Here is a 288,358-nt window from a genome sequence, read left to right on the forward strand (position 1 = left end):
AGCTGTGCCTTCGGAAGCTAGATGATATGTGTCTAGTGGAGCTCCATCGGAAAAAGTGCAGTATGTTGAACCCTGTCTTGGAGGTGGATGGGAAAGAATGTATTAAAATGCATGATCAACTCAGAGACCTCGGAAGGTATTTGGCCGAGAGAGAACCTAGACGCCGTCTTTGGCACCAAGACTTCAACCTTTCGCCAAATTCACCGGTAAGTAGTTGAAGTTTTAGACAGCCTTTCAAAATTGCTGTCCTCTGTGAAATTCTGAATTCTTGAACTTTGCAAGGGTTTCAACATTGTTTCTAACAGTTTCTAGAGAACAATTTAGGTACGTGGAATCACAAACTTTGCACAGTGTAGTTCTTCGATTAAGAGCAACGAACAGCTAAGAAGCTTGCAGCTGCTTAGAGCTGAAGGTTATGTAGATCTGGATGAAGTATTCCGCGCCGGGCACTCACAAGAGCTAATATGGTTCCACTGGTCTAATTGTCCGTGCTCTTCCTTACCTTTGGGGATTCCAACAAAGAATTTGAGGGTTTTATGTATAAAGGGGAGCAAATTGAAAACACTGTGGGAACATGAATCTGAGGTAGGTAGTCATGTAATTTATTGACAAAAGGATGTTTTTCTTTTCCTTAATTGTAAAAATTGCTTTGGTTTGAGTATTTTGTCTTCTTAAGCCACAAAGCACAGAAATTTTGATATCGAGGGAGCATTGCAGGTACCTATGCAGTTGAGAGAGTTGTATGTCGCATCTGATGACCTGTTAAAGATTCCAAGCTCCATAGGAAAGCTGAGGCACATCGAGAAGATTGTACTGGAACCTGACGAAATTCTTAAAAGATTGCGTCTGCAAACTTTGCCATCTGAGTTCTATGATCTGAAGTCCTTGAAACACTTGGAATTAAGGAGCTGTTCGAACTTGAAGTGGCTTCCAGATTGCTTTTGTAGATTGACGAGCCTTGAACATATTAACTTGTATGAGTGCTCCGATCTGCTGATGCTTCCAGATGACATTGGGCAGTTGACTAACCTCCGACATCTTTGCTTGTCCCATTCCCAGTTGCAGACATTTCCAGACTCCTTTGGGAATCTGACTAACCTTGAACATCTTGACTTAAAATTCAACCAATTCCACAGCATTCCAGCTTCCTTTGAGAAGTTAACGAACCTGCAACATGTTAACTTTTCCCATTGCAGTGATTTGAAAATAGTCCCAGATTTTTTTGAGAAACTGAAGAACCTCCAATATGTTAATTTGTCCCATTGCTACAGTCTGGAAAGGATCCCATCTGCTTGGCTGGCGAAGGAAATAAACCTGGAGATTAGGACTTTCATGTGCAACCTTTTGATGAAATGGCCTTCCAATATACACCCCCCAGGCCAATACTACTACAAGAATGATGATCATAAATTAACGTCAGTGTTTTCGAAGCATCGCCATTCTTCACCAGGGTACAAGCATCATTATGAATCTTTAAGGCCAAGGTTGCGCAAGACTGGCTTTTAATTGTTTCATAATTGAAATATTTGTGGGATAAAGATCTTGTGTAATTATTAGTTTAGTTTAGGTTGAAGATCAAGATTATAAAATTTAATTTATTCTTTATTTTATTATAAATTTTTATTTTTATGGTGATGTTATACAGTTTGAGTGGGGTTGCTTAATGGTTAAGAGCATGTGTTTCCTCATAAAAAATTAGAGGACAAAGTATGTATGCTTTAGTAGATTTAGAAACAAAGAGATCTCATACACCAATTTGATATCTAGCTTGGTTATGATTTTAAAATTGGATAATAATAATATAATCATATATAAATTGTGTGAGATTGAAAATTTGTGAAACCTTATAAAAATAGAAATTAGAAAGAAAAACAACGATTTGTAAAATTATAAAAAACTTATTTAAAATAATATAAGCATTAAAATATTTTATTTATTTTTCCTCCATGTGGGCAAGATACGCATCTACTTATTCTAATTTCATTGTGGGGAAATGTTGATCTACTTATTCTAATTTCATTGTGGGAAATGTTGATAGACTGGTAAATATTGGTTGCTGTTCTTTTTGGCTTAGTAAATCACCTGTTAAGCCTGGAATAAAATGAGTAATAATTCAAATAATTTGGATGAATACACATGCTCTAATGGGGAACAGCCTTGTAGCAGTTTTTTCAATCATGTGTTGTTGGGTTATATGGAGCAGTCATTACCTTTCTATGAAACCTCTCTCTGGAAGGATATAGCTCACAATGTTGCTTTTGTGACCGAATATGATCAATATTCTAATGATCTTCTTTATCTGAGGGGCAAGGAACAACTGTGATTTTGAGGCATGAACTTGCTTTCACAGAAGTGCAGAGAGCAAAAAAATAGTGTTGTTTGGCTTCCTGCCTACAGAGGGTATTCATATGTGGCAGAAATCACCTCGTGTAATCAACCACAAGATCTAAAGCATCTGTTGACTGTTTCTTTCTCTCCTTTTTCGTTCCAGCACTGGTCTTGACAGATTAATCTTCATATGTGGCACAAATCACCTGGTGTAATCAACCACAAGATCTAAAGCATCTGTTGACTGTTTCTTTCCTCCCCTTTTTTGCTCCAGCACTGGTCTTGATAGATGATGAGATTAATGTTGCCAAGATAGAGGCCAGTGATATTAAGAAGGTTTTTGGCAGCAATTTGACCTGTTGTTTGTCGTGGAGAATGAGAAAGTAGGGAAGACTACATGCAGGCGTAAAATTTGAGTATTGATAGTCAAATCAACAGTTTCATAACCGTTCATATACAACTTTTTTTACTCCTAAAGTTCGCTACTTATTTCTTTAAGAAACCTATTTTAATGCTTGATGCGGTAAAGTCTCACAGTTTACAGAGTATTGTTGCCCTGTCACTTTTCTGCTTCTGGGTCTTTGATTCCAACCATAAAAGATCTTTGTTAAAATGGTGCGAGTTAGATAGACTTCATAATCTCATACTTTTAACTGCTTATCATATTTTTCACTCTTTTTGCATAAGAGGATACCGTTTTTAAATCAAAGTGATTTTCTGTCACTATGAGGGCCATTAATATATTTGTAGTTGAAGCAGTGTGTAAGGGTTTGCCACCTAATAATAAGCTTTTGCCGTCTTGCTGGAACTTGCCAGTCATAATCTCTCAAATCTCACAAGCGGAACTTGTTTAGAGTGACTACATTTTATAAATTTGTTTCTTGTTTTGCTACATTTCATATCTGTAATTTAACGTAATTTTTGGCGCTTCTGGCATCATTTGATCTACGTTTAAAAAACTATGTCAACTATTTGAATTTTCAAATTAATTACATAATTTTTAGAGGTATTGAAAATTACGCAAGATAAATACAAGGTTTAGCCACTGCCAAGAAAGGGGTTTTTGATTTTTTTTATTTTTTTTCTTTTGAATCAGAGCTTCTCCCAATTTCGTCTACATTTCTCCTCTCCGGCTGACATCTTTGCATAGATCTTTGTACTAATAGCTGTGCATCAATTCACCTGTTGTTTTCAGTTACAACATTTCAGGAAAAGTGGGTTTAACACTCTGCGTTCGAACGATTTTTATGATGCCTGACTCTTTATGACCAACAGCTTCCGGAATCCATGGGTTACGATGAATTATTCACAATCCAGAGGTCAGAGCTCGCTCTGCAGATCGTAAAGACACTGGCAAGCACCACAGGCTCGACAGGAAAGAACCCGAGGAAAAAGATCCTGCAGGTCGTAAAGACGCTGGCAAGCACCAAAGGCTCGACAGGAAAGGACCTGCTGAAAAGGACCCGGCAGATAGCCTTCGCCATAAGCAATCTCAGAAACGTTCTTCAGTACGCGGAAGTAAATCTGCGAATCCTGGCTATGGACGACGTTGACAAGTCCCCCTTGCGAACAGAATATTATTTATCAGCATTCTTCAAATGATTTTCAGTTGTGGGCCTTCAATCCCTTCCACCTTTACAAGAATCGTCGTCCTTGCCGTACCGAAAGCTCCGAAAAAAATCAAACCAGTCAGTCTGCTACTGTCGAAGGCCTCGACGAGGTTGGACAGCGTTGATACCAGTAACCAGACCCGACTCATGAACCAACAGCAATTGTCTAGACACCACCATCTGCTGCCATTCCTCTTCTTTCCTTGTCAGTTTCCTTGACTTTGCCTTCGCCTTTTGCTTCAATTTTCTCCTTTCCCTTCTCCTCCTCCTGGGCATGATGCTCTGTACTGGTAGTATTCCCCGAGTAGTCCGGCTCTAATGCCTTTATGCGTCTCAGCAGTGAAACCATCTGTAACAAAGCCAAATATAGGCCGCTCAGAGTTGAGCTGCCACCACTTCAGTCCCATTCAAACTATTATAGTTTGGGTGGAAATGGGGTTTTTGAGAGTTTTAGAGAGGTTATTAGGACGTTCTAGGTGAGAAACAACTATTATGGATGACGGTCTGGCATGGAAGGGTGAAGGATTGGGAGCTTTAGAGACAAGGTGCAACCACTGAAGAGGCACAGAGACAAGGTGCAGCTAAATTGAAAGCAGCAATGGAGGCAGGTGGAACAGTTAAACGTAATTGTTCTGATTCTTTAGGCAGTGGGTGGTCATCGGGATACAAGTACTTAGGACTTGAAGGGGCTTACAGGGCGAAGTTCGTTTCATTCTCATGCTTTGATAAGATTGTCTTTTTTAAAATCTCCGTTTAGTCTTCTAAACGAGAAACGGAAATCAAAAAGAGAAACGGAGTTGGGAGGTTTCACATTCAAGAAATTAGGAGAAAAAAAGTATGAAAAACATAAAACAAAGCATTGATCGTTAACATTTTCGAAATCTATGATTCATAAGCAGTTGCTCATAGGTTTTCGCTGCTCACCTGGGCCATTCCTTAATACTTATAGTGATGAACAAAGCTTCCATTGCTCACATTGGCCATTCTTAAATACCCATGTCTGATTTTCTAGACTGGCAAATACTCCCTAAATTTTTTTGAATGACTACATGATCCACATACATTGTATATATTCTTAAATATGACCTCGAATTTGAGTTTTATGCTATCATTTGCCACACAACCCCCGGGCTATTGGTTTTGTGGTTAAGTAACAGGACAGTGGAGATTGGCTATTGGTTTTGTGGTGAAGTAACAGGACAGTGGAGATTGGGTTCGATACCCACATTGCAAATGAACCAGATTAATGTTTTCCATAAAACTGTTTCAAGAAACGAACCGTTTCTCTGAGAAAACCGGTCTCGTGCATTAAAAACGAAAACGGCCGTAGAAAACGCCATTTTCTATACCGTTCTGTTTTTTATAAGTTTTTTCTGGGAAACGAAAACTTCCGTTCCGTTTCTAGTAACATCTAAGATCTCAATGAGAGGAGAAACAGCGATTGAAATGATTTTTGCATTTGACTGTTATCATTTGCATCTTGATTTTTGTACAGAATGGAAGTAAATCCAGCATCTGGCATTTAGTATGTTTTTCTCGGGATTTCTTACTTCCGCGATGCCCAAAGGATTGCATAAAGCAGCACTAACAAAATGCTGGGAACTTATTATAGCAAGTTTGAGGCATATCAAGTCTCCTTTCTATAACTTTCACACAATTCTTTGCGCTTTTGTTTGTTCTGAATGATAAATGAAGAATCGGTTTTACTGTCGATTTTGCAAAAAAATGGGAGATGTTTTAAATTAGGACAATTCGGTCTCTGTTCCATTCAGTTCTATTCATATATTATTAGGATGGTTGGCCTAGTATGTTTTAACATCATTGGCTCTAGTTAGGTGTTAATCCTGTCTGTATTGATTCCTATGGTTTTAACTTTACCAAGAAATCTAATATTGAAGAGCGTGAATACGCATAGCTAGACTTCCCCCGATGAAAAGGGCATTGCGGGAACATTCGGTATGTTGTTTTAGCATGATAAGCAATAGTTAACTTTGTTAACCGTGATTTTGTATTGACAGTGCCTGGTTAACCCTCGTTTGTATTGATCCATGATAACATTAGCTACGTTAATTGAGAAGTTGGCATTGAGGAACACTAATAAGTAGAGGTAGAGACTTCATATATCATGGTAAATTTTTGTATGTATGCTTCAGCAGGATTGGCTCTGGTCAGCCTTGTTATACAGATCTGTATTGACAATTATAGTTGGTGAAACTTTACGGAAATGTTGACACTGGGAACAATCATAGGTACCACTAAACTCCATAGATGAAAAGGCCAGTGCAGTAGCGTTTGATATTAAATCTTTATTGAAGGCGCAGAGTCTCGATAATAGGCCAAAGTGTGTGCAGGTCTGGGACCTAGGTAACTGGACCCTTGGGTTCTTCTGCTGTAGGACCAAGTTAAAGCTTTGTTTTTTCTGAAGAGTCATGCCTTAACTTTCTTGATCTGTAAATGAGGCATTATGTTATTCTGTCCTTTTTATTAAGGATGTAGTTCTTTCTTTGAATGACTGTCGTTGATTGTTTTATAGGTATACCATATAGTTGTACTAATGGTCATAAAAGTTCTCTTTGGAAACAGGTTGTTATATATATTGTACGGTATCCTGTGGTTTCAAAAAACAGATTTCTGGTTTTCGAGTAGGACTTCATAATTCCTTAGGTTTAAAGAGAATGAAAATTAGAAACAGAGTTGACATGTACTATGTACCATTATGTATGTACAGTATCCTGTGGATTCAAAAACAGATTTCTGGTTTTCCAGTAGGATTTCATAATTCCTTAAGTTTAAGAGAGAATGAAAATTAGAAACAGAGTCGACATGTACTATCTACCATTGTGTCAGAAAATGTTAAAGTCTATATAGTATGTACCTTAATTTATTATTGATTTTTCTATTAGTTTTCAGAGTAGAACAGGTGAGATGCATCCACGAATAAAATCAGAGTCCTATCATATATTTAATACATAATGTCAGGTTGAACTTAAAAGTACTCGTGAAACTTTGATGCCTTTGCGAGAACTCCTCTCCCACAATGAAAATAAATCCTTCCCGGCTGAAAAAAACCTTCCTCTATGCTGAAACCCTAATCCAGATCTCTTGGTCGTCCCCATTTGTCGATGACACTTTGGAATATAGGGGACATTCTGGGCAGTCCCGTGTACCAAGGGGAGACATTCTTGGACAACCCCATGTAACGAGGACCCTTGGGACATATCCTCCTGTAACATATACTTTAATTTGTTAAAGAAACTATAAAAAATTAGAACAGACCAAACAACATATTTTAAACCATAAATCTCTACATTAACTTGTTAAAGTATTATGTGAGAAGGTTCAAATCATAAAGAAATGTACAGGTGAATAAAATGATGACAGCAACTCGAACTACTAGATTGATTTAAGAGCTTCTTGGGATGAAAGAAAGATGTAAATCCCAGTTCACATGTTCTTAATTATCAATACTTTCATGTCGATGCTCCTCTTATGATAAGACTCTATCATAATACCATATCAGTATTGGTGATTTAGAAATTTGGATCAAGCTTTTAACTGATACCCAATTTCAAATTTATTAATATGAGATTTGGTAGTGTTTTGGGGAATTTTATTTTTGATTTTGTTAGGTACTTTTTTAATTGAGTTTCAATTCAGTGTGAATTGTGGAAGCGTTTTGGATGTATTAATATTGTTATCCTAGTGATGCATCAACATTATTAGAGGTATTGTTATGTTGAAATAGGGAAGCAATATGTGTTTGTCTATCTATAAATATAAAATAGCACCAGAAGAAAGGATAATTGAGTAAGAAAATTTAAATGTAGGCTCCAGTAATATCCATGTTGTCCAAAATGCACAGAGCATGCTTGTTGTAGCTATAGAAAACACTTTTGCTTAAAAGTTGTTGAAGAAAATGTGAAGAAATGAAGTGTGGAACAATGTTGTTTCTCACAACTGTCTTTTGGTTGTGACTACAAAACCAGATCACAATGCTTCACACACAACAGAAGTGCTTCTTGTTTGTGTAGGAGATACCTTTGCTCAAACAGTCTGGAAGAAAGTGTGAGGAAAGAATAAGTGGTAAATTGTGTTTAGAACAAAGACAGGGTGTAAGGGTTTTCTAGAAGCTTATTCAATGTGAAATTAGTGTCAAAATTTATGTCAATGCCAATTTAAAGCACTTGGGTAGGTTCCTATGGTCAATTTCCCTATCAAAACATAGTTAAACCAGATTAAGACATGCCCATTTTGCCTTGAAATGCCACTTGCCATTTTAGATGGCATTTCAGAATTGTGAAACATTATTTGAAATGTTTTATGGCATTTCAAAGGCATAACTTCTTGAGATTTGTGCTAACAACTGAAAAAGGTTACAATCATCCTTATATCTAGGGCATTCCTTAAAAAACTCCAATCATATATTAATATTAAATTACCCTTGTATCCCTGAGGCATGGAGCACTTTACTTCTTATTGACTCTTTGACCTTGGAGAATATGCTCGCTGCCTTGTATCTCTTAAAACTTGGGTATTCTTCTTCATGTTAACCAACTTCTCATAAAAAGGATCTCAAAGGATCTCAAGCGCAAGCTACAACTTCCTCAAAATGTGGCCACCTCTAGGCTCCAAAAGAGGTGCATTAAAGTAGTGATCCATGTGTACGGGATGGAGTGCTCCTCTAATGTGGTCCTTTAGGTTTTTTAACCAACCAACCTTCAAAAATAAGAAACTTTCAAAAATGAGTTATGCCTTTGAAACCTGATGAAAATGTTCTTTTCAAATCTGGGTATAGAAATCATATCTGAACCAGTGTTCTAATATAATTGTTAGCTGAAAACAATATCTCTGCAATATCATCATATCGAGGCAATAATAAGGTTTGTTTAACACCTCTGCATATTGTCACTGATATCCAAAGAAGGTAACTGCTTTAATTTTGTAAGTCATTTTTGTAGGCTGTAAGCACCTGTCAATCATGATTATAGACTGGACAGGGGTCACAACCCTTCTAAAGAAGGGTTTTTCCCTGTTACTATAAGTTGGTTTGGCTAATATCTCATAGAATTCATTTGCCATATGATGGATGATAAAATAGGAGTGCTGGCATAAACTAGAAATTTGTACCGTGTGTAAAGGTCCACAGGATCCACTTTTGTATCTGCTCTTGCTGATGTGAAAGAGATCCCAGAAGAAGAAGGTACATAGTGAACAATTTCCAGCAAAGTGTATCCATGTGGACAGATTGCACGTCATTATAAGCTACAACAATAAGGTCAACTACAAAACAAATCTTGGACATTATTTCAGTTCAACAATCATTCTACAAATGATCACCCCCCTTAGCCAGTGATGTTCCTTGGTCAAGCTTTCTGGAGAAAGGTAAAACAGAACTTCCTTAAGTGGTAGTCATGGCCACTTGCACACCCAATCATAGAATAGTTGGGCCTAAAATCAACTATGGAAAGTTTTGGATGGAATCGTGAGAAGAGGATGGTATAAGTGATGTAATTATGTATAGACAGTTGCACTGACTTCCGTATTCTGGTGCTTCTTATAACCTGAAGCCCTGAAAATGGGACATCCTTTGCAAGGATTGAAAACAAATGGTGTAAAGACCTCAAAACCCTTAAGCTTCACGTATTAAATTATCCAGAGTAATGCAGATATGTCAATATTTCCAATGCCTTGGAGATGGTTGTATGTTGTCTTGTAGCTGCATACAATGCTTCCTTGGGTAGCTTGTTTGCATCTTTTATTTGCATCAAGAGGAACTCTTTTACTTCTTCTCTGTGCTGGTTATTTCTCCACGCAGGAATCAATTCACTTTCTACTGGTAATATAGTAGAAAATGAGACTCAACACCCGTGCCAATAACATGCTGGGAACAAATTTTTTGGTGCCCAACTCTGCTTTTTGTTGAAATGTAACGTTTTCTTAATACTTGCATTCAAGTGGAGAATGTCTAAATCTAGAAAGGCGTGAAAGGTTGAACTCATTGTGACAATGAAGGAAGTGATGAATCAAGACCAAACAATTGGTTAATAATTGTCATTCTAAACTTGATCAGTGACTACTCGTGCATAAACAGTGAGGCATTGTTTAGTGACAACTATCAAATTAAAATTCTCTTAGGCTAGTGCATTATTAACAATGGTGGCATAAAAAGTTTGACTTATAGGACCTATTTCAACAATAATGCTTCCCCAAATTGCCATTCACAACCCTATACACCTTGTTTGAATCAAGGATAATGGCTAGCCTACAAAGTTTGTGATTGCACGATCAACATAACCATAGAGCCCTTCATTTACATGGTTGGTTATGACATGTTTCGACAAGATTGTTGTGATTTTCTATTGGGTAGAAGACATAAGGGCATTCAACATTCCATTTATGATGTATATCAAAACACGTATGGATTGCATAAAGGCAAACAAGGTTTACCTCTTCCAATCTTCATAGGCCTTTTTTCCATTTTTCATCAATGTTGTAATTATGCCAAGAAACATGAAGTTTTCTAAAAGTTGGGTGGGGAGATTCCCATTATGTTGTGCTTTTTTTTTTTAATGAGACATTGGGTGTAACTGTTAGTTTTCATCAAATAAAAAGTTATTGTAGATGCATCTTAACTTCAAAACTATGAAACACACTTTAAGGTTTTTGATCCATATCAACACTTAATTGATTTGGGGTTAAGATGGATCTACGCTAGTAATATTTTCTATAACTACAAAGTAATATGCTATTGTATGGTGAGATAAGTCATAGATCAATAATCTCTTCCCATACATTATCTCCTAAAAAAATGCAAGATTGATCAATATCCACTTTGGATATTCCAAATTCCAATGGTTCGATCATCTTAGTAAATCTTAATTTATGATAGACTTTTCTCTTCATTTCAACAAAATTTTATGTAATAAACAATTGCACCAAGAAACTCAAAATGTAACCTAGAAAAACTTGCAAGAATGATGTTAAATTGATACAAAACGTGTTCCTTTATTGATCACATAATGATACAATTATAGAGGATTAAATCACTATAGAGCTTCAAAGTACAATAGTTTGGACTTGCAACTTACACAACAAACCCCTTACTTCCCCTATTTTGTGTGTCTATTTCTTTGGTGAACTTTGTTTGGTTATGGAAGCTGTGTCCCCTCATGAATTTGAACCCCTTGTCAATCTCCCCTCACGAATTTCAACCTCTCGTCAATCTCTTCTCTCTATATATAATTTCCTCGGCATTTCTTCATTATTGCAACCTGAAATCCATCTAAATATCTAAGAAACATGTACTATGTTGGCGTAACTCCTTGCTTGGTGTCATTGTCCACATGGTATCTTAATGTTCATGATTAGGGGAGGACATATTCTACAAAACTTGACTTGGTTTCCTTTTTATTCCTTTTTTAGATGGAGGTGTCAAAGCTCTTGCTTGGTGGTTATGGAGTTTGGTTATGAGAAAGCTTGTTGAGCATGAGTCCTTCCTTGTCGAGCATATGCTATTAAGAAAATGATATAAGTTTTTGGTTTTGTTGGATTATTTATCTTTCTTGGGGAATTTTCTCCCTTTACTTAGTGGTCCTACCAAATTATATTCTTAATGCTTGGATTTTTAGCTTTCATCTACTTTTGCATAATACAACCCTTATTTTCTTATTAAGGATAGGTTGTCGTGCAAGGCAACTAATGTTTCTTGGCCATAGGGGTTTCTCTTGGTCATCATATTTTTCCATCCAAGTTTTTCCAACTTTTGTGTTTTTCTCCTTGTTAGGGTGCTCATAAACCAAATTCAAAGGTGAATGTGGTAAATATCCAAAGCAATCTTTGGAAGGTGACTTGTTTGTGGAAGTGTAAATTACCATATTGTATGAATTTATGAAAGATGAATGTAGGTTAAGTTCTCATTCTAGGGTCCTAGATGGTTTTCATAAGATGTAAAGCAATTGTGTGAAAAGACAAGAAGTATTGAGTCAATTGTAAAATTTGTGGTTCAATGATTTGAAGTCCATTTTACAAAAAACAATACAGAAGGAAGCATGATCCATCTCTTGACCATATTTTTTGAGGCTATTAAATTTCCTTCAATTAGGCACCAATTGAAGAATTGAAACTTAGGTCCAACCTTATGTTTAATCCTTATTGGTTCTTGTTGTACTGGGCCAGCCCCGAACCCGACTTCTTACCATACTTGTCAAGCCACTTTTTGTGCAACCACTGTTTATGTTTTGCAAAGATAATATGTAAATTAAGTAAAAGATTAGATAATTCTCCATATTTGTTACCTTGAGAAATTGGCATAAATGGGTATAAAGATATACATTGAGATTTGGAGATATATAAAATTTTAAAAACATTAAAAAATACACTAAAAAACTTAAATTTAATATATCAATTATTATTTGCTTAATTATGAAAACCAAAGTACATTTTTTTCAATTTAAAAATCCTATCGGCCTCTCTTTGCACCTTTTGAGGCAATTTCTAGTTTATGAGTTAGGCGATTTCATTTAGATGTTGGTCGTGTCCTTAAGCTTTCTTAACATAATGTAATGCTACTTAGTCTTTTGTATTTAAATCAAGATAGTCCCATTATTATAATTTATTATAATAGATTTAGCCCTTTGTATGTAAAATCAAGATAGTTCCATTAGTACAATTTATGATAAGAGGTATTTATCTCTAGCAAGAAGGATATATTCATATATTCTCATTAAATAACTTATGTTAAAACTGAAATATCTATGGCTCAACTTGTTTCAATCTATACACGAAACTTATGAAATTGTTTTTTTTTAATTCACTAATATACTAAGAATTTTTATTTGACATCACATTTCTAAAAAGTGTAAGTTTAGCACAAATGTCAAAATTTTGTTTAGGTAGAAACCTTTTGATGTGTTCTTATTCGCAAGTCAACACTATCTTTTAACATTTTTAATACCATGCGAAAACTGAATTTGGTTATAATGTACAATAGATGCAAGTACTTTATTTCTAAGCTATGATATTACTTACAATGATATAGATGTGTTTAGCGCAACATTGTGATCATTAAGTAATTATACTTCAGAAATTAAAAACCATAGACAATAGAACAATACAAATCACAAATGCACAAAGAGACAAGAAAATTCTACCATGGGAAAACCCACTAAGGGGGAAAAACCCAACCAACCTTTTCCTTAAAGAATCAATGCAATAAGAGATACATCAAAGTCAACTAACCAACAAGATGACCATCCATCGACAGCCAAGGCAACCCTCTACAAGATCCAAAACAAATTTCCACAATTATATCCACAAAAGATCTGTAACAAGGTCTCCAAGAGGGCTAACAATGTCCTACAACTCTACCTTAGTATTCACATTGTGCCATAGAGATATACTGCAGAAAAACAAGGTCGCAAGAGGGTCAAAATTCATCCTCGGTCTCAACCTCATAAAATAGGATAATGCCCCAGACTTTATGCCTCATATCTTCACACTATACCACATAGCCTTCTCACCATACAACATAAATATATGCTACAGAGAATGACCAGAACTCGGCCTCCTTCAATCACCAGAGCGAGGGCTATAACATGAAATTCCTTCTTCTCATTTTCATCCTTCAAATACTCATTGTCTTCTTCGCTCAAACAAAGATAGATGTGTGATCTGAAGTGTGTCCTTAGCGGAGAGAAAATAGGCTTATTTATTGCCTTCCAATCATGTGAATTGGTATGTCTCATGGGCAAGTTGACATGAATCTTGGAGGGCTGACTTGGACTCTTATGGAGGAAAAATTACTAATTCAAAAATTCAAAAAATTTCCACTTTGATAAGGTCATGAAGAACATGTCTTATAGTATTTCTTTTGAATAAAACAAACAAATATTTTTTTTCTTGCAAGCATGAACTTACATGCTTCAAAATACATTTTATTTTTACAAATATAATTTATATTTTCATCATTACAAGTACAAATGATACATTATGAACACCGACCATAGCTACAAAATTCAACACACCCAACTTTAGATTGGGTTGCACCTTGGTCTTTTTTGCAGCCCAATCACTCCCAAGCCAGATTTCAAAGCTTGAGGGGGGATTGCTCAAAGGATTTTTCACTTGTAACCACAGGGAATCTAGAAATACTTTCTTCTCCACCCAACAAACATCATTTGATGCCCAGTGTCCCTGTTTCCACCAAGGGTCTAGAGACCATTGAAAAATACTGCTCTCAACACCCAGAAGAAATATCTCCATCATTATTCACTTCAACATTGTTTCCCTACTATTTTTAGCCTCTTGAATGGTATCCTTTTTTCATCGGTAAATAATTGAGATCTTTTGAGTTTGAGGGGTCTCTACACGTGCTTCTTCAATCATTGTTATTCCTCTTGTCATTAGAGGAAATTTAAGCCAAAAGTGCCTATGAAATTTTCATGTAATTTCCATGTCATAATATGTAAACCAATCAAAATCTTTTAAATTTAAAAAGAGGTACATGTAAATATTTTGGAGAGAAAAACAGAAAACTATTTTTTTAATAATATTTTTGGCTTATCTCCTTATAGGTTTACTTAAATTTGTAAACACTTGTTGGATGTAGAATTAAATTCCACATCCAACGAGTACTTATTATGCATACTTCAGAGAGAATACTCGCATTGATAAAAAATGAAGATATTCAACAAGTTTTCTTAATGTATCTTCATTTTTATCAATGCGGGTCTTCTCAAAAGTATGCATAACGAGTAACATGCTCTATTAATATCGCTTCAATTTTTATCAATGTGGGTCTTCTTAGAAATATGCATAATGGGTACTTGTTGGATGTGGAATTTAACTATGCATCCAATGAGTGTCTACATTTGAAATTTGAATAAACCTATGAGGAGATAAGTGAAAAATACAATTAAAAAGTAGTTTTCTTCTTTTCCTTCCAAAATATATAATTATTATTTTATTATTTTTCCTTAGGAGGCCACTTTTAGGCTGAAATTTCCTCTAATGTGAAGCTACAATATTACTATTCTAGAAAGATGAATCCCTCTTTATACCTTTATCATATATTGCTACAACAAATATTATCAAAGCTCAGCTAACTAGGTAACTTAATTAGGTTTCCAAACTGATATACACACCCAGAAAATACACCAATGGTCTATTGTTGGTCTCTTTGGAGTTAACTCAACTCCTAACACCGGAGATCTTTGTCCTCAAAATTCTTAGCCAACAAGAATATATTCGACTTCTTCTGTGACTAATATCGACTCTCTAAACTCTAGATTTGTTCAACCAAAAATTTGGTACTTGTTTTCCATGAAACAATCATAATTCGATTAACAAATTAAGGGAGAAACAGACCCTCATCAACAGTTGTTGAAAAAATGTAGCAAGAAATGATCAATTTGACTTTAGCCTTAGTCAAATTGAGTAAATCAAATTTCCACATCAGCAAGACAATTTGGAGGCAGTTAACTAGTCTGACATGGCTATTGTCACTCAGTTAACTCAGTAAATTCGAGTTAGAGGGCTTGGAGTTTAATTATGCATGTCCAATTGCTAAATTTTAGTAATCCAGTTTAGTTATTTTTCGTTGTATTCAATTAAATGACCTCTAACTTTTGGTAGAGTCAGTTGAAGGTCATTTGTGCAATGGGACAACTCTCTAATTCAAAAATTTTTCATATAACTAATCAATCAGCGCAACATGGAAAGTGAACTCATGGAATTTGAGTTCCTAAGATCAAGTGGAGATGACAAGGAAGTGTAACAAGAGTTGTATACTAGTTTGAGAGTACAGGTGTTGCATGAAGTCAGAAGATCTATCCTTGGGAATTGCGTAATCAATTAAGAGTAAATTCCTATCTTTTAGGGGTTAATTTATGATTCGTAATTGATCGAAGACAAACAATAAGGTATTATAGACTCATGTGCATGGATGTGCCTATGTTATTTTATGCAACAGATTGATAAGAATGCAAAATACACAAACACTGAAGCAGTTAGAGAAAACACAATAGGCAAAACATATAAACACAACAAGTTTAATAAGGAGTTCACCCAATACTCTTGGGCTACGTCTCCTGGTCCAGCCTTTAGTGGTGGCCTCTCTATTATGTTTTCAAAGCAGAGTTTTTTTACAATAGTGAGCTTAATTTGAGTCTCGCTCAACAGATAGAAATAAACAAGATTGTACTTGGATTCCCCAAGTCTCTGGAGTACACAGACTCTCTTTACCGATTCTCGACCTCCTATGGGTCACAATGGTATGAGTCCAATCTGAGACTCAATACATGACAGGAATTTACAGAGGAGTTCGCTTGAACCTCTCAATCCTTCTCTGGAGTACACAGACTCTTTGCTCTCTGTGTCTCTATCTCGATGCTGCCTTTTGCTTCTGCAGGTCAGCTCGATTTCTTCTCTCTGTTCTCTACTCTTAGATTTCCACTTCTAACTTACTTGTCTTTTTCTCTGTCAGTTTGTGGCTTTAAAGCCAATCTGCTTTTCTGGGTGTTTGTTTCTGCTTCCCGACTTTCTGGTTCCCCTGCCTCTCTCCGTTTGAATTCCTCTGTTCTACGTCATCATCATTGTATAACGCCTCACAGGGAGGTGGCCACCTGTTTCATAACAAACTGACTGTCAGTTCTCTTAGATGTTTTCAAAACGACCGTTTATTTCCTTAACTCCAAGAATTCCCACGAAACACGTCCTTCTCCCAATGCATCATCCACATCGGACTTCAAATCCTATACAAATATGTCTGTTTACCTCGTCAAGTCCGGTCATCCATCGGAACGCATTTTTGCCATCGATCTGGAGCCTCCAGATCCTACGGTCTCTGTCCATATCAGGCGGGTAAGTGACATGATGTTTACTTGTCCGATGTGAGCGGTTTTCTCTCTCTTCAACCAGACGTGTGGCACCCATTGTGTGGCATTGGGCGGGACTCGGTTGAAACTGCTTACTGCTCAAAACCCTTCCGATATCCTGTCGGTTTTTGTGGGACCCCACCTCTGACGGAATCGGCGTGATATCCATTACATTTTATAACTTTTCAGGTCCGAGTGCTCGGGGCTTTTCCTTATTTGAGGAGTTTTACCAGCAATATGTCGCTAATCGCATATCAGAAACTACCCCCGTTTCTTGAAATGACCTCCCGTTATGCTAATTCATGACAATGAGCGTTACCATTGGCTAACGGTCTATGCACTTGACTAAGGGTCCTCGTTTCTCCACGCTGATCACAAATTGTAACTGTTATGAGGATATCTCTGATAAGCTTGATCTTTATAAGACTTTGAAACTTTGGCATGAATTTTACAGAGTTCGTGAAAACTTAGAGAGTGTTCTAGGATCCAATTCGGATCACGACCTTCCCACTGAAAAAGCTTTTGGAGCACCAAAAGTTGGTTTTTAAGCATCAATCAAGTGAGGGTACAAATTCCTCGCTTGCCTAATTTCTATCCATTTCACATTGCTTGGTTTTGAACCTTTGAGTCCAATCCAGAGGTACTCAACATCCCCTCTGCACCTAGTTCTCACCTTCCTGTCCAGAACTGTATTTTCTTGCAATTCATTGAGATATTCAGGTAACAGATCATAAATAGAAGGCAACTGACTCTGCACTTCGGGATCTTCAATCAATGAAGGTTCAAATAGTCTCAATCTTTGTGCATTAACTACCGAATAGATGTGCATGTAAGCTAGCAAATCAAGGCGAAAAGCATTCTCACCAATTTTCTCAAGTATCTGGAAAGGTCCATACCTTATTGGCTTCAAATTCTTACCTTCACCTTGCATTCTGTCTTTACTAATATACAGCTAGACTTGATAACCAACTTGGAAACTATGCTCAGTCTGATGCTTATCATGCCTTGCCTTGTAATTGACTTGGCTCTTTTCGAGCTATTCCTGTACTGCCTGGTGAATCTCTTGGATTTTTTCAATGAACTTGGTTGCCTTGTCCACATCACTGTGTCCATCAACTGCTATGTCTTTACCAAAGAAAAAATCCAAGGGAGACCTTGGTGTGAAACCAAAACAGGTCTCGAAAGGATATCTCTGTGTAGAAGAATGTTTAGCACAGTTGTAAGCATGTTGCACATAACATAAATGTTCATCCCAAAGCTTGGGATGCTTGCTGCAATAGCCTCTGAGCAACTGGATCACTGTCCTGTTGACCACTTCTATTTGTCCATCTGTTTGTGGATGAAATGTTGTGCTCTTCTTCAGTCTGGTGTCCATCAATTCCCACAAACTCGACCAAAACTTCCCAACAAATTGGGAATCTCAATTAGATACAATGGAAGTGGGTAATCCAAAATGAACCCCTACATGCTTACAAAACAACTTTGTTGTTTGCTCAACTGTAATCTATTTGTTACAAGGTATTAAAATGCACATTTTGCTGAACCTATCCATAATAAAATATAAATAGTCATGACCTTTTCTAGATTTAGGCAGTCCCCCAACAAAGTCCATGGAAACACTTTCCCAAGGATGAGAAAGAACTGGTAGTGGAGTGTACAATCCTAGTTTTCTATTGTTGGGCTTGCTTTTAGCACAAATATTACACCCTCTTACATATCTAGAAACTGTCTCATTCATTTTTGGCCAATAAAAAAATCTTTGAAGTTGTGAAACTGTTTTACTTACACCAAAGTGACTTGATATTAGAGAAGTGTGTGCTTCTCAAATTATATTTACTCTTTCAGTTTGTGGAATGCATAAATTTCCAAAATGATACAAGAGCTAGTCCTTAACATGATAATCCAATTCTTCTACTTGTTTGTTGCGACTTAAAGTTGCATATACATCTTTAAAATCTATATCTTGAGCATATTGTTCAATGTAGCTTCCATGCAATACTGAATTATGCTTAAGTATAGTGTATGCATTTATGATTGGTCTGGACAACATATTTGCAGCTTTATTGTGTATGCCCTTTTTATATTTGATGACAAGATGAAACTGTTGTAGAAAACCCATCCACCTATAGTGTCTTGATTGCTGCAACTTAGTTTGGGAGTGTAAATATTGAAGTGGTTGATGATTAGTATGTATAACTGTCTCTTTGCCCATTAAATAATGTTTCCACTTTTTCACACTCTGTACTAATGCATACAATTCCTTATCATATGTGGGATAATTAACTATTGCAGAATTAAATGTCTCATAACAATAATATATGGGTTTACTGTGTTGCATCAACATTGCTCCCATGGCATAGTCACTGGCATTTGTTTCAATCTCAAATGGTCTTTGAAGATCGGGCAGTGCTAGGTTGGTGCTATACTAATCTTTTCTTTTAAGATGTCGAAGGCTTTCTGCTGTTTTCCTCCTCCGAGAAACACCTTGTTCAATCATGTTAAAGCATGTAAGAGAGCTGCAATCAAGGAAAAGTTAACAATAAACTTTCTCCAATACTGTGCTACTCCTAAGAAGCTTCTAACTTTTGTAGCAGATTTCGGTTTAGACCAGTTTACAATGACTGCAACCTTAGAGGGATCTATCTTCAATTCACCACCCCCTACAATATGACCCAAATAATTCAAAGATGTTTTGCCAAATTCACATTTTGAGAGCTTAACATAGAGATTCTCTCTTTTAAAAACATCTAGAGTCTGCTTGACATGCTTCAAATGTTCTTCCCTTGTTTTACTAAATATAAGAATGTCATATAAATATACAATGACAAAATCATCAATAAAAGGCTTGATTACATCATTCATTACTCTCATGAAAATAGCAGGAGCATTAGTTAAGCCAAAAGGCATAACTAACCACTCACACAATCCCTGCTTTGTTTTGAAAGCAATCTTCCATGCATCTTGCTCTGCAACTCTGACTTGATGGTAGCCACTATGCAAGTCCAACTTGGAAAAATAAATAGCTTCTTTTAAATGATCTAATAGATCATCTATGCAAGGAAGGGGACAATTATTTTTGATCGTTATCTTATTTAGTGCTCAGTAATCAATGCACATTCTCCATGAGCCATCTTTCTTTCTCACCAAGACAATATGAGATCCACATGGTGATGTGCTAGGTCTTATGAACCCTTTCTCGAGCAGCTCCTGTACCTGCTTCTTGATTTCTGCATTCTCTAAAGTGAATAACTTGTACATTCTGATGTTAGGCAATGGAGCATCTTGTTGCAAATTAATATCATGTACTATTTCCTTTTGGGGTGGCAAACTTTTAGGTTCTTGAAATAGTATATCATATTCTAAAACAACTTTTTCTAAATCAGCTTGCTGTTTAGCATTACAACCCTCAAATATACTGGTTTTGTCGGGTTTATTTTCCTTTACAGCCATCAGTAAAAATTGTTTGCATGAATTTACAATTATTTTCATCTGCCCTGAGTTTATGAGAGTATAATTATTCTTGAGTTTATGAGCTCTTACAATATATTCAATTCCATCTTTAACGAGTTGATACTTGTTTTCAGCTCTATAGAAAATAGCTTTCCTATCATACAAGGACTTCCTAAAACAATTCCACATATATCCAAAGGAACTATATCTAACTCAACCTCGTCTACAAATGATGACCCAAAAGAAAACTTAAGTTTACATTGTCTAGTCACGTGTAGCTTTGCTTTATCAAATAACCAACCTAATGGATATGGATTCTTGTGAGGTGTGGTTAATAATCCCAACTTCTTTACAATTTCTTCAAAAATTAAATTTACTTGTGAGCCACTATCAAACAAAGTATCAATTTTTTTATGCTTGGAAATAACTCAAATATGAAAAAGCTCATGTCTTTTCCTCTCATTTTCTTCATTATCAGTAGATTGTGCAGAATTACTAGTAGATGCTTCAGAATTTTTACATTTTATACCTGTGGCTATGATTTTTGTTTCATCTTCTGAATCTGACCCCAAATCCTTTTGAATAGCTGCAATAGTCTTCTTCTTTTTGCCATCGAACTTCTTGGTTCTCAGCTCTGGATGTAGAATCCAGTAGTGTTCATCATCATGTCCATCCTTCTTGCAGTGAATGCATGAAGGCTTTCTCTTTTGTACAACATTTGTCTTCCTCTCTTTCCATTTCTGTTTTCTCTTTTCTTTGCTTTTGCTTGCAGTGGTTTTTGATGGTCCCCCAACTTCTGGGTTCACATTCTTGCCTCTAGCCTCTAGATGTGTAGCCTGAACAGATACCTCATCTATGCTAGTGGGATTAAACATGAGAATGGTGTGCTTTAAATAGCTATGTAGACCACCTATATACTTCAACAGAGTTTCAGGTGAGTCTAAAGAAATTCCTAGAATCAAAGCTCTTTTTCTAAATTCTTGAGTGTAGCCTTGTACACTTTTCCCTTTTAATTGGCGAAGAGTTTGCTAGCTCATCATGGCTTGCTGCATATAAGCTAGTGGATAAAATTTCTTTTTAATTGCAAAAACAAATTCACTCCAGACAGAAAGAATTTTACCATGCTTCTTCATGTCAGCTTGTGTCCTGCCTTCCCACCATACCAAGGCAGTGCCTCCAAGGCATAGGCTGGCCAGCTGAATCTTACTTTTGTCTGAGTCAATGCTCTACACCCTGCAATACACATCAATCTGTCTAATCCAATTATCCAACTTCTCTGCATTCAAATCTCCATCATATATCGGCAAACCAAATTTAACATCTAATTTAATAAAAGATGTTTTCTTTTTATTTTCAGGGCTATTAAGAGGTGTGGGAAGCTTTTCTTCTTTCCCTTTTCCTTTAGAATGGTCATGGAAGAGAGATTATTCTACTCCTTTATCTTGTTTGGAGTTTGATGAATCTTCATCTCTACCTTTCTTAAATTCTCTATACATTTCCTCCACCATGGCTCTCATGGTCATGAAACTATCCATGAACTGGGAGTTTGATTCCAAGGGACTTTCTTCTGACATTTTCCTCTTAGGGTAGACTCTTCCAATTTCTGGTTTAGCTTCAACCAACTCTCCTTATCCTAATTTGAGCCTTATCCTAGTTAGCATTGAACAACAAAATCCAACACAAGCTTGTCTAACCTTAACAACCTAGAGCTCTGATACCACTTGATCCGTAATTGATCAAATACAAACAATAAAGTACTATAGACTCAAGTGCATGGATGTGCCTATGTTATATTATGCAACGGAGCGATAAGAATGTGAAATACACAGACATTAAAGCAGTTAGAGAAAGCACAATAAGAAAAACATATAAACATAAGAAGTTTAATAAGGAGTTCACCAAATACTCCTGGGCTACGTTTCTCGGACTAGTCTTCAGTGGTGGCCTCTCTATTATGTTTTCAAAGCAGAGTTTTTTTAAAATAGTGAGCTCAATTTGAGTCTCACTCAACAGATAGAAATCAGCAAGACTGTACTTGGATTCCCCAAGTCTCTGGAGTACACAGACTCTCTTTATTGATTCTCGTCCTCTTATTGGTCACAATGGTATGAGTCCAATCTGAGACTCAATACATGACATGCATTTACAGAGGAGTTCGCTTGAACCTCTCAAGCCTTCTCTGGAGTACACAGACTCTCTGCTCTCTCTGTCTCTGTCTCGATGCTACCTTTTGCTTCTGCAGGTCAGCTCGATTTCTTCTCTCTGTTCTTTGCTCTCAGCTTTCCGCTTCTAACTTACTTGTCTTTTTCTCTATTAGTTCGTGGCTTTAAAGCCAATATGTTCTGACTGTTCATTTCTGCTCCCCAGCTTTCTGGTTCCCCTGCCTCTATCCATTTGAATTCCTATGTTCTGCATCATCATCACTGTATAATGCCTCACAGGGAGGTGGCCACCTGTTTCATAACGAACTGAGTGTCAGTTCTCTTGGATGTTTTCAAAATGACCGTTTATTCTGTTAACTCCAAGAATGCTAGCGAAACACGTCCTTCTGCAAATGCATCATCCATGTCGGACTTCAAATCCTATACAACTCTGTCTGTTTACCTCGTCAAGTTCAGTCATCCATCAGAATGCATTTCCGTCATTGATCTGGAGCCTCCAAATCCTACGGTCTCCATCCATATCAGGCGGGTAAGTAACATGATGTTTACCCATCCGATGTGAGTGGTTTTCTCTCTCTTCCGCCGGACGTGTGGCACCCATTGTGTGGCATCGGGCAGGATTCAATTGAAGGCACTTACCACTCGAAACCCTTCTGATATCCTGCCGGTTTTTGTGGGACCCTGCCTTTAAATAAATTGGCACGATATCCATTACATTTTATAACTTTTTGGGTCCGGGCGCTCAGGGCTTTTCCTTCTTCGAGGGGTTTTCCCGGTGATATGCGATCAGTGACTTGTTGCTAATCGCATATCAGAAACTATCCCCGTTTCTTGAAATGACCTCCCGTTCTGCTAATTCGTGATAGCGTGCGTTACCATGGGCTGATGGTCTGCGCACTTGACCGAGGGTCCTCGTTGCTCCACACTGATCACAAATTGCAACTGTTACGAGGATATCTCTGATAAGCTCGATCTTTATAAGACTTTGAAACTTTGGCATGAATTTTATAGAGTTCATGAAAACTTAGAGAGTGTTCTATGATCCAATTCAGATCAATTTCCTCAGGAATTGCGTAAGGAAATAGGAGGCTTGATAAGCAAATAATTGGCTAAGTGTTGGCCATAGTTTCTTTATGAGTAGAGAAAATAGTTATTCTTTTGCAGGTTGAGCTCAGAGTTGAAGCTAGCAATTGTAATAGTTTCTCTATTCAACTAATTAATGCAAACATACATGAGGGGTTTTTCCCAGTTGATTTCCCCTAGAAATCATTGTGTATTTGTGGTTTTTCTTGTTGCATGTCTATGCATGTTGTTCTAAATTGTGATTTTCATTTCATAGCTAAATAGAGCATAATTGTGTCTCTTGTTTTTTAGTTTGAAATCTTAAGCAGTTGCAATTTCTATCAAATTTCTACATGGTATCAGAGCCTTGAAATCACGTTATAACTAGTATTTCTAACTTCTCTCTCAAAAATTTCTAATTTATTTTTCATATTGAAATGGGGGATGATTTGAGGTAGAGTGCTACAAGAATTAATACTGTCAGCTTTGAGAGGGAGAAAGCCTCTCCTCTTTGCCTCAAAGATGTTATGTTTGTACTTGGGTTGAAGAAAAACCTAATATTTGTATAAGTATTGGAGGATCTTGGCTATGATGTTATTTTTAGCAAATTGAAAGCCTTTCTGAGACACATAGCTATCAAGAAAGTGAAGCAGATCGAAGTTCGTGTGAAGTACATATACAAACTTTAGGTGGTAGATTGCACTTCATTGAGAAGTAAGGCTGAAAAAGTGTAGAGTCAAGATGTTGGAGAACTCTGGCACAAGAGATTGGGTCATCTACACCATGGTGCCTTAAAAATCATGCAACAAATTACCACTGGTCTCCCTAAAGGCTCCCTTGACCAACAGGATGTCTGTAAGGGTTGCACATTGGGAAAATATGTCAAATCCACTTTCCATGACCAAGAGAGCATAGAAAATGCAATCTTGGAGTGAGTCCACTCTGATGTTTGTGGACCCTTTTCTACAACCTCCACAACAAAACATAAGTACTATGTTATTTTTATTGATGATTTCTCTAGAAAATGTTGGATCTTCTTCATGCGAAAGAAGGATGAAGTTTTCTCAAAATTTGTTGAATTCAAGGAATTAGTTGAGAAGGAGACTAGGAAGAAGGTAAAGGATATCAGGAGTGATAACAGAGGTGAATTTTTTTTCATGCCTTCAAAGATTTCTGTGTGAAAGAAGGTATTCAAAGAGAATTGATTGCATCCCATAACCCACAACAAAATGGGGTTGCTGAAAGAAATAATTGGAACATAGTGGGAGTAACAAGGGCCATGTTGAATGATCAGGGGTTTCCATTACATCTATGAGTAGAAACATGCAACACCACAAGCTACTTGCAAAACTAGAGTCCTCGTAGGATACTTGGTATGATCACATCGAAGGAAGCTTTCTTTGGGAGAAAGCCTAATGTGTCTTATTTCATAATTTTTGGAGCTTCAATTTATTGTCATGTCTCCAAGGATTCGAGGAAGAAACTTGACCCTACAATAGAGTTGGGATTTTTTGTAGGATAATTCAAAACTCCACACAATTATTGGTGTATTTACCTTCACTATGGATGATAATTTTAAGGAGAGATGTCAAGTTCAATGAGGACAAGTCTATGGAATGCTCTTTGGAATAGGAGTTGAGTATCCCACCAGCGTAGGAGCTTCTAGATCCAAAGGAGGAGCCTCAGGATGAGCTTCAGGAGGTTATGGAGTAGCCACATGCAGCGGAGAAAACAGGAGGCAAAATGGAGGCACGCACTCAACCAGAATCTTCCATAGAGGGGAGAAAGAGAACCTGAGAAGTTGATAGATTATTGCAGGAAGCTAGGGAGAATGTGGGAGCCCCTACATCATAGCGCAGGCAGAGTAGGTCACCTGATAGGTACATTAGTTACATGATCTCGTGACATAGCTCATTGAGACATAATATTTTAAATTTGAGGAAACAATTTCTCAACCTATTTGGGTTGATTCCATGGTGGAAGAATACAAATCCATCATGAAGAACGGTGTATGGGAGGTGGTGTTGAGGCCAAAAGGAAAACAATGGTTGGTTCCAGGTGGATCAACAAAGTGAAGCATGCAGTCAATGGGAGCATTGATAAGTACAAGGCCAAAATTGTGGCCAAAGGATTCTCTCAGGTAGAGGGAGTGGACTATGAGGAAAATTTTGAACCAATTGCAATATATTCCTTAATCAGATCCATTCTAGCATTGGTTGCATAGATGGGGTGGAAAATCCACTAGATGGATGTGAAGGTCGACTTTCTCAATGGTGTTGTTGAGGAGGAAATTTACATAGAGCATTCAAAAGGATTTGAGACATATGATTGAGAGTCGCATGTGTGCAAACTCAAGAGAGAATTGTATGGTCTCAAACAGGCGCCCCGAGCATGGTACACCTGGATCAACAATTATCTCGGTGGATTGGGCTTCACCAAAAGTGAAGCAGATGTGAACCTCTATCACATTGTGGTAAATGGTAAGCTGCTTATTCTTGTTTTGTATGATGATGGTTTAATATTGACAGGTGATGAGAAACTAATCCTCTCTTGCAAAGAGGATCTCGAAATGGAATATGAAATGAAAGACATGGGCTTAATGCATTACTTCCTTGGGCTGGAAGTATGGCAAGGTGATGGTGAATTGTTTGTGTCTCCAAGAAAGTATGCCTCTGAAATACTTCAAAGATTTCACATGGAGACTTATTAACCCATGGACACACCTCTAGGTACAAACTGGAGTAAGGAGAATTCCACTTCAGGTGAAGAGGTTGTTGCTACCCTTTACAGGAAGCCTTTGGGGTCTTTGATGTATCTTGTGAACACAAGACCTGACATGTGATATGCGGTAAACCAACATAGTCAAGCTATGGTGAGGCCTACCAAGTTGTAATAGAAGGCAACAAATCATGTGTTACGATACCTCAGAGGCACTACTGAGTATGGATTATGGTACATGAGGACAGAGAGAGTGAAGCTTCAAGGCTCAATTGATGTGGATTGGACAAGGAGTCCATCAGACAAGAAAAGTATTTCAAGTGTTATCTTTAGTGTTGGGTCCATTGCCATTTCTTGGTATATCAGGAAGCAGAGGTTTGTGGTGCTCAGCTCAACAGAGGATGAATACATGGTTGCAAGTCAAGTAGCATGTGAGGCCATATGGATGAAGAAAATACTTGTGGGTGTTTTTAGTTAGAAGATGGATCTGACAATGATATATTGTGATAATCATAGTTGCATTAAGATCTCTGAGAATCCGATATTTCATGACAGGTCCAAGCACATTGATATGCAGTATCATCATTTGTGGAACTATGTATAGAGGCTAATTATGTTGCTATAGTACATTCCAATTGAGGAACAAGATGCTGACATCTTGACAAAGGCATTGTCAAGAGGTAAATTTAAATTCCACAAGTGTAGGATAGGGGTGGTGAAAAATACCTTTCTTGCTAAGAGGGAGTGTTGAAAAAATGTAGCAAGAAAGGATCTTGACTTTAGCCTTAGTAAAATTGAGTAAATTAAATTTCCACATCAGTAGGACAACTTGTAGGTAGCTAACTAGTGTGACATGGATCTTGTCACTCAGTTAGCTCAATAAATTCAAGTTAGAGGGCTTGGATATTAGTTATGCATGTGTGATTGCTAAATTTTAGTAATCCAGTTCAATCATTTTTAGTTGTATTCAATTAATTGACCTCTAACTATTGATAGATTCAATTGAAGGTTAGTTGTGTAGTGGGACAATAGTCTAACTCAAAGATCTGCCAATTAACTGATCAATCAACCCAAAATAGCGAGTGCATGCATGGAATTCAAGTTCCTCGGCTGAAGTGGAGATGACAAGGAAGTGTAACAAGAGTTGTATAGTAGTTTGAGTGCACAGGTGTTGCATGGAGTCAGAAGATCAATCATTGGAATTACACTACCAAATAGGAGGAAATTCCTATCTTTTAGGGGCTAATTTGATCAAGATTTGCATTGTAGTTTTTAACCTCGTACAGAAATTACCAGTATACGAATTCTAAAAATAGAAAATAAACAATGGCGAGATCATAACACATAAAACACATATACACAGAGATTTTCCCCTGGATCCCAAACCCGGGACTACCAGATTGATTTTTCATTATGTTCCTTTCAATGTTACAATACATATATATACATGCCAAAGCATCCATAAACCCCAATACATTGACCCTGGATTAGAACATAACAGTAGTTCCCTTGACCAAATCTACAAAATACCATGGACAAAAAACCATCATGCCCAAAACCATGTGCGAAAACTATGCACAAACCATAGGTAGGTTTTCCCACCTAATATAGGGTCCAAAAAATATATATAACACAATCCCACATACATAAGGAAATAGGAGGCTTGATGAGAAAATAATTAGCTAAGTGTTGGCGAAATTTTCTCATTGAGTAGAAAGAACAATTATTCTTTTGTAGGTTGAGCTCAGAGCTAGAGCTAGCAATTGTAATAGTTTCTCTATTCAATTGATTAATAAAAAGAGGCTCGAGGGGTTTTCCCCAGTTGGGTTCCCCTTGAAATCACTGTGTATTTGTGGTTTTTCTTGCTGCATGTCCATGCATGTTTTCTAAATTGTGATTTCAATTCCATAGATCAATAGAGTAGAATTGTGTCTCTTGTTTTTTAGTTTGAAGCCTTGAGAAGTTGCAATCTCTATCAAATTTCTACAACAATGATGTTTCAACTCTTTGACATATCCACATGCAACAACAACTCGTTCCCTTGAAATCATAAATTTCAACCCTCACACAATTATAAATCGACCTCTCCAATAGTGAAGCATTTGACCTCTTCTTCTTTGGATAATCTCAGCCCTTTGGCCAACAAGAGTGTGTCTAACAAGGTGAGTATTCCCCTCGACCCTTTTTCCCAGAATGCAGTAGAAGCTCAACCTCCTTGTCTCCCATCATCTAGTCCATTTTTATTTGTTTTCTTTTTCTGTTATTTCTTGTTACTAAAACTAGTCAACCTGTGTTGCACGGGTACCCGCACCCGGGGGTGGGGTTCTCGAACCTGTCCCAGGTTCCCGCACCCAAGTACCGGATTTGGGTACGGGTTCTTCCCAGACGAACCCAGAAGAACCAGGTTCTTCAAAAAAAAAATTTGGGTTCTTTTACTTTAACGGGTTCTTGGGTTCTTTGGGTTCTTGGGTTCTTCGGGTTCTTCGGGTTGGGTTCTTTGGGTTCTTCATAAAAAAACTATATTAAAAATATAATTAATAATATATAGTTGGATTGATGTTAAGAATAAAGTGCATACATTTGTTGTAGGAGATAGATCACACCCACATACAGAGGAGATCTATGCAGAATTGCAGTGACTGACAGGGTTGATGAAGGAAGCAGGGGATGTACCTGATGTGCATTTTATGCTACATGATAAGAAATAGGAGCAGGTGGTAGTGATCATCACATGATGTGCAATAGGAGTGGTGGGAATCTGCATTGTTTTACAAGAGGAAGAAGCTTATATTTTGTTTGTGCTTTTCAGCAAGTTGTAAAGACCACTGAAGTCTCATCAAAAGCGCAAGAAGTGCATATGTTGTAATTGCCACTATTCTGCCAAGTTCATAAATGAGGTCACCATGCAGGAAACCGTCCTGAGTGATTTAATCCACTTCATTATTTCCTCAACTCTGTTTTTTTGGGATTTATATTGAGGCTTAAGTAAAATAAGTTAGCTGGAAGTGCTATATTATTCTGTTGGTGTCTCTACAAAGGGAGTGGAGGTTTGAGGACTGTTTACTGTTTTCATGTATCATGCCAAAGGCTATATCTCCCTAGGGCATTTCTCAAGGACAAGAGCCCATACAACAAGTTTGAAGTAGCATGGGTATTTTCAAAATTTTTAGGTTGAAGTTACATCAAGATATTCAAGTGAACAAAAGATGTGAGTGGATTGTCGACCTCCTTGGATATATGATTGCAGAGAGCTTGTCTGGGCAGAATAGGGATCGGGCTTCAGTTAGAGACCTTTCAGGTAATGACTTATAAATAGCAGTAAAGGCATTTTCAGAGACACTCTTGTTCTATTTTTGCTCATGATGAGAAGCGTTGAAATTCAAATCTCACATAAATACATATAAGATGTATATGTATGCACACAAATCGATGCATACACATAGACAGACATTAATGGACATAGAGAGAACAGACATTAATGGACATAGAGAGATGCACACAAGAATTATAGTTTATAGCTGTAATGTATTATTCCATATGTTGGCTTGACAAAAGACGCTTGCCAGCAAGCTATATAATTGACTTTGTACTGATTTCACGTGTTTCATTTTTGGATGAAAATATGGTGCAGCCCTAAATTGAATAAGTTAACTGCATCAAGCAACAGATGTTATGCTTGTCTGTATAAAACAATAGTTAATATCTTCACTCTTTTTTATGGTAGCTAATATTGGGGACTTGTGTTTGAGGGTCAAACAGGTAACATAACAATTGAGAAAGGTCTTAAATTTTGTTGGATTTGGAAAATAAAATGAAAGATAAGCATAGGAAGAGAAATTGGAAGCATGGAAAAGGATGGACATTATAGAAGTGTGATCAGACAAACAATGATGCCTGCAATGTTAATATGACAATATAGAGTTAGGGAACAAGTTTGACATGCAAAACTGTATTTGATAGGATGCTTGCGTGGTATGCGGTTTTGTGGAACTCGATGACAGCAAGATATGCTGACCACAATTGTTGCATGGATGCTTTCCAATTTGTGGCAGAATGCTTTGGTTTGGCATAAATACAAACCAGGGGATCTTCACTATTATTCTGAAGGGATGTGCCAGACTGCCATCAGATGAAAATGGTAAGCAGGTCCATTTATGCATTATCAGAATGGGTTTGGAAAAAATATACAAATTCAAATTTCATGTATATTATTAATTATATTTTTTCAACTTTAATATATTTCATATATATTATTAATTATATATATATGAAATAATAATTAATAATATGCATGTTTAAATGATTATCATTAAAGTTTTCTTGTTTAAAATTTAAAGTTGAAAAAATATACAAATTCAAATTTCATATATATTATTAATTATAAATTTATAATTTATAATTTATAAAATATAATTATTAAAATTTAATATTATTATATTACCCGACGAACCCACACACCCTGTTTCCAAAAATGCCGTCCCCGTACCCGTCCCCGTCCCCGTCCCCATCCCCGCACCCACGTTTCCTGGCAACATAGTAGTCAACTCACCTGTGTATACTCAACCACCACTTTCCCCTCAGCAACGTGACCATGTATTGATTTTCTTGTCCTCAATTTCTTGTAATGGTTTGCAAGGGAATATTTTGTTGTCCTTGTTTTTTATTGGTTGGCTTCCTTGACTATTCCCTTTTTAGCGTGCTTGGAAGCCTCCATGGCTACCACTTAATTTAATCACCCTTATTTTTTGTTGATCCCAAGTTGTCTCCCTCCCCAAGCTCTAAAATCCACATCCCATCTAAGCTTTGTACATTTTTATTTACATCAATTTTATAATGTTTATAGGATGAGATTTGCCTAAAGGGTTTGTCACAAACCACTCCCCCTTGGGGGAACAACGACCTTGGTGTTCAATGACCATATACAGATTAAAATTAAATTCTTAAACAACTAGGCACAAATGATATGGAGCTTTATATATACAACTTGTTTTATCTTTTACAACACGTCTTATATGTATAGTGGCTTACCCAACCACTCGGTAAACATAAATTTACTAATTCATCCATCTCCTGATGGCTCTTCATGCATTATTTTTGTGCTTTTGATGTGCTCAATACAATATTGTATTTGTTCCCTTTCTTTGCAGTGTTTCCCGCCACCAATTTTCCAGCGTTATTATCCTTGCACTCCTTGTTCCTTCAATGAATAGTTCCCAACTCATTTTTTGTGGGCACACACCCAATGTGCTTCCAATTCCAATGAACTATGCTCATGACCAAAAACCAATTTAATTTTCGGCTTTCCCTTCTCTACTTCCTAGTCCCTTTGGAAATATGGTCATCCCCCTTTTGTGCATTCACTCACCTTCCAGATTCATGCATCACCTTCTCTACTTCCCAGTCCCTTGAGCAATCAATTCCTTCACAAGTTTTTCTAGCATCAAAAGGGTATCAAAACCAAGGCATATATGTACCTTAACATTATCATACTAGTCATAACAAGACTTATGGAAATCAATTGGCACCATTGGTGTTAGTGTCCCACAATGACCTAGTTTTTGAAATCTTTTGGCTTTTGCATACTGTTGTTATCGCACCTTGTGGCCAGCTTTGTTCATTCGAACTGAGCAGTCTCATGTTTATTCCTACATCATAGACATAAATATCCCATGAGAATCATCATACATAAAATGCAATAAATGTAAAACATACCTAGTTAGCAATTTATTCTTGAAGTGAAATTAGAATTTACTGTAATTCCTACAACAAGACCAGGTTAGATCATATATGAAATCGTCATAAGTTAAAATATCACATTAGGTTAGCTCAAAACTCAAACTATCATAAATAAAAATACTAAATCATGTTGTTGGCTTGAGCGGCCCTGACCCAGGTTCAACATTAATTAGTCAAACAAATCCCTACACTACTAGCCCTTTCGGCATCAGCCCGCATAACACGAACTGAAGTCTCACTCGAAGCATTATGGGGGAATGTTAGAACCAAGTTTCCACACCATGATATGGTTGTGATGTCATTTGATTCCATTTATCCCTGCCTTCGTGCATGTTGCTTTGTTCTAGGGCTTGCAAGACTAGCCCTCTTTCCATCCTTCAATACCTCCATGAAAGGGTACAATCGACCTTCGCACGGCCCTAACCTCCAGCTCAGGTACTTTCATGTTGCTATGGTAGTGTGCCATACAAATTCTCCAATTACTCTAAGTGACTTTCTTATCTTATCAAACAGTTATAGTTAACACTGCATAAACAGATAATCATAATTGCATTCAATTATTCAATGTAATTACATTCATTCTCGCATCATATAAGCATAATAAAGGGAATTCATACATAAAACATCCAGATGCATCCACAGAATGAAGACACATAAATTGTCAAAGGATTCCCTTTATTGATAATTGTCAAGTGATTACAGACTCTATCTACCCTACGCACATAGCTGTAGGGGTCGACTCACTCAGCTGCGGACTTCTACCCTAGGCCTTTGTGCACTCAGTTTCAGAGCCTCTACCTATGCTACGACCCAAGACATAGACTTCTTACTTCAGAGCTACGACTCTTTTACATTCTCCATCATTCGATGTCTCTTAAAACTACTTAGAGCTTAGCTCTTTTTATACAATCCCAAGGTACGCGAACCATGGGTAAAACTCTTACAGCTGACTTTACATGGAAAAACTAAGGGCAGGCTACCCTTTATGACACATAACACCTTCGCACTCTGTGACCACAAAATGTAGGGACTTTACTATTTTATACAAAATTTGACTCAAACACGGACTTTTAGCTTCAAAACTGCACTTGAGGGATCTCACTCCCAACAGGCCCCCAACACAAACATCATGACTTGTCCTTGAGTCACTTGGTAGGTGCGGAGATCTTTGCACGAAGCCCATCCAGCTCAACCCGTATGACTGCTACCTCGATCGTGCACTGAGCTACCACCTGCTTCGTATCTTCCACTCTCTTCTCGTTCACTGCTCATGCGTTGTCAGCCTGAAGCTTTTGTTGCGTTGCTTGTAGAATCGCAAGCTTGCCTTCAATATTTTTTGTGACTGTGTAAGCTTCCTCCAGCTAGGGCTTTAGTCGCACCTTCAGCACTGCTTCCTTGTGCAGTGCTGCATCCACCTGTTCCTTCAGCTGCTTGGCCTCCTGCAGCTTGGCTAGCCTCTGTGTCAGCGCAATGGTTCACGTTGTGCCCTTAACTTCATCGTAGCGCTGTTGTAGCTCGCGTGTTTCCGTCTCTAGCCTCTGTACATTTGGGTCCTCTTGCAAGCTTGTTAGGACCTCAAATGATTGCTCGAACAACTGTGTTCAGTCTGCTACTGTGCTTTGCACTGCCACGACTGCCTCTATGACAGCGGTCACCCATTGTTCCTTTACTTCTGGCAATGTGGAGGGCTGGGCCCTCAGTTGTAACTTGGTAATTCGCAAGTTCAACTACATCTGAATCCGTGCCATCTACATTTGAGTGTTGTGCACCCCTGTGGCCAACTTGCGGATGCGGACCTCGACTGGCTCTTCCTCTGGAATGGCCAACTCTGTGACCATTCTGCATGCCTTCTCAATGACATGCATAATCTTCTTGCTCTAGTTGGTTGCCTCATTCTCAGCGACAATGGTAGCATTTATCTGTAGGGCCATCTGTTCGTTGTTGATCCACTGTTCATTAATCACCTGGAGGGCGTGGTGCTCTCGAGCCCTCATTTCTACAATGAATCCATCCTGCAAGAGGTGGAGTGCTTTGTGTGGAGGCGCTGCAAAGTTCAGCCCAACTCCCTTCAAGGCGCTGACAGTGGGCCTGTTAGCCTCGTTGTCCATGGTCAGTGCTCTATCCGGCAGCACTATCGCACTAGAAGCCTTCGTGCACAGCATATCGGCAGCCCCTGAAGTGCCAATGGCCAAGCTAGTAGACACCGTACTAGACGATGACGCACGGGTCTACAACTCCTGTAACCCGGTCTGGATAGCCCCTATTATGATATACTGCTGCTGTTCAAATTGTTGCAGGGCCTTCGCGGTTACATCTTTGACTATGTCACCAATATCATGTAAGTCACCCTCCGTTAATGTGCTAGGGTCCAACGAGGTCTTGGTTGCCTGTGATTTCTTTCTAGACACTCCCTTCTCCAGCTCTCTTGGGCACTTAATGCGAGTGGACATCTCTTGAGGGTCCATGCCGTGCTGGTCTATGTCTTCCTCTTCAGTCTTAGGTGAAGGCAACCACGCACCTTTGTTCTGCTCTATGCCACTTGTCTATTTTCCTGCCTCCTTTCCTGCTTGTTCCACCTGGGCCTTCTCGGCTGATCCAGGTGGATATTTGTGGACACCTGCCAAGTCCACCTGGACCCCCACCATTGTCTTTCTCAGTATTTTCAGTTTCCTTAATTGTAGCACAACTTACTATTTTTAGCAGTTTTTCGGGTCCTGAACTTCCGGAGCCGTTTTGAGGCCCTAAACGACGTTTTTTGTGAAATCCACTCCCAACGATTTTTCTGATAAAAATTGTCTTTTTCGTCGTAGTCCTCGGAGAGATCTTTCCAACGGGCTATCATGCGCGTCAAACGGAGATCATATGCCAAAGTTACGACCCCGGGAAGTTGATGTACCAACTTACCCCCAAACGGGGCCCACAGTTTGGCGTTTCATCTCCTAGGGTTAGGTTTTGGAATGTTAAGGGTTTTCCATTGTTTCTCAACAATAAATAGGCCTTCGAGCCTCATTGTAAGACAGTTCAGAGGCATGTAGCCATCACATCTCTTCTCAGAGATAAGCTACCATCGCCCTAGCTAGTTTATTTCCATTTCTAATTGTAAGCATATTTCAGTATTTCCTATTAATGAAATGAAGTATTATTTCCACTGCATCTTTGTGTATATGGTTATCTCTGTAATTTGTTGCGTTCCTGTTTAAATCCGGATCAGTGGTATCAGAGCGGTCTGCTTTTTCTCTGTTTTTCTTTGCATGTCCCCAACAAGGTCGGGATATAAGGAGTTAGGGCTCGAACTGGTTGAACCTTTGCAAGACCAGCCTCGCAAATCCCGACGGCCTCCCATGGCGGACGAGAAGAAAGACGAGGGGGCAGGAGATCCCATCAAAATCTTGCTCGAAGAAGCGCTCGAGCGACAACGGAACGCGATGATGGACAGCTTTGCGCAGATCCTTCAGCGGCTACCCAGAAGCGGCGCATCGGCTTCCAGCAGCTCTTCTGGAAACGCCACACCCTTTAAGGTACAAGTTAATTTTGAAATCCCCATATTCGAGGGTCAAATAGACGCCGATGCCGTAGATAAATGGTTAAATCTGCTAGAGGGTTATTTTTATGTTCATGAATTTTCAAGTCGCGAAAAGATTGTTTTTGCTCTTCTCAAAGCAGCCCCCCACGTCAAGGACTGGTGGGAAACCTACTGCGAGCAGAAGGATGAAAGTACTGGCTCACTATTTTCAGCCTCACCCACCTGGGATTCGTTCCGCGATGCCATCAAGGAGCAGTACTACCCTGTCGGGAGCTATGAGGATGAATACATAAAGTGGACCACGCTGCGGCAGGGAAGGGACCAAGACGTGCCGGAGTTCACCAATCTTTTCCATATCCTTCGCACAAAGTTGGGTATCAAGGATTCGGAGCAACATTTGATACTCAAATACCGTGGCTGCCTTCACAAGTACATTCGGGAAGAAATACAGTTCCTAAACATCCCCTCGCTCGGCGCAGCATACCGGTATGCCGTCAAGGTCGAGCAGAAGTTTAAACAAAAGAAGCGAGACTTTGGATCTGCGAATCCAAAGCAGGGGAAAGGTGTCCCTAAACCACAGAACAAAGGACAAAGCCAAGGCGGGACAGCCCAAGACAACCAGCCGAAGCTGCAAGCAAAGAACAGCGCCGCGAAGCCGAGAAAGGACACTGGAAAATGGTGCGAGTTCCATAAGAGCTCCACTCACAACACAAGTGAGTGTCGGGCCAAGCAGTCACTGGTGGCTGAGCTAAAGGTTTCAGAATCAGATGCATGTTCCGACTCTGAGTCAGAACCCGATAAGGGGTATGAAAAAGGGAAGCAGATCATTGATGCGGACCCCAACGCCACTGTTGCTACCGCAAAGATCCAGAAAAGTGAACCTGAAGATCTAGAGGAGGAGGAGCGTCTCTTTCACTCCCAGATGTGGGTAAAGGGATCCCCGATACAGTTCATTGTTGATAGCGGGAGTCAAAAGAACCTCATTTCCGCAGAGGTCGTGAAGCGGTTGGGCTTACCGACCACAGCACATCCACAGCCATACACCATTGGGTGGCTTCACCAAGGACGAGATCTTTGCGTGAGCCAGCAGTGTCGTCTTCCGTACAACATCAAGCCCTTCACGGATGAGGTATTGTGTGACATTGCTCCCCTTGAAGTTTGTGATGTATTACTAGGACAACCAAACTTGTGGAAGCGACATGTTGTGTATGAATCAAGGCCCTGTGCTGTTATTATCACATTGGGAAATAAGTTGTTTAGGATACCAGAGGTAGCACCACCTGCCACCATCTCTTTGATTACTGCAAAACAATGCAGTAAGATCATTTCCAAAACCAGGAAATTTGTTTTCCTGATGATACGCCCTCAAGAGAAGAAGAAGACAGTGGCCGCGGCCTCCAAACGGGGTCCCTCTGCACGGCAGCTGCAGATGGACAAGATTGTGGAGGAGTACGAAGACATCTTCACCTCCCCGGCAGGGGTTCCTCTGCACTGCCAGGTCAAGCACTCCATCGATCTAACCCCAGGTGCGCCGCTACCCAATGGACCAATTTATCGGCGCTCCGTTCTGGAGAACAATGAAATCAAGAGGCAGATTCAGGAGCTCCTGCAGAAAGGTCACATCCGTCCGAGTTCTTCACCCTGTGGGAGCCTGATAGTGTTGGTACAGAAGAAGGATGGGACATGGAGACTCTGTATTGACTATCGGGCGCTGAACAAGATCACTGTCCGTAATAGGTACCCGATCTCGCGAATTGATGACCTCCTAGACCAACTAAAGGGGGCGAAATATTTCAGCAAGATCGATCTGAAGTCAGGATATCACCAGGTACCAATCGAACCCTCAGATGTGTGGAAGACTGCCTTCAAATCCAAGGAGGGCCTCTTCGAATGGTTGGTCATGCCTTTCGGATTGACGAATGCTCCTGCAACCTTTATGAGGCTAATGGATGACATCTTGCGGCCATTCACCAACTCCTTTGTAGTAGTATACTTGGATGACATTCTGATCTTCAGCCAGAGTTGGGAAGAGCACCTCCACCACATCCGACAGGTTCTCCAAACACTGCGGCAACACAAGCTATGTGCCAATTTGGAGAAATGCACTTTTGGCATGACCGAGGTTCAGTATCTGGGATACATCATTGATGAACAGGGGGTGCATGTCGATCCAGCCAAGGTCCAAGTCATTCGGGATTGGCCCTCTCCAACCACTCTAACAGAGCTCCGCAGCTTTCTAGGTCTTGCCAACTTCTACCGCAGGTTTGTGTTGGGGTTTTCTCATATTTCTTGGCCCTTGAGTCAAGTCACCAAGGGCGGGGCGAAAGCAAAATTCTTTTGGTCTGAATCTCAACAGAAGGCATTCAGGGAATTGAAGGATCGCCTCTGCACGGCACCAGTGCTCGCGTTACCAGATTTACAACAACCATTTGAGGTCGAGACAGATGCCTCTGACTATGCTATTGGGGCAGTCCTTACTCAACATCGACATCCAGTGGCATATCACAGTGAAACACTTTCAGACACAATCCGGAAGTACCCCACTTATGATAAAGAGATGTATTCCATTGTAGAGGCCTGCCGACAATGGAAGCATTACATTTTGGGGAAGGAAACGGTCATCCACACAAACCACCGACCTCTGCAGTTCATACAGACCCAAGGTAAATTGCAGAATGATCGCCATCAGAAGTGGTCTACATACCTGCAACAGTTTCACTTGAATATCAAGTATAAAAAGGGCAACACCAATAATGTTGCAGATTGCCTCAGTCGACCACCGATCATGGCGCTAACCACCGTGCTCAACTCTTGCGGGCACGAGACTTCTGATTGGCCACTTCTCTACAAAAGCGACCCAGAATTCGGCCACACATACCAGACACTCTTAGAGGGTCGGCAAGTTACAGATTTTCACCTCCAGGATGCCCTATTATGCCACCTCGGTCACCTTTGTGTTCCTTCAAGCGAGCGTGCCAAGATGATTTGGGAAGCACACTACAGTCGGGCTGCTGGGCATTTCGGGGTTGAGAAAACAGTGGCAGTACTGCAAAACTATTTCTATTGGCCGAATCTTCGACAGGATGTTGGGAAGTACATCCGATCATGTATTGCCTGTGCCATTGCCAAACCGACCATTAAGAAGCAAGGCCTCTATACCCCGTTGCCTACCCCTAGTCGACCTTAGGAATCCATCTCCATGGATTACATGTCAGGCCTTCCTTCCACTAAGCATGGAAATGACTGTGTTTTTGTGGTCGTCGAGAGGTTCTCAAAGATGGCCATTATGATGGCCTGCAAGAAGAATATCACAGCAGAAGCCACTGCTAAACTCTTCTTCGAACGAGTGTGGGTGCACTTTGGGATCCCACAGTCTATCATCTCAGATCGGGACAGTCGGTTTCTCAGCACATTTTGGTCCAGTCTCTGGTCAATGCTGGACACCAAACTCACGAAGTCCACAGCCTTCCATCCTCAAACTGATGGCCAGACAGAGGTTGTCAATAGGATGATTGTGCACATCCTGCGCATGTATAATTCAAAGCATCCACGCACATGGGATGAGAGCCTCCCCTATGTTCAGCACAGCTACAACCGAGCTCTTCACAGCTCCACTGGCCATAGCCCTTTTCAGGTGGGTTTGGGATTCCAGCCACTATGTCCCATTGATGTGGCCATGCCACTTGCAGCCACTCACATGAATTCAGCTCATGTCCAGTCCGAAAAAGATAAGGCCACTAGCTTCATTGAGCGCATCCAACATATTCGCCAGCAGGTCCATGACATTCTTGAGAAATCAAATTCCAAGTACAAGCAGCGACATGATCAACATCGGGTGCCACACAAGTTTCAGGTGGGCGACAAAGTCTGGTTGCATTTGCAAAAGGAACGCCTTACTGGAGCCTATCGGAAATTGAGACCACTCCGATATGGTCCTTACACCATTACTAAGGTTATGGGAGACAATGCATTTGAGCTCAGCATTCCCCCATTCCTTGGCCTGCACCCAGTGTTCAATGTGGACCGCCTTCGGCCATACTTTCCACCATTGCTAGACACATCCGACATTGCAGAACAGCTCAAACCCACAGAATTAAATCCAGATTGCATGGAACAAGCTGCAACTGATCGAATAATGGACACACAGATCAAGAACACTCGCCAACAGAATATCCAACTGTATCGAGTTGTCAAAGCAGGCCAACTCCTTCAGCAGGGCAAGTGGCTCACTAGGGAACAAGTTCAGCAGAAGTTTCCTCATCTCATGGAGGAGCTCAACGCAATGGGGACCATTGCTTCCTAAGGGGGGAGGAATGATCCAGGTGGATATTGGTGGACACCTGCCAAGTCCACTTGGACCCCCACCATTGTCTTTCTCAGTATTTTCAGTTTTCTTTAATTGTAGCACAACTTACTATTTTTAGCAGTTTTTCGGGTCCTGAACTTCCGGAGCCGTTTTGAGGCCCTAAACGACGTTTTTTTGGGAAATCCACCCCCAGCGATTTGTCTGATAAAAATCGTCTTTTTCGTCGTAGTCCTCGGAGAGATCTTTCCAACGGGCTATCATGCGTGTCAAACGGAGATCATATGCCAAAGTTACGACCCCGGGAAGTTGATGTACCAACTTACCCCCAAACGGGGCCCACAGTTTGGCGTTTCATCTCCTAGGGTTAGGTTTTGGAATGTTAAGGGTTTTCCATTGTTTCTCAACAATAAATAGGCCTTCGAGCCTCATTGTAAGACAGTTCAGAGGCATGTAGCCATCACATCTCTTCTCAGAGATAAGCTACCATCGCCCTAGCTAGTTTATTTCCATTTCTAATTGTAAGCATATTTCAGTATTTCCTATTAATGAAATGAAGTATTATTTCCGCTGCATCTTTGTGTATATGGTTATCTCTGTAATTTGTTGCGTTCCTGTTTAAATCCGGATCATCGGCGACCTCCATTTTCCTCTTTTCGACTAGCTACGCCATTTTTCATCTTAGCCTCCTCCTTCTTCTTTTGCGTGGCGGACTTGCTTCCACCCACTGCCAAGTATGTGGTAGTGTGCCACTCTGCCGGCCATTGATGGTGTCATCCATGGCTAGATACGGTAAGTCTTACCACTTCTGCACAGGGTCTTTCCGTGCCCTGATTGATACTTGATGGAAATAAACTTTGAAATTAGCCTCACTCTGCAAGTTAGCATACATTGTGGGTGACAATTGAGGCTTGTGATTGATGGCCATCCTAATATTCATCTCCATCAAGATACAAAAGATCTTGTTGTCCCAAACTCGCTCCACATCCTTGGTCACCCACAACAAAGTGTACTTCCCTGCTTCAGGAAGGTCTGGCACAGCTGAAGGGAACTGGCTCTCCTCTGGTAGCTCCAATACTACCAGCGCAATCGACAACAAGATCCACACATAGTGGAATGTCTTGATTTGCTCTTGTGCCTAGTGGCAGTTCGCCAGAAACTCTCCGCAAAGGTAGTCCGACCAGTTAAACTGGATTCCTTCCATGCACTGCTATGCGAGCGCGACGATAGGCGTCGACACCTCATCGGCGCGACACTTCTGCATCAACTTCCCTGCAAGGATTTGCGTTGCTACCTTCACAGTGGGATCAAAGATGTTGGAGATAGCATACCCGCATGGCTTCTTCACCAACTTGAATTTCTCCTTCATTGATTCTGCGAGCGCCTTCTTGCCACCCTTGCCACCAAAGATAATTGCTGGATTCTCACCTGTATATGGAAGGAGTGTTATTCGGTGGATTAACTATCTATGAAGGGTATCGGTTCCTCCAACCACAAACAACCATCATGCACCAAGCACAACAGCTGCTTGATGACCAAAACTATCACTGGGGTGAGGTTATAGTGCGGCACACACAACAGGTTCAACAATCTTGCCTTCTTTACCTCCTTGAGCCACCTTTGCATCTTCAAGAAGGTCATTCTCGTATTTGTGTTTATGATGCAGCACATCAGTTACTCAGTCACCAGGTGTGGGAACTTCTCGTGGTCCATCAAGTCCCAATCTTAAAGCTTCAGTATCGGTGCCCGTGCCAAACGTGGACCGTTGAAAGTAATTTCATTCGGTAGCAGAGGGGTTTGCAGGGGAGTCTTACTCTGATCAATGTCCTTTGGGACCTTGGATTTAGGTTTGCGTGGAGGGACATACTCTAGCAACCGCATAATAGGGTCCGAACCTTGGGTTTCAACCTCCTCTACTTCAACCCCCACATCCTTATGTCCATTGGGATGTCTTCGAAGTCCTCCTCCTCTGCCTCTAAGTTTATGGCCTTGCCCTTCTCCTGTGCAGTGGGTTTCATCTTGGCGAGGTGTGCACCAGTATGGCAGGTTTCTTGTCCTTCGCAGTCTCCTTGGTTGGGGTTGGCTTTGGTCTTGGTGTTCTCAGTGACTTAGGGACCTCTATCAATAATTCAACAACCTTTGGGGCAACTTCTTTGGCCTCCATATCAATGTCCTACACATTCGCTTTGGCTGCCACTTCTTTGGTGTCCATAGCTTCTATGCGTGTCAACATGACGTTACTCACTAGTTCCTATGTCTCCTTTGACAATTGTTCAAACGCCAGACTCGCTATCAGATCTTGAAAGAATTAACGGTTCATGTGAACCTGAGAGTGCAACAACTCAATTCTCAAAATGTCAAGTGTTTTTCGCTAGGAAACCACCTGTAATTTATAAGGCATTTCGAATTCAAATCCGCCCGTTCCCCCCAAAGTTTGCTCATTAATGCCAGATTGGTGATAGATTTTCAAGGATCTAAGCCATAAATTTTGTCTTAAATGTCGGTCGCGTGTTCCATTTGGCCTCACTTCTGCCATCTTTTCATGAAAAATGACTTTAAGGGTCACTTTCTGGCTGACCTGCGCGATTTCTCCTTGGGTAGCGCAGCTCCCTCCGCGCTGCCGCGGACCTAGTGACACTTCCTTGCTTCACACCTTCTTCCAATCGCATAGATCCCCAACCCGGGCAATGTATTTTATAGTTCCACGCCTCCTTTTAGCTCCCTGGAGTGCTAAGATTGTGCTACCTTTATTTATTCACATGGCTGGATCGCCAGTGTATGGCTTCAAGCGACTGCCATTCACCTTTCTTGGGAAGGTTTCTCCATTCAATTTGACTAGTTGTATCGCTCCTCTGTCGAATAACATAAGGCCCTAACCAGTGCATCCTGAACTTCCCTGGAAATTTATCAAACTCACTATCATATAACAAAACCAGGTTATTTACCTTAAATGTGCACAGCTTGATGTGTCGATCATGGCATGCCTTTTCGCGCTGCTTTTGGACTTGCTGGTGAAATCCTGCTAAAAATATTTCTTCCTCCAATTCATCCAGCTGTGTGAGCCTCTCCTCTAGGGCTTCGCAATCCATCATATCTGTGAGTGCTGTTATGCTCAGGCTAGGCACAATATACTCCATAGGCATTACCTCTTCAACACCATAAACAAGCCTAAAAGGGGTTTGTCTAGTCAACTTTTTTCATGTTGTTCGATAAGCCCACAATACTACAGGTATGCGTAGGACCCAATCAATTCACTGAGCATTACAAACCTTGGTCAGCGCATTTTTGAGCACTTTGTTGAACGCTTCCACCGTCGCTTTAGCTTGCGCATGATAAGGCGTGATATTTTGGTGGTATACTTGGAATTCCTTTATTAGCGCACTGATCATCTCATTCAGAAAGTGCATATAGCAATCACTCACCAAGATCTTCAGACATCCAAATCGCGTCAATACATGTTCAAAGAGGAACTTTGTAGTTGTTGCGCCTGTGCAATCCTTCACAGGCTCCGCTTCTACCCAACGAGTAAAATACTCCATCGCAGTGATAATGTACCTCGCTCCTGTCTTTCCTTGTGGCTGAATGGGTCCTACAAAATCAATCGCCCATTTCTCAAAGGGTTGCAACGCCATTTGTGGATTCAAAGGCATCTCATCCCTCCGCGATGGCCTACCTGTTCTTTGACATACATCGCATGCCTTGCAATATGATTTTGAGTCCTGGTGAAGGGTTGGCTACCACAACCATGCACATATAATCTTTTACGCGGTTTCTCTCCCCGCATAATGTCCTCTCGCGGTGCCCCCATGAGCATCCACGAGGATGCTGCTTCTTTCGAACTCAAGTACATACCATTGCAATATCTCATAAGTCCCCATATTGTACAGATTCCCAACAATGACAGAGAAATCTGCCACGCACACCACTAATTCTTTTTTCTGCTGGACAGTGTATCCTTCCAGTGAAGTACCTGTCGTTAGGAACTGTATTATATCCTCAAAATGACCATCCGCTACACGCACTGAAAATAGCTTCGCATTAGGCAATCCTTCTTCCAAGTTAGTGGGTTCCTCCCCTGTTTCAATGGAAGATTGAGCAAAGGAAGCATCCTCGCCAATGCCATAACCTGCGCTAATAAATAGATAATCTAGTCCCGCGTTCAGTCGTTGAGGATGCACAACAACTTCAAAATCATACTCCTAGAACAATAAAAGCCACCTACAGATTCCCCCCCCAACATAGGCTTATTGACCAGGTACTTCAGTGTAGAGTGATCCGTATACATCTTAAAATGGCCCCCCATCAAGTAGTGCCTATACTTCTGGAGCACATACACCATAGCTAGCCCTTCACGCTCATTGGTGGGATAATTCTTCTCTACTTTGGATAATCTTCAGCTTGCGAACGCAATAGGATGGTCCAAGCCTTCTCCACTAGCTTGTGTCAATACTACTCCCAGTGCTATACATGACATGATGACATGTACATGAAACTCTTTCTTCCAATTCGGGAAGACTAGAATTAGTGCAGTAACCATCTTTTCTTTTAATATATCCAGACTCTTCTTACAATCATCGTTCTAGTAGAACATGACATCCTTCTTCAACAATTTCTCCATAAGCACGATGATTTGGGCATAACCTTTGATAGAATTTTGTAATATCCCATATGTCCCAGGGTAGCGCACAACTTTTTTACACTTCTCGACACTTTCAAGTTCAATATCACCGCGATCTTTGCGGGGTCTACCATTAGTCCTTGCCTGCAAACCACATGCCCCAACAAGTTCCCAAAAGCAACACAAAACGAACACTTCTTGAGATTGAGCATGATCTAGTATCTTTGACAGGTATCCAACATCAGGTGCAAGCTTGCTACATGGCATTTAGCTAGCCCAAATATAGTCCAGTCATAAAAATATACCTCCAAGAACTTATGAATAAATTCCTTGAACGCAACAACAACTACGCGCAAGAGGATCGCATGTGCATTCTTCAATCCAAACACATTACAATGTATTGAAAAAAACCCCACTCAGTCACGAAGGTTGTCTTGCTCCTATCCTCCGGTGCAATTTTGATATGGCAGTACCCAGTGAACCCATCAGTGAAGGAATATGCTCCCTGACCACCTACATTGTCCAACACTTCATCAGTGAACAGAGTTGGGAAAGGATCATGTACACAAGTGTCATTCAACTCTATGAGATCCATGCATATCCTTATTTCATCCTTCCGCTTTTTCTCTTGTACCACCATTGGGCTTACCCAGTCAGATTCTTCCATAGTCTCAATGATGCCTACCGCGAGCATCTTGTCCAGCTCTAAGCGGACCTTTTCCTTATATTTGATTGAGACAGTAAGACCTTTACTTAACCGGCTTCACCTCAGTTTTCAATGTAATCTTCATCATTCCTAGGTCCTCGACTATCCCTTTTAGATCTGTAAACTTGGTAGGGAATAAATCCTAGTATTTGCGGAGCAATTCCATGATCTTATCCACTGTCACGTCATCCCAGTAGTCTCCAATCTTCACGAATTTGGGTTCTGCCTCAGTACCAATGTTTACTTGTTTTGTTTTCAACGACGCAGTTATGTCAGGATTCTCAATCTGCGGTCCTTGAACCTTGTGGTGACCTTCTGTTTCTGTAATGTTAATCTTCCACGGATCCTCGTCCTCTTCTTCAGTAGTTACATTATAAAAAACTAGCATGTGACTCAGTTGAGTAGCCTATTTAGGCTGAATTAGTTTTAAAGGATCCCGTGGTATCCTAAAGTTTGTTGCTTTCACTTCTTGTAGCGCTTCATCCATACTATCAAAACCGTCCTCAAAACTGAATGTCATCATGAATCCCTCACGCAAGATATCCCATTCGCCTGTCCCAGGGCAAAGCTCAGTTTCTATATACCAATTCATCAGGACAATATCTGGGGTGTGACAGGGCAAGTGCACCCATTCAGGTTAGGGCTTTTCTTCATAAACCTAGGTCCATTTGGCTAAATGCACACGTAGAACATCCTTCCTATCATATTGTTCTGTCATTCGCATCTTCGACTTCCCGAAGTGATTTCTCATCATTCTCCTACATTCACGCCAATCATCAAAGCTTCCCTTATGCGTACCCCATCATCTTGCGAGCATAGCACACAATGCCCAGTGCAACGCTTGGAAGAGCTACTTTTCTGGTACCTCCCCTTCAAAGGCATCCAAAAAGATATCTGCCTCATTTAGACCATCATAAGTAGGCAGATTTCTTACCTCCGAGGACACACAACACAGAAATCGGGTCATCATGTTGCAATTCAACGTAGTTACTTCATGTAACCGATTCTGCCAGCATTCTAACTCTTCATCGGAGTCCAAAGTGCAGGAACTCTCGTGATCCCATGTAATCCGTCCATCCGCAGTGGGATTCACCCAATCTTGGTCTCACACTGTTATCTTATAGATACAGTCAAGATTGTCATCACTCTCATAATTGCGGACTGGTTCCATATAGCGCGATCCTTCAGTAGGATTGAGGGGTTTTATTATGCGCAATGATTTCTTCTCAAAGATCATCTTTTGCTTCTTTAGATTGATTACCTTGTTCATATCAGTGGCCTAATCAATTCCTAGGAGCACAAGATAGGGATTGTTGTCATCCACTATCTCTATTACTTCAAAATCAGCCAACGCGCTCGCTCCCTCAATATCCACAGTCACCCCCTGCAGTCGTCCCATGGGGATGATCTTTCTTTTGCTTCACCATCCTTAGCTGAATCAGATACCATTGCAATGTGGGCCTTGCCATTCCTTCCCAAGTCTGCTTTGGTAAGACATTCGTGTTTAACCCCAGGTCCAAAATAACCTCATCCATTTCATACTCTCCTATCTGCGCAGTCAGTCTCATCTCCCGTCCCGTCCTTGTTTTATGCTTGCCAATATTTTGTACTACGTGTGGATCACCCGACGTAGTTTCAGCGCATCTATTGATGAGCTATTGTAACCCTTTCACAGCCTTACTATCGCACAGTAACTTCATACAAGTCTCCAGGAAAGTTGTGAGCATAGAGGGGTCCATCTCCTTCTCGGGCTTATCCTTGATTCCTGAGGTGGAGGCCTCAGTGAAACTTTTCTTAGCTTCCATGAAGGTTTCACGTGTGCACTCCAAATCGAACTCAGCCTCCTTTGCCGAGGCTTTACGACCCATGTACTATCTTCTAGCTATTTCCCCTTGTCATATCCTATCGTGATTCGAGTTCTAAGCACTATATTTACATTTGGATCCTCTCCGCGCAGCTCAAATCTCATCATTTGCAGGTTCTGAGTCAGCGGAGGTGGTAGCGCCCCTTTGCCATGTATCCCAGCTATTAACGTAAGACAGTCTTCCTTTTCATGAACAAACAATGTGCAATACTTGCACGACGGATGCATTGGATTAGTGCAATCACGGGCATAGTGTCCTGGTCCTCCGTAATTATAGCAAATCAACTATCCTCGAGCTCTGCCAGGCCCTCCTCCACCTCGTCCTCATCCGTTTCCCTTGTTATCACTGTAAAACTTACTTAAAAAGTTTGGACAACTTACATGGTTTCTCAATTCTTGTATCAGTCATGGTCAAGTCATGGTCAAGTCGTTTTTATGTTTTAAAGTCTAAGTCATAGGGTTAGAGTCTCATGTCCATCTTCAAATAAAGTTTGATAGCCTCATTCCATGTCCTAGAAGCCTCACCATGTGTTTAGAAGACATATCTCACATAATTTCGGAGAAATTTTGAAACTAGCTATGAATCCATGTTTTCGTAGCGCAGACAGTGTAAAAATCCTGTTTTGCGCTAGGAAATTAGTGTTTTCGCAGCGCGCGCGAAACCCCTGTAGCAGCCTGTTTCAGCAGAAAAAACTGTTTTACTAGGTAACTTCCAGAATCTTTCCAGAGCAGCTGAGAACTCAATTTTGCAAACTAAAAGAGGCTTTTCTTCTTAACATGTTGAATTACAAAAACCTCTTTCAGTTTCTTCAATTCCATTCTGAGGTGGGAGAAATGTGTGGTTAAACTTGCGCTACGAAACTGCTGTAGCTGCCTATTTTGATGTAGTTAACCAATTTTGAGGGACAAAAGGGAAACCTTTTTTGAAAGGGAGTTTCTGAAGAATGATCATTTGCAAAATGCAAGCATCCAGCAAGGGAAAAACGGGCAAAGGGAAAGCATATATGAACCATAAGCCATTTGTTATAAAAGTGATCACAACTACTATTGTTCATCATACTTCAGGCAGCGTTGAAGAGGTTTTATTTTCACAGGGGTGCATGAACAAGGTCTACAGCACATGAAGAACATGGTACTTCAATACATTTTTGTGTAATCAAGGAAGATCCTTGTGGAGACCAAAAGCAAAAAAGGAGAGACATTTTTGAACTCCAAACTTTATCAGTCAACTTATCAGTCAAACTGTCTTCTTGTTTTTACCAGTCAACGTCTAGAAGAGTTTCTGAGCAGTTGAAAACTTATCTCTGAAAATTGAAAGAGTTTTTCATTCCTAATATACTAAAGTGAAAAAACCTCTTCCACTTTCTTCAAATTGATTATGAGCTGGGAGAAAAGAGTGACCAAAGTTGCGCTACGAAACTGCTGTAGGTGCAGTTTTTCATCTCCTGTTTGACAACTGTTTTTCAAAGACTTATTCTGAGCAGCTGGAGTAGTTTTTCAAAAAACCAAAAGAGGTTTTTGTTCAGCATGGATCTTTTCACAAAAACCTCCTTCAGTTTTTCCAAATACATTTTTTACGCGAAGTTATGACCTCTGTCCCAAGACCTATTTTTCAGCCAGAACAGAGCAAGGGACAATTTCCTGTTTGACACGTGTTTTTCAAGGACAGATTCTGAACAGTTGGAGGAATGTTTTAAAACACCAGGAGAGTTTTTTGTTCTAGAAAACATGGGCTACAAAAACCTCCTTCAGTTTCGTAAAATGTGTCATGGATGAGGAGATAAAGGCTCTGTCCCACGTGCCAATTTTCAGGGATCCTAAACCTAAAAACAAGGAAACATGTTCCCTAATTTCTAGGGTTTGTCATCAGCAGTTGGGTGACCACGTGGGAGGCTTCATCAAATTCGAATTCATGGAGTTTTACGTGTCAAGGAATGCTTTAAATGCTTAGATAAGGTTGTTGAATCATAATAAGGAGTTACACTCCTAGTTGTATTAGGTCACTAGCACTCCTAGTTAACAGCTAGTTCTAATTAATGGTTTGTTTTATGGTTAGAATAGGTGTCACTGATGGAAAATTCGAATTCTCTTGACGAGGGATGATGGAATCCTAATTGTAAATGCTTTATATAGAGCAAGAGGTGGAATTAGCAAAGGGTTGGAGACTTTTTGGCTCAGCTGCTGCTCTATGTGCAGACTGTGTATATTTTTAACCTAATGCAGATTTCTACTTAGACAACTCAAGATTCATGAAGAGTTCTTGTATGTACCTGTTATGATGGTATCTTCCAATACTTACATTGCAGTGATGTTTACTTATGATACTCAGAATTCATCACTGATGCTCTGACTTCCTTCATAGATAAACTTACTATGTTTCACTGTTTTGTATTGTCATTTCTACACTTGAACTCTATAATGCCTTGACTTCCATGCTAGGTAGAATGCTTTGGCTTCACTACTCAGGATTCATGAAGGATTTATTATATTCAGAATGTGTGTTGTCCTTTCCTTAGTTTTGTTTACAGTTGCATAGGTGTACAATCACTCAGAACTCACTGACTGTGCTCTGACTTCCTGTGTGCACTTATGAGCTGTGGTTCCATATGTGTGTTGTGTTCTGAATATTCAAATGTTGAATGCCCTGACTTCATGTTAAGCTGATCTTGTTGTGGTACTGAAACATACTTTGACTCCATAGCCCAATGGTAGCCAGCCTTCATCTTTCAACCTATAAACATATACAATTACAAACCATAGAGTTAGCCATCTATTCATATCTTTAATCTAAATCATTAACCCTTTGAGAGAGCCCTCTCAGGCTGAGGAGGCTAAGCCTTAGCTAAAAGTAGGTCTGAAATAGTTACTTGAAGTCTTCCTGGTCTGCAGCATTCCAGGGCCTGATTTTGAGATAACATTTTGGTGCGTCTTCCGGGAGCCGAATATTATTCATTCCCGAAATCAATGGCTGAACTTCTGAAGGTAGCAGGAGCTCAGACATCTTTTTGAGGCTGCAAAACTACCTTGGCGACTCCACACATCGAATAACAAATTGGAAGGTGACTCCACTGCCAGAAGATCAGTAGCTTGATGAAGTTTCAAGATGAGTTCCACTGCAAGAATGAATGCCAGGTATGCTCCTATGAATCGGTCTCATATCCCTGGTTTTCCAAATCCTATGCCAAAGGTTGATTGGTTAGAGGATCTTCCGATATTCAAAGATGAAAAGAAAGACAATGCTGCTCTTCATTTGGTTAGGTTTCATATGCATGTACGTAGTCTTAAGGTTCACTTTCCTGAGGATTGTCTCATGAAGATGTTTATGACCACTTTAGAAGGAAAAGCATGGTCTTGGTATAAAAGTTTGGAAAATGGTTCATTATATTCTCTTGCTGATTTCCATGATGTGTTCTATGACATGTATAAAGAATGTCATCCTTCCTTATTGTTGCTCAAAGATTGCTGTAGACATTCTTTAAGTCTTATTCAGTACTTGGAGGATTGTTATGATGATGATGAATTTATGGATGAAGAAATTTTAGAGGCTCTTCATAACAATGCATTTCAGCACCAAGAAGAAAGTATAACATCTCATGAAATGCAGCATGAAGATCAGCAGGGGTTTACTTATGAAAATCATATTACATCCTCTGAGATTGATGTAGAGATGCAGCAGACTTCTCAGTCTTCGAATCATAATGAAGATGAAAATGATTACACACAGCAAGAAGAAATACTGGAGGAAATTTTTTATGACCCTCAGGCGGAGGAAAAGGTTGTTCATTTTTGTGATTCCTTGCAGCAGCTTGCATCAAAGAATGATCACAATAGTGAGGAAAATTACATTGTCTATGAGAATCATGCAGAAAGGCAGTTGGATAGCACATCAAAGGAATTTTGTGTGGCTGAGGATCAGTTGTCTGAAGAGATAGAATGTTATGATGATTATCAAAATAACCATGTTTTCTTTGACCCTATAAATGAATACATGGCAAAGTTTTGCACATTAGTATTTCATTTTCATTTGCATTATGAAGATCATATACATTATAAGTTGATTTGGTCATCTCACTATCATGGTTATTTTGAGGTTGAATGCAATCAAGAGCCTTCCATATCAGAAAGGACAATTGATTGGCTTTATTGGAAATATCATGTTGCTTGAGCTACAAGTGGAGCTTGCAGCTGATAGGGTAAGTAGGAATGTGCAAATAAGCTCAGGGTAGGTTGACTGAGCATCTGTTTCAGTAGGTGCAGTTGGAATTCTTCATTCAGAAATAATTAAAGGCTTAAGGAGAAAATTGGGCAGAAGTTCAAAGTTTTCTTCTAAAGGATGGATAGCGGCACTGGAGCTACAGGTTCTTAATGTACCACAAGGGCACACTATCCCTAGTGGAGCTACTGTTATCACTGTAAAATTTCCTTAAAAAGTTTGGACAACTTACATGGTTTCTCAATTCTTGTATCAGTCATGGTCAAGTCATTTTTATGTTTTAAAGTCTAAGTCATAGGGTTAGAGTCTCATGTCCATCTTCAAATAAAGTTTGATAGCCTCATTCCATGTCCTAGAAGCCTCACCATGTGTTTAGAAGACATATCTCACATAATTTCGGAGAAATTTTGAAACTAGCTACGAATCCACGTTTTCGTAGCGCAGACAGTGTAAAAATCCTGTTTTGCGCTATGAAATCAGTGTTTTCGCAGCGCACTGCGAAACCCCTGTAGCAGCCTGTTTCAGCAGAAAAAACTATTTTACTAGGTAACTTCCAGAAGCTTTCCAGAGCAGCTGAGAACTCAATTTTGCAAACTAAAAGAGGCTTTTCTTCTTAACATGTTGAATTAAAAAAACCTCTTTCAGTTTCTTCAATTCCATTCTGAGGTGGGAGAAATGTGTGGTTAAACTTGCGCTACGAAACTGCTGTAGCTGCCTATTTTGCTGTAGCTGCCTATTTTGCTGTAGCTGCCTATTTTGATGTAGTTAACCAATTTTGAGGGACAAAAGGGAAACCTTTTTTGAAAGGGAGTTTCTGAAGAATGATCATTTGCACAATGCAAGCATCCAGCAAGGGAAAAACGGGCAAAGGAAAAGCATATATGAACCATAAGCCATTTGTTATAAAAGTGATCACAGCTACTATTGTTCATCATACTTCAGGCAGCGTTGAAGAGGTTTTATTTTCACAGGGGTGCATGAACAAGGTCTACAGCACATGAAGAACATGGTACTTCAATACATTTTTTTGTAATCAAGGAAGATCCTTGTGGAGACCAAAAGCAAAAAAGGAGAGACATTTTTGAACTCCAAACTTTATCAGTCAACTTATCAGTCAAACTGTTTTCTTGTTTTTACCAGTCAACGTCTAGAAGAGTTTCTGAGCAGTTGAAAACTTATCTCTGAAAATTGAAAGAGGTTTTCATTCCTAAGATACTAAAGTGAAAAAACCTCTTCCACTTTCTTCAAATTGATTATGAGCTGGGAGAAAATGGTGACCAAAGTTGCGCTATGAAACTGTTGTAGGTGCAGTTTTTCATCTCCTGTTTGACAACTGTTTTTCAAAGACTTATTCTGAGCAGCTGGAGTAGCGTTTCAAAAAACCAAAAGAGGTTTTTGTTCAGCATGGATTTTTTCACAAAAACCTCCTTCAGTTTTTCCAAATACATTTTGTACGAGAAGTTATGACCTCTGTCCCAAGACCTATTGTTCAGCCAGAACAGAGCAAGGGACAGTTTCCTGTTTGACACGTGTTTTTCAAGGACATATTCTGAACAACTGGAGGAATGTTTTAAAACACCAGGAGAGGTTTTTTTTCTAGATAAAATGGGCTACAAAACCTCTTTCAGTTTCGTAAAATGTGTCATGGATGAGGAGATAAAGGCTCTGTCCCACGTGCCAATTTTCAGGGATCCTAAACCTAAAAACAAGGAAACATGTTCCCTAATTTCTAGGGTTTGTCATCAGCAGTTGGGTGACCACGTGGGAGGCTTCATCAAATTCGACTTCATGGAGTTTTAGGTGTCAAGTAATGCTTTAAATGCTTAGATAAGGTTGTTGAATCATAATAAGGAGTTACACTCCTAGTTGTATTAGGTCACTAGCACTCCTAGTTAACAGCTAGTTCTAATTAATGGTTTGTTTTATGGTTAGAATAGGTGTCACTGATGGAAAATTCGAATTCTCTTGATGAGGGATGATGGAATCCTAATTGTAAATGCTTTATATAGAGCAAGAGGTGGAATTAGCAAAGGGTTGGATACTTTTTGGCTCAGCTGCTGCTCTATGTGCAGACTGTGTATATTTTTAACCTAATGCAGATTTCTACTTAGACAACTCAAGATTCATGAAGAGTTCTTGTATGTACTGGTTATGATGGTATCTTCCAATAATTACATTGCAGTGGTGTTTTCTTATGATACTCAGAATTCATCACTAATGCTCTGACTTCCTTCATAGATAAACTTACTATGTTTCATTGTTTTGTATTGTCATTTCTACACTTGAACTCTATAATGCCTTGACTTCCATGCTAGGTAGAATGCTTTGGCTTCACTACTCAGGATTCATGAAGGATTTCTTATATTCAGAATGTGTGTTGTCCTTTCCTTAGTTTTGTTTACAGTTGCATAGGTGTACAATCACTCAGAACTCACTGATTGTGCTCTGACTTCCTGTGTGCACTTATGAGCTGTGGTTCCATATGTGTGTTGTGTTATGAATATTCAAATGTTGAATGCCCTGACTTCATGTTAAGTTGATCTTGTTGTGGTACTGAAACATACTTTGACTCCATAGCCCAATGGTAGCCAACCTTCATCTTTCAACCTATAAACATATACAATTACAAACCATAGAGTTAGCCATCTATTCATATCTTTAATCTAAATCATTAACCCTTTGAGAGAGCCCTCTCAGGCTGAGGAGGCTAAGCCTTAGCTAAAAGTAGGTCTGAAATAGTTACTTGAAGTCTTCCTGGTCTGCAGCCTTCCAGGGCCTGATTTTGAGATAACACCCCTGAAATCTCATCCATGACATCCTTGCGCTCTGGTGAAGGGGTTGCATTTCGGCCTAAACCCTATAGGCGGGAGTTCTATCCATCATCAATTCATATCTCCTACAAGTACACTCATCATGCCCTACTGACCTACAAAAGTTGTAGAACATCTGTTGCGATGTCTGTACAAAATTTTGTAGCAAGTGACAATTATTTGTGGCATGTTTTTTGGATACTTGACAGATAGCGCACCATAATGTAGGCCACGCGCTAGGTCTTGCTTGAGCTTCTGGCCTTAAAGGCATTGGTCCTCCTCCTATAATATATTTTTCAAAGACTAGGAAATGGTCTTTGTCATGACCCTGACTCTTGCATTTCAAGAACCATACTTCCCCGCGCACCTCTGGTCGAACCATCCTATCCTGCTTCAGACTTTTCATCTCAAGGCACAGATTCTTCAACTGTGCATGGATCTGTTGAACTCTTAGATTTGGATCTTGCATCATAGTTTCATGTAGTCTCATGGAAATCTCCAAGGCCTCGACTTGAGTGGTTATCTTCTGTTGTGACAATGCAGCCCTTAAGTGTGGCAGGAGCGAAGCAACAAACCACTCGTGATGTTGTCAGTTTGTTAGGTTCCTGTTGGCTTCACGGATTGTACATTTCAACCTCTGATCTAGTTCCCAAGTCGTCTTGCCTGGTTGCATCGTGATTTCTTTGAATCCCACAATTGACTATGCCTCAAATTTAGGCCTATTGAATTCTCTATTCAGTGCTGCTTGGATGTATGCCACTCCAGCATTCAGGTTATCATTAGAGTACTTATTATACCAGGTTAGTGTGCGATCTTGCAGAGCACTAACCAGTGTCACCTTCTTTATATGATCATCTGTAACACCTTGAGCTTCCCATATAGCCCTCACAATGAACTAGAATTGGTTTGGGTCTTCATTTCCCAAGCCTTTGAACAAAGGCAGTTTCATTGTATTTTCCATACTAAACTGTGGTGGAGGTGGAGGTGGTACGGCTGAAGTTGGAGGCAATGGTGGTGAAGTTGGAGGTGGTGTGGGTGGAGGTGGTATTCGCAGGAATCCTTGTCTTATTAATTGAATAGAACTTTGCAGAGAAACCTTCACTATCTCTTCCTCTTCACCTCGTGGAGGTGAAATTAACAGACTATACTCCAAACCATTTTTTCCTTTGTTCCTATAAGTTTTTATGCTTTTCATAGTCCCAAACATCAAGGTAGCTGCATAGCCCGTTTTTCGCACAATAACACTTTAATCTAGGTATTCAAAGATTTTACGTACTTACCTCGCGGTCCTTTGAAAAAGCACCGCTCCCCCTTGCTGTAGCTGATTGAGGTGTCGAACATAAATTCAGTCACAACTGCTCCTATGACGCGATCAAGCCAATGATCGACAACGCGGGTGATCTTGTCCTCAGATGCTTCTAATTTCTATATTAGCTCCAGGGTCCACACAATAGGACCATCAAGTTTCCACCTTCCTTGGCTATCTGTTAACTTCGTGATCCACTCGTATAGCTCAATAGGGAAGGAGCAAAAAATGATCTCATGGATCTCTATATACATGTATCTGTCCAACCACTGTTCCTTTGTCAGTCGCGGGTTTCTTTTCTCCTGCGCCGCGAATTCATGGATCTTTCTATCCAACCAGTCTCCAATCTCCTTAGTTGGATTCTAGTGATACGACATCACACATATCTTATGTAGATTCCGGTCCTGGCAACGAAACCATTTGTTGGCTTGAGGGGGCCTGACCCAGGTTCAACTTTAATTAGCCAAACAAATCCCTACACTACTGGCCCTTTCGGCATCAGCTCGTGGAGTGCGGACCGAAGTCTCACCCGAAGCAATATGGGGGGATGTTGGAACCAAGTTTTTGCACCTTGAGATGGTTGTGATGTCGTTTGATTCCCTCTATCCTTACCTTCACGCAGGTTGCTTCGCTCTAGGACTTGCAATACTAACCCTCTATTCTAGCCTTAAATACCTCCACGAAAGGGTACAATTGACCTTCGTGCAACCATAACCTGCTACTCAGGTGCTTTCGCGCTACTATGGCATCATGCCGGATGAATTCTCCAATTCCTCTAAGTGACTTGCTTATCTTATCAAACAATTATAGTTAACACCATGCAAACAGATAATCATAATTGCGTTCAATTATTCAATGTAATTACATTCATTTGTGCATCATATAAGCATAATAAAGGATATTCATACATAAAATATCCAGATGCATCCACAGAACGAAGACACACAAATTTCCGAATAATTCCCCTTATTGATAACTTTCAAGTGATTATAGACTCTATCTACCCTGCGCACACAATTGTTGGGGTCCGCGCACTCAGTTGCAAACTTCTACCCTAGGCCTCTTCACATTTAGCTGCAGATCCTCTACCTATGCTACGACCCAAGACTTAGACTTCTTACTTCAGAGCTGCCACTCTTTTACATTCTCCATCATCCGATGTCTCTTAAAACTACTTAGAGCTTAGCTATTTTTATACAATCCCATGGTTCGTGGACATGGGTTAAAATCTTACATCCGAATTTACTTTGCAAAACTAAGGGTAGACTACCCTTTATGACACATAACACCTTCGTGCTCCGCAACCACAAAATGCAGAGACTTTACTATTTGATTACAAAATTTGACTCAAACATGGGCTTTTATCCCCAAAACTACCCTTGGGGGATCCCTCTCCCAACACATATTCATCATTTAAAATTTTATAAATCAATAAAGTAATGGTAATTATCTTGATTTAATAACTTTATTTTTATCTCATACACACACGAGGCCAATTGGCTAATCTGGAAAGTACCCAGTGCCTTCTCTTCTGTTCGATCATCCATTTAGTGGTGATGATATTGACTTATGTAGGAATGAAATGAAATATAAATTTAAACAGAAACACAGAGTTATAGCAAAAACTGAACTTCAATTAATTAATAACAAATACTAAAAAACTCTTTACATGAAAAATGGAAATAAACTAGCTCGGGTGATGGTAGCTTATCTCTAAGAAGAGACGTGATAGCTAGATGCCTTCTGAACTATGTTACAATGAGGTTCAAAGAAATTTTTATTATTGAGAAATAATGGAAAACCCTAAACATCTAAATAACTAACCCTAGGAGATGAAGCGCCAAAATTTTGTGGGCCCCGTTCGGAATAGTTGGAATGTCAACTTTCCGAGGTCGTAATTTGGGCATATGATCTCGATTTGGCATGTACAATACCTTGTTAGAAATATATCTCTAACGACAACAAATTTTCCTAGAAATACCCTACCCAATGGGCTATGATCTTGGCGCATTTTCCAAAAAATAAACTGTTTAGAGCCTCAAAGTAGCTCTATAAGTTTAGGACCTGAACATTTTCCAAAAATAGAAAGTTGTGCTAGAATTAAAGAAATTGAAAGGAAACAATATTGGGGTCCAAGTGGAATAGGCTAGTGGCCACCAATATCCACCTAGATGACTCCTCCCCCCTTAGGAAGCACCCCATTTCATTGAGAGCCACCATGAGATGGGGAATATTTTGTTGAACTTGGTCCCTGGTGATCCACTTCCCTTGGTGCAAGAGCCTCCCAACTTTGATAACCCAATACAGTTGGATCCTTTGTTGGTGAGAGTTCTTGATCTGTGTGTCCATGATCCGATCAATTGTGTCATATTCATTGCTATCTAGGTTGAACTCTTTTGGTGTTAGTTGCTCAACTATGTCTGATGTGTCCAACATTGGTAGAAAGTGTGGCTGAAGGTAGTCCACATTAAATACAGGGTGCAAGCCAAGGAATGGGGGGATATTGAGCTCGAAATCATTGTCCCCCACAAACTTGGTGATGGTGTAAGGCCCGTATCGGAGTGGTAGAAGCTTTCGATGGGCTCCAGAAAGGAGTTCCTTTTGTAAATTCAACCACACTTTGTCGCCCACTTGAAACTTATGTGGCACCTATTGCTGATGATGCGATTGTTTGTACTTGGAATTGGATTTATCCAAGATGTCATGAAATTACCGGCAGATGTGTTGAAAGCATTCAATAAACCTAGTGGCTTTATCAACTTCTGGCTGAACATGGGAAGATTCTTCCTATGTAGTGGAAAAAAGTAGTGAATCATCAATGGGACATAATGGTTAAAATCCTAGGCCCACTTGAAAGGGGCTATGGCCAGTCGAGCTATGGAGAGATCTGTTATAAATGCATTGCACATAGGGAATACTCTCATCCCATGTTCATGGATGCTTAGATTTGTACATGCATAGTATGTGCACAATCATCATGTTGACGACCTCTGTCTGGCCATCAGTGTGGGGGTGGAATGTAGTCGACTTGGTGAGCTTGGTGTCCAATAATGAGTAGAGGTTTGACCATAATGCGCTTAGGAACCTACTATCCCGATATGATATAATGGCCTGTGGGATCCAAAAATGTACCCACACTCGTTCAAATAACAATTTGGCATTACCTTCTGTTGTGATCCTCTTATTGCAAGCAACCAATTGATGATTTTTCATGACATGAGGGACATTTCTCCAACTTGGCGAAATAGATGCATAGGGATGGAGGGCATTTCAAAGCAATGTGATCGCTTTCTTATAAGTAATTCATTGGTTAGGTTTATGACTTCTTTTTTCTCAGATCACCATCCGATTTTTCTCTCTTGGGGAGGATTGGGAAGAAAGGGGCCTTTACCATTTAAAATCGACTCTACCTCGCTGCTTGATGGCAATTTTAATTTACTGGTGTATGAGATTTGGGATTGTTTGGTTAGGAATGTCTCAGGTAGTTAGATGGGAAGTATTTTTGAAAATCTCAAATTTTTAAAAATGGAGGCACGTTCATGGATTAAAAATAAAAAAAGTGGAGGTTGTCAAGTAGCTCTCTGACATTGACAAGGGTTTATGTTATTTCAATGATCTTGATGATCCTATGTTTCTTTTTCTGAGGAATATAAGAGATCTATTATTGATCTGGAAGGGAAAAGAAGCAAAATTATGAAGGCACAGGAAGTAGAAAGGTGTTTACATAATCGTGCACCGTGGGTGGCAATCAGGGATAGAAATACAAAATTCTTCCATGTGTGCATAAATAACAGTAAACAAAGGAATTTTGTTTGGGGTATAAGATGTTTTGAGGGGAGGTAGTTAATCGACCAAGAGGATATTGAATAGGAGGTGCATTATTATTTCAAGAGTCTTTTCAAAGCCAAGGAACATAATTATGCTGCTCAGGAGAAATTATTGAACACCTACCGCTCATGTTTAAACATAAGGATAATGAGAAGCTGGGGGAACCAATTAAGAAAGAAGAGATGATGGCGGTTATACAGGCCAGTTCAAAAGAAAGAAGCCTAGGTTCGGATGGCTGGGGAGTGGAATTCATCACCATTTCCTAGATCTGATAATTTCTGATATTTTAGCTATTGTGGAGGAATCATGCATAAATGGATACATATCATGAGCATTGAATACTACTTTTATTATTCTTATCCCAAAGAAGGACCATCTGATCTCCTTAAATGATTACATGCCCATTTCTCTTTGTAATGCCTTATACAAGATTATTTCAAAACTAATAACAATGCAGGTTAAGAAGACTTTATCAACATACATTTATCTAGAAAAATTTGGATTTTTGGATGGAAGACAAATTCAGGATGCAATTGGCATTGCACAGGAATGTATGCATTCTATCAAGGTTAGGAACAGGCGAGCTAGCTTGATAAAGGTGGATTTGACAAAGGCATACGATTGTATATATTGGGAGTTTTTGCGTATGGTTCTGTATAAAGTGGGCATCTCCTTGAGTAACATTGGATGGATTATGGGATGTATACAATCCACGAATTTCGCTATCATTATTAATGGGTACCCGACCAAATTCTTCAGGGCATTTTGAGGTCTCCGACAAGGATGTGGTTTATCATTGCTCCTATTCATTCTGGTCATGGACTGTTTGAGTCAAAATATGAGAGAGGCAAAAGGAAGTGGTAGTATCAAGGGAGTGAAAGTTTCCAGGAATATGCAGGTTACTCATATTATGTTTGTAGACGACCTTCTATTTGGGGGCATGAATGATAACGATGACTGGAAGATTATTCACCAGATCATCTGTTTATTTAGTGAGGCATCGGGCCTCTTTATGGGCACAAACAAATCAATATTGATCTTGGATGACATCAATGACCCAAGATGCAGGGAGATTTGTATTTTATTTGGGATCTCTGCGAACAGTTTGGAAGAAGGCATCAAGTATCTTGGGTTCCAGCTAAAGGCAAATATATATTACAACAAGGACTGGGCTTGGCTACTCGATAGATTCAATAATAAAATCACAAGGTGGACACATAAATGGCTTTCCATTGGAGGGTGTTTGACTTTAGTCAGATCTGTCTTACAAAATATTTCGGTGTACTGGATGCATATGTTTTTGCTGCCTATGGAGGTTTGTAAAAAGATTGACGAGATTATGGCGAGATTCCTATGGTTTGGTACAGAGCTGAAGGGGAAGATTCATTTGGTAAGGTGGAAGGCCATTGCAAGACCAATAGATGAGGGGGGGTGGGGTATTTTGGATACCCACAACTTCAACTGTGCCTTAATCATAAAAAGTCTATGGAGGACAGCTAGTGACAATGACATATGGGGGCAAATAATCAGAGATAAGTACATGAAGGGACAAGGCCTCTCGTCATGGTCAAGGATGGGGATAAGAAGGATAAATGGTGTTTGGATACCCACAACTTCAACTGTGCCTTAATCATAAAAAGTCTATGGATGACAACTAGTGGCAATGACATATGGGGGCAAATAATCAGAGATAAGTACATGAAGGGACAAGGCCTCTCGTCATGGTCAAGGATGGGGATAAGAAGGATAAATGGTGTTTCATTCATATGGAGGAGCATGATGAAAAACTGTCACTGGATGTTGGGGAATACAAGATGGGCAATCGGGGATGGAAACAAGGTGGAGGTAGGCCTGGATGCGATTAAAGGCCTAGAGGGAAATCACACCTTATCAGTTGTCCTTATTACCCTTTTGCATGAAAAGGGAATCTACAAAGTTGCACATATAACTGTCAAGAATAATCAATTTACTGCACATCTAGCTTGGCTGAGAGCTATAGACATTGGTTTGATTGAGAACATGGCCATTGAATGGGAAGCATACATCACAAACCTATATGCAGTTGGTACATTCATTGGAGAAGGGGAAGACATATTGCAATGGGAAGGCCCTACAAAGGATGGGTTCCCAAAAGTTAAGGAAATATACAATAATCTTCCTTTAATGGAAAAATCCTTCAATTTCATTAGTTGGTACAAGGCAACGTGGGGTTGGGAGATACCTACGAAACTCCAATGCTTTGGGTGGTTGGCTATCCACAAAAGAATTCTCACTTGGGATAATTTACAGGGCATAGGTTTCCAAGGGTTGAGTATATGCTCCATGTGCAGGATGCATGATGAGGAGGTTGATCATCTTTTCATTGGATGCTCGTTCGCCAAGGAAGTTTGGTCTGGGGTGATGGCCATTCTTAAACTGGGTCATTTGAGAACTCATATTTCTCTTGAAAACTGCTTTCTTATATGGTCTAAGGACATGCCTGACTACCATTCCCTCCCCTTCTATGTCATCTAGGCCATATGGAGAAGTCAAAATGCTTGGTTGTTCGAACAAAAGGAACTGGTGGTTTGGGAGGTGATTTTAAAGAGCATCAACTCTTTTTTTTTTTCCTTTTCTGAGATTGGTCCAAAGAAGGTTGTGAAAAAAACAAGGAAGCATATTTACAAGAACATTAAGGGGATTTATCCCAGGGTTTTTTTTGATGGGGCTAGCCAACAAAGAAGGTGTGGATGCGGTGTTGTCATCATCTTGGAACCGGGGTGCATTTACCACTTCTGGTGGCAAGGAGGAAGGGGGACTAATAGTAGAGTTGAGCTTATTGCGCTTTGGGGTGTTCTCACCTTCGCTAAATGGCTGGGGTTGGACAACACTTATGTACATGGAGACACCAAGAGAATTATAGATTGGGTCAAATATTACACTAATTTCAACCCTCATATTCTATCGAATTGGATGAGACGTATCAGGAATCTGGAACCCTCCTTCCAGAGCATCACCTACACTCACATCTATAGAGAAAAAAATCAAATTGTTGATCTTCTTTCAAAAAGGGGAATCGAATTAGGAACAAGTAAGTATTATTATGTGGCATATGTTCAGGATAGTTTCATGAATACCATTTAGGAATTAATCACAACAATGTTATGGTGATATTGTTACAAACTATACTGTTAGGGAACTAAATTCCAATTTTGTGGATGAATAGAACATAGATTCTCTTTAATAGATATGATAGGAAGAATATGTAAAACATGATTTTGGTATGGATTTTATTGAAAACTTTGTACAAATGTGTGGAAAAGAGATCCTGTCTCAGACATGGAACTTTTGTATGGAATCTAAGAGAATGTACTCTCTTTTTTAATGAAAGGAAAGCATTTTTTTCGTATTGAAAAAAAATACTAAACAAACTGAATATTAGTTATGACAACCTTGAAGAAGACGAGAAGCAGGTATTCTTAGACATTGCATGATTCTTCATAGGAGAAGACAAGGATACAACCATCAGGATATGGAACAGATGCGGGTGGTCAGGAAAGTTGTGTCTTTGGAAGCTAGATAATAAGTGTCTAGTGGAGCTCCATTGGAAAAAATGCAGTATGTTGAACCTTGTATTAGAGATGGATGGGAAAGAATGTATAAAAAGGAATGATCAACTCAGAGACTTGGGAAGGTATATGATTGAGAGAGAACCTAAGCGTCGTCTTTGGCGCCAAGACTTCAACCTTTCGCCAAATTCACCGGTAAGTAGTTGAAGTTTTAGATAATATTTCAAAATCGCTATGTCATTTGTGAAATTCTGAATTCTTAAACTTTGCAAGGGTTTCAACATTGTTTCTAATAGTTTCTAGAGAACAATTTAGGTACGTGGAATCACAAACTTTGCGCAATGCAATACGTCGATAACTTATAGGAGCAACAAACAGCTAAGAAGCTTGCAATTGCTTAGAGCTAGATCTGGATGAAGTATTTTGTGTTAGGCACTCACTAAAGATAATATGGCTCCACTGGTCTAATTGTCCATGCTCTTCCTTACCTTTGGGGATTCCAACAAAGAATTTAAAGGTTTTATGTATAAAGGGGAGCAAATTGAAAACATTGTGGGAACATGAATCTAAGTTAGGTGGTCATGTAATTTATTGACAAAAGGGTGTTTTTCTTTTCCTTAGTTGTAAAAATTGCTTTGGTTTGACTATCCTATCTTCTTATGCTACAATGCATAGAAGTTTTGATATCGAGGGAACATTGTGGGTACCTGTAATATTCCCTTTCTTGATCTGGTAAAAAAGGACAAAATATGTTCATGGTATTTACCATGGTATCAACCCATGGTATTTGCCTTCGATTTCGAGGGAAAATAATAAAATTGGGTATTTAGAGAATCCATCAAGCCTATAAAAAGGGATAGAAGCTAAGCATTTATATCATTCAAGTTTATTTATCTTATTGTGTTTTTCTTGAGAACTTGGCGTGGCCAGTTCCAGTTTGACCCCAGTGACGAAAACAACGTTGGTATTATTTTGTTTGGTGGATCTAGCCAGGGTCCACAATTGTGCTTAATTGCATTTATCTTCTCATTTCGATAAGCAGTTGTGCATGCCATTGCAGGGGCTTGAAATTTATTGTATGAGCATGTACCTTTTATTGAGTGATTAATATAAGTAAACGCTGCATTTTCAGGTCTCGTTGTGTTCAGTGTTTTGATTGCAATTATTTTTAACTAGAACACCTAGATGTACTAGATCGGTTTATCATTTTGTTGTTTGGGATCTTATAATGGTATTAGAGCCGTGCATCTTGCCAACGTGCGAGATCATTGCAGATAGCTTCGTAATAAATCAATTTTTTTTTATCAAAAACTAATATGTGGTGATTCTGTATAATCCCCTAACTAGAATCTTGGCAATTTCGATGGTTTCTATAACAACCCTAATTAACCAATTATTCTTCTCGAATTGCAGGCGATTTTTGAAGAGCCCATTGTTTGTTGTAGAAGAAATATGTTTCGAATTGCAGGCGATTTTTGAAGAGCCCATTGTTTGTTGTAGAAGAAATATGTTATTAAAGAGGGCACATATTATTTTGAAGAGCCCGCATTGTGTGTTGCAGAAAATAAATATCTTTTTAAAAAGGGCACATATTATTTTGGCCAACTGTTATTTTAAAACGCCGAGAACTATATTCTATTAGGTAATTAGCTTGGTTGAATTGCGTTTTAAAAGCCAACAATTACATTACATGAAGGTTTGGTGTGTTATTTTAATGGCCATGAAAATATTAAGAAGGGCCAACATTTAATTATTAGATGCCGAAAATGAAATTCATGCTTATGAAAAGGACTGTGAGTATATAATAAGATATTCAACCATTAATTCAAATGGGAGACTATTTGATTTACCCTTGCAAAGGCCGAGCATTCGAAGGAGATCAATGACAAAGAAGCGGAGTTGGAGGGATATTCTTTCAGTCGATCTATTGAGGCACCAGGCGATTTCGTGATCCAATCTATGGAGACTTGTGTTAAGCCATTAGAGGGGCTCATTACAGTCATTTTTTTAAGCCGAACATGGGGGGAATCGACTTTTTGGAGGCTGTTAGCTATCTTTGGGAAAATCGTGTGTCATCAGTTGTGAAGGGTGAATTTATCTCAGAGAAGGCCAAGTGTATCTTTTATTGAAGGTTAAACCCATAGTGATTTAACCAGCGAAACCTATCTGCCATGAATCCAAGCCACCATCAAATCTGGAGATCAGATTCTGTTTGCTGAAAAACCATATTTTCCACCACCAGAATCTTACTTTAGAAGTTGTTACTAGGGTTTGTGAGAAGGGTCAAATTACCATCATAGCAACCCGGTGGGAGGGCCATTTTTGTCTGAGGCGCATTGCAAATCAAATTCTCAAGGGTTTGAGGCCGAGTTGCTTGTTTCTTCATATCTTAAAAAAGGCAGAACTATTCTTCTTGTTGGCAGCTGAGAACCGTCATTATTGACTGAGAATTGAAGGCATTTCTAAGGACAAATTCTGAATTTTGGAGGTCGATTTCTTGAGAGAAGCTCGACCATTTCATTGTTGAAACTGAAGGCCGAATTCATAATAACTGAAGACCTATTGCGAGGGTTTCAGATTGTTAGTTTTGCTGGAGGTAGGGAGAGATATCCAGTTCTCAGAGCAGATCGAACCCATTAATTCTGAGGGTCGATTTACAGGTAGAATCAATCAAATTTCTTTCACGGCCAAGTTCTAGTTTGAGACATCCCTCTTACCAAAACTGAGAGGGATGTGTCACGGAGACGAGTATCATTGCTTGTTGGAAGAGAGTCAGTTGGAAGTGTTTCAGTGTTCATAAATTGTGCCACAGTGTGGCATAAATTGGCTGGTTGGGATGACTTCCTATTGTCGATGTGTGATCACAGTACAAAAACTAAGTCATAATCCAGGGATACGTGTGCCAGTGCCATATCACAAGAGATTGGTCGGTCATCATAGTCACTGATTTGTTTTGTTTTGTGATGGTATCATTCTTCAACAGCTGGAACATGATCGAATTGCACCAATGTTAAGAGACTATGCATTTATATTCTCTGGATGAATTAGTGATTCTAAGAAGCACAAAGGAAGTGCTCCCATCATATTTATTTTATAATCATGTGTATGGAAGATTCAACTTTTTTTCCTTGCAAATGTAGTCATTGTTGAAAGGCTAGAAAGATATTTGCTGTTAAATATTTAACCAAGTCAAAGTTTGAGGAAACTATAAGGGTTTCACACAGTGAATCTATGACATATCACGTGCGATCGTGGCATACTAAAAAATACCTCTAATTTGACTTCATATTAGAAAATACTTCTAAAAATACATTGTTTAATCCCCTACCAATACAAACCCAATACACATTCCCAATTTAAAAAACCGCTACTTTTATTAGATATTGTAGGTATCCATTTTTCATTAACATTTTTTATACTCCTTTATATTTTTCATTAACTTTAAGCTCCATTTTTTACACCTGTCAATATAAAAACCCTTCACCCTTATATATCCCCTAATATATTATGTCATTTTTTCCTCAATATATATCCCCCAATATGAACCCACGTGGTATGGTATTGCTCCCCCAGTGAATCCCCCGTGGAGGAAACATAGTAATGTCTGATGTAACTTCTCTATGAAGCATATTTCCCTGCTTTGGTATATGAGAATATGGGCCGTCTTGAAGATACCTTGGAAAACACCCAGAAAATTCTTGATGAACTAGTGAGAATATATGGCCCTTTACACAACAATGCCTCCCTAGACCAAAATGATGGTCAAAGTAGTGGACCATTCTAGAAAAGAGTCTATGTTATTTTGCAGCAGAAGCACCCATGGGAAACGAATAAAGGAAAGGGAAGAGGGCTTAAATCTTCGCACTTAGATTTGAATTGCAACAAACAAGTTAGACATAGATATTCATAAGTTGGAGGAATTAGACACATGTTTGTCTAAGGTGGGGCAACCATAATGGAAGAAACTCAGTTGAGCTCTCAAGCCATCCATGCTTGCATTGATACAATCCAAACTTTGGGAACACATTGTGAAGAGATCAGACTCACAATTGCTTCTTGTCTCAGTAGGCTCATAATTTTAACATCGCCACCACTGCCCTACAACAATGATCTCATGAGAGATATGCTGCAGTTGACAGTAGAATCCCTTCAGAGATTGAATAACATCATGCTTCCTACCTATTGACGGTTCTAGACCCGCCAACATGTCAGGGGATCTCCCTAGTAAGAAGTCCCAATTAAAACTTAGACCGCCTGGTGTAGGAATCCCAACAGTGGGTTGTACAATATTGCCTTCACTGCGGTTTCACATATAGGCAAGTAAGATATCCCTGTTGGTAGTAAGGGTGTGACATATGCAGCAAGTCAAGGAAGGTGCATGAATGGTTCTAACACACGGACAGTGAGGTGAGTGCGACCCTTGGAAACATGTGGAAGCATGCAGCTAAGAAGAGAACACACAAGTGAAGATGCATCACCAACTGGAAAGAAGGTAAGCTAACAATCCAAAGTGATAGTTAAACCAACATCACATTTCAATAAGATTCATACATGCGTATACATAAAGGGTCTATACACATACATATATTATTAGAGTAAACAAGTTAGCTGAAATACAATAACAACATATGCATGAAATGTTCTGGCTTTGTTATATTAAGAAGTGAAAGTTCCAAGCATACAATACAACCATGACCAACCACTAGTCTCGATAGCGGAACGTTATATTCATTGCCGCCTGCTCCTCCAAAGAGATGTACTATCTTTGCACTGTGGAGAAGCCAAGGCTCGTTCCAATACTCTCGAAGCTTTCTCTAAGATACTCCTATCGGAAGCTTGGTTGACCAAAAGCCTATACAATGAGTTATAAGGGACTATATATAGCAAGTGGTGGGGTGAACTTTGACATTCCCCTTTGTCACTGTTCATATACCCTCATGACTCTTCAACTATTCTATGACTGTTACATTCAACTATTGAAACTTGAACTTCCACTTGACAAGATGTTACCTACAATCTACACATGTACCCATGTGAGACAAAATAGGCTTGAGCAAGCCATGAAAGACATCACTATGACTTAGACAACTGTGGGAAGACCAGCTCTTCGACATCCTCATGATGGTCGATGGTGGTGAACTGATGCTAAGCTCGGTAGTCCGCAATGGTGTCTGTGTGCTCTGTGGTGACATCTTTTTGGAAACGAACTCTTGCCTCTATTGCATCCAGGTACACTGCTTTGGCTCCTCTGTCCAACTCATCTAATAACATGTGCATCATTGTCTTGAGTGCGGCCGAACCAATGACATACTGATGCATGGTGTCTTCACTGATCACCAAGTCTATGCTGGTGGCTATGCGCATCAACTCATCAAAATACAAGTCAAGCTGCAGTCAGACTTGTGCCTTTGTCTTTGCCTTGATGAATGTCCCAGTAGATGAAATCGCATGTGTGCGCACAACAACATCCATGCTCCTAAATACTCGTGCATGGGAAGCTTGCAAACTAGATGAGCTACAAGAGTTATTCATAGTTCCGGATATGACTCTGGATGCATGTCGTTTGTTGTCCCTTAAGAAACCAATTTCTTGGCTGTGTAGAAATTGTGCTTAAGACATTAATTTTATTATTCATGTCACTTATTTGTATGATGTATCCTCATGTGAAGGGCCCGAAGGACCTAACTTTTAACCCTTAATATTTAGGTGATATGAAAGTCTCAGAATGCCATAGGACGCTGAATATAATGTTGAGTGAAGAATGCTTTGAGAAGTTAGAGACAATATGTTTTTTTCACAGAAACTATTATCTGTAACTTAGAAGAAATGTAAAAGTAGGAACTTTAAATATAGGTGTGATCTTTTAAGGAATTTTAACTTCATTCACATAAGTAAACAAAGACCTGCAACTTCATTACCATACTTAAAGAAAGGAAGACACATGATGACACATAATGGATAAATTACAAAATCATACCCAACAATGTGTGGAAAACTTCTGATTCTTTCATTAATCATCATTTTTTCAAGCATACAATAGCATAGTCCCCAGGTTCTTCAAAATTTGGCTCCTTTTTCTATAATTTTGCCTCTTTTATACATCATGAGATAGTTGGTAACTACCAAAACTGTCAAACTGCTTAACTACCTTCTAACTATCTAAAGTAAAAGTCATTACAAAATATTGGAAGGCAAAAGATACCACATTCTTCTCAAGAAAATAAGATAACGAGAAGTAACGGAAATCACTGTATGATTGGTGATTGATGCTCATTGTTTGAATTTGAGGCTTGGGTAGATGGTCCTGTTGATGCATCTTTGGTCTGCTCTATCATCCATTCCTTGCACCTTCTCCATAATGACACATTTAAATTTGGTGCTTCCTCTAACTTGTCAAGTGCTATTCTGCAAGCTGTAAACCTACCATAAGTAGGCTTGTCACTGAACAGAGCCTTCACCATCCAAAGAAGCTTAAAATCTTTATTTAGGTAGTTCACAATGGTGGCTCCTTTTAATACTACTGTCTTTTCATGAGTGTTATCAACTTTGCTTTTTGCCTCAACCAGCAAAGTCTCATATCTTTTCCATGGCAATAATTTTCCCTGTAGATCCCAACAAGAAGGAAGTCCAACCCTAACCCTTTTATCAAACAAGATGTTAAATTTTGAAACTGCTTCCTTCATCTCATTTATCCTCTTCTCAGTAGTGATCTTGTAGATGTTTCTGACAATCATTATATTAAAATCTATTGTAGATGATGTTCTGTCTGGCATATCATGTTCCTTCAACTCTGCAGTAGACTTAAAGTTAATGAAATCTATCATCCTCTTTACAAACTTTGATCTATCTAGATCTTTTTGCTTATTTTTAATGATTACCTCTTCCATATACCGAACTAGTGTTTTTTCTTTAGATATAATCACAAGAAACTCCCAAATGACCCTGATAACCTTAATGACTTCATCCCATAGGGTTTCTGTGGCTTGAATCAAGGACATATTGCCCTTCATTTTCTCCTTTAGCCTTTTGATTTCATCTTTAGCCCTCAGGAGATCTTCCATGTACTTATTTGCATTATCTTTCTCCCTTCTTGCTTCTTCTTCACTTAAATTCAGTAGATTGCAAGCTATTTCGAATTCCCTTTGGGCTTTCTTTACATCATGTTTAGCCATTTTAAGCTCTGTACCCAACTGTAAAACCCATGCTGTTGGATCATCTGTGTTGGCTGGCATTACTATTGTACAAACATGAGTGTCCACCTATCGTTGCAACTTGTCCAAAGATTCTTTAAGTAAAGAAACTTCTTCAGTCTTCTGCAACACATCTTGTAGGAGCTTTTCCTTTTCATTTTCTACTTCAGCTATCCCTGCAGCTATGAGATGCTCACCTATATGTAGATTCAACTTCTTTTTCAAAGCCCCAATCTCTAACTTAGCAAATTGTAATAATTTCTGAACAACAGGTTAGTCATCAGGATTGACATCTACTTTAATGATAATCTTCTTTAGCTCATCCACCTGAGAATTCAAAGCTTTGGAGTTGGCTTTCTCCAACTTTAATTATTGAATCACCTTATTTAGCATTTTTTCTTCCTTGATAGCTGCTGCATTTGTCTTATGTAGATCATTCACGATCAATTACCTAGTTTGTATATGAAACTTTATCTTGTCAAGCATTGGAAGCTTGTGAGTGTCAATAGTTAAGTTCATAGTCTTGAAATTGCTAGTAGACCCCACTGATATTTCAGTAGGATGAGAATTTTTCTTTTAAGTTGGCTCTTCTCTAAATCCATGGTAGATAGCAATCTAGTTTTTTCAGGAGTTACCTAAGACTTAGCTTGAACCTCCATATTTAACTTCATATTTTGATTTCTCTCATCTATATGAGCAAACATAATTTGAATTAAAGGAACATGATCATGAACATGTTCTTTGGAAGATGGGGAAGATGGAGCACCTTCTGTCTCTCCTAACTGAATCACCAAACCGGGTTGTATTGAAGACATTGCATCTTGAAGCTTGGTCCTTTTTGCTGCTTCAGATTCTTCCTCATCCAGATCATTAAATTCCTCTCTAACCCTCTTGACCCCTTTTTCTGTAATGCTAGGGGTTTCAATCTCTGTCCCCTGAGTGTTTTGCAAACTTCCATTTGCAAATTTCTTCGTTTCAAGTCTACTTTCATGTACAAAGGCTATATAACCACTCTCTAGTCTTCTCATTGAAATAATTTGATGAGGGTCATAAGCCCGCTCAACCACTGGTAAAAGACACATGTCATTCAACAATATTTCAACCTCCTAGGCATCCTATCTAGTGTTTACAATGAAGGGTCCCACTGCTTTAGGCAACTTGAAGAAGAAGCCTTTCTTCATAGGAAAAAAATGAAATTGATCAACATTTAAGCTCTTCCTAATAAATTCAAGGGAAAAAAGCCTCATTGGCACAAATTTAGGTATCCTGTAAGGCTTGACAGAGGCTCCATAAAGCCTAATCTCCACATGCTCTTCAAAGATGAAGCAATCTCCACATCTCACATCCTTACTCAATTGAAGACACTCTTGAGCTTTAGGAAGGAAGGTTGGGGGTAGGCTTTCATTCAAAATTTTATAAACGCTGGAAGGAATAAATAATTAAACTCAAATAAACCACTATCTCCTGAATCACCCCTTATTAGGTCTGTCCAAATACCACTGAATGTTTCTTTTTATTGATATCAACAACATTTAGCCCCAAATTAGAAAAAATTTCAGCATTCTGGCACATAAATAAATAAGTAATGACTAAAGGAAATTTGAAGGAACTAGTGAGAGGCAAATTCATAAATTGAGTATTGATAGCATCTACCCAGAATGCTGGAATGTCTAGTAATATCTTAGGCTTCAACATTAAGGAGAAAAATCCCAGCACAACTTTATCTACCTACTTGGAGTCTTCTTTCCCTAGAATCTTGGCAATTACTTGCAACACAGGTCTTATGTCAACTGCAAATACTTCTAAAGAGAAGAGATTGCCATCTAGGGAGAATTGACCAAATTTAGGGGCCAAGAAAGAGGTGATATGAGAAAGATCTTGAGGAGACATGTTATCATAATAAGAAATCAAGGAATTTTTTAGTAAAGGTGGTGTAAGTCCTAGACACAGGGTAATTCAAAGCTTGGTGTATTAACTATGAGGTTACTTGAAAAACACTCTCCCCTGACTGATTCATTACGAAACATTTCTTGGGGTATATTGCTGAGGCTATCCATTGAATAAATTTAGGAAATAAATGAGTTCCGCGGACAAAAGAATCTAGAACACCTGACCTAACCATTGCCATGAATATAGGAGAGTTCTTATGGTTCAGAATGAACTCTTGATATAGTGAATGATGCTTAATTGTACAGAGAAACTTACTTGTTTGGCCATGGTGATTGTAGGTGACAGTTCGCTGGTGACAATTGCTGATGACAATTGCCAGGAAAATTGCTGACTTAGACTGTTGAACTGGATGCAAGGTTGCTTAGTACTAAACAAAAGACAAATGTGACGGGGTTTTGCTTGTCCTTATACATATAATAATCAGATTGGGGGGGGGGGGGACCTGTAATTAATGTAACTAATTAACTGAGTGGCAGATGAGGTGACAGGGTATAGTGCATGAGGTGGACGGTAATGAATGAGGGTGGCAGATGACGTGGAGGAGATGAGATGGAGTGAAGCGATTGGGGTGGCACATTGCAGGGGTAGGGAGTGTATGGGATGTTCATCAAACTTGAACCCCCGCAACAATCTCAGACTATAGATATTGGTCAAACACCTTGATGTCATGGTCAACTGCGGGGGTTGAGCCTGAGTTATAACTCGTGCTCGTTGCTCCCCTGTAGAGAAATTTACCCGCTTCTCGAACCCATGCTTGCTTAAATCTTGTAATACCGCTCGAACTTTAATATGGGTTGAGGCCCCACTTTTCATTGGATTTAAATTCCATCAAAATAAATCACTGTTTTCAGATTTTCACATTCACTTTCGAATATTTTTTTTAGAACATAATATTTGATTTTTAATTTTTTTTTTTAATATTAAAAATAAAATTTAAATGAAAATGGATGCTACAACACCTTCAACTCGACCGCTTTGGGCTTCATCATCTTGGGCAAGTGTAACAGGGCACCCTTGTATCTCATTGTCCATGTTTACATGTGGTCAACAACAGTATGCAAGTTTGACAAGATACATGCTCTCCTAGTACATCGATGCTGCCAAATTTTGAGATGGACAACTTCCTTATGCGTGGTACCAAATCTGGAATACAACCCGCATCACTATCTCAAGGGATGATACCTCATCCAATATTGCCTTCTTCAACTTTGCTTAGGTGGATGCTATAAACAGTTCTCCTCCCTGCTTGGCTGTCTGTAAATCCTTAGCCATTCGCTCATTCTCTGCTATCAAGAAGTGAACACTTGAGCTAATGGTTTCGACATATGCTCTGGTAGCATCGACCAATGTTGCTCGATGCTTGTGCACGTTAGAAATGATCACTCATTCCTCAAACTGTACAGGAAATGTGTGGTCATCCAGAGTAGATACTCTACGTGATTGCACAACTCTATGTTGTGACTCATCGAATGATATATTGTGTATCTCTTCTTCCAGATTGTCTCCAAGGATCTCAGTGTCTCCTTGGTCGCTTGGGACTTGCTCTACTTCCAGATCCGATGAAGCTGGTAGGTCGACCTCTTGGTGGTAAGGAATGAGGATGATGTCTTGTTCTAACTCTAGCTGCTCCATTTTCGTATCCATCTACTCAAGTTCTCGTTCAATCTCTTGAGCGAAGTCCTACTCTTATGAATACTCACCCTGTCTGATTTGTGACAACTGCTTAGATGAGTCTACTACCTGTACAGGTGCAAATTCATCTGTATGTACATGTTGTGCCCCTTGCTGCACATGTCCTTGCCGTGCTTCCTTCTCCTATCTACGCAGCTCATGTTCCTTCTGGAATTTCTCCTTCAACTCATGCAACTCCTTCATTGTTTCCTCCATTCTCCATCCTCTATTTTTCTCTCTTACTTTATGTGATCCTCCTATTGCACTATTGCCTCTTCATCTCTATTGCCAAAGCTGCTTTCTGCACAAGTGGGCACAACGATGTGTTTACCTCTACTGCTCTTACTGCTAGTGCTCTCCTGGATGCTGCTTCACGATGCTTCTCTAACCATTCCACAACGATGTTGACTAGTTCATTAGGCCTAGAGAAGATGTGACAATATCTCCATGGGTCTTCTTCCGCCCAATGACATGCCCTGTGGATCCATGGAAACTGTACTCTCGCGCAGTGATCCTTCACAAAATAATGCGGGTCATACGGATTAAAGCTTCTGGTGCTGAAAGGATATTTCTTGAACTCTTCTACTTTAGAATCCGCATGCTTGAGATTTCGTATCTTGCACAACACGATCTGCAACAGAAGAGTGGGCCAAGGTGCCCTCTTCTTCTGGTGCAACCTAGCTGAGAGTCCTGCCAAGATGTGGTACGATACTTCTTTCATGACGAGCTTGTCCATTGAAAACTTCGGCAAAACATGGAGAGGCTTCTCCATGTTGTACATCCGTATGAAGGTGCCAAGAGGCGAGGCATACCAATATGCTATTTTGATCAGTTCCTCCATTGCTACCTTCGATATGCAAGGTGGATCCTGCTCAAATATCATCTTGTACACCGGGGTGACAAAATGATTTGATAGCTGTGTGATGACTCCTTGTAAAATGCATTCAGAAAACAGTTTACAATAAGTATTAACAGAGGTTTCCACTAGTGTCCATGCCCACTTCAAGCCCAAGAACTCTTGATGGGCACAAATTGTATCTAAAATGTAACCAGACATGTAAATTTCTACTTGCTGACCTTTGAGTGGCTACTGAGCTCCTGTTACTTGTTCCTTCAGCCTGTGAGCCAACATGTTGGACGAGTTGCATGCTTTGCCTTCACTGGCCAGTTGGTCCAATCCAATCACCCAACTCTGCGGGAAGGTCTCTATGCTCTCTTGGCCATATAAGTGACATGAAAAGATGACTAAGTACTGATATTCCTTCTGCAATATCTTCGTCTTGTAAATATGGTTGGGTGTCATCCTGAATTTGGCTAGCTCCTTCACCCAGTTCTTAAAGATATCCTTGGAGTTCACATCGTTGTTGGGTATGCTGAAGGGTGTCTCCATGGTGATCATTGGCTTCAGAAAATGGTAAATTTGCTGATAATCCTATGCCCTGAAGGTAGAAATCTCTTTCCCACTGACACTACTCAATACCATCGTCTCGGGGTCAGTGTGTGAGATGATTCAATGAATCATGTCTGTGCATGGGAACGCGGGATACGTGCATGCAATCCGATATTAGCCGGACTTATGAATGTTCACATAGACTTGGTGGTCTTCAAGATCTTCCCCAAATGTGCCTGAAAATGCATCATTGACCTCTTTCCATTTTAGCTTGAGTTCTTTGTCTATGATGAATTTGGTGTCTTTGTATATCAGCAAACTCATAGACACTCGCTCAACTACTACTCCAGTTGCGTTTCTGTCAGTGTCCTTTGACCCTGCTCTCTTGGAGACCATTGATCCTAAACTGCTGAGATATGGATGAACACCTACTATATATGGAGATATGGCGACATGCATGGTAAGAAATATGTCAGTTAAAACCAAATAAAACTTGAGGAATCACATGCAACATACCTGGGGAACTCCTGGCAAGGATTGCACAATTTTCAGTGGGAGGGTGGGAGTTGACTGTCGAAATTGTGCAAAAGGAAGTCTGGACTGTCAAGAGGCTGGTTAGGATTTGGAATTGCGCAATGCACAATCCAAACTGGCCTGCTCATTGCTGAGATTGCACAATGTGCAATTTCAGCTGGCAAGTGATGCAGGCCCAGGGACTTCATTGCTCAATTTTTTGGGCCAATAGTCACTACCTCTCATAATTACGCAAATCAAGACTGGATGGTACTAACTGGCCATATTTGCACATTTTCTGGGAGGAAGGCAGAGCCTTCCCTCTCAGAATTGCGCAATGTTGTCCAGGAAAAGGCAAAGTTTGGGTCTAGGTTGCCTAGAACTGCCGACAAGCAACTGAAAGAAAATGAAGATGTGAATGCATGGCGATACTGAGTGTAAGCAAGAGTGAATGATCATGCATGAAAACAATGAATGCAATATTCAAAAAATGGAACAACATGTATGTGTGTGAAATGAGTTTCCAAATCGGCGACCGTTCATGCAAAATAGTGTCATGCATGCAATAGTAGTGAGATGCAAATGAAAACTGAAATAATGCTTGTACAGGCTAACATGCATGTAAATGATAACAAGTGTTCACAAAAATCAAGAAAACAAAACTCACACAAGCCAAAACACAAAAAGCAACAGAAATGCTGCAAAGTACAAGTTAAGCGGACTTATCCGGAAATAATTGAGTTGGATGTGTCGAAGACTCCTGGATGTGTTGTGGGATGTCAGAGCTCCAAGATCGATGTGAAGAATGAGCTCTAAAGTATCGAATAAATAAGTTTGAGGCTCATGACGTGCATGCCACAAATTTAGGAAAAAGAGACACTTGGAGGAAAGTTTCTAAAATGATATTTGCATGTAACTCTAGTTGCTAAAAATAGATCCCTAAAATCTAGGAATGATTTTTTCTATTTCAGGAAAAAGAAGCTCATGCATGCAAGTCAAGTTTTCTTTGTCCCAGAGGGAACCCGTCAACCTAAAGGCACATGCAATAGCTTGCTTGACAGAGAGGGATTTTTGCGCAATTTCTGGGAGGAAGCTGGGCTGGCTGTCCAGCGGGATTACGCAATTTCTTAGAGGAGCATCTAATTACTGCCCATAATTGCGCAATTTTTGGGCCGAGCTACACTGTTGGGCCAAATTGTGCATTTTTCCAGAGGAAGGTTGTTTGACAAGATTGCACAATTTTTGAGCCCAACAGGTTGCCGGTAGATTTGCACAATTTCTGGAAGGAAGGCAGGTTCCCCTGTAGAATTACGTAATTTTATGAGGGACTTGCTCAGCCAACAGCTGGTCGAAGTTCGGAGTAGTAGCCTATGATGGGAGTGAAACAAACAATCATGCACAAGCTGGAAAGCTATGGAAAAACCAATGAAGCTTATGTACTTGGCAGTGCATGACATGTTGCTGAGGATGGTTGGTAGGGAGGCTCCAAAACGAAGCTAAGGAAAATTTTTGGAGGGTGGCTATAGCTGATACACCACTTGGCGACACACTGGTAGAACTCTAGCTCTCTGAATGGACCATGTTCGTGAAAAGCAAGTTTAACACCTCTAGAAGTATTGTTCAATTCTCTGTTCATCTTGGTTTCCACACTATTGAGAAATGGCAACAAGAAATTCCAGTTTAATTTGTCCTTGAACTAAAATGTGAATTAAAATAGAATTATTTTCTCATAACAATTTGAAAATAATTAATTAAGTTTGATTAACTTAATGAACTTAGGAAATTCGAATTGAAAATCTTTTAGAAGACATGTATATGTTCTCCCTAACTTATAGGAGTTAAGGATGAGTTATGAATGAGTTGTAATTAGTTAACTCAGTTTATTGAGTTAAGTCCAGTTAAATTAGTTCCAATCAGTTTCATGAACCAATAGTGAGCAAATAGTCAGTTGGGACACTAGTGACTTAATTAGTGCTACTCTAATTAACTAAAGATTCCACCATGAGAAACTCATGCATGTTGATTTTGAGAAAGATCCGGTTGAGACTAGAGTGAAAGGACAATGTATTACTTGTTTTAGATTTTTTTTGAGTTGCACTGATAGTGCATGCATTCAGGAACTGGTCCTTGAGGGATTGCGCTATTTTTAGAGGCTTAAGTTCCCTTTAAATACAAGTTATCCTTCATAGGAATTACTGATCAGGTGCATGTCCTAAGTGTCGTAAAAATGCTCAAAATTCAAAGTGCTCAGAACTGGGTCAAAGCTAAACGACTGAAAAGTGCTCTTCCTCCCGATTCCGGCGCCGCAAACGGTTCGAAAAACGGTCGCCGTATGAGGAAGATATGACCAAAACAATATTTTGCCCAAAACATTAGAAAATTTGAATTTTAAAAAAAAAAAATTAAAAAAAAATATTCCGCAGAATATTCCTTGGAATATTCTAGGGAATATTCCCTTTCAGCAGCCAATCAAAGGGCACCACGTGGCAGGCCCGGAGGGTGCCACGTGGCCCCTGATGACGTCAGCCAAATTGGATGAGCGGTGTGGTGTGTTTAAAAGTTTTTGGTCGGATGAGGGTTTGAACCCTCAACCTCAGGTTGAACAATCTAACGTGCTACCATTAGGCCAAATGGTCTTATGTTGTTCAAAAGGCGGATTCAACAATAGATAAAGTTCAAATTGCGGATGGCGGGAAAATTAGGGGGGCCAGCCCCCCCCCCCCCCCACACATGTGACCACGCCCAAGAACCGTGGGCTAAACTAACCGCCAGCACACCTAACAGTCGGGCACGCACTCCGATGAAGGCATTAAATGGAACATCAGTTTAGCAGCAGTTAGACTGGCGGATTTTTTGGCGGAGCTCCAAATTTGGCGGACCCGCCATAATTGGCGGAGTTAACTGGACTCCAACTAAAGTTAGCTGGAGTTCTTTTAGGCCAAACTGGCAGTCAGGAGTAAATGGCCATAACTTTGGCCCAAAAAGTCGTTTTTGGACGATTTTTTTTTTTTGTTTTTGGGTATTTTCGACCTTCTGAAGCCATTGGTGCAGGTCTTACATCCATCAGAGGTCATTTGCATACGTTTTGGGGCCGTGAAATTTCTAGGAGCCACCAGGGGCCAGTGTTGGGAAGACTGTACAAGGTTGCAGGTATCCATTGGAGGTGATCCAATAGTCAATCCTGAAGGATTCAAGTGTTCTGAATCCATTTCTACCATCTATTTCTCCTGTAGATGCTTCTATTCAGATGTATTTTCAATTTGAGCATTTAATAAAAACAAGGACAAGCCCATTTGGAGGCTTTGGACCCAGCAGAAGTAGCCCTGGAGGGGGTGAACTGCTTTATCAACTTCTTGTGCATATGTGGTTGGTTTATTTTGCAGAACAAATTCGTTTTTATGTGTTAAACAATAAAAGGAAATAATTCTGCTATGCTTAGATGGGTCATAAACAGCTGAAAATTTCATGTGTTTCTTTTCTGCAAGACATGGAAGTCTTTTAAACATGTTTATTTCTGAATTGAATACCTTGCAAACAAATTTCAAGTAGTTTCAAATTCAGATCAAGTTGGTATCAGAGCTCAGGATTTTTGTGCAAAGATCTTCTAACTGTCTTGCAAGTATTGATGCTTACCAGGTTGAAACTTAAAAGAGGGGAAGGACAGTTGACTAGAGAAAGAGAGAATCCTCAGTCAAGGAAGGCCAGAGAGCCATCACCTACACCTTCAATTTCACCCTCAAGAGTCTCAGCAGAAGCTTCATGGATGTCTGAGCATGGAGGAGAAATTCCTATAGAGACAGATTCAAGAGAAGAAGAAAGAATCTTCAGAAAGGCTTTCTTAGATCTCACTGAAATGGTGAGGATATTGTACCAAGAAAGAAATGAGAAATTGGCTGGAGAAGGGTCCAAACATCCACCTGAAGGAGAAGGCTCTTCAGGAGGTAAGAAGGATGATGATCATTCTAATAAAGGACATGGAGGAAATGGTGATCCACCATCCCCATCTTCACCTTCTTCCTCTTCATCTTCGTCTTCTTCTGTTCATAAGCATAGATCCTCTGGAAAAAGTCCTTTTTTAAAGCTTGATGTAAAATTCGAATTACCTATGTTTAATGGTGAAGTGAATGTAGAAAAGCTTGACAACTGGATTAGGCAGTTGGAAGTTTACTTGAGGATCCAAAATATGCATGATGATGCCACAAAGATTCAGTTGGCTTCTTTGAGAATGGATGGAGCAGCCTTGGTCTGGTGGGAGGCCAAGACTAAAGAGGAGATCAAGAAATTTGGTAAGGTTACCTTAACATGGCCTGAATTTCTGTTAGCCATTAAAAAGCAATTTTATCCTCTTGCTCACATGCAGAAAGCCATTATGAACTGGCAAAATTTCAGACAACTTAAGGGTCAGAGTGTCCAAGACTACACCCAAGAATTCAGGAGAAGAGCTCTCTTGTTAGGGGTAGATTTGCAGACCCAAGAAACCCTGCTGAAATACATTGGTGGCTTGCATAGCTACCTTAGACACACCATCTTGATGTTTAACCCTAATAGCCTGGACGAGGTTTGTGTCCAAGCTACCCATTTAGAGGCAAGGGGAAAAAACACATTTGAAGAGGGTAGAAACAAGCCCCCCAAGGGGAAAAGCAAAGAGAAAACCTCCAAGGGAAAAGGAAAAAAGAATGCATCTGTCAAACAGGAGAGTGAGAAAGTGGTATGTAAACATTGTTCTAAACCAGTCCATGAGGAGAAAAACTGTTGGAAATTACATCCTGAAAAAAGACCTCAATTTAACAAATCCAAAGGGAAACAGAAAACTGCTGCTACTACATCTACACCACAAGATTTAGGGGAAGATTCAGGTGATGAAACCAAAATTGCAGCCATGGGTTTTAAAAACTTGAAGGGAAAAGAAATTGAAACTCAAGACAGCACTAGTACCTCAAACTGCCATGTACAAGCTCCTAAGGAGGAAGAAAGAATTGAACTGTTTCATGTGAGGGTGATTTCAAAACATACTAAAATTGACACACTTTTTGATAGTGGGTCACAAGCAAACCTTATATCAGAGGACTTGGTCAAGCAGCTTAAACTTGAGACCGTTCCACATCCGAATCCATATCCACTTGGATGGATTTGCAAGGATGCAAATTTACAAGTTTCAAGAAAGTGCACATTGCGCTTTGCAATTACTGCACATTTTATTGACACAGTTGAACTTGATGTGGTACCTTTTGATATAGCAGGAATTGTTTTGGGAAGTCCTTATTTGTTTGACAGGAAAGCTATCTTTCATCGCCATGAAAACAAATATCATCTGTTCAAAGATGGCAAGGAGTTCATTGTTAGAGCTCATCGCAAGAAGACAAATATAGCGATGGTGAATGCAGGACAGGTAAAAAGGCTGGTCAATTCAAGTAAGAATTTTGTTCTTCTTATGATTAAGCCCAAGGTTGATGTGAATCATGAGTCATTTGACAATTGTGATCCAAAACTTAAATCAGATTTGTATGATGTAGTTGATGCATATCATGAGATGTTTTAGGAGCCAACAGGTTTGCCTCCTAAGAGGGAGATTCAACATGAAATCCATTTGCATCCAGATTGTCCTCTTCCAAACATAGGCATGTACCGCATGTCTATTATGGAGAATGCTGAAATAAAGAAGCAAATCAAGGACTTGTTGGACAAGGGTTTCATAAGGCCAAGTACTTCGCCATGTGGGTCACCGATTGTATTGATTCCAAAGAAAGATGGCACTTGGCGTATGTGTGTTGATTTCAGGGCCTTGAACAAGATAACGGTAAAGAATCGTTACCCACTCCCAAGGATAGATGATTTGCTAGACCAGCTGAAAGATGCTCGATATTTCACTAAGTTAGACTTGCGTAGTGGATATCATCAAGTAAGAATTGAAGAAAGTGACATATGGAAGACAACCTTTAAAACCAAACAAGGACTCTTTGAGTGGCTTGTGATGCCATTTGGTTTGTGCAATGCACCTGCAACTTTCATGCGGGTAATGGATGATGTCTTGCGTCCTTTTCTTGATGATTTCGTTATTGTGTACTTAGATGACATCTTAATTTTCAGCAAGTCTAGAGAAGATCATGTCATGCATGTTAGAAAAGTACTTGATGTTTTGAAGAAGAATCAGTTATTTCTTAAAATGTCAAAGTGTGAATTTGGAAAGACTTCTTTGGTTTATTTGGGACACATAGTAGGAGGAGGTGCTTTGAGAATTGATCCTGCTAAGATTGAGGCTATTGTGAAGTGGCCTACTCCCAAATCCATAACAGAGGTAAGAAGTTTTTTGGGTGCAGCTCAATATTGGAGGAAGTTCATCTCTAACTTCTCTTCTATAGCAGCTCCTATGCATGCAGTGACAAGTGTGAAGCATGCTTTCCAATGGGGAGGCAAGCAGCAAAAAGCTTTCGAATCTTTGAAAGAGAAGATTAGTTCAGCTCCAGTCCTTGCATTACCGGATTTGAGACAGCCATTTGAGATACAAACCGATGCTAGTGATTATGCTATGGGTGCAGTTCTTCTACAGCATGGTAAGCCTATTGCTTTTCATTTTGAAACTTTTAATGGTGTTGTTGTAAATTATCCTACATATGATAAGGAGTTGTATGCGTTGGTACAAAGCGTCAAAAATTGGAAACACTATTTGATGGGAAAAGAAACTATTATACATACCGACCATCAGCCCTTACAGTACTTGCAATCACAAAGCAAGTTACAACAGTCACGACACTTCAGATGGATGGGCTTCTTGCAACAGTTCCATTTGGTAATAAGGTACAAGAAAGGTACTTTGAATAAGGTTGCTGATATGCTTTCGAGGCCTATTATTGGTGCAGTTACTTTACTTAAGAATGATTCCATTGTACATGATAGTTACATAGAAAAATATGCATCTGATGATGACTTTAAAGATGTATATGCTAACTTGAGTAAAGGGAATCATGTAGAGGAAAATGATTATCACATGCATAACAATTTGCTGTTTCATTTGGGCAAGTTGTGTATACCACAGGGGGAGAGGATAAATGTCATAAGAGAAGCTCATTCTTCTCTTATTGCTGGCCATTTTGGTGTGAGCAAAACAGTTGCACATCTACAGAGGTATTGCTATTGGCCTCGCATGGTAGATTCGGTTTCAAGGTTCATAAGAGGTTGTTCATTATGTGCTACAAGCAAGCCTAGCAATAGGAAGCTTGGTTTGTATACTCCGTTGCCGGTACCTTCTAGACCATGGGAGAGCATCTCTATGGATTTTGTAGGAGGTTTGCCAAAATCTAGAAAGCAACATGATTATTTATATGTAGTAGTTGATCGTTTTAGCAAAATGTGTATACTTATGCCTTGTAAGAAAACTATAACTGCTGAACAAACTGCTGAATTATTTTTTCATCATGTATGGATTCACTTTGGTTTGCCTACTTCCATTATTAGTGACAGGGATTCCAGATTTGTGGGGAATTTTCGGTCCAATCTATGGGAGATGATGGACACCAAGTTGAAGAAAAGCACTGCTTTCCATCCGCAAACAGATGGACAAACCGAGGTTGTGAACAGAACCATTGTGCACCTCTTGAGAGGTTATTGCAGCAAGCATCCCAAGCTTTGGGATGAACATTTGCACTACATACAGCATGCTTACAATCGCGCCAAGCACTCCTCCACCAACACCTCACCGTTTGAAGCTTGTTTTGGTTACTTGCCAAAATCACCTCTTGATTTCATTCTTGAGAAAGATGTTGCCATTGAGGGACATAGTGATATTGACAAAGCTCGTTCATTCATTGAAAGAATTCAGCAAATACATCAGCAAATTCAAGAACAGCTTGAGAAAAGTCAAAGCAAGTACAAGGAAAGACACGACAAGCATAGAGTCGATCACAAGTTTCAAGAAGGGGATGAGGTATGGCTGTACATTAGTAAGGAAAGAATGCAAGGAGAAGGTAAAAAGCTGAAGCCTATTCGTTATGGTCCATTCAAAATCCTCAAGAAGGTTGGAAATAATGCTTTTCAATTAGATTTGCCTTCCTACATGCAAATGTATTCTGTTGTCAATGTGGAGAACTTACGTTTGTATGAACCTCCTTTGATTGCTGATCATGAAAGTGCTGTTCAGCTGCCATCTATAGAAGATTTCTCTCCAGAATTTTTAGATGAGCTGAAAGAAGATACAATGCTTGACAGAAGGACACACACTTCAAGGAGGGGCAGTGTAGATTATGTTCGGGTTGGTTTCAAAGGCAGCAAACCGAACAAGGCAAAGTGGATGGAGGTGGACAGAGTGAGGGAGCTGTACCCTCACCTCTTTAACAGGTAGTTGAAGGCTTTTGGGGTCCAAAAGCTTCCCAATGGGGAGGCGTAATCAGGTGCATGTCCTAAGTGTCGTAAAAATGCTCAAAATTCAAAGTGCTCAGAACTGGGTCAAAGCTCAACGACTACAAAGTGCTCGTCCTCCCGATTCCGGCGCCGCAAACGGTTCGAAAAACGGTCGCCGTATGAGGAAGATATGACCAAAACAATATTTTGCTCAAAACATTAGAAAAATTGAATTTTTAAAAAAAAATTAAAAAAAAAAATATTCCGCAGAATATTCCTTAGAATATTCCAGGGAATATTCTTTTTCAGCAGCCAATCAAAGGGCGCCACGTGGCAGGCCCGGAGGGTGCCACGTGGCCCCTGATGACGTCAGTCAAATTGGATGAGCGATGTGGTGTGTTTAAAAGTTTTTGGTCGGATGAGGGTTTGAACCCCCGACCTCAGGTTGAACAATCTAATGTGCTACCGTTAGGCCAAATGGTCTTATGTTGTTCAAAAGGCGGATTCAATGATAGATAAAGTTGAAATTGCGGATGGCGGGAAAATTAAGGGGGCCAGCCCCCCCCCCCCCACACACATGTGACCACGCCCAGGAACCGTGGGCTAAACTAACCGCCAGCACACCTAACAGCCGGGCACGCACTCCGATGAAGGCATTAAATGGAACATCAGTTTAGCAGCAGTTAGACTGGCGGATTTTTTGGTGGAGCGCCAAATTTGGCGGACCCGCCATAATTGGCGGAGTTAACTGGACTCCAACTAAAGTTAGCTGGAGTTCTTTTAGGCCAAACTGGCAGTCAGGAGTAAATGGCCATAACTTTGGCCTAGAAAGTCGGTTTTGGACGATTTTTTTTTTGTTTTTGGGTATTTTCGACCTTCTGAAGCAATTGGTGCAGGTCTTACAGCCATCAGAGGTCATTTGCATACGTTTTGGGGCCGTGAAAGTTCTAGGAGCCACTAGGGGCCAGTATTGGGAAGACTGTACAGGGTTGCAGGTATCCATTGGAGGTGATCCAATAGTCAATCCTAAAAGATTCAAGTGTTCTGAATCCATTTCTACCATCTATTTCTCCTGTAGATGCTTCTATTCAGCTGTATTTTCAATTTGAGCATTTAATAAAAACAAGGACAAGCCCATTTGGAGGCTTTGGACCCAGCAGAAGTAGCCCTGGAGGGGGTGAACTGCTTTATCAACTTCTTGTGCATATGTGGTTGGTTTATTTTGCAGAACAAATTCGTTTTTATGTGTTAAACAGTAAAAGGAAATAATTCTGCTATGCTTAGATGGGTCATAAACAACTGAAAATTTCATGTGTTTCTTTTCTGCAAGACATGGAAGTCTTTTAAACATGTTTATTTCTGAATTGAATACCTTGCAAACAAATTTCAAGTAGTTTCAAATTCAGATCAATTACACATTGGAATAGAGAATTGAAGAGATTTTAAACTGGATAAGCTTTGGGTTTAGGCTTCCTTATGAGTTGGAGAATGAATTTTCTGAGTGCTGGGATTGTTCTAGAGAGAACAAGCATTGTAATTTCATCTTGATTTTCCAAATTAATACAAAATAGATAGTGGGGTTTTGAGCTGTGGATTTCTCGGGATATTTATTGTGTTATGTGCCTTTGATTATCTTCCTCTATTGATTATTGTTTTCTCGATGTTTATAGGCTTCAATTGTAAATAGTATAAGTATATTCTTGTCTCTTGTTTTAGTAGATTATATGAGCTTGTGAATCTACAAGTTTTTCTACATGGTATTGGAGCAAGATTGTTTTTTGGGCCGAGAATTTGCAGAGAAGTTATGAGAATTTATGTACAAAATTTTCAGAAACAAATTGTCTATTTGGATTCCTTGGGAAAAGATGCCCAAATTCAAAAAAAAAAATTGTCCGAATCGGAGTTCGGATGAGGGAGATATCGTTGATTTAAAATCAACTCTCCAGAGGAGATTTCAAAGTTTTGAGTTTCTGGGTTATAGGTGAAAGTCGAATTTGCATACATAGTTCAGGATCATTAGATGGCATTCCATGGGTTGAGGCTTGAGTATGCCTTGGAAGATAACTCGAATTTTATAGCTTGGAGGGACAGGATGGAGGTTGTGCTAGAAGATCATGGCTTGAAGGAATTCATTGATTGAGAAGTCCCCAAGCCAGTAGCTACGGATGCACAGAACTTGGCTGAATGGAAGAAGTGTGTGGCGAAGGCAAGGTGGATAATCCTTGAGGGAGTTCAAGACCACATTGCCTTGAGTCTCCATGGCAAGGAAAATTTGCATGCTATGTGGAAAACATTGACAGACTTGTATTAGAATAGTAGTAATCGAAGGAAGTTGGCACTGAAGGATAAACTTCATAAAATCAAGATGGAGAAAGGCGAGATGATTCCAAAGTACTTGACCAAGTTCACTCAATGTAGGGATGAACTTGGAAGTATTGGAATCACAGTTTCCAGGGAGGATATGGTGAGCCTTGATCTTCTTGGACTCCCAAAGAGTTGGAATAGTTATCAGGACTTTGTCAATGGTCTATAGAAGTTTCCAAATTGGGAATGACTATGGTCGGATTTGATGTGGGATGAGATTAGGAGGAACACCAAGGATGGATCTTCATCAAAGATTGATGATGAATATAAATATGACTTAGCGATTAAGGCAAGGAAAGGGAAAGGTAAAATTTCCCATTCGAAATCAGATTCTTATCATGGAGGTAAGAAGAAGGACATGTCAAAAGTGAAATGTTTCCATTGTCACAAGATGGGACATTTTACAACAAATTTTCCATTGAAGAAGTCCAAGGAGAAGTCCTCAGGTAGAGCGATGGCGAGGCTTTGGCCTCCCAATTTGAATTGGAATTTTCTCTCATTGCATGCATGGTGTCTTTAATGATGGGAAGTGTCTGGTACTTAGACAATGGAGCTTCTTTCCACATTACTGGCGACAAAGAGTTATTCAGTGAACTGGAGGGGAAATATATCAAGATGCATATCGAGATGGGTGATGATGGTAAGTATAGTGTTACTAGTGTGGGCACTATTACTTTTAAGAGGGAGCATGTGGCTCCACTCACCTTGAAGAATGCTATGCATGTACTCAAACTGACGAAGAATTCGGTTTCTATTTCCATACTTGAGGATAGAGGCTATGATGTGATCTTTTCAAAAGGAAAGGCATTCCTTCAACACATAGCCATGGGTCAAGTAAAGAAGATAGGGATTTGAGTTCAAAATCTATATAAGATAGAGGTAGAGGATTGTGTTGCTTTGAGTTCAAAAGTGGAAAAAATGTTGAGTTGAGACGTTAGCGAGTTGTGGCACAAGCGATTGGGCCATTTGGATCATGGGGCTTTGAAGATATTGCAAAAAATCTCTACCGGTCTTCCCAAGGGTATGCTTGAGCAAGTTGATAGATGTAAGGGTTGTACTTTGGGAAAATACATAAAGTATTCCTTTGGAGATAGAGACAGTCGAGCAAAGTCTTTTTTGGAGAGAGTCCATTCAGATGTGTGTGGACCATTCTCGACAGTATCCATTGCCAAACACAGGTATTATGTTATATTTGTAGATGGCTATTCTCATAAATGTTGGATATTTTTCATGCAGAGAAAGGATCAGACATTCACAAAGTTTTTTGAATTCAAAGAATTAGTCAAGAAAGAGTAAAAAAAGAAGGTTAAAGCTCTATGCAGTGATAACGATGGAGAATATGTCTCGAATGAGTTTAAGAACTTCTATGCAGTGGAAGGGATTAAACAAGAGTTGACGGCACCTCATAACCCTCAACAGAATGGGGTTGCCGAGAGGAAGAATAGGAGCATAGTAGGGGAAACAAGTGCGGTGTTGCATGATCAGGGCCTACCACTACACTTGTGGGTTGGGGCATTCAACACAATATTTTATGTTCAAGACCATAGTCCACATCGGATACTTGAGAGTAAAACACTAGAGGAAGATTATTCCAGTAAGAGGCGAGATGTTGGTCACTTCAGGATTTTTGGGTCATCGGTTTATTTCCATGTGACGAAAGATGCACGGAAGAAGCTTGAGCCAACAACAGAGTTGGGGTACACTGATGCTCCCCACAACTATCGGGTGTACATGAAAACTAGTCGGATGACAGTGGTTCGCAAGGATGTCAAGTTTGATGAGGAGAAGGCCATGTGAGTATCCCTTGAGAGGGATCTTGAGCTACATGTAGAGGCGGAACTTTTAGTTCCTAAGGTTGAGGAGGCTTAGATTGATGTGGAGCAGTCACGTGGAGAGGTTCTAGGAGTGGAGACATCCACTCAGGCAGAGTCTTCCAAAGAGGGAAGAAAGTGCACTAGAGAGGTTGACATATTGTTGGATGATCCACAGGAGAATGTGGGAGCACCCTCATCTCAACAAAGATATAGGAGGTCACTAGAGAGGTACACTAGATACATGGCAATTATGGGTGCATGTGTTGTGATAGAGGCATCTTCCTTTTAGGAAGCAGTGCAACATCTTGTTTGGAGTATGACTCCATAGTTCGAAACACTATTTGGGATGTGGTCCTGAGACCGGAGGACAAGTCAGTTGTGAGCTCCCATTGGCTTTACAAGGTAAAGCAAGTTGCAGATGGTAGTGTGGAGAAGCATAAGGCCAAATTTGTGGCTCGTGGCTTTTCATAGGTAGAGGGGATTGATTATGATGAGACCTTTGCTCTTGTTGCAAGGTACTCATCTATCAGATCTATTTTGGCACTATCTACACAAATGGGTTGGAGTATCCATCAAATGGATGTGAAGACTGCCTTCCTCAATGACACGATTGAGGAAGAGGTGTACATAGAGCGGCCTGAAGGTTTTTAAATGTTGGACCATGAGTCGCATGTGTGCTAACTCAAGAGAGCATTATATGGGCTAAAGAAAACACCCCATGCTTGGTACACCAAGATAGATAGCTACTGCACTAGGTTGGGCTTCACAAGGAGTGATGCAGATGCGAACCTGTTGTTAGGATATTCCGACACATAGGAAATAGTTAAGTTCAACTTGGTCTAGTATAGAGTTAGGTATAGAGTTAGGTAAAGTGTGTTTCTTTACCATTGTACATTTTGTAACTTACAATCCGACGGTCACGATATGTAGTGATTCGACGGTTCACTCTTACTCGGTATTACCGACACTTGATCCGTGGCTTGACACCCGATTGGTCCATGAGTTCTATTTAAAGCGCATGGAGGGTCATTGTTCGGGTAATCCGTGCATGAGAGAAGCTTATGTAAATTTTCATTCTTTGATTAATAAATTGCCTGTAGTAGCCACGTTGGCACAGGCCGTGGACTGTTTCCCTCTTTGAGGGTTTTAACCACGTCAAAAATACTGGTGTATTGATATGTGATCTGGTTGTGAGCGGTGTCCTTTTGGTGTTCTTTCTGAGGAACTTACCCTGTAAATTCCTACATGGTATCAGAGCTATTTGAGGTCCGCGTCCGTTGGTGATCCAAATCTGAAACCGGTAGAACTGCATCCGACTGCCGTTTCCTAGATCTGTTGTTTCTGGCTACTTTCGGGCCGAGAGGATTGCTTTGTTGTGTTCGGAGCATCTGTTCCAGTGAGGAACCCCTTTCGTTTCACGCGAAAAGGTTTCCGGTAGCCCTAGCTGCGTCATTTTTAAGATCTGGAGGTATACAGTCTTTATTTGCAGTTTACTGTTATTTTCTCTCTGCTTATTTCGGTTTCGGTTTATTTAGCTTTTTTTTAACCGGATCTATACCTTTCATTTCTGCGTATGCTCTTTGCCCTGCGACTCTATGCGATCTGGGCAAATCAGAAATAGAAAGGAAGGATTTTTTCTCATGCGTATGATCTTTTCCCTGCACCTTAGTGTGATCTCGGAAAATCAGAAACATTGAGAAAAATATTTAGTTTTTCGGCTAAAGCTAACTTTGAGCCGCAAGGTTCATTTTTTAAAATATCTAGTTTATGGCTAAAGCTAACTTCGAGCCATAAAGTTCGTTTTCTTTGCATGTCCGTGTTGGGTTTTGTGTTTTGTGTTTTGTAGGGAAAAAGAGCTTTCTCAAGGCAAGCACGCAAACCAAGGCCCCCCCCCCCCCCCCCCCTCTCTCTCTCTCTCTCTCTCTCTCAAATTTTTTGTATAGATCAATTGGTTCAAAGCTATTTTAAGAGAGTAGAGGTCTTGGGTTCAAGTCTCCATTTTGTGGGGGCGGATTTTTTCATTTGCGCACATTCGCGCACTTTGCCGGCAACTTCACCAATTTTTTTTTCAAAAAGCCATAACTTCTTCATCCGGAAGCCTTTTTCAGAGCCGTTTTTTTTAAAACCGCCTAATTTTTCAAAATCTATCCATTGGAACACTTACTTTCAGCATTTTCAGCTTCAGTTTTTTTTAAATGGAAAGTCCATGCCAAGTCATTCTTGACAGCACTAACTACTTCCAATGGATATCCTACATGGAAGATTTACTTAGAAGTAAAGGTCTCTACAGAATAGCCACATGCCAAGAGAAGAAACCAAAATATGAAGACAAGGCTGCAAAATGGGAAAATAGACAAGATCAAGCACGTGGTTTGATAGGGATGTCTATTTCTCCTGATCTTAGATTCCATATTGCAGAACTTGATACTCCTCATGAAGCATTGGAACAAATCACTAAAGTTTTTGGGATTAAAAATGAAATTAGAGCCCATCAACTTGAAAATGAGTTGCTTACATTGGATCCTAATAATTTTTTGCATTGAAGATTTCTTGTCCAAATTCAAGACCCTTAGATATCTCTTGGAAGGTGTTAAGGTTAAGAAAGAAGATAATAACCTTATTTATTCCATCCTTACTAAGTTGGGACCAACCTACTCTGTATTTGTTTCCACTTTCCATTCTACAAGGGAAGCTTTCATTTTTCAAGGAAAAGACTACAAGGCCCCTTCCTTTGACTCTTTTTGTGATTCTTTAATAAGAGAACAAGAAAAACTCTTACACCTTGGTCTTCTTAATCTTGGAAACTCTTCCAAGAAAGTGTTAGCCGCCCAGCAGCAACCAAATTCAAAGAATCCCAAGAAGTCCTATCCTAAAAAGAATGGTCCTAAACCAAACAAGGGTCCTAAGCAAACTCAGCCTCAAAATGAAAGATCATTTCAGCAAAATGATAAGACCAATAAAAACAAATGGAAGAAGACTGATAGACATTGTAACTTTTGTAATCGAGATGGCCACTTAGAATCTAAATGCTTTAAGAAGATGGAAGCCTTGGAAGCCGCAATGAAGAAACATAGCATCCATGTGGAGCATACTTCAACTTCAACTTCCGGAATGGCACTTTCTGCATGCCGTTGTCAATCATCTCAGTCTGGTTATGCATTAAATGTATCTTCTTCCTCTCCTTCTCATGAGTGGCTCATTGATTCTGGAGCCTCTTATCACATGGCCAAAAACCAAGCCATGTTTTCTTCTTTAAATGATTGTAACACCAAAAATATATATGTTGGTGATGATAGATCTCTTAATGTTGTAGGGACTGGAACTGTTCATCTAGACAATGGTAAGTTTAATGATGTATTATGTGTTCCAACCTTATCCTGCAACCTTCTATCTGTATATCAGATAACTCATTCAGGTGAAGGTAAAATTGTTGAATTTTCACCTCATGATGTTGTAATCAAGGATCTGAGAGATCCTAAACAGATTCTAGCTACTAGTATTGCTGATGATTCCACAAGGTTGTATAAGTTTCACAACTTTGGGTCATCAAATCTTCCCTCATTATTTGTTGCTCATAATGATGAAGTGAGCAAACTTTGGCATGAGCGATTTGGTCACTTAAACTATCGCTCCCTTCAGCATCTATGTAAAGAAAATATGGTGACAGGTCTTCCTATGGTATCTTGCAGAGATGGTGTTTGTTCCGGATGTGTACTCGGAAAACATCATCGGGACAGTTTTGAAAAACGTGCCTCTTGGCACGCCTCAGCCCCTTTACAGCTTGTGCACAGTGATTTATGTGGTCCACTTCCTATTGCTTCATTCTCTGGCTGCAAGTATTTCTTAACTTTCATTGATGATTTCTCCAGACGCACTTGGGTATACTTCTTAAAACTCAAGAGCGAAGTATTTAACACATTTTTGGCCTTCAAAGCCTTTGTTGAAAAACAATTTGGACATTAAATTCTTAAGCTAAGAACTGATAATGGTGGAGAATATGTTAAAAACGCATTCATCAACTTTTGCACCGAAAATGGAATTCAAATGAAACATACTGTTCCATACACTCCACAACAAAATGGTGTAGCTGAAAGGAAAAATCGCACCTTAAAGGAAATGGCTAATTGTATGCTGCAATCTAAAGGACTCAGTCTTAGTTTTTGGGCCGAAGCAATTAATTGTGCAAATTATATAATCAATCGCACTCCTACTAAGGTTCTAAAGAATATCACTCCAGAAGAAGCTTGTAGTTCCATTAAACCAGATGTAAGTCACTTTCGTGTTTTTGGAAGTGAAGCATGGGCCCATATTCCAGATGAAAAGCATAAAGCTTTAGAACCTAAGAGTGAGAAATGTACTTTTGTTGGATATTCTGAAGATGTAAAAGGTTATAGACTTATTCCATTTAAGTCCAAAAATGTTATCATTAGAAGAGATGTAAAATTTGATGAAAATAAATCGGCTTGCGAGCCTAGTCTAGCGGATGTGCCACCTCTTCCTATCTCTTCTACTTTTGAAAAAATTTCTTCTTCAGATGATGAAAGTGAGGATGATAATCCTCCCCCACCTTCTCAGGATCCTCAACTTCCAATATGGGTCTGTGCTACTCAGGATGCAACAGGTGATCTTGCCGGTGATCCTACAGATCAGCGACGTACACGTTCTCAGTTTGAAATAGCCTCTTCTTTACTGGCTCAAGCTCCAGTAAATCATGATCCTGACACTTTTACAGAAGCTTCAGGCCATCCACATTGGGAAGCAGCTATGAATGAAGAATATCATTCATTGTTGGCAAATGATACATGGGATCTTGTTCCTCTACCAAAGGGATGCAAACTTGTTAGATGTAAATGGGTTTACAGAACCAAGTATGGACCAGATGGGAAAGTTGATAAACATAAAGCTCGTCTTGTTGTTAAGGGCTTTTCACAGGTTGAAGGCATTGACTACACTGAAACCTTCTCCCCTATTGCCAAAATGAACTCTATCCGCCTTGTTCTTTCCCTTGCTGCCTCTTTAAAATGGGAAGTCCATCAGATGGATGTTAAATCTGCCTTCTTGCATGGGGACTTGCATGAAGAAATCTATATGGAACAACCCATTGGCTTCATCCAAACAGACTCCAGCCTTGTATGTCGACTTAAGAAATCTCTTTATGGTCTCAAGCAAGCTCGTCGGGCTTGGTATGCCAAAATGGATAGCTTTCTTTTAGAATCTGGCTTTTCTAGGTGTTATTCTGACAATACTGTCTACACCAAGAAAGTGGGAAACTCTCTTATCATCCTTATTCTTTATGTTGATGATCTTATTCTTATTGGTAGTGATCCCAACCTTATAAACCATGTGAATTCCAGCCTTAAAAAGAAATTTGAAATGACAGACTTAGGACACTTACACTATTTTCTCGGTTTTCAAGTCTTGCAATCCAAGGAGGGTATTTCCCTTTCCCAGTCCAAGTATGCTTGTGATATTCTTCGTCATTTTCACATGGAAGACTGTAAGCCAGCCCCTTCTCCCTTTCAGTCTAGAGTCAAACTTTCAGTCTCTTGTAGTTCTCCTGAAGTTGATGCTACCTTATACCATCAACTTGTAGGAAAGCTCTTGTATTTAACCCATACTCGTCCTGACCTTTCCTTTGTTGTTGGCCTTGTTGCTCGTTTTATGCAAAACCCCCGTGAAAGTCATTGGAAAGCAGCTAAAAGAATACTTCGTTATGTTCGAGGTACAATACAGTTTGGGATTCATTACAGTGCCAAAGCAGCTCCTCTATTAGTTGGTTTCACTGATTCTGATTGGGCTGGTGACCCTGATGATCGGAAGTCTACTGCCGGTTATGTCTTCACTCTTGGTTCAGGACCTATTACATGGGCTTGTAAGAAACAGACTGCCATTTCTCTTTCGTCAGCAGAAGCAGAGTATCGTGGTGCCGTGGAAGCTAGTAAGGAAGCCTTGTGGCTTCGTCAGATCCTATCAGAGTTTGGCTTTGAGCAGCAGCATCCAACCACACTTTGGTGTGATAATCAAAGTGCCATTCAGCTATGCAAAGATCCAGTCCAGCATCAGCGCAACAAACACATTGAACTACACATGCACTTCATCAGAAAGCTCATTCATGACCATGTTCTTGAAGTGCAATATTGTTCAACAGATGATCAGGTTGCAGACATCTTCACAAAGGCTCTCACAGAGGCGGAGTTCACAAAACTTCGATATATGCTTGGAGTTCAGGAAGTTGTCACTAAGTCGGGATAGGCTCTAGTGCCTCCTTCCTTCTCCTATTGTGTCATATTTGTAAATCCTTCAATCCTATCCCAAGTTGTTCTTAAGGGGGGATGTTAGGATATTCCGACACATAGGAAATAGTTAAGTTCAACTTGGTCTAGTATAAAGTTAGGTAAAGTGTGTTTCTTTACCGTTGTACATTTTGTAACTTACAATCCGACGGTTCACTCTCTCCTCGGTATTACCGACACTTGATCCGTGGCTTGACACCCGATTGGTCCATGAGTTCTATTTAAAGCACATGGAGGGTCATTGTTCGGGTAATCCGTGCATGAAAGAAGCTTATGTAAATTTTCATTCTTTGATTAATAAATTGCCTGTAGTAGCCACGTTGGCACAGGCCGTGGACTGTTTCCCTGTTTGAGGGTTTTAACCACGTCAAAAATACTGGTGTATTGATCTGTGATCTGGTTGTGAGCGGTGTCCTTTTGGTGTTCTTTCTGAGGAACTTACCCTGTAAATTCCTACACCTGTATCACATAATGGTGGAAGGTAAGATTTTGATCATTGTACTTTATGTAGATGATCTCATACTAATAGGTGATGAGAAGCTCATCAAATCTTGCAAGGAGGACCTTGCAAGAGAGTTTGAGATGAAGGACATGGGGCTCATGCATTACTTTCTTGGCATGGAGGTACAGCAGGGAGATGGGGAGTTGTTTGTTTCTCAAGGCAAGTATGCCAATGAGATACTTAGGAGATTCTGCATGGAGAGCAGTAAACCGATGGAGACTCCTCTTGCTGGTAACTAGAGGAATGAGGATGCTACTTCAGGGGAAGTAGTGGAAGCTATTGTTTACAGGAAGCTTGTGGGTTCACTCATGTGCTTTGTGAACACACAACCAAATATGTGTTATGCAGTTAACTAGCTTAGTCAAGCGATGGTTAGGTCTAACAAGCTATATTGGAAGGCATAAAAGCATGTATTGAGATACCTTAGAGGCATTACTCAGTTTGGGTTGTGGTACAGACGGACAGAGGAAGTGAAGCTTCAAGGCTTCACCAATGTAGATTGTGGGGGGGGGGAGTCCATTTGACAAGAAGAGCACATCTGGAGGGATATTTAATATTGGTTCAACTACAGTTTCTTGGTACAATAGGAAACAGAGATCGATTGCACTCAGTTTGGCAAAGGCAGAGTGCATGGGTTCAAGTCAAGCAACATGTGAGGCTGTTTGGATGAAGATCCTAGTTGGTTTGTTTGGTCAATAGATGGATCCAACAATGATTAATTGTTATAATCAGAGTTGTATCAAACTCTCTGAAAATCCAATTTTTCATGATCGGTCCAATCATATAGATATTTGGTATTATCATCTCATAGATTGTGTATTGAGGTGGATCATGTTGTTAGCTTTAATTCCCACATAGGAGCAAGATGCTGACATCTTGACAAAGGCATTGCCTAGAAGTAAATTTGAGTTTCATAGAGACATGATCGGGGTAGTGGATAATCCATTTCTTGTTGAGAGGGAGCGTTGATAAATAGAAACAAGAAATTCCAGTTTAATTTTTCCTTGAATTAAAATGTGAATTAAAATAGAATTCTTTTCTCATAGAAATTTGAAAATAATTAATTAAGATTTTTTAACTTAATTAATTTAGGAAATTCAAATTGGAAGTCTTTTATAAGACATGTATATGTTCTCACTAATAGGAGTTAAGGATGAGTTATGAATGAGTTGTAATTAGTTAACTCAGTTTATTGAGTTAATTCTAGTTAAATTAGTTCCAATAAATTTCAGGAACTAATAGTGAGTAAACAGTTAGTTGGGACACTAGTGACCTAATTAGTGCTACTCTAATTAACTGAGGTTTCCACAATCAGAAACTCATGCACGTTGATTCTGAGAAAGACCCAGTTGAGACTAGAGTGCAGTGACAATGTACTATTTGTTTTAGATTTTTCTGAGTTGCATTGATAGTGCATGCATTCATGAATTGATACTTGAGGGATTGCCCTATTTTTAGAGGCTTTATTTCCCTTTAAATAAAAGCTATCCTTCATAGGAATTACACATTAGAATAGATACTTGGATAGATTGTGAATTGGCTAAGCTTTGGCCTTGAGCTTGCTTATGAGTTGGAGATTGAATTTGCTGAGTGCTGGGATTGTTCTAGAGAGAACAAGCATCATAATTTCATCTTGATTTTCCAATTAATAAAAACCAGATAGTGGGGTTTTGAGTTGTGGCTTTCCCTATATATTTATTGTGTTATGTGCCTTTCATTCTCTTCCTCTATTGATTATTGTTTGCTCGATGTTTATGGGCTTCCGCTGTGAAGAGTAGAAGTAGATTCTTGTCTCCTGTTTTAGTAGATTACATGAGCTTGTGAATCTACAGGTTTTTCTACACACACTTTATTGATTGTAAGATGTAGCATCTACCAAGCTCTTGGTCGATCAACACACATTCCAAGCCAAGCCAACACAGTTGTTTCGATTGGAGATGAGGGGTATATTGGTGCACAAGTAGTATGGTTGTCAGAGTTTTAGCTTCATCTCTGGTGTTGCTTCGCTGCTAGTAGGCTTGGAAAATACCCCCGCGGAGTCATGCAGGAACACAAGCATCGCTCCGCTTCTAGTGAGCCTGGTCAATACCCTGGAAGAGTTACTTGCATCACCTCTCTATGCCGGAAGCCTTTCTCTTCTTTCGCCTTATTCATTTTTATTTCATTTTTCATTTTTCGTAACTATGGATAGCACTTATTCATTTCATAGGCGGAAGAGGGATCCCAACTTATTGAGAGAAGAAGAGGTTGTTCCTTCAGAGAAGTAGTTTATATATATGTTCGACATGATTGTTAAGATTTTACCCCTCACCTTACTCTACTTGACTGAGTTGACAAGGGTTAACCCAAAAAAAACTAACTAGAGTAGGTGACACTAGTTAGTGCACAAGAATTGTCTTTTCACCAAGGTTCACTTCGAATAGTACGTATTTTCCATCGACATATCATGGACTGAAGATAACAAGTTCTTCATACAAAGGAGAGACAACAGATAACCAAGTATTGATAATTGCACAAGTCCTCTTGTACTTTACCAAACTTGTTTCAAGAGTCGCACACGGTTTCATGTGAAACTAACCTACGAACACAAACAAACAAACAAACACAAAACAAAGCAAAAGAATAAGTAGATGTGTAAACAAAGCAAGTAAGCAAACAAGAAAAAAAACAAACAAACATGAAAAGTAAGAAGAAAACATGCATGGGGCAAAAAAACTATTCCTACTCATAAGCTAATGGTGCATGGGTCTGCTCACATGAAGTGATACTTCCAATGCAACCATTGGCACATTGGTCAACCCATGTTGGTGAAGACATGGTTCATGAATGACACAGCTATGCGAACCAACAAACATGAAAGATATAACAATGAAGACAAACACACTCCAAGTTTAAATTTTTCCATAGAACATAAGTGAGTGCAAGTGCATGACATGTGGTCTATGGACTTACCATGGTGTTGTGTCACACCGTGTGCAACTGTTAAGCATACCCATACTCTTGACTTTGAAACGCAAGAAAATGAAATAAATAAAGACAACTTTCATCGTGCACAGGTGCTTGCTATGTAAGACAATTTGCATCGTGCACGTGTGGTTGCTATGTAAGATTCCTCCAATGCATGAGTGATGGGATCGTGTCGATTGAGTGGAGGAAGCAAAATCTATGTGTGAGATTGATCTTCAATGCATACAAATGAGCGATGAGGAGCCTCGGGTGTTTCAACAATTTCCTAATCGGAAGTGAAGCCAGCATCAGGACAACAAGTGATCTAGGATGTTTTCGCTTATAGATGTATAGAAAAGAATCACATGCAAAATTGCAACTTAACACATAAATGCGCACATAATAAAAGAAGAAGTAAACACATAAAAGGCACAAAAGAAGACACCAAGGCTTGATAATGGAGTTCATCCAATTTGGATTACGTCTCCAGGCTCAGCTCAACAATGGGGAGGACTTTCTTATTAAATGGCATGAAGGAAAAGAGAATTACAATCATCAACTGTCCACAAGAGGCTTATACCTCCAATCTGCAAGATGGCCTATGAAATGGATGCTTGAGATGGAGAGGTAAGCAGCACCAAAGTGTTCGTATCAATGAAGGGGCTGGAGTCATGTAAACTATCTAAACACAGAAAAATAGCACTCTCAGCCTCCTGCCAAATGAAACAATGCGCTGCCGAAATGCCTCCTCCCCCTCTTTCCAATTATCGTGGCTTTATAATGGATTCTTTGGACAAAATCCCATTCAAATCGAGGCTTGTTTGGGTCAAAATGGAGTCCAATAGCGTGGAAGGATCGACGAGTGCAACCACCTCTTTAAATGGCCTTTTATCGTTAAGGTGATAAGGCCTTAAAAATCTCGAAAACACTAAAAATCCACCCCAAAACCATTTACCTAGACTTCAAAAATCATTAAATCGGGCTTATATGACTATCGGGTCTGACTTGAGGTTGCAATCAGTGTATCGTTGTTTCCAAGGTCCTATTAACGGGGAAATGCCGATCACCGATCGCCGATTGCCGATGTCAGTGTCAGCTGATCGCATCAGTCCCGCTCCCTGGGTGTCTCGATAATGGTTCCGTCGATTAGTTTATTGCCAATTTCTCTGCCTATTCGCTGATATGTATATATGTAAGACCTCCGATCCGGTTGCGTCCGGTCTGCTGATCCGATTTTATCAAAGATTGGCGATGGCACATTCCACTGCTCCTTGTTTAAGTCCGCCTCCACAAATCCTCCGATTGCGATTTTTCTTTTAAGGCTTAAGACCCATTTTCAAAGGAAAATCCTCATTTTTTTAAGGATCAAAGCATCCTTATTTTAGCAATAACTTCATCATTCGAACTCAGATTGAAGTTCTGTTTTCCCATTGGAATTAGGATGACAAGATATATGTTCTCATTCTGAGTTGACTTCATTCCAATCACTTTGATTTCAGAGCTTTTTCCATGCCATTGTACCTAAAGATCGACCTGGATCAATCCTCCCCATTGATGAGATTTTGGACCGCCAAAATCTTTTCATTAGTCAATTGGCAAATGAGGGAACTGTGCCCTCACTTTCTATTTGTCTAGCCATCTAGCCTTGTTGGGGTACATTCCCTTGAATCCGGATTGAAGGTATTCTACATCTCCTCACCATGAAGTCCTGGTTCTTTTGTTGAGGATGATGTCTTTAGGCAACTCATCGAGATATTTTGGTGCAAACTCATCGAATGTAGGAATTATGCCCACCTCATTAATGTCCATGATCAAAGGTGGTTCATACAGCTTCGGGTTCTCCACATTCACTACTGAGTACATCTGCATATATACTGGCAAGTCAAGATCTTCTCCAATATGGTGAATGGTCCATACTGGATTGGCCGCAACTTCTTTCCTTCTCCCTTCATCCTGTCTTTGCTAATGTGGAACCATACCTTGTTGCCCACTTGGAATTGATGGTCGAGTCTGTGTTTATCATGTCGAGCCTTGTAACGGGCTTGACTTTTCTCCAACTGCTCTTGCACTGCTTGGTGAATCAATTGGATTCGCTAAATGAAATGCTGAGCTTTGTCCCTATCATTACGTTCACTGGAGCCATCTTCCATTCCAAAGACCATATCAAAAGGGTCCTTTGGTAGATAACCAAAACATGCATCGAATGGTGAACGTTGTTTAGATGAATGCACTGCTTGGTTGTAGGAATGTTGTATATAGGGGAGATTTTCATCCCACAACTTGGGATGTTTCCCACAATAGCCTCGTAATAAGTGTACCACGGTACGGTTAACAACCTCTGTCTGTCCATCAGTCTGCGGGTGAAATGTCGTGCTTCTTTTCAATTTGGTGTCCATCATCCTCCACAAGCTAGTCCAAAACTCTCCAAGGAAGCGAGAGTCCCGATCTGACACAATTGATGTGGGTAATCCAAAGTGGACCCAAACATGTTGAAAGAAAAGAGAAGCAGTCTGCTCTGTAGTAATCTACTTTTTACAAGGCATAAGAATACACATCTTGTTGAAACGGTCAACGACAACATACAAATAGTCGTGACTCTTCCTAGACAAAGGTAAACCTCCTACAAAGTCCATTGACACACTTTCCCATGGACGACTCGGAATAGGGAGTGGTGTGTAGAGCCCAAGTTTTCTATTAGAGGGCTTTGAAACAGAACACATCACACAACCCTTTACATAGTGAGTCACAATGTTTTACATATGAGGCCAAAAACAAAATCTTTATACATGACATAAGTCTTTTCAACACCAAAGTGTCCAGACACAAGAGAGGTGTGGGCCTCTCAAATTACATGTACTCTTTCTCCCCTGGAAATACACAATTTACCAAGGTGATACAACAATTTCCCCTGCAAGTGATAGTTGTCCACCTATGAACCATGGGTTAGTTTTGCATAAACATCCTTAAATTCATCATCATTAGCATATTGTTCAACATAACTTTCAAAATATAACAAAGCATTATGCAAAATAATAGAAGCAGAAATAGGAGGGCGAGATAACATATCAGCCACTTTATTGCTAGTGCCCTTCTTATGCTTTATTACCAGATGAAACTGTTGAAGAAAGCCCATCCACTTGAAATGACGAGATGGATGCAAATTGGTTTGTGATTGAAGGTACTACAAGGGTTGATGATCTGTATGGATGATGGTCTCCTTGCTGATCAGGTAGTGTTTCCACTTTTTCACACTTTGCACCAAGGCATAAAGCTCCTTGTCATAGGTGGGATAGTTTATCACAGCTTGAGAAAACTTCTCAGAATGGTAACAAATTGGCTTCTTTTGCTGCATGAGTACAACTCCCATGGCATAACCTCTACATCGGTTTCGATCTCAAATGGCTGTTGGAGATTAGATAAGGCTAACACTGGTGTGGTGCTGATATTTTCCTTCAATGTTTCGAAGTAGTTCTGATGTCTTCCTCTCCATTCAAAGACCTGTTTCACACTTGTCAATGTGTGCAAAGGTGCTGCAATAACAGAGAAATTAGCAATAAATCTCCTCCAATACTGGACTGCACCTAAAAAGCTACAGACCTCAGTTACACTATTAGGCTTAGGCCAATTTACAATTGCTTCAACTTTAGAGGGATCGATTTTTAACTAAACATGACCAACAATATGACCTAGGTAACCCAAAGAGATTTTCCTGAACTCACACTTTGACAATTTTACAAAGAGTTTTTCTTTCTTCAGCACATCAAGCACTTTATTTATATGAATCACATGTTCAAACCAACTTTTGCTAAAAACTAGTATATCATCTAAATACACAAGAACAAACTCATCAATGAAAGGCTGAAATATATCATTCATAACCTGCATATAAGTGGCTGGAGCATTACAAAGCCCGAATGGCATCACCATCCATTTGAACAACCCCTACTTGGTCTTGAAGGCGGTTTTCCACACGTCCTGCTCTGCAATTTTGACCTGGTGATAGCCACTGCACAAATCCAACTTTTTGAAATAAACAACACTTTTTAATTGGTCTAATAAATCATCTATGCATGGGAGGGGATACTGATTTTTCACCGATATCTTGTTGAGTGCATGGTAATCCACGCACATCCTCCAATTGTCGTCTTTCTTTGGCACTAGAACAATCGGCGAACCACATGGAGAGGAGCTCGGCCTGATGACACCTTGGTCCAGCAATTCCTGCACTTGCTTCTTGATCTCCTCCATCTCAATTGCCGACATCTTGTACATGTTGATATTTGGTAGAGGGGCATGATGCAATAGATGGATTTCATGTTGGATTTGCCTCTTCGGAGGTAATCCCTTTGGCTCCTGAAACAATTCAGTATAACTAGAAATCAATGCCATCAATTCCTGCTTATGCTTCCTATCGCATCCCTGGAACGCATCATTGAATTTGGCCTCCTTCCCCCTTACAACCATAAGCATTTATTGGAATTCACCAGTCATTTCATTTTCCCAATGCTTATGAGGCTGGCATTAATCTTATTTTGATGAGCCTACACTATGTATTCTACCCCATCCTTCGTTATGTGATATTTATTCTCATGGCAGAAAAAGACTTCTTTTCTTTCATACAGGTATGGGCTCCCTAATACCATGCCATAGATATCTAGTGGTATTACATCCATTTCTACTTCATCTACCAGCTTAGACGCAATCACAAATTTGACCTTGCACTTCTGGGTTACATTCAATTTCACTTTATCATGTATCCATCCCAGCGGGTAAGGTTTTGGGTGTGGTTTTGTCTCTAAGCCAAGCTTCTTTACCAGGGATACTACAATTAAGTTTGCTTGGGACCTAGTGTCAAACAGAGTTTCAACCTTGGTATGATTTACTACAACTCTGATATGAAATAATTCAATTATTTTTCTATCATTCGAAAGGGACTCCTCTACATAACTGGTGCTTTCATGCGATTTAGAATCAATAGGAGGTGTAAGGGTACCTTTTGTTCCCACTGTTGTGACCAGTGCTTCATCTCCCAAATCTGATCCAAGGTCTTGTTGTGCCGCTGCCACTATTTTCTGCTTCCCTTTTCCTCCATACTTATTTGGATGCCTTTCTGGGTGCTGCTTCCACCAGTGATCATCATTGTGGCCTTCCTTCTTGTAGTGATTGCAATAAGGATGCTCTCCTTCTTTGGCTACTGCTGTTTTCTTCTCCTTCCCTTTCCATTTCGCTTTGGATTTGCCATTGGAAGGTTTGAACGGTGGCTTTCTGGACTGATCCTCTCTTTCATTCTTGCCCCTATTCTCAATATGAATTGCTTTTACACTATAGCGGTTGGTTCAAACAATAACAATGAATGCCTAATATAACTATGTAGTGAGCCAATATAATTAATTACAACTTCAGGTGCATCAAGTGCAATACCCAAATTTAGCGCTTGCTTCCTAAATTCTTTTGTAAAACTCTGAACATCCTGCCCTTTGCCTTGCCTTAAGTATTTCCAATTCATTAAATCTTTCTGTTTGTATCCTAAGGGATAAAACTGTTCCCTTAACGTAGAAGTGAAATCAGATCATGAGGAAAAGAGCTTACCCACATTTTTACTGCACTACAATTTTCTCTTCCACTAAACGAGAGCTGTGTTGCTCAGCCATAGAGAGGCCAACTGGATTTTCACCTCATCCTCTACGATTTGCTGAATCCTGCAGTAAAATTCAATCTGCCTGATCCATTTATTAAGCTTCTCTGCATTACTTTCACCATTAAACACAGGAAGATCAAATTTAAAATCTAATTAAAAAAAGGTTTCTTAGATGCATCCTTTGGATTTCTCTGATTATGGTGGTGAGAGGAAGGAGAACCTTCACTACTAGAAGGAGAAGGAGGGGGTTCTTCTCCACCATTCCCATGTGCTGAACCTTGTCCTTCTATATTTTTCTCCTATACTTTCTCTAGTCTTAAAACTAGCTGACTGATGTTCTCTACCATTGAATAGAAAGTCTTTTTGAAATTGCGCTCCTCTTCAATATGAGCTTCATCTTTAGCCATGTTTCTTCTCTAAGGTGCATGCCCTGCCTCTGGATTGAAAGGTCCTAGCTCCCCTTCGCCTCTTTGAAGCTTGCTTCTTGTTAGCATGCAAACATGCAATTCAGATCTAAAAATCCCTGCTCTGATACCACTTGATCTAGGATATTTTCGCTTATAGATGTATAGAAAAGAATCACATGCAAAATTGCAACTTAATACAAAAATGTGCACATAAGAAAAGAAGAATTAAACACATAAAAGGCACAAAAGAAGACACCAAGGCTTGATAACGAAGTTCGCCCAATTCGGACTACTTCCTTCTTATTAAATGGCATGAAAGAAAAGAGAATTACAATCATCAACTACCCACAAGAGGCTTATACCTCCAATATGCAAGATGGCCTGTGAAATGGATGCCTGAGATGGAGAGCTAAGCAACACCAAAGCGTCCGTAACAATGAAGGGGATGGAGTCATGTAAACTGTCTAAACACAGAAAAATAGCACTCTTGGCCTCCTGCCAAACGAAACAATGTGCTGCTCGAAATGTCTCCTCCTGCTCTTTCCAATTATCGTGGCTTTATAATGGATTCTTTGGACAAAACCCCATTCAAATCAGGGCTTGTCTGGTTCAAAATGGAGACCGGTAGTGTGGAAGGGTCAGCGAGTGCACTGCTTCTTTAAATGGCCTTTTTATCATTGAGGTGATAAGGCCTTAAAAATCCTAAAAACACTAAAAATCTGCCCCAAAACCATTTACCTGGACTTCAAAAATCATTAAATCGGACTTATATGACTATCGGGTCCGACCTGAGGTGGAAATCAAAATATCGTTGTTTCCAAGGTCCTGTTAATAGGAAAATTCCAATTGCCGATCACTGATCGCCAATATCGGTGTCGGTCGATCACATTGGTCCCGATCATATATCACCCCAGGTGTCCCGATAATGGTTTCGCCGATTGATTTATTGTCGATCGCTCTGCATGTTCGCCGATATGTATATATGTAAGACCTTCGATCCGGTTTCCTCCGGTCTGCCAATCCTATTTGATCGAAGATCGGTGATCAGGGATTCCACTACTCCTCACTTAAGTCTGCCTCCACAAGTCCTCCGATTGTGATTTTTCCTTTAAGGCTTAAAACCCATTTTCAACGGAAAATCCTCATTTTCTTAAGGATCAAAGCATCCTTCTTTTAGCAATAACTTCATCATCTGAACTCGGATTGAAGTGCTGTTTTCCCATTGGAATCAGGATGATAAGATCTACGTTCTTATCCTGAGTTGACTTCATTCCGATCAATTTGATTTCTGAGCTTTTTCCATGCCATTGTATCTGAAGATCCACCTAGATCAGCAAGGGCCAAACATAACCATCAGCTCGAGCTAAAGTGCCTTGACAGTTTGGGGAGTTTCAACTTCATCGATAGATAGATCATCATAAACAGGTGGTTTGGAAAAATCAACTGCGATAGAATCATCATCGTGATCGAATACGGGAGTAAATAGATCATGAAAGATATGATAAAAAAAATCAATTATCTCATTAGCATCCTCATGATTTGATGAATCAGACAGAGGGGTAGATAAGAAGCAGAAAAATTCACCCTCTGTGTTTATGGAAAATGCAAATGAAAAATCAAGTGGATTTTCAATGAATAGTTTGTTCTCTTCATTATCGTATGATGGACTGAAATCCGTGTGTGTTCTATGAATGATCAAAAATTGGTGCATCCATAGATGGAGATACACATGTGAAATCAGGGATGAAATAATCACTAAATATGTCACGAAAAAATAGAGGAGGCTCAGACAGAAGGGAGTCATCCTTCGCTGAGGATTGATGCTCAAAATCCTAGTCATACTCTTCATGAATGACAGTGCATGTTGGTTGTGCAACACCAACTCTGTCGATAGCTTGATCCTCATTCACAACAAGTGTAGAGTCAGAAATGGAAGAACACAAGACAGTGCAAAACAAAGGATCAATAGAACACGAAGACTGAGGTTGAGGTAAAACAGACATGTGACAACCCATGGGATTCACAACTAGCTCTGCAAGAAAATTAAGAGAAGTGATGTTTGGAGGATGTGATAGTTGAATGGATGTGTGCCTACTCTCCCACGTCACTATGCAGTGGTGGATTTGTTTGATGAGGGGATGGCAGATAGTCACTTGTGACAACGACCGTGTCCAGTTGTGATTGCACAGCTCCATCACCAAAGTATGCTGAGCAGGGCTTGGGCTTGAACTTTCTTTTAGGATTAAAAAATTTGGTAAGACAATACTCAAATATGTTCATGAGAAACTTGAATTTCATTTGAATTTTCAGAGCTTGAAACTGCAACACACGAAAGTGGTCCCAAAATTCCATAGGCAATTCATGCGGGGCCTTTTGTTGTTGTAACACTTATTTTTTCAAGAGGTTCTAGATCAAAATGATGGAAATTGGATTCAATGAGATCACAAAACTACTCAAGTGAGTGCAGGCTACCGGGAGGTAGACTCCAGCACCACCGTTGTGGGGATTCGTGAAGTGTGTATGCAAGCAACAGGCTGAACTATTCTACATAGAACACATCTGCATTATCAAGAAATTCTAGAATTATTCTAAGTACTCAGGCCAGGCTACTTCGCCTTCAACATCATATGTGAATTCAGACAAGAGATAAAAAACAATCCCTCTAGATGTTGAGACGTTTGGCATGTGAAAGACATCGTGGAGGAATGATTGTAATAGAATCCATGATATATGTGCAAAGGTTCAAAACAGGATGAGAGGACACAACTTGTCATCTAGCCCTCCTTTTAGTGTCAAAAACATTAACGGTGCTAGACTCACCAACATGTCAGGGGATCTCCCCAGTAACAAGTCCCAACTAGACCTCAGAATGTTTAGTGTAGGAGTCCCAGTAGTGGGTCGTACGGTATCGCCTTGACCACGATTGCATGCAGTGGCAAGTAAGATATCCCTGTTTGTAGCAAGGGTGTGACATATGCAGCAAGTCAAGGAAGGTGCATGAACAGTTCTAACACACAGAGAGTGAGGTGAGTGTGACCCTTAGAAACCTGTGGAAGCACATGGCTAAGAAGGGAACACACGAGCGAAGATGCATCACAAACTGAAAAGAAAGTAAGTTAACAATCCAAAGTGATGGTTAAACCAACAACATATTTCAGTAAGATTCATACATACATATACATAAAGAGTCTATACACACATGCATAAGGAAATAGATACATATATAATTAGAGTAAACAAGTTAGCTGAAATACAATAACAACATATGCATGAAATGTGTTGGCTCTATTATATTAAGAAGTGAAAGTTCCAATCATACAATACAACCATTACCAACTACTAGTCCCGATAGTGGAACGTTACAGTCATTGTCGCCTACTCCTCCAAAGAGATGTACTAGCTCTGTATTGTGGAGAAGCCAAGGTTCGTTACAATACTCTCCAATATTTCTCTAAGATACTCCTATCGGAAGCTTGGTTGACCAAAAGCCTATACAATGAGTTATCAGGGACTATATATAGAAAAGGGTTGGGTTACCCTTGACATTCCCCTTTGTGATTGTACTTATACGCTCATGACTCTTCAACTACTCTATGACTGTTACATTCAACTATCGACACTTGAACTTCCACTTGACAAGACGTTACCTACAATCTGCACATGTACCCATCTGAGATAAAATAGGCTTGATCAAGCCATCCAAGACATCATTATGACTTAGACAACTATGGGAAGACCAACTCTTTGACATTCTCATGATAGTTGATGGTGGTGAAATGAGACCAAGCTCGGTAGTCCACAATGGTGTCTGTGTGCTCTATGGTGACATCTTTCTGGAAACGAACTCTTGCCTCTATTGCATCTAGGTACACTACTCTGGCTCCTCTGTCCAACTCATCTAATAACATGCGCTTCATTTTCTTGAGTGTGGCTGGACCAACGACATACAGATGAATGGTGTTTACTGATTGCCAAGTCTGTGGTTGTGACTATGCGCATCAACTCATCAAAGTACGATTCAAGGTCCAGTCATACTTGTTCCTTTCTCTTTTCCTTAGTGAGTGTACCAATATATGGGATCACATATGCGTGCACAACAACATTCATGCTCCTATTTAACTGTGCATGGGAAGCCTGCAAACTAGTGATGAGCTATGGGAGTTCTTCAATGTTCCAAATCTGACTTCAGATGTGTGCCTTCAACTCAACCGCTTTGGGCTTCACCATATTGGGCTAGTGTAACAGGGCTCCCTTGCATCTCATTGTCCATGTTTGCATGTGGTCAACAATAGTATGCAAGTTTCACAAGATATGTGTTCTCCTAGCACATCGTTGCCGCCAACTATTGAGATGGACAACTGCCTTATACACTGTACCAAATCTGGAATACAACACCCACATGACCGTGTCAAGGGATGATACCTCATCCAATATCTCCTTCTACAACTCTCTCAGGGCAGATGTTGTAACCTGTTCTCCTCCCTGCTTGGCTATTTGTAACTCATTAGCCATTCACTCTTTCTCTGTTATCAAGAAGTGAACACTCAAGCTAGTGGCTATGACATATGGTCTGGTAGCATCAACCAAAGATGTTGTATGCTTGCGAACATCAAACACGATCATTCGTTCCTCAGAATATGCAGGAGATGTGTTGTCATCTAGAGTAGACACTCTACGTGATGTCATAACTCTATGTTGCGACTTGTTGAATGGTATGTTGTGCATCTCTTCTTCCGGACTATCTCCAAGGATCTCAGTGTATCCTTGGTCACTTGGAACTTGCTCTACTTCCAGATCCAATGAAGATGGTGGGTCGACCTCTTGGTGGTAAGGCATGAGGTCAATATCTTGTTCTAACTCTGGCTACTCCATTTCTGTATCCTTCTTCTCAAGTGCTCGTTCAATCTCTTGAAAGAAGTCTTGCTCTTGTGATTACTCACCCTCTCTTCTTTGCACCAGCTGCTAGGATGAGTCTACTACTTGTACGGGTGATGTTTCATCTATTTTTACATGTTTCACCCCCTGCCATATATATCCTTACTGTGCTTCCTTCTCCTGTTTGCGCAGATCCTGTTCATTCTGGAGTTTCTCCTTCAACTCATGCAACTCCTTCACTATTTCCTCCATCCTCTGTTCTTCTCTCTGCCTTTGTGCGGTCCTCTTGTCGTGCTGTTGCCTCTTCGCCTCTATTGCCAAAGCTTATTTCTACACAAGTAGGTATACTATGAAATTGCAGCTTTGTTCTACCTCTACACTGTTGACAATATTTCTCTTGCCTTTAATGCACGTCGATATGCTACCTCTGCTACTGGTGCTCTCCTTGATGCTGCTTCATGATGCTTCACTAACCATTCCACAATGATGCCGACCAGTTCTTTGGGCTTGAAGAAGCTGCGACAGTATCTCCATGGGTTTTCTTTCACCCAATGACATGCCCTGTGGATCCACGGAAATTGTACTCTCACGCAGTGATCCTTCACAAAACAATGCGGGTCATATAGATTAAAGCTTCTAGTGCCGATATGATATTTCTTGAACTCTTTTGTTTCGGCATCTGCATGCTTGAGATTTTGTATCGCATACAACCCGATCCACAATGGAAGAGTGGGCCAAGGTGCCTTCTCCTTTCGATGCAGCCTAGTTGACAGTCCTGCGGATATGTGGTACGATACTTCTAGCATGATGATCTTGTCCATGGAAAACTTCGAAAAAACATGCAGAGACTTCTCCACACTTTACATCCATATGAAGGTGCCAAGAGGTGAGGCATACCAATCTGCTATGTCGATCAGTGCCTCCATTGTTGCCTTTGACATGCAAGGTGCATCTTGCTCAAATATCTTCTTGTACACCGGGGTGACAAAATGATATGACAGTTGTGTGATGACTCCTCGAAAGTTGCTTTCGATTTTTTTTTTACAATAAGTATTGATAGAAAAATCCACTGGTGTCCATGCCCACTTCAAGCCCAGGAACTCTTGACAAGCATAGATTGCATTGAAGATGTAAGTAGACATGTAGATTTGTGGTTGCTGACCTTTGGGTGGCTACAAATCTCCTATTACCTATTCCTTCAGCCTGTGAGCCAACATGTCGGACTAGTCGCATGCTTTGCCTTCAATGGCAATTTGGTCCAATGCAATCACCCATCTCTGCGGGAAGGTCTCTGTGCTCTCTTGGCCGTAAAAGCGACATGAAAATATGACCAAGTATAGATACACCTTCCACAATATCTTCGTCTTGTAAATATGGTTGGGTGTCATCCTGAATTTTGCTGGCTCCTTCACCCAGTTCTTCAAGATATCCCTGGGGTTGGCATTGCTACTGGGTATGATGAAGGGTGTCTCCATGGTGATTAATGGCTTCGGAAAATGGTACATCTTCCAATAAAATGTGCCCTACAGGTAGCAATCTTTGTCCTGCTGACACTGCTCAATACCATTATCTTGAGGTCAGTGTGTGAGACGATCCAATGAATCATGTCTATGCATGGGAACACAGTATACGTGCATGCAATCCGGTATAAACCAAACTTGTAAATGTTTACATAGACTTGGCGGTCTTCGAGATCTTCCCCAAATGTGCCTGAGAATGCATCATTGAAATATTGCCATTTCATCTTAAGGTCTTTGTCTACAATCAACTTGGTGTCTTTGTATATCGGCAAACTCATAGACACTCGCTCAACTACTGCTCCAGTTGCGCTTCCATTGGTGTCCTTTGACCCTGCTCTCTTGGAGGCCATTGATCCTAAATTGCTGAGAGATGAAAAACGCATGCTATATCTAGAGACATGGTGACATGTAAGAAATATGTCAGTTAAAATGAAAGAAAACTTGAAGAATGACATGCAACATACCCGGGGAACTGCTGGCAAGGATTGCGCAATTTTCACTGGGAGGCCGAGAGACTGACTGCCAAAACTGCGCAAAAGGAAGTTAGATTATCGGGAGGTTGGTTGACTATTGGAATTGCACAATGCACAATCCAGACTGATTTGTTGGGTGCTAGGATTGTGCAATGCGCAATTTAAGCTAGCAAGTGATGCAGGCCCAGGGATTGAATTACGCAATTTCATGGGCCAATAGTCACTACCTCTCAGAATTACACAAAGCAATACTGGAGGGTACTGACTAGCTAGATTTGCACATTTTTTGGGAGGAAGGTAGAGCCTTCCCTCTCATAATTGCGCAATGTGTAGGTTTTAACCCCGTACAGAAATTACCTACATACGAATTCTAAGAACAAAAAATAAACAATGTGAGAGCATAACACATAAAACACATATACATAGTGATCCAGATTTAAGTAGAAACACAAAAAAATATAGAGGTAACCATAAACAAAGAGATGCAGCGGAAATAATACTTCATTTCATTAATGTAAAATAATGAAATATGCTTACAAACAACAATGGAAATAAACTAGCTAGGGTGATGATATCTTATCTCTGAGAAGAGATGTGGTGGCTACATGCCTCTGAACTATGTTACAATGAGGCTTGAAGGCCTATTTATTGTTGAGAAACAATGGAAAACCCTAAACATCCAAAAAAATAACACTAGAAGATGAAACGCCAAACTGTGGGCCACATTTTGGGTCAATAGGTACATCAACTTCTCAAGGTCGTAACTTTGGCACCCGATCTCCGCTTGACGCGTACAATAGCTCGTTATAAAGATCTATTCGAGAAATATAACTTTGGGAAGAGAAAAATCTGTCTATGGACCCATGTTGCTCCCATATTTTGCAAAAACCTTCGTTTAGGGCCTCAAAATGGTTCTGGAAGTTCAAGACTCGAAAAACTGCTAAAAATAGTAAACTTTGCTACAATTTAGGAAACTAAAAAACTAAAAGAGACAGATGTGGGGGTCCAAGTGGGATAGGTGGGTGGCCACCAACATCCACCTCGATCATTCCTCCCTCCTTAGGAAGCAATGGTCCCCATTGCGTTGAGTTCCTCCATCTGCTAAACTTGGTCCTTGGTAAGTTGTTCTGCAATCTCTGATGTGTCTAGTAATGGTGGGAAGCATGGCCGAGGGCGTTCCACATTGAACACTCAGTGAAAGCAAAGGAATGGAGGAACGTTGTGCTCCAAAGCATTGTTTCCCACAACCTTGGTAATGATTTAAGGACCATGTCAGAGTGGTCTGAGCTTCTAATGGGCTCTCGTAAGGTGTTCTTTTTGCAGATGTAACCAACTTCTATTGCCCATCTGAAACTTGTGTGGTTCCCCTCTGAGTGAGGAGAAGCTGTTCCTTGGAGGAACCCTTCGCGGGGGTCATGGATGTGGCGATGATATTCCCCTTACTTTGGGAGTGAACTAGACAAAAAATGAATTTCCTAGTCTGGGAGACGATCTTGCTACATTTCTTAGCAGAGATCAAAGAGGTGGTGGTAGGTGGGGCTACCTTTGGTATCCTGTATAATGAATTACCCAAACTAATAATAAAAATGCGAGGCCTTGACTCATATATAGCATGTCGCCTCCATAAGTATGGCTACCCTAATAATACATCACAAACATCTAGAGGTGCAACATCACACACTACCTCATCCGTGAAGGGTTTGATGTTGTAGGGAAGGTGGCACTCCTAGCAAACGCAGAGATATCATCCTTGGTGAAGCCACCCGATACTGTACGGATATAGGTGTGCTGTAGTCGGTAGGCCCAACCGCTGCACGACCTTTGCTGAAATGAGGTTCTTTGCTGTCAATAATGAATTGCAGCAGCAAACCCTTCACCCACATCTGTGAGTGGAAAAGACACTCCCCCTCCTTTGGATCTTCAGGCTCATTCTTCTAGATCTTGGCTATGGCAACAGTGACGCTGGGCTCCGCATCAATGATCCGCTTCCCTTTGCCATTCTCCTTGTCAAGTTTTGACTCAGGATTGGAACATGCATCTGATTTGGAAGCCTTCAACTTGGCTACCATCGACTGCTTGGTTCGACACTCACTTGGGTTGTGAGTGGGGCTCTTATGGAACTCAAACCATTTTCCTGTGTCCTTCTTTGACTTCATGGTGTTGTTTTCTTGTGGCTTCGATGGGTTGTCTTGGGTCACCCTGCCTTGGATTTGTCCTTTGGTCTTCGAATTCATAGATCCAAAGTCTTGCTTCTTTTGTTTAAGCTTCTGCTAGATCTTGACAGCATATCGGTACAGTGTGCCGAGAGAGGAGATGTTTAGGAATTCCATCTCTTCCTGGAAGTATCTGTGTAGGCAGCCATAGTATTTAAGGATCAAATGCAGCTCAGAATCCTTGATACCCAACTGTGTGCAAAGGGTATGAAAAATGTTGGTAAACTCTGGAAAATCTTGGTCCCTTCCCTGCCGTAGCGTGGTCCACTTTATGTATTTGTCCTCATAGCTTTTGACAGGGTAGTACTTCTCCTTGATGGCATCTCGAAATTAATTCCAAGTGGGTGTGGCTCAAAATAGTGAGCCTGTACTTTCATCCTTTTGCTCGCAGTAGGTTTCCCACTAGTACTTGATGTGGGGGGCTGCTTTGAGAAGAGAAAAAATAATCTGTTTTTGACTAGAAAAATCATGAACAAAAAAATACCCTTCTAGCAGATTTACCATTTATCTACGACATCTGCATCTATATGACCCTCAAATATGGGGATTTAAAAGTTAACTTGTACCTTAAAGGGTGTGGTGTTTCTAGAGTAGTCGTTGGAAGCTGATGCATTGCCTCTAGGTAGCCACTGAAGGATCTAGGCAAAGCTTTCCATCATCGTGTTCCTTTGTCACTCGAGGGATTCTTCGAGCAAGATTTTGATAGGATCTTCTACCCCCTCATCTTTCTTTTCATCCACTATGGAAGGCCATCGAGATTTGCGAGGCTGGTCTTGCAAAGGTTCGACAAGTTCAAGCCCTAACTCCTTATATCTCGACCTTGTTAGGGACATGCAAAGAAAAGTAGAGAAAAAGTAGACCACTCTGATACCACTGATCCGGATTTAAACAGGAACGCAACAAATTACAGAGATAACCATAAACAAATTGATGTAGTGGAAATAATACTTCATTTAATTAATGTAAAATACTAAAATATGCTTACAAAAAACAATGGAAATAAAGTAGCTAGGGTGATGGTAGCTTATCTCTGAGAAGAGATGTGGCAGCTACATGCCTTTGAACTGTGTTAAAATGAGGCTCAAAGGCCTATTTATTGTTGAGAAACAATGGAAAACCCTAAACATCCAAAAACCTAATAGTAGAAGATGAAATGCCAAATTGTGGGCCCCATTTTAGGTAAATTGGTACATCAACTTCTCGGGGTCGTAACTTTGGCATCCGATCTCCATTTGATGCGTACAATAGCTCGTTAGAAAGATCTATCCAAGAAATATAACTTTTGGAAGAGAAACATCAGTTCGTGGACCCATGTTGCTCCCATATTTCCCAAAAATGTCATTTAGGGCCTCAGAATGGCTCCATAAGTTCAGGACCCACCCCTCCTCTAACCCATCAATTAAATACGTGGGCTAGTTGCGGAAATAATATAACACAACCCAACATTCTCCTACTTGTTATTTTCTTTCCACAAGAGAGATTATTAATTTATCCAACCCTGCAATGCCCATTGTTTCTCTACACAAGAGAAATTTTCAGAGCTCACATATTTTATCAATGCATCTGTAGTATTCTTCAAAGTGTCCACCTTTACCAGCAACAACTTTTTGTCTTCTATCATATCCCTCAAAAAATGATACTAAACATCAATGGTCTTTGTCTTTTGAATGGTAAGCAGGGTTCTTTGCCAAGCAAATTGCACTTTCGTTGTTACAGTCTATCCTTATAGCTCCCTGTACTAACCCCATACTTGAACACAATCTCTGCAACCAAACTTCTTTGTTGCTTGCATGAGTGGTTGCTGTGTATTCTTCCTCTGTAGTTGATAGTGCCACTACAGATTGTTTCTTACTCATCCAACTGACTGCACCTCCAAATAGGTTAAACACATACCCACTTGTAGATCTTCTTTGATCCAGATCTCTAGCCCAATGTGCATAAACAAAGCCACAGATATCCAACACTCTGTCCAATCTCGGTCTTCCTTGGTAGCACAAACCATTGTCACTAGTGCCACGGAAATACCTAAAAACCCACTTCACTGTTGTCCAATGCTCCTTCCCTAGTTTTGACATAAACCTGCTCAATACTCCCACTGCATGTGCAATGTTTGGTCTAGTACAGACAATCACATACATCAGGCTACTGACTACACTTGCATATGGAACATGAGACATGTCCTCTTCCTCTTCTTGTGTCTTGGGACACTATTCAACAGGTAACTTTACACCTACAGGAATAGGAACCTTCACCAATTTACTATCCTACATTTTAAACCTCTACAATATTTTATCGATATACTTCCTCTGGTTTAACCAGAGCTTCCTCTTTGCTCGATTTCTTTTAATTTCCATGTCCAAAATATAGTTTACAGCACCAAGATATTTCATGTCGAATTCCGAGGACAATTGGGTCTTCAAATCTTGGATAATTTATTTATCATTTCCAACCAGCAACATATCATCCACATACAAGACCAGATAAATAACATGGTCACCAATTAATTTAAAATACACACAGTGATATACTTTTATTCTAGTGAAGCCATGTCCCCATATAAAGTTATCAAATTTCTGATACCACATCCTTGGTGACTGTTTTAACCCATACTGAGACTCCTTTAACTTGCATACCAGTTCTTTCTTACCCTTCACCACAAAGCCTTCAGGTTGCTTCATGTAGATCTCCTATTTCAGATCCCGGTGAAGAAACATTGTCTTCACATCCATCTGTTCTACCTCAAAATAAAAAGAAGCAACAACAGATAAAAGTAATCTAATAGATGCTACCTTGGCGACAGGAGAAAAAATATCACCAAATCAATTCTCGGCACCTAGGAATAACCTTTTGCTACCAACCGAGCTTTGTATTTCTCCACCTTTCCTTTTGCATTTGTCTTCTTCTTGAACACCCATTTACTGCCAATGGGTTTCCTTGCAGCTGGCAACTCCACTAGATCCCATGCCTCGTTTTTGTGCAAAGATGCCATTTCATCAACCATGGCCTCCTTCCAGAGTTTTCCATCCTCTGAATTTACTGCTTCCTTCATAGTTCTGGGATCATCATCAGTAATAGATAAAGAAAAATTTGAACAGAAATTAGATGGGCTATACCTTTCAGGTTTCCTTCTTTCTCGAACTGATCTTCTCACACCTGGAGTTTGTGGCTCTTCATCTTTTGATTCATCCTCTATTGTAGAGTATGATTCTTCCCCCTTAAGCTCAAACTCTATCTTCGCAGGTTCCTTTGGTTGGATTTCATGTTTAATAACATCTTTCACCTCTCCGAACACCACATCTCGGCTGTACACAAAATTCCTTATTACTTGGTTCCAAAGCTTATAAACCTTTAAACCATCCTTATACCCAATAAAGATGCATTTTCAGATTTACTATCCAACATGGTTCTTTTCTCCTTTGGAACATGTACACATGCATCACATTCAAATACCATCAAATGTGAAAGAGAGGGTTTCTTACCATTCCATACCTCTTGTGGAGTCTTATCCTCCAACGTTGATGAAGGTGATCTGTTGACTAGGTAACATGATGTCTCCACCACCTCTGCCCAGAATTCCTGTCCTAAACTGGCACTACTGAGCATGCTTCTTGCCCTTTACATCAATGTCTTGTTCATTCTTTCTGCAACTCCATTTTTCTTAGGTGTGTATGGAGTAGTATTCTGCCATGCTATACCACACTTCTTACAGAATTCTTCAAATTCCTTACTGCAAAACTCTCCACTGTTATCTGTCCTCAACATCTTTATCTTCTTCTCTGTCTGGTTTTCCACCAGAGCGTTAAATTCTTTAAACCTATCAAAGACTTCAGATTTATTATTAAGGAAATATATCCATGTATTCCTTGAGAAGTCATCTATAAATGATACATAATACATAGACTTACCCAGTGATGGAACCTTCACAGGTCGAAACACATGACTGTGCACAAGTTCTAATATCTGTTTCGCCCTCTTACCACCAGAGGGGAAACTCACCGATTCTGCTTCCCATATATACAATTTTCACAGAAATCAAAATCCAGAGAGCTGTTACTCATACCTTCTACCATACCTTTACCATGAAGTATTCAAAGGCCCTTCTCTCCAATATGTTCAAGCCTTTGATGCCACAACATGGTTTTCTCTGCAGAGACCACTAGATTTTTTTCTCCACTTTCAAGAACCATAGAATTGTTGCACCCATCAACAACAATGCTACCTTGCGGCTTGTACAGAGTTCCAGTCTGAACTCCCCACATCAATACCAGTGCTCCCCAAACCATCTTCCAGGTATCCTTCTCAAACATTGTTTTTACACCTGCATCATCCAACTTTCTTATGGAAATCTGATTTCTCGCCAATGCAGGAATATGCAGAACACCTGGAAGTGTTCTAACATTTCAACCTTGCAACTTCAACTTTACTTTTCCACGACCAATGGTTCTAGCCTTCCTATCATACCCCAAGAAGACATCACCACCATCATATTTCTCATACTCGCAGAACCACTCTCTATGGGAAGTGAAGTGAAAGGATGCACCCGAGTCAATCAACCATGCCTCATGATCTACATGTGTACTTGAAGAATCCAAGTACACATCTCCGCATTCATTTGAGGTGGTTTTCGCCTCTACAAACGGAGCATCATCAGATCCCTTTCCTTTATCGGGAGCTTTAGATTTACAATCCCTTTTGTAGTGCCCTTCCTTTCCGCATTTCTAGCACACCACCCTTACAGGTTTTCCTGGAGATTTAGATCTCCCTCTAGATTTAGATCTCCTAGTTGATGACTTATTTTTGTTTTTGTTCTGGGGTTGTCCTCGTGCAGACAAGGCATCACTATTCTGGCTCTCCATATTTTTCCGTCTTATCTCCTCCGTCAACAAGGATGAGACTATTTCATCAAATTGCAAGGCAGTTGCATTGCTACCTATTGCAATAACCATACTATCCCATGAATCTGATAGAGAACAAAAAAAACTGATGCACTTAGCTTCATCTGAAATTTTAATATCAACAGATAATAACTAAATTACCACACTATTAAATGCGTTCAGATGCTCTGTCACCAAGTCTCCATCTTCATCCTCAGGTTATACAAATTTTTCCGTAGGGACAATTTATTCACCGGAGACTTAGATTGGTATAAAGTCCCTAACTTGTCCCACAAAGCCTTAGTCGTAGCTTGCCCTAATACATTCAACAATACTGAATTTGAGACACACAATCGTATTGTGCTCTTTGCCTTTTGATCCAACTTCTTCCATTCTTCATCAGACACTCCCATTGGTTTAGTACCTGGATCTACTGTGATCCACTGATTATCGACCAACAGATCCTCCATCTTGAGTTTCCACAACTCAAAACTCTAACCATTAAATTTCTCGATCTCTATCTTTCCACTGCTTGCCATCTTCTTTCACCACTAGAATCAATCCCATAGATCTCCCACTGAACAGGTTCTACCATAGGCCCGAGCGAAACCCCTCAGCAACAAAGGCATCCCCTTGAAGCCAAAATAGCTCTCCTACCAAATTAGTTTTTAACCCCGTACAAAAACTACCTGTATACGAATTATAAGAACAGAAAATAAACAATGTGAGAGCATAACACATAAAACACACATACATAGAGATTTTCCCCTGGATCCCAAAACCGAGACTACCAGCTTGATTTTTCATTATGTTCCTTTCAATGTTACAATACATATTTATACATGCTGAAGCATCCAATAACATGGACCGAAAACTGGCATGTCCAAAACAATGGACCAAAATCCATCACATCCAAAACCATGTGCGAAAAACCATGCACAAAATCATAAGTAGGTCCGCCCAACCTAATATAGGGTCCAAAATAATTTTTCCCGGGGTGCTACCCTGGACCCCGTAGAGGGGGCCTACCTGCCCCCCTCAAACCCTTATGACCCCTCGCTGCATAATCGATGCAGCGAAGGGGGGGATCTAACCCCCCAGTTAACTATGTGGGCTTGTCGTGGAAAGAATATAACACAACCCAAGACAATGCTCTCCGGGCAAGGCAGAGTCCAAGCCAAGGTTACCCAAACCCGCCGATGGGAAACTAAAAGCAAATGAAGATGTGAATGCATGGTGATACTGAGTGTAAGCAGGAGTGAATGATAATTCATGAAAACAATGAATGCAATTTTTAGAAAATGGAACAACATGCATGTGTGTGAAACGACTCACTGAATCAATGATCGTTCATGCAAAACAATGTCATGGATGTGACAACAGTGAGATGCAAACAAAAACTGAAATGGTGCTTGTATAGGCTAACAACCATGCAAATAACAACAAGTGTTCATAGAAATCAAGAAAACAACACTCACACAAGCCAAAACAGAAAAACAACAAAAACACTGCAAAAGACAAGTTAAGCGGACTTACCTAGAAATAATTGAGCTAGATGTGCCGAAGACTCCTGGATGTGTTGTGGGATGTCAAATCTCCAAGATCGATGTGAAGAATGAGCTTTGAAGCATCGAATTAATAAGTTTGAGGCTCATGACGCACATGCCACAAATATAGGAAAAAGTGAAACTTGGAGGAAAGTTTCTAAAATGATCTTTGCATGTAACCTCCAGCTGCTAAAAATAGATACCTAGGGATGTTTTTTGCATGTTTCTTTTTGCTATTTTGGGAAAAAGAATCCAATGCATGCAAGTTAAGTTTTCTCAGTCCCGGAGGGAACTGGTTAACCTGAAGGCACATGCAACAACCTACTTGACTCAGAGGGATTTTTTTGCAATTTCTGGGAGGAAGTTGGGTTGGTTGTCCAAGGGATTGTGCAATTTCTGGGAGGAGCAACTGACTACTGCCTAGGATTTCACAATTTCTAGGTTGAACTACACTACTGGGCCAAATTGTGAAATTTTCCAAAGGAAGGTTGTTTGACAAGATTGCGCAATTTTTGAGCCCAACAGGCTGCCAGTAGATTTGTGCAATTTCTAGATGGAAGGCTGGTTCCTCTCCAGAATTGTGCAATTTTCTAAGGGAACTTCTTAGCCAGTAGCTGGACCAAGTTCAGAGTAGCAGTCTGTGAGGGGAGTTAAACAAAAAATCATGCACAGGTTGGAAAGCTGCTAAAAAACCAATGAAGCTTATATACTTGACAATGCAAGACATGCTACTGAGGATAGTTGGTAGGGAGGCTCCAAAATGAAGCTAAGGAAAAATTTTGGAAGTTGTTTGTAGCCACTACAACACTACCTTTTAGAAGTAGTGCATAATTTTAAAACTCATGGAAAAATTAAACTTTGGCACATTCATGTTGAATCTAGAATATGATGAGTTGATCTTTCAGTTCCTCCAAAACTTTTACACCAGTATTACATTAGGTTATTCAGACCATGTCAAAAGATGCATGCAAAACATTGTGTGCCTATTCTTAGAAGGTGATGCTGTTAGGTCCCTATACTACTAGTGTAACCCCTTATTGTTATTAGTGCAACCCCCTTATTATGTTTTTGTGCCCATGTAGTCCCCATATTGTTATTATTGTGCCTCATAGAAGCCCACTATTGTTATTGTTGTGCCCTTACATTATTATTGTTATGTTGGCTCTAATTACATTATGACCCCTTAAACTCCTATATATAGAAAGGAGGTCTTATCATTTGTATCATCCAAGAATTTTTCATTTGTGTAATGTAAAGGAGGTCGCACCCTTGAAGAGTCTGAATTCTAAGGTGTTTATCTTTCTTTTCTATCTTTTTGTGAGCTGGTTTCATAACATTTGGTATCAAAGCTTTGGATTCTAGGTTTTGTTGCTCCAAACAGGACTTAGTGGCATTTTCATTATAACTTTTTTCTGCGACGTTTCAGAAGATACAAAAAAACCATTTCAGATGAAAGCATTTTAAACCTCAGGTCTAAATTTCCAATCTTGTCTCACTATAGTGTTGGAGATAAGACCTAAGAAAGTTAGGGTTTTTGCAAGCTCCAGAATTCCATTTCAAATGGGCCATCGTGGAATTTTCGCTACAATTTGATTTCTACAAAGTTTTATATTCTGAAATTAACATTTGAGCCAAAATTGCGATGAAGCTCAAGCTTGAATTTCATATTTTTATTCGATATATTTTTAGAGATACAGTCCAAGACAGTTAGGATTTCTTCAGGCCCCCAAATTACATCCAAAATAGGTGACCTTTCTATCAGAGCATCTGATTCAAATTTCGTCAAAACTGACAGAAAGAAGACAAACTATAGTTTGTTGGGTAATAATTACAGAACCTAAGGTTGAAACAGTGACACGTGGTACTGTTACACTAAAAAATGTCACCTTGACTACTTACAGTTAGTATGGCTCAAATCAACAGTCATGCTACCCTCTTAGGCAAGTCTTTATGCCTCTGTTATCCATCTCAAACTCAAAGAAGAGAGAAAGTCTTGTAAAAACTATGTTTATCTCTGGGGTCGCAGGTTCTCTCTAGCCTTACCTGCGGGGACGCAGGTCATGTTCACAAAAACTGCGTCCATGGACGCTCTGTATGTTAAAGGACAGGTGCGTCCTTCTGTAAAAGGCAAAATGCGCAAGTTTTATCTTGAAAAAGTTACTTGTGGTTACTTCTAGAACATTCTAGAGGTCGGTTTGATGAAATGGATGCGCCTCCAGTTGGTTCATGTATCTCTATTAAGAGGGGACTTATCCCATCAATAAGGGAGCTATCCCACCCATAGAGGGGGATGATCCCATTGATAGTGGACCTGAATAACCTCTTTACAGCACTATAAATAAAGGCATTGAGCCAGAAGGAGGGGAGGTTGGAGCTATACATTTTCTTTGGGTAAATACTGCAGGATTTAGGTCTTCCATTAGAACCTTTGTGAGGAGAGATTGTCTTTACATGATTCTACTTGGAAGTGGGTGAGCTTTGTCAAAGTAGAGGAAAACACTTGATGGACCCTGGGAGGAACTTGCACAACACCAAGGCCAGGTTGTAAGAGTTTCTTTGTTTCGTTATTAATACAAACTGGTTTATTTTTCTCAATAGCTTATGTTAATGAGTTATTTCATGTGTTCCTTGGTCTGCATGTTGAATCTATGTTTTATTATATGAAATACAAGTGCTCGGTAATTGTTTGATTGTTTGTGGTTGCAGGAATTGACTTGAAGGAAGAGCTCATCCGGATTGGCAAGAACGGACTACAACAACAGCGTTTTGGAATAAGGTAAGCCTAAACACTTGTACTTTTCATGTTGTAAAAGGTAGATTTAGAGAAAGATCACTCCATTTTGTCTTGTTTGTCGCTAGCGAGTTTATACTCCTAGGGAGGTCAGTTGTGTCAGCCCAAATGACTTTTTCCGCCACGACAAATTGGCGACTCCGCTGGGGAATCCATTAATGAGAGAGTCTTTTCCTTTATATGAACTTTGCTTTGAGAAAATCATTTTTATTTTCTGGTTTTTGACTGTGAGAATTAGTATTTGGGTGGCTTAGCTTTAGATTTAGTTAGTTGTGGTTTTTCTTTCTTTTTCCAGAAGGACGCACCCTCTCAGTCTGCACAGTGCGTCCTTGGACGCGCTGTTGCCGTCTGCACAGAGCGGGGCCGCACCTGTGACAACGGGTGGCCTGCGTCTTCCTGTAAAAGTTAAGAAAATTCCATTTTGCTTTAAATTGCTTTTAGATTTTGGTTTTTCTTAGTGTTTTCTGCCCAGATCCTTTAGTACCCTGTCAAGAATTCTCACCTGAACTGGTTTTGTGAGCTTTGAGTGTTTTAGTGGATTTCAACGAAGTTTAGACCTAGGGTTTGATTTTTGGATAGGTTCTGTAGTGACTTTGAGCGTAGAAAGTTGTCCAGCCTTAGATCTCTCTGGTTAGTCAACCTTCTTAGAAGTCGGGCCTGTCGTAAAGTCTCCTTCTTTGAGCAACTTGCCATTTAAGTTGTTTTGGGTCAAATTTTGAATTGCTTGTTCATAAAGTATTGATTTCCATTTTACAAAAAGAACAAAAAGATTAGAATTTTGTTTTGACTAGTTTTTGATTCTGCAATAAGCTAGTCCTTGATTTGATTGTGATCAAGTAAAACACCTTAGAATAATCATTGTTAGTTTTGACCTTGTTAGAATTGCTTAGAATAAATTTGCCTTTAGTTTGCTTATGAGTGGATTTTCATAGATTTTGATAGTTGTTAAAGATTGCTTTTGGTTATATTAGTTTTATTTGCTTTATTAAAAGAAAAATACAAAAACATCTTCTTTAAAAAGTCTTGTTTCAAGTAGCTTTTTGTTTTTCAAAGAAGGAAAGAGTTTTTTCATGCATGTAAAGAGAAGTTATGTTTTTATGCTTGGAAAAGAAAATCGAATTGTTTCTTTGATTGTCTTCAATTAAGAAGTTGCGTTTATAACGATTGCATTCTCTCAACTTTTTAGTTAAAACAATTCATCGAAAAAGCAAAGTAGTGGATAAATCATCCTAGGTGCATTTTGTAGTGGTTTCGAGTCGAGTCAACACACCACTAGTTTCACTTCCATCACCTTTTGACTTAAAGAACAACCTTAAAAGTAACGCTTAAATTAAAATTGAACTAGTAACTTTTATTTTTTAGGGTTCTGAAGCACCAACATAGCTTAGGCTAGGGTCTTGGAGTAGGTGAGTACTTAACTCTCCAAGACTATTAAACCAAACAGTTAGTCTATCTTGAGTAGAACAAATCCAATTGTTTCAGTTACATTCTGGGAAAGCTCCTCTTAAAGGAGAAGCACGAGCTCGTGTCCGAACTAGTGAGGGGATCATTCCTCCCTCGTTGGGAACGACGCCAGACAGTACGTATTAAAAACGGTAAACCTCGGATTAACCATTGTCGAGGAGCCAGGGGTCACTTATCGGTAAACCTTGGATTACTGTCAAGGAGCCGGTAAGGGGATTGAACTTGTTACTCTGCCCTTGCGTGCTGTCGGAGTTTAGACTGTTCCCCCAGGTGTAATTGTTGTGATTGGTAACCTTAGTGGCCATAATATCTAGGATTCTACCCAAGGTGACGGTGGAGGGAAGGTCCCACTGTACCTGGAGCAGAAGTCGGCTATACTCACTTGGATTTTCTGGGGGGTACGCTTCACTTCGAGACGGTTAAAGTGGAGGTACTTGGTCCAGTCTATTCATTAAGCAGGTTGTCGGCGTAACTGTTCCACCCGCCATTTCTGTACTGAATCCTGCGAGGTTGGACCTAATCACCAACTAGCGCTTTTGGTCCGGAAGATACTGTTTGTGTGTGCTTTGACACTCTAGATTATTTAGGCGTGTGCTTCAAATTTGTTTGGTTCTTTAGAAGACTTAGGTGGTTTGATTTGAAATTTTTTACTTTGTTTCGTGTGTTGTAGTTAAAAATCATTAATTGTGGCGGAATTACCGAGACGGTCCCGTCGAATTGGGGGCCAGTCTCCTGAAATTGTCACCGGATTAGATTTATTAAGAAAACTCCGTCAATCGCGGGGTGAATCTTCTGAAGACAGTCCGGGTAATTTAGAAGGTTTAAAGGTCCTTGTAACTCCTCCTAGTGGCAGTAGAGTAGGTTCACCTGAAGAAGGAGAATCTTCCTTGGTAGTCCATCCAGATTACCAAAGATTAGAAACAGGTTACAATCCCGAAGCTGTTACAGTTTCCGAGCTTGCTGGTAGTTTTTCATCTGCCAGTGAAACAGGCGAAGAACCTGAAATTTCCGAACCTGTTACTCCAACTCCTAGTGTTCCTGATTCACCAAGAATAGAAAGAATTATCACCGAAAATCTTCCTGTTGGGTTAATTGCTATAGAAGAACTTGTTCCAGAGGAAGAAATAGGCGTTTCTGATTCTGAAGATATAATTACCCTTGATCTAAGGGAGCGTGAGTCCATCTTTTACAGTCCTCCTAGAAGTGAACCTTGGTACCTTGCTTTAACCAATTTTTTAGACAACTCAGTAGGTTTTTCTACACCTCGTACTCCTTTTCCACCCGAGGAATTCATAATCCTGTAAATATGTCTGGTCCGTCATCTGTGTTTACGCAAAGTCCTGAATCATTTTTACATGGTGGTCCTTCTGTTCCTACTGGGTATCAATCACTTTCTGGTACCTTTGCGGGAGCATCTCCTCAACCCGTTGATCATGGGTTATTAGTTGGAAACAGTGGTAATGTACCATTGAGTATAGGTGATGTTTATATGATGTCAGGTTCAACTCCCGTTAACCAACCTCAAGGTGGCCAATTACCGCCTGGGGGGCAACCTTCGTTAATGCCTGGGGGGCAACCTCAAGGTACTTCATTCGTGTCTGGGGGGCAACCTCAAGGGTATCAACCCCAAGGGTATCAACCCCAGCCTCAATATGTACCCCAAAGTCAACCTCAGTATCAATATCAACCTCAAGGATGGCAACCTCAAGGATGGCAACCTCAAGGGTATCAACCCCAAGGATATCAACCTCAAGGATACCAACCTCAAGGTCAAGGTCAACCCCAGTATTCGTATTTACCTCAAGGTTATCAACCTACGGGTCAATACCCTGGTCAAAGTTATCAACCACCTCAAGGGCAATCATATGGGACTGCACCTTACAGTTATCAACCCTATCCTCAATACGGCTATGGATCTCAGTATCCTCAACCTGTTACGAGTCAATACCCTGGATTGTTAACATGGGATCCGTCACAGGGTCAACAGATGTTGCAACCAAGTATACAGTCGGCACCTCAAGCAGGACAACCTGTAGTTCCTGGTCCACCCCAGCAACCGCAACCTGTCCAGTCAAGTGTTCAGACCCCTGTAACTTCGGTAGTTACTCAGCCGCCAATTGCACCTGGTACTCCACCTCACACGGCTGCAGCAACTACCGCTTCATCTACCATGCTTACTTCTGGAGTATCGGCAGCTCCGGTTTCTACAGTCCCTGTAACCACTCCTCAGACATCTGTACCGTTGTCTGGACCTACAGTCCAAACCACAGTCCAGATGCCTGTAGGCCACCTGGTACAAGTACGGTTGTTACTACTCAACCTCAATTTGTTCAACCTCCGTACCAGGGACAGTATCAACCTGGGCAAGCTGCCCAACAACCGGTTTACCAGTATCAACCGTATCCTGGGTACACTTATCAACAACCTCAGCAACCCCAGTACGGTCCGGTTAATCCTGGTTTTCCAGGAGGATATAATATCCCCAATGCGATTCCTGTTCCTAGTTATCCTGGATATCCTCCTCCTGGGGCTGGTATTGTGACTCAGAGTTTTAGAGATCCTAACCGGCAGTTACCTTTTATTGCAACTTTAGATTTACCCGACTTGACGCGCCTAACGAACGATCCAATTCAATATCTTCAGTTCTGGCCGCCAATGCCAAATAAGTTGCCCAGCGATATACCCAAGTTCGAAGGTAAGTCTGGAGAGGATCCGTCCAATCACGTGATGACTTACCACCTCTGGTGTGCATCAAATTCCATCTCAGATGATTCCATCCGCTTACGTCTTTTCCAGCGTACACTCATTGGTCTCGCAGCCAAGTGGTACATTGAGTTGCCACGGGCTTCTTTTTACAACTTTAGCCAGTTAGCTACCTCGTTCTTAACTCATTTTCAGTTACCAGTCAGATACGATAATGGTACAGAATTATTAACTTCGCTAAAACAATCGACATCCACGTACATTTCTGATCACATCCATGAGTGGAGACGTCGAAGGAGATTAGTGAAAGTTTTTATCCCGGACCAAATCTTAGCTGAATGGTTTGTCAAATCATTATTACCAAGAATTACTGAAGATGTAGCTAAGGCCGGAGTAGTTACTGAGGAGCAAGTCATTGCTCAGGCACAATACCTTGACTTAGTTTACACTCAGTCGGGTACGTTACACGAGAAAATTCCGGATCTTCCAAGTCAAACCAAATCGCTGCTGCTCCTTCGGGATCTCATGCCGCTGATGGTATGATTGGTATCGTGACTACGAAGAGCAAGAAGAAGTCTTCCAAGGCTTCAACTACTCCAATTATCACTTTGCCTGATTCTCCGACAGGAGAGTCTTCTCCTGAACTCACCGCCGACATTCACGCTGTAGAGTCATCTACGGCCAAACCAAAAAACGGTGGAAAGAAGAAAGGAAAGAAGAAGGCCAAAGCAGACAAGGCTCCAAAGGAGAAAACGGAAAAGTCGGAAACCAATGACGAAAAGCGCAAACCTCGTTATCCTTGTCTCATTTGTGAAGAAGATCATTTTACGAGAGACTGCCCTCATCGGGCCGAGGTAGTGAAAATAGTTAAAGGTTCTCCCACTCCTGCTGTGTTAAAAAATCCATTTCCAGAGCAGGAGAATAAGATGATAGGTTCTTCTTCGAATGCCAGTGAAGAACCCATTTTGATGATGTCTCATGTCAGGATTGCGACTCGATCGCAAGATTATGGTAGTAAGGCTCCTGTTGATGGTAAAGAAGCAGAATCTTCTCACTCTAACCCATCAACCTCAACTCCTGGTTCCGATCCACTACAGATCGAAAAACCTAACCCAGACTTAGTGATTAAGCCGCCCGCCAAGGGTGTACTTCGAAGGTCTGCTTTCAATCCACATGCGAGAGCAGCCCAGAATTACAACATTGTTGAAGACTTAGCTGTTTCACCTTCAGCAATGTCGGCACTCGAAGTGCTGCAATCATGTCCAGCGCAACGAAAATTGCTTTTGTCGGCTATTGGAGCTGTCGATGTTCAGGACCCGAACCTAATGATCTTTGATCTAGAAAATAGTACACCACGTCTCCCCCATCAAATGGCTTTCCAAATCCCAGTGATAGTCAAAAACAGGCCTATTCATCGGACTGTGATTGATGAGGGAGCTTCTACGTGTATTATGTCGATTCAATGTTGGAGATCGCTTGGTTCTCCTTCGTTGAACCAATCCCCCACCATCCTTAAGGCCTTTGATGGCCGTGGGTTCCGTCCGTTTGGTATTCTACAAGAATTGCCTATAGGGGTCGAAGGTAAAACCGTTAGTCTGGATGTGGAAGTGGTTGATGCCCCTCTAGACTACAACCTTCTTTTGGGTCGAAGTTGGTCATATGCTATGACAGCGGTCGTTTCATCGGTCTTCAGAGTCATTAAGTTTCCACATAACGGTAAGATCGTGACTATTGATCAGCTGACATACTTTTCATCCGACCCAACCTCTTCAGAAACTATCCAACATGTTGGTAAAACGACAATCCCTTATAGGGACATTGGTGTAGGTTTAGTTAAGGATTCCGGTTTACTGGGAACTTTTCCTCTCCCTCCACTCAATGTAGACCCTTCGTTTGCAACAATTCATATGATCACGTCAGAAAACATTATTTATGATGATCCTTGGTATGTTCCCTCTGACTCTGAGCTAGACTCACTCGGTGATGTTATGCCGTTGAGTCCGTATGAGATTGCTTATGAAGCTCTTATGTCTTTTACCGATTTTCATTCAACCGACCAAATGAATGTGGTCAGTGAAGAGTCACTTTTCACCTCACCTTTCGAACGGATAACGTTTCCCGAAGAAGTCTCATCTGACGAACGACTTCGCGAAATCCTAAGTGTAGATGATCTACCATGGGAAGATCTCCATCACAGATCTTCGTTTTTACCTAAGGGCGATGCATTTGAAAATGATTTTTCATCTATCTTTACCGCTGAATATGTCAAAGACGCTCAGGATCCAACGAAACATTCTGATTCAGAGCTGAATTTAGGGAATATTTCTCGTACTATTCCCATTGATATTTCAGTGAAGCCCGGAATTAAGGAGAACATTCATATAGGTGCCGCATGTACTGAAGAAGAAATCCAAACTTACAAGGCCCTATTCCAAGAATTCCGCGACGTGTTTGCCTGGTCCTACGAGGAAATGCCAGGAATCGATCCTGCCATTGTTGTTCATGAAATCAAAACCTACCCGGATGCTAAACCCATTCGGCAACGGTTGCGTCAGATTCACCCTCGAAAAGCAGCTGCAATTAAAGCAGAAGTCGAAAAGCTGTTGAAAGCAGGTTTCATTTATCCGATCCCGTTAACGGATTGGGTATCGAATATTGTTCCCGTCAATAAAAAACAAGGAACAATAAGAATCTGTATCGACTATAGGGATATCAATCGAGCTTGTCCAAAAGACAACTATCCTACGCCTTATATCGATCAAATAATTGATGATTGTGCCGGAAGTGAGATGTTTTCCTTCATGGATGGTTTCTCAGGCTATAATCAAATCAATATTCTACCTGCCGACCAACCAAAAACGGCATTCATTTGTCCATGGGGGACATTTGCTTATTGCAAATTACCTTTTGGGCTTAAGAATGCCGGCGCTACTTTTCAACGGGCCATGTCTTATGCATTTCATGACATCAAGCACATTGTGCAACCCTATCTCGATGATTTGCCTGCTCATTCTTTACACCGAGCTGATCACCTTGTCCATTTACGAGCAATCTTTATGAGGTGTAGGCATTATCGAATTCGGTTGAATCCCCACAAGTGTGTTTTCTGTATAGAAACAGGTCGATTGCTGGGATTTGTTGTTTCCAAAGCCGGCATTCGCGTCGATCCCTCGAAAGTCGAGGCTATCATCCAATTGCCTCCTCCTTCGAGTTTGCGCCAACTCCAAAGTTTGCAAGGGAAAGCGAACTTTTTACGCCGATTCATCCCTAACTACGCCGAGGTCACTAAAGGTTTTACACGGTTGTTGAAACAGAACGTACAATTCTTTTGGGACGAGATTGCCCAACAATCTTTTGATGCATTAAAACACGCGTTGACCCATGCACCGTTATTGCATCCTCCCAACTACAACCAGGACTACTTCTTATACCTCGCAGCTTCGCATTCCACCATTGGAATGGTGTTAGTTCAAGAAGATGAATTCAAGGCAGAGCATGTGATATATTACCTTAGCAGAACCTTAAATCCAACTGAGTTAAAATATTCACATGTGGAGAAATTGGCCCTGGCAGCCGTTCAAGCTGTCCAGCGTTTTCGTCACTACATTCTTCTCCGCAAAACTACTGTTATTTCGGATTGCAACCCTATGATTTATATCTTGACAAAACAACTGCTAGGGGGCAAGTACTCTAAATGGATCGTCATCCTGCAAGAGTTCGACTTGGAGTTTGAGAAGTCCAAGTCTAAGAAATCTTTAGTCTTCGCGGAATTGATGTGTGATTTCCCGAGTGCTGACACAGAGACTGTGGCAGAGGAGTCCATTGCGGACGAATCTTTGTTTCTTATTAGCACTGTAGATCCGTGGTATGGGGATATAATCATCTATCTCCAAACCCAAACCTTTCGGCCTGAAGCTTCCAAGGAAGACCGTCGAAAAATTCGGTTTCAATCCCAGCAATACAGAATTATTGGAGATACACTTTATCGCCTGGGGGCAGACTTAGTTTTTCGACGTTGTTTAACTCACGACGAGGCTGAGAGAGTTTTGAATGATTGTCACTCTGGAGCATGTGGCGGTCATATGTCTGGGTATGCCACAGCTCAGAAGGTGTTGCGCGCTGGCTATTTCTGGCCGTCTATGTTTAAAGATTGTATCCTTGCCGTCAGAAAATGCCACAACTGTCAAGTGTTTGATCGAAAGATGCGCGCTCCACCTGCTCCTCTCCACCCTATAATTGCCGCTGGTCCATTCGCCAAATGGGGTATTGACTTTATTACTTGTAACCCTCACTCGGCCGGGGGGCATGCGTATATCATCCTCGCGGTTGATTATTTTACTAAGTGGGCCGAGGCGATGCCTACATTCGACGCAAGCGGCAAGACAGCTGCAGTTTTCGTATTCAATCATATCATAACTAGGTTTGGTGTCCCACAAGCAATCATTACTGACCATGGGAGCCATTTTCGAAATGTCATGATGACTGAGCTTACAAGCCAGCTTGGTTTGCGCCACGATAGCTCTACACCTTATTATCCGCAAGCCAACGGTTTGGTTGAGTCAATCAACAAAGTTCTAGTCATCATGATTCGACGGATCATTGGTATCCATCGAACGAATTGGCATAACATGTTATTTTCGGCGCTATGGGCATATCGAACTTCAGTGAAAAATTCAACAGGTTTCACCCCTTTCCAGCTAGTTTATGGCTTAGAAGCTGTGTTACCTATTGAATGCGAAATCCCATCACTTCAAATGGCTGTCGAATTACTTCCAGCTACTTCCGAAGAGGAGAAACGGTTGTTATACTTGGCTAAATTAGATGAGACTCGACGTGACGCTACTTTAGCTATCGAGACTCACGCAAAACGAATGAAAGCTCAGTACGATAAAAATGTAACCCTCGAAGTTTTTCGGAAGGAGACCTAGTACTATTATATGATCAAGCTAACGATAAGCTAGGTGCCGGAAAATTCGTTCCCATGTGGCATGGGCCCTACATTGTAAAGCGAAAGCTAGCAAAAGGGGCTTATGAGTTAGTTGATTTTGATGGGGACTCTTTGGGTAAACCCAGAAATGGACTTTACCTAAAGAGGTATTATGCTTAAAATGATGGATGGAGAAATTTTTAGATAGGTTAGATTTTCTTTCTAGCTAGCAAGTGTGTTAGTTTAGTCAGTGTGCTTAGCTTAGCGAGTGTGGTTTTTCGTCATTATTCTGGCTTATCTTGGTTTTACTCTTGATATTGTAGATGTCGACGCCTCTCCAAACATACATTGGATTTGCTGATGGTGCTTGTCGTAGTACACGGAATATCTCTTCCGCAGCTTGGGTTATCTATTCGCCCTCTGACGAGTTAGTTTCTATGCATGGGGTAAGCCTCGGTCAAACAACGAATAACATTGCAGAATACAGTGCAGTGGTTGAATTATTATCCGAATCTATTTCATTTGGAATTCGACGTTTGATAGTGAGGTTAGATTCTGAACTTGTTGTATTACAGCTTAATAGAGTTTATGCCATTAGAAATCCTGTGTTATTAAGGTTGTTTTTGAGAGTGCGTCTCTTGGAACGTGAATTTGATTACATTGAATATCAACATATTCCAAGGTCCCTGAATACATTAGCAGATGCAATTGCTTCTCGAGTGTTGGACAGACATTTATAATAATCATGCAAGTAAATTTAAAGACATTTCATCATACATGTTAAACAAGATAAGCCGGTAATAGTGATATATATAGATAGAAGTGTGTCCAAAAAATATATACATCGTCTTCGATCATAGGTTGAAAACACCTTATGATCGGCAAAATGATAGTACAAAAAGTCAAAAATGTCACATGTGACTACAAAAGTGACTAGTCAATCACTGGTGGTGCTCTCTGTACGACACCACTGCGCGGGCTACCTTACGCAGAAATCTCCTAAACGGTCCAGGGACTGCAACTACAAAACGCTGAAGCCTGATAGGAATGTCGTCCATAGTAGTCTCAGGTATATCTACCGTGAGACGCTCTAGATCATGCTCCAACTCAGCTAGTACGTCTGCAGCTGCGTCCTGTGGGGCCGGTGCCGGTGCAGCTGGATGTCGTCTATCATAAGGCCGGAGATTGGCTGGACGCTGTGGGCCAACATCTGCATTTTGAAAATTTTACTATTAGTTTGAGACGATATATATGAAAAATAAAAAATACATAACTAGAAAACTTGTGAAAATAAAAGTACCTCTGTCGTCCCATTGTTCTCCCTGTGGAAGAACCATGTCCGGATCACCTCTGAAATCCATTCCGGCATATGGAAAGTCTTGTATCACAAAAAGCTGGCCCTCTAACCAGTCAAAGTAACTGTCTGAGAATCGAACCACTGCCGCGCCCTCGTCAGGATGCCGGGCCATCACCGCAACCCATCGAATCAGCTTTGGCTGCTGAGGACCCAAATCATCAACAGTGAGTTGCTGAGGGATCAGCATTGGAACTCTCTCCAAGGCAAAGCTCACGACTATAGGCCCATATCCAAAAGTCTTTAGTCGTCCGTTCTTTGCCTTGGTCAGTTGGCTCTTCATATGAGCCGACACAGCTTCACACCAGTTGAAGATGGTGCCTTGGTAACAGTCAACTGCCATCCGCATTTGGGATCCGGAAGCAATGTGTAAAGCGGCCGCGCCGCAAATTCTGGTAACCGTGAACGCAATGACTCTGAGTTCCGGCAGAGCGATGTGTTTTATCTCTACGCCTTTTTTATGGCGAGTCCCGGGTCTGCACCACTCCTCGCGGAGATCATCAAGGGATTGGCCACCCGGCCTGGTCCCCGCAAGATTGAGTTGCTCACCTCTGTTTGGCAAGCCAGTGAGAAAGTATACATCCGAGGGCTCTATCTCGAGCTGGTGCCCTCCTATGTAAAAACATTGATCTTGAACGTTCCATCGCTCAACCAGCCATTCCAAGAATCTTACCTGGCCCCTCATGCCCGGTATGGTCCAATATTTGTACAACCCGCATGTTCTTAAGGCATCCAGAGAGGGTTGGTGGTTTATTGCAGCTTCATCTTCCTCTACGTGCTCTCTCTCTCTCCAGTCTAACATGATTAATGCCCTGCATATCAAAAAAGACAATTAGAAATTGATTTGAAGAAATTTGGTGGTTTTTTGAGAGAGTTGGGGTTTTCAAATGCGCATTACTCGGAGGACGCACCCCGTCTTTGTAGCACAGGGCGTCCGGACGCAGCTTGCCTGAAGGCGGGCTGCGTCCCCCGACCTTTTTCCCGTGTGAGAAAAAGTCGGGGGACGCAGGTCACCCGAAGGGCACCTGCGTCCGCCGAGAGGCGCATTTTAAAACCAAAACCCCCCCAAAAAATGAAACAGAGACCTAAAACTTAATTCTAAACGGATAGAAATGCAGAGTAGGATGTGTAAAATACCTGGGTGAAGCGGCGTTCGATTCCGACGGTCAGATTTTCCGCAGCGACCACGGGAAGTTTCTTGTCAAAAGCTCCTTTTTCAACCTCCAAAGTCAAACGGTAAAAATGACATGGTAAAAGGTCTTTTTATAGGTTTTTTGGTGAATTAGTTCATTTTTTACCATGAAAAGATGTTTTTCGACGTATTTTTGCCTATTTTAAACAGGTATGAGTAATGTGTCGCTTTTGTGCAGGACAAAGGGATTTCGAGGGAAATTGTAATTTTCACAAATAAAAATATCAGAGTCATCTTTTAAGCCCTTTTCTGACTCCTAAAACATGAAAAGATCGCCGAGTGTTTCTTTTACACTCGTTAAAACGGAATTAAAAGACGGTCCCCTTTTAGCTCTTTTCTGACCGTAAAATCAGGAAAAGATTGCCGGGTTTTTGTCGTTTCAAACTCGATAAGGAACTAAAACGACGTGTCTTTGATCGCTTTTTACTTTTCAGGTCAACGACACTATTATGAAAGTACTCCTTGGTCGCAAGATCAAGCGGTTCCCCCAGGTATTATTTTATACTTTTTCGGGCTTGAGGGACACAAATTTACGAAAAAGTTCAACGTGGAGTTTCCTTAAGTTTTTCAGACTCTCTAAAAATGAAAAACGCCGAGTTTCTCCTATACTGGGCTCGTTAAAACTTTTACAGTAAAGGACCTGTTCAATTACAAACAGGAACGAACCACTCCTTCCTAGGGTTCGAATTTAAACTAGGTTGGACTCGTCCGAAGGATGAGCTTATAACCAAGCATATGTTATCCTCCTCAAGCTTGATAAAAATAAAGAGGTACTTGCCAGAAATGGTGGGGGAAAAGAGAGAAGAATGAACCTATTTGTCACCTTTTGTCTCAAAGAAACTTTATTACCACTCTTGAACACGACACTTTTCATTTCACCTGGGTTGGGAAATCTTTTACCTCACAGTTGACCAAATCACTTTGAAAATCTTTAACCGGGTTCAGGGATCAACTTTGAGTTATTCGTCACCAAACCATCTGTTGTGTCGTTATGTGTTCAAGAGGTCTGCAAGCAAAACTTTCATCTGCAAAATACTTGTCATCCATTTGACCATCCCTGAGTCAGTCCTTACAGCAACATTTCTTCAACTTGAACAATGATTTCGTGTTGCAGGCTTGCCTGCAACGAGTCGCTTTCTATCGACATCGACACATTATCTAGAAAGATGACTTAGGAATCGACAGTACCTTGAAGTCTGCATGCATCAATGGCAGGTTTCTCGCCTTTGACGACAGTTTACATCATTGACTTTCGATCAAAGGATTCCGTGAAGTGTTCGACATCAAAACATCTATTCACATTTCACGGGTTGTGCTTGGTACTTTGAGAACCATTGACATTACTGGTGGTCTCTCTCATGCTTGTTAACAGTTCACATCATCGACTGGTAATCAAGTGGTTTCTAACATGTTCGACATCAAATCATTTAATCACATGTTTAGAATCGTACCAATTCGGGAAGTAGAAGTGAAGACCCTGGATCTAGTTTCTACCATCCAGGCTGCGAGGAGTTTTGTATTCATTGTCTATGTAGACTAATCATAAACAGATGGCTGCGTCCATACTGTGTCTACAAAAGTCTATAAAAATGATGTACTGCAAGATCATTCCTGTATCAGAATAGTTAGTCCATTAGTTAAAGTTTTGAATCTGAGTATGGGAATGCCTACCTCAGTGATGATATAATCTTATACATGTATTTTGTGTTGAAAATTGCAGGTTCCAACCAGGTCATCCACAAGTCAATCCTTGAAATGATAAAGCGCTTCACCCTTCCTAGAATTACAAAACACCAATCTATTCCAGGCTTCGCACTTTAGGGGGCAATCTGTTACACTAAAAAATGTCACCTTGACTACTTACAGTTAGTATGGCTCAAATCAACAGTCATGCTACCCTCTTAGGCAAGTCTTTATGCCTCTGTTATCCATCTCAAACTCAAAGAAGAGAGAAAGTCTTGTAAAAACTATGTTTATCTCTGGGGTCGCAGGTTCTCTCTAGCCTTACCTGCGGGGACGCAGGTCATGTTCACAAAAACTGCGTCCATGGACGCTCTGTATGTTAAAGGACAGGTGCGTCCTTCTGTAAAAGGCAAAATGCGCAAGTTTTATCTTGAAAAAGTTACTTGTGGTTACTTCTAGAACATTCTAGAGGTCGGTTTGATGAAATGGATGCGCCTCCAGTTGGTTCATGTATCTCTATTAAGAGGGACTTATCCCATCAATAAGGGAGCTATCCCACCCATAGAGGGGGATGATCCCATTGATAGTGGACCTGAATAACCTCTTTACAGCACTATAAATAAAGGCATTGAGCCAGAAGGAGGGAGGTTGGAGCTATACATTTTCTTTGGGTAAATGCTGCAGGATTTAGGTCTTCCATTAGAACCTTTGTGAGGAGAGATTGTCTTTACATGATTCTACTTGGAAGTGGGTGAGCTTTGTCAAAGTAGAGGAAAACACTTGATGGACCCTGGGAGGAACTTGCACAACACCAAGGCCAGGTTGTAAGAGTTTCTTTGTTTCGTTATTAATACAAACTGGTTTATTTTTCTCAATAGCTTATGTTAATGAGTTATTTCATGTGTTCCTTGGTCTGCATGTTGAATCTATGTTTTATTATATGAAATACAAGTGCTCGGTAATTGTTTGATTGTTTGTGGTTGCAGGAATTGACTTGAAGGAAGAGCTCATCCGGATTGGCAAGAACGGACTACAACAACAGCGTTTTGGAATAAGGTAAGCCTAAACACTTGTACTTTTCATGTTGTAAAAGGTAGATTTAGAGAAAGATCACTCCATTTTGTCTTGTTTGTCGCTAGCGAGTTTATACTCCTAGGGAGGTCAGTTGTGTCAGCCCAAATGACTTTTTCCGCCACGACAGGTACATCATACAAGTTCGCTCTATTGAACCAATCTATAATTAGGTCATCGCGGGATATTGGTCATAACTTTTTCTTTGGGAATCCAATTGTGATCCCACTTGTGGGATTAGAAGGAGGACATAGAGGACTACTAGAATTCACAATTATGGACCTTGGAGATTTGAAATTTCAGAGATATAACAGATTCAAGATTGAGATCCTAAAAGCACGAAAAATAATGACTCGAATCAAGAAAATAGAAACACCTAGTAATCAAAATTGGGTGGATGATGTGAAGAATGCGATCGAAACTAAGATAAATAATTTTATCTATGCCATGGAAGCTGATATCGATGGTATGAAAGCATATTGGAAGAAAGGCATGGAAGGTTTGAAGAAAGACATGTAAGGTTTGAAGGAAGGTGGGATGAAGTTGCTACAAGAAAGTCCTCCTAATGGCGAAAAGGTAGTAGAGGAATCTCACAATGAGAACAAAAGTAATGTTAATCATGATTTCATAGAATCTAACGTTGGATTGAAGGCCCAACATATTTCAAAGCTCGATATGAGGAAGTTTGATAGCAAGGATTCCATAACATGGATACTATAGATGGAGAAATATTTTGATCTACATAATGTGCAAAACACACAAAAGCTATGTATTGCATCTTTATATTTAGAATTGAATAAGCTTGTATGGTATAGAAGGATTTGTTCTCGTAAACAACTTGTCACCTGGTCAATTTTCACGGAGGAAATGATAGAAAATTATGAGGATACAAAGAGCAACACCTTCTTTAGCCAATTGATAAACCTCGAACAAAAGGGTTCATGGCAGAGCACACTAAGGATTTACAAAAATTGAATATAAGGGTAAATGATATTTCAGAGAAGCAAAGAATTGATGTCTTCATAGGGACTTTAAAGGATAAACATTCAACATGAGGTTCATCTTTGAGAACCTGATTCATTAGAGAAGGCATTTAGGTTGGCAAGAAAAATTGGAAGAAACATTACAGCAACAAGAAATCCTACCACTCACAATTATAAAGATGGAAGTTTTGTTGCTCCTAGCCTTCCACAACCTACAAGGTTCACACTACAACAATTGGAAGAAAAAGGAGAAAATGACCTTTGTTAAAGTTGTGATAGAAAATACACTAAAGGTCATAAGTTTGTTGAGAAAAAAATATTTTACATTGATTGTGAAGAGAGAATAAATAAATCCAACCATATCTTGTAATGCATTGGTAGGAATTAACACTCCTAAAACTCTCAAGATAGAAGGATGTATCAAGAAGAAAATGGTTAACCTCACTTTCACGCGAAATCAAATGAAACAATAGGAATATCAACATCGCAGCAAAATAAATTTTGATATAGACGACTGGGTATTTTTACGAATACAACCATATTTTTACGAATACAACCATACAAACAGATGTCCCTCAAGCAAGCTAATAAGGATAATAAATTATCACCAAAGTACTATGGTCCTTACAAGGGCTGTAAAATATTGGTACTATGGCATACAAATTAGAGCTTCCTGCATCTTCCCAAGTGACCTGAGTTTTCCATGTTTCATGCTTAAAGAAGTTTATAAGTGACAAGGTCCCAGTTCAAACAATATTGTTGGAACTTGACAGGGAAGGGAAAATCATATTGGAACCTGAAGCACTCACAGAAACAAGAACCTGACAACTACGAAATCGATCAATTTTAATGTATCTCATTAAGTGGAAGAACTCACCTGCTAAAGATTCCACATGGGAGGACGAGAATTTTATATAGAAACATCCAGAACTACTCAAGCGTTGAGGACAACACTTTTTGAAGGAGAGGGGCATGTTAGGTCCCTATACTACTAGTGTAGTCCCCATATCGTTATTGTTGTGCCCCATAGAAGGACACTATTGTTATTATTGTGCCCTTACATTATTATTGTTATGTCAGCTTTGACTACATTATGATCCCTTAGACTCCTATGTATAGAAAGGAGGTCTTGTCATTTGTATCATCGAAGAATTATTCATTTGTGTAATGTAAAGGAGGTTGCGCCCTCGAAGAGGATAAATTCTAAGGTGTTTATCTTTCTTTTCTATATTTTTGTTAGCTGGTTTCATAACAAATGCTGACATCTGAAAGATACTAAGATCCAAATTGTTTATCATTTGAAGGAAGGAACCGTAGGGATCACTAGTTGTCTGTTATCTAGTCAAGAAGGTTGTCAGGCAACACATAAAATTTCTCAAAAGGGTGCTAACTAGGAAGAAGTTGAGATGGATTGATGGAGGAAGCAAGAACAAAATCTGAAGCAAGAATGAACTAAGGAGGAGAGGACTATGATTTCTCTGCAAGGGACCTTGGGCCCTTAACCATTCATGTCAAGGTGATAAGGAGGCAACAAGGGAAGATCATGGAGATTCATCCATAGTTTAGTTCACCGGTTTTCAGAAGAGAACCTATGAAGGATCCAAGCAGTCAAGTACATATGGTGAGAAACAACACCATGTTTTTCAGACGAACTTGCAGGACAAGACGATTATAATCAGTCAAATTGATAAAGTACAAGGGGAAAGGAAGGAGGGAATTCCTCCCGATGATGAGGTGGTTGAGTCTATAGATATCCAGAAGAACATACATAAAGAGTGTGGGAAATTAGGTATACATAACAGTCCACCAATACATCCATGTTTGATAATCAGAGAGGGCAAACAACTTATCCCCACATGTGGAGAAGGTCAGGAAGAAGACATTCAAAGAGCATCAAATGAGGAACCAGTAATAATAAGATGACATGATGAGCATGATCATGTGGGGAAGCATGACAAAAATTGTATGCAAGATGAGCCATTTCTGGAGGGTCAGTCAAAGGTTCAAGTTGAAGTTGTGGTCATGGGCATCCGGTGTAGAAAGATACAAAGACACTTAGCACGACACGAGAATTTCCAGTAGAGGAATTTCGGGAAAGGATCATACATTTCAAGATAGATCTTATGATGTTGAAGTAGAGAGTGTGGACATCTTGAGACACTTTCTTATAGGATAATAGAAAAATTGAGGAGCTCATAGGGGTATGTGTTGAATTAATTACCCAACTGTCTAATTTTGAGGAATGACTCAAGTCCCTGACAAGGAAGGAAGAGGAGTACAGTTGGGAGTTCCAGAGAATCCCTATACAGGAGTACATAGATAAGGCTTGCAACACTACCAATCCCCTCTTATACATTGGTATGAGCATGACAAATTTCTCCAAATGCATCATGTTGGGTGACCGAGTGGAGTAACATGAGTTGAGCATCAAGCAACATCAACATAGTAGATTTGTAGGTATTCAAACTTTCTAAAGTTTGGATTGGTGAGAAATTATAAGTCGATACTCTATTGATGGGTTGATTCCTAGGAGGACACTCACAACCAAGGGCATATTCCTGCTTGGCCCCTTTAGCACAAGCAGTGATGGAAGGCTGAGATGGTACCATAACCCATAGGTCTCGGAACTTAGGTGGCATTGGGATCCAGTAGAATCCATTGGGGCCAAGATTGGCTGGAGGATTGTTTGGGACCTAGATGAATCTATTGAGCGAAGGATTGGCTGGAGGCTCATTTGGTATCTAGGTATCAAAGGATCCATCGAAGATCATGTAGCATCAAGGTATGGAATAACACACTGGCTGGTATGGGATCCTTGTATCAATGTTTCTGTTGTGGATAGTAGTGAATTGCTTGATGGAAAGTAATCGTTGGGCAGGAGGATTTGTAATATTTCCTTTCTTGATCTGGTAAAAAATGGACGAAATTTTTCCATGGTATTTACCATGGTATTTTCCCATGGTATCAGCGCATGGTATTTGCCTTTGGTTTTCAAGGGAAAATAATAAAATAGGTTCTTTAGAGTCCATGAAGCCTATAATAATGGATAGAAGCTAAACATTTAGATCATTCGAGTTTATTTATTGTGTTGTGTTTTTCTTGAGAACTTGGCGTTGCTAGTTCCAGTTTGATCCCAGGGAAGAAAACCTCATGAGTGTTATTTTGTCTGGTGGATCCATCCAGGGTCCACGATTGTGCTTAATTGCATTTGTCTTCTCATTATAATAAAAAGTCATTGATGCCATTGTAGGGGCTTGAAATTTATTATATGGGAATGTACCTTTTCTTTATTTATTAATATAAATAAAGGTTGCATTTTCAGATCCCGTTGTGTTCAGTATTTTGATTGCAATTATTTTTAACTAGAACACCTAGATGTGCCAGATTGGGTGATCATTTTTCTGTTTGGGATCTTACAATACCTATGCAGTTGAGGGAGTTGTATGTTGCTATGATGACCTATTAAGTTTCCAATCTTTATAGGAAAGCTGAGGCACATTGAGAATATTCTATTGGAACCTAACAAAATTCTGAAAATATTGTGTTTGCAAACTTTTCCATCTGATTTCTATCAACTGAAGTCCTTGAAACACTTGGAATTAAGGATTTGTTCAAACTTGAAGTCGCTTCCAGATTTATTTTGTAGATTGAAGAGCCTTAAACAACTTAACTTGTATGAGTTCTCCGATCTGCTGATGCTTCTAGATGACACTGGGCAATTGAATAACCTCTGATGTCTTTGCTTGTCTCATTCCCAGTTGCAGAAATTTCCAAACTCCTTTAGGAATTTTACTAACCTTGAACATCTTGAATTAAAATTCAACCAATTCCACACCATTCCAAATTCCTTTGAGAAGTTAACGAACCTGCAACATGTTAACTTTTCCCATTGCAGTGATTTTCTGAAATAGTCCCAGTTTTTTTTTTAGAAACTAAAGAACCTCCAATATGTTAATTTGTCTAATTGCTACAGTTTAGAAAGGATCCCATTTGCTTGGTTGGCGAAGGAAATAAACCTGGAGCTTAAGACTTTCATGTGCAACTGTTTGATGAAATGGCCTTCCAATATACACCCCCTAGGCCAATACTACTACAAGAATGATGATCATAAATTAATGTCAGTGTTTTCGAAGCATCACCATTCTTCACCAGGGTACAAGAATCATTATGAATCTTTAAGGCCAAGGTTGCCCAAGACTAGCTTTTAATTATTTCACAATTGAAATATTTGTGAGATAAAGATCTTGTGTAATTATTAGTTTAGGTTGAAGGTCAAGATTATAAAATTTACTTTATTCTTTATTTTGCATTATTTAAATTTTGATTATAATTTTTTTTTATTTTATGGTAATGTTTTATATTATTATTATAATCATATATATATATATATATATTGTGTGATATTGAAAATTTGTGAAGCCTGATAGAAATGGAAGTTGGAAAAAGAAAAATGATTTATAATTTTTTTTCCAAGTAAAACTGATCTATTGATAAAAACATAATGTACAAAGAGGCATCGGCCTCTATGGTACTAGGTCAGCTATATGACCATTTGAAACAACAAGTCTTGACATCGCGACTCCCGCAGTTGGGGAAATGAGTCCAATAACGAGATAAGAAAAAAGTTCATTTTACCCACGCAAGGGCTACAATTCCAGAATTCAAAATTTTTAACCAAAATTAACACTGTATAAAGACTGTAAAATTCAGAAAGACAGCCACAGTAAAACCCACAGTATAGTTCAAAATTAACCTCAGTAAAAAAACCCAAGAGAGCCAAAACTCGGAAACTGAGCTGGATGCTAGACTCAAAATTGACCATAGTAAAACGAAAATAAACAAAATCGGAACTTAGAACCCGACATGTGACCTAGCATGTAGCGGCTAGGTGGCTTCTTTTCAACGATCAAACACCAGCCATATTTTTCTGAACCAATTTCCTCTGATTTCCCGCCACCTGTAGTGTCTTGTGTCTCACGGTCCTCCACTTGTATTCCTTTGTCTTTGCAGGTGGAGTCACCTCTCAAAGTTTGTTGTCGGCTACTAGACGAGTGGTCCATGTCTCTCGGTGGGTGGCTAGAGCTCGGCTCCCCATAAAAGTTGACGAGCGATGGAGGAGCCTGGTTCATTTCCAAGCTGAGCTCTAGTTCAGTACATGAGCCAATTACCTCTCTTAAGTCCACCATGATGGTGTAATGATGATTGACCTATCCATGGAGCAGCGAAACCGGAATTGAGCTTCCTGGGAAGAAGCAATGGAAGTGGTGTGCTGGGCGACTCCACCTGAATGTCGAACCTCGTGGGTGCCCATTCTACCTCGGCCACTGTGGGTGTCCAGATATCAGCCAAGGAAGTGGGAAGAGGAAGGGCTTGGTGGAGGGAAGGCGGACGAGGAAGTGGAGATAGAAGGGGGCACAAACAAAGGGCGAGTGGCGCCACCCCGACTACCACCTCGCCTGCACTACATTCAATGGCATTGGTGCATGATTCTCCAACTAGAAAGCTGTAGCGAGCATTGAGTTTTAGGGGCAAGAGGCTAGGCAAGAACGATGGAGGGGATGTTGAGAGGAATAGGGAAATTCAAATCCGGGCCGGAGGAGGGGCCAAGACCTCAAAATGCAAGTTGCAGAGAAAGGACTGAGAAAAATGATGATCATTACCCAGGTCGACGCGGCAGAGGGGTTTGCAATGTCTTCTCGTAGTGGTACGAAGGCTCGGCTCTGATGCAGAGAGCTAAGAGGCCAAATGGGTAATTGTAGGGGACTTTGCTCCATATTTCTGAATTTGCAGAGAATTTTTCAGTTTAAGGGCTAAGCACTCGTGCTCGTAAGGATCAACTTCTCTCTCTAGACTAAAAGCCCCTGGATCATGAAGGACCCTCTTGCCTGGACTTGGAGATAGAATTACCTGTTGTTCACAACTGGTTGATGGCGCCAGCTGAGGAGCAATGACCTGCCTTAAATTCCCACAGGGAAAGGTGCAAGTTGGCATATGGATTAGCCACCTGCTTGTCCGACTACCGATTTGCATTAATTGTTCATTGAACACCCGCATCCGGGGGTGTTGCATCTAGTTGCACCAACTTGGTGTATTCATGTTGGTGTGTTCATATTTTATAATTTCAAGTGAACCTATGTATAGAGTTCGATCACTTATCACCCCTAAATTGGCTAAGAGATTGGCCACTTTGTTGCCATTTCACTTGATGTGTTTGAAAGTGATAACTTTATTAGTTGCAAGCCAATGCTCGATGTGTTGCAAATGAGCTACAAGTCTCCAGCTATAGGATAGCTTGTTTACTGGAGTTCCATGAATAATTTGTTGGGCCATGTTGATAAGGATTTGAGAATCTCCTTTAATTATTAAGGGAAAGTAGCTATGCTGTTGAGTGAGATTTAGACCTTGCCACAATCCCTCCAATTCAACTAAATTGTTCGTGTCCCATCCTGAAGTGCCTAGGTAAAGTAGCAAAGGATTGCCATAATGATCCCTGAAGATTCCTCTATGTTTGTCTTGACCTAGATTACCTTTAGAAGCGCCATCAAAGTTGAGCTGGGTGAATCCTGAGGGCGGAGGGCACCACTTGTTGGAAGAGTCATGGGTAGGGATGGATCTGTTGGGTGGCTCCCGAGTCCGGATGAGCTTGAAGTTCTAATTCATCCATATAGTTCGTTCTTGCGGTTTGATGTGAAAGTCCTCATTGCTCCAAGTTTGGAGTGCTAGAGTTTCCTGAAGGTTGTTGCACATATTATTCCATATGATTGCTATGGGGGTGGCTTGATTCCTGAAGATTTGATGATTCCTTTCCTTCCAGATTATCCACATGAGGAGGCCTAGAATGATTCTCCATAATGCATTAAGCAGGGGACTCTTGTACGGGTTTTTAGCCCAGTGACAAATGGTTTTGGTGATGTCTTCTTTCACTCTGCCATCTTTTTGACATCTGAAAATTATTTTTTCCCAAAGTTTGTTTGCCAGATTGCAGGAATCCATGAGATGTTGTATAGTTTCCTCCTATTGCTTGCAATTGGGGCATTTTTAGGGGCCATGATTTGTTTTTTTCTTAAGTTGTCCCAAGTAAGAATTCTTTTATGGCAGAGTAGCCATAGAAAAGTTGAGATCTTGGGCCAGATTTTAGGGGACCACACTTTGTCCCAAAGAGGGTCCTTGTTGGTCTAAGGATTGATCATAAGGTTGTATGCTTCTTGTGTGGTGAAGGTTCCACGTGGTTTGTATCCCCAACGCAATATATCCTTTTCTTCAAAAAATTTGATTCGCCTATTGGTTAGCTCTATGTCCAACTCCTTATACATTATCTCTGTACCATTCCTGATGATGCGTTTTGCTTTACGCCATTGTCTAAATCCTTGATTGAGGGAGGGTATCCAGTATTGTTTGACCGTTTCCCATTGATGTGCTTCCTTGTCCTTTGTTGGTGGAGGTGGGATTAAGCTGTTGAGTTTAGGTCTTTGCTGCCATGAATCCATCCAAAAATGAGCACTATTGACGTTTCTTATTCCCCAAAAGCTGTGTTGATGGATCATATTTCTGTACATTCTAGCCGAGTTCTAGATTAGGGAGCCCTTACTCGTGTTTGTAAGCCTAATAAGGTCTTCATTCGATCTGTGGTTGGCATACTTGGATCTCCATAGGATTGCCCAAGATGTGTGTGGGGTAGAAAGCCACTTCCACCAAATTCGTGCTCCCATGACTGCGTTACTATGTTGAGGGTCTCGAAGACCAATTCCCCCAAGGTTTTTTGGGAGGCAAACGGTCACCCACTTGACCAATGCCCATTTGCAATTATGTCCCGCTGATCCACATATAAAGTTCCTTTGGAGATCTTTGATTTTTTTGAGAACCCATTTGGGTGCTATTAAGACAGAGAATAGATAAAGAGGCATAGATTGCAGTACAACATTGATGAGGATTAACTGGCTTGCCATGTTTAGGGCTCTAAAGATTCAAGAGGTGAGGCGGGTTTCAAGCTTACCAAGGAGCATTTTCCAAGAGGAGTGCTTGAGGGCAGAATCAGTTAAGGGGGCACCAAGGTACTTGGAGGGGAGAGAGGCAACAGAGAATCCTAGAATGCGAGCTATGGAGGTTTGAGTTATGGCAGGAGTATGAAAAAAGAAGATCTAGGATTTAATTGTGTTGATATTGGCGACAGATGCTGCGGAGAAATCATCAAGGAGGGATTTGAATTTTCGGGCTTCTTGGATTGAGGGATGCCCAAAAAACATGTTATCGTCCACAAATTTCTAGTGGATAATGGCAGGGGAATTGTGAAGGGGGATTCCTCTAAGCTGTTTCTCTTGGAGGGCATGCTTTATGGTTCTACCCAGCCCTTCAGCCATAAGAACGAAGAGGAATGGAGAGAGGGGATCCCCTTGGCAGATGCCTCTTGAGGGTTGAAAGGGGGTGGAAGGGATTCCATTAACTAGTATGGAGAAGAAAGCTAAGGAGATTAAGCTCATGATCCATCGAACCCAAACAGGTGAGAAACCAAATGCTGTTAACATCGATTGAATGTACACCCAACTCAATTTATCAAAAGTTTTTGAGAGGTCAATTTTTAGTAGCATACCTACTTTTTGTGGTGCTTGAGAGAGTGAATGATCTCACGGGTGAGGATAATTCCGTCTATGATTTGACTTCCTTCGACATAGCCTGATTGTTCTGGCGAGATGTGTAGGGGAAGCAACAGCTTCAAACGTGAGGCTATAACTTTGGATATGCTTTTGTAGATGACATTGCAAAGGGCTATAGGCCTGAATTTGTTCGGCATATTAGTGTTCCTCCTTGGGGATGAGAGTGATAAATGTTGCATTCAAGGAGGGTAACATCCAATGGAGAGTTCTAGACTCTTCGACGACTTGCCAGACCTCCTCTTTGATAACATCCCAGAATTTGTGGAAGAAAGTGGAGGTAAAGCTGTCTGGACCAGGAGCTTTTCCTTCCTGAAGCTGCTTCATAGCTGATTCCACCTCCTGTAAGGTTATTGGACGAAGAAGCAATTGGTTGTGTTCATATGTTATCACCTTTGATATATGAGGGAGAATCTTGTCAATTTCTGGCTGTCTGTTGGTATTAGGTTCTTGATGGACTGATTTGAAGTGCTTGATGAGTTCTTTTTCAATATCCCCATTGTCTTCCAATCGGTCTCCCTGTTGGTTGTGAATTTGGGTGATGTTGTTATTCATTCTCCTTTGGATTGTTGTACGATGGAAGAATTTTGTATTTTTCTCACCTTCCTTTAACCATCTCATTTGTGATTTCTATTTCTAGAGGATTTTCTCTTGTTTTTCTCTTTTGTTGATCTGAGTCTGAAGATTCTTTTCCTATTCGTTGCAGGCTTCAGTCTTGCCTTCTTTGGTGATGCTTTGCTGGAGTTTCTCCATTTCTTGAGTGAGGGATTTATGAGCTTGAAATTTTTTTCCAAAGGTAGCACTGTTGCACTGTTTGATTTGTGCTTTGAGGAACCTCTACTTTTGCTAAAATTTGAACATTTTGGAACTTGCAGGGGGAAGAAAAATTTTCCATGCATGTTGTACTAGATATTTGAAATGTGGATGGGTCAACCAGAAGGATTCAAAGTGGAAGGGTCTTCTAGTGGAGTTCTCGGTCTTTGCCACTGAAGCGAAATTGGCCAATGATCCGACCCTGCAAATGGTAGAATATAGGCTGAGAGGTCTCCTCCCAAGTGGATAGCATTCTATGATAGCATAAATTGATCAAGCCTTGAAGTAATCTGATGAGGACTGGATCTTTTGTTATTCCAAGTGAATATTCTGTTGTTGCAGGGTAGGTCAATTAACCAGTTGCTTTGAATGAACTCCTTGAAATACTCACTTTCATTGTCTAATCTTATTTGGCCTCCTGATTTTTCCTCTAATTTGGTGATCATATTGAAGTCGCCTTTCATGATCTAGAGTGGATGGGTTCGGTTTGCAAATAGTAGCGTGAGCGTATCCAAAGTTTTGATTTTGTCGTCAGGAGCTTGCGGGAAATACACATTGGTAAGGTGACCATGCACATTGGTCCCTATGATATGGAAGTTAGCTTGAATGAAGTAGTGGTTTGCATTGAAATCTATGAGTGCAATAGCCTATGCATTCCAAGATATTGCTAAACCACCTGAGGCTCCCATGGCATCCACCGCCATTGTGTGACAGCAAGGCCATGCTTTTGAAAGAGTGGTACTGAGAAGAGTACTAATACATTTCACTTCTTGCATAAAGAAGATATGAGGTTTATCCTTCTGTATCAAGTTTTTTATCATTTTTTATTTCCCAGGGTTGTTCAACCCTCTTAGATTCCATGATGTGAGCTTCATGGTTCAGGATTGGGGAGTGGCTTGTAGTAATTTATGAGTTTAGAATATATTCCAGATTCTACCAGCATTTCCTCGATGAGGATGGTTCACTGTAGATTTGTCTTTCTCCCTCATTTCTTAGTATCCTTGAACAAGTTCTTTCCATCCCACTAACTTCCTGGTTGAATTCCTAGAGATCTTTGTTGATGTGCTCTGGATACGATGACCTCTAGACTTTCTAGCTATCTATTGGGAATCTTATCATATTGTTTTTGCTTGCATGCCTACTCAAGGCTAAAAATATCCAAGTCTCCTAGGTCAATGCTTTCAGGCTCTTCATCCATCTGCTTGAGTTCACTGTTCTCAGCCATGATGTTTGCTACAAGCTTGGGATCAATCAGAAGGGTATCAATGTCCATACCATTAGGTTTCTAGTCCATCTCTTTAATGGAGGCGGTAGAGGGGGTAGCTTGGGGTTCCTGAGGGACATGGCCAAGAGATGCATTTGGTTGAGGGTTAGTAGAGGACTAATTGGGAATCTCATGAGAGTGCATGGGGGTTCTGGGACCACAAAGTTAGTCTGAGCTAGAATAATAAAGCTATTGCTGGTTGAGGGATTTGAATTGCTGGCAGGGGTATTTCTAGGTTGAGAAGTAGGCCTTTTATGATTCCTTTTCCAAGAGTTCACTTTGGTAAAGACCTCTTGATCAGTTTGCCCAGAGGCAGTGTTGGAGGAGGGCTTGGCATTGAGCGTGTTAGCGCTTGGAATTCACCTAGGCTAAGATAGACAAACTCTCAAGGCTACATCAAACCATTTCACCTCGTAGCTAGCCCTACGAGGTATGAGAAGACTCTCTCGGGTCAGATTCGATAGATCTTTCAATATGATTAGGCTGACCAATTAATAATACAGATTTTAGGCTAGTAAATTGATAAGGGGGTTGATTTAATGATTTTTTGGGGTTTTTGGTGGCAATTGGTGGAAGTGCAATTCAAGGTGCGGGGATTGAGCACAGTTTTCACAGGGGATCTAAGGGGCAAGGTAGGAATGAGTGCTGATGCCTTAATTTGAGATGGATGATCAGAGATGATAGAGGAGAAGCTAAAGATGGCAAACACACAATTCGAATCCTCTCTAGACAGTAGAAAACATTAAAATTGAACAAACTAAAAAGTTGAGCATGTCAAAACATGAGTTCAAACTTTACCACTTCATCTGTCCAATTTAGAAGCATAAGAGAGATGTGAAACACATAAACAAAATTACAAGAACATGTAGAGACCACACCATCAACAATCAGATCCACAAGAATCCTCAAAGATGTCTGTAAGACCCTGGCTTTCCTTGTCTTCAATTGCAGAAATAGATGCACAATATACAATAAAGCTTCCTTACACAAGAGTCCAACCATGAAAATGAGAAGGAGAGAGCATAATATAGACCATCTAAACCATCTAACTCCTTTCCCCACCTCTAGGGGTCGAGCTCAGCTTTCTAGGAGCAGTTTGAACAAATTCTAAACTAAGAACTAGAAAATAGGCAGCCAAACAACTTGCCTCTATTACTTAGCTAACTTATCCATGCATTAATTTTTCACTTTTTACATCATGGAAGCTTCTAGAAGGGTAAAGAAAGATAAAATCTACCAAAGTGCCATGAAAATATTACATTTATCCATCATCTACAAGTAATAATAGTCAACCATAGTCAAAACAGTGTTTTTTGACCGAAAATGTGAATTCTGGCAAATCTGGAAGTTCTGGTCGCGCCCCTGGAAGTTCTGGTCGTGCCCCTTTACAGCTGTTTTTGAGTGGGTTCCACTGATCCAAATCAGGTGCAAAATGTCTCATTGGAAATCTTGGCCAGTATAATTTCCATCCCAAGTGGAATTTCTTAATTTGGTGTTGATTTGACCCCTCAAAAACCATTTCTCCCAAGGTCACTTTCTGCAACTCAAAAAGTGGGCAAAAAGTCATTTTTTAGGTGTATTTTGAGCTTTTGGAGGCTCAAAACTCAAAATCAGGCTTCTCCCAAGTATTGGTAATTTTTCTTTTTGAATGCCCTTTCCAAAAATGCCAAGTTTGCAAAATTCCGAGCAGCCCTTCAAACTGGTCTCACCCGGGGTGAGACCAGTTCTTGGGAAAAACCTGTAATTTGCACAAAAAATTCACAAATGACAAAATTTTCTCCAAATTTCTTGAAATTTGGGCTGGGAGTCCCCAATCAAGTACCATGCTCAGTCAAAGAGGCTTTGGCCAAAGTTTGGAGTGGATCGGGCGTTTTCCTTCATTTTTGTGCTTTGGCCAACCGTCCTTGGAGCACCTTCGTTCTCGCCGGTATTTTTGACATTTCTCTCAAACCATGACACCTGTGTAAAACGTGAAAGACATTTTTCTTCCTTGGCATGTTGTGGACAAAAACCTCTCTCAGTTTTGCAAAATTCATCTTTGATTGCTCAGAAACAGCTTTTGAGTGAAACTTGTCCCGATGTGTGAAACAAGGGATTTTGTCGAAATGGAGCGAAATGAAGGGGATAGAGGGCTTCTAAATTCTTGGGGAAATTTTTGGGAGTGGGGAGGGATGTTAGGAAGCAGGGGAAAGTGGAATCTCAGAGATTGAGTGAGGGGAAGGGGTCGAAAAGGACAAAACACAGGCCAAACCTAGAAAATTGCCATGTTGTAGTTAGAAACTAGGGTTTGTACAAAAATGAGGAATTTGGCGGATCTAAGGGATGGGGAGTGTTTGATAAGGTACTTTAAGGATAGGGGAAGGTGTATGAACATCAGGAACAAGTTTTGCCGGTGATTTGACCATCCAAGAGAAATTGCTTTCAAAACCCTAGGAGAGGGAAATGACCTTGCCTGGGCGCAACATAAAGCATGAACAAGGTGTGAAATGACTCATTAGACACTGAGATGATAATGACAACCCTCTGAATGATGATAAACTCAGCTGAATAATGACATGGACCGCCATTTGGGCAAACCCTAGACCTAATGCCTAGTGACCAAATTTTGCTTGAAAACTCTTTGAAATGACAAAATTTGACTTGGAAACTCTGAGACCACTTTGTAAGAGCATATTTGATCACTGGAGGAAGGCTGAAAAGACTGACACTAACATTGGCTCCAATGGGGATGGTAGCTCCTTGGAGGTGCCAAGAACCTTAGACCTCTGGGAGAGCAGACCAGTGCCTTATTCATTGGGCAATGGAGTCATTATTTCGGCAAACGACACAAGACTTTGACTCATTTATTGAATGAAAACTTGACTGAAAACTGATTGAAACTTGACTCAATGACAAACTGAAATAACTTGAAAAAACTCACTCAATAGGCCAAACACAAATGACTCATGACTGACTTAACTTACAAGGCTTTTTGAAGGGCAGCAGTCCATCAACATGTGAAACCATGATGACAACCACCTGTGTTTCTTACAAGACAATATACATCAAACTATATCAAAATGCCAATGCAACCAATCAAGCAGATGCCTTCTTGACTGATTCTTCTTATCAGATCTTGTGGTCAACAGTACACACCTATAACTGAGCATCCAAAAACATAGCTGACCATGATCTCCTTCATCACTGAACACTGCAATAAACACTATCACTGCTGGCTGCAACAAACTTGCTAGAGGATCGTGAAAAACATGAAGATTTGCCATTGCCACCTCCTGCTGAAAGAACAAGGTGTCTTTTGTTTCAAATTCTGATCTGTCGTCATCATGTGCTTCAGTAAAAGTATGCTCATGGGCTTCAAAAATATCTGAACAAATGGATGAGCAGATCTCTTCTTGGAAAAACATTTCAACACATGAGACATATAAAGAAGAATCTGAAATGGAATCCTGAATGCTATGATCTTCTGTAGTCTGACAATATGGTAGGTCATCTTCAAATGATATGACAGCCGGATTATCATTATCTGTTTGCTGATCTACAAGACAGTCATCTTTTTCAACAAAGGAAAAAGTTTTCCCAACACTTTCCTGACTATGTGTGCATTGCAAATCTGCTGTAGCTTGGGCTGTAACAAGACCTTTCAAAAGCTGATCTATCTCCTCTTCAGACAAAGGAGACAATGCCTTTTGGTTTCTTTTGCTTAAACAATAATTATCTTCATATGACAAGGCATTCAAACTATCATTTATTACTGAGTTATTGAATGGAAATTCATCACTTGCTTGCACAAAGATCTCACCTTGCTGTTCATGAACATCTGAATCCAAAACTCTGTCTATGATCTCAACAGTAGAGCTCTTTTTGATGGATTGCATGCTGCTGTCTTCTGTGGGCAGATCTGAAACAACATTTGCTCTTTCCTCATTTTCAACCATATGGAAATCTTCAACCTGCTGATCTTGACAAATATCCTCTAAGATTTCTGTGTGCTGCTGAAATGGATTTTCATACAAAGCCTCCATGATCTCAACATCCATAAAATTATCATCTTCATAATATTTCTCAAGGCTTTCAATAAAAATATAAGCATGCTTACAACAGTCTTGAACCAAATTCAATGATGAATAAGAGTCCTTATATCTTTCGATGAACATAGCATGAAAATCCTTTAAACAGTAAATACAAGCAGGCGGCAAACCTTCATACCATGATTGGGCTTTACCTTCCAAAGTGGCCAAGAATATCTTCATCAAGCAATCTTCAGGAAAATCCACCTTCAACTTACGAATATGCATATGAAATCTAACTAGATGTAGAGCAGCATCCTTCTTACCATCATCATTAAATATAGGCAGATTCCTTGACCAATCTACCTTCGGAATTTTATTTGGAAAACCGGGGATGTGATCTCGGCTCAAGGGAGCATATCTTCTTGCAATCTGATCCATCTTACAGCTACTGATCTCTCTGCAGTGAAGTCACCATGAAGCACTGATCGCTGGATTCTTCAGTGAAAGGAGTCGCCAAGTGAATGATTTCAGCCTTGCAAGTGTCTGATCGTTGTTCACTATCAACAATCAGATCTGAACTTGATATATGTACTGGGGTAAAGAGTCAATGAAGCGCTACGTTCACAAGCTCACGGAGATTGACTGAAGCAGCGTTTATCTACTAACGCTGATGTAAAACAAGAGCGTTTTCGAAGGCTTCTGGCGTAACTTCAGGCTCCGTCTAAGACTTATGAAATAACACGTCAATGAGCAAACGATTAATTTGTTCTCCCCAGTATGGTCGCCAATATGTTAGCGCTTGGAATTCACCTAGGCTGAGATAGACAAACTCTCAAGGCTACATCAAACCATTTCACCTCGTAGCTAGCCCTACGAGGTATGAGAAGGCTCTCTCGGGTCAGATTCGATAGATCTTTCAATATGATTAGGCTGACCAATTAATAATAAAGATTTTAGGCTAGTAAATTGATAAGGGGTTGATTTAATGATTTTTTGGGGTTTTTGGTGGCAATTGGTGGAAGTGCAATTCAAGGTGCGGGGATTGAGCACAGTTTTCACAGGGGGATCTAAGGGGCAAGGTAGGAATGAGTGCTGATGCCTTAATTTGAGATGGATGATCAGAGATGATAGAGGAGAAGCTAAAGAGGGCAAACACACAATTCGAATCCTCTCTAGACAGTAGAAAACATTAAAATTGAACAAACTAAAAAGCTGAGCATGTCAAAACATGAGTTCAAACTTTACCACTTCATCTGTCCAATTTAGAAGCATAAGAGAGATGTGAAACACATAAACAAACTTACAAGAACATGTAGAGACCACACCATCAACAATCAGATCCACAAGAATCGTCAAAGATGTCTGTAAGACCCTGGCTTTCCTTGTCTTCAATTGCAGAAATAGATGCACAATATACAATAAAGCTTCCTTACACAAGAGTCCAACCATGAAAATGAGAAGGAGAGAGCATAATATAGACCATCTAAACCATCTAACTCCTTTCCCCACCTCTAGGGGTCGAGCTCAGCTTTCTAGGAGCAGTTTGAACAAATTCTAAACTAAGAACTAGAAAATAGGCAGCCAAACAACTTGCCTCTATTACTTAGCTAACTTATCCATGCATTAATTTTTCACTTTTTACATCATGGAAGCTTCTAGAAGGGTAAAGAAAGATAAAATCTACCAAAGTGCCATGAAAATATTACATTTATCCATCATCTACAACTAATAATAGTCAACCATAGTCAAAACAGTGTTTTTTGACCGAAAATGTGAATTCTGGCAAATCTGGAAGTTCTGGTCGCGCCCCTGGAAGTTCTGGTCGCGCCCCTTTACAGCTGTTTTTGTGTGGATTCCACTGATCCAAATCAGGTCCAAAATGGCTCATTGGAAAGCTTGGCCTGTCTACTTTCCATCCCAAGTGGAATTTCTGAATTTGGTGTTGATTTGACCCCTCAAAAACCATTTCTCCCAAGGTCACTTTCTGCAACTCAAAAAGTGGGCAGAAAGTCATTTTTTAGGTGTATTTTGAGCTTTTGGAGGCTCAAAACTCAAAATCAGGCTTCTCCCAAGTATTGGTAATTTTTCTTTTTGAATTCCCTTTCCAAAAATGCCAAGTTTGCAAAATTCCGAGCAGCCCTTCAAACTGGTCTCACCCGGGGTGAGACCAGTTCTTGGGAAAAACCTGTAATTTGCACAAAAAATTCACAAATGACAAAATTTTCTCCAAATTTCTTGAAATTTGGGCTGGGAGTCTCCAATCAAGTACCATGCTCAGTCAAAGAGGCTTTGGCCAAAGTTTGGAGTGGATCGGGCGTTTTCCTTCATTTTTGTGCTTTGGCCAACCGTCCTTGGAGCACCTTCGTTCTCGCCGATATTTTTGACATTTCTCTCAAACCATGACACCTGTGTAAAAAGTGAAAGAGATGTTTCTTCCTTGGCATGTTTTGGACAAAAACCTCTCTCAGTTTTGCAAAATTCATCTTTGATTGCTCAGAAACGGCTTTTGAGTGAAACTTGTCCCGATGTGTGAAACAAGGGATTTTGTCGAAATGGAGCGAAATGAAGGGGATAGAGGGCTTCTAAATTCTTGGGGAAATTTTTGGGAGTGGGGAGGGATGTTAGGAAGCAGGGGAAAGTGGAATCTCAGAGATTGAGTGAGGGGAAGGGGTCGAAAAGGACAAAACACAGGCCAAACCTAGAAAATTGCCATGTTGTAGCTAGAAACTAGGGTTTGTACAAAAATGAGGAATTTGGCGGATCTAAGGGATGGGGAGTGTTTGATAAGGTACTTTAAGGATAGGGGAAGGTGTATGAACATCAGGAAACAAGTTTTGCCGGTGATTTGACCATCCAAGAGAAATTGCCTTCAAAACCCTAGGAGAGGGAAATGACCTTGCCTGGGCGCAACATGAAGCATGAACAAGGTGTGAAATGACTCATTAGACACTGAGATGATAATGACAACCCTCTGAATGATGATAAACTCAGCTGAATAATGACATGGACCGCCATTTGGGCAAACCCTAGACCTAATGCCTAGTGACCAAATTTTGCTTGAAAACTCTTTGAAATGACAAAATTTGACTTGGAAACTCTGAGACCACTTTGTAAGAGCATATTTGATCACTGGAGGAAGGCTGAAAAGACTGACACTAACAGAGCGGGCAATCCCGGAATAGGTGCCCATGAGCATGACATTTTCGGCATCGAAATGGAACATGCTCATAATCTAAAGTCTGAATCCATTCAAAATCATCATGGAATAAACTTACCAAGTCTAGAAGAGCTTTGTTCAGGTGCATGTAGACACAGATGCAGGCATAGGAAGTGTATCTTCTATGTTTTGTTTCTTCCGCGATTTTTATGAATTCTCCTTGTCCGTTTCCAATGCCTTTTAACTATTCCTCATCCCAATATTCCAGCGATAGGGAATATAGCCGGATCCAAACTGGTGTTGAGCTAAGATTTTTTTTATCAATGTTGAATCACTCGATCCAGTCACGTAAATAAAGTCCAGCAACGTTGAAGAAGTAAGGGCCGTTGTCTAAGACCCTGTTTCGATCTTCTATGCAGTTGAAGATCATTGTGAAAGCCCCTTTGGTCCTAGCTTTAGATTGATATATCCTTTTGGTTATCCATTTGGCTGTTATCCATCCTTATAAGGCTTTCTCTGTTGGCCAAAACCCAATAAATTTCCTAATAAGGGCATGATCTTTCATGTATTGGATTTGGGTGTTGATTCTCTGACTAGGCAGTTCAATCTTAGGTTGTTTTGTAGCTACAGGTTTGCAGGTTGCAAAGGTTGCTTTGGGTTTCTCATCATCTCCCACTATGTGTTGCTGCCTATCCAGGGGTATATCTTTTGTACCCTGTGGTTCAGTATACGAATCAATGTTATGCTAATCTATTTGCGACTATGGATCAGAAGCAATGTCAGAGCTGTTTGAGGCCCGTAGCGCAAGGTTCACTAAAGGGGGAGGCCCCGAGTCCTCCCCCATCGGGGAAGCCATTGAGGCTAAACTATAAGCTGACGTGCGTGGCTATCAGGAGTTGCGGGGTCGGTGGATCATGGGCGCCATGCTCTAAGCAGTACTTCGTTGCTAAGAAAGGTTAAAACCATAGGTCACAATGTTCTTTCTCCAGTGAAGTTAAATAAAAAATAAAATGATCTATAAAATTATAAAAAAATGTATTTAAAAATAGTTCAAGTATTAAAATATTTTATTTATTTTTCAAATATTGAAAATTATTTGTTTATTAATATTTTATTTATGTTTTTACATCTTACAAATGATTACTTGTTTATGTATTGCGCAGAGATTTGAAATGTTATTATGGAATTTTTCCAATTAAATCATACAACCTTAAATTTGCGTTTTTTGTCAATAAATTTATCCTACTTCTGAACTTGATATATATTATTTTTTTCCTCCATGTGGGCAAGATAAAAATCTACCTATTCTCATTTCTTTGCGGGAAATGTTGATTATGTTGTGTTCAAAAGCTCAGTCAAAAGTCGAATATTATCACTTGTATACCATTCTGTTAGTTTCTGAATCCTTGTAAATTTGGATTTGTTTTTGTATTAAATGCATGAGATGGTATTTTTAGCCAAGGCATATTTACCAGTCTATCTAGCCATTAATATACCACTGTTGGATAATGTATCTACTTCAATTACATCTATTTCAATTCTACGGTGGGCATATACTGCCTGGGGTATTTATGGTTGGGTAGACTGGTAAATATTGGTTGTCATCCTTTCATGTTAAGAAAATCACCTGTTAAGGTTGGAATAAAATAATTAATAATTCAAATAATCTGTATGAATACACATGCTCTAATGGGGAACAACCTTGTAGCAGTTTTTTCAATCATGTGTTGTTGGCTTATATGGAGCAGTCATTACCTTTATATGAAACCTCTCTCTGGAATGATATAGCTGACATTGTTGCTTAATGATATAGTTCACATTGTTGCTTTTGTGGTAGAAGATGATGAATATTCTAATGATCTTCTTTATATGAGGGGAAAGGAACAACTGTGATATTGAGGCATGAACTTGCTTTCACAAAAGTACAAAGAGAAAAAAAATATTTTTGTTTGGCTTCCTGCCTACAGAGGGTATTCATACGTGGCATAAATCACCTAGTGTAATCAACCATAAGATCTAAAGCATATGTTGACTGTTTCTTTCCTCCCCTTTTTTGTTCCATCATTGGTATTGACTGATGATGAGATTAATGTTGCCAAGATAGAGGTCAGTGATATGAAGAAGGTTTTTGGTAGAAATTTGACATGTTGTTTGTTGTGGAGAATGAGAAAGTAGGGAAGACTACATGCAGGCGTAAAATTTGAGCATTGATAGTCAAATTAACAATTTCATAACCATTCATATAAAAAAAATTACTCCTAAAGTTCGTTACTTATTTCTTTAAGAAACCTATTTTAATGCTTGATGCGGTGAAGTCTCACAGTTTGTAGAGTATTGTTGTCCTGTCACTTTTCTGCTGCTGGGTCTTTGATTCCAACAATAAAATATTTTTTTTGAGATGGTGCGAGTTAGATAGAAAATTGATAATCTCATACTTTTAATTGTTTATCATATTTTTCACGTTTTTTGCATAAGAGGATACCATTTTTAAATCAAAGTGATTTTCTATCACCATGATGACCATTAATATATTTGTAGTTGAGGCAATGTGTAAGGTTTTGCCACTTAATAAGAATATTTTTCCATCTTGATGGAACTTTCAAGTCATAATCTCTCAAATATCACAAGATAAGATAGGATAATTATATTTATGTCCAGCTAATGACCACAAACTAGGTCAAAGGGACTGTTGAGTACAATGATGTCCATAAAATGCAGGAGAACCAAACAATCTCCTATAAAAAATAAAAACTCATGAATATAAAAGGTACAATACAGGAACATAAAAGACACAATTATGGAATTCCCTAATGAAGAGGATTAGACCCATCTCTCCTAACATCTGAGACTGACTGAAAAAATTCCACAAAGTTTGTTGGCCTAATGAAGGATCAATTGCGAGATGCAGACTATCCACTAACTCGTTGTCTGGGGGGGTTTGTGCACTTTTGAGGTTTGGAGGACCTAGTCCATCTCCTAGGGACGGATCTGAGATGGTTTAGCTGCTAAGGTCTCGTGTGGCGAGGTGAGGTCTCATGGATACTCACTGGTCTAGAGTCTGGATATGAAACGGTATCAATATTTCTCTTTGTGCCCCTGTCTGAAGGTAGTACCTTGAAAAAAGTCACTATCCTCTGTGTGGGGTCTGGTCTGATGGGAGGTTGAATAATATGCGCTCAAAACCTAAGAACCTCCTTCATATATAGGGCCAGAGATATCTGATCAGGATACCTAAAAAGTCTGTGAGAGTATGAGAGTCCCTAAACAAGTAATGGAACCTTCCTCTGATCTCGTAATAGATAGGGCATTCAAAAATCAAATGCACCTTGGTCTTTGCTTCCTGTAAATGACATACCTAATAGATTCTATCTGGCTTATCAATCTAGTGGTCCATCTCTACCTGAAGTCTATGAGAACCTAATCTGAACTAGCCTGGAGGAAGGCGAAGACTATGCATCCAGTGGTGAAACATATACTAGGGTCGAATAATGAGCCTGTCTCTTAACTCCAAAAAGTGCTCAACGTAGAAGGCCATCTTTGGGTGCAACCCTCTCATAGGATTGACGTAGGTGACTTGAATGAACTGCCTCTAGATGTTCTCCATGATGATCTTGTTCAACTATTGTCTAGTGGGTAGAAGGTGACTAGGAGCATCTAAGGAATATCAGAAAGGAGGGAGAGGATCCAACTGAATTCCCACTAACTCTAAGAGATCTAAAACTCCTGTAAACCAACATCTAGCCTAGCTCAAGGGAGTAGAATAACAAATATTATCAGAAGATAAATATGCCAAGTGAGGGTAATGGTCCCCACTCTTTATCGAGTTTGCAAATCCCTAGACACAATGCAAGAATGAGACCAAACTGAAGATTGTATCAAGCTGAAAGGTTGAGATCCAAACTCTGCAAGGATGATGTGTTGAGGTATTCTTTGTTTGCATCTAATTATGTGGTAGAGAAGAAGAGTCTGGACTCTCTTAACTGAAGCCCAATCTTACTCAAGTAAAGACAGTCTGCAAATCTCTGAGCCATATAGAACAGTGGGATGAATCAAGGTGTCCATGAGGCTCATCTTGGACGAGATGTCTTAGAAGTGATGTCAAAAGCATTGTCTCTTGAGAAGGGATAAGGATCCATATCCTTTGTTGAACCGAGGTTGAAGAGTTGGTCACAAATTGAAGTGAGGACCTGAGAATTTCACCCCCAAGTGTGTATATGTGCTGGTGATCTCAACCTCCTCCCCTCTGAATAGAAAGCGAAAGTCTGAAGTTTTCTTCACCCCATTTAAGATTATAACCTTGGTTTTACCTAGGTTGGCTGTCAAATGTCAAAGATCGCAAAACAAAGCTAAGGCATCCAACTGCCTCTGTAATCCTTTTGGATATGAGGAGATGAGGACCACGTCTTCAGAAAAGAGTAGAATGGATATCATGACCTAGTGAAGAAGGAAACCATCAATGTCTTGGATATGCTCGTGTAGAAAAGCCTCCAATTCATAAATATAGATCCCAAACAGGGTAGGGGACAATGGACAACCTTGTTTAACCCGGTAGTGCTTCAGATGAAATCAGACATTCCATGACCCAGACGACCAAGGAAAGATTCATATAGGCATGTAATAGTTGTCAATAGGGTCGCCAAGATGCCAATATCTCTGAGTCTCTAGAGTAAGGATTCCCTAGGAATAGAGTCAAAAGCTTTCCAAAAATCTATGAAACAATAGTGGATTTTTGAAGAGTGATGTCTTACCTCCTCAATCACAGGGTGAAGGGTGAAGATGTGGTCAATGGTTTGATGAGATGGTTGAAAACCTGCCTGTCCCTAGCTCTGAGTTGTCTCTGCTCATGGTCACTGAAGAGCTTCCTATGTTGTTGGGCATCGAATCCCCCGCGCAATGGATTTGGGGGCTTAAAGCCCAAATTTTGGGGAAAATTGTATTGTAAAGACTCTGCGAAGTGCGCAGAGCGTGAGGGCCTAGGGTTGTCCGCCCTAAAATAATGTAATTTAATGTAAAGTGTGTCAGCCTACTCATGGTACACGGACCATGGGATTGTATAAATAGAGCGAGGCTCTAAGTGTAAAAGTCAGTCTTGGGAGTTCTTGAGAAGAAAAAGATAGATGCGAAGGCATGGTTAGAAGATAGAAGTAGATCTGAAGGTATTGGGTCATAGTAGTAGTTAGAGGCTCTGTAGCTGAGCGTGTAGAGGCCTAGTAGAGTTCGTAGCTAAGTGCGTAGACCCCTGTAGCAGAGTGCGCAGGGTGGAGTCGAGTCTATACTGGATCAAACTTTGAAGGCATCGATAATAATATCAGTTGGTTTGACATATGGTGTATTTGGTTTATAGATATGTATTTGAATGTTATGTGTTGATGATATATGTTTATTTATCTGCATGCACTTATATGTATGCTTATGAATGAGAATATTCTTAGTAATTAACGAACAAACCCTAATTAAGGAAGACTTGGGTAATTAACACTGGTTGCACTGTGGTAGGAAACGCTCAGAGGTAGTCCCATAGAACACTAGAAGTTTGTGGGTATGTGTAATCTAGTAAGTGCGAAGATTGAATCAGGTACCGATCTCCCAAATCAATACATCCCTAGCGTGCGGAAACCTAGTTCCAACACCCTCCCATACTACCTCGGATGAGACCTCAGTCCATGCTATGTGGACTATTACCGAAAGGGCTGGTAGTATTGGGATTTGCTTGGCTAAACTCACTGCTGAACCTGGGTCAAGCCCCACGTAGCCAACAAATGGTTCCATTTTCGGGACTAGGATCTGCCTTAGGGATGTCTGATGTTGTGCCACCGGAACCCCATAAAGAAGGAAATTGAAGAGTGGTTGGACAAAAATATTCACGAGTTCGCAACACAGGAAAATAGAAATTCGCAAGTATCTGAGAAAAGGTGGTTGGATTGCTACGTGTACATGGAAATCCACGAGATTTTCTTTGCATCTTTTCCTTCTGAGATGTATGAGTAGATCACGAGGTTAGCCAACAGCTAGGGAAGGTGTAAGCTCGACCAACCCATAGTTTGGACTCTGGAATTAGTGTGCAGACTAGAGGCATCAGAAGACAAGATCACGAGAGCTGTGGACCACTAGCTCGACCGGATAGTAGGGGATTCATCATTGAGTTCGCGGTAGACACAACCGTGAGCTACAACGAAGCAGAACAAAGTTTTTTCAAAGGACCGCAAAGTAAGTATATTAAATCTTTGAATACCTGGATTAAGATGTTGTTATGTGAAAAGCGGGTTATGTGAATATATTAATGTTTGGGATGACGCAGAGTAGAAAGATCTACAAAGATAGTGGGGAATTAGAAAGCAGTCCATTAATTTCACCTTCACGAGAGAGCAGGGAAGAGCTCACTCAGTTCTCTCTGAGAAGTGTGGTTTGGTTGATAAAGCAGCGTATTCCACAGTTACCACCTCCACCAACACCACCACCCGCTTCACCTCCCTCCCCTCCATCCCCACCCACTCCAACCCCACTAACCCCTCGGTTTAGCATGGCAAGCATGATCAAGCTACCTGTATTAAGAGGAGTAGGGAATGAGGATCCGGACCAGTTCTGGTTCATGGTAAGAGTAATATGGGAAGTGCAAGTGGTCACAAATGAAAACATTAAGAAGGTTACATTGGTGAGAACATTGTAGGATCGTGCAATAACATGGTATATCAAACACTCTAACGATCACCTGAACACAGGGATAGCAGAGATCCAGAATGTGTTGAACAGGGAATTTAGCCGACCAAAATAAGAGACACAGTCAACCATCTAGTTTAAAGAGATCTCGATGCTCCCATGCGAGACCCCCTGGGATCTGGATCAGTGACTGAAGAGTATGATCCGTGAGGCTAATATGATGCTCACAGATGCACAACACCATGCATGGTTTGTGGCATCTCTGACACCGCACCTAAGGACGATGCTATCACAGTAGAACTTTTCAACCCGGGCTGAAGCATTGGAAATGGCGATAAGATTGCATGAGACCATGATACAAGACCCTGGGTTGGGAGTTCAACAAATCCACGTGCAAATACAGAATCTATGCTTGGAGATGCAAAGTTTGAAGTAGGATAGGGCACCATGGCTTGAGGAACACGAGGAAGTATGGTGCATAAAATGCAAAGGCCAGGGCCATGACAAGGATTACTGTCCAGTATTCCTGAACTACTTGGCAGGACGGGGACCAATGTCATTGAGACTAGAAGCATAGGCAGGGCTGAGTATGACACCCGTGTTATGGTGCATAATCTGTCAAATAGGAGGGAAACACATGAAAGATAATTGTCACATTTTGCAGAGGTATACCCAGACTCCTTAGCAGCTGTTTTGTAATTTCTATAGGTCGGTAGGCCACAACGATCACACTTATCACAGTTACAAGCTAATGATGGATCAAATCCCAACCTATAGGATGCAGATAGAAACGCAGGCCCTCGATCCAGCTTTGGGGTGGCGTGCGCTAGATTTCAGGGGCGACGTCGAGGACGAGAAGAATGAAACTAGCAAGGGGCTACAGGCAGTTGATTTTCTACAATTGTGGAGTACCAGGGCACTACACCCATGATTGCACTAACCCGACGAGAATATCTTGTTCATATTGTGCTCCGTTTGATCATGAAATGATAGATTGTCCTATGTTGATCACACAGATGTGCGAGAAAGGGGTACTCTAGCCTCCTCCAACTCAGAATATCCAAATGATGAGATCTGAACATCGTGAAGAAGACCCTAACATGAACATTATGCTCAAAAGTGGCGTGAATACAGGGGAAGATAAGGGGAAGCAGCCTGAGGAAGATACATGGGTTCACAAGGCTCCTGCAAAGGAACCTGAGTTCGACTTGGAACACGCAAAGGAGATGTTTATGGAAGCTAAGAAGAGCTTCACATAAGCCTCCACTTCAAGTAGTAAGGACCAACCAGAGCCAAAAATGGATCCTCCCATTATTACTACCTTTCTAGAGACCTGCATGAAACTGTCACGCGACAATAAGGCAGTTAAAGGACTACAAGAGTTGATCATTCAGTGCGCGGGGTCAGGAGATCCACACGTAGTTCAGAAGTTGGGAAAGCATACATTGTGCACTGGGAGGAAGATGAGATTGATGACGTAGATTGGTGAGTATGAAATGGATCAGGTAATCTTGGACCTAGGGTCAGACGCGAATGTGTTACCTAAGCAAACATGGGAATGCATGGGCAGGCCTGTGTTGCAGTGGTCCTGTATTCAATTATGAATGGAAAACCAAAAAAATATTGTGCCCATGGGGAGGTTACAAGGAGTAAGAGTTTATATCGAAGGCACAAGCACATAGACGGACTTTGAAGTGATAGATATTGTTGATGACAACAATCCTTATCCCGCGTTGGTAGGAATAGATTCAGGAACTGATATGAATGGAGTCATCAACCTGAAGAAGAGGAAGATGATATTCAAGAAAAAGCCCCTACGCATAGTAGTCCCACTAGACCCATCCGAAGGAGCATGCTACAATGAACCCATGTGCGACGATGAGCTAGATTGAATTTACCAGATAACTGCGCAAGATCAGGATTGGGTGAATTCGACCATGGATGGAAGAATCTCGTGGGAGCATGACAACTCCCACACTTTGGATTTAGATGAGGGAGTAGAACGCTGGCAGAATTGGCTGCACGATGTGACGATGCTAAATTACAACATGATGATTAGACCACTTCGTCGCATGACGATAGAGGCAAGGGAATTTCCAACACATGATGAAGTGACAGCGATAGAGGACTTCTTGGACAAAGTTGAAAGCGTTGTACTGGAATAGCAGTGGTACCCTGCGCTGGAAGGAGCACTATGTGCAACACCTACACAAGGGTGGAATACAAATCAAGGGACCATGATGTATAACAGGCAGTTTTTTCCAGTGGCCACCAATCTCAGGGTTGAAAGCCAAAACAAGATGCAATGGACAAAATGGAGATTTGTGCTAATAACTATCGATAGAAAAGTGTTTACCAAGGTATGCAACATCATGAATAGAGGACATAAGCTACGATGTACGAATTGGGACTTGCGTGTTCCAACGATCAAAGGGGTCTATAGGACAATATGAAAAAATAGGGTCACAAAATTGATTCCAAGGTTGCAGAAGGGAGAAGGGTTTGGTGTTTCCAAAAAGACCCCACATGAGGTTCTGCATAGAGTAATCCCAGAAAAAGGAAAAACACACAAAGACCTACCAGAAGGAATTACAAAGCTGCATGATGAGGAATATGAAAGAATTCAGGAAGCCATTCAGCAAGGGAATCAACAACTTCGCGTACTAGAAGAACTTCGTATATTGCTAAGGAAGAAGAGCATGTTGCTGGACGCAAAAGTGAATCAGTTGGAAAGTGAACTAAAGGAAGTCATCCTTCAGGAAAAACCTAAGCAAGTGCAGTCGGGTGTGCACACCCCAAACGACGAATGGAAGAAGAACCATCGAAAGGTAGTCCGTCTAAGGCTATGGTTGAGGCCGCAACTTATTTTGGCCAGAACACAATAGAGCGCACCACACCCTGTAGCATGCGTGATGACAACAATGAAGGTTGTTTTGCAGACCATTCAAGGGGATGCAATACAACTCCGCATGGGTGGTGTGACCACCTGACTAACTGTGGGAAGAACAGTCTCAACACTCCAAGTAGTTGAAAGAGAGCACGAGACCATAAACAAGTATGTAGGGAAGTTGCGTAATGAGGAGGTTACACGCATGATCAGTATGTCACAGGGTTTGTGCCCACACACTAGGGGGAGCGCTGTTGCGCGAATAAAGTATGAAGTGATCGTTGGCGTCACTGTTCATGATGAGATGGTGAAATTAAGACAAAATGGAGTGGGTGGCATGTAGAAATTTTGAATAATATGACACTTATTCACAGAGATTATCCTAATTATACACTATTGCAGAATACATGCATAATACATAACCTCCTCTATGTTGATCATCAATTTAGCAGCATTAAAACAGTGAAACATCAATCACATTGCACATTAACCCAGTATGTAACTCGGGGAAAGCATACAACTGAAAACCCCACACTATCTGTATATTATAATGATAGAGAACATGTAACAATACATAGTACAATACTTCTCACAAGCACTCAGTACTATCTCCACCTGTTACACACAAACTAGCTCAGATCTGAAGCCTCAAATCTCCTCCACTATTTTCTTGCCTCCACTTCTCAATCCTGCAAGAGAATCAATCACTCTGTGAAATCGAATTCCTTTAGTTATACTATGCAAGCCTCATGGACAATCTCCATCCATGCATGTGCAAATCTCATGCACAACTATAGTCACAACTGATAGCAATCTCAACCTCTAACACCTGTCTCCATTGAACTATACATGCATTGAGTTAACTAATGTATTCTTTAGTTGCTTTATGAGTTAATAATTAGTGAATTAATTAATAATTAATTCACACAACTCATCACTAGTGTATTCTTTAGTTAGACTAAAAATACAACTAGTTCAACCAAGTCAAACTAAACACAACTCCATCAACTCCACCAAACTCAACCACATGAGTTCTAACTGAAGTCCTGCAATAGCTCAACTGACCCACAAGAAAACCATATTTACTTTTGACAGCTGCATGTGCCATATCTGTAGCTCAAACTGAAGTGCTCCGAGAGGATAAGATAATGTTTATAGTCCAAATATTATTATTAGACAATAATATTCGATTGTTATATTTTTAGCCTCGCAGTCTAAAAATAGAAACTGCCCATATGTCTAAAAATAGAAGTCCATCTATTTTTACCAACATTACCAATCATCCACAAATAGCATCCTGAAACTCATAGACCATGATCCATATTTCTAAAAATAGACATAGTCTAAAAATAGACTTTGCGCCAAAAATAGCCTACGGGCTCACTTAGTGAAGGTGACTTCTTTCCACTAAGCTCCATCATTTTGTTGCATTCTCAACACTCCATCTCAACAAGATATGGATTATCAGCAACCCCTATCCTACCTCGGTGGTATTCGAATTTTCTCCTGGTGAGCGCCTTTGTCAAGATATCAGCATCCTGATCCTCCATTGGAATGTATGAAAGTAACATGACTCTCCGCTGCACACAATCTCTAATATGATGGTACCTGATGTCAATGTGCTTGGATCTATCATGAAATATTAGATTAGATGAGAGTTTAATGCAACTCTAATTATCACAATAAACCACTGTAGGCTCCAAGTGACAAATAGACAACCCGACCAGGATCTTCCTCATCCATATAGCCTCGCATGTAGCCAAACTTGCTGCCATATACTCGGCCTCTGTTGAACTGAGTGCCATGGATCTCTGCTTCCTGCTGTACCAAGAAAGTGCTGTCGACCCGATCCGGAAGACCCCTCCAGATGTGCTCTTTCTGTCCGTTGGGCTCCTTGCCCAATCTGCATCCGTGAAGCCACATAGCTTCACCTCATCCTCTTGTCTGTACCACAATCCATATGCCGATGTGCCTCTGATATAATGCAATACATGCTTGCTTGCCTTCTAGAAGAGCTTGGTTGGCTTAACCATAGCTTGTGAAATTTGGTTAATAGCATAGCATATATCTGGTCGTGTATTGACCAGATACATAAGCGACCCCACAAACTGTCGATAAATAGTGGTATCCACTACTTCTGTTGAAGTAGCGTCCTCCTTCCTCCAACCTCCAGGAAGAGGAGTATCAACAGGCTTGCAACCATGCATGTTGAACTTCTCTAGTATCTCTCGAGCATACTTACCCTGAGAAACAAATAGTCCATCACTACGCTACCAAATTTCCAATCCCAAGAAATAATGAAGGGAGGCCCAAGTCCTTCATCTCAAACTCCTTAGCAAGATCATCCTTGCATGAAAGTATCAACAGCTCATCACCTATTAGAATCAAATCATCTACATAAAGTACAATGATAAGCAACTTACCCTCCACCACAATCTGGTATAGGTTAGGATCCGCCTCACTCTTGGAGAATCCAAGTCCGGTGAAATAAATGTCTATCTGTGTGTACCAAGCACGTGGTGCTTGCTTCAACCCATACAACGCTCTCTTGAGCCTGCACACATGCGACTCACTGCTGAAGATCTCGAAACCTTTGGGCTGCTCTATGTACACCTCCTCCTCAATGACTCTGTTGAGGAACGCAGTCTTCACATCCATCTGATGAATGTGCCACCCCATCTGCGCTGAGAGAGAAAGAATCGTACGTATGGAAGAATACCTTGCGATAGGTGCAGAGATATACTCATAATCGATCCCCTCTATCTGTGAAAAGCATCGGGCAACAAATCTTTCCTTGTACTTCTCCACACTCCCGTCAGCTGCCTGCTTAACTTTGTAGATCCATCTCGAACCCACCACTGATTTCCCTTCCGATCTTGGGACAATCTCCCATGCACTGTTTCTGACAATTGAATCATACTCTTCCACCATGGCATCTACCCATGCGGGGTCCTCCACAGCTTCCTCGAAAGAGGATGGCTCAGTGACAACACATTCGCTCACAAGAGCCATGTATCCAGTGTACCGATCAGGTGACTTTCTCTGCCTACGTTAAGCTGTAGGTGGTCCTACAACCTTCTCTGCATCTTGAGCCAGTCGCTTAGCTTCTGTCAAGTGCTTTCACCCTCTGATGTTGGCGCTGCATGAGTGGTCTCTTCCACTCCATGAACTTCATCCTATGGTTGATCCACGTCCTGAAGCTCATCCTTAGGAAATAATAGCTCCTCATCTACATGCAAGTGTGGCTCCCTCTCAAGCGAACACTTCATGGCTTTCTCCTCCTGAAATTTTATATCTCGTCACACAATAGTCTTGCCACTGTCTGGAAAATACACACGATAGTTGTGGGGCGTATCAGTATACCCCACAAATTTCCCAACCTCTGCGGTCGGCTTTAGCTTCTTCCTGGCATCCTTCGTCACATGCATGTAAATGTTAGAACCAAAAATCCTCAAATGAGAAATATCGAGCCTCTTACCAGAATAAGCCTCCTCGGGTGTACTCATGCCAAGTATCCTGTGAGGACAATGGTTCTACACATATACTGCAGTATTGCATGCTTCCACCCACAAGTGAAGGGGTAGGTTCTGATCATACAACATCGCCCATGCAGCACCCACGATCGTTCTGTTCTTCCGCTCAGTAACCTCGTTCTGCTGTGGGTTATGGGGAGCTATGAGCTCTCTTCGAATCCCTTCTGCATTGCAAAAATCCTTGAACTCGCTAGAGATGTATTCATCACCATTGTCGCTCCTAAGAGCCTTCACCTTCTTCCCCGACTCCTTCTCGACCAGTGCTTTGAACTCACAGAACTTAGAGTATGTCTCGCTCTTCTTCTGCATGAAGAAGATCTAGCACTTTCGAGAGAAATCATCAACAAAGATCACATAATACTTGTGTTTTGCTTTCGAGGCTACTGAGAAAGGTCCACACACGTTTGTGTGAATTCTCTCAAGTATCATCGTGGGGTGACTATCCTTCTCGTGAAAGGTGACTTTCACAAACTTTCCCAAAGTACACCCCTTGCACTGATCTGACTATGCAAGAGTGCCTTTAGGAAGCCATGTAGTGATCTGCTACAGTATCTTCAAGGCTCCATGTTGAAGGTGACCCAATCTCCTATGCCACAGCTCGCCATCATCCCAACTCATCAATCCTTCTGCCTTGCATGCCATTGATGCGCAGCCATCTACATGTAACTGATAAAGGTTCCTCACTCGAATCCCTGTCTTCTAGGTTTCTCTAGTTTCCTTACTGCACAGGAAAGCCTTTCCCTCGCTGAAAACAACATCATATCCCTTGTCTTCTAACATCGCCACAGAGATTAGATTCTTCTTCAATCCTGGAACATGCATCACTTCCTTCAATATGAAGGGTTTACCAGACTCCCTCTCAAAGGAAATGGTATCGATACCGATCGCACTGTATCTACCATCATTGCCCATCTCGATGTGCACTCCAAGATCTTTCTCCTCCAGATCAGAAAACAAATCTCTATCTCTTGTCATGTGAAAAGAAACACCACTGTCCAAGAACCATACCGATCCCATAACACTTGATACCAAGCATGCGATCGATGAAAAATCAAGCTTAAAATTCGAGGCTAAGGCCTCTCCTGCTACAGATCCAGCAACTTACTTATTTTTCTTCTTCTACGAACAATTTGTGGCATAGTGTCTGTGCTGGTGAAAGCACTTCACCTTGGACATGTTCTGCTTGTTTCCTTTCACACCAGGATGAGAAGCTTTCTTATTCTTCCCCTTCTTTTATTCAGCAGCCAAAGCACAATTTTCTTCATGAGGTGCCTTTGATGAAGATTCATCCCTGGTATTCCGCTTGATCTCCTCCTGCACAAGATCTGACCAAAGTCTCTCCCATCCTGGAAATTTCTCCCGACCATTGACAGAGTCCTGATAGGAATGCAAACTCTTCAGAAGACTAAGGAGAGCCAAGCTCACCAAGTCCTCATCATCGACAGTCACCCCCACACTTCCTAGCTCATCCCTGCACTGAGTGAACTTCGTGAGATACTTAGGCATACTGTCTCTCTTCTCGCATTTAATGTTTCTGAGTTTATCCTTGAGCGCCAGCTTCCTCTTATCGCTATTTCTTTGGAATAGATCTGTCAACACTTTCCACATCAAGTATGGAGAAGCCGTTCCATGCAGGCTAGACACAATGTGATCCTTCACGCCCTCCAACAGAATCCTTCGAACTTTGCTGTCTTCTTTTGCCAAGCATCAACCTGCGCAGTATCAGTAGGCTTTGGGACCTTAGCCTCTATGAAATCCTTCAGCCCATTATCATCTAACACTGCCTCCATCCTATCCTTCCATGCAATATAGTTCGAGCTACCCTCAATAACATACTCCAATCGCAATCCGTTGAAAGACATTGCCACGTTGATACCAAGAAAACACTACTGCAAATTCGAATTCCACCAGCTCACAACTCAACTGCCTCTGATCTAAAATTTGTGAGAACAAAGTATTTCTCGTGCAGAGATTTACTGTATGGGATTTTACCGGATATCTTACCTTCCAAAGGAAGGATGAATCCAAAGGCTACCTGGCCCGATTACAGACTCTGCCTGAATAAATAAAATGTAAACACTTTCTGAATAATAGATCTGATGATCAACTACTGGGATACCATGTAGAAATTTTGAATAATATGACACTTATTCACAGAGATTATCTTGATTATACACTATTGTGGAATACATGCATAATACATAACCTCCTCTATGTTGATCATCAATTTAGCAGTATTAAAACAATGAAACATCAATCGCATGTGCACATTAACATAGTATGTAACCCAGGGAAAGCATACAGCTGAAAACCCCACACTATCTGTATATTATAATGATAGAGAACATGTAACAATACATAGTACAATACTCCTCACAAGTACTCAGTACTATCTCCACCTGTTACACACAAACTAGCTCAGATATGAAACCTCAAATCTCCTCCATTGTTTGCCTGCCTCCACTGCACAATCCTGCAAGAGAATCAATCACTCTGTGAAATTGAATTCCTTTGGTTATACTACACAAGCCTCATGGGAACTCCATCCATGCATGTGCAAATCTCATGCACAACTATAGCCACAACTGATAGAAATCTCAACCTCTAACACCTGTCTCCACTGAATTGTACATGCACTGAGTTAACTGATGTATTCTTTAGTTGCTTTATGAGTTAATAATTAGTGAATTAATTAATAATTAATTCAAACAACTCATCACTAGTGTATTCTTTAGTTAGACTAAAATACAACTAGTTCAACCAAGTCAAACTGAACACAACTCCATCAACTCCACAATCAACTCCACCAAACTCAACCACATGATTTCTAACTGAAGTCCTGCATGCAATAGATAAAATGACCCACAAGAAAAGTGTATTTCCTTCTAACAGCTACATGTGCCACATCTGTAGCTCAAACTGAAGTGTTCCAAGAGGATAAGATAACGTTTATAGTCCAAATATTATTATGAGACAATAATATTCGACTGTTCTACTTTTAGCCTAGCAGTCTAAAAATAGAAACCGCCCATATGTATAAAAATAGAAGTCCATCTATTTTTACCAACATGACCAATCATCCACAAATAGCATCTTGCAACTCATAGACCATGATCCATATGTCTAAAAATAGACATAGTCTAAAAATAGACTTTGTGCCAAAAATAGCCTGCGGGCCCACTTAGTGAAGGTGACTCCTTTCCACTAAGCTCCATCATCTTGTTGCATTCTCAACATGGAAGACAATTAAGATGACAGTTATGGACAAGATTTTGGCAGATCTGCCACCAAGAGAACATTTATGATCCAGATTTGGGGAGAACGGTTGAATTCGAATTTGAAAAGTGCTATAAAACCGCAAGTACCTGCCATGAAACAACACTTGGTCTCTTGAGAATTGAGTTGTTGCAGAGTGTTAAGCACCGAGAAATTTTAGAGCAGTTGTGTGCGCGATCAACGAATTTCAGACCAACCATCATGACTGCTACCAGACCTGGAGAGAATTTGGCCGAAACTATCGCTACAGAAGCTGCGCCGGAAGGAGTGGCACTAGAGGTTCCCAAATCTCCGCGAACGCCGAGGCCAAAGAAGAAAAACCAGGAGCAGGGACCAGTCCACATGTCTCTGCGAAATCTGCGCTCTGGCTGGTTATCCATGGAAGAGAAGGGCAAGGCGGTGAACGTTGAATCTGAGGACGAGGAAGAGGATCTATAGGAACTTATTGCATAGATATTGCAGCATGATGATATAGAGGAGGACACATGACCTATGGTTTCCTCAACCAAGATCCCCGCGTATGTTCCTCCATGGAAACAAACAACAAAGGTTCCTAAGGATTTGGAGGCCACGAAGAGTGCGCTCCAGTCCCCACCCCTCCCTGATGGAATCACTTTTGAGGGTCCGCCATTAGGCAGGGTGCCTATCTTGAAATTTGAGGATTGGGACATTGCGGATAGTGAGAAGTTCCCGCACTTGGAAGTAGAAAGCTTGATGAGGTAGAATACTCAAAGATTAGTCACTAGTGACTGTTTTGGAGGCATGCAAATGGTTGCATGGTGTAGAGCTGGGTTAATCCACCTGCGATGGATACCCCACAACCACCGCGCATTCTGATTTTTGTCATCAGGCAGCTATTGTGTCTGGTACATGATGGGAATCTGTGGCTAGAAGAGCCAATCCCCATCATAGCCACACTGATTCACAGGGTTACTCAGCTACCCTACCAAGGAAGTGACCCCACGACGATTTTGGGAAAGAGCAGCGACTTGGCCCTCGTAGAGGAGATGAAGGCCAAGTACAAACTAGAAAAAAAGAAGTGAGGGTATGCTATCGCGAGTATACAAGATAAGGGGGTGCATATAGCCATACAAATGCTCGCTAGCAAGCTCATGAGGAAGTGTTGTGTTGATGAAGTGCCCGCACTAGTGGTTGCGCTAGCTGAGCAATGTGTGGAAGGAGTCTAGTTCAACTCGGCGGAATTCCTCTGTGAGGAATTTCTCATTAACTGCAGGGAGGCCCAGTAGCAAGGTAATACCTTCCACTATGTGTGGTTGCTCTTATCCATCCTGTTGGTGGTAGGAAAGATGCCGGAGGACAACCAGTTCCCTGATATTGAACAGGATAAACTAGAGGCCACATGGTACGCCTCGTTGTGGGCCACAAAGGACGCGAAGCGGATTCATGATATCAAGATATTTTGGGTGCTTATGGAGGCAAGCATCTGCATGTGGATAAACCGACGGCTGCACCTCTCCCCTACCATCTACAACAGCTTATAAGGCTTGGCCGAATTCAAGGTGGATATGCATAATGTGTATATTCGGGTACGCAAGGACCCCGCGCGGAATTGGGTAAAGCTTCCATTCATCGCAACGGATGATGCCATATTTGTTGTATTGGAGTCTTGGCCCCTGGAGTGGCGTGCCCCAGACCTGACAGAGTTGGACAAAGTTGTTGCGCAGAAACAAAAAGAGGAAGCCAAGCGTCAAATCATGTAGCTGGCAGAGAAGCACCACAGTGAGAAAGTAGCCGCGGAAGTCAAGGCATGTCACAAAGCCGTATTGGCGGCCATAGCACAGAAGAAGGCTGAGGAAGCAACAACAACATAGGAAAAAGAAACTACAATAGTAGAGCCTGTGAAGGGCCAGAAAATGTACATGGAGAAGGACACATAGGAGGAAGATACGACAGGGGAACGTACGGACCTTGTACCAGAATCGACTCAACTCAAGAGGCTACGCATCCATGAGAAGCCTGTTATAGACATTTTTGTGCCTCGCAGCATGGAGCATGAAATGTCGATAATTACAGGGATCCTCAGTCCCTAAACATGTTGTTCTTACCCCTAGAAGAACAAGGTCATCAAACCACAGCACTTCCCATCAGTTCTCCACCTGAAAACACTCAGAAACAGGCTATTTTTGGATCATGTCAGCTGCTCCACTGAGCATCTGCGCTGGAATGCAACTGCTCCTCCTTGTACCTGCGCTGTAAGTCAAATTTAATGAAGGCTACCTGCGCTGGGCGAGATTGGCCAAGTGGCACAGTCATTCTGCAAGGTGTCAATTGCCCAGGAAGCTTCCAAACTGACACTTGGTTCATGGGATTCGCCCTGTGATGAGTAAGAGGTACTTGATCTCCATGTGTAAGCAAGGATCTCCAAGTGGACTCGAGAACTGAAGTTTAACTAAAGAGGGAGAGGACACAAGGCAGCTTCATGTCAGTCTCAAGCTGACTCATCCTCTCTTCTTCTATCCTATATATAGAGCTCTTCTATGAGGTCTAAGGGGGCTGGAATTTTGTGCAAAGCAAGGAGGTGCTGTTGGTTTACAGTTAGAGCTATTGGGTGATTGCTTTCTAGAGGTGAAGAGGAGATTTCTTGCTGCTGGGGAGGTGCTGCTGGATTGGAGCCATTGATGGTTGTAACCTTCTCAGAACCCTTTTACTTCTATCAATAAAGCTTTGAATGTTCTCCTATATACTTGTATTGCATTGATGTATTGTATTTACTTGTATATCTGATTCACTCTAATCCATGCATCAGTTATGAGTACATGTTTCTTGTAGTTTCCCTCTCTTGTTTGTACAGGATCTGTGTGTAGCTGGGCCGGCAAAGGGAGCAAGGAGCTGGGAACAAGAGACAAAGAGAGAGGACAGGATCGACAAAAGCGAAAGACACCGGTTGGTTAATCTTTTCTTCCTTCTCTGTACTTTCATAAAGGAAAATCATCAAAGCTTTACTTTCAGTTGTTGCTAAGGACTGTCACCCTTAGAGTAGGGATAGGGTCATCCGAGTCGGATACTTTTCCCCACAACAAACTGGCGACTCCGCTGGGGAGCCTAGTATCTTGTTGGTGTTTGTAGTATCTTTGCTATTCATTTCCTGAACCAAAGAGTACCAAATCGAAAAGCTTTTGACTATATCAAAAGAAAAGTAGAGGGCCTGCTACTCTTGCTCATTTACTGAGCAGATTCATGATTTGAAGAGCTGATCTACAAAAGACTCTTGTACTCTTTGTGATAGCTTTTCATCCTCTTGATCATCCCTTAGCTTGTACTTGACCTATAGCTTTTTATTTCAGCAAAAACAGTGCATTTTTGAGCTTTTTATGACCCGGAAATCCTTGTAAACGCAACTCTCGTGTCCCAGAGCAGGCTGTCCACAGGCAGTCTGCATTACAGCGCAGGTACTCCCTTCGGGAACTGCGCTGGAAGTCAATTTGATAGACCAGAGCCTACGCTGATCCAGTTAGGCTATGTCTTCCTGAGGTTTCCACTGTGTCTTAGCCCTGTTTTCACTGTTATTTTGCTGCTGATTGCTTGTCATTTGTACTTGCTGTAAACCAACTTTCCTTGACATTATTCCGCCTCAGTTGTGTGATGAAACTGTGATTGTTCTTTCAGTATTTCTTGCTTCAGTTACAGTTTCCCATTGTGAAAAGCGAACCAGTATAGCTGTGGCCTCTTAGATCCTGAACTGTAAAAGTGTCTTTGTGATCTTAAGAGCTAGTTTTATTACTGTTCATGGCTGTTTGAGTTTGTTTGTTTTTCATTTTATGGTTTGAATTCATACATTTTTAGTGTTGAAACAAGTACCTGTAAGGTGTCTTTTCATTTTAGACGAAACTTGTTTGTTTACGCTTCAAATTGAATTCGAAAATTATACAACAGTTTCCTTTTGTCTACATCAACATTAAGGGAAAAGAAAAGAAATACATGCATCTTGCATTTGCATTTTGATAAGTTTGCGTGATTGATCTAGGAGAAAGTGCATTAGTTTGTGCTTTGTGCTCTGTGTGGAAAGATAGTGTTTTTCTCTCCCCTCAGTAGTTAGGATTTTCAAAGCTAAAAAGATTGTAAAGCTTGCTTATCATTTTAGCTGCATTTAGGAATTTGTACCAATACATCTCGTGGTGATCCTGAAAGACAAACTGCTAAACAAGATCAACTTAAAATATATTGAATGAATCTAAAAACGCATTGTAACATAACGCTCACAATAGAGGTCTAGGTAGAGACGTGTTCCGGCGTCGTTAAACGTAGTGACTGTCGATCTCTACGAAGGTGGGTGATTCCTCCTGAGGGACGATAGCACTAATACGGACTTGTGCTCCCGCGTACCGTCGCGTATATTGGGAGACCCCTATAGGCATTTATCCTTTATCCTTAGGAAGCCGTGTCGGCCGCCCTACTGATCGAGATGCAGTGAACACAGCATTCACGAAGATCGACCACCCATACCGTAAAACGTATTCTGTGGTTTCGCGAAAGGTTTGGCACACCCTCTGCCTAGATCTCCAGAGCAGTTTCTTTTGGCCCTTTTCAAACTCTATAACTGAAAAGGTCCAACCGAGCATTTGTCACTTCGGGCTCGTTAATACATCGAAGGCGACTAGAGTCATCTTTAGCTTTTTCTCGACTCTTAAAACATGAAAAAGCAAAGTTGTGTCTAAAAGCGTCTAATAAAATTTATTCAATACGGAAACATAATTCCCCTTTTTGTATTTTAGTTGATCAAGTAATCCGCAACCGTGGAGGAAAGTCAATTAAAACTCTGTCGTTCGGGGAGACTCGCGAGTCAACCGTCTTTGTCTCCGGAACCGAGAGTAGTACGGACGAAGCGAACTCGCTTGACCAAGTCAAAATCTCCCATTAAAAGTTAGAACAACAGCTCCGACAACATCTGAGATTCTGGTCACTCCTAATATTTCTGGAATCCCTGCCTCTATTGAAGAAGTTCAACAGCAACAGAGGGACAGTTGTACTGATCCTAGTCTGAAGACAAGTACTTGCATAACTGAACCAGTTCCATCTGAAACCGGTCCACAGAGTCTTGTTGTTCAAACAACTGTCGCTGTCGAAGCAACCCCTTCTTCGGCACCAGAAATCTTTTACGGACCTGACGGTCTTCCTCTTCCTCCTGGTCTGATTGCAATAGAGGAAATCGTAGAGGACCAGCAAGAAAATACTCCAACTCATTTTGGAGTAGGCGCCACTCTTTTTCCTTCTGCATCAGAAGTTTGTCCATCACCATAGGAAGTTCCTGTAGAATCGTTAGGCAGTTTCTTGGATAGACTTAAAATGTCTGAGCAACCGTCGACATCTAGGACTGTGCCAAATGACACAGCGACAGCAGAAGCTCCTGCTGCCAATCCAACGATGTTTGCCGGCATACCAGCTGTCCCGACTAGTTCTCATCAGCTAGAAGGAGTCCACCCAGGGACTATTATGACAACTTGGTCTGTTCCAGTTTGTTCTTCCGGTATAATACCCGGTAATTCTTACGTTGAAACTAGACAAATTGATCCCTTTGGGAATCAGTTTGGGCCATCCAGTCCTCAAAGGCCATCTATACCCTTGAGCTCCGGATTGTTACCGTATGGGGGGCAATATGCCCTTTCACTTCCCCTTCCGGGGGGATACCCATACGGCAGTTTTCAACAACATCCAGGTTTGACTGAAGTAACGACGAGTGGTTGGGTACCTATGTTACCCCAACAACCGAGAGTTGTATATTCCATGCAACAGTGTGTACCTATGTCTAGTATCCCGACGACGCCAGCAATTGTAACCGTGTCGCAAGTTCAATCGATGCCTGTTGTATGTCAACCCCAAATTGTAATGCAACAGCCCATTGACCCTGCAACACAACCACAATCGCCAACTGCCGGGACGACACAGATACAAACGGGAACCATAACCCCGCATCTTGGTCCGTCGGTTAGTGTCGCACAGCAAAACATGGCTTCACAACCATGGATGGTGCAATACCAACAACCTCAGTTTCAACAGGTGTACCAGGGATCTGAGCAACAGATCTTTGCGAATAGTGGGCAACCCTATATTCAGAACGGGTTAAATCAACCACTTTACAGTGGCCAAGCCCACCAGCCGTATCAGTCATATCAACATCAGTTGCATTATGCTGGTATGCAAAGGCCTACTGCTCAGGCGATTCCATCGTATCCTGGGTACGCCTCGCCAAACCTGAATCAGCAGTTGCCATTCGTGGCGACCCTAGAATTACCAGATTTACATCGATTAACGAACGATCCAATCGCCTATGCCCATTGGTGGCCAGCGATTCCTCACAAACTTCCTTCGGACATTCCTAAATTCAATGGAAATCCTGGCGAAGACCCGTCGAATCATGTGATGACATTCCATCTGTGGTGTTCGTCGAATACCTTGAATGATTATTCGATAAGGCTTCGTCTTTTCCAGAGGACATTGACTGGTCCGGCGGCCAAATGGTATATTGAATTACCTAGAGCCTCTTTCGACAATTTTAGTTCCCTAGCCACGACTTTCTTAACACACTTTCAGTTACCTATAAGGTACGAAACTGGAACGAAGATCTTGACCAATTTCAAGCAGACAACGGCCACACATATATCAGATCATATACATGAGTGGCGTCGTCGTCGTAGAATGGTAAAGACCTATGTTCCAGATCAGCTATTAGCTGAGTGGTTTATAAAGTCGCTTCTTCCTGCTATAACAGAAGATGTGGCCAAGGGAGGCATCGTAACAGAGGAGCAGGTTATTGCTCGTGCTCAATATTTAGACTTAGTGTATACTCAGTCGGGCACGCTCTATGATAAGATACCTGACGCCCCCAGACCGGAATTTTCAATCCCTCCTCCTCCCGGATCAAATAGTGACTCTCATGCCGGTGATGGCATGATTGGAACTGCAAACGCTAAGTCGACAAGGGATTCAAATAAGAAAGCCCGTAAGACTTTGAATCAAAAAGCAAATCAAGAGATTCTTGCTTCCGAGGTAAATGCTGTATCTACGGATAAAGGCAAAAACTCCAATCAACCAGGAAGCAAGAAGAAACAAAACAAAGGGAAGAAGAAGAAACAGGGTGAGTCATCCCCTCAAAAAACTTCTTCAAACCCTCCTGGGCAAGGGAAACAATTTTATCCATGTCAAATATGTGATGAAAATCATTCGACAAAGAACTGTCTGTTCAAAGCTGAGTTAAAGAGGTTCTTTAAAAGTTCCCAAACTTCAGCTGTGTTGACTGATCCATTTCCCACCCCAGGTCAAAATATGGTTGATAGTGGAAATGCTTCCCCGTCTCAAGTGCTTATGTTGTCGGTTTCTAAGCAAAATGATGCTTTGATCTCGACCAGGAATAAAGATTATGGGAATCCGCCGGTGTCGAACGACAAAGGGAAAGATCAACCCAGTAGTTCGACAACAACTTCGGCAGAAGTTGTACCCCCCCTCACGCATGAATTAACAATAAAGCCACCTATTGGAGTAGTACACAAGTCGACATTTAATCCTCGTGCCAGAGCGGCGTAGCATTATAACATAGTAGAAGATTTGGCCCAATCGCCATCTGCTATGTCGACTCTTGAGGTACTATGAAATTTTCCATCCCAAAGGCAGGCATTGTTATCAGCAATTGGTGGAGTGGATCCTAAAGATTCCAATCTTGTATCCTTTGATCACAAAGGATATGATCCTCAGTTACCAGCGCAATTAGCTTTCCTTATTCAAGTGAAAGCACTCAACAAAACTGTTCATAGAACGATTATTGATGAGGGAGCATCGACATGTATCATGTCGATGAGTTGCTGGAAAACTCTTGGATCTCCAACCTTGTCGCGATCTTCGACGACATTGAAAGCATTTGACGGTAGGTCGTACACTCCGTACGGAATCCTAAATAACTTTAAGGTTGAACTAGGAGGAAAAACAGTGGAAATTGATGTTGAGGTCATTGATGGCAATCTTGACTATAACATCCTACTGGGAAGACCATGGATATATGCCATGGCAGCTGTAGTGTCGACATATTTTAGGAAGATCGCATTCCCGTTTGAAGGAGGGATTACGGTCGTCGACCAGCAGAATTTCCTCCCTAATGGTTCACAAGTTACTGGAAGCATTCCCCTGATCCATGGGAGCAACCATTCAATGCAAGATATCGGAGTAGGCTTGCTGAAAGATCCCACAATGATGGGAACTTTCGCGTTGCCTCCTCCTTTCCATGTAGGGGACATCCCGTTTGTAGCAACATGCAACATGGTATCTTCTTCAAGGGTCGCAGAAGACAAAGTCGTCATGGATTATCAAGTGGTGTTGCCACCTAGCCCTATAGAAATATTGTAGCAATCAATATTTCAGGCATGGGAGGCGAGCCCAAATCAATGCTCGTCAAGCGTTTGGGTAGATAGGTCTGGAGAATATGGTACCCCATTAGATCCATGGTCAAAAGTTCATGGGACTGATGAAGGAATCTTACAATCAATGATGATTGAGGGGGCACCATGGAATGATCACCACCATCGTTCCCTTCTTCCAGAGTGTGAAGAAGAAACTCAACACGACCTATATCACCCTTCAGTATTTGAATTCCTAACAAATACTGTAAATACGGTGGATTCAGAGCGAAACCTATCCAATATTGAAGAGACCGTAGCCGTAAACATCTCGACAAAATCTGATGTTGTAGAGAATATTCATGTCGGCAAAAGTTGTTCCCCTTCAGAACTGGAAATATATGGTGCTCTCTTTCGCGAATTTAGAGATGTCTTTGCATGGTCATATGATGAAATGCCAGGCATTGACTCGAGCATAGTTGAACATGAAATTAAAATGTATCCTGATGTCAAACCAGTAAGACAACGGCTTCGACAGGTTCATCCCAAGAAAGCCGCTGCCATCAAGGCAGAAGTTGAAAAGCTTCTCCATGCTGGATTCATCTACCCGGTTCCTCTAACCGATTGGGTATCGAATATTGTCCCTGTTATGAAAAAACAAGGGACGATAAGAGTGTGCGTCGACTATAGGGATGTAAACCAAGCTTGTCCAAAGGACAACTACCCTACACCCTTCATCGACCAGATAATTGATGAATGCGCCGGATGTGAAATCTTTTCCTTTATGGATGGATTTTCCGGGTATAATCAAATAAATATCCGCCCACAGGACCAGTCTAAGACTGCATTTATTTGTCCGTGGGGCACATTCGCTTATCGAAAATTACCCTTTGGTTTAAAGAACGCAGGGGCGAGGTTTCAGAGGGCAATGAATTATGCCTTCCATGACATCAAGAACATCGTTCAACCTTACCTCGACGATCTTCCGGCCCATTCGCGGAAGCGGACTGATCATCCGCGGCATTTGAGAGCAATATTTCTACGTTGCCGACACTACAAGATAAGACTCAATCCGCACAAGTGTGTGTTTTGCGTCGGTTCTGGTCGTTTACTTGGCTTTGTAGTCTCTAAGGATGGGATTCGTCTCGACCCCTGTAAGGTTCAGGCAATAATTAATTTGCCTCCACCTTCAAATTTGCTTCAGATTCAGAAACTCCAAGGGAAAGCAAACTTTCTGAGGAGGTTCATTCCAAATTACGCAGAACTTGCCAAAGGTTATACTCGTCTTTTGAAAAAGGATGTGCCTTTTGTCTGGGACCAGGTTGCGCAAGCTTCCTTTGACGCTCTGAAAGATTCTCTAGTAAGAGCATCATTAATGTACGCCCCGGACTATCAAAGAGATTTTAACCTGTATCTAGCTACAGCAGATACGACCATTGCGATGGTCTTAGTGCAAGAAGTCGATGGAATTGAACATCCTATTTATTATTTAAGTAAAAACTTAAATGACACAGAAATTAAATATTCCTATGTTGAAAAACTAGCGCTTGCTGCTGTTCAAGTGATTCAAAGGTTTCGACATTATGTCCTCTTTAGGAAAACTACCGTTCTGTCAGATTGCAACCCCATGACGTATATACTGTCGCGACAGTTGCTTGGGGGCAAATATTCAAAATGGATAGCCATCCTTCAAGAGTTTGATTTGGATTTTGTAAAATCCAAATCGAAGAAAGCTCTAGTTTTCGCGGAATTATTATGCGATCTCCCATCGTCATCCAATGATGAAACATCAGAAGAGTCAATCGTGGATGAAAATTTGTTTCTGATATCAGTAAGCGATGAGTGGTATGGAGACATCATTGTTTATCTCCAAACCCAAAAATTTAGGCCTAATACCTCACACTCGGAACGGAAGCGTATACGATACCAATCTAAAGACTACATGATCGTCGGTGATACACTTTACCGTCGTGGTGTCGATACAGTTCTGAGGAGGTGCCTTACCCATGAGGAGGCCGAGAAAGCCCTGAATGATTGTCATTCAGGCGCGTGCGGGGGGCATCAATCTGGATATGCAACAGCACAAAGAATCTTACGAGCAGGATATTTCTGGCCAACTATGTTCAAAGATTGCATAATAGCTGTCAGAAGTTGCCATGCATGTCAGATCTTTGATAGCAAAACCAGGAGACCACCCGCACCCTTGCAGCCTATAGTTGCTGTTGGGCCTTTTGCCAAGTGGGGCATCGATTTCATGCAATGTAACCCCACCTCGACCGGGGGGCATGGGTATATTATAGTCGCTGTTGACTATTTTACCAAATGGGCCGAGGCGATGCCTACATTGGATAACACTGGTGAAACAGCTGCCCTTTTCTTTTTTAATCATGTAGTCGCCAGGTTCGGTGTTCCGCAGGCTATAGTGACAGATCATGGATCGCATTTTCGCAATCACATGATGGTTGAGTTAGCTACCAAACTAGGGCTATCGCACGACACCTCTACCCCATATTATCCACAAGCCAACGGACAAGTTGAGGTAATCAACAAGGTCCTGAAGCGTATGTTGCAAAGGATGATCGGGGTTCACAAAAGAAGATGGCACCTACTCCTGTACTCAGCATTGTGGGCTTACCGAACCTCGGTAAAGAACGCCACTGGGTTCACACCATTCCAATTGGTGTATGGCCTGGAGGCAGTCTTACCAATCCAGTGCGAAATTTCGTCTCTTAAACTCGCAATTGACCTCCTCCCCGGAACCTCAGAAGAAGAAGCTCGTTTCTTGGAATTGATCCAGTTGGATGAAAACCGTTGTGACGCCGCTTTGGCGAACGAAGCCCATAAGAAACGAGTCAAAGCACAGTTCGACAAGAATGTCAAACCTCGTATCTTCTCTGAGGGTGACTTGGTTTTGCTTTACGACCAAGAATCCGACAAATTAGGAGCAGGAAAATTTAAGTCCTTATGGATGGGTCCCTATATTGTTAAAAGGGTGTTAGCAAAAGGAGCCTACGAGTTAATGGATTATGACGGGATACCACTGGCGCAACCCCGCAACGGGTTGTACCTCAAGCGTTACTATGCCTGAATAGTAACCTGAGTGCTTTTGTTGTATTTTGTTTTCGCTAAAGTGTTTGTTTCGGTTTAGTAATCCACCCTTCTCGTTTGTTGCGGATGTCGAATTATTCTGAGACATATGTGGGATATGCCGACGGAGCGAGTCGTAGTACGCGGAATTTGTCCTCCGCGGCATGGGCCATTTTTGATCCAAGCGGCGAGTTAGTGAGTTTCAGAGGTGTGTGTATTGGACAGTCAACGAACAATATCGCTGAGTATAGCGCGTTGATTGAACTCCTCTCTGATACCATCGCTCATGGTATACGCCGACTAATTGTTAGGCTAGACTCACAGCTTGTGATACTACAACTCACTGGTATATATTCAGTCCGCAATCTAGCTATCTATCGAATGTTTCTAAGGGTTAAGATTTTGGAAAGAGAGTTTGATTCAATTCAATACCAACATATTTCCAGAAACTTGAACACATTAACAGGTTCATTAGCAAACTATGTATTAGATAGACATTTGCAACATATATAAAAAGAGATGCATCGGTGCTATGCAAGTGGATCGCAAATAAACCAGAATAAACCCCGAAAATCCAAATATATAAAGCTGTTTATAGTTTGTACATAATGTGCTGTGATCAAAACAAAATTGGTCATATGACCTAGAACTCAAAAAGATGCTAGGGGGCACCCTAGCCTAGTGGTGCTCATGAAAGTACGTCACGGTCTGTGCAATCATGCGCAAGAGACGAGTCCATCGTCTAGGCACGCCAATAGTGTGCTGCTGCAACTGTAAAGGTAACTCGTCAATCTTTACATCCGGAAGACCACGAGTAAGGCTCTCAACCTGCTCCTGCACAGCTGCAAGTATCTCAGTATCACCAAGGTCGCGAATAACAACTCGCCTAGCAGGCTCTGCTGCTGGGGCAGCAACTGGCGATCGTGGACGAGCTGCTGGATGAACAGGACCAACATCTGCATGCACCCAAGAGTTTGATCAGTTTTGCACAGTAACATCATGAGTATAAACAATAAACAGTAACATGGTCAGAGATTTTACCAATAACACCCCATTGCTCGCCATCCGGTAGCACCAAGTCCGGATCACCTCGGTAGTCCATACCCACATATGGATACTCAGAAAACGCCATCTCCTGACGCTCGAACCACCTAAAGAAGGCCTCAGTGAAAGTAATCTGAGGTTGACCAGCATGACGGGACATGTGGTCAACCCACCTCTGCATGCGTGGCTCGGTCGGAGAAGGCAAGTCAAGTATAATGTACTGAGGCTGCATCAATGGGATTTTCTCCAAGGCAAAGGCAGTCAGAATAGAACCAAATCCAAAGTTCTTCAGCCTTCCGTCCTTTACCTTGGTCAATTGACTTTTCATCTGAACAAGTACTGCATCACACCAGTTAAACACTTTCGGTTGGAGACACTCCAACGCGTGCTGCATATAAGATCTGTTGGCAACATGTAAAGCTGCGCTACCGGCCATCCTACCAATAGTAAACAGAATGGACCTAAGAGACCTGTCAGTGATGTCGCGGATATTGATCTTGCCGTCTTTGCTCGGCTGTGAACCTTCCCGGCAATACTGACGGATATAGTCTCTGGTGGAAGTAGTCCCTCGAGCCGTACCTGACAAAGAAATGGGGGCACCCCGCCTTGACAACCCAGTCAAGAAGTACATGTCCTCTATGGTCAAGGGGATGGTTTTCCCCCTAATCTGGAATACTTGGTTAACAGGATCCCAAGCATCAAGCATATACTGCAGTAAAGAAATCTGTGCTCTCATGCTAGAGATACGGAAGAACTTCAGTAGGCCACAGTTCCGAAGCGCGCTCACCGTGACCGGGTCATGGAGTGCAACCATGTCCTCTGCTTCATGTTCTCGTTCTCGCCATGTAAGGGACATTTTTTTCAAAGTTCCCTGCAAGAAAACAAGAGAAGGAGTAAGTTCCTAATTTTGATGAAAAACTGGCGAAAAATCATCAAAAAACACATGCAGGATCAGTTTTTCTAGGCCCAGCGCAGGCAGAGAGGCTTCCCCTTGCGCTGAGAGGCAGTCTGCCTTAAGACCACCTGAAATACAGCGCAAGTTTCGAAAGGGAAACCTGCGCTGATGCCAGGACACCCTGATGAAACCCCTGGGGCCTAGAAACCCTGAAAAATGTGCATGAAACTGAAAAAGGAAACCATGAAAGTGAAGGGCTAAGGTTTAGCTCCTACCTGGTCCAAACGGCGCCGAAAATCGTCCACAGAATCTCCCGGAATCAGCTGGTGAAAATCAAGGAAGAAGAGGCACCTCCAGAGCTCCAACAAGCAAAATGCAAATGAAATGGTAAATGAGAGGTAAAAACACCTTTTTATGACTTTTTACACAGTTTAAAGTTAGATATTAGGGTTATAATCTCCTTTTCATGCAAATATTGTCCATTTCTAACAAAGTTTGTTGTAGCAATTGAATGTGAAGTACTACATTTGAAAAGAAAAAAGCTAGTAAAAGTAAAAAATCAAATTTGACCATGAATCGAGCAGTTTTACCGCAGAATTTATGCTCGTTAAAAAATAGAAAAGCGTGGGCAAAAGTTTCCACCAGAGTTCAAGCTCATTAAAAATGAACCTATCTCGGTAAATAACCATTGCGATCGTAAAATTATCAGCCTTAAAAGCCTTGGTCGTGTTTTCATCCACCACCTCCATTTCATTTGGCCGGTCGTTCACCCCCATATGTGTGTTTACCCATTTTGAGGAACAACTGCGAAGAGTGATTTCACCTAGCCATCCTTGTGACACTACCGTGATTGGAAAATTCCAATTTGTACCTGGAATCTGCTGCTATCCCTGTTTATCACTAGTTCCTCAAAAGACGAGTCTTCTTTGAGCTCTTTTCACCGACTCGTAAAATATGAAAAGTTTGCCGAGTTTGGGCCTTCCAGCTCGTTAAACGACCGAAAGTTATCCCTCCTCTAGATTTTAATCTTTTTGGACCTGAGGGATTATTGCACAAAAAGATCGAGTGCTTGTCTTGTTCGGCTCGTTAAAAGTACCGAACACCCATCCCTTCTGTATTGTTTTATACTTTTTCGGACTTAAGGGATTAGATGACGAAAAAGGAATTATGGAGTTAACTTTTTGTACCTTTTCAGACTCTCTAAAAATGAAAAGGACCGAGTTATCCTTGTCGTTAGACTCGTTAAATTTATTAAATAGCGACAAACTTGTCTTTAGACGAGAACGAGTTTCCCTATCGCTAGGCTCGTTAAATCATAGCGATGGGCTTGCCCGAAGGGCAGGTTATAGAACAAGCATATGTTATCCTCCTCAAGCTTGACAAAAATAAAGAGGTACTGGTCAGAAATGACTGGGGAAAAATTGGGAGAATATCAAAGTTTAATGGTAGCAAGTCACTCTTGAACATGACACTTTTCCTCCGTACCACATCGGGTTGGGTTGTTTCATTCACCGGTCTCATCACCATGGTCCTCGCCAAACCATCCACATTTGGGGTAATGCTACCGATCCATCGCATCAGTGTCGTTATATGTTCAAGAGGGGTCATTCTGAAAGTGTCAACCGTGTCCCATCCACTGCCATACATTATCCTTCATCCATTCATGATCGCCACCCTGAATCATATGTCACAGTTTGTTTTCACCTCCACTAAAATCATTAGCTCCGTTCCGTGTCATTGATGTGGGATTCATTAAGGCCCTCCTTTGACGGATCGCTTCTTGTCGACTTCAGCTCATTATCCAAGAAGTTGATCTAGGAACAACCCCATCAGTACTTTGAAGCTTGCATGCCTCAATGGCAAGTTTCTCACTTCCGGCGACAGGTATACATCAATGACCTTCGACTAGAAGATTTTGCGTGGCGTTCGACGCCAAGTCCTTTATTCACGCCACGTGAATTGTACTGCAGTACCTTGAGGGTCATTATCATTATCGGTGATTCCTCTCGCGCTTGTTAACGGTTTTCATTATTGGCCGGTAATCAAGCGATGTCTTTCCATGTTCGACTTCAACGCAATTCTCACATGGATCGACTTGTACTTAGAGTGAAGATCGAACGATTTTGAAGACCCCGGATCTAGTTTCATCCATCCGGGCTGCGATATATATTCAGGAAATATAAAAGCATTTGTCATGTACATCATTGCAGCAGATGATCATCCTATTCAAAGGATGATAATTTCAGCAGAAAATTATCAGTCTACCATTAGACGATCGTCTGTTATATGTACCAAAATGTATTTATAAAGCTGAGCATGGGAATGCCCGCCTCAGCTAGATCATGAAAACAAAATGAAAAATAATGTATTGTATTGTATTGTATTACAGGGCGCCACCTCAGCACTGGAATGAACTTCGGACCCTCTAGATAAAGCATTTCACCCGATAAACGGCCTCATACTTTAGGGGGCAACTGTTATAGACATTTTTGTGCCTCGCAGCATGGAGCATGAAATGTCGATAATTACAGGGATCCTCAGTCCCTAAACATGTTGTTCTTACCCCTAGAAGAACAAGGTCATCAAACCACAGCACTTCCCATCAGTTCTCCACCTGAAAACACTCAGAAACAGGCTATTTTTGGATCATGTCAGCTGCTCCACTGAGCATCTGCGCTGGAATGCAACTGCTCCTCCTTGTACCTGCGCTGTAAGTCAAATTTAATGAAGGCTACCTGCGCTGGGCGAGATTGGCCAAGTGGCACAGTCATTCTGCAAGGTGTCAATTGCCCAGGAAGCTTCCAAACTGACACTTGGTTCTTGGGATTCGCCCTGTGATGAGTAAGAGGTACTTGATCTCCATGTGTAAGCAAGGATCTCCAAGTGGACTCAAGAACTGAAGTTTAACTGAAGAGGGAGAGGACACAAGGCAGCTTCATGTCAGTCTCAATCTGACTCATCCTCTCTTCTTCTATCCTATATATAGAGCTCTTCTATGAGGTTTAAGAGGGCTGGAATTTTGTGCAAAGCAAGGAGGTGCTGTTGGTTTACAGTTAGAGCTATTGGGTGATTGCTTTCTAGAGGTGAAGAGGAGATTTCTTGCTGCTGGGGAGGTGCTGCTGGATTGGAGCCATTGATGGTTGTAACCTTCTCAGAACCCTTTTACTTCTATAGATAAAGCTTTGAATGTTCTCCTATATACTTGTATTGCATTGATGTATTGTATTTACTTGTATATCTGATTCACTCTAATCCATGCATCAGTTATGAGTACATGTTTCTTGTAGTTTCCCTCTCTTGTTTGTACAGGATCTGTGTGTAGCTGGGCCGGCAAAGGGAGCAAGGAGCTGGGAACAAGAGACAAAGAGAGAGGACAGGATCGGCAAAAGCGAAAGACACCGGTTGGTTAATCTTTTCTTCCTTCTCTGTACTTTCATAAAGGAAAATCATCAAAGCTTTACTTTCAGTTGTTGCTAAGGACTGTCACCCTTAGAGTAGGGATAGGGTCATCCGAGTCGGATACTTTTCCCCACAACAAAGCCCACCCCACAGAAGAATGTAAAGGCAATAATAACCTCCATTGACCCAATCTCGCTCACCGAAGGAGAACTTTTTGACATCGGAAAAACAATTCTCAATGTCACTAAGGATACCTTTGAAGAATTCATGATGGAGCAGACAACTGTGTTGGGGGCGCTTAGAGCGGAGTTGAAAGAGTTATAGGTGCGACCCCCAGGAATTCTGGCACCATACGTCATGGCAAGTACATCCGAAGTTGAGCAGATTTTGCGCACCCACACAACGAACACGTTGGTGTTACCATAAGGTGTAGTCTCTGTAGCAGCAGAGGGTGACAGGGCCACAACAAGAAAAATGAAAGGCTTGGGGTTGAATTTGGCTGCGTTTATGAGGGAAACCTTATACCACTATAGGATGGGCCCATGGGGTAACTATTGAGCTCCGCGATAAGGAGGGACGCACAATCGAGGTCTTGAGTGAGCATAAGATAAATATGGAATAGCTAAGCCTGCAACGCGAAAACCTGGGTGCACAGACCCGCACATTGGAATAGGCCGTTGAGGAGGCATGTAGCAGCATACCAGAGCTGGCTGTTCCAGTGTTACTACCAACAATAGACAAGATTCACCAACTGGCGGTCAGAGTCTAAGAGGCCAAGGTGGAGATAGTGAAGGTTTAGTTGGAGCTGAACCTGCAGATCACTGAGATATGGTTGAAGGCATAGCCTTCTACACCCCCTGAAGCCAGAGAGCAGCACACCCACACCATTCAATCAGGGCTGGAAGCCATAGAGCGCGTGGTACAGGATTGCACGAGCTTGTTAGATCAATCACTTTTCATGCTCACCTCACTGTAGGAAGATCCAACTATACAACGTCTAGAGACAGAAGCGTGGGAGTTGCAGTAGGCCTATGACAATGTTTAGAGGACCGCGCAGATGGTCGCCATTACTTAGTGACTGGCCAAGATGAAGGAGGCCTAGGCTTTAAAGGAACAGGTGGACGCCATGCGACAGAAAGAAGCAGTGCTTAAAGTGCGCATCCAACCTTGGCTCAAGGAAGCATTCAAGGTCACCACCAAGATCGAAGGAATGCTAACATAGATGTAGGGCATGTATGCGCTACGGAAAGGATGTGTCCCTGACAATGAAGCATTGGAGAACACACACAACTGGTACAATAGACAGTGGAAGAATGTGATGTGGACTTATGCGAAGCACAGTAGTTGCTGGATGGGCTTCTCATGAAGATCACCACACCAACGGAGTGACTCAAGGGTGAGTCACAATGTTTGTGTTGCGGTCCTGTTGGGCATCGGTACAATGGTTTTGGGGGCTTAAAGCCTGAATTTTTGGGAAAATTGTACTATAAAGACTCCATGAAGTGTGTGGAGCATGAGAGCCTAGGGTTGTTCGCCCTAAAATAATGTAATTTAATGTAAAGTGTATCGGCCTACCCATGGTCCGCGGACAATGGGATTTGTATAAATAGGGCAAGGCTCTAAGTGTAAAAGTTAGTCTTGGGAGTTCTTGAGAAGAAAAACATAGATGCAAAGGCATGGTTAGAAGATAGAAGTAGATCTGAAGGTATTGGGTCGTAGTAGTAAGAGGCTCTACAGCTGAGTGCACAGAGGCCTTGTAGAGTTCGTGCGAACCCCTGCAACTGAGTGCACAAGGTGGAATTGAGTTTGTACTATATCAAACTTTGAAGGAATCATTAATAAAGATCAGTTGGTTTGACGTATGGTGTATCTGGTTTATAGATCTGTATTTGAATGTTATGTGTTGATGATATCTGTTTATTTATTTGCGCGCACTTATATGTATGCTTATGAATGAGAATCTTCTTAGTAATTAACAAACAAGCCCTAATTAAGGACGACTTGGGTAATTAACACTGGTTTCCCTATGAGAGGAGCCGCACGAAGGTAGTCCCATAGAACACCAGAAGTTTGCGGGTACTTGTAATCTAGTAAGCATGAAGGTTGAATCAGGTACTGATCTCTTATATCAAGACATCCCTAGGGTGTGGAAACCTTGTTCCAACACCCTCCCATACTACCTCGAGTGAGACCTCAGTCCGTGCTCCGCGGACTATTACCGAAAGGGCCGGTAGTACTAGGATTTTCTTGGCTAAACTCACTACTGAACCTGGGTCAGGCCCCACATAGCGAGCATATGTAGAATAGTAGCATACAACTTTGAGAACATGTGGCTCACCATGATCATTCTATAGTTATTAGGATTTGAGCTAGAGCCTAATTTGTGGATCAGATCGATGATGTGGTGTGGCCATGTCAATGGAAAACCTTCATGGACTACATGGTTGAAGAGATCAACCAAGTAACTAACGAAAGCACAAAAATTGTGTTTAAAGAAAAATCTTCTTGGTAGCCTTCCTCATTGGCTGGTTTTTTATTCTTCATCACCCAAATGGCCTCTCTAATATATTTTTCTGAGAATAGGTAAAAGGAAGGGGGTGGGGAGGTAACATGAACTTGGCCCTGCCCCAAAATATCATAAAGGTTAAGTGTGAGAGAAAATGGATGTAGGGTCAAGCTCATATGGAAGAGGGGAGCGTCGGGGAAGGATGGTATGCCAGAATTGTTTAGGGGAGTGGGCAAGGAGAGTAGAAAGTTCCCGTCTTCTATGATATACAAATAGTCATTTCTTGCAACAAAGGAGACGATGGTAAGAAGCTTTTAGGTTAGGGTAGAAGGGTTGAGAGTGGGTGAAATCATATCGAAGTTCTCATTGTAGAGTCTTGCATTCATCATCGTACTATTTGTTCATGGGACAAGATCCAAATTTTCAGGAGGTGAAAGTGGAATGAGTGGAGTGAGGGAAGGATTTGAGTGTTGCTTCCCAAATGGTAGATGAAATATGGGTGTATTTAGTGGAAGAAAAATCAAGCAAGTATAATTGGCTTTTTGATGGGAGCATCTTGCATAGAATAGAGGAGAATATGTTAGGATCTCCTTCGTAAAATTGAAAGGTGGTTCAGGGTGGGCCCTGAGGGGAAGGATGGGGTGGAAGGGGAGGGTCAAACCGGAGAGAGAAGGAGTGAAGTGCATGATCAACAAGGTGGATGGGGGAGACCGAGAGATGGCGAATAAAATAATCAAGTTCTGGCTTGCAAGGAAATAATCAACTACACTTGCACCCCTGCCATATGGTCGACATGTGAAAAAGCGAGAATCTAGGAAATAGGGAAGACCATTTAGAATTACCAACTCCTATGATTCCCCAAATTGCAATGGATGCTTACCATAAAATGTTGTGGGCCCCAAAGCATCATTTGACATCCAATGAAGCCCAACTGAATCTGGATCTATCCCCTGGGTACAAAATACATCCTCTGATTGATTGTGGAGAGGGATCTGGAGATATCTAGTACATGCATTGAAGTCACCTAGGAGGATGACTTCCCCAACAACAATGTATTGGGTGATTTCAATGTACACTTCTATAAATGGGTCCCCATTTGAGCCATTCTGGATGGAAAATGGTGAAGAGGTTGGGGGAAAGTAATAGACTTCAATGTCCCTCGGATGAGAGACTTTGATGCTAATCCGAATCCAGATAAACTTGGCAAACGCATCTTAGATTATTATAGATACCTTGTTTCGAAGTGAGTCATTAGCCAAACAAGAAACTCCACCTGATCCTTTGACCCCTCTTGAGCTCCTCATCTCCTACCTGCAAACTGAGGACCAATGTTAACATGTGATATATGGGAGAGGTTGAACAGGGCTTGCATGAGTCTCAGTGATGAAGAGGATGTACGTTGATTTGAGAGCGTCATACAAAAGTCTTGGTGATGACCAAAAAGATCCATTTCCATTCCAACAATGAATAGAGATGCATGTACCCTATCGTCTCCCCAAGCGGGCCCATCATTTGGAACCGCTAGTTCGAGGTTCCCACCCAGGTGGGAAGGAGTCCCGAATGACTGCCCGAAGATTCCTAATAACTTCCCATTTCCCTTCTTATCGTGCTGCCATAACCTATTCTCTGGATTGTTTTTCTTTAACCCATTCTCGGGTGAGGTCCTCATCCAAGAAAATCCTACTGGGGAGAGAAAATAACTTCCACTTATCCCTGAGGGTGTGGAGTCGATCAGATGCAATATGAAACCTGAGGAAGAGAGTGGAGTCATATCCCAACCAGGCTCTGTCCAAAGCTATATCAAGGAGGCTAAGGGTATCCTGAAGGAACCTAGCCCCTACTTCAATAGGATATGAAGAGGAGTGAGGTAAGGGGAGACCTCGCACCTTGATATTCAATTCTCTCGTTGTATGGTGTGTTCTTCCACAAGTTTTGCTTGCACTACCTCCTCAACTGCTGCAAGAGGGGTAGGAGTTTTATTCTTTGCTCGAACCACTTGTGCCCAAGAATTGATGTGTGTATCAGTTTCTTGTTTGAAGGTAACTTGTTGGGATCATATTTCTTCCTACTTGCTTTCAAGATCGAGAAATTCTGCATGCAACGTATCATTTGGAGGATGGAGATTTTCCTGATGTTTGCTTTCATGTAATATCTTCTTAAGGGATAAATTATCCCCTTCCACCTCCGAAACTCTAGTAGAGGGTGTGTATTTCAAAAAAGAGCTTGTTGTTTTTAGTTTCCAGAAATTCTATTTGCTACAAAATTTGTTTTACTTGGGCTGTCCAAAATGAAAAATCAACATGGTTTTTTCATGGACCCCAGTTTCAAGTTGTACCCCTTGACTTTCAACCACTGTTACTTCAGGTGAAGCTGGAGGCCCTGACAATATTTCAATGAATTGGTTAACATCCATGTATAGGTCCATCAGAAGTTCTGTAAAAACACTACACAAATAGGGACTCTAACTTCAGTTGTTATATAGTTGATTTGTCAAACACTTAGCGTGCATCCTCTATTCCTTTTTTGTTTTATGCCTTTGATGTTGCTGTCTAGGCTGGTCTGGACTCTAGGTAAAAATCTACACCAAACAAGCTACAAGCCTTTTAGGGCTCCAACCCCAAAGTATCTATTACCCACTCGAGCAATAACTTACAAATGCCATTTGCTTTGATATCGTGTTTCAAAATCATGTGTATCAAAGTGGGGGGTACAGATCATTGACTCCTCCTACAATCTGCATGTTGAAATCTTTTCTGTTGATTTTTTTTCATCCTCTCCTACCCCTTGTTTAGAGTGACTACATTTTATAAATTTGTTACTTGGTTTTATACCTTTCATATGTTTATTTTAACATATTTTGCGCTTCTAGCATCATTTGATCTATGTTTAATTTTTTTAGAGGTATTGAAAATTACACAATATAAATACAAGTTTTAGCCACTACCTAGAAAGGGGTTTTTTGATTTTTTTTTCTTTGAATAAGAGATTCTCCCAATTTCGTCTACATTTCTCCTCTCCGGCTGACATCTTTGCATAGAAATTTGTACTAATAGCTATGCATCAATTCATCTATTGTAATCAGTTACGACATTTTAGGAAAAGCGGGTCTAACGCTTTGCATTGGAATGATTTTTATGATGCCTAACAATTCATGAACAACATCTTCTGAAATCCATGGGTTACAATGAATTATTCATAATCCATATGTCATATCTCTCTATGTATATTGTAAAGACACTGGCAAGTACCATAGGCTCGATAGGAAAGGACCTAAGGAAAAGGATCCTACAGATCGTAAAGATATTAGCAAGCACCGTAGGCTTGATAGGAAGGGACCTGCTGAAAAGGACTCGACAGATAGTATTCCCCATAAGAAATCTTAGAAACGTTCTTCTGTAGCGGAAGTAAATCTGTAAATCCTGGCTATGGATGCATTGACAAGTCCCCCTTGTGAACAAAATATTATTTATCAACATTATATAAATTATTTTTAGTTATGGGCCTTCAAACCCTTCCACCTTTACAAGAATTGTCATCCTTGCCACATCGAAAGCTCCAAAAAAAAAAAAAAAATCAAACAATTCAGTCTGCTACTATTGAAGGCCTCGATGAGGTTGTATAGTGTCGATACTAGAAACTAGACCTGACTCATGAACCAACATAAATTGTCTGAACAGCACCATCTACTACCATTCCTCTTCTTTCCTTATCAGTTTCCTTGACTTTTCCTTCACCTTTTGCTTCAATTCTCTCCTTTCCCTTCTCCTCCTCCTGGGCATGATGATCTGTATTGGTAGTATTCCTCGAGTAGTCTGGCTCTAATGCATTTATGCATCTCAGCAGTGAAACCATCTGTGACATAACCAAATATAGGCTGCTTGGAGTGGAGCTTCCCCCGCTTCAGTCCCATTCAAACCATTATAGTTTGGTTGGAAATGGGGTTTTTGAGAGGTTATTAGGATGTTCGAGGTGAGAAACAAATATTATGGATGATGATTTGGCGTGGAAGGGAAAAGGATTGGGAGCTTTAGAGACAATGTGCAACCACTGAAGAGGCACAGAGACAAGGTGCAGCTCAATTGAAAGCAACAATGGAGGCAGGTGGAGCAGTTAAATGTAATGGTTATGATTCTTTAGGCGGGGGGTGGTCATCAGGATAAAAGTATGGTTCCTTAAGAGTATCTAAGTAGAGCAATGTGATTGGTTTTGTTATCACAAAATCTGACCTTGATAGGCTGTTGATTAAGTAGACTATGAGTAACTCTTTCAAACCAATCTTTTGGTTGAGGCTTAGCCTCCTCAACCTGAGAGGGCTCTCTCACTAGGTTTAGGGTTTTTGATTAATGATTCGATGGTTAACTCTAGGAATAAAATGAACAAAAGTATAACTGGTAACTAGTTGAAACTATGATTAGCAAATATCTATTGGACTATGGAGTCAAAATAGTCTTCAACAAAACAACATGATCAACAAAACATGGAAGTCAAGGCACTTAGAGTTTAGGTTTATGAATAAAACAGTAACACAATGAAACAACACAGTTTACAAGCATGTGAAGGAATTTAGAGCATTTTCCAATGAATTCTAAGTATCACAAGCTCATACCACTGCAAATAAGTAATTGAACAAAGCCATAAGAGCATCAAACACATAAACTCTTTGTGAATCTTGAGTAGTCAAACTGATCTCTATATTAAGTATGAAAACCACAATTTCTTCTAATCACATAATCTTTCCTTTACTAATGAAATTTCCAACCCTGAGGAATTTGATTCTCAAGCTTTATATAGAGTTTTACATCCTTGGATACTATGATCCACCTTTAGAGGAATTCGAATATCTATTCACAAAACAAACTATTTAATTACAACTTGATAGCTAGCTATCATTAAGAGTCCTAATACAAATAGGAGTAAAACTCCTAAAACATGCTTTCAACAACCTTATCTATGACTTCAATGCATTCTTTAATCAGTGGCCAACCCATGTCTTCGAGCTTGATTATTTCCATAGTGTTGTTGCAAAACCTGTTGAGTTATGACCTAACTATATTGAAAACTAGGAGATAGAGTTCTTCCTTTTAAGGTCCTTAATCCTTAATGCCTATATTCAAACAATTTTATTGGTGTACATGTGGCATGCATTAATAATCCATAGAAACTTCATTTTTCCACCTGTGCAAGAAAGGGAATCTCAAATAGATGAACAAGAGAATAAAACATGACTATGCTACGTAAATAGACTGTTTTTGTAGCACAACTTTTATAATACTTATGGAATACTTCTTTGAACCATTTTGCATCATTTCCATGTAAAAATTCATCAATGATCCTCATATGTCTACCAGCAATCACCAAAATTGGAATTTATCAGACCTTACCTTCAAAATACATCCATAAGGTGCTAAATGGTCACCTTCAGCAGTTTCGTAGCGCGCTACGAAACTACTGTGTATGCTCTTTTTCAACACGACCTTCAAAAATTTGTAGTTTGGGTTTTTTTCAAAATTTCATAAATACTGATATGATCACCAAGAATCAAAACAACTTACCCTTATGAGATGTTCTTCTTCACAGATGTTCTTCTCTTTTATGCCAAAACTGTCTTATAAATTTATCATTCTCTGCACTATTTTTTATCTGAACAATAGTTGTTGAGACAGAGATTATATCTTTTGATCCCTGATTGATGTTACCAAAATGGAGGAGGTTTCTGTATATAAGAATGTTTATAAGAAAAAACTCTCTCAGTTTTTTTAAAACTAGCTTCAGTTGTCCAGAATCTACATTATAAAAGCATGTATAAAACAAGAAGATTCAAAATTCTACAAATAGGTCTCAAAGGAAACTTCAAATCTCCAAATTGGTAGCACCTGGAAGAAATTTGAAAATTTTTTTGTTCCTTGTTATGTTCTTAGAAAAAACCTCCTTCATATTTTTGAAACTCATTTTCATTTTCCTGAAAATTCGTTTTCAAACCAACAACTTAAAACAATCCAAGAAACACATAGCTCCTGGTAGAAATACATGTAACCTGTCTAGATGAAATCTTGTGTGAAGTTGAGGTCATCCATGATAGCCTTATTTTTTTCCTTTCATCTTCATGGCAATTTCCCTTTATAACCAAAAATTCCTTTCTAAAAATATGACAGATGTAAAGAACTTTTTTGATAGCAAGTTGTTTGTCACAAAGTTAACTTTTCAAAGGTGACAACTGACTGATACATGCAAAGGTTGAAAAGTAAATGACAGAGAGGAGCTTGGGTAACTTTTTTAAGGAATGATATTCAAATGTGGAGAGAAAGGTGACAAAATGAGGGAGTGGAAAGCAATAACCACTTCATCAACCAATAAAAATAACTATTTTTTTCCTGAAAAAGAAGATTTCACTCCTGAGCTCCTATCTCTTGATCCTTGATAGCTGTTACGAAAATGGAGGAGATTTTTGTATGTAAGAATTTTTATAAGAAAAAATTCTTTCATTTTTCAAAAATGAGTTTTGAATTGCCCAGGAACCCCCCTGGAAATTGACTACTAAAAACATAATAACAAGGTTTTTGTCTCATAGTGCGCTACGAAATTCGCTGTTTTCATAGCGCAAATCACCTTTTTTGAACTAGTTGCACTATGAAATTGTGGATTCATGTGTATGCTCTTTTTCAACACAGTTTTCAAAATGGTTAAAAATATGGGTTCTAAACAGCGTGTGAGACTTCTAGGACATGGAACAAGGCTGATTTAACTTTATTTGGATATGAAAATGAGACTCTTAACCTATAACCTACCCATTATCAAGACTAAAATGACCTTTAGACCTCCTTGAAATCATGACCAAAAGCAGAGTTGAGACAATGATGTTTTGAGAATTTTTGGGTGATAACAGGTTTAATGTGGATGATTGATTGTAATGAGACACTATCGTATGTTGGTTATGATTCTATTGGTACCCCATTCTTCCCCTTCTTACTTCAGTCATGGCACGCCTCAAGAGAGACTCCTTACCCTATCTGGGTCAGGTGAAAATGTCAGTGTTTCTCTAGACTATAACAGGGACTTGTTGGCCCCTTGTGCCTGACCACATGGTCTCTGCCCTGTTGTCAAATTCATGGAGACAAATGCTTCCATTGTCGGGACTAGAAATCAAAAAGAGGGGTTCAAAATATGGTATCAAGGACTTTTAAGAAGAAGATATGGAACTAGTGAGATGATGAAGTGGATCAGTTTGTATCCCAGCAAGGCACAATTCACGACTGAGTTGTTGCTAAAGTGAACGACGAGATTTTATATTCAGAGGCTATAAGTGATCAGTACTAGATCTTCTAGGGTAGGTTCCCAAAGGAATTGTACAACTAGTTGTGGAGACTGCAAGTGAAGGGTTAGAGGGGAGGATGAATGCTATCTCGTCACAATTGGATTCCCGCAGATCTCACGACTCTACATCATCTTGACATGGATCTGACGAAAGTAGTAGACTTTTCGGTGAAAACTACACTTGAATGATACATGGTCGAGTTTGCAGCAAAAAGATACCAATCCTTCTCAAAATATGACACTATGTTTTGGACCAGGTTAAGAGGGATGCTGTTGAAAGAAATACATCTCTGGATTAAGGTTTTAATGGTGGAAGAGGGTCTAGTTCCTTTCCAAGGGCTAAGCATGGCAACATAAATCGCTAGTACTAGGGGAGGACCAAAGGAGAGAAATGCTATTAAGAGGGGGACCATGATGTTTTTAGAGGGATGGATGTAGAGGATTCATGAAGGGATAGGGAGGTGAGAGTGCAAAGGAGAAAGTAAACAGAAGAGAAGTGGCATGAAATAACCATGCAGATGATTAAAGGGAAACCAGAGGGACTACACCAATTAGGAGAAATGTTGAAGAGTCCATAGGAAAGAGATGGAAGGGAGGAGTATATGGTGAGAGGGATAGAGATAGTAGGGATGACCGAGAGTCCAAAGGGTGATATGATCCCTCCCTCCCCAGTTGTGGGGGAGTGGTTGGAAGGAGATGGTCATGGTAACCCTAAGAGAGCCATGGAGGATGAGATGTGCTTTGTGATGAGAAGATTGTTTGTGGAGAATTTTGCATCCAAAATAATTGAAGATCTAAACCCTCGAGGCTTAGGTAGTGTTCCCCCCGAGCTTCCCCTGGTACTCTACAATAACCCTGGTAAATTTGTTGCTAAGTTGTTTAAGACAATAAGAGTGAATAGTGTGCATGTTAAATAAAGGACTAGTACTGCTAACTATAGCAGAAATAATAACAATAGTAATCTGGGATTACAAGGAGCTCAATAGCTGGGAACCCAAGGTTTTGTACTCTTTACACGGACACAGTCTATTATGTTGGGATAATTTATGAGATACACATAATTCTTTGGCGAAGGGAATGAACGCAAAACAACATTGGTACCTAAGTGAGGCTATATTATGGATTGCTCATCAGATGCCTAGCAACATAAAGCTAATAGAGTTCTAGAAAACTCTCAGGGAATGAGCCCTATGGTGGTTATAAAAATGGCAGAGTTACACCAGTACCCAACTGTAGATGAGATTAAGAGGACATTTGTACAAGAGTTCAAGCTTCCCCAGACGAATCAACAGGGCCTATCATAGTTGTGGGAGATCAAGCAGTGAGAGGGAAAAACTTCTTGGGAACTATTGCAGAGGTTCAAAGATGCAATCGGTACGATTAGCTACACAATATATCTAAATCACTAGAGGGATTGGTTCATCAAGGCATTGTTACCCCTCACCCAAACACCATTGACACAACAAAAGATCGATACACTACAGGATTCCTTGGACCAAGCAAACAGATTCATGCGGTTATGGCAGGATAACCGCATGAGTACAGGGGAGGAGTCGCGTTGCATGATCACTCTATCTTGGGTCTAAAACACCAGATTGCTATCTTTACATGGAAGTTGAAATATTTATGGGCAACTCAGCCCATGAGACCGAACATGTGGTGTACCAACTGCTTAGTAGAGGGTCACATTGCAACATAGTGCCCGAGGTTGAGGGGCACAGGTACCACATTAGGGCTAGCGGGACCTTTAGGGACCTCACCTATGACAGGTGTCGTGGCCGTTGTTAGAGAATCTAGGGAAAAGTAGTTTAAAGTGATTCTCCATTGCTTGATAGCAATTTGTGATGTATTTATCTTCTTCTTCTTATTAATGTGTGTGTTTCATCAAACTTCCCACCAAAACAAAATAACAAGAACATAAATTTTGGCTCTTTGCCAGGGACAAACCCTCTCCACTCTTGAGAGGAAAACCCTTAATAATTTTTCTCTTATTGAAGATTCTTATTTGAACAACTAACAAACACTAGACCCTTGATTATAGGATCCTCCAAGCACAAGTCAAATCCTTCCTCTTCTACACTATAGCTTCTGGCACTTCTTTTCCTTAGTACTTCGTCCTTTTATTTTGCTTGTTTAAGTTAGGAAACCCTAAAATATTAGGGCTTCTATACTTCGTTATAAGGAGGAACTTCTTCACTTTTATTAGATACCTTGTTATACATCTAAATGAGGTCTCTCAATATGCTTCCTTCATCTGTTGTTAAATCTACAATAGTCTAATTCTAGAATCTTCACACACGTGGACAAAAACCCTAGAACAATCCTTCTTTCTTTGCTGGATGGGGAGGCCTAATAGACCTTGTGTATTAGCCCAAAACAAAGATATTTTTTAACTGTGATTTCCTTGTTGTTATTACCATAGTCATATCTTCATTCCCTCGCATGTGTGACTATGTGAACCCTAGAGACAGTCTTTTCTCCTTTGTTGTTTTGTTTCCTTGTGTCGCTGCTCTTGTAGACCTTTTATCTCGTCTGCTTCAGCCTTCCTGTCTTCCTTTTCTTGCAGATTTCCACATTGAATGAGGAGTGGACATGCTCTATAAATATAGGTATGTCCCTCCTCTTTAGTCCGACTTGACTATCTTTAAGGCTGACTTATAGTTTTCACTATAATTCAATTTTTTACCCATCGTTTTGTTGCTTGGAGACTTCGTTGATGCTAGGAGAGGATTTGACCATGCTTGGAGGTGTTCCCATGACCTTATATGATGTCATACATGATGTAACATGCCCTCCAAAAATCTCATCATAATTACATTTAGACTATGACTCTCTAGAGGAACTTCAAAATGCGTTTGTCCTATTTTCAATGGGAAAGAAACTCATTGACAAATAATATCAAAATAAATTCTCTTTTCTTGAATAAGTACAAATATCAAAATTACATTTATGAAGACTGAACCTAGTTTCATTTACTCCAACACTCCCTCTTAACTAGGGAGCTATTCATACAATATTACAAGGTGTTTGGCAATTTTCGATCTTGAAGAATTCACATAAGAGAAACCGGATTAGCAATCCATCTGTTATAGAATCATATTCATCGGCATTGTCATAGTGAAAGGCCTTGACTAACAACTCCATTTCTTTACGATACCATGAGCTACAATGCTGGTGAGACCAATGATTTATAGACACCTTCATCATTGTCTCTTAAGGTACATACCCACTTGGGTGTTCTTGAGTATGACCTTGTAGGACTATTCTTATCTTGGGTTCCCAACCCTCAAAGAATATTGGTCCTCTTGCCTACTCTTGTCTTGATGCCCTACACATCCTCAAAGAATATTGGATGCCAAATGATTACCTAATCCTCCCATTCTTTCTTCCCAAGTAAAGACAAGAATTTTGTGTCTATCTTGTGTCTACATTTCCATTCATGGCCTTCATCTAGACTTACGTCTGTTAGTCCTAGTCTAGTGCGTGACTCATGAAAAGGAAAACACAATTGTCAGTCCTTTGTAATCAGGTGTGATTCAAAACTCCCTCTTCATCAAGAACTTGTCAAAGCTCCCTCTTAATTGGGAACTCTTTCCTTCATTAGCAGCTTCTTCTTCATGGGTCCTTCAACTTGCTTGATCTCCTACCTTTCTCGATATCATGAAGTCTTCGATCGAACTTCTTCTAGGTAGGGCACCATCCATTGATCACTTTCCTTCCTAGTTTTTCATGTCATTGGTTCGTGGAAAGTGATTATTAGGTTATTCTTATCGTCTTGGCTACTCCTTTTTCATTTTTTCCATGCTTCAGAATGTTTTCCTTATGGATTCTCCATCGTACTTTCTAGGTTGCATGTTCTAACCTAGTAGCCCATCACGACTTCATCTTGATATTGCTTCAACATTACTTTTCCTTTTGTTGGATGGCTTCTTCATCATGACATCTTTGTAGAGTAGAATCAATTATCTGCACCTTCATATCTCCAAGGCCTTCATAGGTGTCAAGGTTCCTTTCTTCTTTTATCAGAGTTGTTATGCCTTCTTTCAAGAGACATCTTCAAGTCATTTTGTTAGATAGCGATTCTCGGTGATCATGGTGTTTTTCACATGCTTGATCTCTTTATTCATTTGATTCTTCTCAGATAGATAGGTCAACCATTTAATGATTCTTGTCAGAGCATTCCTTCATTGCTTTCTTTCTGGACTTGTCAGCATTTCTTCTTGCTTCTTAGTCAGCGATCTTATGCTCCTTATGTGATCATATTCCTTTGTTGAGCTTCATTGCATTGTGGTACATGCCTTCGAGCATTTTCTTTGTGAAAGAGATTATTTCATGATTGATCATGATATAGAGATATACCCATGACTCAATAATATACAAATGATAACATGACTTAAACTTTGATGCATATATACCTCATTTTGATTCTCCTTTGATCATCCTTTGGTGTGGCCCTTATTGCTTCATCTTAGTCTTCCTGCATATCATTCTTTTCTTGAAACCCATAAATGGGATTCCCAATGAGACATATGCTTGGTCCATGAACCTTCTATTGAAGATTGCATCATAGGATCTTCAAGATCCTTGCCTTGCAAATGTTTCCTTTCTTTGATGATGTAGGTCTTCTAACATTCTTATCATGATCAAGTTTTCTTACATCATGTATGAGGTCCTATGAATATCTTGAGCTATATCTTCCATGCTCCTATATTCTAGTAGATATTTATACTTATGCATTATTGTTCTTCTCATAAATGCTACATCTATATGAGTGTCTAGAACTCTATGTACATTATGCTACTAGATTCTAGAGGATGTTTCAAGCCATGTAATTTGATTTATTCCTACATGCTCCTATCTACTCAAAACTTTGAAATAATTCTAGAATTAATGAGTTTGACCTAGTCATAGTAGATATCCAAAGGATCTTACTTCTTTTGCTTCTTTCCTTCTTCTTTCATCTCTTGAGCTATGTGAGATTCTTCCCTCTTCCTTTTGTTATTGTTGTCCTTCTTAATCTGAGGACAATCCATTTTGTAGTGTCCATATTCTTGGCATCCAAAACATTGGATCTTGGACATGTACTCAAAACTTTGAAAGAAGTCTAGAAGTAAGGAGTTTGACCTAGTCATAGTAGATATCCAAAGGATCTTCCTTCTTTTTCTTCTTTCCTTCTTCTTTCATCTCTTGAGCTATGTCTTCCCTCTTCCTCTTTTTATTGTTGACCTTCTTAATCTTAGGAAAATCCATCTTGTAGTGTCCATATTCTTGGCATCCAAAACATTAAATCTTGGACATGTCTTTGTTGTTTGTTCTTCATGGACCAAACTTGCTAAATTTACCCTTTATTTTTTGCCATGGTAGAAAATGCTTGCTCCTTTGATCCCACATCTTATTTTTCCTTAAGTATGGTTTCCTTTTTTGCATAGAGATCAAATTTCATTGAGAGTAGTTGCTTCCTTATTGGCATACATGCTTGATGTGAAGTTTCCCCACTCCTCAGGTTGAGCATTGAGTACAACATATGCCATTTCTCTGTCAAACATGACTTCCCCAAGCTCTTGAAGTTGATCTCTCATTTCAGATATTTTCATGATGTAGGGAGAAATTCCTTCCTTTTTTATATTCATCTTGTATAATTCATTCCTTAGAGATATTACTTCTCCAGTTGTGGATACCGCGAATAGCTCTACTAGCTTATCATAAATTTCTTTTGATGCCTCAAAATTGGAGACATAGGGAATGAGAGAGTCTTTGATTGATTCTATCATAATCCTTTGAGCTCTTGTCTCATCCATATTGTACTTGGCTAAGGATTAGTCTTTTCCTTAGCAGTGATAGTGATGTTCCCTTTGCTGTATTCTGGGAGTTCATTCTCCTTGAGAAGTAGGTCAGTCCTCTTCTTCCATGCAAGAAAGTTATTGCTTTCCTAGCAAAAAGACATTGATGTATATTCAGAAGGGGACATGTAGTTACTTAATACATTTTGAGATGCAATGGATTTTATTCCTCTTTGAGAGATTTATGGCTTGTATTCCCTAGATCTTGATGTCCTTCAAGTGGACTTTCTTGGAGTTGAGGTTTGCTTGAAGACTTGTAGCTTGATCTACTCTTCTTTGTAGGTGACTTTATATAAGTCTCTTCTCCTAGATCTGTAAACCTCCTTGATGAATGATGGATTGTAGACCCTTATTTCCCTTGAAGTGGTTGAGACTTCTAAGCTTTATGATTCAACTTTATAGATGCTTGAGTGTTCTTGAGTTTCCCTTTCCTTGATGTGCCACCTACCCTTTGATACCATGTTGGAGAATCTAGGGAAAAGTAGTGTAAAGTGATTTTCCGTTTCTTGATAGAAATTTGTGATGTATTTTTACAATTTATCCTCTTATTCTTATTAAAGTGTGTGTTTCATTAAAATGCTACCAAAACAAAATAACAAGAACACAAAGTTTGGCTCTCTAGAAGCACTTCAAAATGTGCTTGTCCTATTTTCAATGAGCAAGAAACTCATTGAAAAATAATATCAAAATAAATTCTCTTTTCTTAAATAAGTACAAATATAAAAGTTACATTTATGAAGACCAAACCTAGTTACACTTCCTCCAACAGTAGGATTAGAAGGTGCATTCACGGGCCATAACCCACTAGAATACTATGAAGTGCGTAGGGGATATGGACACTCACTGCACTTATGCTCAATACTGCAGAAATATTCAAATGTCCTGAATAATAACTATTGCGAGTTTTCCATATCTAAAACCCACCATAAAAAACACTGCTGAGCACTAGATGCGCTAGCTGATTAGCTAGACCATCGAAATTTAGGGTCAATGAATTTTCTTGTGGGGGACGAGGAGGAGGAGGAGGAACAAGAGGAGGTAGAATAGGGGGGAAACGGACTTGTGCAATGCTATAACTATGATTAGGAGGGACATGTCACTCAGGACTACCCCCACCAAGAAGACCATGGTGCTCCCAATGCATGGCCAACACCCACGAAGCTAAGGATTTCCCTGAGTTGATCACAAGGTGGGAAGAATAGACCAGGCAACGAGGGATGAACCAGATCAATGCAGAACCAAGGATCATCGAGATAGCTCCACTATCCAACATAAACATAGTCACCCGTGGTGGTAATAAAATGGGGGGTGACCAGGGTGGCCTGGACTAGCCAACGGTCATTAAGGTGGCTTCCCTAAAGTAGTTATACAACCCTGGACAGTAGAAGCAATACTACCATGAGGTAGCAAAATTGTTTGAAATATTGACAGACACTCAAAAGGATAATATGTCCGACCTTATAATAGCTATCGTTGTCCAGTTAATTAAGGAATGGTTTAGGTTGTTACTGGACATTGTTAATAACGATCAGATGCTAGGGGAGTTGCACAAAAGTATGAAAGTAGTCCTGCCGAAGAAGGAGACTGGAGAAGGGAATGTCTAAGTGAACTTTCCTGATAAACACATAAGGCGAATCAGGATAAATAAGAAGAGAATGGGCATGGAGTTCAGGATTGATATGTAGGTCGCGATGTTTCAAATTAAAGATAATATGCTAGATTTGGGTTTTGATGTCAATATCCTACCAAGGAAGACGTGGGGCACTGGGAAAACCACAATTGAAGTTCTCACCAATTCAATTTCGGATGGCCAATTAGTACTGTATACTACCATTTGGGAGACTGGAGGACATAGAAGTTGATGTGGTATGGGTGAAGACACACACAACATTTGAAGTGATCGATATCATGGGATACAAAGATCCTTACCCAACACTGCTAGGTATTGACTGGGCCTATAAAGACTACATCGTTATCGAACTAAAGAAGGAGTTGATGATATTTGAAGTGGAGGGAGTACAAGCCATCGAGCCAATGGACTCGTACCAGGGACCTAGGTTCATAGAACTAGTAGATGACAAAAACAACCCAGGAATTCTAGACTAGCTCTACCAGATGACAACATGAAAGAGGGAAGATTACATCAACCCCACAATAGAAGGATCAGTCAGCTAGAGGAGTATACAAAGCTTGGAAGTTGGCTTTGACGTGGCATGGGATGCATGGTAGTAGGGTAGATATGAATTTGATACCAGACGTTGTGCTATGATATGCCGCATCAACTGGATCGAAACGAGGTAAGGAATTTTCCCACTTTCCATGGCATAGATTCAGTAGACATATTTCTCAATAAAGTTGATAAAACTGTAAGGGAAAGCCACAAAATGCCACTGTTAGACATTTTGTTGCAACCCACCCCAGAATTCTGGTGGGGACTGCACCACAACAACCTCCAAAACTTGGGAAAAATCAATAGGGTCATGAAGGAAAGATTCAAGCAGGTGGGGAATAGCCCGCAAGAGATCGAAAAATACAAAGGAAACTCAAATCCCCGACAACACTAGGAAAACTACATAGACAAATGGAACAAAGAAAGAGTTCTGAAGGAATTATGGGTACACATGTTCATATACACCTTAGGCATGGTTCCTCAAGTGTGGTACATATAGGAAGAGATACAAAGACAAACTGTAGATTGGGACACCCTGACAGAACAATTCAGTAGCAGCTTCTTGTTTAAGGATAATGACAGGCGGTTGACCGAGGGTCTGTATGCAATTAAAAGGATCCTCTTCACCTCAGGCCACTTATGGGAAGGATGTATCAATGAAGCCATGGCCCACATGAAGGTGAATGCAAATCCGTAGGAGGATGACCTGGAAGGGTTGAGGAACCTTACATTTCATGAGATCAAAGGGGAGAGGGATATCTAGGAAGGACACATAACAAATGCTACACACTTGCTCCTAGTAAAGCTAAAAGAAGCAAAACATTAGCATGGAGGATAAGCCCAAGATGGCGTCAATAGGGGACTATTGGGATGAGCACACAACAAGGGAAATTTTTTATATTTTACGGGAGTATGAGGACTTGTTCCCAACTTCAGTTATAGATTTAAAATGAATTAAGGGGGACATTGATCCAGATTTAAGCAGGAATGCAATAGATTACATAGATAACCATAAATACAGAGATGCGATAACCATAAAAACAGAGATGCAACAGAAATAATAATATGCGATAACCATAAAAACAGAGATGCCGCGGAAATAATACTTCATTTCATTAATGGAGAATACTGAAATATGCTTACAAATAGAAATAACCCAGCTAGGGCGATGGTAGCTTATCTCTGAGAAGAGATGTGTCGGCTACATGCCTCTGAACTGTTTTGAACTGTGTTACAATGAGGCTCGAGGGCCTATTTATTGTTGAGAAACAATGGCAAACCCTTCACATTCCAAAACCTAACCCTAGAAGATGAAACGCCAAATTGTGGGCCCCGTTTTCGGGTAAGTTGGTACGTCAACTTCCCGGGGTCGCAAATTGGTCATACTATCTCCGTTTGACGTGCATGATAGCCCGTTGGAAAGATCTCTCCGAGGACTACGACGGAAAAGATGATTTTTATTAGAAAAATCGCTGGGTGGATTTCCCAAAAAACGTCGTTTAGGGCCTCAAAACGGCTCCGGAAGTTTAGGACTCGAAAAACTGCTAAAAATAGTAAACTATGCTATAATTAAGGAAACTGGTAAAAACTGTAAGAAGCACTAGAGGGGATCCAAATGGAATTAGCGGGTGGCCACCAATATCCACCTGAATCAGACATCAAGAAAATGAAGATCATCTTAAAACTTGATGCCAATCCAGTGAAACACAGACCATGTAGTCTAAACCCAAGAGTAAAGGAGAAGGTCACGAAGGAAATAGACAAAATGATGGAAGTAGCACTTATTATCTCTATGGACGAGGTAGAATGTGTCAGCTCAATAGTGATACATAATAAGAAATATGCCATGAAGATAAGGGTTTGCATAGACTATCACAGCCTTAACAAGGCTTGCATACATGACCCATTCCCCACACCCTTCAGTGATGAGGTCCTAGACAATGTTGCAGGGAATGAAGCATACTCCTTCACAGATGGATTTTCAAGGTACCATCAGGTTAGAATAGATGAAGAGGACAAGAGGAAGACCACTTTCATGATAGAGTGGGGGTCATATGCTTACCACGTGATTCCATTTGGCCATAAGAATGTTTCTGTTACATTATCCCATATTGTAATAGTCCCATTCAAAGATTACATTTATAGATTCCTGGAGGTATATATTGATGACTGGTAAATATATAGCCTGTTGAAGAAGCATGCAATCTTACTCAAAGTAATGTTTGATCATTGTTGGCAATTATATATCTCCTTGAATGTGAATAAGTGTATATTCGTAGTTCCATTCAGCACAATGCTAGGCCACATTGTATGTAAAGAGGGAGACCCAACCAAGGTTGTGGAAATTATAAACATGGACCTGTTGGCCAATGTAAAGCAGTTACGATCGACATTAGGCCACACAGGCTACTATCATAGATTCATCCGTAACTACATGTCCATCACCCCCCAATGGAAAAGTTGCTAAGGAAAGTGGAAGAATTCACATGGTCAGGAGACTGTCAAGCTGCATTAAACATACTGAAGGAGAAGATGGTAAGTGCTCCAATTTTATTAAATACCCTGATTAGAATAAGAAGTTCCATGTACATATCGACGCATCTAGCATTTATCTTGGGGCAGTGTTGGCACAACCGGGAGAAGGGAACTTGGACCATCCAATCTACTTTGTCAGCAAGAAAGTGTCAACTATAGAGAAAAACTACACCACAACCAAAAGAGAAGCATTGACCATGGTGTATTACTTACGAAATTTTAGGCATTGTTTGCTGGGGGCCTCGTTTAAGTTCTTCACAAATCACTCAGCATTGAAATACCTAGTCAGTAAGTCAGTATTAGAAGGGAGGATATGTAGATGGTTGCTACTATTCCAAGAGTTGACATTCAAGGTAAACATCAAACTCAGATGATTGAAATTCAGACCTGATCACCTGTCTAGATTGGAATCAAGGGAAAGTGGGGTCTCCTTGGACGATCAATTACCAGATGCCAATTTATTCTGAGTGGAAGAAACACTCGACTACTTAGAGGAGATCGCGGGTTTCTTGGACATAGGGAAATGCCTAGAAGAGTACACAGTGACGCAAAGGAGATACATGGTTGTGCGAGCAACCGACTATTTGTAGAATTTCTACAAAGTCTCTACAAATCTCGCTCTGAGACCTAAGTAGAAAATCTGACTGTAGATCAACCCGATAATGCAATATAACCAAAGGAAAATACCATAACCTACTTCTACTATCAACTTGCAAAAGCTTAAAATATTTGAGCAAGATCAAGTTAAACACATATAACCAAAAGAAGAATCAATGCACATGAAGCATAAAAAGTACTTAGGGGAAAGCCTTAGCTAAAAACCCCACTATTTGTATTATCATACAAGGTGGAAATACATTAGAATTATACAAAGCCTTAGCTCTCACAGCTAACCATCTCTCAGTACAATCCTCTTGGATTCTCACAAGAAATCAAAGCTTCTCACAATCCTTCTCCTTTGCCCTCCAAGCTCCCATTTCCTTGCGCAGTTTCTCCCAGGTGATCCTACTGTTACCAAGTGTAACATTGATCTCACACCCTGTAAAATTGCGCAATCCTCAAGGAACCTTACCTCGACTGCATGGATGAGTTTCCTTTATAGGAAAACGCATGCAACTGATAGTAACCTGTCCTTGACATTTAGCTCAACTGGGTCTTCCTCTGAATATACATGCATGAGTTTCTGATGAGGGAATCATCAGTTATCTGGAGTACACTGGTTGAGTGCATGAATGCATCAACTGACTGATAACTTAGAATTAGTTCCTCAACTAGTTTGGAACTAATTTAACTGGACTTAACTCAGTAAATTGAACTAACTATTACAACTCAAATATAACTCAATCTTATCTCCTTAATTAAGGGATAATCTCCTTAATTTAAGGGATAACTGTTGCATGACTTCAGAAAGACTTCTAACTTGAATTTCTCCAACTAATTAATCCATAATGAATTAATTAATTATTTTCAAGCAGTTGGTGAGACTAAATTCGAATTTAACTCACAATTTTAATTTAAGTTCAAATTAAAATTGGAATATTTTGGATTCTAATTTTATCATTTCTTGTTGCTATTTTCAACACTCCCTCTCAACAAGAAAGGAATTCAACTCAATCCCGATCCTAAACCTTTCGAATGTTATGCATGCAACACTTCTCTCTAGTGTTGTTCCTCCAGCAACTCTAGAAACAAAAAAACATCCAACCTAAATCAGTATGATGCATCCGTCATCAAAGTCTCTGACTATTATTGCCTCTGTCAACTGAAAATTTTTCACTTCAGTTGACTCTGCCTTTCTGCACTGTTGTCAAACCTTCTCTGTGCTCTTCAATATCTGACTGCTCTAGCCTCTGTCACTTTGATCTCTAACTGCATCAATCCCATTCATTCCTCCTGCTGCTATGTACTTTGGGCTCCTGTAGCAAGGTACAATCCATGAGACAAAACCTCTTAATGGACCCTACCCAATTTCAGCCTTCTTGGGATTATCACTTCACATCTCCCCACCTCACAGTTCAAGGTATGGCTGCATGTGATCCCTCTGCTGACTCTAATTGTGGCTCCTCCATAATTGTTTGAGACTTCTTCTGGGATTGCGTGTTGAGAGGTAATTTACTCTCCCTCTCAACCACCAAGTCTCTAACATTTTCCTTGCTCATCAATGCTGTGCATGCATCTTGAACCTTAAGAGCATACAGGTTCTTGACTCGTGAACCAGTCTGCTTCACCTATCTCGTGGTGATGTGTCTAAGGAAAACCTTTCCCTTATTAAAAAACATCGTAGCCTTTGTTCAATATCGCAACCAATATCAAGTTCTTCTTCAATCCAGGCACATACTTCACATTGGTTAAGGTGATAGGAGCTCCATGCTCCCTCTAAAAAGAAACTTGCCCACTCCTGAAACACTAAAACTTTCATCGACACCCATCTCTATGTGCATCTTGAGGTCTTTCTCCTCCAAGGCACTGAATAAGCTTTTATTTCCGGTCATGTGGAATGAGGATCCAATATCAAGATACCAACCACAACCCATCATCAATGACACCTTGCATGCGATGAGGGTGAAGTCCTTTTTGAACTGAAAGGCTAATGCCTCACCTTTCGATCCATTCGAGGATTCCTTCTTAGACTTATTCAATGGGAAATTAGTCAAATAATGACCCATATCGTGACAGTTAAAGCATCTCACTTTAGACTTGTCACCCTTCTACCCTCCATGAGAAGAATTTGATTCGGAATGGGACTCCTTTCCCTTCCCTTTCCTTGCCTTACTTGCTAAGGCCAGATTTTCTTCATCATTATCCTTTGATGAAGAACCATCTTGTGTGCTCCTCTTGATCTCCTCCTACATGATATCTGACCACAATCGCTCCCAATCCGAAAGTTTCTCCCTTCCATTCACAGAGTCCTAATAGCTATTCCAACTCTTTGGAAGGCCAAGGAGAGCGAGGCTCACCATATCATCATCGGTAGTAGTTATTCCCACACTGCTAAGATCATCTCTGCAAGTGGTGAGCTTGTTTAAATATGTGGAAATAGTATCACCGTTCTCCATCTTGATTCTTCGAAGCTTATCCTTGAGCGCCAATTTCCTCTGGTGATCTGAATTGGATCCATGAAGATTATCAAAGTGCCATGACTGTATCAAAACATGACAAAATTCAAATTTATACATAGAGTGACCAGGAAGACCTCTAGACAGGGGCAGTTTGTAGCCAGCAAGGAACAATGATGACCTCAGTCAAATTGCTTTGACCGAGGCCCATGGAGACCATGCAGGAGGAAAAATTGGCCATTGGGAAGCTCAGATTGGGAAACAGAGGGCTTTTCTGATGTGTGATTAGTGTTAGCGCTTAGCGCTAATTGTGCATTGCTGGGCAAAACCCCTCGAGAAGGAAAGGGCGTGAAGTGCTAAGTTGCATGCAAGCTAGGAAACCATGGGGAAAGTTCTAAGGTGAAAGGTGGGTCCGCGCTCCAAAACTGGCAGTATATCAGGGGCATCTTTCAGCGGTAAATGGATTTGGAGAAAAAAGAGTGATTCCATTCAGCGCCCGATCCGTGTCAGGTGGATGAGAGAGAAAACAACCTCACATTGTGCACTAATAGTCGAGCAAGTCAACTGTGTGAAATGAGTGAATTTCGTAGGATCTGGGGGCTCCAGATCTGACGGCTGAGATTGCGCCTGGTGAAGGAACCAGATTTGATGGGGGAATTAAGCTGAAACACATAAAGAGTTTGAAGTCCTATTTGACCGCTGAGATGGCAGATGAGTCATTCCATAGTATAACTGGAAAATCGAACCGATGAGGAAGAGATGGCACAGTTTGTGAGAGGACAAGTGACCACTCCCTGTGAGCCATTGACGATGACGTAGAGGTGAGTAATAGCAGGTGATCCGTGTTGGAAATAATACTGAGAGGGGGGGTGAATCAGTATTATCAAGCAATTTAATAAATCTTCCTTATTTGATCTTTGAATTATTTTTGCATATCAGTACCATAAAATAATGAGCATGAAAAACAGATAGTCACACCAAAGAACACAAGATGTAAGGTGGAAACCCAATGTGGGTGAAAACCACCTGCTGCAATATGTCTCTATCTTCTTTCAATTTAGAAACTTCTTTTACAATGATTTTGTACTGGTGCAGTCCTTTACCAGTACGCAGGCTGCAACCTGCGGAGAGCTACAACTCTCTCTCTTTCTCGTTTTCCAGTCTACTCCTGGAAGGGAGCTACAACCCCCTACTTCTTTTCATAAAGCATCAGATGATCAACAAGTACATAACAGATATAGACCATTACAGATGTCAGATCAACAATAAAAGAACTAACCCAGAACACCTTATCAACAGAGAAATTCAATCAACAGAACATCTTAAAACAGAGACGCAGTTTTTCTTTCTGTGGCCTGCGACCAGACGCTGATAACCTTCTGCTACTCTGCGTCCACACGCAGATATCCTTCTGCTCTGCTGCGTGCCCACGCACTGTTCCTTTGACTGCTCTGCGTTCTGTTGCTTCAGGGACGCAACCAAAGATACTATCGCGCCGCGTCTTTCGCTACAGAGACGCACCTGAAAACACTATCGCGCCGCGTCCTTCTGCTTCAGAGGCGCACCTGAACCTTGATCGCCCTGCGTCCCCACGCAGGTCTCTCTCTACTGTGCTGCGTCTCGGCGCACTTGCCCTTTACAGTACCTGCGTCCCGACGCACTTTCCCTTGACTGAACCTGCGACCCTTCAGATATAAATGATATGAAGGCTTCAGGACAAACCCAAACAGTCAGATCTACAGATCTGATCATGCGCCATAGAGATCACAGTCCATTAGAAGATTCGCCCTCTTAGATCTGGACTAGATCTCACCAAATAAGATATTCAACCCAAGACAATTGCTCAATCCAAATGAACTCCTTTGCTTTATATAGGCAAGCTCCTCCCCAAAACATGGAACAATACCACGAGCCGACACCATAGAAACACAAAACCGTCGGCTAGATACCACACAAGAAACCCCCACGTGCTTTTCTCTTCCTTGAAATGTGTGCACTGGGTAGACGCACCCCCTGAACGGCTGGCCGACATCCCTGGACGCGGGTTCTGCATGGTATACCTGCGGGGACGCACTTTCTGAACCGATTGCCTGCGTCCTTCTTAATTTTCAACAAACTGAGAGCCTTACCACTGGAGTTGCCATCAAGTACAACATCTGTAGCATACAGACATACCAGAAAACATAATGCCAACAATCTCCCCCTTTGGACTTGATGGCAACCTCACAAACTTCAGCTTCATTCTCCCCCTTTGACATCAAGGGCAAAGGGTATGCTCCCCCTAAGCTCATGCTCCCCCTGAATATAAACCAGATCTGCAGCAACGCACCACCATGAAAGAGATAGAGACATATTGCAGCTATTTCCAAGATCTCCTTTTCCATAATGCCAACAATGCATTATGTGCTCCCCCTGAGCCTGTACCACCAATAAGAAGAGGTTCAACAAGATGATGCATCAACAACCCCCAGCTTTTGCCTGAGGTATTCAAACGTGTCCCTGGGCAATGGTTTGGTAAGAATATCAGCAACTTGTTCCTTGGAAGGAACATACTCCAACTTGACTTTCTGTTCAAGCACTTGTTCCCGGAGAAAATGGTACTTGATTGGTATGTGCTTGGTTTTTGAATGCATAACCAGATTCTTTGAGATGCTGATTGCACTTGTGTTATCACATAAGATGGGAATAGGTGGTGTACAAGTGATTTGAAAATCCTGCAAAGTCTGCATCATCCAAAGGAGTTGAGTGCAACAAGATGCAGCAGCAACATATTCCGCTTCAGCTGTAGACAAGGCAATCGAACTCTGTTTCTTGCTGAACCAAGATACCAGTCTGGAACCCATAAAGAACGCACCACCACTTGTGCTTTTCCTGTCATCCATGCTTCCGGCCCAATCTGCATCTGTATAAGCATGAAGAGTAAGATCTGTATCTCTAGGATACCATAAGCCATAATTTTGAGTCCCTTGAAGATATTTGAAAATTCTCTTTACTGCCTGAAGATGAGTCTCCTTCGGATTTGCCTGAAATCTTCCAACTATTCCAACTGCATGCATGATGTCCGGTCGGGTACCTGTCAAATATAGTAAACTTCCAATCATAGATCTGTAGGTTGGTTGATGTACTGCTGCAGATTCATCATTTGCACTGAGACTACGTCCTGTGACCATGGGTGTACATACTGGTTTTGCATCTTCCATGCCATATTTCTTCAAAATCTGCTTGAGATACTTGGTTTGAGATAAAAAGATTCCTCCTTCCTTTTGTTGGATTTGTAAACCAAGGAAATATGTCAGTTCTCCTAGCAAGGACATTTCAAATTCTTTCTGCATGACCGAGGCAAAGCTTTGACTCATAGCTTCTTCATTGCTGCCAAAAATAATGTCATCTACGTACACAACAAGTATTAGCAATTTGTCATTTTCAACTTTTATATACAGATTGCTATCTGTTGAACCTTTTGAGAAACCTTGTTGATGAAGATATTTGTCCAACCGTTAGTACCAAGCCCTTGGATCTTGTTTGAGACCATAGAGAGCCTTTTTCAATCGGCATACAAGATTTGGATCATTTCCAAGAATGAACCCATCTGGCTGTTCAATGTACACTTCTTCTTCCAAGTCTCCATTCAGAAAGGCTGATTTCACATCCATTTGAAATACTTTGAAGTTTTGAAAACTTGAGAGAGCAAGGAACATTCAGATGGCCTCAAGTCTTGCAACAGGAGCAAAAGTTTCTTCAAAGTCTATTCCTTCTTGCTGCGCATACCCTTTACAAACAAGTCTGGCTTTGTTTCTAATTACTTCTCCATTTTCATTCAATTTATTTTTGAAGACCCATTTTGTTCCGATAACATTCTTATCCTTTGGTCTAGGAACCAGCTCCCAAGTGTTGTTCTTTTCGATTTGCTCAAGTTCTTCATTCATTGCTTTCACCCAACATTCATATTTGCATGCTTCTTTCACATTTTGTGGTTCAGTAGAGGAGAGTAATGCCAAATAGCTTGAGGCTTCTGCAACCGTTCTTCTTGTTTGTACACCTGCTTCTTTCTGCCCCACAATCTGAGATTCTGGATGATTCTTCTGAACATATCTGGATGGAGTTTTCTCTTCTATTCTTGTCTGCTCCTCTGGTTCTTCTTGAGGTTCTCCTTGGGGTTCTTCTTCTTCATCATTCTGTCTTTGAGGGTAGCCTTCATCTTCTTCATGATGTACTTGCCTAGGAATATATCCCTTCTCATCAACCACTACATCAATGCTGTCAACAATTCTGCCAAGTCTTTTATTGTAGCACTTGTATGCTTTACTATGTGGAGAATAGCCAAGAAGAATGCCTTCATCTGCTCTAGGTTCAAGTTTGCCAAGCTGCTCATCAGTATTCTTGATATAGCATTTACTCCCAAAGATTTTGAAGTGCTTTACCGAAGGATTTTTACCACTCCAGAGCTCATGAGGAGTTTGAGTGCTGTTCACCCGGACATTTGTCTTGTTGAGAATAATAACCGCAGCATGTGTAGCTTCACCCCAGAAAGTTGCGGGAGTTCCTGATTCATCAAGCATAGCACGAGCCATTTGTTGGATTGTTCTGTTCATTCTTTCAACAACTCCATTTTGCTGAGGAGTTCTAGCTGTAGAGAATTCTCTCCTTATCCCATGTTCATCACAGAAATCGAAAAATTCATTTGAAGTAAATTCCCCACCTCTGTCGGATCTGAGGCACTTAATTTTGTGACCTGATTCATTTTCAACCAAGGCTTTGAAGGACTTGAATTTTTCGAATGCTTCATCTTTGTGCTTCATAAGTCCTAACCAGACAAACCTGGAGAAATCGTCAATAAATAATATCAAGTATTCCTCTCCTCTAGGTGTTCTTTTCCTGAATGGACCACATGTATCTATATGTACTAGCTCAAGAGGCATGCTAGCTGATCCTTCTTTCTCTGGAAAGTTAGTCCTAGTTTGTTTTCCAAACTGACATGATCTGCATATGGTGTTGTCAAGAATTTTGATATCTGGAAGATCGCGAACTGCCTGATATTTGCATGCTTTCCTTATTTGTGAGAAGCTTAGATGTCCCAACCTTCGATGCCATAACCAGTGCTCTTCATCCTTGCTTAGATAGCATTGTTTTTGTCCTTCTTCAAATATGTACAAATTATTTGGAGTTCTTTTGCCTTTGAGTACTGTTTTACCTGTATCAAGATCACGAACAAGACATCCATTCGATCTGAAAATAACCTCGGTTCTTTGATCACACATCTGGCTGACACTTAGTAGATTATGCTTCAATCCATCAACATACAAAACGTTTCCAGCCTTGACCTTTTCTTTTAAAGGAGCAATACCTTTTCCTTTTATAGTTGCAGGAGTATCATTTCCAAAAGAAACTTTCTTTCCTTTTTCTAAAGTAGAATAAGATTCAAGTTTTTCTTTATCACCTGTCATATGTTTCGAACATCCACTGTCAATGTACCATAGATTTTCCTGTCCTTCTGCATAAAATGCTATCCCACATCTTTCTGTTTGAGGTTCCTTTATTCTCCATGTTTTGGTGCTTGTGGCTTGTTCCTTTTCCCTTCTTGTTCCTTTTTCTCCTGAAACCTGCTCCTGCATTCAAAGTATTCATGACCAAAATTATTGCAAATAGAACATTCAACTTCATTTTCAAGAGCCGAAAAGTTGTTATAGGTCCTTTTTGTAATCATACTTCTTTGTTTTTGAGCTTCCCTAGTCATGATTGTTTTATATGCAACACATTGAGCTGCTTTGTGACCAAAGTTATGGCAAGAAAAGCATTGTCCATTGAAGAAGCTTCTGCGGTTATTGAATCTACCAGCCAACTGATTGTAATTTCTATTTTCATCTATTCTTGAACCAAACTGAGAAGATTTTACCTGTGGCTGGTTGTAGCTTTTGTTCACCCTTAAGATGGATTGCCCCTGATAGTTTCTGTTTGTAATTCGTCCCTGCTTTACCTGATTATCTTCATTGTTCTTTTGCTCATCTTCTTCTTGCTGCATCAAGATAACTTTTTGAGGTGGATGCTTGAGAGGTTTGTCCATTATAGCCCAAACCTGTCTTGTTTAGAGGAGACCGCTGCACATTGATAATCTCATCCAAAGTTTCAGATCCTTTGACAAACTTAAGATTAATAGCTTTTGTTTTCTCAATTTCTTTTCTGAGACCAACAATTTCACCTTCTAGTTTTTCAAGATGTTTTTCCTTTTCATCAATTTGAAATTGTAGAGTATCAATGATCACATTCTTTTCTTCTATACATCTCTTGAGTCTAGTAATTTCATCATAGAGATTATCCACATCTACAGCATCCTCATAATCATCATCTTCAAATGCCATTAACAGCGTATATTTATTACCTTGTTCATCTTCATCGCTGTTTGATAAGCCATCACTATCTTCATGGGTGTAGTATCTTTTCTTATTTGCACTTTGTTTCTTGTTCCATCTAGCAGGTCCCTTTCCTTTATCCTTATAAGGACATTTTGTAGCATAATGACCTACTCTTCCACAAGCAAAGCATTTGAAAGGTAGCTTACCTCTGAACCTTCCAGAACCCCTTTGAAGATTTCTGACAAAATTTGATTCTTCTTCCTCTTCTTCTGGAACATGGCTTGCTTCATAGTAATCTTCTTTGCCTGATGCCTTAAAAGCAGCTTCCCTTCTGTCTGATGGACCTCCCTTTCTCATTTCATAAGCAGTTATAATTCCATGTAGCTGAGACATAGTGAGAACACGGAGATTTTCCTTTTCTTCTATTGCAGATACTTTAGATTCAAACTTGGGGGATAATGATCTTAGTATCTTTTGAACTACTATAGCCTCTTTTATTTCTTCACCCAAATTTTTCATACAATTAACAATCTCATCTACCCGAAGAAAATAATTAGCCACACTTTCATCATTATACATCTTGAGAGTCTCATATTGAATCCTGAGAGTTTGAAGTTTAGCTTGTTTTACCTGTTCATCTCCTTCATAGCTCGTGACCATTTTGTCCCATATCTCTTTTGCTGATTTGAAGTGCATTACCTTCATGAATTCTGTTTGGGATATACTTCCTAATAGAGTACTGACTGCTTTCACATTTGTTTCATACTTCTTTTTCTCAGCTGGATCTGTAGGAGTAGTTGAAGGAAAAGCATAGCCTGTTTGTACAATGTCCCAAACTTCTGTACCAAGAGATTGAAGATATGCAGTAACTCTTACCTTCCAATAATTGAAGTTTGTCCCATCAAAAATCGGTGGCCTGATTGATGCTTCTCTCTCGTAGTTGCTCATGATGAACGATCTACCTTCAAGCGATCAAGCTTCTCTGAAGGACCTGCTCTGATACCAATTGTTGGAAATAATACTGAGAGGGGGGGTGAATCAGTATTATCAAGCAATTTAATAAATCTTCCTTATTTGATCTTTGAATTATTTTTGCATATCAGTACCATAAAATAATGAGCATGAAAAACAGATAGTCACACCAAAGAACACAAGATGTAAGGTGGAAACCCAATGTGGGTGAAAACCGCCTGCTGCAATATGTCTCTATCTTCTTTCAATTTAGAAACTTCTTTTACAATGATTTTGTACTGGTGCAGTCCTTTACCAGTACGCAGGCTGCAACCTGCGGAGAGCTACAACTCTCTCTCTTTCTCGTTTTCCAGTCTACTCCTGGAAGGGAGCTACAACCCCCTACTTCTTTTCATAAAGCATCAGATGATCAACAAGTACATAACAGATATAGACCATTACAGATGTCAGAGCAGCAATAAAAGAACTAACCCAGAACACCTTATCAACAGAGAAATTCAATCAATAGAACATCTTAAAACAGAGACGCAGTTTTTCTTTCTGTGGCCTGCGACCAGACGCTGATAACCTTCTGCTACTCTGTGTCCACACGCAGATATCCTTCTGCTCTGCCGCGTGCCCACGCACTGTTCCTTTGGCTGCTCTGCGTTCTGTTGCTTCAGGGACGCAACCAAAGATACTATCGCGCCGCGTCTTTCGCTACAGAGACGCACCTGAAAACACTATCGCGCCGCGTCCTTCTGCTTCAGAGGCGCACCTGAACCTTGATCGCCCTGCGTCCCCACGCAAGTCTCTCTCTACTGTGCTGCGTCTCGGCACACTTGCCCTTTACAGTACCTGCGTCCCGGCGCACTTTCCCTTCACTGAACCTGCGACCCTTCAGATATAAATGATATGAAGGCTTCAGGACAAATCCAAACAGTCAGATCTACAGATCTGATCATGCGCCATAGAGATCACAGTCCATTAGAAGATTCGCCCTCTTAGATCTGGACTAGATCTCACCAAATAAGATATTCAACCCAAGACAATTGCTCAATCCAAATGAACTCCTTTGCTTTATATAGGCAAGCTCCTCCCCAAAACATGGAACAATACCACGAGCCGACACCATAGAAACACAAAACCGTCGGCTAGATAGCACACAAGAAACCCCCATGTGCTTTTCTCTGCCTTGAAATGTGTGCACTGGGTAGACGCACCCCCTGAACGGCTGGTCGGCGTCCCTGGACGCGGGTTCTGCATGGTATACCTGCGGGGACACACTTTCTGAACCGATTGCCTGCGTCCTTCTTAATTTTCAACAAACTGAGAGCCTTACCACTGGAGTTGCCATCAAGTACAACATCTGTAGCATACAGACATACCAGAAAACATAATGCCAACAATCCGATGGGGGCGGAAGAGGAAGTGAACAGTCAGGGACGAATTAACTTTAAGCCATGAACAAACACAGAATAGAACAGACATGAAGGAAGAAGAGAACAAAGACAGAGATAGTGAGAGCGAAGAAAAGACAGTGAAGCAAGAAGAAAAAAACAGAGAGCCGAGCTGACCTAAGGCAACATTGAGCACACAGAAAGCTTGAGAAGTTCAAGAAATCCCTGAGAGGATTTGTCAAGAATTGAGCACCACATTGAGCTCCTTCCATTAAAGACTAGATAGGTCAAGGCTTGGATAGGAAAAGAGTCTGTGCACTCTAGTGGCTTGGGGGATCCAAGAACCACCCTACCAAACATCATTTCTGTTTCAGGAGACTCAAAATGAGCTCCTCACTGTAAATCTCTGTTTTGAAGGCACAATAAAAGAAGGCCACCACTGAAAGCTAGACCGGGGACATAGTCCCGGAGGATAGGGTGAACTCCTTATTAATTGTTGTGTTCTTGTATTTGCTTACTGTGTTTCTGTTGTTGTTTTCCATTTTTCCAGTGTTTGTGTATTTTACAATCTGATCAATCTGTTTCCTAAAGTGACATTGACACACACCAACACATGAGTCTACAATACCTTCATTCAATAATTCTTTAACTAAGATCACTTAAGAGTTATTTTCAGATCAAGTGGTATCAAAGCCCTAGGCTGTTAAGGTTAGACAAGCTTGTGTTGGTTTAGCTCTTGAATTCTAACTAGATCAAAGCTCAAATTAGGAGAACGAGAGTTGGATGAAACTAATACTAAAATTGGGAGAGTCTGTCCTCGGAAGACAATGTCAGAGGAAGGTTCTATGGGGTCAGACCCTTAATTCATAGATAGTTTCCTAGCCATAAAGTCCATGGTAGAAGAAATGTATAGGGACTTTAGAAAACATAAGGATGAAGATTCATCAAGCTCTAAATAAGACAAAGGAGAAGATGAGTCTCACTTCCATGACCACTCAAAAGGCAAAGGGAAAGAGGAAAGATTTCTCACACCTCCTAATAGCCTTGAACACAAAAAGAAAGCATCTTTGATCAAACTAGATGTTAAATTTGATTTTCCTATATATGATGGAGAGTTGAATGCAGAAAAGTTGGACAATTGGATTAGATAAACTGATGTTTATTGCAGAGTACAGAATATCAACTCAGACGAGAGCAAGATTCAACTGGAAAGCCTACGTCTTGGAGGCACTGCCTTGGTTTGGTGGGAAGTTTGGACCCAAGATGACATGAAAAGACATGGCAAGACCATCTATGTATGGAGTGAATTTGTTTCTGCAATCAAAAAACAGTTCTATCCATTGCCCTACATGCAACAAGCCACGATGAGTTGTCAAACTCTTCAACAGTTTAAAGGGAAAAGTGTGCAAGGGTACACTCAAGAATTTAGAAAGAGAGCATTGATTCTAGGAATCTCATTAGACTCAGCAGAGACTCTGTTGAAGTACATTGGTGGTCTACATAGCTACATGAGGCACACCATCCTCATGCTTAATCCCACTAGTATAGACGAGGTATATGTACAAGCTACTCATCTAGAAGCTAGAGGAAAGAATGGAAATCCAGAAGTTGGGGGATCATCCCAACCCACTACAAGCAAGAATAAGGAGAAAAGAAAGCAGAAATAGAAAGCAAGGAAGGCTAACACTGCACAGAAAAGAAAAGCTTCATGCACTCACTGTAAAAAGGACGGGCATGATGATGAGCACTGTTGGATTCTGCATCCAGAGTTGGGACCTAAGAAGTTCGAGGGAAAGAAGAAGAAGACTGCTGCAGCTATTTAGAAAGATTTGGGGTTAGACTCGGGAGATGACACAACCTTTGCAACCACAGGTATAAGAGGTAAGAATTTTGAAGCATCTACTAGTAGTTCTACACAATCTATTATTGATGAAGAAAATAAGAGAAAAAGACATGAGCTTTTCCATATTCGAGTTATTTCCAAACATCAAAAGATTGATACTTTGTTTGATAGTGGCTCACAAGTAAAATTAATTTCTGAAGCAATTTTAAAGAAGTTGGGATTAGTAACTACACCTCACAAGAAACCATACCCATTAGGAAGGTTGAATGATAAAGCACAACTACAAGTGACTAGACAGTGCAAACTCAAGTTTTCTTTTGGGTCAGCGTTTGTAGATGAGGTTGAGTTAGACATAATTCCTTTGGATATATGTGGAATTGTTTTAGGAGGTCCTTACTTGTATGATAAAAAAGCTATTTTCTATAGAGTTGAGAACAAGTATCTACTTGTTAAATATGGAATTGAATACTTTGTAAGAGCTCATAAGCTCAAGAATAATTATACTCTCATATACTCAGGGCAGATGAAACAAATTATAAATTCATGCAAACAATTCTTATTGATGGTCGTAAATGAAAAGAAACCTGATAAAACCAATGTATTTGAGGGTTGTAATGCTAAACAACATGCTAATTTAGAAAAGGTTGTTTCAGAGTATGATATCTTGTTTCAAGAACCTAAAGGTCTGCCACCCAAAAAGGAAATAGTACATGATATTATTGTGCAGCAAGATGCTCCATTTCCTAACATTGGAATGTATAGGTTGTCTGCTTTAGAGAATGCTGAAATCAAGAAGCAGGCATAGGAGTTGCTCGAGAAGGAGTTCATTAGACCTAGCACATCACCATGTGGGTCACCAATCATTTTGGTGAGAAAGAAAGATGGCTCGTGGAGAATATGCATTGATTATCGAGCACTAAATAAGATAACAATAAAAAATCATTATCCCCTTCCTCGCATAGATGATCTTTTAGATCACTTGAAGGAAGTTGTTTATTTCTCTAAGCTAGACTTGCATAGTGGATACCATCAGGTCAGAGTTGTAGAACAAGATACATGAAAGACTGCTTTCAAAACAAAGCAAGGATTGTATGAGTGGTTGGTTATGCCTTTTGGCTTAACTAATGCTCTTGCTACTTTCATGAGATTAATGAATGATGTACTCAGACCTTTTCTTGATGATTTTGTTATTGTGTATGTGGATGACATTTTGATTTTTAGTAAAATGTGGGAAGAACACTTAAAGCATGTTAAGAAAACACTAGATGTTTTGAAAACAGAAAAACTTCATGTTAAACTTTCAAAATGTGAATTTGGAAAAAAATCTCTGAATTATTCGGGTCATATAGTAGGGGGTGGTGAATTGAAGATAGCTCCCTCTAAGGTGGCAGTGATTTTGAACTGGCCTAAACCCAAATCTGCTACAGAAGTTAGAAGCTTCTTATGATCAACACAATATTGGAGGAAGTTCATTTCTCAATTTTCCTTAATTGTAGCTCCCTTACATGCTTTAACAGTATTGAACAAGGTGTTTCAGTGGGGAGGCAAACAACAGAAATCCTTTGACACCTTGAAAGAAAAGATTAGTACAACACCTATACTAGCACTGCCCAATCTTCAAAGACCATTTGAGATCAAAACAGATGCCTGTGACTATGCCATTGGAGCAGTGTTGACACAACACGGTAAACCCATATTTTATCATTTTGAGAATTTTAATCCTGCAGTAGTTAACTATCCTACATATGATAAAGAATTGTATGCATTAGTTCAGAGTGTGAAAAAGTGGAAACATTACTTAATGGGAAAATAGACATTAATATCAACCACTTCAATATCTACACTCCCAAACTAAGTTGCAACAATCAAGACACTATAGATGGATGGGGTTTCTACAACAGTTTCATTTAGTCATCAGATATAAGAAGGGTATACATAATAAAGTTGCAGACATGTTATCTAGGCCTATTATAAATGAATCTACTATACTTAAGCATAATTCTATGTTACATGAGAGCTACATTGAACAATATGCTTAAGATATAGACTTTAAAGATGTATATGCAACTTTAAGTCAAGGCAACTGAGTAGAAGAATTGGATTATCATGTAAAGGACCAACTCTTATACCATTGTGGGAAGTTATGCATTCGACGAACTGAAAGAGTAAAGATATTAGAGAAGCACACACTTCTCTAATATCAGGTCACTTTGGGTAAGTAAAATAGTTGCACAGCTACAAAGATTTTGTTATTGGCCAAAAATGAACGAGACAGTTTCTAGATATGTAAGAGGGTGTACTATGTGTGCTAAAAGCAAGCTCAGAAATAGAAAACTAGGCTTGTACACTCCATTACCAGTTCCTTCTCACCCTTGGGAAAGTGTTTCCATGGATTTTGTTGGAGTACTGCCTAAATCTAGGAAAGGTCATGATTATTTGTATGTTGTTGTCGATAGGTTCAGCAAAATGTGTATTTTGATACCTTGTAATAAACAGATTACAACTGAACAAACTGCAAAACTATTCTTTGAACATGTATGGGTTCATTTTGGATTACCCACTTCCATTGTATCTGATCGAGATACCCGATTTGTGGGGAAGTTTTGGTCAAGTCTACGGGAACTGATGGACACCAAATTGAAGAAAATCACAGCTTTTCATCCAACAAATGATGGCCAAATAGAAGTAGTTAATAGGACAGTGATCCAGTTACTTTGAGGATATTGCAGCAAGCATCCTAAGCTTTGGGATGAACATTTGTGTTATGTGCAGCATGCTTACAACAGAGCAAAACATTCTTCTACATAGAGATCTCCTTTTGAGACCTGTTTTGGTTTCACCCCAAGGTCTCCTTTGGATTTTGTCTTTGGTAAAGATACCACAGTTGAGGGACACAGTGATGTGGACAGGGCAACTAGGTTCATTGAAAAAATCCAAGAGATCCACCAGGCAATACAAGAACAGCTAGAAAAGAGCCAAGCCAAATACAAGGAAAGGTATGACAAGCATCGGATGGAGCACAATTTCCAAGTTGGTGACCAAGTCTGGTTGGACGTCACCAAGGACAGCATGCAAGGTGAAGGTAAGAAGCTAAAGCCTATCTGGTATGGACCCTTCAAAATAACTGAGAAGATTGGTGAGAATTCTTTTCGCCTTGATCTACCAACTTACATGCACATCTACTCAGTCGTAAATGCAGATTGATTGAGATTGTTTGAACCTTCACTAATTGAGGATCCCAAAGAGCAGAGTCAATTGCCTTCTATTGATGACCTGCTACCTGAATATCTTAATGAGTTGTAGGAAGACATAATTCTGGACAAGAAGGTGAGGACAACGTGTGGAGGAGATGTTGAGTACCTTAGAATTGGGCTCAACAGTTCAAAGTTGAGCAATGCAAAGTGGATAGAGATTGGACAAGTGAGACAATTGTACTCTCCCTTAGTCGATGCTTGAAAACCACTTTTGGTGGTCCAAAAGCTTTTTCAGTGGGAAGGCCATGATCTGAATTGGATCCATGAAGATTATCAAAGTGCCTTGATTGTATCAAAAGAGGGCAGACTTCGAATTTATACACAGAGTGATCAAAAAGACCTCTAGACAGTGGCAGTTTGTAGCCAGCAAGGAACGACGAGCACCTCGGTCAAAGCATGCTGATCGAGGCCCATGGAGACCACGTAGGAGGAAAAACTGGCCATTAGGAAGCTCGAATCGGGAAACAAAGGGTATTTTTGATGCGTGATTAGCACTATTGCTGGGCTAAACCCCTCGAGAAGGAAAAGCCCCGAAGTGCTCGGTCACATGGAATCTGGGAAACCGTGGGGAAACGCTAAGCCAAAAGGCGGGTCCCGCACTCCAAAACCGACAGTATATCGGGGGCATCCATTGGTGGTAACCGAATTTGGAGAAAAACAAGCGATTCCATTCAGCGCTCGATGCGTGTCAAGTGGATGAGAGATAAAATCTCCTATCATCACGCGCTAACGATCGAGCAAGTCAACCACGTGAAATGAGAAAATGTTGTAGGATCTGGGGGCTCCAGCTCTGACAACTGAGATTTCACCCGATTAAGGAACCAGATTTAATAGGGGAATTAAGCTACGGTACATAAAGAGTTTGAAGTCTGATTTGACCGCTAAGATGGCGGATGAGTCATTCCATAGTATAATTAGAAAATCGAACCAAAGGGGAAGAGCTGGCGCAATTTGTGAGAGGACAAGTGGCCACACCTTGTGAGACGTTGACGATGACGCAAAGATAGGGAAATCCAAGCAAGCAACAGCAGGCAATTCGACGGGGGTAGAAGAGGAAGTGAACAGTCAAGGACGAATTGACTTTAAGCCATGAAAAAACACAAAACAAAACACACACGAAGGAAGATAGTGAAGTAAGAAGTATAAAAAAAAGAGCCGAGTTGACCTAAGGCAGCATCGAGCAGACAAAAAGATTGAGAGGTTCAAGCAATCCCTGAGAGGATCTATCGGGAATTGAGCACCACATTGGACTCCTTCCATTAAAGACCAGAGAGGTCAAGACTTGGATAGGAAAAGAGTCTGTGCACTCTAGTGGCTTGGGGGATCCAAGAACCACCATACCAAACATCATTTATGTTTCAGGAGACTCAAATTAAGCTCCTCATTGTAATTCTCTACTTTGAAGACACAATAAAAGAAGGCCACCACTGAAAGATGGACTGAAGATGTAGCCTTGGAGGACAGGGTGAACTCCTTATTAATTGTTGTGTTCTTGTATTTTCTTACTGTGTTTCTCTTGTTGTTTTCCATTTTTCCAGTGTCTATGTATTTTGCAATCTGATCGATCCATTGCCTAAAATGAAATAGACACACACTAGCACATGAGTCTGTAATACCTTCATTCAATAATTATTTAACTGAGATCACTCAAGAGTGATTTTCAGATCATCTGGTCGCTACTGTTTTGGTAGAGGTCCTTCAATGTCTTCCACATTGAATATGGAGTATCATTCCTATGGAGACTTGAGACAATATGGTCTTGAACTCCGTCAAGGATGATTCATCTCGCCCTCACCACACACTTCTTCCACTCAGCCAACTGTTGGCCAGATAAATTGATCTTGCAGACAAGACCAATCTCCCTAGTATCAGAAGATAGTCTAGCAACAAACAGACAAACAAATCTATCTTTCTCTAGACATATGTGATTTATAAATAAATACTACAAAGGTGTTAAGATCCTACCTTAGATCCAATGCTTGTTTGTAGTAGTCGTCCTCTAGTTGTTCGAAAGAGTTATTTTTGAAGGCCTGAAATCACAAACAAACAAACATTAAATAGCACTTGCACAACAAATATTATAAATCATGCCTATTATGTTGATCAAGGAATCCATAAAATAAACCATGAATTAACAACATATTGAGAAAAACAAATATATTTGTATTAAGTTTGAATAGGAGAAGAACCTTACAACGTTTTCAGCCTTGATGTTGAACAAGTTCTTCCTGGGGTCCAAAATAGGAATTTCCTTTACTTTAACAAGTCTTGCACTCTTCCAAATGAGATTCATAGAGGTATGTAATATCTCCTCATAAAGACTCAACTAAAGAAGACTAAGTTCCAACAGCATTTTCCCTCAAAAATACCAAGCTTCTAATTCCCTGTTAACCAGCTCAATGCTTCTTTTTATGGTGCAAAGGAGGAGGTTACAGTTCCACCTATGAAGGGATATATTCCTCCTTCAAAGGGATAAGCTCCTCACATCAAGGGGTTAGCTCCTTAAGGTATGAGATACATAAACCTTAAAGGAGAGAACTTGCCACCTCAAGATTCCTTCCAGAAGCTTCTAGAAATAACTGAAAGTGAGTTTTTCAGAATATACTTGCGCCTTTTTAACTTTTACAGGGGTTCGCACCTTTAACACAGAGACAGTGCGGTCAGGTGCACTGGAGACATGACCATTAGGTGTGGGACCGTAGGTAAGACAAAGAGAAAGTGCAGAACCAGAGTTTAACAAACTTTTGAGAGCTTTTCTCTTATTTTCAAGGCTTGATACGAGGAATTGATGTTTTAGACTTGTAGAGGAGGAAAGTATGAGTGGTAATGAACTCACACAGATAGCAGAATGTCAAGGTGACAATTTTCAGTGCAACACCAACTCTTGTGCATTAGTTGAACCTGGCTTTGGGATTTCTTACTCAATGAAATCCTTCAAGCCATTGTATTCTAATACAACCTCCATGCAATATTTCCATGCTATGTAATTCAAGCTACCTTCCAAGGCATACTTGAGTCTCAAGCCATAAAACGCCATTGGAATTCGATTTGCACCTGCAACCCCAAACTTCAAACTTCAAATTCTATTCTCTGTATACTATTCACAGCTCTGATAAACTTGGCTTCGATACCATGTAGAAATTCTTCAAATTCTCTACAAATCTCGCTCTGAGACCTATGTAGAAAATTTGACTGTATATTAACTCGATAATGCAATATAACCAAAGAAAAATACCATAACCTACTTCTACTATCAACTTGTGGAAGCTTAAAAGATTTAAGCAAGATCAAGTTGAACACATATAACCAGAAGAAGAATCGATGCACATGAAACAAAGAAAATACTCAGGGGAAAGCCTCAAATAATAAACCCTACTATCTGTATTATCATACAAGGTGGAAATAAATCAAAATTATACAAAGCCTTAGCTCTCACAACTAGCCAGCACTTAGTACAGTCCTCTTGGATTCTCACAGGAAATCAAAGCTTCTCACAATCCTTCTCCTCTTCCCTCCAAGCTCCTATTTCCTTGCACAATTTCTCTTGGGTGATCCTACTATTACCAAGTGAAACAATGATCTCTCACACTGATCTCACACCCTGTAAAACTGTGCAATCCTCAAGGAACCTTACTTTGACTGCATGGATGAGTTTCCTTTATAGAAAAACACATGCAACTGATAGTAACCTATCCTTGACATTTAGCTCAACTGGGTCTTCCTCTGAATAGACATGCATGAGTTTCTGATGAGGGAATCTTCAGTTATTTGGAGTACACTGGTTTAGTGCATGCATGCATCAACTCACTGATAACTCACAATTAGTTCCTCAACCAGTTTGGAACTAATTTAATTGGACTTAACTCAGTAAATTGAGCTAACTACTTACAACTCAAATATTACTCAATCTTTTCTCCTTAATTAAGGGATAATCTCCTTAATTTAAGGGATAACTGTTGCATGACTTCAGAAAGACTTCTAACTTGAATTTCTCCAACTAGTTAATCCATAATGAATTAATTAATTATTTTCAAGCAATTGGTGAGACTAAATTCGAATTTAATTCACAATTTTAATTCAACGACAAATTAAAATTGGAATATTCTGGATTCTATTTTTATCATTTCTTGTAGCTATTTTCAACACTATCAACTTATCGCGGGATACCTATACAAGTTGGGACTTGATCAGGTGTTGTGGCGATGTGTACCCCAGCATGAGCATTAGGAAGTTCTATGGGAAAGTCACTCCAAAGTTGTTGACGACCATGTAGGGGGGAAGGAAACTACAAGGAAAGTTTTGTAGGCGAGTCTATGGTGGCAAACAATATACAAGGATGCTAAGGAATTTTCTAACGAATGTGATGTGTTCCAGAAAGCCAGGAAATTTCCACATTGCAATGAACTTCCACTATAGTCAATACATGCTTTACAGATCTTTGAAAAGCGGGAAATTGATTTCATCAGTCCAATCAATCTATCAGCGCATCACACCTAGGAAAGGTACATCATCATGGCGATCCAGTATCACACAAGATGGGCTGAGGCGAAACTAGTGAAAGAATATACACCATACACAACTATAAGATTCATCTTTGAAAATATCATCTCAAGGTTTGGGTGCCCAAGAAGCATGAAAAGAGACCAAGGAACTCATTTCATTGATGAAATAGTCGCCTCTCTATTGCAGAAATTCTTGATTCAACACCACAATAGTAGCCCATATCATCCACAGGATAATGGAATGGTAGAGGCTTTTAACAAGATACTTGAAAAGGGCTTAACCAAGGTATGCTCTGCAAATAGGGATGAATGGGACGAAAGAGTGCTAGCTACGCTCTAGGCGTACTACACAACAGTTAACAAATTACACGAGAAGATGCCATTCCAGTTAATATATGGGTAAGAATTCGTTGTGCCTGTAGATTTTGCGATCCCTATCACCTTCATCACCTAGGCCACAAGGATGACAAAAGACGAGGTGCTACAGAAGTGACTGGAAGAATTATTTGAATTGGAAGAGGCCAAGTTCTTATCATATTTTCACCAATCAGTCGAGAAATGAATACATAAAGCATGGCATGATAGACACATCAAAAGAAAATCCTTCACAACCAGAGGTAAGGTTTTGTTATATGATAGAAAGTTCCAAAATTTTCTGGGGAAGCTACAGATGCATTGGCTAGGGCCATTCATAGCGAGAGATCAGGGAGGTTGGAGTGGTGAAGCTTGCGCAACTGGATGGGATACTGCTACTGGGATGGGTGAATGGTGCATGCTTGAAACCCTTCCCCCAACCAAACAATCTTATTCAACATTGATGTGGTCTTTGCAAAGAGACTATAGGTAGAAGGAGAGTCAGTAGGAGTTAGTCAGTCAATTCATTAGTTAGTTTATTTCCAACAAAAAAAAGCTTGACTATCAATCTCAGTTGCGGCTTCCATGTCACCACACCACAACTAATTGTTTTTGGGGGGAGGTTAGTCACACATACCAAATGTCTTTTCTGCGATAATTGGGCAATAATACCACTGTCAGTCCAAATTTTCCATAAGATCTTTCCCGTTATAGAAAAAAATTAACTCTTAAATGTCTGCCATTACGCTAACTTTATTACCCATCCACTCCAACTTGTACTTTCACAAAATACGTCAGCCAAATCAGGAATAGATCAGTCGACGATGGGCTAACAAGTTCAATTCTGCATAGGGAAAGTTGTCATAGTAATTAGTTATCAAGTCTAGACATAAATGTCATGTCAAAGCTAGTTTACTTAATCTGCATGGAGATGCCGAAGTTCTCAGAGTTTAGAGTTTAGGTGATAGAATTATCTGAGTCATAGTATGATCCTCAGTGTTGTTGCCCAAGCATTTGTCGTCGGCCTCTAATGATTACAATCTATCAGCGGTGATACAAGATGATGAAGTTGATAATTTCAGTTCTTGAAGAAGGGGTGGATACAATAATTATAGTTACAGAGTTGTATGGAAAATTTGACAAGGCCATGCTAGTAGATAATGACCTATCAGATTGCATCTAATTCTCGGCACTGAAGAAGGAAGTATACACAGAGACAATAACAAAGGATGATGGGATAATGTGACTAGAGCCAAAGTGGATTTCAAAGGAATTTAGCGATCAATGCTAATAAACTTGAGAATCTTGCCCATGTTTGACACGACTTTCATTGCAATGCAATGAACGAAACTATTAATCAGTAGGATACACGAGAGGGTTGCTTTGGTTGGACAGATTATACCCAATTCATGTCGATGGCATTCAACAACTTACAAGGTTATTAGCCAAAAGAAATGCAGTCTCAACAACATTTCAAACCACTTCAAAGCGAGCGAAGGAGGTGGAGAATGACTACTACAACAAATACAACACCAAGAGAGGCGCGAAGGGAGAAAAGATCGACTTAATCAATAAAGACTACATTAGATTTTCCTGCTATATCATCATCGGGAAGGTGATGCGGCACGTTTCAAGAAATGAAAGTACTCTGGAAACCATTTCAATTGCGGAGCACTGTGCAAAAGGGGAAATGCTAACTGGTCTATTTTTCTGCTGAATGAACTATTCGTGGCATGCGAGGATGTGTACAAAAGGAGCCCTATTTTTATTTCTGGCAACCTGATCATGACCCTAGCGATGTGGAAGTGGTGCCCTCTACCAGGAAGGCACTTGGTGCAGATCTTCGAAGAGCAACCTTACACTCTCCTATACACACCATGGAAAATGTTAAGGGATCCAAGCAACAAAGAAATCAATGAAACGACCTTCAACGAGTGGTGCGGTAAAATTCTAGGGGTCATAAGGGACATCGAAATGGTTCCCAGGGAACTACTCAATGAATACTTAGAGGTTATTTGGTTCAAGATAATGCATGGAAACACTTTCCTCGGGCCACACTGTGCCCATCCAGTCACATTCCAAATGAGGGCACAAAAGTTTGCATTAATAGCTGAATCATTCCACACGAAAGTCGGGTCATGGTTAGGAGTTTCCAATGAGATAAAAGAAGGTAGATACAAATATTTGTTTAGGGGAATGGTAGTGAGAACACTGACAGGAGATGTAGCCTTGGACACCCGGAAGCAATCAAGGAGCAGGAATCGTAGCCAATGGTCACCAAGATGAAGAAAAATATGAGTGCCAAAAAGAAGACCATTGCGAGCTTAACTGGTTCATTAGGTGAGGCCTTTGGTTCCACTGAGTTGCAAGTATTTTCACAACATAATCTGATAATCACTACACCGCTAGTTGTGGATATCTTGACTATATGGCCTCATTCACAATCCAAGCCAACAATTCCCAAGCCCGGGTAGCCAAAAAGAACCAAGTCCCCCACTGCAAAGAAGAAAAAGGCCATGCCCACCATGACTGTAGTTAACCTCACCAATGAAGGACCCCAGACGGCCATGGCCTCGCCAATTGTCAAAGAAACTCCACCTTCTACATCTACTGGCTCAACTTTCTCACGAGATCCATCCCCACATATGACCTCAACCTCCACAACACTGTTAGACCCCATCCCCTCCAACATCCAAATAGGAACTAAACATATGGAGGTAAACTTGGCTATTCAATTGGCCATGATGCTCCCTAAGGGAGAAGGTAAAAAAACGTCAATGATATCACTACTGCTAGGGTAGGGCCCATTGTTGGGTGAAGTGCCTATCACCTCGCACCCACTGGTTACAACAATTGAATCGTTTGGCACCCCATTGTATTTAAATTTTCTAGTTGTTCCTGACCCAATTATTATTCCTATAATGCCCTAGTTTGTAGAACCCTCGCAACAAGCAACCTCACACCAAGGCCACTCTGATAAGTCTGTTGCTAGTGACCAACCATTGTAGAGAAGATTCCCACACCCCTCTACCATGTAGCCAAAAAATCTTCAGAATTGGTCCTCTGCATAGTTGTTTGGATTCATTCAGCAGGAAGCACAACAGGTGGAGAAAATCCACAATGAACTTGTTTCCAAACATGAGTAGGAGAAGTAGCAAATCACTTCTCTTGCAGTCGAGAGAGATTAGCTTCGTCTGAGCAATCAATGGCTAAATACATAGGTTGACCAAGTAACATCATGGTTTCAATCGCTTTGGCCCACCATTGCTAACATAGTGATCTAGTGCTCAAAATTAGGCTAAAAAATAATAGCGTTAGAATCTTGATAAACTTAGCTTCATATCAAAGAGATCGTCATTCTGAATCCAATCGGGTGAATAAAAATCAAATCCAAGATCATATGCAGAAGTTGGAGCCAGTGAAAGTTCAGATTTGACTTGCTCACAAGGCATGAATGGATGATGTAGCAAGACCCTTCAGTGAATCAGGAGGTGCCAAGTGGCAGGCCACCATTGCTTCCTGCATTTCGAAAATCACATATCAGAGGTGGATTGGTATTAAAGAATCAACCCCTCGCCATATCAGGGTTCTGATGTGATAATCAACATTGCGCATTGCAACAGGGTCGGTGTTAAAGAATCGGCCCCCGACAGGTACCAGGTCGCGATGTGATTAATCACATATCGCAAAAAGGTACATCCTACATATATATGACCACCGTTACTTCTCTGATTGTGATATTCCAGATGTGATAAGGTTATAGACTGTAGTTTAATGGTCTGTCGGGTCCACCACATCACAATCACACAATCACCTGCCGCATACACAGACCTTAAGCCTCAAGACTCCGCCGATTACGATTTTCAATGGACAATCAATGCTGACAGATTATGGCCTGCTATGCAGCAAAATTCTTGCTCAGTTAGTGGATTTTGGAGCGAATTTGTAGTATCATACAGGAAATAGAGAAATTTGTGGAACGAATTGTTGGACACCTAATCGTAAAGGGTTAGTGTGGAAGCTGAAAAGACTAAGCAGTCCAAGAGACCTTGGGATCTGAAACCCAAGAGTCACAACATTGTATTATAAATGTACATCTTATGTTAATAAAAAATTTACTCACTGATTTATCTTTCACATCTGTCTTGCTGTCCATGTGAGTTTAACATGGTATCAGAGTTGGTACGTTCATAACCTTCTCAATATTGTGTGAGCCACTTGTTTTTGTGGCCTGTGTAAACCAACACTTCTATGTTTTAATGAGTTTTTTATGGTCCATCTCTGCAAATTAGTTGGAAGTCGTTGAACTGCGCCCTGCGCTTCTGTTGTGCTGTCATCCTGACATTGAAACGCTTGAGTGCTGCCCTGACATATTCATTTGAATGCGCTCTGACTCCAAAACCATTTCATATCCTCTGCACTCCCTGGGCTGTGCATATTCCTTTCCTGTGTGCTGTCTGCACTGTCCATGAGCGTTTCATGATAATTACCCTGCTCCAGGCTGCTCATTTTTCATTTCCAGATGCTGCTCAATTTTCCATATAAAACGCTGCGCTGCTGATGGTGTCAGCTCCCTAAATGCCGACTCCAAAACCGTTCTGACATACTAAGCTATGTCTTTGGGAAAACCTTTGAATGCCCTCTTTAGTATTATGATTACTTGCTGGCCTAAAATCTGTGGGAAGTTGCTGTAGAACGATTGGTTGAGCGCTGGAAACGCAGGCACAAATAGGATATGCCTTGCAATATCTAAAGACTTTCGTAGTATCCGCAGGTTAAATCATTTGTTTCGATTCTGGAAATCTTCATCACTGATCTATTCATCTTGGTCTTGAGATTTCTTGTCTCTTGTCGATTGTCATTCTTTTTATATCGCTCACGGGAATGCACTCTCGTGTGTTGAAACATTTTTGTCTGCATTTACATTTTTGCTCAAGTTACTTCAGTCGAAGGGATTCATTGTATTTTTAATGTTGCGTACCTATTTAAATGTAAATACTTATATTTTCAAAAAGAAAATGATCGGTATCAAAGATCCAAAAGGAATGTAGTGAGAAACATTTGGTCTCCTCGTGGAACTAGTCGCTTGGTTCATTGCTAGCTGTGGTGCTGGTTGATGATGCAACTGCTGATGCTGAGGTTGCGGTAAATGATTCAATGGCTTCTTTACAGTCACTAAAAGCCTGTCTCTGTTCATACTCAAGCAAATTTTTACTGGGTCTCAAATTACATTGACGATAGATACCCTGCCCTTGTACTCCATCATAACCAGCATATTGAGGATATGCAGAAGGATAAATCCAAGATGAAGGCAGGCAACCACTTGTGATGGGGGCGTCACTGTGTACATCTTGAGATCTTTGTCATTGGATTGTGTGGCATTTTCTACAGAAGAAAAGGTAGCAAAACGATGATCGAGAAGCGCGGAATTGAGCATTGATTACCTGGAGTTGTCTGAGGACTACGACCATGGTCTAGACTTCCCCTGCATTAGCCTTCTGATACGCTTGGGGATCAACGAAATACTACCATGCTTCACAAGTGATGGCTGCGTGGAGGTTCACTGGGATTGTAAAGCTTGTGCTTTATGCGAATGCACTGGACATGTAAACGGATCTGAACTTATTTGTGGAGCAACTGTGCAAGTCGTGTTCTTCGTCTCATCTTTTCTGAAAGTTCCTGGTCATGCTTTGCAAGCCGTGTTCTTCGTCTCATCTTTTCTGAAAGTTCCTGGTCATGCTTTTCTGAAAGTTCCTGGTCATGCTTTGCATCTTCTGGAAGTGATCCCGTAAGGCTCATTCCTCGTATGTCTTCCTCTCGGGCTTTCAAGTGCCCCATTTGAATATGAACCAGAAATAGAAGGCATATAACCATATTTTGTCGGGATGCCTCTATTATTAGTCAAAGTACCTTTTGTACAGCGGTCCTTTTCAAGGCCATAAAGCCTGGTTTACCGTTGTTTCTTTACAATTCTTCAAACGGGCGCTTGCATGGCGTTTTTGAGGCATCTTGTCATGGTGGATCACATTTGCAGTTTTTTGTATGTAAGCATTTGAAACCTCGACGAAGTGGGAAAACAATTGCATCCAAATATCCTGTCCAGGTCAGAGTTTGTGTAAGAGAAAGGAGGGGCTCGAGGTGAGATACCTCCAAAAACTTTGTCCGGAGTGAAACTATTGTTGTCCTGGCGCCATAGTCTATGGAATGAAAAGATTGAACGAAAACCATGTCAGAGAGTTTTTTTGTTCTCGCGCCTTTCACCTTCGGCTCTGAGCATTTGGGGTAGGCATATTTGTACTCAATAGGTCGTTGTTTATTTCTATTACAGTCGTCTGAAGAGAAAGAAAACCAATCCCTGTGATGTTTTGAGAGTTAGCCTTTAAAGGTTCAATTACAGTGAATTGAAGAGCATCAATAGCACGTTAGGTGATTCGATGTAGCTGGGGAAAAGGATATTTGGTGTTGACTTCAATGGATGTTGGCCCTCTGCTCGTTATAGACACAGATCTGCAATGATTGATGATTAATGTCCCGAGCATACTAAAGCTCCTCCCAACACATTCTCTGTTTGTTTGTTAAACAAAGTGAATTCAAATGCTCCTGCTAACCAATAGCCTGCAACGTACCCTCTCTGTGTTTAGCGTTGACTATGTATGAAACATTGAATTGAAGACCACTTTATTTTTCAGTATTTGATTTCAAGCTTTAGACTTTGGAAGGCAAAGCGATCACAGAGAGAAACCAATTAAAGTTTCTTTTTGGTGTCTGATAATCTTCTAGAAGGCATACGAAGAAGGGAATTTGATTTCTTCCGGTTGCGCTTTAAGTTGAGTGTTACAGCAAAGAGGACATCAAACTTCCTCATCTCATTGGATGTGTGGCTGTGAATATATTGAAGACACTCCATATTTATTTCTCTGTCTTGGAGTTGAATACGTTGCATATATTATCACTGTGGTGTTTTCTCTGTAATGATGGAGCTTTTTTGATGTTATAACACTTATCTACAGCCACTGTTCTTCCTAACATTTGCTGGTATATTCTACTTCAGATCTCTGTTATTATTAGAGTTTATCAGAGGTATATGTAATCCATTCCTGTAGTTGAAGTTCGAATTTCAAAGAAGGAAGAAGTCATCTAGTTGTGCATCCATACAAAGCGTATCTTGGTATACCTGAGCATTTTAAGGGTGAAACATATCTATTGTATCTGTGTTGGAAGGACAATGTATTTTTCAAACTGATATTCTTAATTTTTTGAAATCTTCAATAGCTGGGGTTTGTCTAGACTTGCTGAGTGTTCATTTCTTTGTTGAGACAATGGCTAGATTTCATGATGTATTAGAGTTACTGAATACACTAATACACTCCACTATTGGTGGGAAGGTAAATGTTAGCAAAGACACTCTTTGTGACATTCAGACCTGCCTGCATGATGCACAAGAAAAGATCGACTTTTTGCAGCTTGAATCACAGCTACAGCAAGAAGAGCTACACCATTCTGAACCTGTTTCTGTTCAGAACATTGAGACAACCACCCATCAGCAGCATGTTAATAATGGTACAGTTCATTCAAATAAAGCAGCAGTTGTATATGCAGATGCAGAAACTCAGTCTGCACTTCCCAAGCCCATCATCAGACCTTGGGAACAGCTTGTCCACAACAAGCATAGAACTGGTCTTGGATATGACAAGGACTTGTCCTTTCATATTCCAGACTATGCCAAGCCCATTCAGTTTCAGAGTGCTGGATTCATTCATGACAGTTCAGCTGCTCCTCATGACAGTTCAGCTTCAGCTGTTCCAGACTCTGCCCCTCTTCTACAGCAACAACAACAACAACAAAAACAACAGATCGTGAAATGCCAACACTGTGATCGAGTTGGCCATCTGAAAGATCACTATTTTGATCTTCATCCATGTGAGCACTGTCATAAAACCAGCCATTCTTCACACAGATGCTTCAGAAACAAACGTCCTGCAAGAACAAATATTCATCTTGGATGGATCGCTTCTTGGCAATGGGCATCAACAGCCAAGAAGATATTCCAAACACATGTCAGAACTTGTTCCAGAGTATTGAACAGTCTTGCAGTTGAGTTTTCTCCATCTTCTCACCTTGTATCTGACAGGGGGGGAAATGGTCATCTACAAGCTTCAAAGTCACATCAAGCGAGCCTGAGCCACAACCTGCCACACCAGTTTCAGAATTGTAACCAGAGACAAAGATGCCCGTGAACAGATTGAGAACACTTCCTCTAGCAGAAGACACCAGCTTCTTGCCAGTTTTGGAAGAGTTCCAGGAATTGCATTAAGCATTCCAGAGTTTTTGGTCATCCTTAAACCATCACAGATTGAGAACACTTCCTCTAGTAGAAAACTTCAGTTTCTTGCCAGTTTTGGAAGAGTTCCGGGAACTGCACTAAGCGTTCCAGTGTTGGTGGTCATCCTTAAACCACCACCCTTTTTACCAACATTTCATAGAGCACATTCAGCCTAGTGCTGCCATGCATTTTTTGCACATTTTGTATTACAGCTCTCTTCTTGGACTCATACATAACCCTTCGGATTAAGGGGGGGAATGTTGGACACCTAATCCTAAAGGGTTAGTGTGGAAGCCGAAAAGACTAAGCATTCCAAGAGACCTTGGGATCTGAAACCCAAGAGTCACAACATTGTATTATAAATGTACATCTAATGTTAATAAAAAATGTACTCACTGATTTATCTTTCACATCTGTCTTGCTATCCATGTGAGTTTGACACGAATAGTGGGGAAACTAGGAGAAGACATAACTTCTTCAAGTTTCCACCAAATTGGTTGCAAAAAGAGGTGAGATAGCCATTTTTGGACATTTGGACTCATTGGAGAAAGTTTTAGAAGCATTTGAGCATTGTAAACACATATTTTCACACTTTTGAGCATAATAAAGAGGCCCAAGCCATTGGAAGCTGGACCAAGGAGACATGGCCCAGGAGGGGTGAACTCCTTTATCATGTGCTTGTTGTAATGTGTTTTTGATGATGTTATATACATGTTTATGCTCCTATCTAGTTTCTAGTTTATGTTAAATTTCTCATAAAATTAACAAAAAAACTCTTCATTTCACTTGCAAAAATTGATGAATCCTTAAGCATAATGAAAGCATTTTGTTTAAAATCTGAGTAAGATCTTAACATTGCAAACTAACTTTCTAAATGAGATTAAATTTGGCATCAAAGCACTAGGTTTTCTTTGTGAAAGAAGGATTTAATTTTTTGCAAGTTTATGTCATGCTTACAAGGTTAAAACTCAAAAGAGGTGAATGAAATATGGTTGGAAGCGTCGAAATTAGGTCAAGGGGAAGAAAAGAAAGGTTGCCACAATCCCAACACTAGTTCAGCCTCAAGTTGCAGTTGAGATTCCAGAGATCATGTCTCATGAAAGAGAACCTACAAATGTGACAGAAGATGAGAAGACCTTTAGAAAGGATTTCTTTAATATGACATAGATGGTGAAGGTCCTCTATGAAGAGAGGAATACCAGGTTACAAGGAGAAAGTTCCAAACCTCCCAAAGGAGAAGGCTCTTCAAGATTAGGTAATGGAAAAGGAGGTAATGGGAATGGAGACAAACCTCCAACCTCTCCACCATCTTCTTCATATTCTTCTTCACGGGCATCTTCACACTCTTCCACTAACACAACCCTTACTCATACTCATCATCATTCTTCAAAAGGAACTAGTAAATCACCTTTTCTAAAACTTGATGTTAAATTCGAGTTGCCAATGTATAATGTTGAAGTGACTGTAGAGAAGCTTAATAATTGGACTCCTTAGTTGGAGGTCTATTGCAAGATTCAAAACCTTCAAGAGGATGACATAAAGATTCAGTTATCTTCCTTGAGATTGGAGGGTGCAGCACTCATATGGTGGGAATCAAAGACCCAAGAGGAGATTAAAAAACACGGTAAGATCTCAATTTCTTGGAAAGATTTCCTTGCTGCAATTAAAAGACAATTCTACCCTCTATCTCATATGGAGAAAGCCACTATGAATGGGCAAAATTTTAGACAACTTAAAGGTCAAAATGTGCAAGATTACACCAAAGAATTCAGAAAAAGGTCTATGATGTTAGTTGTAGATTTTCAATCACAGGACACTTTGCTGAAATACATAGGAGGTTTACATATTTACCTTAGGAATTTTATCTTAATGTTTAATCCCTATAATATAGATGATGTGTGTGTGTAAGTCACTCATCTTGAGGCAAGAGGGAAAAACATCTCAGAAGAAGGTAGTAAAAAAAAATTTAAGGGTAAAGAGAAAGAAAATGGTTTCAAGGGAAAGAAAAATTCATCCATTAAAAAGGAAGGAGAGAAAAAAATTTGTAAACATTATTCCAAAGAGGGTCACAATGAAGCCCATTGAGACCAAAGAAAAAACAACAACAATGGGAAAAAAAAACAACTGCAACCACTCAACAAGATTTAGGATCTGATTCGGGTGATGAAACTAAAATCACAACCATGGGGTTTCAAGGAAAGGAATCTATTGCTAACACTAGTTCTTCAAAATCACATAATGAAACTCCAAATGAAAATACAAGAATAGAAATGTTTCACATAAGGGTGATATCAAAACATAACAAGATTGATACATTGTTGGATAGTGGCTCTCAAGCCAATCTTATCTCAGAAAACATTGTCAAGAGTTTAAATATGGAAATTTCACATCATAAACCATATCCGCTTGGGTGAGTGTGTGACAATGCAAAATTACAGGTTACGGGAAAGTGTAAACTGAAATTCACAATCACTGCAAAATTCATAGATGAAGTGGAGCTTGACATTGTACCGTTAGATATTTGTGGAATCGTTTTTGGCAACCCGTACCTTTATGACAGAAAAGCTATCTTCCATCGACATGAAAATAAATATCATGTATTCAAAAATGGAGTGGAATATATTGTGAGAGCTCACATTAAGAAAACAAATCTTTCTCTTGTTAATGCAGGGAAGATGAAAAGACTGGTGAATTCGAGCAAGAATTTTATGCTTCTCATGATCAAACCTGATAATGATATTGATTATGAAACGTTTGATGGTTGTAATTTGAATTTGAAAACTGATTTGGTTGACGTTGTTAACCAATCAGATGAAATGTTTAAGGGATCAAAGGAATTAGTTCCCAAGAGGGGAATCCAACTTGAGTTACAGTTGTAGCAAAAGTGTATTCTTCCTAACATTGGCATGTACAGGATGTCAGTGATGGAAAGTGAAAAAATTAAGACGCAAATCCAAGGATTGTTGAATACAAGGATCATTCGGCCTACTCCTTCATGAAGTGGTGCACCTCTTGTTTTGGCACCTGAGAAGAATGGTAATAATTTCCTTGAATGGGATTCAAGAAGTGGTTTTCATCAAAGTAGAGTTGTTGAAGGAGATATGGGGAAGATGAAATTTAAAAACAAGCAAGGTTTATGTGAAAGGATTGTTATGCTTTTTAGTCTTTTCCATGCTCATACTACTTTTACACATATGAAGAAATGTATGTTGAAGCCATTTTAGACGAGATAGTCTATTTGGATGACATTTTTTCATTTTCAGAAAATTTCATTATGAACATGTCATGTGTGAGAAAAAAATACTTGATGGCATATGTCAAGAACATTTGTTTATGAAGATGTCAAAGTATATGTTGGATAAAACTTCTTTGATGTACTTGATCTATGAAATGGGTTCTTCCAAGCGTGTTCAAGTTCCCAAAGGATTTCTGGAAGTCTGCGTGGGACATGGAGAAGGTGAGTTGAAGTTAGACCTCTCCAAGATTGATGTTGTAATAGTATATGGTGGTATTGACTCCATTCCAACATACACAAGAGAAGGAATCTTACATCCCCGTGAAGCCACAGATGCCTTTGCTATACTTGCAATTTACGTAGGGAGGCTCAAGATAGTCATTTTGAAAAGAGGTCTTTTGTGAGTAGCCCAATGTTGGAAGAGAAATTTTGTTAATTTTTCTTCTATTATAGTTATTTGCATTTTTTGGTAGTTGTGAAAAAGGTCTTCCAGTGGGGAGGCAAACAATGAGAGGCATTTGATGTTTTAAAACAAAAGATCAATATAGTTCCAATACTTGCACTTATAAACTTGAAAAAGTCATTTAAGTTTCAGGTTTATGTATGTGACTATGTTGTGGGTGCAATCCTTTTGCAATGTGTTAAGCCAATTTCTTTTCATTCAGAAATTTTCAATGATAACATGTTTAAGTTGCAGCGACAAAGGCACTTCCATTGGATTTTCTTCTATTCCACTAGGCCAAAATGAATAAGAAAGGTATAAGAGACAAGTTTGTTGTTGTACTTTCTAGGCCTATAGTTTGTATAGCTATTTTCCTCAAGCATCATTTTTTTTTACATGCAAGTTATGTTCAGAAAAATACATACTTTCAAGATGTATATTCAAACTTGAGTCAAAGGAATCAAGTGGAGGAATTTGTTTACCATTTGCATCATAATATATTGTATCATCTTGGTAAGATTTGATGTTGCTACTAATAGTAACATGGACAAGGCCAAAGATTTCATTGAACGACTCCAAATGGCACATCAAATAGTACAAGAACAACTTCTAAAGGGAAAAGGCAAGTACACAGAAAGGCATGACAAGAATCATGGAAATCACAAGTTCCAATTTAGTGATCAATGGATTGAGATTGGAAAGGTGATGGAATTATACCCTCACTTGCTAGTCAATTGAAAGTGATATTTTGGGGTCCAAAAGACTTCCAGTGTGGAGGAGTAATCAGGTGCTCAAAATTAGGCTAAAAGATCAAAGTGTTAGAATCTTGATAAAATTAGCTTAAGATCGATGAGCTTGTCCTTCTGAATCCAATGGTGTGAATGACACTCAAAACTGAGATCATATGCAGAAGTTAGAGCCAGTCAAAGTTCAGATTTGACTTGCTCACATGACAGGAATTGATGATGTGGCAGGACCCTTCAACAAATCAGGAGGCACCAAGTGGCATGCCGCCATTAGTTCTCGCATTTCAAAAATCGCATATCGGAGATGGATCAGCATTAAAGAATCAACCCCCGATAGGATTAGGGTTACGATGCGATAATCAACATTGCACATCGTAACAGGGTCAGCTTTAAAGAATTAACACATATTTCATTAAATTTGGATATATTTTATTACAATGACAATGACTAGAATTGATATGTTTGGTTATTTTGAAATTCTAGATCCACCATTTAATTCCAAATTTAATGAAATATGTGTTAATTGACCCCCGACAGGTACCAGGTTGCGATGCAATTAATTGTAATCACAAAATCATAGAAGGGGAGTATCATAGAATCGTCCCCGACATGTTCAGGTTGTGATACGATATCACAATCGCATATCGCAACAGGATAGGTCCCACATATATATACTACCACCATTACTCCACTGATTATGATATTCTTGATGCAATAAGGATATAGACTGTAGTTTAATGGTCCGTTTAGTCTGCCACATTGCAATCGCACAATCAACCGCCACGTACGCAGACCTTAAGCCGCAGAACTCTGCCGACTATGATTTGCAATGGACAATCAGTGTTGACAGATTATGGCCCACCGCACAGTAAAATTCTCGCTCAGTTAGCATATTTTGGAGAAAATTTCTAGGATCATGTCGAAAATAGAGCAATTTGTGGAACGAATAGTGGGGAAACTAGGAGAAGTCATAACTTCTTCAATTTTCCACCAAATTGGTTGCAAGAAGAGGCAAGACAACCATTTTTCGATATTTTGGACTCATTGGAGCAAGTATCAGAAGCATTTGAGTACTGTAAACACAAAGTTTTACACTTCTGAGGATAATAGAGAGGCCCAAGCCATTGGAAGCTGGACCAAGGAGACATAGCCTAAGAGGGGTGAAATTTTTTATCATGTGATTGTTGTAATGAGTTTTTGATGATGTTCTCTACATGTTTACGTTGTTGTTAAGTTTCTGGTTTATGTTAAATTTCTCATAAAATTAATATAAAAACTCTTCATTTCACTTGCAAAAATTGATGAATCCTTAAGCACAATGAAAGCATTTTTGTTATAATCTAAGGAAGATCTTAGCATTGCAAACTAATATTCTAAATCATATCAAATTTGGTATCAAAGCAATAGGTTTTCTTTGTGAAAGAAGGATCTAATTGTTTTCAAATTTATGTCATGCTTATAAGGTTAAAACTCAAAAGAGGTGAAGGAAAGCTGGTTGGAAGCCCTGAAGTTGGGTCAAGGGGAAGAAGAGCAAGGTTTACAAAATATTCAACACTAGTTTAGCCTCAAGTTGCAGTTGAGACTCCAGATATCATGTCTCATGAAGGAGAACGTACAAACATGATAGAAGATAAGAAGACCTTCAGAAATGCTTTCTTTGATATGGCGGAGATGGTGAAGGTCCTCTATGAAGAGACGAATACTAGGTTGCAAGGAGAAAGTTCCAAACCTCCCAAAGGAGAAGGCTCTTTAGAAGGAGGTAATGGAAAAGGAGGTAATGGGAATGGAGACAAACCTCCACCCTCTCCACCGTCTTCTTCATCTTCTTATTCACGAGAATCTTCAAAATATTCCACTAACACAACCCTTACTCATACTCATCATCATTCTTCAAAAGGAACTCGTAAATCACCTTTTCTAAAACTTGATGCTAAATTTGAGCTGCCCATGTATAATGGTGAAGTGAATGTAGAGAAGCTTGATAATTGGATTCTTCAGTTGGAGGTCTATTGTAGGATTTAAAACCTTCAAGAGGATGAAACAAAAATTTAGTTAGCTTCCTTGAGATTTGAGGGTGCAACACTCATATGGTGGGAATCAAAGACCCAAGAGGACATTAAAAAATATGATAAGATATCAAATTCTCGAAATGGTGTCATTGATACAATTAAATGACAATTCTACCCTCTAGCTTATATGCAGAAAGCCAATATGAATTGGAAAAAAATTAGATAGCTTAAAGGTCAAAATGTGCAAGATACATCCAAGAGAAAAAGGTCTTTGATGTTAGGTATAGATTTGCAATCACAAGTCACTTTGCTGAAATACATAAGGGGTTTACAAAGTTACCTTAGGAATACTATCTTAATGTTTAATCCAAATAATCTAGATGATGTGTGTGTGCAAGCCACTCATCTTAAGGTAAGAGGGAAAAACATCTTAGAAGAAGGTAGTAAAAATCTATTTAAGGGTAAAGAGAAAGAAAAGGGTTTCAAGGGAAAGAAAAATGCATCCATTAAAAAGGAAGGAGAGAAAACAATTTGTAAACATTGTTCCAAAGAGGGTCACGATGAATTATTGGAAGCTTCACCCTGAAATGAGACCAAAGAAAAACAGCAACAAGGGGAAACAAAAGACAACTACAACCACTCAACAGGATTTAGGATCTGATTCAGGTGATGAAACTAAAATCACAGCCATGGGGTTTCAAGGAAAGGAATCCATTGCTAGCACTAGTTCTTCAAACTCACATAATGAAAATCCAAATTAACAAAGGAGAATAAAACTATTTCACATAAGGGTGATATCGAAACATAACAAGATTGATACATCGTTTGATAGCAGCTCTCAAGCCAATCTTATCTCAGAAAACATTATCAAGAGTTTAAATATGGAAATTGTTCCACATCATAAATCGTATCTTCTTGGATCAATGTGTGAAAATGCACAATTGGAGGTTATGAGAAAGTGCAAACTGAAATTCACAATCACAGCAAAATTCATAGATGAAGTGGAGCTTGACATTGTGTCGTTAGATATTTTTGGCATCGTTTTGGGTAGCCTGTACCTTTATGATAGAAAATTTATCTTCCATCAACATGAAAACAAATATCACATATCAAAAAATGGAGTAGAATATATTGTGAGAGCTCATAGCAAGAAAGAAAATCATTCACTTGTTAATGCAGGGTAGAAGAAAAGACTAGTGAATTCAAGCAAGAATTTTATGCTTCTCATGATCAAACCTGAGAATGATATTTATTATGACACATTTGATGGTTGTAGTTTGAATTAGAAAACTGATTTGGTTGACGTTGTTAACCAATCTTATGAAATGTTTCAAGGATCTAAGGGATTACTTCCCAAGAGGGGAATACAACCTAAGTTACAGTTGCAACAAAAGTGTCTTCTTCCTAACATTGGCATGTATAGGATGTCAGTGATGGAAAGCGCGAAAAAAAAGATGCAAATCCAGGAATTGTTGAATAAAAGTATCATTCGGCCTACTCCTTTACGGTGTGGTGCACTTCTTGTTTTGGTTCCCAAGAAGAATGGTAATAATTTCCTTGAATGGGATTCAAGAAGTGGTTTTCATCAAAATAGAGTTGTTGAAGGAGATATAGGGAAGATGACATTTAAAACCAGGCAAGGTTTGTTTGAATGGCTTGTTATGAATTTCGGTCTTTTCCATGCTCCTACTAATTTTACGCATATGAAGAAAGATGTGTTGAAGCCATTTCTACACAGTATAGTCTATTTGGATGACATTTTCATTTTCAGAAAATTTCATTATGAACATTTCATGTGAGAAAAAAAAATACTTGATTTCATATGTCAAGAACATTTGTTTCTAAAGATGTCAAAGTATATGTTGGATAAAACTTCTTTTATGTACTTGAGTCATGAAATGGGTTCTTCCAAGCATGTTCAGGTTCCCAAAGGCTTTTTGGAAGTCTACATGGGATGTGGAGAATGTGAGTTGAAGTTAGACCTCTCCAAGATTGATGTCGTAATAGTCTATGGTGATATTGACTCCATTCCAACAAACACGGGTGAAGGAATCATACATTCTCGTGAAGTCACAAATGCCTTTTCTCTGCTCGCAATTTACACATGAAGGATCAAGATATTCATTTGGTTCTCCCAATGTTCGAGGATAAATTTTGTTAATTTTTCTTATATTATATTTCATTTGCATTCGTTGGTAGTTGTGCAAAAGGTCTTCCAGTGTGGAGGAAAAAAACGAGAGGCATTTGATGTTTTAAAACAAAATATTAGTACAGTTCTAGTACTTGCACTTCTAAACTTGAAAAATTCATTTAATTTTCAGGTTGTTATATGTGACTATTCCATGGGCGCAATATGTTTGCAATGTGGTAAACCCATTTATTTTTTTTAAGATGTAGTGACAATGGCACTTCCATTGGATGGGTTTACTTCTATTCCACTCAGTCAAAAGGTATAATAAAGGTATAAGCAACAAGTTTGTTGATGTAATTTCTAGGCCTATAGTTTGTATAACTACTTTCCTCAAGCATCATTTTGTTTTACATGAAAGTTATGTTCAGAAAAATACATACTTTCAAGATGTATATTCAAGCTTGATTTAAGGGAATCAAGTGGAGGAATTTTTTTACCATTTGCATCATAATGTATCATATCATCTTGGTAAGAAGGATATTGCTACTGATAGTAACATGGAGAAGGCCAAAGAGTTCATTGAACAACTCCAAATGGTACATCAAACAGTGCAAGAATAGCTTGAAAAGGGAAAAGGCAAGTACACAGAAAGGCACGACAAGAATCACGAAGATCAAAAATTCCAATTTAATGATCAATGGATCGAGGTTGGAAAGGTGATAGAATTGTACCCTCACCTGTTGGTCAATTTAAAGTGATATTTTGGGGTCCAAAAGACTTCCAGTGGGAAGAAGTGATTAGGCGCTCAAAATTAGGCTAAAAAATCAAAGTTTTAGAATCTTGATAGACTTAGCTTCATATCGAAGAGCTCATCATTCTGAATCTAATGGTGTAAATGACACTCAAATTCGAGCTCATATGAAGAAGTTAGAGCCAGTCAAAGTTTAGATTTGACTTGCTCACATGGTAGGAATGGATGACATGGTAGGACCCTTTAGCGAATCGGGATGTGCCAAGTGGCAAGCCACCACTAGTTGCTTTATTTTGAAAATCACATATCAAAGGTGGATCGATATTAAAGAATATGTCGTCGGTAGGATCAGGGTTGCAATGCGATAACTGACATCGCACATCACAAAAGGGTCAGCGTTAAAGAATTTCCCCCCTGCAAGTACCAGGTTGCAATGTGATTAATGGCAATCACAAAATTGTATACGTGGAGTATTGAATAATTATCCTTGGTGGGTTCGGGTTGTGATGCGATATTGTAATCGCATATCGCAATAGGGCAAGTACCGCATATATACGACCACTGGTACTTTGTCGATTTCGATATTCCAGATGTGATAAGGTTATAAACTACAGTTTAATCGTTCGTCGGGTCCACCACATCGTAATCACAAAATTGCCCACTGCATACACATACCTTAAGCCACAGGACTCTGTCGTCGCGATTTGCGATAGACAGTTGGTGCCGAAAGATTATGGCCTGCCACACAGCAAAATTCTCACTCAATTAGCAGATTTTTGGAGCGAATTTGTAGGATCTTGCGAGAAATAGAGAAATTTGTGGAACCAATAGTGGGGAAACTAGGAGAAGTCATAACTTCTTCAATTTTCCACCAAACTGTTTGCAAAAAGAGGTGAGATAGCCATTTTTGGACATTCTCGATTCATTGGAGCAGATTTTAGAAGCATGTAAGCATTGTAAACACATAGTTTTACACTTTTGAGCATATTAAAGAGGCCCAAGCGATTTGAAGCTATACCAAGGAGACGTAGCCCAGGAGGGGTGAACTCCTTTATCATGTTCTTGTTGTAATGTTTTTTTTTCTGATGTTATGTACATGTTTATGTTGTTGTTTAGTTTCTGGTTTATGTTAAATTTCTCATAAAATTAACATAAAAACTCTTCATTTCAATTGCAAAAAATGATGAATCCTTAAGCACAATCAAAGAATTTTGTTTATGCTTTGAGGAAGATCTTCGCACTACAAATTAATATTCTAAATCAAATCATGTTGTTATCGAATCCCTTGAGGAATTTCTTGCATGCATCCTGGAAGAATTTTGTAGCCATATGTGCATGGGGATGATCTCGACCAATAGGGAACTGAAACAAAGCCTCGATGCAGAGAAAATGGCTCTTCCTGATCCATCCACTAGCTACATTATTGCGATTGAACAAAATATCACTATCACGACTGCCCTGAAAGCCTCTATTGTTGATGCCTTAGCTGATAGGTATATTCTGATGGTCAAGTACATGATAGGCCAGGCAACTTGACCATGAAAAATCAACCGGTATACCCACTTTGACAACAAATTCAATAGCTCCTCAATGATAGCTAGAACTATAGGGACAAATATCAGTGGAAGAAGATCGACGTGAAGGTTTCCTCTCTGGAAGCCTGAGTTCAACAATTTGAGGATGAGTTGGCAAAGACTAAAAGGAAGATCGGGAATCTCAGGCGACCAGTCAATTCCCATGTTAATGCTCTTCACAACTTTGTGATGAAATGGAGGAACAATGGAGCTCCCTAATAAATAGCTAGCCTAACTAGCCAAACTCCATCATGATTGTCGAGTTCCTTAAGCAAGCTGACACAATTACTAGCCCCTGGAAAGCAGCCCTTGCTGAGTACACACAAATCCTCTAGGAAACTATTGTTGTGGGTTAGAGTTGGGGCCTTCATTTGGAAAAGAATGCCAACAAGAAGTAGCATCCGCATAGCAAGAGATATGACCTCCACAATAGGAAGTAGCATCAACATACACACTGACAAAAGCATCAAAAAAGCTGACAACAAGCACATAGACAACACCTAGGGTTGATTGACTTTGGGACGAGTCAATGAACTGTGGTCGAGGGTTGTTGGGGCCTTTGTTTTGATTTTTTGTGGAAAGGAGAGTTGGGGACAACCATTGTGTTGTAGAGTTGACAACCAAAGGGGAGAACAAGGACTAGAAGGGAACATGCAGTTGCGGGAAGGTGGCATAGAAGAGCAGGAGTAATGGAGCAAAGGGAGAGCAGTGGCAGCCAAGGATAGAGCCAGCTGAGCGGAAGATAGGTGGAACTAGTAGTCTTAGTGCATGTAGAAGATAAAAGGAAGAAGGGAGGGTGATAAATGGTCGTTGTTAATCAGTTGAGAAATTCAGGGATCGGTAGGGCCTTCTTGAGTTGTGGAAGGCATAAATCATTCCCTGTCTTGTCTATGTCTGTTCTTGTGGGTTGTGGTATTTATGTTTTGGATGATCAGGCCTCGAGCCTCTTCTAATTTTGTATGTATTTCCTTATGTTAATCTTAATGAAAGAGACAGTTTGATGCAATGTGATATTGAGTTATGTGTTGTTTCTTTAGAATTTTCTAATGGATTCTTATAATTGGTATGGTTCCTCAAGAGTATCTAAGTAGAGCAATATGATTGGATTAATATGGATGATTTATTGTTCTGAGACACTATTTTTTGTTTGTTGTGATTCCCTTGGTACCCCATTCTTCCCCTTCTAACTTCGGTCGCAAAATGCCTTTGGTGAGACTCGCTACCCTCTCTGGGGTAAGGTGAAAATGTCGGCGTTTCTCTATACTACAGCAGATCCTTGTTGGCCCCTTGTGCATGAACCCAGGGTATTTTCCATGTTGTCAAGTTCGTGCCAACAAGAGATGTGATAGCTACATGTCTTCTGAACTGTGTTACAATTAGGCTCAGAGGCCTTTTTATTACTAAGAAACAATGGAAAAACCTAAACATCTAAAAACCTAAATCTAGGAGATGAAGTGCCAAAATTTTGTGCGGCATGTTTGGAATAGTTGGAATGCTAACTTCCTGAGGTCATAATTTGGGCATATGATCTCCATTTGGCAAGCACGATACCTCGCTAGAAATATCTATCTAATGGCAATTTTTTTCCTAGAAATCCCCCACCCAATGGGCTATGATCTTGGCTCATTTTCCAAAAATACACCGTTTAGGGCCTCAAAGTACATCCAAAAGTTTAGGACCCAAAAATTTTCCAAAAATATAAAGATGTGATAGAATTAAATAAATTGAAAGGAAAAAATGTTTGGGGTCCAAGTGTAATAGGTTGGTGGTCACCAATATCCACCTAGATCAATCCTCCCCCCTTAGGAAGCAACGTTCCCCATTTTGTTTAGAGCCACCATCAGATGGGGATTTTTTTTTGAAATTGGTCCCTAGTGATCCACTTTCCTTAGTGCAGGAGTTGGCCAGCTTTGATAAGCCAATACAGTTGCATCCTCTATTGGCTAGAGTTCTTGATCTATGTGTCCATGATCCGATGAATTGTGTCCTATTCAATGCTATCTAGGTTGAACTCTTTTGGCGTCATTTTCTCAACAATGTCTATTGTGTCCAACAATGGTGGAAATTATAGTTGAAGGTAGTAGACATTGAATACGAGGTGCAAGCCAAGGAATGTGGGGATACTGAGCTCAAAATAATTTTCTCCCACAACCTTGGTGATGGTGTAAGGCCCATATCGGAGTGGTCAAATCTTCCGATGAGCTCCGGAAAGGAGTTCCTTTTGGAAATTCAACCACATTTTGTGACCCACTTGAAACTTATGTGGCACTTGATGCTGATGATTCCATTGTTTGTACTTGGAATTGGATTTATCCAAGATGTCATGAACCTACTAGCATATGTTTTGAATGAATTCAATAGACCTAGTGGCTTTATCAACTTCTGAATGAACATGGGCATATTCTTCTTGTGTAGTGGCAAAAGGCAATGGAACATCAATGGGATATAATGGTTAAAGTCCTAGACCCACTTGAAACGGGCTATGGCTAGTCAATATATGGAGATCTCTGTTATAAATGTGTTTCACATAGGGAAGACTCTCCTCCCATGTTCACGAATGCTTAGATTTTTACATGCGTATTATTTGCACAATCATCATGTTGAAAATCTATGTCTAGCCATCAGTGTGGGGGTGGAATGCAGTCAGCTTGGTGTCCAATAATGACCAGAGGCTTGTAGGAATTTATAGGTTAAGTTCCTCAGATAGAACACCAAAGTACACGGCTCACAAACAGATCCTAGCAGCCACACCATCCCCCCTTAAGAACAACTTGGGATAGGATTGAAGGATGTACAAATATGGAAATAGGAGAAGGAAGGAGGGATTAGAGCCTATCCCCCCTTAGTGACAACTTCCTGAACTCCAACCATAAATCGAAGTTTAGTAAACTTCTCCTCTGTGAGAGCCTTTGTAAAGATGTCTACAACTTGATCATTTGTTGAACAATATTTCACTTCAATAACATGGTCATGAATGAGCTTTTTGATGAAGTGCATGGGTAGTTCATTTTGTTTTCTGTGTTGATGTTGCACTGGATCTTTGCATAGTTGAATAACACATTGATTATCACGCCAAATTGTAGTTGGATGCTGCTATTGAAAGCCAAACTCTGACAGGATCTGACGATGCCACAGGGCTTCCTTACTAGCTTCTACAACACCACGATACTATGCTTCTATTGAGGAAATAGAAATGGCACTTTGTTTCTTCCAAGCCCATGTAATAGGTCATAAACCAAGAGTGAACACATAACCTACAATAGACTTCCGATCGTCAGGGTCACCAACCCAATCAGAATCAGTGAAACCAACCAATAGAGGAGATGATTCTGCACTGTAATGAATCCCAAACTGAACTGTACCTTGAACATAACGAAGTATTCTTTTAGAGGCTTCCAATGAATTTCAAGTGGGTTTTTCATAAACCGAGCAATAAGGCCAACAACAAAGGAAAGGTCGAGACAAGTATGGGTCAGATACAAAAGGTTTCCTACAAGTTGATGGTATAAGGTAGCATCAACTTCAAGGGAAGTACAAGTGACTAAAATTTTGGTTCCAGACTGAAAGGGAGAAAGGGTTGGCTTATAGTCTTCCATGTGAAAATGGCGTAGAATATCACAGGAATACTTGGACTGGGAAAGAGAAATACCTTCCTTGGATTGCAAGACTTGAAAACCAAGAAAATAATGTAAGTGTCCTAAGTATGTCATTTCAAAATTCTTTTTAAGGCTGGACTTCACATGGTTTATAAGGTTGAGATCACTACTAGTAAGGATAAGATCATCAACATAAAGAACAAGATGGATAAGAGACTTGCCCACTTTCTTAGTGTAGACAGTATTTTCAGAATGACACCTAAAAAAACCAGTTTCTAAAAGAAAGCTATCCATTTTGGCATACCAAGCCCGAGGGGCCTGCTTGATACCATAAAGGTATTTCTTAAGCCAAGATACAAGGTTAGCGTTTTTTTGTATAAAGCCAGTAGGTTGTTCCATATAGATTTCTTCATGAAAGTCCTCATGCAAGAAGGTGGACTTAACATCCATCTGATGGACTTCCCATTTGAAAGAGGAAGCAAGGCAAAGAACAAGGTGGATAGAGTTCATTTTGGAAACAGGAGAGAAGGTTTTAGTATAGTAAATGCCTTCAACTTGTGAAAAACCCTTAGCAACAAGACGAGCTTTATGTTTATCAACTTTTCCATATGTTCCATACTTGGTTTTGTAAACCCATTTGCATATAACAAGTTTTCATCCCTTTGGAAGAGGAGCAAGATCTCATGTATCATTTTCCAATAACGAACGATATTCTTTATTCATAGCTTCATGCCAATCTGGATGGCCTGAAGCTTTTACAAATTTGTCAGTAACATAATTCACTGAATCTTGAGCCAGTAAAGAAGAGGATCTATCGAACTAAGAACATGTACGTCGTTGATATGTAGGATCACCGACAAGAGCACCTGTTGCATCCCGAGTAGCACAGACCCATTTTGGAAGTTGAGGAGCTAAAGGAGGATCCTGAGATGGTGGGGGAGGATTGTCATCCTCGTTATCATCATCTGAAGAAGAAATGTTTTCATAAGTAGAAGGGATAGAGAGAGGTGGCACATCCACTGAACTAGGCTTGTAGGCTGATATATTTTCAGCAAACTTTACATCTCTTCTAATGATAACATTCTTGGACTTAAGTGGAATAATTCTATATCCTTTGACATCTTCAGAATATCCAACAAAAATACATTTTTCACTCTTAGGTTCTAAATCTTTATGTTTATCATCTGGAATATGGGCCCATGCTTCACTTCCAAAAACACGAAAGTGACTTACATCTAGTTTAATTGAACTCCATACTTCTTCTGGATTGATATTTTTTAAAACCTTAGTAGGAGTGTGATTTACTATGTAATTTGCACAGTTAATTACTTTTTCCCAAAAATTAAGACAAAGTCCTTTAGTGAAGCATACAATTAGCCATTTCCTTTAAGGTGCGATTCTTCCTTTCAGCTATACCATTTTGTTGTGGAGTATATGGAACAATATGTTGCATTTGAATTCCATTCTCAGTGCAAAAGTTGATGAATTTGTTGTTAACATATTCTCTGCCATTATTAGATCTTAGCTTAAGAATTTGATGTCTGGATTGTTTTTCAACAAAGACCTTAAAGGCCAAGAACATGTTAAATACTTCACTCTTGAGTTTTAAGAAGTATACCCAAGTGTGTCTGGAGAAATCATCAATGAAAGTTAAGAAATACTTGTAGCTAGAGAATGAAACAACTGGAAGAGGACCGCATAAATCACTATGCACAAGCTGTAAAGGGGATGAAAGAAATACTTGTAGCTAGAGAATGAAACAACTGGAAGAGGACCCAATAAATCACTATGCACAAGCTGTAAAGGGGATGAGGCATGCCAAGAGGCATGTTTTTCAAAACTATCTCGATGATTTTTTCCAAGTACACATCCGGAACAAACATTATCTCTGCAAGATACCATTGGAAGATCTATCACCATATTTTCTTTACATAGATTTTGAAGGGAGCGATAGTTTAAGTGACCAAATCACTTAGGGAAAAGTTTGATCACTTCATCATTATGAGCAACAAATATCGAGGGAATATTTGATGACACAAAGTTGTTAAAATTATACAAGCTTGTAGAACCATCAACAATGCCAATAGCTAAAATCTATCTAGGATCTCTTACGTCCTTAATTACAACATTGTGAGGTGAAAATTCAATGATTTTACCTTCACCTGAATGAGTTATCTAATATACATATAGAAGGTTGCAGGATAAGGTTTGAACACATAATACATCATTAAATTCACCATTGTCTAGATGAATAGTTCCAGTCCCTACAACACTAAGAGATATATCATCACCAACATATATATTTTTTGTGTTATTGTGTTACAATCATTTAAAGAAGAAAACATGGCTTTGTTTTTTACCATGTGATAAGAAGCTCTAGAATCAATGAGCCACTCATGAGAATGAGAAGAAGAAGATACATTTAGTGCATAACCAGACCGAGATGCTTGACAACCACATGCAGAAAGGGCTATTCCTAAAGATGAAGTTGAAGTTGAAGAGTGCTCCAAATGGATGTTATGCTTCTTCATTGTTACTTCCAAGGCTTCCATCTTATTAAAGCATTTGGATTCTAAGTGTCCATCTCGATTACAAAAGTGGAAATGTCTATTAGTCTTCTTCCCTTTGTTTTTATTTGCCTTATCATTTTGTTGAAATGATTTTTCATTTTGAGACTGAAATTACTTAGGACCCTTGTTTGGTTTAGGACCATTCTTTTTAGGATACTACTTCTTAGGATTCCTTGAATTTGGTTGTGGTTGGGTGGCTAAGGCTTTCTTAGAAGAGTTTCCAAGATTAAGAAGACCAAGATATAATAACTTTTCTTGTGCTCTTATTAAAGAATCACAAAAGGCATCAAAAGAGGGGGACAGGTAGTCTTGTCATTGAGAAATAAAGGCTTCTCTAGTAGAATGGAAGGTGGAAACAAACACAGAGTAGGCTGGTCCCAACTTAGTAAGAATGCAATATATAAGGCTACCATCTTCTTTCTTAACCTTAACACCTTCCAAGAGAAGTCTAAGGGTCTTGAACTTAGACAAAAAATCTTCAATGGAAGAAAAATTATTGGGGTCCAATGTAAGAAACTCATTTTCGAGTTGATGAGCTTTAATTTCATTTTTAATTCCAAAAACTTTAGTGAGTTGTTTCATTGCTTCACTAGGAGTATCAAGTTCTGCGATATGGAATCTATGGTCTAGAGAAATAGACATCCCTATCAACCCACATGCTTTATCTTGCCTATTTTCCCATTTGGCTTCCTTATCTTCATCTTGAGCTTTGGTTTCTTGGCCTAAGGCTATTCTGTAAAGACCTTCACTTCTAAGTAAATCCACAATGTATGACCACCATTAGAAGTAGTTGGTGCTGTCAAGAATAACTTGGCATGGACTTTCCATTTTAACAGAAAATAAAGATGTAGATGCTGAAACTAAGTATTCCAATGGAAAGATCTCGAAAAATTAGGCTGATTAAAAAAAACGCCTCTAAAAACTTCTTTCGGATGAAGAAGTTATGGCTTTTTGAAGAAAAGTTGTTGAAGATGCCGATGAAGTGTGTGAATACATGAAAATGAATGATAATGTTATATTTAAACCCCCCCCCCCCCCCCCCCCCCCCCCACCCTCCCCCCTCCCCCCCATTTCCAAAATTAATCTAATTAGCTCACTTTAAAAAAATATATATGTGACTCACTTTTATAAATAAGTGAAAGTCACTTTTACAATTGTACTTTATGAGCTACCCACTAAATTGTAACTTAAATAAAAGATAAAGAGACCTTAGAATTACAAGTGACTCACTTTTTATAATGGGTGAGAACACTATACTTTAAAACATAAGTTACATGTTGTTTTTGAAAAAGTAACTCAACAAAATGAAAGACTTGAACTCAAAACCTCTATTCTCATAAAGTAACTTTGGACCAAGTGAGCTAGTGTAAAAGGTTAGTAATTTTTGGAAAAGAGGAAAGACCTTTTTTTTTAGTCACTGAAGCTTTGGGGTGTGTGCTTACTTGAAAAAACTCTTTTTTGCCTACAAAACAAAAACCACAAAACCCAACATGGACATACAAAAAAAAAAAAAAAACATAACAAACGTTACGGCTTGAAGTTAGCTTTAATTGGAAACTAAATATTTTCTTCATGTTTCTGATTTTCTGAGATCACACTAAGGCGTGGCGGAAAAGAGCATATGCATGAGAAAAATCCTTCCTTTCTGTTTCTGATTTACCCAGATCGCGCAGAGTCGTGGGGCAAAGAGCATATGCAGAAATGAAAGGTATAGATCTAGTAATAAAAAACAGAGAGCTAAATAAACCGAAATAAACAGAGAGATGTATAGCTAGAGCTACAAATAAAGACTGAATACCTCTACATCTTAAAAATGACATAGCTAGGGCTGCTAGAAATATTTTCACGTGAAATGAAAGGGGTTCCTCACTGGAACAAATGCTCTTAACACAATAGAGCAGGCCTATCGGCCCGAAAGCAGTCAGAAATAGTATATCTAGGAAACGACAATCAGATGTAGTTGTACCGGTTTCAGATTTGGATCACAAACAGATGTGGCCCCCAATTAGCTCTGATACCATGTAGGAATTTATAGGGTAAGTTCCTCAGACAGAACATCAAAGGACACTTCTCACAAACATATCACAGATCTATACACTAGTATGCTTGACGTGCTTAAAACCCTTAAAGAGGGAAACAGTCCATGGTGTGAGCCAACATGACCACTTTAGGAAATTTATTAATAAAAGAATGAAAATTTACATAAGATTCTCTCATGAATGGTTACCCTACAAATGACCCTCCATGCTCTTTAAATAAATATCATGGACCAATCGGGTGTTAAGCCACAGATCAAGTGTCGGTAATACCAAAGAGAGAATGAACCATCAGATCACTTCATGTATAGAACATATCGTGACTGTCGGATTGTAAGTTACAAAAGTACATAGTATAAAAACACACTTTACCTAAATCTACACTAGACTGAGTTATACTTAACTATTTCCTATGTGTCAGAGTATCCTAACAAGGCTCGACCATAATGTGCTTAGGAACTAGCTATCCTGATATGATATAATGGTCTGTGGGATCCAAAAATGTACCCACACTTGTTCAAAGAACAATTTGGTAGTGGCTTCTATTGTGATCCTCTTCTTGCAAGCAGCCAATATGACCATCTCAGAAAATATGTTGATGACCACAAATACATAGTCATTTCCATGCTTGGTAGAAAGAAGTCCATACATATAGTCCATGGAGATGGACTCCTAGGGCTGACCAAGAGTAGGCAAAGGATTATAAGATCCTTGCTTCTTAATGGTTGGCTTGGAGATGGCACATGTAGTGCATGATATGATATATTTTCCAACATATTTTAGGAGATGGCCAATAAAAATACTTCTGAAATAACACTATTATCTTCACTACACCAAAGTGTCCTGTGATCAAACTATAGTACGCCTCCAAAACTATCTTGGAACACTCACTTGAAGGAACACAAAGGTGTCCTAGGTGGCATAACAATGCATCCTATAGGTGGAAGTATGTAACTGACTTTCCATCCATCAATATCTGGCATGTGGTGGCGAATTCTAGATCATTTTCATAAAGTTGCAGACATTGAGAAGTCTCATACCCACAAGGGTCAAGAACAATAGTCAGTGCCACAACCATTGGTAGACCAAGGTAATATGCAACATTATTGGTGCTGCTCTTCTTGTACTTAATGTTCAAATTAACTTGTTGCAAATATGTAGACAATTTCTGATGGCGGTCATTCTGCAACATCCCTTGTGTTTGTATAAACTAAAGAGGTTAGTGATCTATGTGGATGATTGTCTCCTTCATTAGAATGTAATGTTTCCACTGCTCGCAAGCGTGCACAATGGAATATGTATCTTTATCATAGGTGGGTTATTTTTTAATTGTATCGGAGAGTGTCTCATTGTGATAGACCATCAAATACCCATGTTGGGTGAGAACTAAACCAATAGCATAGTCAAAAGCATCTATCTCAATTTCAAATGATTATTGCAGGTATGAAAATGTAAGTATTAGTGTGAAGCTAAGGAGGTGCTTTATCTGACAATATCTTGAAGGTCTGAAGCAAGAAGAAAGGCACACGAAGCTAGGTTTTATAGAGGAAAACCAGGGTTGGGTACCATGGAGGGGCGAGAGGGAGGGAGCTCTACTCCCTCCTACGTGCAGGCAGTCTCCAATAGCTTCAAGAAACCACTGGAAGGTGAAACTGAGAGTTCAGGAAAAGGGAAACAGGAGAACACGCACAGGAGCAGGAAGGTAAGGAGGAGGAAGTCAGAAAAGAGAAGCGAATAGAGGGTGACAGTCAGAAATCCGAGCACAGAAATCGGGCAGGACCATGTAAACCTAAGACAACCATCACACCCCGAGTGGTGTTAAGTGATCTAGTGCTATAGGCGCATAGGGAGCACATGGCGAATTATGCATTGATATGTATATTCATGGGGTTATGGCCTACAAGAAAGCTTTAAATGCTTGGATAAAGAATCATTGGAAACCTAAGGGAGACATAGATCTGCACCTTGGCTCTAAGGGTCTTTTTCACAGTCGTTTTTACAAATATAGAGGATAAAAATAGGGTGTTTGAAGGAGGACCGTACTTCTATGCTGTTGTCAGCCTCTATATATGGCCATGGATGATAAATTTTGTTCCGGAATGAGAGATATTTACTTCAGTTCTAGTTTGGGTAAGACTTTATTCCCCACCACTGGATTATTGACATCCAAAATCATTAAAATCCATAGGAAATAAAGTAGGGAATTTTTTGAAAATATCAAAGGCTACACTGCAAGGAAAATACACCTCCTTTGCATGTATATGCGTAGAAATGGACCTTTCAAGAGCTCTACCGTATGAGATAATTCTAGAGGTATATGATGAAGAATGGGTGCAAGCGGTGGACTATGAGCATATCCCTTTATGATGCTGCAAATTCCATGAACATGGGCATCTCTTCGGAGAATTCCCTTTAAACAAAATCGAGAGCATTATTAAAGCCACCTTAGGGAAAGAAATGGAAATTTTCACCAAAATGGGAAGTAAAGGTAGAGGAGGGAGAAAGAACCAGAAAAGTATAATGAGGAAAAGCAGCTTAATCAGAATAGGTTCAAGATTTTAGAAGAGGAAAAGGAGGACAACATGGAGGATAGACTTGGAAACAACCAACACAAGGAGGATCTACCGAGCACTATGGAACTTGATAGGGACCAAGGGATGACCCTAAGTGAAGTGGGAATGGAGGATCATGAACTGCAAGATGTTCTTGAAAGGGAATATCTCGATCTGGAAAAGTTCCTAGAGCAGGGACAAACCAAAGGAGTGGAATCATTGCCTCAAGAGGAATTTAACAGAGTGCAACATCTATTCCTCTGGAGAACTCAGGAAAAAGGTGTGGGGGTCAAAAGAAATTATGACAGTTAGGACAACGGAGGGGTTAAAACGATGGAGGTAACAATGGGACAAACACCCAAGAACCCATGTAGGAAAAGAGGAAGAAAAAGACAGAATGAGCTGCTGATAGAGTGTGGGAAACTCATGATCAACTCAAGTAAGATGAAGGACCTAACTAGTTATTAATTTACAAATATTTCTTAATGAAGCTTACAACATGAAATATTTGGGGTCTAGGAAGCAAAAGGAAGCAAAGAAATCTCAGCAATAGAATGAAAGAGGAAAAACCAGATAAGATATTTATCCAAGAAACAAAATGTTCAATAGAAAAAATAAGAGAAATACACAGCAAATGGTTGATTAAATATGAATATCTAGAAGTTAAAGCAGGTAAAACAACAAGAAGAATTCTCACACTTTGGAACCCTCAAAGAATAGGTATCCTAGATTTTGAAGCATCCATGAACTACCTTTCAGTGTTTATCCAACCTTTGGGGGACAATGAAGTTTATTTAATCACAAATGTTTATGGTCCACAAAATCCTAAAGATAAACTCAAGCTACTTATCTCACTGGAGGAATTAAGAGAAAGACATTCGGGTATCCCCTAGATTCTGGGAGGGGACTTTAACATGATCATATCTCTATTGGAAAAAAGGGTGGAACCAGATCACTGGGCAGAGATTCCATAGCTTTTCAAAATTTCATAAACAACATGGTATCTTCACCTAGAATAATAAAAGGGGAGGAGAGGCTCAAGTGGCCTCAAAACTAGACAGATTTATTATCTCGAAGGACCTCATCCTTACAGGCCTTGACTTGTCAGCTATGATACTCCCTTATGGTGGCTCGGATCACTGGCCTATTCAACTTGAAGCGTCCTTTATAGGAACTCCAAGAAACAGACCTTTCAGGTTTGAAAACATTTGGCTTACCCATCCTGACTTCATTAGCAATATTGAAAAATGGTGGATAGAGGATATGCAAGTTTAAGGCACTAAAATGTTCCTTCTGCAGCAAAGATTGAAACACATCAAACTCAGGCTTAAATATTGGAATAAGAATGAATTTGGCAACATCTTTGAAGCCAAAAAAGTAGTTGAGCGGAAGCTACAGGAAATTAATCAGAACCTCATCACAGAGGGCTTCAACGAGGAGAGAAAGGAACAAGCTGACTATCATCAATAGGAATGGGAAGGATTATGCAAGCAAGAGGAGATATTTTGGAAACAGAAATCGAGGGTACAATGGTTAAAAGAAGGAGAAAGGAATACAAGGTTTTTTCATAAATCTACCATGGATCATAGGTCCCATAATAGGATCTCAAAAATCAAATATTCTCAAGGAAATCAACTCAATACCCACAAAGAAATAGAAGTTTCTCTGGTTCAACATTTCCAAGAAATAGCAGAGGAACCTCTTATAGACAGATCACAATTCATCAATGACTTTACAAGGCATATTCCTAGGCTGGTGACAAGAGCATACAATTATAATCTAAACAAGCCCGTGAATGAAGAGGAAGTTAGCGAAGTAATCAAAGAAATGAAAAATGGGAAAGCGCTAGGTCCGGATGGTTTCAATGTTGATTTCTTCAAAGCATGTTGGGACATTGTCAAGCACGATATCTGTGATGTGGTGGAGGGCTTAAGGGAAAACAAAACAGTTTTGAAGGCGCTCAACACCTCTTTCATATCCTTGATTCCAAAGTAGGATAATTCCATAACACTAGACAGATTTAGACCAATTGAATTATGTAATGTGGTGTACAAAATAATTGCAAACATGCTTAAGCCCCTTCTTCCAACTCTCGTGTCTAAGGAGAAAACTGGATATGTGGAAGGCAGGTAAATTCTCAACAACATCATTCAAGCTCACGAGCTGGTTCACTCACTTAAGAGTAATAGGCAGGCAGGAATGATTATTCAACTTGATCTAGAGAAAGCTTATGATAAACTAAGCTGGGCATACATCCGGAAAGTTCTAATAGTATATGGCTTTGATCATAACTGGGTAATATGGATAATGGCCCTGGTAACCACATCCAATTTTTCAATCATGTTAAATGGTTCACCATCCAAAGCCTTTAAACCTTCAAGAGGACTCAAGAAAGGAAACCCACTCTCACCCTTCCTCTTTATTCTCATGATGGAAGGGATAGGTAAAGCTATCAAATTTTCCAAAGAAGAAGGCAAAATCTAGGGTCTCAAACTCACCCTGAATGGAGATGCTCTAACCCATCAACAATTTGTGGACGATACCATGCTGCAAGGTATACCCACGGTCAAGGAAGCTCTAGCTTACAAGAAAATCCTTATTTACTTTGCAAAGGATGCGGGTACAGAGGTAAGCCTAACCAAATAGATTTTTTTTTTTTTAATATTGACATTGCCATTCAGAGAAATATATGTAGAATTATAGGCTTTCAAAGAGATATGCTACCCTCCAAATATTTTGGAGTACCTCTAACAGAAAAACCTATGAGCAAAGCAATTTGGGAGCTTGTTATTAATAAAATCCAAGAAAAAATCCGAAAGTGGACAAACAGGTCTTTGAATTTAGCAAGAAGACTAGTGCTCACAAAAGCTATCCTCCAAACGATCCCCATCTTTATGTTTTCAGCCCTTCCAGCTCCTAAAGGAGTTATGCAACAATTTAGAAATATCCAAAGAGATTTTCTTTGGGGCAAAGGGGAAGAGAAAAGAAAATGGGCTTTAGTGGCCTGGGAAAAGATCTGTAAACCAAAGACACATGGAGGCTTGGGGCTTGATGACCCTGAAACACTAGACAAAGTTTTGGGGGCAAAACTATGGTGGAGATGGCTAAAAGAATCTGCTTCCCCTTGGGCCAAAATTTGGAAACAGAAATATGCAAACAATTGGCAAGAAAGGGATCATATTAGAATGTCAGGGCTCATCAAAGGCTCCCACATTTGGAATAAAGCCTGGGAGAATAGAGCAATTGTGCAGAAACACAGTTTCTGGGAAATCAGAGATGGAAACCTTGCTTGGTTTTGGGAAGATAATTGGAAATAGGAACCTAAATTGTTTAGAGAAGAATTTGTCAATCTCAAGAATGATACTGACACCAAAGGGTTACTCAAGGTAAATGAATTTTGGGATTAGGATAGAAGAGAAGGAAAATGGAGAATATGGAAGAACCTGGTATACAGTGATGACTCCCCATTGAAGGCACAGGTAGAAGCTTTAACAGTCATCTTGGACCAGAGAAAGATTCTGATATCAACATCTTCAAACCAACTGAGATGGGGCGAAAACAACGAAGGAAACTTTAACCTTAAAGAAGACAAACAAATGTCCCTTGGGTTTGACTTTCCAAACCCTGATAGAGTATGGAAGGACTTATGGTAGAACCAAAGTTGGATGAAAATCAAACTCTTCACATGGTTACTGCAACATAAAAAAATTCTAACTTGGGAAAACCTAAGGAAAAGAGGAGTATCTGATCCATCTAGATGCCAACTATGTGAACTACAAGAAGAAACTATGGATGACCTACTCAACCTCTACCCTTTCACATCCACCTTGTGGAATTGGGTAGCTTCAATATTCAGACAAACAGAAAGGAACAGGGGCAGCATTACCAGTACTCTGAAGCACTGGAGGAAAAAATTCTCTGACAATGAAATAATCAACAAAGCTTTGGCTTTAGTTCCAAGATTTCTAATCTAGGATGTCTAGAAAGAAGGCAACAACAGAATATTCAAGAACGGGAAAGTTTCCCCCAGAAAATTTATTGGGTTGTGTTATATTCCTTCCAAGACTAGACCACATAGTTAATCGAGGGTTAGGAGGTTGGCGAAGCCCCCCCCTTTGTTGTGCCGATTTCATAGCGGGGGGAGTCACAGGGGGTTTGAGGGGTATAGGTAACCCCACTCTATGGGGTCTGGGCAGCGCCCTAGAAAATTTTGGTTTTGGAACCTATGTTAGGTTGGGCGGACCTACCTATGGTTTTGTGCATGATTTTCGCACATGGTTTTGGACGCGATGGTTTTTGGTCCTGGGTTTTGGACGCGATGGTTTTCGATCCATGGTATTGGATGCTTCAGCATGTATAAATATGTATTGTAACATTGAAACAAAAATAATGAAAAATAAAGCTACTAGTCCTGATTTTGGGATCCAAGGGAAAAGCTATATGTCTGTGTTTTATGTGTTATGCTCTCGCATTGTTTATTTTCTATGTTTTAGAATTTGTATGTACGTAATTTCTGTACGGGGTTAAAACCTGCATGTGGTAACAGAGTTTTTTTGGCTTCAAGGGGACACCTTTGTTGCTGAGGGGTTTCACTCGGGCCTATGGTAGACCCCATTCAATGGGAGATCTGCGGGATCGATTCTGGTGGTGAAAGAAGATGGCGAGCAATGGAAAGATAGAGATTGAGAAATTCAATGGTTAGAGTTTTGAGTTGTGGAAACTGAAGATGGAGGATATGTTGGTGGATAAAGATCAGTGGATCGCGGTAGATCTAGGTAATAAACCAACGGGAGTGTCCGATAAAGAATGGAAGAAGTTGGATCGGAAGGCTAAGAGCACAATATGATTGTGTCTCAGATTCGGTATTGTTGAATGTATCAGGGGAAGCTACAAGGAAGGCTTTGTGGGACAAGTTAGGGACTTTGTACCAATCTAAGTCTCGGATGAAAGATGGAGACTCGGTGAAAGATGAAAGATGGAGACTTGATGACAGAGCATCTAAACGCATTTAATATAGTGGTAAGCCAGTTATTATTTGTTGATATTAAAATTCCAAATGAAGATAAGTGCATCAGTTTGATGTGTTCTCTACCAGATTCGTGGGATAGTCTGGTTATTGCAATAGGTAGCAATGAAACTACCTTGCAGTTTGATGAAATAGTCTCATCCTTGCTAACGGAGGAGATGAGACAGAAAAATATGGAGATCCATAATGGTGATGCCTTGTCTGTACAAGGACGGTCCAAGAATAGAAACAAAAATAAGTCATCGAGTGGGAGATCTAAATCTAGAGGGAGATCTAAATCTCCAGGAAAACCTGTAAAGGTGGTGTGCTAGAAATGTGGAAAGGAAGGGCCCTACCAAAGGGACTGTAAATCTAAAGCTCCTGACAAAAAAAAGGGATATGATGATGCTTCTTCTGTAGAGGCAAAAACCACCTCAGATGAAGGTGGGGATGTGTACTTGGCTTCTTCAAATACACATGTAGATCATGAGGCATAGTTGATTGACTCAAGTGCATCCTTTCACTTAATTCCCCATAGAGAGTGGTTCTGCGAGTATGATAAATATGATGGTTGTGATGTCTTCTTAGGGGATGATAGGAAGGCTAGAATCATTGGTCGCGGAAAAGTAAATTTGAAGTTGCAAAGTGGAAGGGTTAGAACACTTTTGGGTGTTCTGCATATTCCTGCATTATCTAGAAATCTGATTTATGCAAGCAAGCTGGATGATGCAGGTGTAAAAATAGTTTTCGAGAAGGATACCTACAAGATGATTCGAGGAGCACTGGTACCAATGCAGGGAGTTTGGACTAGAACTCTCTACAAGCTGCAAGGTAGCACTATTGCTGATGGGTGCAATAGTTCTATGGTTCCTGAAAGTGGAGCAAAAAATATAGTGGTCTCTGGAGAGAAGACCATGTTGTGGCATCAAAGGCTTGGACATACTGGAGAGAAGGGCCTTTGAATACTTCATGGTAAAGGTATGGTAGAAGGTATGAGTAATAGCTCTCTCAATTTTGATTTCTATGAAAATTGTGTATATGGGAAGCAGAATTGGATGAGTTTCCCCTCTAGTGGTAAGAGGGCGAAACAGATAATAGAGCTTGTGCACATTGATGTGTTTGGAGCTGTGAAGGTTCCATCACTGGGTAAGTCTGTATACTATGTATCATTTATAGATGACTTCTAGAGTGGGGTTATCTTCACAAGTTTAAAGAATTTAAGGCTCTGGTGGAAAACCAAATAGAGAAGAAGATAAAGGTGTTGAGAACAGATAACGGTGGAGAGTTTTGCAGTAAGGAATTTGAAGAATTCTATAAGAAGTGTGGTATAGCATGAAAGAAGACTACTCCATATACACCTCAACAAAATGGAGCTGCAGAAAGTATGAAAAAGACGTTGATGGAAAGGGCAAGAAGCATGCTCGGTGGTGTTGGGTTAGGACAAGAATTCTGGGCAGAGGCGGTGGAGACAGCATGTTACCTGGTCAACAGATCACCTTCATTAGCATTGGAGGATAAGACTCGAAAAGAGGTATGGACTGGTAAGAAACCCTCTCTTTCACATATGAGGGTATTTTGATGTGATGCATATGTACATGTTCCAAAGGAGAAGCGAACCAAGTTAGATAGTAAATCTGAAAAGTGCATCTTTATTGGGTATAAGGATGGTTTAAAGGGTTATAAGCTATGGAACCCGGCAACAAGGAAGGTTGTGTACAGCCGAGACGTGGTGTTTAGAGAGGTGAAAGATTTTTCTAAACATGAATTCCAACCAAAGGAACCTAAGAAGATAGAGTTTGAGCTAAAGGGGGAAGAATCAGACTCTACAGCAGAGGAGTAATCAGAAGATGAAGAGCCACAAACTCCGGGTGTAAGAAGATCAGTTCAAGAAAGAAGGCAACCAGAAAGGTATAGTCCATCTACTTTCTGTTCAAATTTTACTTTATCTATTACTGATGATGATCCCAGAACTGTGAAGGAAGTAGTAGATTCAGAGGATGGAAAACTCTAGAAATAGGCCATGGTTGATGAAATGGCATCTTTGCACAAAAATGAGGCTTGGGATCTAGAAGAGTTTCCAGCTGGAAGGAAACCCATTGGTAGCAATTGGGTGTTCAACAAGAAGACAAATTCAGAAGGAAAGGTGGAGAAATACAAAGCTTAGTTGGTAGCAAAAGGTTACTCCCAGGTGTCGGGAATTGATTTTGGTGATATTTTTTCTCCTGTTGCCAAGGTAACTTCTATTAGATTACTTTTATCTGTTGCTACCGCTTTTGATCTTGAGGTTGAACAGATGGATGTGAAGATAGAATTTCTTCACAGGGATCTAGAAGAGGAGATCTACATGAAGCAACTTGAAGGCTTTGCGGTGAAGGGTAAGAAAGAACTGGTATGCAAGTTAAAGAAGTCTTTGTATGGGTTAAAACAGTCACCAAGGATGTGGTATCAGAAATTTGATACATTTATACGGGGACTTGGCTTCACCAGAAGCAAAGTAGATCACTATCTGTATTTTAAATTAATTGGTGACCGTGTTATTTAGCTGGTCTTTTATGTGGATGATATGTTGTTGGTTGGAAATGACAAAGAAATTATCCAAGATTTGAAGACCCAATTGTCTTCCAAATTCAACATGAAATATCTTGGTGTTGCAAACTATATTTTGGACATGGAAATTAAAAGAGACCAGGCAAAGAGAAAGCTTTGGTTAAACTAGAGGAAGTATGTCGAGACAATACTGAAAAGGTTTAATATGCAGGATAGTAAATCGGTGAAGGTTCCTATTCCTATAGGTGTAAAGTTATCTGTTGAACAGTGTCCCAAGACACAAGAAGAGGAAGAGGATATGTCTGGTGTTCCATATGCAAGTGTTGTCGGTATCCTGATGTATGCAATGGCTTGTACTAGACGCACATGCAGTGGGAGTATTGAGCAGGTTTATGTCAAAACCAGGGAAGGAGCATTGGAGAACAGTGAAGCGGGTTTTTAGGTATTTGCATGGCACTAGTGATTATGGTTTGTGCTACCAAGGAAGACCAGGATTGGACAGAGTTTTGGATATCAGTGGCTTTGTTGATGTAAATTGGGTTGGATATTTGGATCAGAGAAGATCTACAAGTGGGTATGTGTTTAACATATTTGGAGGTGCAGATAGTTGGATGAGTAAGAAACAATCTGTAGTGGCACTATCAACTATAGAGGCAGACTACATGGCAGCCACTCATGTAAGCAAGGAAGCAGTTTGGTTGCAGAGATTGTGTTCAAGTATGGGGTTAGTACAGGGATTTATAAGGATAGACTGTGACAGCTAAAGTGCAATTTTGTTGGCAAAGAACCCTACTTACCATTCAAAGACAATGCACATTAATGTTCAGTATCACTTTGTGAGGGATATGATAGAAGACAAAAAGGTGTTGCTAGTAAAGGTGGACACTTTGAAGAATACTGCAGATGCATTGACAAACTCTGTGAGCTTTGAGAAGTTCTCTTGGTGTAGAGTAACAATAGGCATAGCAGGGCTAGATAAATGACTAATCTCTCTTGTGGCCCCTTATGGAAAGAAAACAACAAGTGGGAGAATGTTGGGTGTGTTATATTCTTTCCACGGCTAGCCCACGTAGTTAGTAGGGGGTTAGGAGGGGGGCAGAGCCCCCCCTTCGTTGCGCCGATTGTGTAGCGAGGGGAGTCACAAGGGGTTTGAGGGGTGTAGGTAACCCCTCTCTATGGGGTCTAGTGCAGCGCCCTGGAAAATTTTGGTTTTGGACCCTATGTTAGGTTGGGCAGACCTACATATGGTTTTGTGCATGATTTTCACACATGGTTTTGGATGCGATGGTTTTCAGTCCATGGTTTTGGACATGATGGTTTTCAGTCCATGGTATGGATGCTTCGGCATGTATAAATATGTATTGTAACATTGAAAGAAAAATAATGAAAAATCAAGCTAGTAGGCCTGGTTTTGGGATCCAGGGAAAATCTCTGTGTATATGTGTTTTATGTGTTATGCTCTCGCATTGTTTATTTTCTATGTTTCAGAACTTGTATGCAGGTAATTTCTGTACGGGGTTAAAACCTACAACATCATGGCTCAGATTTTAAGACAGCTCAATGAGACAGTAGGGACCCTCATTAAAAACCCCCCTGAGGACCAACCTAAAGATACGGTTGTGCAGATACTACTGTATTTGGGTCTCCAAGGGCTTGTCCCACAGGGAAAAAACATGAATGTAAGTCATATAATAATTGATAAGGATTTCTAGCAACCCCCCTCCCCCCCAGGGATTTTTGAAATGCAATATAGATGGAGCCTCAAAAGGAAACCCGGGAATGGAGAGGTATGGAGGAGTAATAAGAGATGAAAAGGGTTTCATAAAGACCATCTTTCATAGCCATTTGGGAAAATCCACTAATAATATGGTAGAGCTTATGGCCCTTGAACAATGTCTAGAAATCTTGAGGGACTTAAATCTCCATTACACCACAATTGAAGCTAATTCTGAATTGATTATTAATTCGGTCAAGAAAATTTGATATGGCTCTGCTCCAGATAAAGTCTCAAGACATTGGCGGCTTCTGCAAGTGTATCAATGGATTCAATCCCACCTGCAGAAAATGAGAACCCTTAGTTTTACTCATGTGCACCAAATAGCCAACAAAGTAGCAGACATATTAGCTAATGAAGGTGTGCTCTGTGCTAAGAGAAATAAAACTTACGATTGGATAGAGACCCCTCAAGGCAGATTGAGGGAAGAATGTCTCATATAGGCGAGTGTGGACATGGAGCTCTATCAAAGCAGGGGAAACTAGAAGGATGTAGACTAAAAGAAATGGTTTTGATCTTTTATGGTGAAGTAATGCATGGATATTATTAGAATATTATATATTACGGAGCAATGGAACACATAAAATATTGCAAAAATATAAACACAGAAAACGCATAAAACAAGAGAGACACACATATACGTGGTTCACCCAGTTTGGGCTACGTCCACCCCGAACAGCCAATCCTTCCTTTCTATTATCCATCAAAATGAAGAGACACAACCTACAACAAACCCATTGTAATATCCTCTGTTTTCTCTCACAGTCTCACCTCTCCGTTTCTCACTCATAGAATACACATCTATTACACAGCCTCAAATACAATTCCCTCATACGAAGAGAGGGGTTTCCTTCTAGGGAAAAAAACCCTAAACTAAACATAAGTTCTACAGTTAGATCATCTGCCTAATGAACAACCCAGATTGACTAGAAATTATTATACTTTGTGTTACATGGAAAAGTGTCTATATAGAACTGCTCTATCCCACTAAGGTGTGATAGCTGCCTTAGAAACAAACAGAGAAAAGCTACTTATGTTTTTCCTTTATGAATTATATATAGAGAGGAATAGAAAGACCAACCTCTGTCTTGCGCTAATCCCTTGATTCGATCCCTCTATTCTTTGATAGTCCCCAACTACTTGCTCCCTTGCACGCCCAGCTTCACAAAGTACCTGTAAGATCACAGAAGCATAGCACTATACAAAGACATGGATCTATATTCATAAACAATCTAGGATAAGATGTAAATTGACCATACAAATTTAACAAGCATCAATGATACAAAAGCATGGAGGAAAACTCAAATAGCTTTTATTGATAAACAAGAAAAGATGCAAGAGGAGTTACAACCAGTTGTTCCGACCCAGCATCAACCTCCCAGCAAAGAAGCCCCTCTTCACCTCAAACAAAGCTTAGATCACCCGACAATCTGATGTTTGTCTCTAGAAACCAACAACAATTCCTTAAAATATGCAAAATTCCAGCCTCTGGATCGCTGGGATGAGGGATCCATATATAGATATCTGTAAGGGGGATGAGTCAGCTTGTGATTTGATTAGTGTCTTCTCTCTAATAGTTCTTGCTTCCACTTGGAGACTGCGGCCTCTTACTCATCCTTGGTCAAATTCAGTGAGGCAAGTGTCACAGGAGAAGATTCTGGAAGCTTCCATTGCCTCTCCACCTCGCGGAATGACACTGCCATTTGTCATTTCTCGCCCATCGCACCCCACAGAAGGGACTTTTGAAATACAACGCACCCTCACAGTGTATTTGGGTGAGATGCAACGCACCTAGCCAGTGGAGCAGCTGCAATGATCCTGTTTTGACCAATTCTGAGTAGTTTCTCATTGAGAACTTTTGGGAGAAGCTGTAATCTGTTGACCTTGTTCCTTTAGGGGTTAGAACAACACTTTTAGGGACTTAGGAGCCCTTGGTTTATGGAAATTTCATGCTTGGGGTTGTAGGGCCCAAAAATGTCTATAACAGTTGCCCCCTAAAGTATGAGGCCATTAACCTTTTGGTGTCATGTGAAATGCTTTATTATGAGGATCCGAAGTTCTTTCAATGCTGGGAGGAGACCTGTAATAAGATACAATACAATACATTATCTTCATAATATTTCCATGATCCAGCTGAGGCGGGCATTCCCATGCTCAGCTTTATAAATTCATTTTAATGTACATAGGACAGACAATTGTCTGAGTGTAGACTGATGATTCTGATAGAGCCATCATCCTTTTGAGTGGATGATTATCTGTGCAGCAACGATGTACATTTACTGTGTTTATTTCCCCTGAATATATATCGCAGCCCGGATGGATGAAACTAGATCCGGGGTCTTCAATCTCGTCTGATCTTCACTCAAAGTACAAGTCGATCCATGTGAGAAATGTTCTGAAGTCGAACATGGAAAGACATCGCTTGATTACCAGTCAATGATGTAAAATGTTAACAAGCGCGAGAGGAATCACCGATAATGATAATGACCCTCAAGGTACTGCAGTACAATTCACGTGGTGTGAATAAAGGACTTGGCATCAAACACCATGCAAAATCTTTCGGTCGAAGGCCATTGATGTAAACCTGTCGCCGGAAGTGAGAAACTTGCCATTGAGGCATGCAAGCTTCAAAGTACTGAATGGGGTGTTCCTAGATCAACTTCTTGGATAATGAGCTGATGTCGACAAGAAGTGATCCGTCACAGGAGGGCCTTAATGAATCCCACATCAATGACACGAAACGGAGTAAATGATTTTAATGGAGGTGAAAACGATCTGGTGATATAAGGTTCAGGGTGGCGGTCATGAAAGAATGGAGTATAATGTATGGTAGTGGGTGAGACATAGGTGAATTCTCTAAATGACTTCTCTTGAACATATCGGTGACACTGATGTGATGGATTGGTAGCATTAACCCCAAATGTGGATGGTATGGCGTGACCATGGTGATGTGACCGGTGAATGAAACAACCCAACCCGACTTGGACACGGAGCGGAAGTGTCATGTTCAAGAGCGACTTGATACCAACAAAGTTTCTTTGAGTTTTCTTCCCAATTTTTCCCCAGTCATTGCTGACCAGTACCTCTTTATTTTTTTCAAGCTTGAGGAGGATAACATATGCTTGTTCTATAATTTTCCCTTCGGGCAAACTCAACGCTATGTTTTAACGAGCCTAGCAATAGTGAAACTTGTTCTCATCTATAGACAAGTTTGTCGCTATTAATCTTTTTAATGAGTTTAATGACAAAGATAACTCGGTCCTTTTCATTTTTAGGGAGTCTGAAAAAGAATGTAAAGGTAACTCCAAAATTCCTTTTTCATCATCTAATCCCTTAAGTCCGAAAAAGTATAAAACAATACAGAAGGGATGGATTTTCGATACTTTTAACGAGCCAAACAAAACAAGCGCTCGATCTTTTTGTGTAATAATCCCTCAGGTCCAAAAATATTAAAATCTAGAGGAGGGATAGCACTTCCTGTCCCTTTAACGAGCTGGAGATGCCAATGGCTCGACAATCTTTTCATATTTTACGAGTCAGTTGAAAAGAGCTTAAAGGAGACTTGTCTTTTGAGGAACAAGTGATAAAATGGGTAGCAGCTGATTCCAGGTAAGGTTTGGAATTTTCCAATCACGGCAGTGTCAAAAGGATGGCTAGTGAAATCACTCTTCGCAGCTGTTCCTCAAAATGGGTAAACAATCAAATGGAGGTGAATGATCGGCCAATGAAAAAGTGGAGGTGACGGTGCAAACACGACCAAGGCTTTAATGGCTGAAGTACTACATTCACGATGGTTATTTACCGGGGAATAGTTCATTTTTTAATGAGCTTAAACGCGGGTGGAAACATTTGCTCATGTCTTATGTTTATTTTTTAACGAGCTTGAACTATGTGCTAAAACTGCTCGATTAGATGGTCCTATTTTGATTTTACCATAAATAGCTTTGTTCTTTCAAAGATCGTACTGTATTTTCAACTGCTTCATCAAACTAGTCAGAAATGAATAATATATGCTTGAAAACGAGTTAGAACACTAATATTTTACTTTGAACTATGTAAAAAGTAATGAAAAAGTGTTTTTACCTCTCATTTTACCATTTCATTTGAACTTTGGTTTGTTGGAGCTTTGGAGGTGCTTTTCCCCCTTCATTTTCATCAACTGATTTCGAGAGATTCTGTGGACGATTCTCGGCGCCATCTGGACTAGGTAGGAGCTAAACCTGAGCTCTTTCATTTCATGGTTTCCATTTTTCATTTTGAGCTTGATTCCTAGCTTTTCTGAGCCCCTGGGGTTTGAAGAACTCGTTCTGCCTTCAGCGCACCCTCTGTGTATCGAAAGCTGCATTGAATGTTGGCCTGTCTAAAGGCTATCTGACATTCAATGCACCTAGAACACTACTGCAGGTGCGTTGGGTGCAAAAAGGGAATTTGATGCACAATTTTTGATGGAAATTTTTCCTGTTTCTTACCAAAATCAGGATCTAACTATTCTCTTGTTTTTTTTTCAGAGATCTTTGGAGTAAGATGACCATTACATGGCGAGAATGTGAACATGAAGAAGAGGGCATGCTTGCCCTACATGATTCGGTTACAGTGAACGCACTGCGGAACTATGGCTTGCTGAAGTTCTTCCGCATTTCTAGCATGAGACAACAGATCAACTTACTGCAGTATTTGCTCAATGATTGGGATCCTACCAATCAGGTTTTCCATATCAGGGGAAAATCTATCCCCTTGACTGTAGTAGACATCTATTTCTTGACTGCCTTGTCGAGGCGCGGTGCCCCCATCTCTTTGTCAGGTTCGGCCCGAGGAGGCGACTCTGTGAGAGATTATGTTCACCGGTACTGCAGAGAATGATCTCAGCCGAGTAAAGACGGCAAGATCATCATTCGTGATGTCACTGACAGGTCCCTTAGGACTATTCTGTTTACTTTTGGTAGGATGGCCGGTGGTGCGGCTCTTCATGTAGCCAATCGATCTTACATGCAATATGCCTTGGAATGCCTCCAACCGAAGGTGTTCAACTGGTGCGACGCAGTGCTTCTTGTGATGAAAGAACAGTTGACCAAGATAAAGAGCGGGAGGTTGAAGAACTTTGGGTATGGTTCTATTTTGACCGCCTTTGCCTTGTAGAAGATACCACTGATGCAGCCGCAGTACATTACACTCGATTTACCTTCTCCTACTGAACCACGTATGCAGAGATGGGTTGACCATATGTCTAGGCATGCTGGCCAGTCTCAGATTTCATTTTCTGATACCTTCTTCAGGTGGTTTGATCGTCAGGAGATGGTTTATTCTGAGTATCCATACGCTGGCATGGACTTCCGGGGTGATCCCGATTTAGTACTGCCGGATGGCGAGCAGTGGGGCGCCATTGGTAAAATCTTTGACCATATCCCTGTTTATCGTTTTTTTGTTTATAATGTCCTTGTGCTTTATTCCATCGAGACTTTAATTAAACTCATGTGTACATGTAGATGTTGGCCCTGTTCGTCCAGTAGTTCGCCTAAGAGTACCGGCTGCTGCCCCAGCAGGAGAGGCCGTCGGAAGGGCCATCCTTCGTGACCTCGACGTGGCTGAGACTCTCACAGCATTACAGGAGCAGGTTGAGGGCCTCACTCTTGGTATTCTCGATGTGAGGACTGACGAGCTACCTTTGAGGTTACAGCGGCATACTACTGGTGTGCCCAGATGATGGACTCGTCTCTTACGCATGATCGCACAGGCTGTGACTTGCTATCACAAGCATCATTAGACTAGGGTGCCCCCTAGCATTTTGAGTTTTTGGGTCATCTGACCGATTTTGTCTTGGTTACAGAACATTATGTGTAAACCATAAATAGTTATATATATTTTTGATTTTTGGAGTTTTACTTTGGTTAAGTTACATGATCCAAATGCAAACATTGATGGTATGTTTCTTTTTATAGATGTTGCAAATGTCTATCTAACACATAATTTTCTAATGAGTCAGTTAAAGTGTTTAAGTTTCTGGAAATATGTTGATATTGAATAACATCAAATTGTCTTTCCAAAATCTTAACCCTTAGGAACATGCAATAAATAGCTAGGTTTCGGACGGAATATATACCATTGAGTTGTAGTATTATGAGTTGTGAGTCTAGCCTGACAATTAGTCGGTGTATACCATGTGTGATGGCATCAGAGAGAAGTTCTATCAATGTGCTATATTCAGCGATGTTATTTGTTGATCGACCAATACATACCCCTCTGAAACTTACTAACTCGCCGCTTGGATAAAAAATAGCCCAGGCTGTGGAAGATAGGTTCCGCGAACTACGACTCGGTCCGTCGGCATATCCAACACATGACTCCAATAGATTTGACATCTGCAATAAATGTAAAAAGTGGATTACTTGACCAAAATAAACACTTTAGCGAAAACAAAAACATAACAAAAGCATATAGGTTACCATTACGCATAGTAACGCTTGAGGTACAACCCATTACGAGGTTGTGCCAGTGGGATTCCGTCATAGTCCATTAACTCGTAGGCTCCTTTTGCTAACACTCGTTTAATAATATAGGGGCCCATCCATAAAGACTTAAATTTACCTGCTCCCAATTTATCGGATTCTTGGTCGTAAAGCAAGACCAAATCACCTTCTGAGAAGGCACGGGGTTTGACATTTTTGTCGAACTACGCCTTGACTCATTTCTTATGGGCTTCGTTAGCCAAAGCGGCATCACGACGGGTTTCATCCAATTGGATTAATTCCAAGAAACGAGCTTCTTCTTCTAAAGTTCCGGGGAGGAGATCAATTGCGAGTTTGAGAGACGAGATTTCACACTAGATTGGTAAGACTGCTTCCAAGCCATATACCAGTTGGAAAGGTGTAAACCCGGTTGCATTCCTTACCGATGTTCGGTAAGCCCACAAAGCTGAGTACAGGATTAGGTGCCATTTTCTCTTGTGAACTCCAATCATCCTTTGCAGCATGCGCTTTAGGACCTTGTTGATTGCTTCAACTTGTCCGTTGGCTTGCGGATAATATGGAGTGGAGCTGTCGTGAGACAACCCTAGTTTGGCAGCTAATTCGACCATCATGTGATTGCGAAAATGCGATCCATGATCTGTGACTATAGCCTATGGTATGCCGAATCTGGCGACTACATGATTGAAAAAAAAGAGGGCAGTTGTTTCACCAATATTATCTAATGTAGGCATCGCCTCGGCCCATTTGGTAAAATAGTCAACTGCGACTATGATATACCCATGCCCCCCGGTCGAGGTGGGGTTACATGTCATGAAATCGATGCCCCATTTGGCGAATGGCCCAACAGCAACAATTGGCTGCAGAGGTGCAGGTGGTCTTCTAGTTTTGCTATCGAAAATTTGACAAGCATGGCAACTTCTGACTGCGGTTATGCAATCTTTGAACATTGTTGGCTAGAAGTATCCTACTCGTAAGTTTTTTTGCGCTATAGCATATCCAGACTGATTCCCCTCACATGCGCCTGAATGACTTTTTCAGGACTTTTTCAGCCTCCTCATGGGTGAGGCACCTTCTCAGAAATGTATCGATACCACGACGGTAAAGCGTGTCACCGATGATCATGTAGTCTTTTGCTTGGTATCGAATACGTTTTTGTTCTGAGTGTGAGGTGTTTGGCCTGTATTTTTGGGTTTGGAGATAAATGATTATATCTCCATACCACTTATTGCTTGCAGATATCAGAAACAAATTTTCATCCACGATTGTTTCTTCGAATGTTTCATCCTTGGACGACGATGGGAGATCGCACAATAATTTTATGAAGACTAGAGCTTTCTTCGATTTGGATTTTACAAATTCCAGATCGAACTCTTGTAGGATTGCTATCCATTTTGAATATTTGCCCCCCAGTAACTGTCGCGACAATATATAAGTCATGGGGTTGCAATCTGACATAATGGTAGTTTTCCGAAAGAGGACAAAGCGTCGAAATCTCTGTATCGCTTGAACAGTTGCGAGTGCTAGCTTTTCAACGTAAGAATATTTGCTTTCTGTATCATTTAAGTTTTTACTTAAATAATATATGGGATGTTCTATTCCATCGGCTTCTTGAACTGAAACCAATGCGATGGTCGTATCCGTTGCAGCCAGATACAGGTTAAAATCTTTTTGATAATCAGGAGCGTACATTAATGATGCTTTCATTAGTGATTCTTTTAAAGCATCAAAGGAAGCTTGCGTAACCTGATCCCAAATAAAGGGCACTTCCTTTTTCAAAAGACGTGTATAACCTTTAGCAAGTTCGGCATAATTTGGAATGAACCTCCTCAAAAAGTTCGCTTTCCCCTGGAGTTCTGAATTTGAAGCAAATTCGAAGGTGGAGGCAAATTTATGATTTCCTGGACCTTACATGGGTCGAGATGAATCCCGTCCTTCGAGAATACAAAGCCAAGTAAACGACCAGAACTGACGCAAAATACACATTTGTGTGGATTGAGTCGTATCTTGTAGTGTCGGCAACGTAGAAATATCGCTCTTAAATGCTGCGGATGATCAGTCTGCTTTCGTGAATGAGCCAGAACGTCATCGAGGTATGGTTGAACGATGTTCTTGATGTCATGGAAGGCATAATTAATTTCCCTCTGAAATGTCGCCCCTGCGTTCTTTAAACCAAAGGGTAATTTTCGATATGCAAACGTGCCCCACGGGCAAATAAATGCAGTCTTTGAATGGTCCTGTGGGCGGATATTTATTTGATTATACCAGGAGAATCCGTCCATGAATGAAAAGATTTCGCATCCGGCGCATTCATCTATTATCTGGTCGATGAAGGGTGTAGGGTAGTTGTATTTTGGACAAGCTTGATTTACATCCCTATAATCAACGCACACTCTAATTGTTCCTTGTTTTTTCATAACAGGGACAATATTCGATACCCAATCGGTCAGAGGAACCGGGTAGATGAAACCAGCATGGAGAAGTTTTTCAACTTCTGCCTTAATGGCAGCGGCTTTCTTGGGGTGCACCTGCCTTAGCCGTTGTCGTACTGGTTTGACATCTGGATACATCTTAATTTTGTGTTCAACGATACTCGAGTCAATGCCTGGCATTTCACTATATGACCAAGCAAAGACATCTCTGAATTCGTGAAAAAGAGCGTTATATATTTCCAATTCTGAAGGAGAACAACATTTGCCAACATAAATATTCTCTACAACATCTGTTTTGGTCGAGATATTTATGGTGATATTCTCTTCAATGTTGGACAAGTTTCGCTCGGAATCCACCGTGTTTACAGTGTTTGATAGGAAATCAAAGACTGAAGGATGATAAAGGTCATCTTTAGTATCTTCTCCACAATCCGGAAGAAGGGAACGATGGTGGGAATCATTCCATGGTGCTCCTTCAATTACCATTGATTGGATAATTCCTTCGTCGGTGACATGCACTCGCGACCAAGGATCTGAAGGGGTACCATATTCTTTAGACCTATCTATCCAAATGCTTGATGAGTGTTGATTTGGGTTTTCCTCCCATGCTAGGAACATTGATTGCTACAATACTTCCATTGGGCTTGGGGGCAAAACCATTGCATGATCTATGTCGATATCGTTTTCTGAGATCTTTTTAGAAGATATCATATTGCAGGTTCCTATCGACGCCACTTCTGCCAAGTTGATTGGAGGTGGAAAGTCGAAAGTTCCCATTAGTATAGGATCTTTTAGTAGGCCTACTCCGATATTCTGAAGTGAATGGGGACTTCCATGGATCATGGGAATGCTTCCTGTAACTTGAGAACCATTGGGGAGGAAGTTTTGTTGATCGAGGATTGTAATCCCTCCTTGAAAAGGAAATGCAATCTTCCCAAAATAGGTCGACACAATAGCTGCCATAGCATATATCCATGGTCTTCCTAGTAGGATGTTGTAATCAAGATTCCCATCGATGACTTCAACATCTATTTCTACCGTTTTCCCTCCTAGTTCAACTTTCAAGTTACTTAGGATACCATAAGGGGTATATGTCCTTCCGTCGAATGCTTTTAATGTCGTCGAAGATCTCGACAAGGTTGGAGATCCTAAAGTTTTCCAACAACTCATCGACATAATACATGTAGATGCTCCCTCATCAATAATTGTTCGATGAACAGTTTTTTTGAGGGCTTTCACTTGAACAAGGAAAGCTAACTGAGCTGGTAATTGAGGATCATATCCTTTATGGTCGAAGGATACAAGATTGGAATCCTATTGGTCTATCCCACCAATGGCTGATAATAAAGCCTGCCTTTGGGATGGGAAATTCTGTAGTACTTCAAGAGTCGACATAGCGGATGACGATTGGGCCAAATATTCCACTATATTATAATGTTGTGCCGCTCTAGCGCGAGGATTAAATGTCAACTTGTGTACTACTCCCTTTGGCAGTTTTATTGTCAATTCAGGGATGATGGGTGGCACAACTTCTGTCGAAGTTGTTGTCGAACTACTGGGTTATTCTTTATCCTTGTTGTTCGACAACTGTGGATTCCCATAATATTTGTTCCTTGTCGATATCAAAGCATCATTTTTCTGTTTTGAAACCGACAACATTAGCACTTGGGACGGGGAAGCATTTTCACTTTCAACCAGATTTTTTCCTGGATTTGGAAACAGATTAGTTAACACTGCGGAGGTTTTCGAATTCTTAAAGAATTTTTTAACCTCAGCTCTATGTGGACAATTTTCGGTCCAATGATCCTCATCGCATATGAGGCATGGATTCTTTGGTTTCCCATTTCCAGGAGGGTTTGAAGAAGATTTTTCAGGTGATGATTCCTCCTGTTTCTTCTTCTTCCCTTTGCCTTTTTTCTTGCTCCCTGGTTGTTTGGTTTCTTTGCCTTTATCTGTTGATACGGCATTTACTTCCGAAGCAAGAAGTTCGTCTTTTGCATTTTGACTTGAAATCTTACGGGCCTTTTTGGATGTAGCCTTTGTCGATTTCGTGTCTGTTGTGCCTGTTGTCACGTAGATTGACACGACAACGCTCAGACCGGGGGCTGTCACTCTGATCCCCGATCTGAGCATTGTCGTGTCAATCTACGCGACAACATTTTTTGGCGCCGTTGCCGGGGATAGAGTTTTTCTGTCCTTGGTTCTTACATTTCAAGCTTTTCTGTGTCTAACTTCTTGTTCAAGTGGCGACTCCACTTCCTATATTATCTGCAAGAGTGTACACTAGAAGACATCCAAGCAGTCTGTGCAACCCCACTCCTGATCCTGAAAAGGTTTACAGGGTGCGATCACACAAACTTGCTTCTCGTACACTCCTTGCAAATCTTGGACAAGAAGCCCTTTCCGATATTCATTTGCTCTTTAAGGGTCAAGTTCATGATAGTGAAAAATCAGGGACAAATGACAATGAAAGGGAAGAACAAAAGAAAATTATACGAGATCTAATGATGCTGGTGAGAAATATGGAAATCAATCAAACTAATTATGTCAATGATGTGAAAACTTTGTGCACCCACCTGGAAAAACATAATAGGGAGATTGAGGTCACGCAAAATCAGCATGCTAAAGAAATTGAGGCCATGAAGACTAATCATGAAACAGAAATTAGAATCATGCAAAGCAAGATGTCAGTCTTAGAGGAAAATATGGTGACCATGAAAGTTGATCATGATAAGGAAATTGACTCTATGCAAAACAAGTTATTAACTATGGATGAGGAAATGACTATCATCACGTTCAATCATAATAATCAGTTGGCTGACATGCGAGCGAATCATAAAGAAGAAATAAATTTCATGCAACATTACTTGATGGACATAAAGGAAAAGAACCATAAAGTGATAAAAGACATGGAAGAACATCATGCCAGACAAATCGGTGATATAAAGGTTGAACACTCCAGACAGATGGATGCCATTAGAATACAGGTTCAAAGGTTTCAGCAATTGGAAGATGAGAGAAACCAGCAAACATCAACAGATCAGGAGCCTTCTCATTTTTTGCAACAAGCTTCATCTTATTATGAGGAGGTCATTAGTTCAATTGAAAGATGGTTAATTGAAAGTGATCCGGATAGATTTAAGAATGATAAAGATCAGATGCAGGATAAAGAAAGACATATCACACATACTTCATCTGATAGTTTTGAAACAGAAAATTCCAGGTCATCAGTAATTCCACCTACCAGAAAGAAAAAGCGCAAGAGAAAGAAAATAAGAAGAAGATTTGACGAATTAGACGGCCGCAAGCAGCTTGATTTTCGGATCGGAAAGAATCCTACCTTATGCAAAATTGGACATGGTACATCCGACAAGCAGCCGACAGATTTGCCTGAACGCAGGAAAATGCTTAGTATGCACTATATTGAACACATCTGATGCCGTAGGGCATCCTTTGTATCGTATTTCTAACCCTACTCCTTGTTTTTTCTGCATTTTCGTTTCTGCTTTAGATAGTTAATAAATGAAGAGCTTTTATCTTTCTTGTGCTTAATGTATATGATGATTTTTGGATGGACGCTACTTATATTTTGTTGTGTGTTGTATGGATGCAGATTCTGGATTCTCACATTCCTACAGAGCAGCAACGTGTCCCCAAGTAGAGCCAGATGTTGACCTCTACTGGTCAACTACCCATGCAGTACACCCCCTTTTCTTGGCAGAAAGGGGCAGCACCTGATCTACGTGTCCGTGCCAGCCTGCAGTCATCAGCAGCTTGATCATTTCAATTGTAAACCCAGTCTGCATGTATGAATTATAAATAATCTAAGCAGATCAGAGTCATGTATGTAAAATTGCCTAGGTGGACCTAACTTTCTATGATAATCTATGTCCCGGAAGGTTTTTCGTCTCACCGATCCATGGATCGGCAGAGTTTTCCTTCAAACCTGACCCCAAAGCCGGGATGGATTTTGTCATTAGAACTTTAGGAGAATCCTAGTGTGTTAATCTACTAGATTATAGTTGTGTCGCAGAACTGGGTGATTTATGAGGGTCTGTATTAAGTGGGTTTGTCCCCTTGAGATGTAAATTGTAAAAAGTCATCATGAAATGTGTCTTGAGGGTTGAAAATGTTTTAAATCCCCTCGTGAGTCCTAAGTCCTAGGTCCTAGGTGATGTTCCCAAAGGCTTAGTTCGATGATCCATTTAAAAAATGAAATAAAATAATAAAATAAATAAAAATTAAGAAATTTAAAAAAAAAAAAAAAAAATTAAAATTTAAAAATTTAAAAAATAAAATAAATAATAAAAAATTTAAAAATTTAATAAAAAATTAAAATTTTAAAAAATGAAATAAATAAAAAAATAATAAAAAATTTTAAAAAATTTTAAAAATTTTAAAAATAATAATAAAATAATAAATAATAAGAAATTTAAAAAATAATAATAAAAAAATAATTGAATAAATCGACGGATGAGATCAAGAGATGTCTTGATCTTCATCAACGGTCGAGATCATTTCTACATGGATCATTCGAACTAGCCGTTGGGATCATTTCCTTTATATAGAGTCTTAGGTGGTCATTTCAGAGGGAATTCGATCTGCGAGTCAATACTGAGAAAGCTCTCTTGTAAACTGATTTCTGGTTAATAAAAGAAGAGTTTGGGGTCCATATCTTGTTGGTGTTACTCTCTTAAAATGTTGTGAGATTGTTTCATTTTCTTCATATGTTATTTTCAGCCGTTAATAATAGCTTTTCGTAGAGTATTGTGAGCACAGGTATCTTGTTCACTTGCTGGGGTTTGGGTGCTGTTAGGGTTTCTGAAGTAATGGCAGGTATCTCCATTACTTCCTGAGATCTAGCAGCATTTTTCCCTCTTTATTGACAGTTGTTTTGAGCTGTGCAGAAAACATCATTGAAGGAAATTTTGTGGGCGTTCGGGGAAGTTCTCGGCTGAACCAGCCAACTCCCGCAAGCATTTTGTGTTGAGCCCAGTTGGATTTGATCCTGGGTCTATCATTCGGTTTATTTTTTCTAATTTGCATGGGAGATTTTCTGAAGTTCTTCACAGTGACAATCTGAAATCTTTGTTTCTTTAAAATATCTCGTGCTTACTGCTGAATCTGGCTGTTAAGGGGCCACATTTGTAAATTAATCAGTTGTTTAGGGTTTCAAATTTTTCTGATCTAGGGTTTTAGATTTCTTTGCTTTATGCGATTTTGATTAGGGTTTTCAGTGATTTTGTCCTTTTCAGGTTACCAGAAACAATGACATGAACCAGTGATCAGCAAGCTAGCGAACCTGTGGACTCGCATGCCTTTCGATACTACGCAGTCACTTATGCATTATTATCATGAAAGTCAAATCTGTATCATGTTAATGGAATTGATCAGTGAGGCTGTCACGGCATAATCTCTCCTCCAAAACCGCTGACAAATTCTCTGCATTAATTAAAGACAGAAGGTGATATCCTGAAACGTGGTTGTATCGAATTTTTTAACATGCCGGCAGCAGGGTAAGTCCAAGCTTCATCGATCCTCAGCACGCCCAAAATCGATCCACTGCAAGCCCGCAGCTTCTCCATCGACCTGTATCACCATCGATTTGCATCACCATCACATTCGCTGGCTTTACGTGTGTTGATTTCGGGGCAACCTTGATTACGCATTGAGGCATTTCATCGAGCCAGGGTTACGGCTCAGCAGTCACGCAGAGATCAGGGTCACGATTTTCGTTTCAGCCGTCGACTCAGCGTTGGGTATCCGTCGAAAGCAATAATCCATTCGCAGGTGAACTTCCACGCCGTCAAAATAACCTGCATACTCTCATTTCAGCCGCCAAATCGTGAAGACCAGGTATATGTGTTTCTCATTTTGCTGTAGCGTGAAATCGTTTTGTCCATTGGGCATGCGTGGTTTAAGCTTAAGCGTAGGTAATGAGATCGATTTTTATTACGTTTTCATTTTTCGATTTAATTTTTAGTTTAGGATTTTAGTTTATATAATTTTTTTTTTAGATTTTAATTATTTTTAGATTTTAGATTTTAAAGTTTTAATTTTAGAATTTAATTTAAAGTAACTTAGATTTGAATTCAGTTTAGTTTCAAGTTACATTGGGTTATTTAAATTTAGATGTTAGGCTTGATTAGGTTTTATTTTTTTAGAATTTAACTTTAATTAGATTTTTAGATTTTGATTTTTGTTTTATTTTTATTTTTTTTTAAATATAAAAAATCATAAAATATTTTTAATGAGTTTTGGTTTAGGGTTTTAGGTCTAGATTATAAAATTTTGCTTTTTTTTTAAGTTAAAAATATATATATATATATATTTTGTGGAAATTTTTTTTAGATCCAGTTATTTTCGGGAATTGTCATATCTTTCATGCTGAGATCTAAATTTTCAAGTCGAGATGCGAAATTGATATCTGGTTAATGGTTTATGATTCGTGGCGGTTTAAAGCATTCATTTTTTGAAAATTCTCAATTGCTGGATATCGTTTTGATCATTCTAAGAGCATTGTGATTTAGCTGATGATAGATTATTGTTGTTTCATGGTCCATATTTTTATATCATTTAACAAGTAATCGTGTTAACCACAATCTCTTAAGGCACTGGTCTGCTAGATTAATCAGATCCATCTAGTGCTTTTCTTATCGTGTCTCGTGTCTCCCAACCAACTGGTCGACAGTTGGTCTCATCATCTCACAGGGACTACCCCCCTTAGCCGCGGGAGACAGGCTTAAACGGAGGGATCGGGGATCAGAGTGACAGCCCCCGGTCTGAGCGTTGTCGTGTCAATCTACGCGACAACAGTGCCAATCATGCCATTGCCGGCATGAGAGTCATTGTTCGATTTAGGAGGAGGAGGAATTGAGAATTCCGGTCTAAGGGCATCAGGTATTTTATCATAGAGCTTGCCGAACTGAGTGTAAATCAAGTCCAGATATTGCGCACGAGCGATAACTTGCTCTTCTGTTACGACTCCCCCCTTTGCCACATCTTCCGTGATGGAAGGTAGTAATGACTTGATAAACCATTCAGCTAAGAGCTGATCAGGGACATACATTTTTACCATTCTACGACGACGTCGCCACTCATGTATATGATCAGATATGTGAGTGGTCGTTGTCTGTTTGAAGTTGGTAAGAAGTTTTGTTCCCGTTTCGTACCTTATTGGTAACTGAAAATGGGTTAAAAAGGTTGTGGCTAAGGTACTGAAGTTGTCGAATGAAGCTCTAGGCAATTCGATGTACCATTTTTCCGCTGGACCCGTTAACGTCCTCTGAAAGAGGCGAAGTCTTATCGAATCATCATTTAGGGCGTTTGATGAACACCATAAATGAAAGGTCATCACGTGATTCGATGGATCTTCGCCCGGATTTCCATTAAATTTAGGAATATATGATGGAAGTTTATGCAGAATCGCTGGCCACCAAGGGGCGTAAGCGATTGGATCGTTTGTTAACCGGTTTAAATCAGGTAACTCCAAAGTTTCCACAAAGGGTAACTGTTGATTCAGGTTAGGTGAAGCATACCCAGGATAAGATGGGATTTCCTGAGCAGTTGGTCTTTGCATACCGACATAATGCATTTGATGCTGGTATGTTTGGTAAGGTTGGTGGGAATGACCATTGTAAAATGGTTGATTTTGACCGTTTTGAATGTACGGTTGTCCACTATTAGCAAAGATTTGTTGCTCAGAACCTTGGTATACTTGTTGGAATTGCGGTTGTTAGTATTGCACCAGCCATGGTTGTGAAGCCATGTGCTGTTGCCCGATACTAACAGTTTGACCAAGATGAGGGGTAATTGTACCCATCTGAACCTGTGTCGTTCCACCAGTCAGCGATTGTGGTTGAGTCGCAGTGTCAAGGGGCTGGTGCATTACGACCTGAGAAACTTGAGGTTGGCATACAACATGCAGCGCTTGAACTTGCGACACTGTCACAATAGCTGGCGTAGTTGAGATATTTGACATAGGTAAGCATTGTTGCATCGAGTATACAACTCTTGGTTGTTGAGGTAGTATAGGTACCCAACCGCTTGAGGTAATTCTAGTATAACCTAAATGTTGTTGCGAAATCCCGTATGGATATCCACCCGGAGGGGATAATGAAAGGGTATACTGCCCCCCATACGGTGGTAATCCAGAACTCAAGGGAATTGTTTGCCCTCGGGGACCAGACTGCCCAAATTGACCTCCAAATGGATCAATTTGTTGAGACTAAACATAAGAGTTTCCAGATGTTATTCCAGATGAGCAAACAGGAACCGACCATACTGTCGAAATAGCCCCTGAGTGGGCTCCTTCTAGCGGCTAAGAGCTAGTCGGTACAGATGGTATACCGACGAACATTGTTGGAGTGATAGCAGGGAGTTCTATCGTCGTTGTGTCAGACGACACAGTCCTAGATGTTGACGGTTGTTCAGACATTTGTAGTCTATCCAAAATATTACCTAGCGATTCTACAGGAGCTTCCGCTAGTGGTAGACTAACTTCTGACGAAGAAGGATATAGAGTGATCCCGACTCCAAATTGCGTTGGAGTACTTGTTTGAGGATCTTCTACAATTTCTTCTATGGCAATCAAACCAGGTGGAAGGGGAAGACCGTTGGGTCCGTAGAATATTTCTGGTGTCGAAGAAGGTATGGAATCGGCAGCGACAGATGTTTGAAGAGCAAGACTCTCCGAACCAGTTGTAGATGGAACTGGTTCGGTAACACAAGTGTTTACTCTTAGACTAGGATCAGTATCACTGTCCTTCTGTGGCTGTTTAACTTCTTCTGTAGAGGCAGGGATTCCATAAATGTTTGGAGTAACCGGAGTCTCTGATGTCGTTGGAACACTTGTTCTAACTTTAATAGGAGATTTGGAACCGGTTAAACGAGTTCGCTTTGTCCATACTGGCTTAGATTCCAGAGACAAAGACGGTTGACTCGTAAGCCTCTACGAACGATGGGGTTTTAATTGACTTTCTTCCACGATTGCGGATTAATTGATCAACTAAAATAAAGGGGAAGTATGTTTCCGAATTAAATGAATTTTAGACGCTTTGACACAACTTTTTTTTTCAGTTTTTAAGAGTCGAGAAAAAACAAAAGATGGCTCTAGTCACCTTCGAGTTTTAATGAGCCTAAAGTGACAAGTGCTCAGATGGACCTTTTCCGTTAAGGAGTCTGAAAAGGAATGAAAGGGACTGCTCTGGAAATCTAGGTAGAGGGAGTACCAAACCAATCAAAAAACTGCAGAATACTTTTTACGGTACGACAGTCAATCTTCCCGAATGTTGTGTTCAGTGCATTTCGATCGATAGGGTGGCAGACACGGCTTCCTATGGATAAAGGATTTAAGCCTATAGGGGTCTCCTAAAATATACGCGACGGTACGTGGGAGCACAAGTCCGTACTGGCACTTATCATCTAAAAGTGGAGGAATCACCCAACCATCAGTGAGAACAACAGTTACCAGGCTTTACGATGCCGGAATACATCTCTAACCTAGACTTCTAAATGTTGTGCGTTAAGTTCCAAAGCATTGTTAGATTCATTGAATTTATTTTAAGTTTATCTTGTTTATGAAGTTTGCCTTTCGGGTTCACCACGAGATGTAGATGTAATTCCTAAAATGCAATCTAAGATGATAAACAAACTTTTTATCTTCTTTATGCAATGAAAATCCTAGCTACTAGGGAAAAGAAAGACAGAATCTTTTCACAAAGAGCAAAGAGCACACTCTAAATGCACTTTC

General features: G+C 40.3%; 1 protein-coding gene across 1 annotated transcript in view; it reads left to right on the plus strand.

The window, feature by feature from the left end:
* LOC149212343 (disease resistance protein Roq1-like) overlaps positions 1-1,575 on the plus strand; it is a 3,736-nt gene extending 2,161 nt beyond the window's left edge. The window contains exons 2-4 of the mRNA XM_089391823.1: positions 1-206; positions 325-585; positions 718-1,575. The exon at positions 1-206 is cut by the window's left edge and continues 914 nt beyond it. Of these exons, the coding sequence (XP_089247949.1) occupies positions 1-206; positions 325-585; positions 718-1,506 (1,256 nt within the window). The 3' untranslated portion in view covers positions 1,507-1,575. The remainder of the gene's footprint in view (positions 207-324; positions 586-717) is intronic.
* Positions 1,576-288,358: the final 286,783 nt, after the last annotated feature.

Source organism: Pinus tabuliformis, chromosome 1_1 (assembly GCF_031772625.1).
Source record: "Pinus tabuliformis cultivar Carrire ecotype Pingquan chromosome 1_1, CPIR1, whole genome shotgun sequence".
Classification (NCBI taxonomy): domain Eukaryota; kingdom Viridiplantae; phylum Streptophyta; class Pinopsida; order Pinales; family Pinaceae; genus Pinus; species Pinus tabuliformis.